Raw genomic sequence first — 288,358 nt, 5'->3', positions numbered from 1 at the left:
GTTTCTCCAATTCTTCAGAAGTGAAGGCAGGGGCCCTTTCCCCAGTCACAGCAGCCATTGTCTCTTCCAGACCGAGGTCACAGCAGCACTTGCAGTATAGGTCCTCTCCTGTGGATGATCAGGTATTGAGTGATTAAGCAGATAGAAAATGGCGGTCACGCCCGCGGCGGTGCGTACCGCGACTGCCGGCGGACATCGTCATTGGCTCCTGAGACCCATAGGGTTCAATGTTAACCAATGCGGCTTTGCGCCGCGGTCTTAGACCGCCTCCCGCCACGGTGGGCCACGCCAGCGCATTGACCTCACATCCCACTGTCGCACTTCACAGGTCAGGCAGCCGCCATTTCAAGGGCCCACATGGCTTAAAATCTACTGTGTCACACATACCTAGGCCTTGCATCAACACTCATACAAGCCATTCAATGCATTGAGAATCGTGTACTGTGCAAGCTGTGGGAACGTACCTGTGGGTTGATTGACTCTGTGCTCCATGTTGTCCTTCCTAGGCACCGTCCGCTGGGACTTGCGAGGAGATGGAGGAATCTTCCTGTGTACAGACCGCTGGTGGACCTGTCGACAATGGAAGAAAGACATGTCATACTGACATACAGGCTTGACAGAGCCACTATAAAGGAACTGTGTGCCCAACTGGAGCCAGACCTGATGCCACCCATCCGCCAACCCACAGGGATCCATCCCCCCTCTAGTGCAGGTTCTGTCAGTACTCCATTTCTTGGCAAGTGGGTCATTCCAAATTACAGTGGCCATTTCATCAGGGATGTCACAGCCTATGTTTTCCAAGGTGTTGTCCAGAGTGTTGTCTGCCCTGTTGAAATACATGCGGAGCTACATTGTTTTCCCTGAGGTGGGCGATTTGGCTACGGTGAAGGGTGATTTCTATGCGCTTGGACATATTCCCAACATCATTGGTGCAATTGATGGGACACATGTTGCTTTGGTCCCCCCTAGCACGAGTGAACAGGTGTACAGGAACAGAAAAAGTTATCATTCCATGAATGTCCAGGTGGTCTGTTTGGCTGACCAGTACATCTCCCATGTAAATGCCAAGTTCCCTGGGTCAGAGCATGACGCGTACATCATGTGAAATAGCAGCATCCCTTACCTGTTGGAACGTGTGTGGCTAATTGGTGACTCTGGTTACCCTAATCTGTCATGGCTACTGACCCCAGTGAGGAATCCCAGGACAAGGGCAGAGGAACGCTACAATGAGGTCCATGGGCGAACTAGGAGGGTGATCGATCGGACCTTCGGCCTCCTGAAGGCCAGGTTCCGCTGCCTCCATATGGCAGGTGGATCCCTATTCTACTCACCAAAGAAGGTGTGCCAGATCATCGTGGCCTGCTGTATGCTTCACAACCTGGCTTTGCGCAGCCAGGTGCCTTTCCTGCAGGAGGATGGTCCAGATGGTGGTGTTGTGGCAGCTGTGAAGCCTGCGGAGAGTGAAGAGGAGGAAGACGAAAAGGACGACACAGACAACAGGGACAGAGTAATACAGCAGTATTTTCAATAACATACAGGTAAGAATCAACACCGGAATTTACATTTACTTAAAGTCTCCTGCCTCTCTACTGTCTGAGTTTCCACCCAGTGTATGTTCACTGAGTTGTGTCTTTCCCTTCCAATTTCAGAGATGTGGGCCCCACTCTGTGACCTCTGCTTTGTTTCCCCATGGACTACAGCTGTGTGACAGTGGTATGTTGTCATCACAATGTAACTGGACATTTTGGCACGGTTCTGTGTAATACATTTGTTCAAAAATACAGGCAGACTCCAGATTATTTTTGTGCAATAAGTGTGTTTATTAAAGTGCTCAAATTTGGGTAATGGTTGAAAATCGGTGATGGGTGATGGTGGAGGAATGTCCATGGCAGAGTCCAGATTTTGAGTCTCACAGGTGCATTGTCCATATGCCTGTGGAAGGTGGAGCAGGGGCAGTTTAAGGTTGGACAGGGTGACAATGTGGGACAGTGGGATGACAATCAGGGGGTATCCTTTCCTGGCGGGGTCTTGGCATCCTACTCTGTCTTCTTCCTAGATCTCAGGCACCGCTTGCGGGGTGGTTCTCCTTCTGCAGGGGGTGGGGTTCTGGTGGCCTGTTCTTGTGTCGGGGCCTCCTGTCCACTAGCGCCGGCGGAGGTGGTAGCCTGTTTTTGGTCCATGCTAGTGACAGGGGCCCTTTGTGGTGCCACATGGTCCCGCAATGTGGTGACAATCTGATTGAGTGCCACAACGATGGTGCCCATTGCGGAACTGATATTTCTGAGTTCTTCCCTGAACCCCATAAACTGTTCCTCCTGCAGTACCTGGATCTCCTGGAACCTGTCCAGGACCGTCGCCATCGTCTCCTGGGAGCGGTGGTATGCTCCCATGATGGAGGAGAGGGCCTCGTGGAGAGTGGGTTCCCTGGGCCTGTCCCCCCCCTGTCGCACAGCAGCCCTCCCAGTTCCCCTGTTTCCCTGGGCCTCTGTCCCCTGGACCGTGTGCCCACTACCACTGCCCCCAGGTCCCTGTTGTTGTTGGGGTGGTGGGTTAACCTGGGTGCCCTGTAGTGGTGGCCCACCGCTGATTGACGTGTCCTGGAGACAGAGGCATGGGCCCACTGGGTGGGTGCTGTGCTGGTGTTCCCAGAGGGGGGTAGGTCTGCTGTGGCCTGTGGCTGTCTGAGGGGAACCGACTGTCCCGAGGTCCCCGATGGGCCGGGCTGGTCATCTGGGTCCAGGGAGACAGAGCTGCTGTCATCACTGTGGGCCTCTTCTGGGGGTGGAATGGACATTTCTGGACCCTCCTGGGCAGTGTTGTGGCGTTCGGGTCCTGCAGGGGTATAAGAGTATGGTTATTACTTCAGTGTGTGCCATAGCGTGCAATGGGTGGGTGCCCGTGTACCCCAGTGCTGGCATTCCCTTGTGGGGGCTGTTGTGATGGTGGTTTGGGGGGGGATGGGAATGCGCAGTGGGCATGCTTAGGTGAGGGGTGTCCATGGTTTGTGGTCGCATGCAGGGCTTGGTGTTGGGATGGGTGGGTTGTGATGGTGAGACATTAGCAAGGAGGATGTGTGATGGGGGGGGAGGGTGGGGGTATGATTTGGCATGCCGGTGGGTGGGGGGGTGAAGTAGTTGAGATTAAATTTACCAGAGTCCATTCCTCCGCCTACTCCTGCAAGGCCCTCAGGATGCAGGATCGCCAAGACCTGTTCCTCCCATGTTGTGAATTCTGGGGGTTGAGGTGGGGGTCCGCCGCCAGTCTTCTGCACCGCGATGTTGTGTCTGGATACCATGGAACGCACCTTCCCCCGTAGGTCGTTCCACCGCTTCCTGATGTCGTCCCGATTTCGTGGATGCTGTCCCACAGCATTGACCCTGTCCACTATTCTTTGCCATAGCTCCATCTTCCTGGCAATGGTGGTGTGCTGCACCTGTGCCCCGAAGAGCTGGGGCTCTACCCGAACTATTTCCTCCACCATGACCCTGAGTTCAGCGTCTGAAAACCTGGGGTGTCTTTGGGGTGCCATGGGGTGGTGTGGATGAGGTGTGGGGTGGCGTTTGTGGTGATGAGTGTGGTGGTGTGTGGTATTTTGTGTGTGGATGTTGTGTGAGTGATGATGGTGTGTGCCTGTGGATGCTGGTATTGTTGATAGTGGTGTCTCTCTCTGTGCTTCTTTCTCAATTTTTGTCGTAGGGGTTTGTGGGTGATGTGGGTGTGTGTTTTATATTGTGTTGGGTGTGTGGGAGTGGTGTTAGTATGTGTATCAGGTGTGTGTGTTTCAAAATGACCAATGTGGCAGTGTTTTGGAGCTGTGTGTGTATTTTGACCGCGGCGGTGTGTACCGCCAATGGAATACCGCGGTTGAAAGACCCCGTTGGAGTGTGGGTTGGATACAGGGACAAAAATTGTCCCACTGAAATCAGTAACTTGGTTCGGTGCTGCATCATTGTTGAGAAGTGATGCAAGGAGCGATGTGAGGAGCAGAGGTGTTGATATGTCGTTGTCGATCCTGACGGTGTAGGCAATGCTTTGGCTCCGATACACTCCATCTGAGGTTTGTCAATGTCAAACCCCTTAGATGCAGGTGATACGTCATTGTTGAGCCACACAGCCAGCAATGCGATGCCAACTGCAGCAGCGATGCTGCAAGTCGAAGAAGATGCATCGGTTCCAACTGAAGCAACGATGGTGACGCATAGATTCTGGTAGAAAACAGCTAGAAAACCAACTTGCAAGGGTCCGGGAGTGGATTGGCGCTATTTGTCAGGGCAGGTGTCATGGAGGACAGAGTCCAGAAGCTGCTGCAGGGTTGTTGGAAGTCTTTGACGCCCCTGATACTTCAGAACAGGAAGTAAGCCCTTGGAGTCACTTTGGTACTGGGGATGAAGAGTTGCAGGTGAAGTCCTTCTCACTCCCATGCAAGGAGGGCAGCAGGCAGCACGGTAGTCACAGCAGAGCAGCAGTCTACCAAAGTCCAGTAGCATTCCAGCAGAGCCATAGTCCCTTCAGCAGCACAGCAGTCCTTCTTCCTGGCAGAAAGTCCTATCGTCCAGAAGTGTAATGATTTAGTGGGGTCAGAATTCCAGTTCTTATAAACCTAAACCTTTGAACTGGAGGGGACTTCAATGAGAGTCTTTTAAAGTGTCCAGAGTCCCTGCCCTTCCTGTCCTGGATCCAGACACACTAGAGGGGGTTATACAGCCCTTTCTGTGGGCTCAGGACACAGCCCATTCAGGTATATGTGTCAGCTCCTCCCTCCCATCCTGCAGAGGATGGCCCACCAACATGCAGCTGACCACTCAGTAACACCTAAGCTCCATTTGTGTGTGGCTGTCTGGAGGGAATTTCAAGAACCCAGCTGTCACCCAAAGTGAATTTTCAGAACTGCAATTTAAAATCTGACTTCACCATAAGTTGTGATTTCAAATTGTGATTCCTGAGACATCAAACATGGGGTCACATCTCTTCGCAATTGGAAATTAAACTGATAAACTGTAATAAGGCAATCTCAATGTTAACCTATGGGAGAGATAGGCCTCGCAGTAGTGAAAAACAAATGTAAGCATTTTTTTATTAACTAGACCTGAAAGACTTAAAGGTACATGTCCAACTTTTTAAACGCACTGTACCCTGCCCTGGGGGTGACTTATGTGTATTAAATGTCGACCTGGCAAGAGGATTAGCTTGCCTGGTTGACATGGCAGTTTAAAATTGCACACACAAGCTCTGCGGTGACAGGCATGAGCAATGTTTGAAGGGTTACTGGAGTGGGTGGCACAATCAGTGCTGCAAGTCCACTATTAGCTTTTAATTTACAGGCCCTCGGCCCAGGTAGTGCACTTTACTAGGGACTTATAAGTAAACTAAATATGCCATTTGTGTATCAGCCAATGTTATCATGTTTTAAGTAAAGAGCACATCCAGTTTAGCACTGTTCAGTAGTGGTAAAGTGCCCAGCAAAAACAAGGTCAGCAAAACAGGAGGTCAGAAGGCAAAAGGTTAGGGAAAACCGTGCCAAGGATGCCCGGTTTATCAGTCATGTTCATACTTTTGCGGTAAATTACAAATGGTAACCACTGGAGGGCCTTCAAGGCAGTGGAAATATAAGCTCTTGGCTTTACATGCAGGAGTGGTCTGGCAGCTGAGTTCTGAATTCTCTGCAATTGTCTCATGGTTGATAAAGTTGAGCTGTGACACAGACCTTTAGCTTAATCTAGTTTTGATAGGCTAAGAGAGATTGTTACTTGAGGGGGGAATCCTAGATGGGGAAAAGGAGTCATCCAATTGGGAATCCATGCACATCTTGAGGTCCACAGCAATTCCAATGTTTCTTACCTCCTATGGATATTTTTGGTGGTGGGCCTAGATCATCTGGCCAGGCGCCAAGAGGGTCATAATGTTTACAGCCACCACAGGTGAGTATTTTTGGAAGCGTGAAATTGGAAGTGGCTCCATCTCATCCACTGCTCAAAGTCCCAGAGGCAACTGAAGATTTTTTACTTTCCTGTGTCCTTGAGGCTTTCCAATTTAAGAAGTATCTATGCGTCTTCTGAGTAGTTATAGCATGTGAACTCAAAACACATTCATTAGTCCTGGTACAGATTTCATGTAGATGAAGAAATGATCGATGGACTTCTGCTTTTATGCTGTAGGGTTTCAATGAGAAAGGAGGAGTATGGATTGTTCTATTGAGCAGGTAAGAGGAGATGCAAGTAAGAACAGTACTGTCTATGCCAGCCTCTTTGAGTGTTAGGATTAACATGTCATGTCAAGTCTGGTGAAAGGTCAGAGAAAAGTGGTGAGCAAAACCCTTTTGGGTCTACTGCATTTTAAAGCTCATGCCAGATGGAGATTAGTTCTGATTTACTGCCTCTTCTGGAAAGAATCCCACTTGGAAGTCAGAATGTAGAGAGTTTTATTCAATGAATTGTGACATCTGTTTGGTGGCTGCTCTTTCTAGAAGTTTGACTAGCAATTGTCCATTTGCTATAGGTCTGCAATTTTTCAGTCTTAAGTGTACAGGTTTGTTTTCTTTAACATCTTATGTATCCTATGTATGCTTTTTTAAAGTTCTCAGCAGAGAACACTATTATTAGGGAGGTGTTGATCAGTGTTCTGGCTGGGATCACCAATGACATTTTTAGAAGAATGTTTTTGAAGATTTGTGGAGAGACAAAGGTCAGAGGGCAAGCCCTGCTAGTTATGACAAGAACCAGATATTGGTTGTAGTTCTTTGAAGGAGTGAGGTGGTTTTATTAGCTTTTCCCCTGTGGATTTGTCTTGGGTAGTAGCTTTTGTTTAAGCTCATATGACTGATATTTGGCAAGAGAATTTATGTGACTGGTGAAGTAAAGATTTTGTTTAAACATGGATCTTAGTGATTTGGCACAATAAATCTTTAGAGGTTTGCTGTTGAGTATATTAAGATTGTTAAGTGAGATGTGGGCAGGAAAAAAAACATAGTATATGGGAGAAAAGGCAAAACTCTGTTTCTGCTGTTTCTGGATACGGTATTGCACTGGCATCCAAGACTGCACCTTGGAGAGAATTTTGATAAAGCAGGAATTATTATTAGGGATGCATTCTCTCAAAAGCAAATGGGTGTCCTCTGCATATCATTTAATAATTTTTGCATTTTTCCTAGAGTGCTGCTCTGCCTGAGGGCATCCACCGGCTTTACAATGTAACAATTTATAGAGAACAATATATTGGTTATATTAAAACATTAAAAGAATGGTAAACAGACAAAATAATGGATTAACATAAAAACATCAAGGCTAGGAATCAGAATAGGGGAATAGGAGAAGAAGACAAGAGAGGTTTGGGTGTGCCATTAAGAGTGAGAGTTGTATGGGGACAAAGTAGAAGGGGAATGACTCGGAAAGAAGAAGCTGAGAAGAGTTAGATGAAAAGTGAGAGTGGGGGAGAGTGGTAAGAGAATGGGGAGGACGAAAGGAAAGAAGAGATAGATCAAAAAGAGTTAAAAGTGAAATGAGAAGGGCAGAAGCGGGGTAAAGATATGGACAAGAGAGGAGGATTGACAGTGAGTAGTGAAATGCAGGTGGAAGGAGGGGAACAGGAGCAACAAGAGGCTGAAAGAGGAAGAATGGTGGGAAGAAGTACAATAGAATAGGGAGAAGAAAGATGGAAGAAAGGAAGAGAAAAGGGTGGAGGCTAAGGGTAAGAGTGAAGACAGAGGGCAGGCAGGAGCTAGTGAGAAGCAAAGAGTGAGAGAGCATGCAGGTGGACAGATGGAAGAAAGGTAGATAGAAGGGAGAGGAGTGTAGGAGGATAAGATTGAAGAGAAATAGGAGAGGTTGAAGGTATTATGGATCGAAGAGGGTAAGGGTATTGGGGTGGGTAAGCAGTGGAAGAGTATGGGCAAAAGAGGAGAACTAAGAGTGAGCAGAAAAAAATCAAGGAGGAAAGAGGAGAAGAAGAGGAAAGGGAGGAGGGCAAAGTGTGGTAGCAAGGGGCACAAGAAAATAGGGGGAAGTCAGTTGGAAAGGGGGAAAGGAGACTGGAGAGGGAATGAAGGGCAACATTTGTGGCTATGATGACAGATGAAAGGAGCAAGAAAGAAAGCAAAGGAGGGGTGGGCTGGAGTGGAGAAGGAGTTGAGACGACAGCAGTAAAGTAGGGAGAATAAACAAAAGGAGGAAGGAAAGCAGCAGTGAGTGAGTTAGGTTCATCAGAGACCAATTCAGAGATGATGCTGTGAAGTGTTCCTTGCAGGATTCTTAAAGACAACATTTAAACCTTTTTTGCTCCTTGTTTAAGCCAAAGAGGTCTTTATGGCATCTGATGCCAGAAGGGAGAGTATTCTTTAGGACCTGATGCTGGCAGCAGCTCCAGGCAAGGATTGTACCATTGCTATCTTGTTTTTCAGATTTTTGGATTCATGTCTGATAACATGTTTGCTTCTAAAATGCACGCTGCTTTCAGAGATTTTTATAGTAAAACATAAGTCAATTCGATGAGGAGAGTGAATGGCCCTGAAAATAATGCAGGGTAATTTGAACTTTATTTAAACCTCAGTGGGAAGCCAGTGCAGTTCTCTAAGTACTGGGATGATGTGATCGAAATTCTCAAAGTCAGAGATCACAAGAGGTTCCGAGTAGAGGACAGCCTTGAGAAGTGCAGGGGATCATTTAGGGACTCTAAGGAGGATTGCACTACCCATGGTTTGGGCAATAAGACAGACGTCAACCAGTTGGTAAGAAGGTTTGACTTTTAATGAGAACAGAGACACAGGGGGTCATTCCAACCCTGGCGGTCGGTGTTAAAGCGGCGGCCAACCCGCCAACAGGCAGGCGGTAAAAAAAATGGAATTCTGACCCTGGCGGGAACCGCCAACACAGCCCGCCACTTTAACACTCCGACCGCCACGGCGGGACAAACAAACAGCGCGGCGGTCACCGCCAACAGACAGGCGGCAGACAATGTACCGCCCACACTATCACGACCCACCAATCCGCCACCTTTTCCGGGGCGGGAGCCCCGCCGATAAAAACACGGCGGAAACAGACTACGAACGGGAAAACGCCCACCTCTATACACTCCACGAGGAATCTAGACAGCATGGAATCCGAATTAAACATCCTACCAGCTATTGTCTACCTGCTCCTCTACCAGGAGCACGAACGATGGCGCAGACGACAACAGTGAGTACTGCACCTACGACACAGGGGAGGGGGGAGGAGAAAAGGTTACGGGCACACACATACGCACACCCCCCCCCCAAATCCCTACACACCAATGCAGAGCAACAAGTCAGAGTGACACCCCCCAAACCCCCCGGAATAATGCAAAGATAAAATAAAATGATCATTAAAATTGAAGTATATTATAGCATATTTGAAGTTAAGTGAAATATGAAATATATAAATAAAATATATTACAACATGAACAATATATACATAGCCCAAAAGTCCGGCACATATTGGCTACCTTCCATTGTTCGTGGGCCAATGTGCATAAACACACGGGCAAAGCCCACACACGAGACCCGATTCCATTGGAGAGAACACTGCTGGGGCATCAGATAATAAAACCACAGGCACCTCAGGGGGAAGGGAAGGGGGGGCACCTCAGCCACATGAGTCCACGATGCCAGATCCACGAGGGGCCTCCATGCCCACTGTACCATCCTGGGGAGTGCAAAGCCACAGTCTCTCAAGTCTCTACAGTGGGTGGATTGCCCACTGTACCATCCTGGGGAGTGCAAAGCCACAGTCCATCAGGTGGATTACAGACTCCACTGGTTATGGAGGAGGCATGTTGGCCAGAGTGCTTCGTGAAGCCCTGCCCGACACAGATCCGGCCCTGCCAATGGGCCAGTGGTGCTTGAGATGAAGGGCCCAGCGGAACGGTGCTTGAGATGAAGTGCCCAGCTGAGCAGTTCAGAGACGGCGGTGCCCAGTGGAGCGGTGCTTGACAGGAAGGGCCCAGCGGAGCAGTTCAGAGACGGCGGTGCCCAGCGGAGCGGGGCTTGAGATGAAGGGCCCAGCGGAGCGGTGCTTGACAGGAAGGGCCCAGCGGAGCAGTTCAGAGACGGCGGTGCCCAGCGGAGCGGTGCTTGACAGAAAGGGCCCAGCGGAGCGGTGCTTGAGATGAAGGGCCCAGCGGAGCGGTGCTTGAGATGAAGGGCCCAGCGGAGCGGTGCTTGACAGGAAGGGCCCAGCGGAGCAGTTCAGAGACGGCGGTGCCCAGCGGAGCGGTGCTTGACAGGAAGGGCCCAGCGGAGCAGTTCAGAGACGGCGGGTGCCCAGCGGAGTGGTGCTTGAGAGGAAGGGCCCAGCGGAGCGGTGCTTGAGATGAAGGGCCCAGCGGAGCGGTGCTTGAGATGAAGGGCCCAGTGGAGCGGTGCTTGACAGGAAGGGCCCTGTTCAGCGGTGCTTGACAGGAAGGGCCCTGTTCAGCGGTGCTTCTCACGGCGGGGCCCTGTTCAGCGGTGCTTGTCACGGCGGGGCCCTGTTCAGCGGTGCTTCTCACGGCGGGGCCCTGTTCAGCGGTGCTTCTCACGGCGGGGCCATGTTCAGCGGTGCTTGACAGGAAGGGCCCTGTTCAGCGGTGCTTGACAGGAAGGGCCCTGTTCAGGGGTGCTTGTCACGGCGGGGCCCTGTTCAGCGGTGCTTCTCACGGCGGGGCCCTGTTCAGCGGTGCTTGTCTTGTGTTCCTAGGGAACCAGATCTGGCCAATAATTCCCGCTCAGTCACCATCCGACCTTTCGCTTGCGGGGCCCTCCTGTGCTGGAGTCCTGGGCCCGTGGGTGTCCTCCGTCAAACCCGAAATAGGGCTGGTGGGGCCCTCCTGGGTAGCTCGCCTGCTGCCGGATTTGTCCGCCCTGCTGCCCTTGCCCTCCTTCGCCGAATCTCTGGGGCCCTTGCCTCCCTTTGTGGATGTGCCAGGTGATGGTGCAAGGGTAGTGTCCTTGGGGGCAGCCGTCTCAGGCCTGTCGCGCCGGCCCTTCCCTTTTTTGGTTCTTTTCCCAGGTGGTGGGCTGGCTGTCCCCTTGCTGCTGGCCGATGTTCCTGCCCTAGGAGCTGGTGGACTCCAATAGCCCTGAACTATGGTGCTAGTAGGTGCAGGGCTTGTGGTGGCTGAGGTGCTGTTTGGACTCTTACGAGATGGAGGGGGTGGGTCAAGTGATGCAAAGAGGTTAATTTTGGAGAGGAAAACCTTTTTAGGAGCAATGGGAAGGGTAGGTGCAGTGGGTATGGGAGTGGAGGAAGAGGATGTGGTTGTAGGAGAGTCAAGTGTGCTGTCTTTGGGTGCAGGTGCTTGTGACGGAGGCTGTCATGACGTGGATGGCTGTTGGGTGGGTGGCTGTCTGCGTTTGTGTGGTTTGGAAGAGGGGGTGACAGACACACTGGGAGAGGACACAGGGGACGTGTAAATGGCAGTGGGGGTGGTGACTGCACGTGTGCGGAGTGTTCTGGTGGGTGTGCTGGTGATGGACGTACTGGCTGATGGTGGTGTGCATGCAGGTGTGAGTGGAGACGTCACAGGGAGGGAGGAGGGAGACGAGGAGGAGGGGGACACAGAGGAGGCAGTGGCTGTTGGCATGTCTGCATGTGGATGTTGCTTGGGTGAATGCTTGTGTGATCTGTGGTGCTGATGTCTGGATGAGCTGCCCTTGGGTGTTGATGTGTGTGCAGGCTGGTCTGTAGGTGTGTCTGGGATAGGCAGAGGAACAGGGGAGTGGGACTGGGTAGAGGGAGTTGGAGGAGGGAGGCTGGAGACAGGGACAATGGCTGCCGTCAGTGCTGAGGCCAGAGCGTTGAAAGATCGCTGATGGGCAGCCTGACCCGAATGAATGCCCTCCAGGTATGCATTGCTCCGATGCACCTCCCTTTCTACCCCCTGGATGGCATTCAAAAGGGTAGACTGCCCAACAATGAGCGTCTGGAGGAGGTCAATGATCTCCGCACTGAGGGCAGCAGGGGTAACTGGGGCAGGGCCTGAGGTGCCTGGGGCGAAGGAGATGCCTGGCTTCCTGGCCGAGCGGGCACGGGGCGAACGCTGAGGGGCTGCTGGGAGGGCAGAGCTGGTGCGCTGGGTGGCAGCTGTACCTGTTGTTGCGGTGGGCACGGATGTTGCCGCCACCACAAGGGAGCTCCCTTCCGAGGACGTGTCAGTGTCGCTGACTTCTCCACGGGTCCCCGTTGTGGAGCTCCCCTCGCCCTCCGTCTCACTGGTGTACTCGGAGTCGGTTGCATGGCCCTCCGGGGCCATGTGAGATGCAGCTCCCTCGTGCGCCGATGCCACTTCTCCTCCGCCTGATGATGCTAATGCACACATGAACAGGAAAACCAAAAAAAAGGGGGGGGGGAGAAGAAAGAAAGACATGTTGAGTGCATGCATTGCAACACCGTTGGCGGAGAGGACAGACACAGAAGCCCCCTGCAGTACGCCGCGCACTCGGGGTACACTACTCAATTATTGTGACTTGGCCTACAAGTCTATGGACGACAAATGCACACATAGGTGAGCCCGGGCCATGGATAGCTGTACTTAGCACCCTACAGAGGTGGGGGGCGGGGGCACAGGGCCATGCCTTACGGAGGGGCCTAGCCTACAGAAACCGCCCTGGCCTAGAGATAGCCACAGCCCTCTTCCCCCACCCAGACACCTCCAATGTGCGCTAATATAGCAGAATGTGCTGATACTCACCCCCTTGTGTCTGCTGTGATGTCCTCACGTGCCCATCCAAATCGGGGTAGGCCACCGCCAGCATCCGGGACATCAGGGGGGTCAATTGCCGTGTGGCACCCCTCCTAGGTTGGGAGGCCATCCCCAGCAGAGCCTCGGCGGTCTTTCTGCTCCCGCGGCGGATGTCCTCCCACCTCTTGCGGCAGTGGGTGCCCCGTCTGTTGTGGACCCCCAGGGCCTGGACGTCCTTGGCGATGGCATGCCAAATGTCGATCTTCTGATGGGCGCTGACCTGTGTGACATGTACAGGGTGGGAAAAGAAATATCATCACTTTTCTGCATGGTCGATGTGAGTGGCCCCCCCTCCCCAACCTTGCCATGTGGCACATGCTCTCATCTGTCGTGCGTTGCATTACTCATTCGCTCCCCTCCCCACCATCTTACATCCACCCCACTCAACACAGGCATAGCCCATACAACGTGCTCCCTGTGTACTTACTTGTTGGTCTGGAGGACGTAGAGTAGCGCATACTGGGGGAGGACCCCATCAACAAGTTTCTCCAATTCCTCAGATGTGAAGGCAGGGGCCCTTTCCCCAGTCGCAGCAGCCATTGTCTCTTCCAGACCGAGGTCACAGCAGCACTTGCAGTATAGGTCCTCTCCTGTGGATGATCAGGTCTCGAGTGATTAAGCAGATAGAAAATGGCGGTCACGCCCGCGGCAGTGCGTACCGCGGCGGTGCGTACCGCGGCGGTGTGTACCGCGACCGCCGGCGCACATCGTCATTGGCTCATGAGACCCATATGGTTCAATGTTGACCAATGCTGCTTTGCGCCACGGTCTTCGACCGCCTACCGCCATGGTGTGCCACGCCAGCGCATTGACCTCACATCCCATTGTCACACTTCACAGGTCAGGCAGCCGCCATTTCAAGGGCCCACATGGCTTAATTTCTACTGCGTCACACAGGCCTAGGCCTTGCATTGCCAATCATACAAGCCATTCAATGCATAGCGAATCGTGTACTGTGCAAGCTGTGGTTACGTACCTGTGGGTTGCTTGACTCTGTGCTCCATGTTGTCCTTCCTAGGCACCTTCCGCTGGGACTTGCAAGGAGATGGAGGAATCCTCCCGTGTACAGACCGCTGGTGGACCTGTCGACAATGGAAGAAAGACATGTCATACTGACATACAGACTTGACCGAGCCACTATACAGGAACTGTGTGCCCAGCTGGAGCCAGACCTGATGTCCCCCATTCGCCAACCCACAGGGATTCCCCCTCTGGTGCAGGTTCTGCCAGTACTCCATTTTTTGGTAAGTGGATCATTCCAAACAACAGTGGCCATATCATCAGGGATGTCTCAGCCTATGTTTTCTAAGGTTTTGTCCAGAGTGTTGTCTGCCCTGATGAAATACATGCGGAGCTACATTGTTTTCCCTGAGGTGGGCGATTTGGCTACAGTGAAGGGTGATTTCTATGCCCTTGGTCATATCCCGAACATCATTGGTGCCATTGATGGGACTCATGTGGCTTTGGTTCCCCCCAGTGAAAGTGAGCAGGTGTACAGAAACAGAAAAAGTTATCATTCGATGAATGTCCAGGTGGTCTGTTTGGCTGACCAGTACATCTCCCATGTAAATGCCAAGTTCCCTGGGTCAGTGCATGACGCGTACATCATGCGAAATAGCAGTATCCCTTATGTGATGGAACAGCTATAGAGACACCGTGTGTGGCTAATAGGTGACTCTGGTTACCCCAACCTGTCGTGGCTACTTACCCCAGTGAGGAATCCCAGGACAAGGGCAGAGGAACGCTACAATGAGGCCCATGGGCGAACTAGGAGGATTATAGAAAGAACCTTCGGCCTCCTGAAGGCCAGGTTTAGGTGCCTGCATATGACAGGTGGATCCCTAATGTACTCACCAAAGAAGGTGTGCCATATCATCGTGGCCTGCTGTATGCTTCACAGCCTGGCTTTGCGACGCCAGGTGCCTTTCCTGCAGGAGGATGGTCCAGATGGTGGTGTTGTAGGAGCTGTGGAGCCTGTGGAGAGTGAAGAGGAGGAAGACGACGGGGACGACACAGACAACAGGGACACAGTGATACAACAGTATTTTCAGTAGCACACAGGTACGAATCAACCACGCCATTTTACATTTACTTAAAGTCTACTGCCTCTCTACTGTATGTGTTTCCCCCCAGTTCCTGTTAACTGAGCTGTGACTTTCCCTTCCGTTTTCAGAGCTGTGGGCCCCACTGCGTGACCTCTGCTTTGTTTGCCCATGGACTACAGCTGTGTGACAGTGGTATGTTGTCATCACAATGTAACTGAACATTTTTGCGCCGTTATGTCTAATACATTTGTTCAAAATACAAGCAGACTCCAGATTTTTTAAGTGCAATAAGTGATTTTATTAAAGTGCTAAATTTAGGAACATGATTGTGAAACGGTGATGGGTGATGGTGGAGTAATGTCCATGGCAGAGTCCAGTTTTCAGTCTCACAGGTGCATTGTCCATATGCCTGTGGAAGGATGGAGCAGGGGCAGTTTAAGTTTGGACAGGGTGACAATGTGGGACAGTGGGATGACATCAGGGGGTATCCTTTGCTGGCGGGGGTCTTGGCATCCTACTCTGTCTTCTTGTGAGATCTCAGGGACCGCTTGCGGGGTGGTTCTTCTTCTGCAGGAGGTGGGGTTCTGGTGGCCTGTCGTTGTGTGGGGGCCTCCTGTCCACTAGCACCGGCGGAGGTGGTAGGCTGTTCCTGGTCCATGCTAGTGACAGGGGCCCTTTGTGGTGCCACATGGTCCCGCTATGTGGTGACTATCTGGTTAAGGGCCACGACGATGGTCCCCATTGCGGAACTAATGTTTTGCAGTTCCTCTCTGAACCCCATGTACTGTTCCTCCTGCAGTACCTGGATCTCCTGGAACCTGGCCAGTACCCTAGCCATCGTCTCCTGGGAGCGGTGGTATGCTCCCATGATGGAGGAGAGGGCCTCTTGAAGAGTCGGTTCCCTGGGCTTGTCCCCCCCGTCGCACAGCAGCCCTCCCAGTTCCCCTGTTTCCCTGGGCCTCTGTCCCCTGGACCGTGTGCCCACTACCACTGCCCCAGGTCCCTGTTGTTGTTGGGGTGGTGGGTCAACCTGGGTGCCCTGTAGTGGTGGACACACCGCTGATTGACGTGTCCTGGAGACAGAGGCATGGGCCCGCTGGGTGGGAGCTGTGCTGGTGTTCCCAGAGGGGGTTAGGTCTGCTGTAGCCTGTGGCTGTCTGTGGGGAACCGACTGTCCCGAGGTCCCCGATGGGCCGGGCTGGTCATCTGGGTCCAGGGAGACAGAGCTGCTGTCATCACTGGGGGCCTCTTCTGGGGGTAGGATGGACATCTCTGGACCCTCCGTGGCGGTGTGGTGGCGTTCGGGTCCTGCAGGGGTATAAGAGTATGGTTATTGCTTCTGTGTGTGCCATTTCGTGTAATGGGTGGGTGGCCGTGTCCCCCAGTGCTGGCATTCCCTTGTGGGGGCTTTTGTGACGGTGGCTTGTGGGGATGATGGGTGTGTGCAGTGGGCATGCTTTGGTGATGGGTGTCCATGCTTTGGGGACGCATGCAGGGCTAGGTTTTGGGATGGGTGGGTTGTGATGGTGAGCCATTAGCAAGGAGTTGGTGTGATGGGGGTGGGGGTGAGGGTGGGGGTATGATTTGGCAAGCAGTTGGGGTGGGGGGAATGAAGTAGTGAAGATTTGACTTACCAGAGTCCATTCCTCCGCCTACTCCTGCAAGGCCCTCAGGATGCAGGATGTGCAAGACTTCCGCCTCCCATGCTGTGAATTCGGGGGGAGTAGGTGGGGGTCCGCCGCCAGTCTTCTGCACCGCAATGTTGTGCCTTGATACCATGGAACGCACCTTCCCCCGTAGGTCGTTCCACCGCTTCCTGATGTCGTCCCGATTTCGTGGATGCTGTCCCACAGCGTTGACCCTGTCCACTATTCTTTGCCATAGCTCCATCTTCCTGGCAGTGGTGGTGAGCTGCACCTGTGTCCCGAAGAGCTGGGGCTCTACCCGAACTATTTCCTCCACCATGACCCTGAGTTCTGCGTCAGTGAACCTGGCGTGTCTTTGGGGTGCCATGGGGTGGTGTGGATGAGGTGAGGTGTGGTGTATGTGTTGTAGAGTGTGGTGAGTGTGGTGGTGTTTTGTGCGTGGATATTGTGTAGGTGATGTTGTGATTTGCCTCTGTGTGATGGTGTACTCTATTCTGTGCTGTCTCTCTCTGTCCTTCAGTCGCAATTGTGGTCGTAAGGGTTTGTGGGTGATGTGGGTGTGTGTTTTATATTTAATTGGGTGTGTGGGAGTGGTGTGTGTATGTGTCTCAGGTGTTTGTATTTTGAATTATCCAATGCGGATGTGTTTTGTAAAGGTGTGTGTATTTTGAGCGCGGCGGTGTGTACCGCCAATGGAATACCGCGGTTGAAAGACCGCTGCGGGGATTTGTGGGTCGGAATGGTATGGGCGTATTTCTGTTGTCGTGACGGTGGAGGTTTGGTCATCGCCAGTTTCCCGCTGACCTTTGGTGTGGCGGACTTTTGTTGATGTCGGGTTTTTGGCGGTTTGCCAGTTGCGGGTCAGAATGACCGTGGCGGTTTACCGCGACCGCGGCGGTGTTATGGCGGTCTTCTGACCGGCGGTAAGCGCCTTTTACCGCCGAGGTCAGGATGACCACCACAGTCTGGAAGATTTAGCAATGTGTCTGATATGTGATGTCAATGACAAGGAGTGGGCAATGCAGATGTCCAGCACTCTTATTCAATTGAGAGACAGGTTAAAACCAGAAGACAGAATATCCATAAGTAATTCTGTGCATGTGCTGATGTTTATAGAACAGAATGAAGTTTGTTTTTCCCAAATTAAATATGAGGAAATAGGTGGCCATCCAGTCTTGCAACTTTATTAAGCAGTTTTTCAGAATGCAGGTATCATATAAGAAGTTGGTTTTCAAGTATACCTGGTTGTTATCAGCATATTGGTGGATCTTGACACCTGTGCCATGCATTTGATGATTGATGATAAGATATGTTGTAGAGTTCCAATGTAGTGTCAAGTCATTCTATGTAGGCTTTAAAGTGAGAAGGGCATAGGATAGAGCCTTGGAAAACTCCCCGGTGGCGAGAGGATGGGTGGGTGAGGGACTTACATATTTATAAGTATTGGATGTGGTGATGGAAAGTCTGCTGTTTGACTATTGTCACTTTCACTCCCATTGACTGCTTTGGAGTCTGAAGGACAAAGTAGCCTGTCAAATTCAGATAACAAGCCTAGACGTATCAGAAAGCAACAGTTGCCTTTGTCAAATATGTATGTGTGTCATAAGTTATTTGAAGCATTGCATTATGAGCGCCCTATCCAGACATGCAGCCTGACTGTGAGGCATCTAGAAGGTCACTTAATGGAATAAAAAATGTGAATTGCATTTTGCCATAGCTTTCCATTTTTTAGCAATGAAAGGGAGGTCGAAGACCAGGCAAAAATTGTTTAGAACTTCTGGGACTGCTTATCTTTAAGTAGATGTAAAATTGGGTACATTTTTGGACAGTCAGGTTCTACTTCTAAGGAGGCATTGATTAGGTTGATCCAGTGCATTGAGACCAAAGAGCTTGTTAGAAATGGGGTCTTTGGTTGACAGTCAGGTTACCCCTTGTTCAAGCAAGGACCTTCACTCTAGTCAGGGTAAAAGAGAATCACCCTCAGCTAACCCCTACTTACCCCCTTGGTAGCTTGGCAGAGCAGTAAGCTTAACTTCAGAGTGCTAGGTGTAAAGTATTTGTACCAACACACACAGTAACATAATGAAAACACTACAAAATGACACAAAACGAAAAAAATCCGACATACACAAGTCAAGTTATGAATTTTTAAAGATTAAACTCAAAAATAGCACTTAGAAGCACAAAATGCTTCAATGAGGTGTTAACACGGCGTCGTGACGGAGTCGTTCCCAACAAGTTGACACCAGCGGCGCTGGACACGGAGTCGTGTAGACCCCCAAGTACAGTACCTTTGGTGAAAACAAGTTAATGCGCAAAGTCGGGGATCGTGGCGTCGGTGCGAAGAGGTGAATCCGCGCACTTCAAACGGCGTCGATCACGACGTGGTGCGGCGACTTCCAAGGAGTCACGGACTTCAGAAGGGCTGCAGCGGCATCGGGCCTGCGAAGATCGTCGCGTTCCAGTGAAGGTCACGGCGTCGGGTGCAGGCGGCATCACCAGATTCAGCAGTGGCGTCGGTCCGAAGTCGTCCGAAGTCGATTTCCTTGGATTTCCACCAGCTTTCCTTTCAAGGGCCCAGGGACTGGATAGGGCACCACTCAGGGCCACAGTCTCGCCAGAGATTCCAGGTGCTGGCAGAGAGAAGTCTTTGCTGTCCCTGAGACTTCAAACAACAGGAGGCAAGCTCTAAATCAAGCCCTTGGAGATTTCTTCACAAGATGGAAGGCACACAAAGTCCAGTCTTTGCCCTCTTACTCTGGCAGACGCAGCAACTGCAGGATAGCTCCACAAAGCACAGTCACAGGCAGGGCAGCACTTCTCCTCAGCTCTTCAGCTCTTCTCCAGGCAGAGGTTCCTCTTGTTTCCAAAAGTGTTCTAAAGTCTGTGGTTTTGGGTGCCCTTCTTATACCCAATTTCTCCTTTGAAGTAGGCCTACTTCAAAGTAAAGTCTCTTTTGAATGTGAAATCCTGCCTTTCCCAGGTCAGGCCCCAGACACTCACCAGGGGGTCGGAGATGGCATTGTGTGAGGACAGGCACAGCCCTTTCAGGTGTAAGTGACCACGCCTCCCCTCCCTCCTAGCACAGATGGCCCATCAGGAAATGCAGACTACACCCCAGCTCCCTTTGTGTCACTGTCTAGTGTGAGGTGCAACCAACCCAACTGTCAAACTGACCCAGACAGGGAATACACAAACAGGCAGAGTCACAGAAATGGTACAAGCAAGAAAATGCCCACTTTCTAAAAGTGGCATTTTCAAACGCAAAATCACCTTTACTAACAGATGATTTTTTACATTATGAGCTAAGAGACCCCAAACTTCACATGTCCATCCGCTCCCAAAGGGAATCTACACTTTAATCAGATTTAAATGTAGCCTCCATGTTAACCTATGAGAGGGACAGGCCTTGCAACAGTGAAAAACGAATTTAGCAATATTTCACTGTCAGGACATATAAAACACATTACTATGGGGGTTATTACAACTTTGGAGGAGGTGTTAATCCGTCCCAAAAGTGACGGTTAAGTGACGGATATACCACCAGCCGTATTACGAGTTCCATAGGATATAATGGACTCTTTCCACAGGTCTTCTTCTTCAGGAATACACCACTAGTTTCTGGCAGTCACCGCTGGGTTTTTCAATTCTCTTCTTTTCTTCTTAGTGGATGTTCTGGGGAAATTCTAGTGATTTACTCCTGCTTTCCTGGTCGCTGGGGGGTGTTGTGGTACTTACCTTTGTGCTTTTCTGGTACCCCATCTCCCCTTTACACATTTCACTTACCTATTGAAGTCCAACTCTTGCATTCCATTGTTTTGGTACATGGTTTGTGCTCCCCCTAGGGTCACTATTCTCTATTGTGTTTTACACTGTTTTGCATTGTTTCCTTACTGTTTTATGCCTATTTCTGACTACTAGTGTATATATATTGTGTGTTAGTTACCTCCTAAGGGAGTATTGCCTCCATAGTATTTTGGGTGCTGTGTTACTATAATAAAGTATCTTTATTTTTGAAACACTGAGTGTTGTCTTTCATGTGTGTAGGTGCTGTGTGACTACAGTGTTATTGCATGAGCTTTGAATGTCTCCTAGATAAGCCTTGGATGCTCATCCACAGCTACCTCTAGAGAGCTTGGCTTCTAGACACTGCCTACACTACACTGAACCTGGACGTGGCATAAGGTGTAAGTACTTTAGGAAGCCACCACACACCAGGCCAGCTTCCTACACAACTTAATTACTGAGACAGTTTTGTTACAGTGTTAATTTCAGTTGCAAAAATATGCTCCTCTGGTAATCAACACGTATTTCTCGTTTTGTTTCCAATAAAACACATCATATGCATCTTTACCATGTTTGAGTGTGGTGGACTTTGTCCCCATATGTGTTGAGTGATTCTGGTTGTTGTTATTTCTTCATTCACACCTCAAGAGATCTGTTTATTGGATTCCTTGTTTTTTTGTCTTTTTAGTTTTGAGGGGTACCAATTCATTGACCATCTTAGACATTGCTTTGTTGTAATAAGTTGTGAGGGTGATTATCTTGAGTTCTGTTGAGATCATGTTATGCATGGAGGAGAAACTTGATAAAAGGATGGATGCCTCCATGCAAGGATTTTCTACTACAAACTCTTAGCATTTGCTCACATTAAGGCCTATTTCTAACCCCCATAAGAAGTAGCACTCTCGCTATGTCACACCCCATAGCAACAATAGTTTCACTCTTTAGAGACACCAAATGGTATGAAATCAATGGGAGAAGGGACAAAGGCATTTGAAAAAGGCTAGAACCCTAATGTGGGAGGAAACTTCCTAGGTCAGGAACCTACTTCCTGATTAATAGTAAATCAGCACATACTTAACTGCATTGATGGCATTTACTTGCCTGACAAGGATTCATAGTTGTATTGGCTACCACTGTCACATAGTCCAGGTACTTAGCCCTGTGTTTACCCACCTTTCTTATTTTCTCCCTTTCCAGTTTCTCCTTCAGGTTATGTCCTTTCCGCAAGAACTTTTCTAGTTGGTTAATTGGTCTTGTTTGTTTTGGCATTGTTTGTACTTTTAACTGTCTTCATCTGTTCTGAGACTCCCTGCTGCTTTGCATCCTGAGGATCATCAGTGGTCAAATCCTAGTTGAAGTATGGTCTCATTACAATCTCCACAGACTTGGATTGATGTAATCCCACTCTTCTCCACTGTGGGAAACCCTTGAGAGCATGGTCGGTATCTTCTATTTCATGTACATTAACCCTCCGATATTTACCACACTTCTCTGAACTCAACCATGTATTACCTGAGAAAAATTCACTGAATCAACTCAAGAAGCAAAAACAAGTTGTTTCTTTAAATGTTAGACAGTGCACCATCATTACAAGCTACTCTAGTGTTCTCTTCCCCCCTTCTGTTTTCCCTTTCTTCCCCTTGAGGGGAAACCTTTGATTCCTCTTGAAAGATGTGGCGGTATTCAGGATTGTAAGTGGGCTTCCATCCTCAGTTGAAGGCTGACAGCTCATATTTGTGCAGTCTCTTCTCCATGTTCATAGTCTTGCTGGTTGGCTAGCAGTCATTATTTTGGAGTTAAGGAGTGGAAAGGGAATCAGGTGATGGTCTGACCAGTCCATTGGGATAGTATGCATTTATATGCAATCATTAAATGAAGCCTGTCACCCATCACACAAGTAAGAGATAAATGTAGTAGGAGATCATTGTTTAGTAGGAAAAGTGATAGTTTCAAGCCTGTTGATTGTCTTGGTCTTCCTGGTCAAGGGTTAAATCCCCATATACGTAATTAGGGGCAGAGGTTGATTTCTCTATCATCCGTTCGTAAGGATGTTCAGTCAATAGAGTGTTAATTCCAGTAGGCTGATAAATAAAGTGAAATTCATGTTAGGAAACTTCATGCATCATGAGCTCAGTGTGACTAAAGCAATGTATTAGTGTCTCAAAGATATGATGATTATAAGGTTTATGCTATTTTATAATTATTGAAAAAAAAATGCATAAATATGCCATTTAACAATAAACGGTAAACTATCATTCAAACCGGCAAAAATGTGTTAATCAGAGATAAAACCACACAACAGAAATAAATGCTCTTGCGTCTACTTATGTTCTTTTACTGCAAAAATGACACCGAAATTAAAGCTTCATTCTTGAATTTTAAAACAATCTTTCATTTATAAATGTTTGTTGAACATTATTTTATTTTCTACCACAGCTTTTCCTAAAAAGGAGAGGAGAATCCAACATCTCATAACATTTTGGCGGTCATTACAACATTGGCGGTAAAAGCCGCTTACCGCCGTGCAGAAGACCGCCAACACACCGCCGCGGAATTCCGCCACAGCTATTATGACCCACATTTCAGAATCCGACAAAACTCAGACACCCACACAAGTCCGCCACACCAAAGGTCAGTGATAAACTGGCGAAAACAAAACCTCCACTGTCACGCCAACAGAAATACACCCACACTATCACGACACACGAATCCATGTGGCGGTCTCTCAACCGCTGTATTCCATTGGCGGTACACACCGCCGCGCTCAAAATACACACACTCTTACAAAACACCGCCACATTGGACAATACAAAATACACACACCTGATACACATACACACACCACTCCCACACATACACACACCACTCCCACACACCCAATACCATATAAAAGACACACACCCACATCACCCACAAACCCCTACGACCAAAATACCGAAAGAAGGCCTGAGAGAGACACTACAAACTACTACCAAGCATCCACAGGCACACAACACCATCACCCACACAACTTCCACGCACAAAACACCACACACCACTACATATCACCACACTTATCACCACACATCACCTACACCACCCCATGGCACGGCAAAGACACCCCAGGTTTTCGGAGGAGGAGCTCAGGGTCATGGTGGAGGAAATCGTCCGGGTAGAGCCACAGCTATTTGGAGCACAGTTGCAGCACACCTCAATTGCAAGGAAGATGGAGATATGGCTAAGAATAGTCGATAGGGTCAATGCAGTGGGACAACACCCAAGAAATAGGGAGGACATCAGGAAGAGGTGGAACGACCTACGGGGGAAGGTGCGTTCCGTGGTCTCAAGACACCACCAGGCGGTTCAGCGGACTGGCGGTGGACCCCCACCACCTCCCCCACAACTAACAACATGGGAGGAGCAGGTCTTGGCGATTCTGCATTCTGAGGGCCTCGCAGGAGTCGGTGGAGGAATGGACTCTGGTAAGCCAAACCTTTAACTACCATATCCCCGCCCTACCTGCATGCTATGCTACCCCCACCCTCGCCCCCACCCCTATCACTCCAACTCCTCACAAATGTACCAATATCACAAACCACCCATCCCAACACCAAGCCCTGCATGCAACACCAACGCATGGACACCCATCACTAAAGCATGCCCACTGCACATACCCATACACCCCTCTAAACCATCATCACACAAGCCCCCACACAGGAATGCCAGAACTGGGGTACACGCTCACCCACCCATTGCACACCATGACACACACAGATGCAATAATCATGCCTTTCCACCCCTGCAGGACCACTACCCAACGTCACCAGACAGGAGGGTCCAGACATCTCCACTCCACCCACAGAAGAGGCCCACAGTGATGACAGCACCTCTGTCCACCTGGATCTAGATGACTAGCCCGGACCATCGTGGGCCTCGGGACAGTCTGTTCCCCTCACACAGGCACAGGCCACCACAGACCTTCCCCCCTCTGGAAACACCAGCACAGCACCCACCCAGCGGGCCCATACCTCCGTCCTCAGGACACGTCAATCAGCTGGGTGTCCACCACTACATGGAACCCAGGATAACCCACCACTCCAACAACAACAGGGACCTGGAGGCAGTGGCAGTAGGCACAAGGTCCAGGGGACGGAGGCACAGGAACACAGGGGAATTGGGAGGGCTGCTGTGCGACAGGGGGGGGACAGGCCAAGGGAACCCACTCTCCACGAGGCCCTCTCCTCCATCATGGGAGCCTACCACCACTCCCAGGAGACGATGGCAACGGTACTGGCTAAGTTTCAGGAGACCCAGCGCATGCAGGAAGAACAGTATTTGGGGGTCAGGGAGGAACTCAGAACCATCAGTTCCGCCCTGGCCACCATCATAGGGGTGCTGAAGGAACTACTCAACACCAGGAGGGACACTTTGGCACTACAAGGGGCCCCAGACACTAGCATGGACGATGAACTGCCCACCACCTCCGCCGGCGCTAGTGGACAGGACGCCCCGCCACAGGACCACCACACCAGTACCCCACCCCCTGAAGAGGGAGAACCACCCCGCAAATGGTCCCTGAGATCCAGGAACAAGACAGAGAATGATGCCAAGACCCCCGCCAAAAAATGAGACCACCCTGATTGTCATCCCACTGTCCCACTTTGTCACCCTGTCCATATTGAAACAGCCCCAGCTCCACTTCCTATGCCCATATGGGCAATGCACCTGTTAGACTAATAGACTGGACTCTGCCATGGACATTCCTCCGCCATCACCCCTCACCATTTAACTTCCCCCTCCAATATTTTGTATTTAAATAAACACACCTAAAGCACCAAAAGATCAGGAGTCTGTCTGTGATTTCGAAATAGTGTATTTGCAATTACAGTGACAAAATGTTCTGGAAATTGTAATGTTAACATACCTATGTTACACATCTCTAGTCCCTGAGGAATCTAAGCAGATGACACACTTTGGGACCCACACCTGTGAAACTGTAAGGGAAAGTGGCAACTCAGTGACCATACACTGGGTGAAATCGACAGACAGGATAGAGGTAGAAGTGTAAAAGTACATGTAGTAGGCAGGAATGTATTCTCACCTGTGTTTCACTGGAAATATTGCTGGATGACTGAGTCCCTGTTCTGCATGTCTTCTTCCTCTGCTTCTTCCTCATCACTGTCCACAGGCTCCACAGCTGCAACAACCCCGCCATCTGGACCATCCTCCTGCAGAAAAGGCACCTGTCGTCGCAAATCCAAGTTATGAAGCATACAGCAGGCCACGATGATCTGGCACACCTTCTTTGGTGAGTAGAATAGGGATCTACCTGTCATATGGAGGCACCTGAACCTGGCCTTCAGGAGGCCAAAGGTCTACTCGATCACCCTCCTTGTTCGCCCATGGGCCTCATTGTAGCGTTCCTCTGCCCTTGTCCTGGGATTCCTCACCGGGGTCAGTAGCGATGACAAGTTGGGTTAACCTAATAGCCACACACGGTGCCTCTGGAGTTGACCCATCACATAAAGGGATGGTGCTATTCCGCATGATGTAGGCGTCATGCACTGAGCCAGGGAACATGGCATTCACATGGGAGATGTACTGGTCTGCCAAACATACCATCTGTACATTCATGGAATGATAACTCTTCCGGTTCCTAGAGACCTGTTCACTCCTGTGGGGGGGGACCAAAGCCACATGGGTCCCATCAATGGCACCTATGATGTTGGGGATATGTCCAAGGGCATAGAAGTCACCTTTCACTATAGGCAAATCCTCCACCTGAGGGAAAACGATGTAGCTCTGCATGTGTTTCAGCAGGGCAGACAACACTCTAGACAATATGTTGGAAAACATAGGCTGGGACATCCCTGATGCCATGGCCACAGTTGTTTGAAAAGAACCACTAGCAAGGAAATGGAGCACTGATAGCACCGGCACTTGAGGGGGGATTCCTGTGGGATGGTGGATTGCTGACATCAGGTCAGGCTCCAACTGGGTACACAGTTACTGGATTGTGGCACGGTCAAACTGTAGGTGATGATCAAATGTCTTTCCTACATTGTCGACAGGTCCACCTGCGGTAGGTACACCAGAGGATTCTGCCATCTCCTCACATGTCAAAGCGGACGGTGCCTAGGAAGGACAACAGCGACCACAGAGTCAAACAACTCAGAGGTACGTACCCACAGTTTACCCAGAACACCAATCATACATAAAAAGTGTCCTGTATGTGTGCTGAGAGTAGGCCTAGGTATGTGTGACGCAGTTGGTAATTAGGCCATGTGGGCCCCTGAAATGGCGGCTGCCTGACCTCTAAAGTGGGACAATGGGATGTGAGGTAAATGCGCTGGCATTGTACACCGTCGCGGTAGGCGGTTGAAGACAGCGGCGCAATGCTGCATTGGTTAACATTGGACCCAATGGGTCCCAGGAGCCAATGACGATGTATGCCGGCGGTGATGGTACGCACCGCCGCGGACGTGACCGCCGTGGACGTGACCGTCATTTTCTATCTGTTGAATCACTCAATACCTGATCTTCGACAGTAGAGGACCTATACTGCAAGTGCTGCTGTGACCTCGGTCTGGAAGAGACAATGGCTCGTGCGTCTGGGGAAAGGGCCCCTGCCTTCACATCAGAGGAGTTGGAGAAGCTCGTTGATGGGGTCCTGCCCCAGTACACGCTACTCTATGGTCCTCCAGACCAACAGGTAAGTACACAGGGAGCATGTTGTATGGGCTATGCCTGTGGGGAGAGGGCTGGTTGTAAGAAGGAAGGGGGCAGAGTTCTGAGTGAATGAAAGACGGTGGGTGCATGTGCCACATGGCAAGGGTAGGGACTTTGACGTTGCAGTTGGTAATGACTTCTCTTCTTCCCCTGTACATTTCATGTAGGTCAGAGCCCACCAGAAGAAGGATATTTGGCGTGCCATCGCCAAGGACGTCCGTACCCTGGAGGTCCACCACAGACGGAGCACCCACTGCCAGAAAAGATGGGAGGACATTCGCCGCTGGATCAAGAAGATGGTGGAGGCTCAGCTGGGGATGGCCTCCCAACGTGGGAGGGGTGCCCGTCGAACAATGACCCCCCTGATGTTCCGGATCCTGCCGGTGGCCTACCCGGATTTGGATGGGCGCTTGAGGGCATCACAGCAGACACAAGGGGGTGAGTACACTCTCATTCAGCTGACTTTGCGTGCAGTGGAGTTGTCTGGGTGGGGGAGGCGGGCTGTGGGTTTCCCTAGGCCAGGAAGAGTTCCCTTAGGCTAGGCCCCTTCGTAAGGCATGCCCCTGTGGCCCCCAACCCCACCTCTGTAGAGTGCCAACTACAGCTATTCATGCACCTGTGTCATCTATGTGTGCATATGTCGTCCATAGCCTTGTAGGCCATTCCCCAGGAATTGTACCTTAGAGCCCAACAGCGCAACATAGTGCAGGGGGCTTCTGTGTCTGTCTTGTCCACCAATGCTAGCGGTAAGCCATGCACTCAACATGTCTTTCTTCTGTTCCCCCCTCCTTTTTTGCAGTCTCCCTGTTCTTCTGTGCATTAGCATCATCAGGCGGAGGAGCAGTGGCACCGGAGAACGAGGGAGCTGCATCCCACATGGCCATGGAGGGCCACACTACAGACTCTGAGTACACCAGTGGGACGGAGGGCGAGGGGAGATCCACGGCGGTGACAAGAGCTGAAACCAGCGACACAGACTCGTCCTCCGATGAGAGGTCCTTTGTGGTGGCGGCAACATCTGTGTCCCCCACTTCTACAGGTACAGCCGCCACCCCCCTACCAGCGCGCCCTCCCAGCAGCCCCTCAGCCTTCGCCCCGTGCCCGCTCACCCAGGAGGGTGGGCATCACCTTCGCCCTATGCTCCTCAGCCCCTGCCTCTGTCACCTCTGCTGCCCTCAGTGAGGAGGCCATTGACCTCCTCAGGTCCCTCACAGACACACCAACATCCACTGCCTCCACTGTGTCCCCCTCCTCGTCATCTCCCTCTCCCTCCCAGTCTCGTCTACACTCACACCTGCATGCACTACCTCTACAGCCACTACGTACCGCACCAGCACACCCACCAGCACACCCCGCTCACGTGCAGTCACCACCCCCACTACCATTCACGCGTCCCCTGTGTGTGTCTGTGACACCCCCTCCAAAGATACACAAACGCAGGCACACACCCACCCAACATACATCCACCTCACAAGAGCCTCCAGCGCATGCACCTGCACCCAAAACCACAACACGTACACCTCCTCCAACCACCACTCTTCCTCCACTCCCAAACCCCCTCCAGCTACCCGTCCCAGTGTCTCCAAAGAACTTTTCCTGTCCACCCTTAACCTATTTCCCACCCCGTGCAACTCATAAGTCCCGAACTAGCACCTCAGCCACAAAATCTACAGGACCTGTGGTGCCTGTAGTCACAGGTATGTGGAGTGCACCGGCCACCAGGACAGCCAGTGTGGCACGGAGCCACAGCACAGCCAGTCCCCCCCCTGTGAAGCACCAGAAGCTGGCCAGTGCCCGGCGGGAGAGGGGGAAGACTCCAGTCACCCTAGCCACACCCAGGGGTCCCGGGGGGAGTGTGGACTCAGCTGTGACTCCTCCCAAGGTGGGGAAGGGCCAGAAGAAAGCCGGCAAGTCTGGGAGGAGCAGCACGGCGGAGAAGACCGCCATCATCCCAGCTGCCCAGGAGGGCCCCGCCAGCCCCATCCCAGCTGCCCAGGAGGGCCCCGCCAGCCCCATCCTAGCTGCCCAGGAGGGCCCCGCCAGCCCCATCCCAGCTGCCCAGGAGGGCCCTGCCGGCCACAGCCCAGCTGCCCAGGAGGGCCCCGCCAGCCACAGCCCAGCTGCCCAGGAGGGCCCAGCCAGCCCCATCCCAGCTGCCCAGGAGGGCCCCGCCAGCCACAGCCCAGATGCCCAGGAGGGCTCCGCCAGCCACAGCCCAGCTGCCCAATGAAGGCCTGCCAGCCCCAACCCAACTGCCCAATGAAGGACCGCCAGCCCCAGCCCAACTGCCCAATGAAGGACTGCCAAGTCAAGCACCGCTGAACAGGTCAAGCACCGCTGAACAGGGCAAGGACCGCTGAACAGGGCAAGGACCGCCAAGTCAAGCACCGCTGAACAGGGCAAGGGCCGCCAAGTCAAGCACCGCTGAACAGGGCAAGCACCGCCAAGTCAAGCACCGCTGAACAGGGCAAGCACCGCTGAACAGGGCAAGGACCGCCAAGTCAAGCACCGCTGAACAGGGCAAGCACCGCCAAGTCAAGCACCGCTGAACAGGGCAAGCACCGCTGAACAGGGCAAGGACCGCCAAGTCAAGCACCGCTGAACAGGGCAAGCACTGCTGAACAGGACAAGGACCGCCACGTCAAGCACCGCTGAACAGGGCAAGCACCGCTGAACAGGGCAAGGACCGCCAAGTCAAGCACCACCGAACAGGGCAAGGGCCGCCAAGTCAAGCACCGCTGAACAGGGCAAGCACCGCCAAGTCAAGCACCGCTGAACAGGGCAAGCACCGCTGAACAGGGCAAGGACCGCCAAGTCAAGCACCGCTGAACAGGGCAAGCACCGCCAAGTCAAGCACCGCTGAACAGGGCAAGCACCGCTGAACAGGGCAAGGACCGCCAAGTCAAGCACCGCTGAACAGGGCAAGCACTGCTGAACAGGACAAGGACCGCCACGTCAAGCACCGCTGAACAGGGCAAGCACTGCTGAACAGGACAAGGACCGCCACGTCAAGCACCGCTGAACAGGGCAAGCACCGCTGAACAGGGCAAGGACCGCCACGTCAAGCACCGCTGAACAGGGCAAGCACTGCTGAACAGGGCGAGGACCCCCAAGTCAAGCACCGCTGAACAGGGCAAGCACTGCTGAACAGGGCAAGGACTGCCAAGTCAAGCACCGCTGAACAGGGCAAGCACCGCCAAGTCAAGCACCGCTGAACAGGGCAAGCACTGCTGAACAGGGCAAGGACCGCCAAGTCAAGCACCGCTGAACAGGGCAAGCACCGCTGAACAAGGCAAGCACCGCCAAGTCATGCACCGCTGAACAGGGCAAGCATCGCTGCACAGGGCAAGGACCGCCAAGTCAAGCACCGCTGAACAGGGCAAGCACCGCCAAGTCAAGCACCGCTGAACAGGGCAAGCACCGCTGAACAGGGCAAGGACCGCCAAGTCAAGCACCGCTGAACAGGGCAAGCACCGCTGAACAGGGCAAGGACCGCCAAGTCAAGCACCGCTGAACAGGGCAAGCACCGTTGAACAGGGCAAGGACCGCCAAGTCAAGCACCGCTGAACAGGGCAAGGACCGCCAAGTCAAGCACCGCTAGCCCATGAGCGGCAGTGGCACTGACGCAACAGGGACCGTCACGGGGTGAGTGATACACTCTGGGCACAAAGCCCCCTCCAGAACCAGTGGAGACATGCATCCACTACCTCAGTCCTTGGTAGGATGAAGCACTCTGGGCACAAAGACCCCTCCAGAACCAGTGGAGACATGCATCCACTACCTCAGTCCTTGGAAGGATGAAGCACTCTGGGCACAAAGCCCCCTCTAGAACCAGTGGAGACATGCATCCACTACCTCAGTCCTTGGCAGGATGAAGCACTCTGGGCACAAAGCCCCCTCCAGAACCAGTGGAGAAAGGGATCCACTTGAGAGACTGTGGCTTGGCACTCCCCAGGATAATGCAGTGGGCAAACCACCCACTGTAGAGACTTGAGAGACTGTGGCTTTGCACTCCCCAGTAGAGACTTGAGAGACTGTGGCTTTGCATTCCCCAGGATGATGCAGTGGGCAAACCACCCACTGTAGATACTTGCAAGACTGTGGCTTTGCACTCCCCAGGATGAGGCAGTGGGCAAACCACCCCCTGTAGAGACTTGAGAGACTGTGGCTTTGCACTCCCCGGGATGATGCAGTGGGCAAACCACCCACTGTAGAGACTTGAGAGACTGTGGCTTTGCACTCCCCAGGATTGAACAGTGGGCAAACCACCCACTGTAGAGACTTGAGAGACTGTGGCTTTGCACTCCCCAGGATTGAACAGTGGGCAAACCACCCACTGTAGAGACTTGAGAGACTGTGGCTTTGCACTCCCCAGGATGATGCAGTGGGCAAACCACCCACTGTAGAGACTTGAGAGACTGTGGCTTTGCACTCCCCAGGATAATGCAGTGGGCAAACCACCCACTGTAGAGACTTGAGAGACTGTGGCTTTGCACTCCTCAGGATACATCAATGGGCACGGAGCCCCCTTGTGGATCTGGCGTTGTGCACTCATCCGGCTGAGGTGCCCCCCTTCTCTTCCCCCTGAGGTGCCTGTTGTTTTTCTATCTGATGCCCCTGCAGTGTTCTCTCTGTTTTGAACTGGTGTTGTGTGTGGGCCTTGCCCATGCATTTTGGACCCAGTGGTCCACGGACTATGAATGGTGCAATACCTGGACTACTGATCTTGGTTTATAATTTTGAAAATAGTGTATATATGTATATATTTGCTTACTGAATTTTGATATATTACAATGGTTACACTAATTTCCTTTTGTCTTTGCATTCTTGCGGGGGGTTGGGGGTGTAACTGTAATGTTTGGATATGCATTGGTGTGTGTGTTGTAGTGGGTGAGGATGGGGGTGTTGCATGTGTTTGTCTCTGTTTTTGCCTCCCCCTCCCCTGTGTCGTAGGTGCAGTAATCACTGTGGTATTCGCCGCCGGCATTGGTGCTCCTGGTAGAGGAGCAGGAAGACTATCGCAGAAAGAATATGGAGTTCCGGCTCCATGGTGTCCTGGTTCCTCGTGGAGTGTGTAGAGGTGAGCGTTTTCCCTTCAAAATTCCAGTTTCCGCCGTGTTTTTATCCGCGGTGAATCCGCCTCGGAAAAGGTGGCAGATTGGCCTGTCATAATAGTGTGGGCGGTACATTGTCCTCCGCCGGTCTGTTGGCGGTGTCCACCGCGCTGTTTGTTTGTACCGCCGTGGCGGTCGGAGTGTTAAAGTGGCTGTCTTTGTTGGCGGTTTCCGCCACGGTAGTAATTGCAAAAATGTTACCTCCGCTTTAACACCGTCCGCCAGGGTTGTACTGACCCCCTTTATCTGTAAGTATGTTCATATTTTGACCAATGTTGCTGCCTCTGTGTGCTATAAAACTTGTAATATGCCTTTTATCATTTATAAAAATTCATAGCACCACTCATAAATGTTACCAATCTTATGTGGTTGAAAATAAAAAATAAATGGATCAGGTATTAAACTTGCTAAAAATACATTGAAGAAGAGCCTTCAGAAATGCATACTATTACTCTGCTAGCTTCTATGAAACTTACTTTAAATCTTTTCTACTTGTGGTCGATGTTAGTTTATAACTAAGCTTTATAATACACGAATTCTGGAAACATGTCTATAAGTGTCATGGGTGCAAAAACTCAGAATCACACGTAAAACGGTTTTTAAATACAAACTCATCTGAATAATGTTGTTGTCCTTTTGTGTTTACAGATGATTCACTTAGCTACAAAATTGTCTTTGCATCCTATTCTGTTTTAGCTATTGTTACATAACTGATTATTTTAGCAGACGTCTTTTTTTAACAGCATCTCCAAAGCATCTACAATCTATATATCACAAATGACTGTGAAAAGGCAAAAGGGCACCGAAAGTGTCGATCAACATAGCAGGAAATACAAATGATAATAACTTATAATACAAATGAAGACAAAACATTTGCGAAATTGTGTAAGAAACGAAATTCGATATGTAACATATCTACATCCTAAAAAAAGACATTCAACCACATAATCAATCATATTGTAAGGTACAGATATCAAGGAAAGTCACTAAACTGTCACTGAACTGCAAGGACCCCTAAATCCCACATATTTAGAAACCCATTAATCATCCTGTCTGACTAGTTAGTCTTTCAATATATACAGAACAAACATGTATTTTTTATATTAAACACTTCGCTTCCAGGCCTTTTCCCCCCCTATAGGTGACAGGCCTTTTTTGGGCTATTTGGAGCAGTTCGCGCTTAGGCCCTCATAATTTTTTTTTTCCACATAAGCTACCCTCGCCAAATTTGCATCCTTATTTCCCAGCATCCTAGGGATTCTAGAGGTACCCGGACTTTGTGGGTTCTCCTGAAGGAGACTAAGAAAGTAGCCAAAATACAGCAAAATGTACGTTTAAAAAAAAACAAAATGGGAAAAAAGAGCTGCAGAAGAAGGCTTCTGTTTTTTTCCCTGAAAAAGGCATCAACAAAGGGTTTGCCGTGCTAAAACTACTAGCTTCCCAGGTTTTGGGAACAGGCAGACTTGAATCAGAAAACCACATTTTTCAACATAATTTTGACATTTTACTGGGACATATCCCATTTTTACTATTTTTGTGCTTCTAGCCTCCTTCAGTTAGTGACAGAAATGGGTATGAAACCAATGCTGGATCTTGGAAAACTAAACATTTCTGAAAAGTAGACAAACTTCTGAATTCCACAAGGGGTCATTTGTGTAGATCCTACAAAGTTTTCCTACTGAAAACAAAAAGCTGAAATAAAAAGAAATATTGAAATTGAGGTGAAAAAAACAACAATTTTCTCCACGTTTTACTCAGTAACTTTTTCCTGCGATGTCAGATTTTTGAAAGCAATATACTGTTACGTCTGCTGGAATCTTCTGGTTCTGGGGATATATAGGGCATGTAAGTTTATCAAGAACCCTAGGTACCCAGAGCCAGTAAATGAGCTGCACCCTGCAATGGGTTTTCATTCTATACCGGGTATACAGCAAATTCATTTGGTGAAATATAAAGAGTGAAAAATAGGTATCAAGAAAACCTTTGTATTTCCAAAATGGGCACAAGATAAGGTGTTGAGAAGAGGTGGTTATTTGCACATCTATGAATTCCAGGACGCCCATACTAGCATGTGAATTACAGGGCGTTTCTCAAATAGACGTCTTTTTTACACACTGCCTTACATTTGGAAGGAAAAAATGTAGAGAAAGACAAGGGGCAATAACACTTGTTCTGCTATTCTGTGTTCCTCCAAGTCTCCCCATAAAAATGGTACCTCACTTGCGTGGGTAGGCCTAATGCCCGCGACAGGAAACGTAACATGGACACATCACATTTTTACATTGAAAACTGACGTGTTTTTTGGAATGTGCCTAGCTGTGGATTTTGATCTCTAGCTCAGCCGGCACCTAGGGAAACCTACCAAACCTGTGCATTTTTTAAGACTACACACCAAGGGGAATCCAGGATGTGGTGACTTGTGGGGTTCTCACCAGGTTCAGTTACTCAGAATCCTTTGCAAACCCTCAAAATTTAGACAAAAAACACACTTTTTCCTCACATTTCACTGACAGAAAGTTCTGGAATCTGAGAGGAGCCACGAATTTCCTTCCACCCAGCGTTCCCCCAAGTCTCCCGATAGAAATGGTACCTCACTTGCATGGATAGGCATAGCGCCCGTGACAGGAAATGCCCCAAAACGCAACATTGACACATCACATTTTCCCAAAGAAAACAGAGCTGTTTTTTGGAAAGTGCCTAGCTGTGGATTTTGATCTCTAGCTCAGCCGGCAACTAGGGAAACCTACCAAACCTGCCATTTTTGAAAACCATACACCTAGGGGAATCCAGGATGGGGTGACTTGTGTGGCTCTCACCAGGTTCTGTTCCCCAGAATCCTTTGCAAACCCCACAATTTGGCCAAAAAAACACTTTTTCCTCAAATTTCGGTGACAGAAAGTTCTGGAATCTGAGAGGAGCCACAAATCTCCTTCCACCCAGTGTTCCCCCAAGTCTCCCGATAAAAATGGTTCCTCACTTGTGTGGGTAGGCTTAGTGCCTGCAAAAGGAAATGCCCCAAAACACATCAAAATTATCAAATACTAAACTACCTGTTTTTGCAGTGGGACCTAGGTTTTTGGTCTTGGGCACAGCAGACATAAAGGGAAACCTACCAAACCCAAACATTTCTGAAAACTAGACACCCGAGGGAATCCAGGGAGTTGTGTCTTGCGTGGATCCCTCAATGTTTTCTTGCATAGAATCCTCAGCAAACCTCAGATTTAGCTAAAAAATAAAACAAATCCCACATTTCTGTGTGGAATCACCACTCTGGTACAAATGTCCTACCACCCAATGCTCCCCTCAGTCTCCCGGTAAAAATGATACCTCACTTGTGTAGATGGGCCAAGTGCCTGTGACAGGGAAGAGCCAAAAACATGTAGAAATTAAGGGGGAACCAAAGCGGGTCCAAAGGGGCAGTTTGAAAAAAAACATTTTTAGGCTGACAAGTGGGGCAGAATTGTTATCGGTATAGATGAGACAATGCTGGCTATTAGGAATTTTGTGGATTCCTGCAGATTCCAGAAGGTTCCATCACCAAAATGTGGCAAAAATGTATGATTTCCAGCAACGTTGGAGGTTTGCAGGTCATTGTGGGTATGAAAATGGTACAGGGTGCATGTGAAGCACACCACCCTGAAATCACCCAGATGTTTAGTTTCCAGATGTGTCTGTCTTGTGGATTTTTCTACATGCAACGTTCCAAAGTCCAAAAAATGCAGCCCTCACCATTCCAAGTGGGACGATTTTGAGAGTTAGCCAAGCTCTCATGGCCCAAATGTAAAACCAAAAACCAAAATAATCAAATGTCCTCTTGCTTGCTGTGGGATAAGATGTTTTAGTGTCTGTGGGGAGAGCTGAAAGACTGTTACCCCCTTCAGTTGGGGTGGGGGCATAACTAGGCCCATACTGGTTGGTAGCCACCACCCCACTATTTTTTGTCTTTTTATAATTCCCTGGCATCTGGTAGACTTTCTGTCCCCCTGGGGTGTGGATCGGGGGTAATTGCCCCATGTGCCCACTGGTAGGCAGAACAACTTTGGCCCCATTTATTTAGGGTGGGGGTGTGGCCATACCCTCAACCTCTTATTTTGAAAAAAAATCTTCATTGGTCTCTGGTGTGCTTTCTGCCCCCCTTGGGGGCAGATAGGCCTTCCAAAAATAGGCCCATCTGGGGAGTGACCGTTGCCCAAGGGGCTGCCCCCCGAAACAAAACACACACATATACACACACCAATCCCTGGTGTCTAGTGGTTTCTGCCCCCCTTGGGGGCAGATTGGCCTTATAAAAATAGACCGATCTGCCCCCCAAGGGGGGCAGAAATGGCCTTAATACAATTTGCCCCCAGGGGAGCTACCCTTGCCTAAGGGGTGGCTCTCCATCTATAAAACAATAAAGTAAATAAAAAAATATCCCTGGTGTCTAGGTGTTTCTGCACCCCCTGGGGGCAGATTGGCCTAATTTTAATAGGCCGATATACCCAGTGGGGTGCAGAAAAGACCTACAAATATTTTATCCCCCTGGGAAGCGACCCTTGCCCAAGGGGCCGATCCAGTTATACATAAATATAAAAAAAATATACCTTGTGCCTAGTGGGCATTTCAGCTGCCCAATCCCATTGCGATCGGGCAGCAGAAATGCTGGCAGAGACATGAAAGGAAAGGCCTTTCCTTTCCTTTCTTGCCTCTGCCTGACCCTCCTCTCTAGCGGAAGAGAAATGCTCTGCATTTCTCTTCCGCATCACGCTGGAAGCATGCTTCCAGCGTAATGGAAGGTGAACTCTGATGAAGTCAGCACGCGATCGCATGCTGATGTCATCAGATGTCACGGGGGGTCCGGGTGGAAGGGGAAGTGATTCCCCTTCCATCCCTGATGGGGGTGTGTGAGTGGGAGGCCAACAGGGGAGCACTGGTGGTCCACAGTTGGCCGGGTGCAGGACGAGCTGGGCTTGTTCTCGGCACACAACAACCCTGGCCGAGGTCGAGCCCAGCTCGTCCAAGGCACCCAAGGGGTTAAGGATACTTCCTCAAGTGAAGGAAGAACAGATAACTCCTGTGTCCATTTCTCAGTGTCTGTTGTCATTGGCCTGTACCAATCTTTTCCTAAAAGTTAATGAGCAAGAATCCAGCCCTGTTCAAAATGCCTGTATATGTGTTCTAGTCCTAATTAGTATTATTGGTTTTGTGTAAGTAAGTTCTCATTGGACAAAATGCTCCACAAAATTCCTTTGAAGCATTTTGCCCCCAGAGTTTCTTGGCAAACTCAATGTAAACTAATGTCATCTTAGTTGCATGCTTTAAAACAACAATTTAACACATACTGTACTTCTATTAACTCCAGTCCACATTCCATCATGCGTAGAACTGTGTTACTGCCCCTGTGTGCTTTCAAGTACATTTATCACAAATCATTCAATGATATTCTTAATGGTGGAACAACCAGCCCCTTCCTCTAACCACCTCATCACATTTTCTTTACGTACTTTAAGGTTATGACCAAACTTTCTACTTCATTGTCCAGATTTACAAGAATCTGGAGCATCCATACTGATGCGCCAGATTTATTGCACCCCCCATGCCACATAATGACACCATGGGTGCGCCCTATTTACAATATGACACTCCATGGCACACGTTAGGCCAAGAGCGCCAACATTTGTGATGCTATTGTGGTGCTTTGCTCCACTAGCATTAAAAATGCTGACGCTAGTGGAACAAAGTAGAAGGATGCCCATTGATTTCAATGGTTGCGTCCTTGTAATGCCTGATTTGAGCAGGTGTTAAAAATTACATCAAAAGTGTCTAAATTAAATCTTTTAGATTTCATTGTGCCATTTGTACATGTCTCCTAATGTCGGAACGTCCCCGTTGCACACATTATGCCTGGCGCAAGCATAATGTGGTGCAAGGAGGCGCACAGCGGCGCAATGCATAAATTGGTAAATATGGCACGGCAACTTTTGCCTCATTGAGCCACATTACCACCAAAAAAAAAATGACAGTAATGAAGTGCAAGGAGGCGCTATGGACTTGTAAAACTGGCCATATGTGTTTTAAAAGTCACTACTAGTCATGCGTTTATTGTGAGAGAAGCCATGAGGTGGATCCCTAAATACCTCTGTAAAATTGTCCTTAAACTAGGGTTATGCGATAGTGGTAGTTGATTATCTCATGCCTTAATCAACTTCTTTGACAACTGTCAAGCTGTGGAGACATCACCAAGCATAAGCAAAACACATTTACCTTGCCTTTGCAAGCCGATGCAATGGTTACATTTGTTTTTCCGTCTTTATTGAGAGCATATACCTCAAAAATGAAAAAAATAACTTTAAAAAGAATACATATCACCACCTAAAAGTGGTTGCTACATGTGTGAAATAAGAAAAATATTTCAAAGGTAAATTAACCATTGCAAATTATTTTATTAGAAGAGAACAGGTGCTTCTTAAGATGCAAGTGCACTTAGGAGAGGTATAAAAACCCCTTTTAATTTCAATTAACATCCTAGGAGAGTGTTATGTTTATTGGTATAAAGAAGAGGTACAATTGGCTTTGATTTGCTGCAAATCTGAAGACACATCTTAAACACATTACGAAACTTTTGTCAAAGTAAAGTACTGGCTCAGCCGCCCTGGCACTGAAGTGCTTTTCGTTTTATAAGGAAATGCACTTGTGGTCAGGAAAAACGATGTTATGCACAGTGCAAGAGTTCCAGTGGCTGAGTGGACTTACCCATTGTCCTATGCTGTGATGAGTGAAAGCAAAACACAAATGACAGCTGAACTAACCAATGGGTATAGAGCTCTGACCCAAAGCTCATCTGTAAATATGTATACACTTTTTATTATCTATGGATTTTTGTAATTATATGATCTGGAGAAGCGGTTAAGGCTGTCTCTAGGTTAGACCTAGAAATTCAAAGAGATCCCATTGTGGTGGCAGGAAATTGTTCTTGCTCCCTCTAAATCCACTAGCTGCCCCATCACAACATTCCCACCACTCTCCTTTTGAATCCTTCAGTGTGATTTTCCATTCCACATATACTGGAAGCCCTACGTATTAGAGCAGGACTACTGACAACTGAAACTTACATGATGTCCAGGGATTACAATATTTCCTGCTGCTTTTCATGGTTAAGTGATTGCATCGGGGTGGCAGGGAAAACTAGGAAGCCAGTTCCCTTTAGCCAGACAAGCTAACCATCTCAGGCATGGCAAAGACCCTATTTTCTCAGCTTTATCCACATCTCTGAACTCCCATACTTTATACCTTATCACTATTGACTACTCAATGGCTCTACTAGCAACCTCTTCCATAAACGAATACCAAGGAAAAATTCACATCCTCACTACATTATCGCCTATGAATCATATACAGGTTTTACCATTGTTGATGCATAAATTGCACCTTTTGACAAATATATTTCCAGTAATGCACTTCAAGTTGTTCCAAAACAGTGTGTCAATAAAAGCTGTGCACCACTATTTGCAAAAACGGGCCACCTACTCTTGGGAGTCTACACCTAGTTTGTGCACAGTATAGTCCAGCCCTCAACTAGCTCATAACACATGGCCCGAGCAAAGTGTCTCAATCCCTTTCAAAGGCAGCAGAGAGATGCAGTAATACAATGGCCACAAAGTGATCCTTGTCTGCCGCCATTAGGTCACCCAGACCAGAGACCAAGGAAGAATCGGTGCCATGGCGGCAGTCTGATTGGACTTTATCCAATAGATGATGCGGTTCAAAATAGTGCGATAGATGTCTATTGACAATTTTTTTTCAAAATGTTTAGAATGAAATGGGTAAAACATTTCAGAGGTTCGGAGGGTCAGCTGTAGGGTTTTGAAGTATAGAAACCACCAATACTTTTTTTAACTCACTGCATACTGAGACTGATGCCAATGAACGACTGCAATTAGCTTGCGAAGGGTCTTCCAGGGATCATGCCATTTAGTTCAAGTTCTTTGGCAGTAAGGGATCAAGAGGGAATCCTGAAGAAATGGAATACGCTCACAGTAGAAATGTGTTTGAAACAATCTGTTCAAATTAATTGAGCTTGTGTGTGACTGCCATCTCCACGGGATCCATTCAAAGATGGACCTTTACATACAGGAGATGTAGCAGGAGTCCGGATGAATCATTCAGCACTCACTGCCTTAGGTCCCAGATGTCAAAGGCTCTTTAGCATGCTAGTGACTTAAGACCCAATTACGATCTTGGCGGTGAGAACACTCAGAATGTCCACTGTTTGCCATGGACATGGAAGACAGTGTGCGTTCTGAGTGTGCTGACAAGGAGGGCCTGCACAACCCACAACATGGATGTGGGCAGTCCAGGGGCTCCCCTGTGGCCCCAACTCTGCCTTTTTGCCAGCCTTTCCATGGCAGGGACCCCACCATGGTGGTGGAAATGAAAGTTGTGATCAGCACGGCAGAGCTGAAATCCGCACTGTTGTTGCTGACCACAACTTTCACTGCCACCAGCTAGTTGGTATCTCTGATCTGGGGGTGGTGGCAGTGTTGTGGCGGTCCAGCTGCCAGAAACGTAATCTAGCTGGCAGACTGCCAGGGATGCGGCAATGGGACTACCACCATGACAACAGCAGTCCAAGGAACCGCCGTACTAGTAATCAGGCTCCCACTCTCAAAAAAAGAGCTGAGGTTGTCACATGGAGATTGAGACTGTTGGATAGTAGGTGAAACACAGGTTGGATTTGTCAAGAAACACACAGTGGAGAAAATGTTTTAAGGAGATCAAGGCAGCTAGTATTTCCTTGCCACTGTAGTCTGATTTTGTGACACAGATGAGTCTTTTATATATTTTCTGGGCTGAACAGAGTTAGATTTTGTTATCAGACAGGTCGTTAGTACACCAGAGTTTGTTTGTGCCTTTTACAATCAAGCTTGCAACCCTCAGTGATTCATTGCACTAGCATTTTTGGGTTTGCTTATAACTTTGGCTCCGTTTGATGAACCTTAACATTACTTCCACCAAAAAAGTTCATCTATCCAGCTCCTTCCTGGAGAGTTTAGCGGTGATCTATCTAGCGGGAGCCAAAAAAAAGGGTCTACAAAATCATGGTTTCCCTATTCATTTTTCCATAGGAAAATTAAACACAGCTACAGCCAAAATGGCTGGCTTGAATTATACCAAATTTGGCCGAAAGCCAGATCTTGGTCCAAAAATCATGTTGTGTGATTTAGTGCAAATCCTTTGAGTGGTGATTTAGAAACAAAGGCTTAAAACCTTTGTATATTTCACGCTGCAGGAGAACCCCAGAGTCAAGAGATCTCAAGATGGGATCTGATTGTTTGTCACTACATCAAGAAAGATGTGATGGCAGCCATCTCAGGACTCAAGGAGAAGTCCCCTGTTCTAGCTAAGAGTTAAACAAAGATACAGGCTGCAGGTAAAGATACCCTGCCTCTCCAGTCCAGAGGGAACCACCCACCCCTGAAGCCAAATTTTCAGTGCCGCAGATCTGTGGAGGATCCACAAATATGCAGCTTCAATAAAAAAAAATGGTGGTCTCCCACCTTTCATTAAAAACCCCTCAGTGTGGCCCAGGTACTGAAGGGACAGATCATTTATATTTTAGAGAGAGAAGGGTGCAGAGACGCCCCGGGTTCATATGTACAATAAGAATGTAGGAGGCATGCAGCTTCCCTATCCAAGCATCTGAGAGGCTCTGGGGATCCAATCACCGGGGGTTGTGTGTCAAATAAAAAAGAGAATGACATATCGCCCCCAACCCTGAGCCACTGTAGGGCCTGATGACCTTATCCCTGTGGCCAGTGGATTGTCGGGTGGGGATAAAGGGCCCTCTCCCAGAGTCAGTGATCGACCTTAGAGAACCCATCTCCCAGAGTCCAATACGTTGCGGCATCACTACAACCCCACCCTCCAGGACACTGTGGTTTTCTGCCTGGGACAATGCCAGCATACCTTGTCTGCACTCTCTTGGGCAAGGAACGCAACTTTGCTCCCATGTGGTCAGAAGTAATGAAAATAGTTGCTACCGCCCAAGCAAGAACCAAGGAGACTGATGCTGGCTGGAGAACCAGTAGGGGGGCAGAGGGGCCTTAGGGGTGCCCCCACAACTCACAATAAAAGAGGCATTGTGGGTATCCCTGTGGGCACTGGTTAACCCCTTTCAAATGATTTTTTTTATAAAGGCTGGCTTCTGCCATGGAGGTGGCTGGGGGGGCTGCAAAGGTCCTGGGGCTCCCTCCACAACGATTCACATATTGTAGGTGCCCAGGGTGGGCACTGGGTCTTCCACTGTTAAAAAATATAATGCCGGCTCCAGCAGGTATCCACAATGGGTAACATCTGGGAGCTGGCAGGAACCACAGGGGCCTCTCTCACACTTTCCAAATTTGAAGCAATAGGTGTGGCAACTCTAGAATGGGCACTGGACACCCAAAATTATAATAAAAAAAATGTGAATAAAACATTTACCAGAGAACAACTGCCCCAAAATGCCCTGCATGGGCTTTTTATTTATATATTTTTTTATCTTTATGGTGCCCCTAGAAGTGACATAGGCACCATCAGCCCCTTTTCTTAATATTGTAGGGGGTTGCAGGGAGTGCAGCAGCCCCCCCCCAGCAACATTAAAAGAAATGTAAAAAAGTACATTGCCTGGGTCATTAAACCCATGACCGCAGGAAAGCTTACCATATTTTTTTAAAGCGCTATGACCTGAAGCTCAATGCTCTTTAGCTGCAGTGCTGGGAACCCCTGTGGTGGTTTCTACAGCTGCACTTTGTGGCCTGAAAATTATTAGAAGAATTACTCAAAGACATATATATTTTTTTAATAATAAACATTTGTAAAAAAATATCACTTTTATTAAACATTGTAATTTGTGATTATATATGTATAAAAGACACATTTGATTACATTTATTAGTGACTTGTTGACAAAAGCAATACTTTTGCTTTCTATATGTTGATGTGCTGACCCCTTGATAACGTCAATAGGCCCACTTTTTATATTTTGGTGTTGTGACCCTTTGATTAAATCAGTAGGTCTGCCTTAATTAAATTGACAGCCTTTATATTGTAACATGTTATAGTCAGCCTATACACTGCGGGGTTTGGGTTCAGGCCCTAACCCATCACTGATCTGTTCTATGACATCATTGATAACAACACTGCAACATCTGAAATGACATCAATGTCGACAACATTGCGCATGGCGGGAACATGAGTTTTAGTTACTTTACAGCATGTCATAATTGCTTTCGATAACTATAACTGATGGGTTTCAGTGGTTTTGTTTGTTTAAATTGTATGTTTTAACTCCCATTTTCCCCTAACCCTAATGTTTTTTTGATCTTTGTTTTTTTTGTTCGAAAGTATTGAAATTCTTTCATGAAGCTTCAGTTCCTCAAGTTGCTACTAGAGGTACCTCTCCAGTCAGATGAAAATTCTTCAAAATATGCCCACACAGCAGCAATTCTTCATGGTGCTACTAGATGCCCCTCTGGAGTCAGATACAAAATCCTCAAAATAATTTCATGCATGAAGCTTCCACTAATAATTACTAGAGGTACCTCTCAAGTCAGAGACAAGTGCTTGAAATGTCAATCACAAATCTGAGCAGTGTAGCTTAAATCAAGAAATTTATATATATACTGTACACTCTACCCACTCTAATGACTTATGCCCATCATCTTGGGGATACATAAATATACCAAAGCAGGATTATAGTTAGGAAGCAACATTGCAAATTGCAAAATAGATTTTAAGATTTGTGGAAAGATTTGCTAAACCCCTACCATACGTATGGACTAATAGTCCCTAATAAGGTACTAGTGTCTAAAAAGTTGTATTTTGGGAAACTGTAATCATGTGCAAGGGAAAAATGCAGTCTCTCAAAGTTAAGGTATACAATTGCTCTCCTAAAAAAGGGCCAGAATGAGGTGTAAGATACGGGCTGCATATGCTGAGACCCACTACAAGTGCATCAATTTACATGTGTGTGAATGCCCGGCTCAAACACACCTTTAGCAGAGTTATTCCTTCATTTCAGTAATATTAAACCATAAGTTACAAATCAGGAGTATAATAACTTGGGGCCAGATGTAAGTAGCCGTTTGCATGGTGCAAACTGCGAAAATCGCAGTTTGTACCATGCAAACAGCCTAACCGATGCACATTCCCAAATTGCGAGTCGGTACCGACTCGCAATTTGGGAATGCGACTTGCAAATAGGAAGGGGTGTTCCCTTCCTATGTGCGATTCGCATTGCAATTCAGTATTGCTTTGTGACCGCGAATGCGGTCGCAAAGCAACTCGCAGTAACCACCAGTGTCACACTGGTGGTACCTCATTCGCAAAAGGGAAGGGGTCCCCAGGGGACCCCTTCCCATTTGCGAATGTCGACAAAAATATTTTTTCAGAGCAAACGGTTTCGGTATTTTTTTCATTTTGCAAATCGTTTTCCTTTAAGGAAAACAGGCTGCAAAATGAAAAAAAAAAACTGCTTTATTTAAAAAGCAGTCACAGACATGGAGGTCTGCTGACTTCAGCAGGCCACCATCCCTGTGAGTGCAGGGACTCGCTATGGGGTCGCAAAATGCGACCCACCTCATTAATATTGATGAGGTGGGTCTTTGCGACCCCATAGCGAGTCGCAGACGGTGTCTGAGACACCGTTCTGCATCCGAGATTGCGACTCGGAAATTGCGAGTCGGACAGACTCGCAATTTCCGAGTCGCAATCTCGGGCCTACCTACATCTGGCCCATGGGGCCTAATCGCATTGCATTTTCACTCGGGTAATTTACATTTTCATCTTTCATACAGAAGAGACTGAAAGTCATAAGAGATAAACATTTGCTCCATTTATGCAAAGGTGGGCCTCTAGAACTGAAGGAAAGAGATCAAGACACTTACAACATACTCCTTGAACTAATAGAAACTAAAATGACATTGCAACATATCTCTTATCCATAATATTCAAAATCACAGACCAATGGATCGTGGACAGCTATCTATTTTTGTCTGCTGGTTCAGAGCACAAACTCTCAGGATGCTGTTTGTTTCTGGAAAATCCCACAACTCCACTAATTTTGTCAACCACAATGGATTATTTGACATATGAGCAAAAGTACTTCAGGATCTAAAGAAAGCTTCTAAAAGGATTTATTTGCCCAAGCTTGTTTCAGTGAGACAAGGCTGTAACCCCTATGAAACAAACAGTCTACAAAGTCAGTAATAGCACAGAGATGATCGTCTAGGCATCAGATTGAAACTCATCATCAATGAACAGACATCATCCTGTGAAATGTTGTGGATCAGGAGTTCACCCAGAATAACTACTTGTGATTTTATTTCTGCTTGGAGGCATAAAAGATAATCTCATGGAACAGTTTTCACAGGTAAATATCTGATAAATTAGTTTAACATTGTGCTTGAGTTAATGGATATTGATAGGCCTCAGCGAAATTTAAATTATTGTGGTGTAATTGGAATAATTATAGAAATTTCATCTCATAGTTCTTAGATGAAAATCCCTATGTTACATCCTTATGCCACATTACATAATTATCCACCATTTGCAGTAAACATTTACCACAAATTGCACCATTTGTGGTACATATTTAATGCTAGTGCATGGGAACAGCAGAACACAAGCAGCTTTTTTCGAGGTGCTTTGTATTTGCTTTTTTTGCAGAAATACGTTATTGTACAAAAAGTAACATGTGTTTGCATTTTGTGGTAAAATATAGAGCTAATTGATGGATTTGCATTTAATGTAATTCTGCAAAACTTCAAATACGTTTGCCAAAATTTCACATAGTTATGCACAAGCAGATGACAGAAATTTCGCACACCTGTCGCCATTAGAAGGAGTTCTGTTGCAGGGTTCTTTTGAAGGGTCACTTTCACTTTCATTCAGAGTAATACGATTGCCTGTGCAGCAACTTTTAGTCCCAGGACTTTTCGGATGGGACATGAGTAAAATTCTTTCTAGATGTCTTTTTCAGAGCTGAGTGGACTAAGTGATCATCTGCTCAGTCTGCCAAGAACACAGCCAAGAATAGCAAGGCACTCTTATCTTATGAGTGAATTTATGATTTGCTGCTATTGAGAAATGATGCACACAGTACTGTGCCAGACCTTGAAGTATTGGAACATTTAATGATATTCTATTTAGAGCATTCTGTCTACAATATGGCCTTTTAGCCAAATAGTTTGAAAAAAATGTAATGTGAAATAAATTCTCAGGCACATTTTTAGGACTGTCAATCAGACGTATTGTTTCTAATGCACTTAGAGATTACCCCCTTTCAACCATTGTCTTTTCATAATCAACCTCTTTCAGCCACTGGCTTGGGACTTTCCCAATCACATTTTGGCTCAGCTCAGAGAAGTATTTCTGTCTCACCTAATGGTATTGTTTGTTATGGTTTATCTTTCCACCTCCAATGAAGTGTTTGCGTAAAGGATATATTGGATTATTTTGCAACCACAGGCTATCAGTAGGCTCCTCATGGCTTGTTCCTGACCATTTTACGTTCAGCTCTTGTTTGTGGTTGCTCCTTTCCACCTTGACCCTTTTCACCCATGTCCACCTTGATCTCTTTCGCACATGAATTTCCCCTTGTTCCTTTCTCAACTCCATCTCCTATCCCTGCATCTTCTCTCCTTTGTGTCCATACTCTTTGGGCGCACACCTCTTTTTCCTCCCTTTACCCTCCCTCTTTTCCCCATGCAAAGTTCCTTCTTTTTCCATGTTTTTTGTTCTTTTTTCCTTCCACACCTTACTCTTGTTCCTCTCTTCCGCACCTCCCTCTTTCCCCTCTGTTGTCATTCCTCTCACTTGTTCCTCCTTGCCAGCGGCTTGTCATAATTGATGCCAAAAATGAAACGTAGTCTTTTGTGTGCTTCCTTGACATAACTGCAATCCTGCTGTACTTTTTGTATGAAATGAGGATCGACTGGCAAGGGACCTTACATATTATATTCATGAAAGTCCTCCCTTCATTTTTATTTCCAAATAGAGTACTGTAATGATGGTTCCCTTGCCAGAACTGTAAAAAATCAAGGTGTCTTTAGTTAATTTTTAAGTTTCTTACGATTGTTGGGTTTAGTGTGTTAGTACTTTAAGCTTTAGCATATTAAACCAAAACCTATAAACTTAGCCAAAGCTTTTTAAAATATTTATCAGGATGAGAGGCCCCAAATGTGCCCTACAGTGTGTTGGTCTTGGTCACTGTGTTCATTCAGTACAACATGGATGTGGTAGCATAACGCATTTTGCAAGATTGATTTTAACTCCCGGTCTAGTCCTGTGTGCCACCAAAGTGACGCTGAGTTAAATGCTCTGTAGTCGGGTGAATTGGAACTGTGTGCATCAGTGGGTAATATGGAGATACAGTTAAGGGTTTTTTATTTTTGAACCCAGAATTAATTTTACTTATGGAACCAGTAGATATGTTATTGGTTATATTGCTGGTGTCACTTTAAACCCTTTCACAGTGCCTTCCTGTTCTGGTTTTCAAAGTATTGTCACTATCAAATAATGTTCTCTTAGCATCTTGACAATGTAGAAAATATTATTGTAAACAAAATCCAAACAACCCACAGACAAAAACATTGCTGCAGATTGAATTGTTGCATTGTCAAAAATTCTAGGTTTGGGCACCCTGACTTGTCTTTACTTTAATTTAAAAAAAAACATTGACAAATAATATAATTTAAAGTGTATAAATTCACCCCAAAAACGTAGAAAGAATGTTTATTTCCATAATAACACTTTACCCTTCTGAATAGAACCCTGACGTGCATGTGTCAGCAATTTCCATTTTGTGAAATATGAAACATACTGCATCAGGCCCAAAAGCTCACTTGACTTGATTGGCAACAGGATTCCATATGAGCATTGATATAAACGTACATGTGCGAGTGTTTAGAAATCATGATATTTGTTTACATACTGCTTCTAACCACAGCCTTGCTTGTGCACTATGAAAAGATTGCTAAGTGAGCTAATCACTTACAGCGGACATCTGCTGCTGTGATCTGCTTTTCACAATTTCTAACCGGCTCAAAATTCAATCTGCTTGAATCAGTAAATTGAGTGTTGTTCCATCTAAATAACAACTCACATATGCAGTCTTGACATAATAGAGGGGGTCATTACAACCCTGGCGGTCGGTGTTAAAGCGGCGTAAGACCGCCAGTAGGCCGGCGGTAAAAAAATGTGCAATTACGACCGTGGCGGAAACCGCCAACAAAGACAGCCACTTTAACACTCCGACCGCTACGATGGTACAAACAAACAGCGCAGCGGTCACCGCCAACAGACAGGCGGAGGACAAAGTACCACCCACAATATTATGAGAGGCCAATTCACCACCTTTTCCGGGGCGGATTCACCACGGATAAAAACACAGCGGAAACAGGATTCCAAAGGGAAAACGCTCACCTCTACACACCCCACGAGGAACTAGGACACCATGGAGCAGGAACTCCAAATTCTCCCTGCGATAGTCTTCCTGCTCCTCTAGCAGGAGCACGAGCGCTGGCGGCGAAGACCACGGTGAGTACTGCACCTACGACACAGGGGAGGGAAAAAACATGGACACACCCACGCAATACCCCCACCCCCACCCTCACCCGCTACAACACACACACTAATACATATTTATACATGATAGTTACATCCCTCAACCCCCCCGGAAGAATGCAAAGAAAAAAGGAAATGAGTGTAACCATAGAAATATATTAAAAGCAAGTATGCAAAACAAAATACATACACTATTAACAAAATATGCCCCAAGCATAGTAGTCCAGGTAGTGCTCCAATTAAGTCAGTGGAACACTGGGCCCACACGGCATGGGCGAGGCCCACACAAGATCCCCGACCATGACGGAGAGTACACTGCAGGGGCATCAGAGAGCAAGAAAACAGGCACCTCAGGGGGAGGGAAAGGGGGGCACCTTAGCCAGTTGAGTGCACAACGCCAAATCCATGAGAGGGCCACATGCCCACTGTTCAATCCTGTGGAGTGCAAAGCCACAGTCTCTCAAGTCTCTACAGTGGGTGGGTTGCCCACTGCCATATCCTGGGGAGCGCAAAGCCACAGTCTTTCAAGTCTCTACAGTGGGTGGTTTGCCCACTGCCATATCCTGAGGAGCGCAAAGCCACAGCCTCTCAAGTCTTTCCAGTGGGTGGGTTGCCCACTGCCATATCCTGGGGAGTGCAAAGCCACAGTCTCTCAAGTCTCTACAGTGGGTGAGTTGCCCACTGCCATATCCTGGGGAGTGCAAAGCCACAGTCTCTCAAGTCTCTACAGTGGGTGGTTTGCCCACTGTTCAATCCTGGGGAGTGCAAAGCCGCAGTCTCTCAAGTGGATAACAGTCTCCACTGGTTCTGGAGGGGGCTTGGTGCCCAAAGTGCTTCATCATGCTAAGGACATAGGTAGTGGATGCCTTTCTCCACTGGTTCTGGAGGGGGTTTTGTGCCCAGAGTGCTTCATCCGTCTAAGGACAGAGGTAGTGGATGCCTTTCTCCACTGGTTCTGGTGGGGGCTTTGTGCCCAGAGTGCTTCATCCTGCTAAGGACAGAGGTAGTGGATGTACCTCTCTACTGATTATGGAGGGGGCTTTGTGCCCAGAGTGCTTCATCCTGCTAAGGACAGAGGTAGTGGATGCCTTCCTCCACTGGTTCTGGAGGGGGCTTTGTGGCCAGAGTGCTTCATCCTGCTAAGGACAGAGGTAGTGGATGCCTCTCTCCACTGGTTCTGGAGGGGGCTTTGTGCCCAGAGTGCTTCATCCTGCTAAGGACAGAGGTAGTGGATGTATCTCTCCACTGGTTCTGGAGGGGGCATGGTGCCCAGAGTGCTTCATTCTGCCTGTGATGGACTCAGTAGCGTCAGTGCCCTTGGCGCTCATGGGCCAGCGGTGCTTGAGACGGTGGTGCCCTGTTCAGCGGTGCTTGAGACGGCAGTGCCCTGTTCAGCGGTGCTTGGAGCGGCAGTGCGCTGTTCAGCTGTGCTTGAGACGGCGGTGCCCTTTTCAGCGGTGCTTGAGACGGCGGTGCCCTGTTCAGCGGTGCTTGAAGCGGCGGTGCCCTGTTCAGCAGTGCTTGAGACGCCGGTGCCCTGTTCGGCGGTGCTCTGTTCAGCCGTGCTTGGAGCGGCAGTGCCCTGTTCAGCGGTGCTTGAGGCGGTGGGCTCCTTTGCAGTGACTCAGCTGCTGGTGGTCCTCTCTCTCTCCCAGCGGGGCTTGTGCTGGCAGTCCTCTCTGTCCCAGCGGGGCTTGTGCTGGCGGTCCTTTCTAGCCCAGCGGGGCTTGTGCTGGCGGTCCTCTCTGTCCCAGCGGGGCTTGTGCTTGCGGTCCTCTCTAGCCCAGTGGGGCTTGTGCTGGCGGTCCCCTCTGTCCCAGCAGGGCTTGTGCTGGCGGTCCTCTCTGTCCCAGCAGGGCTTGTGCTGGCGTCCTCTCTGTCCCAGCGGGGCTTGTGCTGGCGGTCCTCTCTGTCCCAGTGGGGCTTGTGCTGGTGGTCCTCTCTGTCCCAGCGGGGATGATGGCTGTGGCCTCCTGGGCAGCGGGGATGATGGCGGTCTCCTCATCCGTGCTGCACTTCCCAGACTTTCCTGCTTTCTTGTGGCCCTTCCCCACCTTGGAAGGTGTCGCAGCTGACTCCACACTCCCACCGGGACCCTTGGGAGCGGCTTTGGTGGCTGGAGTCTTCCCCCTCTCCCGCCGGGCACTGGTCAACTTCTGATGCTTCACAGGTGGGGGACTGTCTGTGCTGTGGCTCCGTGCCACACTGGCTGCCCTGGTGGCCTGTACACTCCAGATTCCGGTGACTACAGGAACCACTGGTCCCAGAGATGTTGTGGCTGAGGTGCTAGTTTGGGTCCTAGGAGACGGACGGGGTGGGGGAGGTGTGGGAAAGAGGTCAAGGTTGGACAGGAAAAGTTTTTGGGAGACACTGGGACGGGTAGCTGGGGGGGTTTGAGAGTGGAGGAAGAGGTTGTGGTTGTAGGAGGTGTTCGTTTGCTGACTTTGGGTGAAGGTGCATGCGCTGGAGGCTGTCGTGAGGTGGATGGCTGTTGGGTGGGTGTGTGCCTTCGTTTGTGTATCTTGGGAGGTGGTGTCACAGACATACTGGGAGAGGACACAGGGGACGTGTGAATGGTAGTGGGGGTGGTGACTGCACGTGAGCGGGGTGTGGTGGTGTGAGAAAGTAGCCTCTTTCTAGCCTTGTTACCCCCACTTTTGGCCTGTTTGTGAGTGTATGTCAGGGTGTTTTCACTGTCTCACTGGGATCCTGCCAGCCAGGGCCCAGTGCTCATAGTGAAAACCCTATGTTTTCAGTATGTTTGTTATGTGTCACTGGGACCCTGCTAGTCAGGACCCTAGTGCTCATAAGTTTGTGGCCTATATGTGTGTGTTCCCTGTGTAGTGCCTAACTGTCTCACTGAGGCTCTGCTAACCAGAACCTCAGTGGTTATGCTCTCTCATTTCTTTCTAAATTGTCACTAACAGGCTAGTGACCAATTTTACCAATTTACATTGGCTTACTGGAACACCCTTATAATTCCCTAGTATATGGTACTGAGGTACCCAGGGTATTGGGGTTCCAGGAGATCCCTATGGGCTGCAGCATTTCTTTTGCCACCCATAGGGAGCTCTGACAATTCTTACACAGGCCTGCCACTGCAGCCTGAGTGAAATAACGTCCACGTTATTTCACAGCCATTTTTCACTGCACTTAAGTAACTTATAAGTCACCAATATGTCTAACCTTTACCTGGTAAAGGTTAGGTGCAAAGTTACTTAGTGTGAGGGCACCCTGGCACTAGCCAAGGTGCCCCCACATTGTTCAGAGCCAATTCCCTGAACTTTGTGAGTGCGGGGACACCATTACACGCGTGCACTACATATAGGTCACTACCTATATGTAGCTTCACAATGGTAACTCCGAATATGGCCATGTAACATGTCTATGATCATGGAATTGCCCCCTCTATGCCATCCTGGCATAGTTGGCACAATCCCATGATCCCAGTGGTCTGTAGCACAGACCCTGGTACTGCCAAACTGCCCTTCCTGGGGTTTCACTGCAGCTGCTGCTGCTGCCAACCCCTCAGACAGGCATCTGCCCTCCTGGGGTCCAGCCAGGCCTGGTCCAGGATGGCAGAACAAAGAACTTCCTCTGAGAGAGGGTGTGACACCCTCTCCCTTTGGAAAATGGTGTGAAGGCAGGGGAGGAGTAGCCTCCCCCAGCCTCTGGAAATGCTTTGTTGGGCACAGATGTGCCCAATTCTGCATAAGCCAGTCTACACCGGTTCAGGGGACCCCTTAGCCCTGCTCTGGCGTGAAACTGGACAAAGGAAAGGGGAGTGACCACTCCCCTGACCTGCACCTCCCCTGGGAGGTGTCCAGAGCTCCTCCAGTGTGCTCCAGACCTCTGCCATCTTGGAAACAGAGGTGCTGCTGGCACACTGGACTGCTCTGAGTGGCCAGTGCCACCAGGTGACGTCAGAGACTCCTTGTGATAGGCTCCTTCAGGTGTTGCTAGCCTATCCTCTCTCCTAAGTAGCCAAACCCTCTTTTCTGGCTATTTAGGGTCTCTGTCTCTGGGGAAACTCTAGATAACGAATGCAAGAGCTCATCCGAGTTCCTCTGCATCTCTCTCTTCACCTTCTGCCAAGGAATCGACTGCTGACCGTGCTGGAAGCCTGCAAACCTGCAACATAGTAGCAAAGACGACTACTGCAACTCTGTAACGCTGATCCTGCCGCCTTCTCGACTGTTTTCCTGCTTGTGCATGCTGTGGGGGTAGTCTGCCTCCTCTCTGCACCAGAAGCTCCGAAGAAATCTCCCGTGGGTCGACGGAATCTTCCCCCTGCAACCGCAGGCACCAAAAAGCTGCATTACCGGTCCCTTGGGTCTCCTCTCAGCACGACGAGCGAGGTCCCTCGAATCCAGCGACTCTGTCCAAGTGACCCCCACAGTCCAGTGACTCTTCAGTCCAAGTTTGGTGGAGGTAAGTCCTTGCCTCACCTCGCTGGGCTGCATTGCTGGGAACCGCGACTTTTGCAGCTACTCCGGCCCCTGTGCACTTCCGGCGGAAATCCTTTGTGCACAGCCAAGCCTGGGTCCACGGCACTCTAACCTGCATTGCACGACGTTCTAAGTTGGTCTCCGGCGACGTGGGACTCCTTTGTGTGACTTCGGGTGAGCACCGTTTCACGCATCCTCGTAGTGCCTGTTTCTGGCACTTCTCCGGGTGCTACCTGCTGCTGAGAGGGCTCCTTGTCTTGCTCGACGTCCCCTCTCTCTCCTGGTCCAATTTGCGACCTCCTGGTCCAGGGCCACAGCAGCGTCCAAAAACGCTAACCGCACGATTTGCAGCTAGCAAGGCTTGTTGGCGTTCTTTCGGCGGGAAAACACTTCTGCACGACTCTCCACGGCGTAAGGGATCCGTCCACCAAAGGGGAAGTCTCTAGCCCTTTTCGTTCCTGCAGAAACCTCAGCTTCTTCTGTCCAGTAGAAGCTTCTTTGCACCCGCAGCTGGCATTTCCTGGGCATCTGCCCATCTCCGACTTGCTTGTGACTTTTGGACTTGGTCCCCTTGTTCCACAGGTACCCTAGATTGGAAATCCACAGTTGTTGCATTGTTGGTTTGTGTCTTTCCTGCATTATTCCTCTAACACGACTTCTTTGTCCTTAGGGGAACTTTAGTGCACTTTGCACTCACTTTTCAGGGTCTTGGGAGGGTTATTTTTCTAACTCTCACTATTTTCTAATAGTCCCAGCGACCCTCTACAAGGTCACATAGGTTTGGGGTCCATTCGTGGTTCGCATTCCACTTTTGGAGTATATGGTTTGTGTTGCCCCTATCCCTATGTTTCCCCATTGCATCCTATTGTAACTATACATTGTTTGCACTGTTTTCTAAGACTATACTGCATATTTTTGCTATTGTGTATATATATCTTGTGTATATTTGCTATCCTCTCACTGAGGGTACACTCTAAGATACTTTGGCATATTGTCATAAAAATAAAGTACCTTTATTTTTAGTATAACTGTGTATTGTGTTTTCTTATGATATTGTGCATATGACACTAAGTGGTACTGTAGTAGCTTCACACGTCTCCTAGTTCAGCCTATGCTGCTCTGCTAAGCTACCATTATCTATCAGCCTAAGCTGCTAGACACCCTATACACTAATAAGGGATAACTGGGCCTGGTGCAAGGTGCAAGTACCCCTTGGTACTCACTACAAGCCAGTCCAGCCTCCTACAGGTGGTGGGTGTGCTGGTGATGGCAGTAGTGGCTGTAGATGTAGTGCATGCAGGTGTGAGTGGAGACGAGACTGGGAGGGAGGAGGGAGACGAGGAGGAGGGGGAGGCAGTGGATGTTGGTGTGTCTGCATGTGTGTGATGCTTGCGTGAGTGCCTGTGGGATGTGTGGTGCTTATGTTTGCCAGAGCTTCCCTTGTGTGTTGACGTGTGTGCATGCTGGTCTGAAGGTGTGCTTGGGATAGGCTGGGGTACAGGGGATTGGGTCTGGGTGGAGGAAGTTGGAGGGGGGAGGCTAGAGAAGGGGACAATGGCTGCCATCAGTTCTGAGGCCAGAGTCTGAAAAGCTCGCTGAAGGGCCGCCTGACCTGAATGAATGCCCTCCAGGAATGCATTAGTTTGTTGCAACTGCCTTTCTACACCCTGGATGGTATTCAAAATGGAAGACTGTCCAACAGTGAGGGACCTGAGGAGGTCAATGGCCTCCTCACTGAGGGCAGGAGGGGTGACTGGGGCAGGGCCTGAGGTGCCTGGGGTGAAGGTGATGCCCACCCTCCTGGGTGAGCGGGCACGGGTCAAAGGCTATGGGGCTGCTGGGAGGGCGGTGCTGGTAGGGTGGGTGGCGGCTGTACCTGTAGATGCAGGGGGCACAGATGTTGCCACCACCACAAGGGAGCTCCCATCAGAGGACGAGTCCGTGTCGCTGGTGTCAGCTCCTGCTCCCACCGTGGAGCTCCCCTCGCCCTCCGTCCCACTGGTGAACTCCGAGTCCGTAGTTTCACCCTCCAGGGCCATGTGGGATGCAGCTCCCTCCTGCTCCGGTGCCACTGCTCCTCCGCCTAATGATGCTAATGCACACAAGAACAGGGAGACCACAAAAAGGTTGGGGACGACAGAAGAAAGACATGTTGAGAACGCATTACCGCTACCATTGGCGGACACGATAGACACAGAAGTCCCCTGCACTACGCCGCACTGTTGAACTCGACTGTTCAATTCCTGGGAAATGGCCTACTAGGCTATGGACGACATCTGCACACATGGATGACACAGGGGCATGGCTAGGTGTACTTAGCACTCTACAGAGGTGGGGTGCCACATGGCCTGCTTTATGGAGGGACCTTGCCTACTAAAATCAACCTGGCCTAGGGAAACCCACAGCCCACCTCCCGCACCCAGACCCCTCCACTGTGCGCAAAATCAGCATGATGAAAGTGTACTCACCCCTTTGTGGCTGCTGTGATGCCCTCAAGCGGCCATCCAACTCCGGGTATGCCACCGCCAGGATCCTGAACATCAGGGGGGGTCATGGTGCGACGGGCACCCCTCCCACGTTGGGAGGCCATCCCTAGCTGAGCCTCCGCCGTCTTCTTGCTCCAGCAGCGAATGTTCTCCCATCCTTTCTGGCAGTGGGTGCTCCATCTGTGGTAGACCCCCAGGGTCCGGACGTCCTTGGTGATGGCACGCCAAATATCTTTTTTCTGGTGGGGGCTGACCTACATGATTTGTACAGGGGAAGAGAAACTTATTACCAAGTGCACCATCACAGTCATTGGCCCCCATCCCTACCCTTGCCATGTGGCACATGCACTCACTGTCGTTTCAAGCACCCCGCACTCTCCCCCCTTCCTTCTTACATCCACCCCTCTCCACACAGGCATAGCCCATACAGCATGCTCCCAGTGTACTTACCTGTTTGTCTGGAGGACCGTAGAGTAGCGTGTACTGGGGGAGGACCCCATCCACGAGTTTCTCCAACTCCTCCGATGTGAAGGCAGGGGCCCTTTCCCAGAAACTCGAGCCATTGTCTCTTCCAGACCGAGGTCACAGCAGCACTTGCAGTGTAGGTCCTCTCCTGTCGAAGATCAGGTATCGAGTGATTCAACACTTAGAAAATGGCGGTCACGTCCGCGGTGGTGCGTACCGTCACTGCCGGTGTACATCATCATTGGCTCCTCGGACCCATAGGGTCCAATGTTAACCAATGCAGAATTGTGCCGCGGTCTTTGACCGCCTACCGCGACGGTGTACAACGCCAGCGCAGTTACCTCACATCCAATTGTCCTACTTTACAGGTCAGGCAGCCGCCATTTCAGGGGCCCACATGGCTTCATTTTTAACTGCGTCACACATACCTTGGCCTAGACTCAACACACATACAGGCCACTTTTTGGATTATGATTTTTGTTCTGTGTAAGCTGTGTGTACGTGCCTCTGAGTTGTTTGACTCTGTGCTCGCTGTTGTCCTTCATGGGCACCGTCCGCTGGGACATGTGAGGAGATGGCGGCATCCTCCGGTGTACCGACCGTTGGTGGACCTGTCAACAATGGAGGGAAGACATGTGATCATCACCTACAGGCTTGACCATGCCACAATCCAGGAACTGTGTATCCAGCTGGAGCCAGACCTGATGTCAGCCAACCACCATCCCACAGGAATCCCCCCTCAAGTGCAGGTGCTGTCAGTGCTCCATTTCCTTGCAAGTGGGTCATTTCAAACAACAGTGGCCATAGCTTCAGGGATGTCCCAGCCTATGTTTTCTAACGTGTTGTCCAGAGTGTTGTCTGCACTGCTGAAACACATGCAGAGCTACATCGTTTTCCCTCAGGTGGAGGATTTGCCTACAGTGAAAGGTGATTTCTATGCTTTGGGACATATCCCCAACATCATTTGTGCCATTGATGGGACCCATGTGGCTTTGGTCCCCGCCCACAGGAGTGAACAGGTGTACAGAAACCGGAAGAGTTATCATTCGATGAATGTACAGATGGTATGTTTGGCAGACCAGTATATCTCCCATGTGAATGCCAAGTTCCCTGGCTCAGTGCATGACGCCTACATCCTGCGGAATAGCAGCATCCCTTATGTGATGGGTCAGCTCCAGAGGCACCGTGTGTGACTATTTGGTGAGCACCTGGAAGCAAGACAGTGGGAATGGTTGTTTGGGTCTGGGGATATCCCTACAGGTTAGTGTGTGTCTAACAGTTGTCCCTCACCATTTGCAGGTGACTCTGGTTACCCCAACCTGTCATGGCTACTGACCCCAGTGAGGAATCCCAGGACAAGGGCAGAGGAACGCTACAATGAGACCCATGGGTGAACTAGGAGGGTGATCGAACGGACCTTCGGCCTCCTGAAGGCCAGGTTCCGGTGCCTCCATATGACGGGTGGATCCCTATTCTACTCATCAAAGAAGGTGTGCCAGATCATCGTGGCCTGCAGTATGCTTCACAACTTGGCTTTGCCTTTTCTGCAGGAGGATGGTCCAGATGGCGGTGCTGTTGCAGCTGTGGAGCCTGTGGACAGTGAAGATGAGGAAGCAGAAGAAGAAGACATGGACAACAGGGACTCAGTGATCCAGCAATATTTCCAGTGAAACACAGGTAAGAATACAAACCTGCCTACCACATGTATTTAAAAACTACTACCTCTCTACTGTCTGTCATTTTCACCCAGTGTATGGTCACTGAGTTGTCCCTTTCCCTTACGATTTCACAGATGTGGGTCCCAATGTGTGACATTTGCTTTGATTCCTCATGGACTAGAGCTGTGTGACATAGGTATGTTGACATTGCAAATGAAAGAGCTTTTTGCCACAGTAATTGCTAATACAGTATTCCGAAATCACAGACTGACTCCAGATTGTTTTGTGCTTTAAGGGTGTTTATTTTAGTGGAGGGGGTAGCAAAATGGTGAGGGGTGATGGCGGAGGACTGTCCATGGGAGAGTCCAGTCTATTAGTCTCACAGGTGCATCGCCCAAATGGGCATAGGAAGTGGAGCTGGGGCAGTTTAGGGATGGACAGGGTGACAAAGTGGGACAGTAGGATGACATTCAGGGTGGTCTCATTTCTTGGCGGGGGTCTTGGCATCTTTCTCTGTCTTTTTCCTGAATCTCAGGGACCGTTTGCGAGGTGGTTCTCCCTCTGCAGGGGATGGGGTGCTGTTCTGGTGGTCCTGTGGCGGTGCCTCCTGTCCACTAGCGCTGGCGGAGTTGGTGGCCAGTTCATCGTCCAGGCTAGTGTCAGGAGCCCCTTGTTGTGCCACAGTGTCCCTCCTGGTGTTGACTACTTCCTTCAGCACCCCTACGATGGTGCCCAGGGTGGAATTGATGGTTCTGAGTTCCTCCCTGATGCCCAAATACTGTTCCTCCTGCAGGCGCTAGGTCTCCTGAAACTTGGCCAGTACCGTTACCATTGTCTCCTGGGAGTGGTGGTAAGCTCCCATGATGTTGGAGAGGGCCTTGTGGAGAGTGGGTTCCCTGGGCCTGTCCGCCCCCTGTCGCACAGCAGCCCTCCCAGTTCCCCTGTGTTCCTGGGCCTCCGTCCCCTGGACCGTGTGCCCACTACCACTGCCCCCAGGTCCCTGTTGATGTTGGGGTGGTGGGTTAGCCTGGGTTCCCTGTAGTGGTGGACACACAGCTGATTGACGTGTCCTGGGGACGGAGGTATGGGCCCGCTGGGTGGATGCTGTGCTCGTGTTTCCAGAGGGGGGAAGCTCTGTGGTGGCCTGTGACTGGGTGAGGGGAACCGACTGTCCCGAGGTCCCCGATGGGCCAGGCTGGTCATCTAGATCCAGTTGGACAGAGCTGCTGTCATCACTGTGGGCCTCTTCTGATGGTGGTGTGGACATGTGTCGACCCTCCTGTCCGGTGACGTTGGGTAGGGGTCCTGCAGGGGTGTAAAAGGATGTTTATTACATCTGTGTGTGCCATGGTGTGCAATGGGTGGGTGACCGTGTGCCCCAGTGCTTGCATTCCTGTGTGGGACCTTGTGTGATGGTGGTTTAGGGGGGTGTATGGGTATGTGCAGTGGCCATGCATTGGTGATGGGTGTCCATGCTTTGTTGTTGCATGCACGGCTTGGTGTTAGGATGTGTGGTTTGTGATGTTGGGACATTTGTGAGGAGTTAGAGTGATGGGGATGAGGGTGGAGGTATGTGCTGGCATGCAGGTAGGGTGGGGGTTGTAATGGTTAAGATTTGACTTACCAGAGTCCATTCCTCCACCTTCTCTTGCAAGGCCCTCAGGATGCAGAATCGCCAAGACCTGCTCCTCCCATGTTGTTAGTTGTGGGGGTCCGCCGCCAGTCCGCTGAACTGCAAGGTGGTGTCTTGAGACCACGGAACACACCTTCCCCCATAGGTCATTCCACCTCTTCCTGATGTCCTCCCAATTTCTTGGGTGCTGTCCCACTGCATTGACCCTGTCCACTATTCTTCACCATAGCTCCATCTTCCTTGCAATTGAGGTGTGCTGCATCTGTGATCCGAATAGCTGTGGCTCTACCCAGACGATTTCCTCCACCATGACCCTGAGCTCTTCCACCGAGAACCTGGGGTGTCTTTGCCGTGCCATGGGGTGGTGTGGGTGATGTGTGGGGTGGTGTGTGTGGTGATAAGTGTGCTGATATGTAATGGGGTGTTGTGTGAGGTGCGTGGAAGTTATGTGGGTGATGGTGTTGTGTGCCTGTGGATGCTAGTATTGTTGATGGTGGTGTCTCCCTCTGGCCTTCGTTCGTGATTTATGGTCGTAGGGGTTTGTGGGTGATGTGGGTGTGTGTTTTATATTGTATTGGGTGTGTGGGAGTGGTTTGTGTATGTGTATCTGGTGTGTGTATTTAAATTTTCCAATGTGGCTGTGTTTTGTAAACGTGTGTGTATTTTGAGCACGGCGGTGTGTACCGCCAATGGAATACTGCAGTTGAAAGACCACCGCGTGGATTCGTGTGTCGTGATAGTGTAAGCGTATTTCTGTTGGCGTGATGGTGGAGGTTTTGTTTTTGCCAGTTTATCACTGACCTTTGGTGTGGCGGACTTGTGTGGGTGTCTGAATTTTGGCGGATTCCGTGCTGTGGGTCATAATTGCTGTGGCGGTTTTCCACATCCGCGGCGGTGTGTTGGCGGTCTTCTGCATGGCGGTAAGAGTCTTTTACCGCCAATGTTGTAATGACCGCCATAGTCTTCTAACTATTGTGACTACAAAAAGGTTATAGACCAAAACATTGAATGCAAGTATATTGTTTTAACACTTTTAATAATAAATACAAATTGAAGATATTGTTCACGTTTTTTTATTTTTTATTATGATGTTTTATTGTATTGTTTCTCCAAATGTTATTGCATGTTATTGTAAAATAAGCATTGTTTAAAACTGTATTGTTATTCATTTTTAATTATATTATCATTTGTGTCAATTTTTTAATTATGTTATATGTTTATATGTTTATTGTTACATAGGTATTTAATGAAATCCTTAAGCAGTATGTCTGATGGCATGAGGTTCATCAGATATCCAGTCTATATTATGATGAATCGCACATTAGAATTATCTTGACAATTAAGAATGTGAGAAGGTATTAAAATATTGAAATGGAAATGAACCATGTATTGAGATGAGATTATATGGTTCTGTTGTTTATTGTATCATGACATTTTGACAATATGAATATAAAGGAGCATTTGCTGTCTATCAATAAGGATAGAATTGTTATGAGAAAATTGGGACATTTCTTAATACAGCATTGTTTTTTAGTGTTTTTTTTCTTCAGGGATTGTGATATAAATTTGCAAGGCAAGAGTGCTGCAAGGTGGGAGTTTCCACTTTTGCTGAACTTTGGACTTAAATGTATTTAAAGGTATCTTCTTTTAATATTTTTTTGTAAATGTATATTACAAAAACATTAACAGAAGATACAAAATATTCTAATATGTTTTTAATTATATGTTACATTTTACTTTATCTTGTTGAGTTTATTAGGGGATTTGGTGGGTAGATTTATGTGTTAATTATTTGCTAAATGATGTTAATTTACTAATATTATATAATGATTGTTTCATATATTGTAATTGCTGATTATTTGTTTGTTGATTGTCAGTTTAAGTTGTTTATAGTTTGTTGAGTTATGAATTAGCACCTGGTGCAATGCTACCATGGTTCAAACTACAATCTCTTGATGCAGCTATCAAGTCATGATGTGTCCTTCATAATTAAAAATTAATGCAAGGTGTTTCAATCACGTTAAATGAAGTTTACATTACATAAACATAAATGAAACACTTAGCTGACTTATTTTTTGTTTGGATGCATTTGTCCCATCCCTGTTGGTGAAATGGGTAAATCTTTTTTCAGAGGTGCTGTGTGTTAGAAAATGCACTTTAGTAAATAACTTTTTCTTCGTTTAAATGACTTGAAAACATCAGATAACACTAATGCTAAGATACATTGCTGAAGTAAAGACTGTTTTTGTAAATGTTTTCTCTCAGTGCACTTTCCTTTCATGTTTGCATTTAGAGCAATACTTATATCTACTTTTAGAAATACGGTGTTAATCAGCACTCCCACTCATCAATAATACTAATGCCACTCATGACATGACCACTCGTATTAGTGCCACTTTCTAGTGATCAGCATTAATCAGCACAGCAGCACTCATCGCAGTCACAGTGCTATTCAATACACATCACAGTGCCACACCTTAAAGACTCTCAAGAGTCATCTCACAAGTGGCACTGGGAACTCATTATGGTATTGCTCATCTTAGTGCTACTTGAATTCAACATTTCAATTATTGTGACATTACTAGTTAGTCCTTTCATAAAACCACTCATCAGTACCATTCAGTACCTTCACAATACCGCACACAGTGCTATAGACCATTCAAACCTGGTGCAGCTCAAATTTACTGTCAAGTGGGTGATATAAATTCTGGGATATTGACTCATTCATTTCAAAGTTGTACAATTGTATAAAACACTGTTACTTAACCACAGTCTTGGCTACACCCACTAACAATTTACTGGTTAGAAAGATATTAATGAAGTAAAGATGAGCATTTTCTGTCTTCACATTTGCTGCTATTGGATGTCATTTGCAAACTGCCTTTTTCTTCCATAATCTGACATTTGTCTAAAATTAAAAGCATGTTCCGTGCTAGTGACAATGCCAATTAGAGATGACATTGAAAGGTTTCAGGGTACATTTTCTGGCTCTTAACTGTTTAAAAGTTCAGGTACTCCTCTTCCTGTAGTCTTCCTAAAATATGATATTTGCCTTAAGTATCTTTTTTATGAAGTTAAACCTTAATTGTATAAGCTCAGTTTTAAGCTGTGTTCCCCTTAGCTGCACAATAGCATACCCCCTATCCATCATTATAATGTGGCACTCTGAGTAAGTTCATGTGTCTTAACAAAGAATTGAATAGATGGCAACAAAGAAAACAATTTATTTATCAACAGATTCTTTGTTGTACTGAAATAGCAGAGATGCTTTTCATGGTGCTCCCCGAAAATATGATGATCAATGTCTAAAGGAGTATTGTTGTGCAGATGCCCTAACAGAATGCCTGTGCACCCACAGTACTTTATCATGTCCCTCTTTTAGACTTAGGTATCCATTCTGATGGTCTTGAAAAGGTAGAAAGGTAGGTGAGCATGAAAGTTTTGCCAGTCACGTTTTTCTCACTCTTCTTTAGTGCATCTTTGCTCGCACATGGTACATCACTTTAGGTCTGGGCTAAAGACAGGTGCAACTTTAAACATCACTTTCTCTAACCATTCAACTACAACAAATCACCACTACACTTTCCTACACCCTTCACACAGCAGCTCTCACCACCGCTATTTATATCATCCATTGTCCATCGCTCAGCACAACTTAACCTCAAACCTAAACATGCCACTGCCTCAACATTTGTTAGCTCAAACAAGTCACTCAGTCATAATACTAAGTCCCCTACATGATCAAGTAATAGTCAACTAGTTACACTGCTTAACACCTTATGCTTACATTGACTCACCCTTGCCTACTGCATCAACCAATGATACTTGCACTATAACTCGTTATGTGACTCACCACTTATTCAACCACAGCCACTTGTATACCAACTCAGTCAATTACATCACTCAGCCACTTGAAACACAGTTCTCAGCAACACCACTCACCCTCATATTCCCATCAGCACCCACCATGCTCAAAACCAATTTCTAACACCACTCACAAACACAACCACTCTTCACAACACCCTTCACTGTCAACATCAGTCACATATTGGTAACCCATTCACCAAACAGTCACCCTCATAGTGGTGTACACAATCATTCATCCCTCAACCCTATGACTAGGCCACCCAAATGTTTACAACTTCATTCAGTCTTGGTCATGTCTGTATGTGCTGGGCTCTGCTGGCGAGGAACATACAGCCCTGAGGTTTGTGGCATATATGATGAATCTCTTCTTATTTTAAACTGGGTTCAATGCTCATGTTTGACAAACATCTTTACTGCAAATAGAAGAAGTCTGACTGCAGGATGTTGGTTACAATGATTTAATTCCCATTCACCATTCTGCAATTTATGTAACTCAATGAACTGCTCTGCCTCTGTGTAGCTCCTCCATTAAGTGCAGCCTGTGTCTGTTGAACTCTCACCCCGGTAAGAGGTTTGAGGCCCTCCTCCACCTGCAGGCTCCTACCTGTGCTCATCCCTGGTGTCTAGTGGGAGAGCTTTGCTCTTCTGCTAGGCTGCCCACCGGCCCTCAGCCTCTTTTTCTCTATCTTCTCCCTTTCGTGCTTTTCTGCTCGCTGTATTGTGCCCTTGCGCTTTCTGTGTTTTTTTCTATCTTATTCCTCTTTTTCTGTGCTTTTTACTCTAATTTTCCTATTTTTCTTGCATTCTATCTCATTTCTCTCTTTCACGCTTTTTCCCAACTTTCAGTCTTCCCTCTCCCCGCCGCTGCTGCCCCTGTGGCCGCCCCCTTTTTCGCACTGTTTTTCCCGCTCCCACCTCCCAGCTGTCCTCTCCTCCCCCCTCTCCCTCCTTAATGGCGGCAGTGCGCAGCAGGTGCGCCACTGGTGGGCCAAAGGCACGCCAAAGGCAAGCCTATTTGTGCCCGTCTGCAACCGGACTGCAACCAGCGTCAGGACCCCTGGACCTCCCACCCACCACCTCTACATGCCTGCAGCACTCCACGCCCCCAACCCAGGACACAACAACAACTGCAAGCCCTCATCACTGGCCGACACCCAGGGACCCTTCAGCTACCTCTGCTGCCTCCAACCCTATACCACCAACAAGACCTTTGACCCGGCATAACCCACCCGCAACAACACACCCACATCGAAGATCCTGAAATGCATCCTCCTCAGCTTCCGTTCCCTCCACAAACATGCTACCGAAATCTGTGATCTCCTTGACAGCAACACCCCAGTCGTTGCATTCCTCACCGAAACCTGGACCAACATCAACTCTGGCTCGGACATTGCCATCGTTATTCCCCAAGGATAAAAGATCACTCAGAAAGATCGCCCCAGTCACCTTGGGGGGGGGGAATCGCCATCGTCCACAAGTCTAACATCTGACTGAGTACACACTCCGAAGACCTCACAAGCCTGATAGGACACCTTCACTTCAAACTTCAGACAAGTCCAACGTCCTTCCTCAGGAGAATCCTCATCTACGGCCCACCCGGGCCCTGCGCTCCTTTCTCTGACTCCATCACAGACAGTATCACTGCGCAAGCCATCGCAGCCTCCAATGACACCCTGCTGGGAGACATCAACTTCCATCTCGACAACCTCCAAGACCCCAACACCGCATCCCTCCAAGACAACCTCCACAACATAGGGCTCTGACAGATTGTGATGGAACCAATGCATTCAGCAGGAAACACCCTTGACCCCATTTTCACAACAGGAACCTCCGTCACCTTCAGCCACACCTCCAAACTTGCATGGACAGACCATCACTGCATCCATTTCACCTTCAACACACCCACCATCCTCAGACCCCCAAAACCAACCATCTCATAGAAGCTGGGCAAGAATCACGGACAACCAGCTCACTGCCACCCTTGGCAACTCTGCCCCCCATCGCACACAACTAGGACCCGAACATCGCAGCCCGCACCTTTCACAAATGGATCGCCAACTGTGCCAACACCATAGCCTCCTCAAAAAGAACAACAGCACCTACGCCAAGAAAGCCAGCTGGTTCACCACAGAACTCTGAGAATCCAGACACACATGTTGACACCTCGAGAAAATCTGGAGAAACACCTAATCTACAGAAGCCCAAATCAACTTCAGAGCCACCACCCCTGCACACCACCCTCTCATCAAAAGCATCTGAAATAAAGCAATACAAGAAGGAATCTCCTCAGCATCATCAAGGAGTTTGCCCAACCCAACAGCGAGGCAACAGACATCCCACCCTCACAAGATCTCTGCAACAAACTCAACACATGCTTCCACCACAAAATCAAGACCATCTACGACAACTTCAGCGAGGACAACCTACGTGCAGAACCCCCTCCACTCGAACCTGACACCAAAAAAACAACGATCACCAACTGGACCCCCCTCGCCACCAAAGATACTCTGAAGACAATGAGGACCATATACTACGGCCCCCACGGACCCATACCCCCACCAAATGTTGAACAGAGTCGCTGAAACCATCACTCTCAAACTCCGCCTCACCATCAACTGCTCCCTAGCAGAAGACGCCTCCTTCCCCGACGACTGGAAACACACCAAGATCAACCCTCTCCTCAAGAAACCCTCTGAAGACCCCACTGACCTCAATAACTAAAGGCCCATCTCCCTGCTCCCTTTTCCAGTGAAATTCATCAAGAAAGCCATCAACAGCCAACTCACCGCTTTCATCGAAGACCACAATATCCTCAATGCCTCCCAATCTGGCTTCAGAATAAAACACAGCACCAAAACACCCCACCTAGCCTCAACAGATTACATCCGCTCCCTGCTGGACAAAGGAGAGACTGCGGCCCTCATCCTGCTCAACCACTCAGCGGCCTTAGACACAGTCTCCCACCACACCCTGATACGCAGACTTCACGAGGCCAGCATCAGAGACAAGGCCCTCGACTGGATCCGATCTTACCTCTCCAGCAGAACTGAACGAGTAAGACTTCCCCCCTTCCTCTCAGACCCCACACCTACCACCTGCGGAGTAACTCAGGGATCCTCCCTCAGCCCCATGCTGTTTAACATCTACATGGCCAGCAACCATCGTCAGAAACTACAGGCTCAACACTGTCTCCTACGCTGAAGACACCCAACTCATCCGCTCCCTATCCAACAAACACAACACAGCCAGATACAACTTCCACGAAGGGATGGGAGCAGTCGCCAACTGGATGAAATGCAGCTGCCTTCAACTCAACGCAGACAAAACTGAAGTACTCATCACGGGCCCTCAACCCGACTCATGGAACGACTTCTAGTGGCCCCCAACCCTCAGACACCCTCTTACCCCCACAAACCAAGCCTGCAACCTCAGAATCATCCTGGACTCCAGACTCAACGTGGACCGCCAAATCAACTCAGTCGCATCCACCTGCTTCCACACCCTCTGCCTCCTACACAAGACATTCAAATGGATCCCCCACAAACACAGAAAGATCGTCACACATGTCCTTGTTGCATGCAGACTGGACTACGGCAATGCGCTCTATGCCAGAATCAACAAGAAACTCACCCACAAACTACAGGACATCCAGAACGCTGCTGCCAGACTGGTCCTCGACCTACCTCAACACTGTCACATCTCCCAGCACCTGCACACACTACGCTGGCTCCCCATAGAGAAAGAATCACCTTCAAGATCCTCACTCACGCACACAAAGCCCTCCATGACACCAGACCAGCCTACCTGAACAGGTGACTCAATTTTGACGTACCCCACAGGACCCTACGCTCATCCCAGCTCTCTCTCTCCGAAGTACCCCACATCAGAAAAACAAGAGCAGGGGACGCTCATTCTCCTACCTCGCCACCACAGCCCTCCAAAACTTCACAAAAGAGCTGAAGACATGGCTATTTGAAGACATGGCTATTTGAAAAACCACTGCACTGATGGACGCTCAAGGCCCACCTCCCCCTCAGCACCTTGAGACCCTCATGGGTGAGTAGTTGCGCTTAACAAACACTGATTGATTGATTGATTTATGGGTACAATCATCACAGTTTTTCAGCTTGTCACTGCCATAACTGCAGGCGGCTTAGGCATATAACAGCGATGGGTATTGGACAACTTTGTCAATATCCATTTAATGAAGGTTTCTTTATTAGTATTTTGCAATTAAAGTATACGTGTATTCAGCTCAATATAGTTATCCTAAGTGGAAAGGCAAATGAACCCTAGTGAATCTAATGAGGCGGGCCACGTTACTCCCAAACAACTCAAAACATCACTTAACATTTCAATGACTCTCAGTATGTTGCAAATTCACAGCAGAACATTTCTTGCTATAGACCTTCAGAAGTATTTGTACTTTTGCCAACAGTATCTTTCAATGAAATGAACATTTGGTAGGCACAAAGGTGGTGTCTACAAGTCCTAACTGCAATTCCCAGCAAGACTGGCTTAAGCCTTCCATTCCTTTGGAAGTTGGTACCTTAAGTACTATGAATTGGATACTATTTCAGAATGTGTTTTGCAACATTTAAAAAGGGGAAATGTGGTATAAAGGGCTACATTTGAAATAACTTATAATTAATATGAGTAATTTGATGTGAGTGGATTAATGTACAACAATAAATACCTTCTGGGCTCTGTGCACTAGTGACTATGCTTGGGAAAATCCTCACAGCCACTGGGCTACCTTTAACACTCAGATTAACTGTTCTGTTTTGCCTTGGCAGCCCTATACTAGAATGTATCATTCCTCAAAAGTGAAGTGTGAGAATGTCAGTTGTTGGTTGAAGGGGGGATGACCCCTGTTCAATCAACAGCCACAAACCTGTCAGGGTGAACAACAAAATCAACTAAGTTAAGCTGTGCTTTATACTCTGGTAGTTTGGAACAAAAGCAGTCAGGCTTAACTTAGAGGTAATGTGTAAAGTATTTATACAGCACACAAACACTAATTAAGTGAAAACGCTACATAAGAAAAATCACACATCAATTAAAAGAATTTGAGTATATTTTAAGAAATATTTGACACCAAAACAACAAAAATCCAATCAGTAGAACTCGAGTTATGAACTTTTACATTTTAAGTAAAATATACCTCTTAAAAGATCAGTGAAGTTACGTTCAGTGGGGCAAGGCTGCAGGCAGTGTCCTAGTAGGAAACAATGTTGTCCGGGAGCCACTGGATGAAGTCATGGTTACGATTTCTACATTTGGACTTAAGCCTGATTTAAATTTTAGTGGGGGGTTACTACATAACAGCGGTGTTGAATATCCCACCTGTCAAAATCTAAATCCCATTATTTCCTATGGGATTTAGGTTTCGGCAGATGGGATATCCATCACCGTTCGATGGAGTAACCCCTCCTCCCATGCCGAATTTCTAAATCAAAACCTTAGTCCCTTTTATGGAAGTCAAACATCTTTAGCTGGATGAAGCTAGAGGTTGGAGCTGAAAAGAGTTCCAGGAGGTCAGATACCCCTTTGCTGAGGGAGCGGTGAACAGGATTTGCTGTTGCAGAGAAGTAGTGGGAGCTGCTGCAAAGTAGGACTGATCAGTGATGCAACTTGGGCAAATCGACAAGTTGGTTGGTCCCAGTTTTGTCTCATAGCCAAAGAAAATTCAAAATCCCAAGATTTGGATTTTGGCTATCTGGGCACCCTTAGCACCACCCTCAAGGGTCTAGAACTAGAGGGGCATCACTTGGGGGTTAGGACTCACACAGGCTGGGTCCAGCTGCGGGATTGTTAGAAAGGGGTCTTTAGTTGGCAGTCAGGTTACCCCCTGTCCAAGAAAGGACCCTCACTCTAGTCATGGCAAAGGAGAAACACACCTGGTTAGCCCCCGATCACCCCATTGGTAGCTTGGCATGTGCAAAAAGGCTTAATTCGGAAGCAATGTGTAAAGTATTTGTACCAACACACACAGTAATACAGTGAAAGCACTACAAAATGGGCACCACACATTTTAGAAAAATAGGTACTCTTTATCTAAATCAAACATGATGAAAACGACAAAAATCCAACATGCACAAGTCAAGATATGAATTTTCCAAAAAATAAGAGTCTTACTCTATAGAAATTAATAGAAACTTTGCTTTTACACAAAAAGCCTGGTTTGCATCAAAAATAAAGCTGCACAGGTGAGCATGCGTCAGAAAAGTGAGCAATGCATCAATTCCTTACTCTCAAGTGAGGCTGTGCGTTATTTCTTCTCCGGTCAGGTAGGTGAGGCATCGATTTTCTCCCAAGCAAGAGAGCGATGTGTCGATTTCTGGACAGGGCACCTTGGATCCAAGCAGGTTCACAATGACTCTGACGCCCAGGGATGATGCATGCGAAATCCATTTGTACGGTGTTAGAAAACCACACTGCATGGAGTTTGGGTTGTTTTCAGCAGCTGCAAGTGGGTGTTGTCTCGTTTTTACAGCCGTGATTCGCCGATCTCCCGGCCGCGATGCAGGGGGAGCATTGGTTTCAGCCGCGAAGCGGGTGGCGCATCGTTTATCAGCCACATTGCAGATAGTGGGTCAAAAATTTCCCCATTCTGTGTTTTGTGCATGGATTTCAATCAATAAATCAATCAATCAAGAATTTGTAAAGCACACTACTCACCTGTGAGGCTCTCAAGGTGCTGAGGAGGGGAGGGGAGAGGTGAGGGGTGAGTGCTGCTACTGCTCGAACAGCAAGGTCTTGAGAAGTTTCCTGCAGGTAAGGAGATATTTGGTCTGGCGCAGGTGGGTTGGAAGAGTGTTCCAAGTTTTGGCAGCCCGGTGCGAGAATGATCTACCGCCAGATGTAGTTCTACAGATGCGTGGGACAGTTGCGAGGGCAAGGTCAGAGGAGCGGAGATGCCGGGTCGGGGTGTAGAAGGAGAGTCGTCTGTTGAGGTATTCTGGTCTGGTGTTGTGCAGTGCTTTGTGAGCATGGGTGAGGAGTTTGAAGGTGATTCTCTTGTTGACTGGGAGCCAGTGCAGGTTTTTCAGGTGGTCTGTGATGTGGCAGTGGCGGGGGATGTCCAGGATGAGACGTGTGGAGGTGTTATGGATGTGCTGCAGCCTCTTCTGGTGTTTGGCCGTGGTTCCTTCGTAGAGGGCATTGCCGTAGTCCATCTTGCTGCTTACGAGCGCTTGGGTGACTGTTCGGGTTTCGGTGGGTATCTATTTGTAGATCTTTCAGAGCATGCAGAGGGTGTTGAAGCAGGAGGAGATTTAAGTCCTTGTTCTGCCAACTTCACCTTTCAAGGGCCCAGGGACTGGACAGGGCACCACTTAGCAGGGCAAGAGACTCAGCAGAGAGTTCAGGTGTTGGCAGAGGAAGTCCTCGATGTCACTGAGACTTCAAAATGGGAGGCAAGCTCAGAACAAGCCCTTGGAGATTCTTCACAAGCAGGAATGAACAACAAAGTCCAGTCGTTGTCCCCTTTTATAGGCAGAAGCAACAACTGCAGGATAGCCCAACAAAGTACAGTCTCAGGCAGGGGCTGCACTTCTCCTCAGTTGTTCATCTCTTCTCTTTGGCAGAGGTTCCTCTTGGTCCTGGAAATGATCTAAAGATCCTGGGCTTTGGGTCCAATACTCATACCCCTTTCTGCCTTTGAAGTAGGCAAACTTCTCAGTAAAGTCTCTGTTCCTCACAAGATCCTGCCTTGCTCACGTTAGGCCCCAGACACACATAAGGGGGTTGGAGACCACATTTTGTGATGGCAGGTACAGCCCATTCAGGTGTAAGTGACCACTCCTCCCTCCACTTTAGCTCAGATGGCTCATCAGGATATGCAGGCTACAGCCCAGCTCCCTTTGTGTCACTGTCTAGAGGAGATTCACAAACAGCCCAACTGTCAGTCTGACCCAGACAGTGAATCCACAAACAGGCAGAGTCACAGAATGGTTTAACCTGTTCTGTGCCTTGGACGAGATGATCTCGTCCAAGGCTACAGTTCCCCTGTGCCTTGGACGAGATCATCTCGTCCATGGCACAGGGGAACTTGGGGGCGCGCTAGCGCGCCCCCCGTGCACCCCCCTTCCCCCCCCAGGCGGGGATGGAAGGGGAAGACCTTCCCCTTCCACCCCCGCCCCCCCCCACGGCAATCCGATGACGTCAGCGCGCGCTCAGCGCGCTGACGTCATCGAGTGTTGCCGGCGCGCTGGAAGCCATTTGCTTCCAGCGCGTCTTCGGAGCAGGAGCTCTAAGGTGAGTCCTCTCCGTTTTTGGGGGGCGGGGGGTTTGAGAAAACAGACATGGGGGGAAAGGAAAGGGTTTTTCCTTTCCCCCTGTGTCTGTTTTCTCAAGATTCCTGCTCCACGATCGCGGGCAGGGCCCGCGATCGTGGAGCAGGAATCTCCACTAGCCACCAGGGATTTTCTGTTTTACTAAATTTGGGGGCGACCCCTTGGGCAAGGGTCGCCCCCCCCGGGGGCAATTTTTATTTGGATTTCGCCCCCCCCCTGGGGGCAGATCGGCCGTTTTTTCGGCGGATCTGCTCCCAGGGGGGGGGCGAAAACCACTAGACACCAGGGATGTATTGTTTTATGTTTGTTTTTGGGGGCGACCCCTTGGGCAAGGGTCGCCCCCCCCGGGGGCAATTTTTATTTGTATTTCGCCCCCCCCTGGGGGCAGATCGGCCGTTTTTTCGGCGGATCTGCCCCCAGGGGGGGGCGAAAACCACTAGACACCAGGGATATCGTTTTTTGTGTGTGTTTTTGGGGGCGACCCCTTGGGCAAGGGTCGCCCCCCCCCCCGGGGGCAATTTTTATTTGTATTTCGCCCCCCCCTGGGGGCAGATTCGCCGATTTTTCGGCGGATCTGCCCCCAGGGGGGGGCGAAAACCACTAGACACCAGGGATATATTTTTTTATGTTTGTTTTTGGGGGCGACCCCTTGGGCAAGGGTCGCCCCCCCCCCCGGGGCAATTTTTATTTGTATTTCGCCCCCCCCTGGGGGCAGATCGGCCGTTTTTTCGGCGGATCTGCCCCCAGGGGGGGGCGAAAACCACTAGACACCAGGGATATCGTTTTTTGTGTGTGTTTTTGGGGGCGACCCCTTGGGGAAGGGTCGCCCCCTGAAAGGGGGCACAGAGGTGTTGCCCATTTCTGCCCCCCTTGGGGTCCGATTGGCCAATTCTTTTACGCCCATCTACCCCGAGGGGGGCAGGATCCACTTAGGTACCAGGGACAACTTCTAAGTTCTTGGTGGTGGGGTGTTTGTCAACTGGCAAAGTATTTGTATTTGTGATTATAACAATTTATTTCTTCTTTTTCTTCTAGTTCAACGCTTTTGCTTCCTTTGCTGTGGATCTTTGAGGTTTTGGCAGTAGTTGTCCAGTGGTTTGCATAGTTGCATGTTTTAGGTAAGTGAACGCAATTTACTCCAAAGGAGTATTGTTGACATGTTTGTAGGTGGTGTACTAAATGCAGTATTGTGTGTTTGACATTGTCCTTAGATTTGAGCACAGTGGTGTTTGTGTTGTCATATGTCTAAATTGCTTTTTTCTTTTTTCTTTTTAGTGGGATATCATTGGTGATTGCAGAGTAGTTGCTTGGTGAGTAGCTATTTCAGGCAACTGTGTGGTATAGTTTTTTGTAGTACATAACTCTTTGTGATAAAGCTACACTTTGTTCATTACTTATTTTAGTGCTAGTTGTTGTTGGCAATCCATTTGTTGTTAGGATCATGGCTAGCCGCAAAGTGACCGCTCAGCAGGTTGTTCGCATGCTCTTTGAGTCGTCTTCAGACCATGATTACGACACTGACTCTGCATCTGAGGCAGAGGAGGAAGCAGGAGATTCTGGAAGTGAGTTTTCTGTCCAAGAGCATTCTTCTGATGAGGAAGCTACTCTCAGTGCAGATGAAGGGCCTGTGTTAGAGGAGGACATTGATGTGCCAAGAGTGCAGCAGCCTGGGGCTGCAGGGTTTCCCATTGGAAGACCTGACACCTGGATTGCCCCAAACATGGAGCAGCCACAGTTACCTGCATTTACTGGTCTCCCAGGGTGTAGAGTTAATACGGAAAACTTTCTGCCTGTCCAATTCTTTCACTTGTTTATGGACGATGTATTTTTGGAAGAGATTGTGGAGCAGACAAATGTGTATGCAGAGCAATATTTGCGGGACAACGCTGCCAGACTTAAGCCTCAGTCTAGAGCTACTCATTGGGTTCCCACATATCTGGAAGAGATGAAAAGGTTTTTAGGTTTGACTTTTTTGATGGGGTTGATCAGGAAGCCGTCACTGGCTTCTTATTGGTCTACTAGTCCCTTGATGGCAACTGCTATATTTCCTGCAACTATGACACGTAATCGGTATTTGCTTCTTCTTCGTATGCTGCATTTTGTAGACAATGCTTTAGCCTTGCCACGAGATCACCCTGATTGTGACCGCCTTTTTAAGATTAGGCCTGTCCTTGATCATTTTGTGGATCGGTTTTCAGAGGTCTATGTTCCAGGCAAAGAGATAAGTGTGGACGAGTCTTTGGTCCTTTTCAAGGGGCGTTTAGTTTTTAAGCAGTACATCCCTAGTAAGAGGGCACGGTATGGGATTAAATTGTATCTGCTGTCAGAAAGCAGTACAGGATATGTTTATAATTTCCGGGTCTACACTGGTAGGGATTCCAGTATTGACCCTCCTGGTTGTCCGGCCACTTTTGGAGTTAGCGGAAAAATTGTGTGGGAACTTGCTAGACGGCTGTTTAACAAAGGTCACCATTTGTACGTAGATAATTTCTACACTGGAGTGCAGTTGTTCAAGGAGTTGTTTAGGGTGGACACTGTTGCTTGTGGCACAATCCGTTCTAACCGCAAAGGCTATCCAAGGGAGCTTGTCTGTAAAAAACTTGAGAGGGGACAGTGCAGTGCCTTGCGGAATAATGAGCTGTTAGCTATGAAATTTTCAGACAGGAGGGATGTGTACATGCTATCGACCATCCACGATGAGAGTACTTCCCCTGTGGCTGTTTGGGGTCAGGTTGCGGAAGTGCGCAAACCTGCGTGCATTTTGGACTACAATAGGCACATGGGTGGTGTTGATAGAGTAGATCAGAGGTTGGAACCTTACACTGCTCTTCGTAAGTCGTATGTGTGGTATAAAAAGTTGGCCCTACATTTATTTCATTTGGCAACTTTTAATGCCTTTATTGTATACAAGGATTGTTCACCTGAGTCAAGGATGACTTTTGTTAAATTTCAGGAGTCGGTGATAGAAAGCCTTATTGTGGTGGAACCGGCAAGAGTTCCTAGAGTAGAAGTGGTGGAGGATGTGGCTAGATTGAAAGATCGGCACTTTCCAGATCACATTCCTCCCACTCCCAAAAAAGACATGCCCACAAAGAAATGTAGAGTATGTGCCCGGAGATCAATCCGGAGGGAGAGTCGGATGTACTGCCCCGAATGCCCTTCAAAGCCTGGGCTGTGTGTGCCCAGCTGTTTTAGAAGTTACCACACAAGGAAAAACTTTTGGGAAATACCGTGAGCGTAAGCTGTCTGTTTTATATTTTCATATGTTTCACGGTTGGCATCTGTCGTGTATTTAGTTTGAGGTTTTGTGTTTGTAGTTTAGTGCCTATTTTATAATTAGTAGTTTATTTGTTGTTTATAAATTAAAAAAAGTGATTGCGGTGTGCGTGGGGTGGCGCTTGGCTGGCGGTGTGCGTGGGGTGGCGCTTGGCTGGCGGTGTGCGTGGGGTGGCGCTTGGCTGGCGGTGCCAGCCAAACGGCAGTCCACTCTCCCATCAGCTGGTGTGATTCTTGTATCAGGCATGTGGGCGTATGTAAGTGATGGGCCCTTGAGTGGCGCGGTCTGTCGATGTGAGTGTTGTAATGTGCTGGGCCCGTGGCTGGCGGTGTGAATGGTCTTGTGCGTGTCATGTATGAAAGGTGTGTGAATGGACTGTAAAGCGGTTGGTGCCTTGTCGCGGCTTTACAGCTCACGAGCTGTGAGTCATTGGTTCACTTTTTTGCCTTTCAATTATTAGCAGTGCATTTCATTTTTGTGAAATCTCTTGTTAATAAAATTTGATCCACTGAACCATCACTCACCCTCGTGCCAAATCCAACCAGTATGTGTTGTAAAAAATGACAAAACCTGCTCCGCTGTAATCAGGCGTCGCAGCACACCTGTGACACGCTAGGTGCCTCGGGTGGGACCCCGATGATGAAGCATGCCACCAACTTGGTTGGTGGGTGAGGGGTCTTCTTCACATAACCTAAGTGTGTTTCTTTTCACTATTTTAGTGTTTGGCACATCACGGACGTATGTGCACACATCAAAATGATATATTGCAAAAATACCTCTCCCTTCTATCTCTTCAGGTTTTGGGCCTTATTCTGTTGCAGGCACCTGGCCCACCCACACAAGTGAGGTATCATTTTTATCGGGAGACTTGGGGGAATGGTGGGTGGAAGGAAATTTGTGGCTCCTCTCAGATTCCAGAACTTTCTGCCACAGAAATGAGAGGAAAAAGTGTTTTTTTGGCCAAATTTTGAGGTTTGCAAAGGATTCTGGGTAACAAAACCTGGTCCGAGCCCCGCAAGTCACCCCTCCTTGGATTCCCCTAGGTCTCTAGTTTTCAGAAATACACAGGTTTGGTAGGTTTCCCTAGGTGCCGGCTGAGCTACAGGCCAAAATCCACAGGTAGGCACTGTTTTCTTCAAAAATTTTGGTTGTGTCCACGTTGCGCTTTGGGGCGTTTCCTGTCGCGGGCGCTAGGCCTACCCACGCAAGTGAGGTATCATTTTTATCGGGAGACGTGGGGGAACGCTGGGTGGAAGGAAATTTGTGGCTCCTCTCAGATTCCAGAACTTTCTGCCACAGAAATGTGAGGAACATGTGTTTTTTTAGCCAATTTTTGAGGTTTGCAAAGGATTCTGGGTAACAGAACCAGGTCCGAGCCCCGCCAGTCACCCCTCCATGGATTCCCCTAGGTCTCTAGTTTTCAGAAATGTACAGGTTTGGTAGGTTTCCCTAGGTGGCGGCTGAGCTAGAGGCCAAAATCTACAGGTAGTCACTTTGCTAAAAACAGCTCTGTTTTCTGTGATATGTCCACGTTGTGTTTTGGGGCATATCCTGTCGCGGGCGCTAGGCCTACCCACGCAAGTGAGGTATCATTTTTATCGGGAGACGTGGGGGAACGCTGGGTGGAAGGAAATTTGTGGCTCCTCTCAGATTCCAGAACTTTCTGCCACAGAAATGTGAGGAACATGTGTTTTTTTAGCCAATTTTTTAGGTTTGCAAAGGATTCTGGGTAACAGAACCAGGTCCGAGCCCCGCCAGTCACCCCTCCTTGGATTCCCCTAGGTCTCTAGTTTTCAGAAATGTACAGGTTTGGTAGGTTTCCCTAGGTGGCGGCTGAGCTAGAGGCCAAAATCTACAGGTAGTCACTTTGCTAAAAACAGCTCTGTTTTCTGTGATATGTCCACGTTGTGTTTTGGGGCATATCTTGTCGCGGGCGCTAGGCCTACCCACGCAAGTGAGGTATCATTTTTATCGGGAGACGTGGGGGAACGCTGGGTGGAAGGAAATTTGTGGCTCCTCTCAGATTCCAGAACTTTCTGCAACAGAAATGTGAGGAACATGTGTTTTTTTAGCCAATTTTTTAGGTTTGCAAAGGATTCTGGGTAACAGAACCAGGTCCGAGCCCCGCCAGTCACCCCTCCTTGGATTCCCCTAGGTCTCTAGTTTTCAGAAATGTACAGGTTTGGTAGGTTTCCCTAGGTGGCGGCTGAGCTAGAGGCCAAAATCTACAGGTAGTCACTTTGCTAAAAACAGCTCTGTTTTCTGTGATATGTCCACGTTGTGTTTTGGGGCATATCTTGTCGCGGGCGCTAGGCCTACCCACGCAAGTGAGGTATCATTTTTATCGGGAGACGTGGGGGAACGCTGGGTGGAAGGAAATTTGTGGCTCCTCTCAGATTCCAGAACTTTCTGCAACAGAAATGTGAGGAACATGTGTTTTTTTAGCCAATTTTTTAGGTTTGCAAAGGATTCTGGGTAACAGAACCAGGTCCGAGCCCCGCCAGTCACCCCACCTTGGATTCCCCTAGGTCTCTAGTTTTCAGAAATGTACAGGTTTGGTAGGTTTCCCTAGGTGGCGGCTGAGCTAGAGGCCAAAATCTACAGGTAGTCACTTTGCTAAAAACAGCTCTGTTTTCTGTGATATGTCCACGTTGTGTTTTGGGGCATATCCTGTCGCGGGCGCTAGGCCTACCCACGCAAGTGAGGTATCATTTTTATCGGGAGACGTGGGGGAACGCTGGGTGGAAGGAAATTTGTGGCTCCTCTCAGATTCCAGAACTTTCTGCCACAGAAATGTGAGGAACATGTGTTTTTTTAGCCAATTTTTGAGGTTTGCAAAGGATTCTGGGTAACAGAACCAGGTCCGAGCCCCGCCAGTCACCCCTCCTTGGATTCCCCTAGGTCTCTAGTTTTCAGAAATGTACAGGTTTGGTAGGTTTCCCTAGGTGGCGGCTGAGCTAGAGGCCAAAATCTACAGGTAGTCACTTTGCTAAAAACAGCTCTGTTTTCTGTGATATGTCCACGTTGTGTTTTGGGGCATATCCTGTCGCGGGCGCTAGGCCTACCCACGCAAGTGAGGTATCATTTTTATCGGGAGACGTGGGGGAACGCTGGGTGGAAGGAAATTTGTGGCTCCTCTCAGATTCCAGAACTTTCTGCCACAGAAATGTGAGGAACATGTGTTTTTTTAGCCAATTTTTGAGGTTTGCAAAGGATTCTGGGTAACAGAACCAGGTCCGAGCCCCGCCAGTCACCCCTCCTTGGATTCCCCTAGGTCTCTAGTTTTCAGAAATGTACAGGTTTGGTAGGTTTCCCTAGGTGGCGGCTGAGCTAGAGGCCAAAATCTACAGGTAGTCACTTTGCTAAAAACAGCTCTGTTTTCTGTGATATGTCCACGTTGTGTTTTGGGGCATATCCTGTCGCGGGCGCTAGGCCTACCCACGCAAGTGAGGTATCATTTTTATCGGGAGACGTGGGGGAACGCTGGGTGGAAGGAAATTTGTGGCTCCTCTCAGATTCCAGAACTTTCTGCCACAGAAATGTGAGGAACATGTGTTTTTTTAGCCAATTTTTGAGGTTTGCAAAGGATTCTGGGTAACAGAACCAGGTCCGAGCCCCGCCAGTCACCCCTCCTTGGATTCCCCTAGGTCTCTAGTTTTCAGAAATGTACAGGTTTGGTAGGTTTCCCTAGGTGGCGGCTGAGCTAGAGGCCAAAATCTACAGGTAGTCACTTTGCTAAAAACAGCTCTGTTTTCTGTGATATGTCCACGTTGTGTTTTGGGGCATATCTTGTCGCGGGCGCTAGGCCTACCCACGCAAGTGAGGTATCATTTTTATCGGGAGACGTGGGGGAACGCTGGGTGGAAGGAAATTTGTGGCTCCTCTCAGATTCCAGAACTTTCTGCAACAGAAATGTGAGGAACATGTGTTTTTTTAGCCAATTTTTTAGGTTTGCAAAGGATTCTGGGTAACAGAACCAGGTCCGAGCCCCGCCAGTCACCCCACCTTGGATTCCCCTAGGTCTCTAGTTTTCAGAAATGTACAGGTTTGGTAGGTTTCCCTAGGTGGCGGCTGAGCTAGAGGCCAAAATCTACAGGTAGTCACTTTGCTAAAAACAGCTCTGTTTTCTGTGATATGTCCACGTTGTGTTTTGGGGCATATCCTGTCGCGGGCGCTAGGCCTACCCACGCAAGTGAGGTATCATTTTTATCGGGAGACGTGGGGGAACGCTGGGTGGAAGGAAATTTGTGGCTCCTCTCAGATTCCAGAACTTTCTGCCACAGAAATGTGAGGAACATGTGTTTTTTTAGCCAATTTTTTAGGTTTGCAAAGGATTCTGGGTAACAGAACCAGGTCCGAGCCCCGCCAGTCACCCCACCTTGGATTCCCCTAGGTCTCTAGTTTTCAGAAATGTACAGGTTTGGTAGGTTTCCCTAGGTGGCGGCTGAGCTAGAGGCCAAAATCTACAGGTAGTCACTTTGCTAAAAACAGCTCTGTTTTCTGTGATATGTCCACGTTGTGTTTTGGGGCATATCCTGTCGCGGGCGCTAGGCCTACCCACGCAAGTGAGGTATCATTTTTATCGGGAGACGTGGGGGAACGCTGGGTGGAAGGAAATTTGTGGCTCCTCTCAGATTCCAGAACTTTCTGCCACAGAAATGTGAGGAACATGTGTTTTTTTAGCCAATTTTTTAGGTTTGCAAAGGATTCTGGGTAACAGAACCAGGTCCGAGCCCCGCCAGTCACCCCTCCTTGGATTCCCCTAGGTCTCTAGTTTTCAGAAATGTACAGGTTTGGTAGGTTTCCCTAGGTGGCGGCTGAGCTAGAGGCCAAAATCTACAGGTAGTCACTTTGCTAAAAACAGCTCTGTTTTCTGTGATATGTCCACGTTGTGTTTTGGGGCATATCCTGTCGCGGGCGCTAGGCCTACCCACACAAGTGAGGTATCGTTTTTATCGGGAGACGTGGGGGAACGCTGGGTGGAAGGAAATTTGTGGCTCCTCTCAGATTCCAGAACTTTCTGCCACAGAAATGTGTGGAACATGTGTTTTTTTAGCTAAATTTTGAGGTTTGCAAAGGATTCTGGGTAACAGAACCTGGTCCGAGCTACACAAGTCACCCCTCCTTGGATTCCCCTAGGTCTCTAGTTTTCAGAAATGCACAGGTTTGGTAGGTTTCCCTAGGTGGCGGCTGAGCTAGAGGCCAAAATCTACAGGTAGTCACTTTGCTAAAAACAGCTCTGTTTTCTGTGATGTGTCCACGTTGTGTTTTGGGGCATATCCTGTCGCGGGCGCTAGGCCTACCCACACAAGTGAGGTACCATTTTTATCGGGAGACTTGGGGGAACATAGATTAGCAAAACAAGTACTATTGCCCCTTGTCTTTCTCTACATTTTTTCCTTCCAAATATAGGAGTGTGTGTAAAAAAGACATCTATTTGAGAAATTCCCTGTAATTCACGTGCTACTATGGTCACCCCGGAATTCAGAGATGTGCAAATAACCACTGCTCCTCAACACCTTATCTTGTGCCCTTTTTGGAAATGCAAAGGTTTTCTTGATAGCAATTTTTTACTCCTTATATTTCAGCAAATGAATTGCTGTATACCCGGTATAGAATGAAAACGCACTGCAGGGTGCAGCTCATTTATTGGCTCTGGGTTCCTCGGGTTCTTGATGAACCTACAAACCCTATATATCCCCGCAACCAGAGGAGTCCAGCAGACGTAACGGTATATTGCTTTCGATAATCTGACATTGCAGGGAAAAGTTACAGAGTAAAACGTAGAGAAAAATTTATGTTTTTTTCACCTCAATTTCAATATTTTTCTTTTTCAGCTGTTATTTTCTGTAGGAAACCCTTGTAGGATCTACACAAATGACCCCTTGCTGAATTCAGAATTTTGTCTACTTTTCAGAAATGTTTAGGTTTCTGGGATCCAGCATTGGTTTCATGACCATTCCTGTCACTGACTGGAAGGAGGCTGAAAGCACAAAAAATTGCACAAATGGGGTATGCCCCAGTAAAATGCCACAATTGTGTTGAAAAATTGGGTTTTCTGATTCAAGTCTGCCTGTTCCTGAAAGCTGGGAAGCTGCTGAGTTTAGCACCACAAACCCTTTGTTGATGTCATTTTCAGGGGAAAAACCACAAGCCTCCTTCTGCAGCCACTTTTTCCAATTTTTTTGAAAAAAACGAAAATTTCACTGTATTTTGGCCAATTTCTTGGCCTCCTTCAGGGGAACCCACAAAGTCTGGGTACCTTTAGAATCCCTAGGATGTTGGAAAAAAAGGACGCAAATTTGGCTTGGTTAGCTTATGTGGACAAAAAGTTATGAGGGCCTAAGCGCGAACTGCCCCGAATAGGCAAAAAAAGGCCTGGCACAGGAGGGGGAAAAGGCCTGGCAGCGAAGGGGTTAAGCAAGAAAATGCCCACTTTCTAAAAGTGGCATTTTCAAAATTTCAATCTAAAAAACAACTTCATTATCAGATATGTTTTTAAATTGTGAGTTCAGAGAAACTAAACTACAAATTTCTATCTGCTCTCAAAGGGAATCTGCACTTTAAGGATATTTGAAGACAGTTCCCATGTTAACCTATGAGAGAGATAGGCCTTTCAACACTGAAAGCCGAATTTGACAGTATTTCACTGCTAGAACATGTAAAACAGTGTATGTCCCATCTTTAACATACACTGCACCCTGCTCACGGGGCTACCTAGGGCCTACCTTAGGGGTACCTTACATGTATAAAAAGGGAAGGTTTAGGCCTGGCAAGTGGGTACACTTGCCAAGTCGAATTGGCAGTTTAAAACTGCACACACAGACACTGCAGTGGCAAATGTGAGCCATGTTTACAGGGCTACTAATGAGGGTGGTACAACCATTGCTGCAGGCCCACTAGTAGCATTTGGTTTACAGGCCCTGGGCACTTGTAGTGCACTTTACCAGGGACTTACTAGTAAATCAAATATGCCAATCATGAAAAAGCCAATTGTACATGTGTAAAGTGCCCAGAATCCCCAAAACAGAAAAAATAGAGTCCAGCATACAGTCAAAACATGGGAAGCAGAGGCAAAAAAGACAGGGGAGACCACACCAAGGATGCTAGGTCTAACACGTGTCCCCCAGCTAAAAGTGGGGAGAATTACCCAACCTCATGGGAGTTCTCATCACTAAGGGGGAAGAATCTGGACAGACCATCAGCATTGACGTGTTCTGTTCCAGGACGGTGTTGCACCTGTAGGGAAATGGACCACCTCAAAAGTTTTGCATTCTCACCCCTCATCTGCATTAACCATCTGAGGGGACTGTGGCCGGTCTGAACCCAGAAATGAGTCCCAAACAAGTAGGGTCTTAGTTTCTTCAGTGTCCAGACTACAGCAAAGGGTTGACGCTCAATTGCATTCCGCCTACGGTCTTGGGAAAGCAACCTCCTACTAATGAAGGCTGCAGGCTTGTTCAGGATCTCTTCATTTAGCTGTGATAACACTGCTCCTACATCATGCTCTGAAGCATCAGTCTGCACAACACATTCTTTGGAGAAGTCAGGTGCCTTCAGCATGGGTGCCGTGTACATGACTGCCTTCAGGGCATCAAAAGCTGTCTGGCAAGACTCAGCCCAGATCACCTTCTTTGGCTGCTTCTTAGAAGTCAACTCAGTCAAGGGAGCAACAATAGTGCCATACCCCTTGACAAACCTCCTATAAAAGCCCATGAGGCCTAAAAAGGCTCTCACCTCGGTCTGGGTCTTGGGCGGCTCCCAAGCCAGACTAGTGTCAATTTTGGGTTGTAGGGGTGCCACTTGGCCACTCCCCACCTGGTGTCCCAAGTAGACCACAGAACCCTGCCCTATTTGGCAGTTGATTGCCTTAATAGTGAGGCCTGCCTTCTGCAGGGCCTCTAACACTATGCAGAGGTGCTACAAGTGTTCCTCCCAAGTGGAGCTGAACACAGCAATGTCATCCAGGTGGGTTGCACCGAAACCATCCAGTCCAGCCAATACCTGGTTAACCAACCTCTGCAAGGTGGCAGGGGCATTCTTCATCCCAAATGGCATCAGCCTAAACAGGTAGTGCTCATCTGGGGTGGAAAATGCAGACCTCTCCTTAGCCCACTCAGTCACAGCAAACTGCCAATATCCAGAGGTCAAGTCAAATGTACTTAGATATTGTGTAGCCCCTAACCGGTCAATGAGCTCATCAGCTCGGGGGATGGGGTGCGCGTCAGTCTTAGTGACCGCATTAAGGGGGTCATTACAATCCTGGCGGACGGTGTTAAAGCGGCGGTAAGACCGCAAACAGGCCGGCGGAAAAAAGGGAATTATGACCGTGGCGGAAACCGCCAACAAAGACAGCCACTTTAACACTCCGACCGCCACGGCGGTACAGACGAGCAGTGCGGCGGTCACCGCCAACAGACAGGCGGGAGACAAAGTACCGCCCACAGTATCACAACCTACCAATCCTCCACGTTTTCCGGGGCGGATTCACTGTGGATAAAAACATGGCGGAAACAGCTTTTTCAATGGGAAAACACTCACCTCTACACACTCCACGAGGAACGAGGGCACCATGGAGCCGGAACTCCAAATACTCCCTGCGATAGTCTTCCTGCTTCTGTACGATCATCATCAACGCCGGCGCCGAAGACAATGGTGAGTACTGCACCTACGACATAGGGGAGGGGGGAGGCAAAAGTCAGGGACACACACACGCAACACCCACACCCCCACCCCGACCCTCACCCACTACAACACACACACCAATGCATATCCAAACATAACAGTAACAACCCCAAAATCCCCTGGAAAAATGCAAAGACAAAAGGAAATGAGTGCAACCATTGTAATGTATCAAAATACAGTAACCAAATATATACAGATATATATACACATTCAATAAAAGATACATCACGATTAGTAGCGCACGTATGCACGATTCAATGTCCGTGGACCACTAGGCCCAAAATGCATGGGCGAGGCCCACACACGATACCTATGCAAAATGGAGAGAACACTGCTGGGGCATCAGATTGAAATACAACAGGCACCTCAGGGGGAAGGGAAGGGGGGGCACTTCAGCCGGATGACAGGACCACGCCAGATCCACGAGCGGGTTCCATGCCCATTAATGTATCCTGGGGAGTGAAAAGCCGCAGTCTCTCAAGTCTCTACAGTGGGTGGGTTGCCCACTGTTCAATCCTGGGGAGTGCATAGCCACAGTCTCTCAAGTTTCTACAGTGGGTGGGTTGCCCACTGTTCAACCCTGGGGAGTGCAAAGCCACAGTCTCTCAAGTCTCTACAGTGGGTGGGTTGCCCACTGTTCAATCCTGGGGAGTGCATAGCCACAGTCTCTCAAGTCTCTACAGTGGGTGGGTGGCCCACTGCCATATCCTGGGGAGTGCAAAGCCACAGTCTCTCAAGTCTCTACAGTGGGTGGGTTGCCCACTGTTCAACCCTGGGGAGTGCAAAGCCACAGTCTCTCAAGTCTCTACAGTGGGTGGCTTGCCCACTGTACCATCCTGGGTAGTGCAAAGCCACAGTCTCTCAAGTCTCTACAGTGGGTGGGTTGCCCACTGGACCATCCTAGGGAGTGCAAAGCCACAGTCTCTCAAGTCTCTACAGTGGGTGGGCTGTCCACTGCCATATCCTGGGTAGTGCAAAGCCACAGTCTCTCAAGTGGATGACAGTCTCCACTGGTTCTGGAGGGGGATTGGTGCCCAGAGTGCTTCATCCTGTTAAGGATTGAGGTAGTGGATGCTGTTCTCCACTAGTTCTGGAGGGGGACTGGTGCCCAGAGTGCTTCATCCTGTTAGGGATTGAGGTAGTGGATGCTGTTCTCCACTGGTTCTGGAAGGGGACTGGTGCCCAGAGTGCTTCATCCTGTTAAGGACTGAGGTAGTGGATGCTGTTCTCCACTGGTTCTGGAGGGGGACTGGTGCCCAGAGTGCTTCATCCTGTTAAGGACTGAGGTAGTCGATGCTGTTCTCCACTGGTTCTGGAGGGGGACTGGTGCCCAGAGTTCTTCATCCTGTTAAGGATTGAGGTAGTGGATGCTGTTCTCCACTGGTTCTGGAGGGGGACTGGTGCCCAGAGTGCTTCATCCTGTGAAGGATTGAGGTAGTTGATGCTGTTCTCCACTGGTTCTGGAGGGGGACTGGTGCCCAGAGTGCTTCATCCTGTGAAGGGCTGAGGTAGTGGATGCATGTCTCCACTGGTTCTAGAGGGGGACTGGTGCCCAGAGTGCATCACTCTCACCGTGACGGTTCCAGTTCCTTCACTGCCCCTGCCGCACATGGGCTAGCGGTGCTTGAGTTGGCGGTGCTTGCCCTGTTCAGCGGTGCTTGCCATGGCGGTCTTTGCCCTGTTCAGCGGTGCTTGCCCTGTTCAGCGGTGCTTGCCATGGCGGTCTTTGCCCTGTTCAGCGGTGCTTGCCCTGTTCAGCGGTGCTTGACTTTGCTGTCTCTGACCTGTGCAGCGGTGTTTGCCATGGTGGTCCCTCATTGCCCAGCGGGGCTGTGGCAGCCGGGGCCCTCATGGGCACTGACTCTGGCGGTGGTCTCCTGACCAGTGACGATGCGACTGCCCTCCTGGGCACTGACTCTGGCGGTGGTCTCCTGACCACTGACGATGGGACTGCCCTTCTGGGCACTGACTCTGTCGGTGGTCTCCTGACCAGTGACGATCGGGCTGGCCTCCTGGGCAGCGGGGATGATGGCGACCTTCTCCGCCGTGCTGCTCTTCCCAGACTTTGGCGCTTTCTTCTGTCCCTTCCCCACCTTGGGAGGAGTCACAGCTGACTCAACACTCACCCCGGGACCCTTGTGAGCGGCTTTGCCGGCTGGATTGTTCCCCCTATCCCTTCGGGCACTGTCCAACTTCTGGTGCTTCACGGGGGGGGGACTGGCTGTGCTTTGCACTGGCTGCCCTGGTGCCCGGTGCACTCCACATACCTCTAACAGGCACCACTAGTACCGGAGATTTTTTGGCTGAGGTGCTAGTACGGGACCTATGAATTAGACGGGGAGCGGTGGGAAAGAGATCAACGTTGCTCAGGATATGTTTCTGATGAACACTGGGACGGGTAGCTGGAGGGGGTCTGGGAGTGGAGGAAGAGGAGGTGGTTGTAGGAGGGTAACTTTTGATGATTTGGGTGCAGGTGCATGTTCTGGAGGCTGTCGTGAGGTGGATGGATGTTGGGTGTGTGTGTGCCCGCGTTTGTGTACTTTGGGAGGGGGCGTCAAAGACATACTGGGAGAGGACACATGGGACGTGTAAATGGTAGTGGGGGTGGTGAGTGCAGGTGAGCGGGGTGTGGTGGTGGGTGTGCTGGTGCGGGTCCTAGTGGCTGTAGTTGTAGTGCATGCAGGTGAGAGTGTAGACGACACTGGGAAGGAGGAGGGAGATGACAAGGAGGGGGACACAGTGGAGGCAGTGGATGTTGCCGTGTCTGTATGTGGGTGAGGCTTGTGTGAGTCCCTGTGGGATGTGTGGTGCCTATGTTTGCCTGAGCTTCCCTTGTGTGTTGAGGTGTGTGCAGGCTGGTCTGATGGTGTGCTTGTGATAGGCAGAGGTACACGGGATTGGGTGGAGGAAGTTGGAGGGGAGAGGATAGAAACAGGGACAATGGCTGCCATCAGTGCTGAAGCCAGAGATTGCAGGGTTTGATGATGGACAGTCTGACCAGAATGAATGCCCTGTAGGAATGCATTAGTGTATTGCAACTCCCTTTCTACACCCTGGATGGCATTCACAATGGTAGACTGCCCAACACCCTCCTGGGTGAGCGGGCACGGGGCGAAGGCTGAGGGGCTGCTGGGAGGGCGGTGCTTGTAGGGGGGGTGGCGGCTGTACCTGTAGAAGTGGGGGGCACAGATTTTGCCACCACCACAAGGGAGCTCCCATCGGAGGACGAGTCCGTGTCGCTGGTTGCTGATCCGGTGACCGCCGTGAAGCTCCCCTCGCCCTCCGTCCCACTGGTGTATTCAGAGTCCGTGGTGTGGCCCTCCATGGCCATGTGGGATGCAGCTCCCTCGTGCTCCAGTGCCACTGTACCTCTGCCTGATGATGCTGATGCACAAAAGAACAAGGAGACCACAAAAATGGGGGGGGGGGGGATGACAGAAGAAAGACAGGTTGAGTGCATGGCTTACCGCTACTGTTGGCGGACAATATAGACACAGCAGCCCCCTGCACTACGCAGCGCTCTTGGGCTATACTGATGCAGTTCCTGGGATATAACCTACATGGCTATGGTGGACATCAGCACACATAGATGACACAGGGGCATGTATACCTGTACTTGGCACTCTACAGAGGTGGGGTGGAGTGCCACATGGCCTGCATTACGGAGGGGCCTAGCCTAGGGAACTCGCCCTGGCCTAGGGAAACCCACAGCCCTCCTCCCCCACCCAGACACCTTCACTGCGCGCAAATTCCGCAGAATGATGTTGTACTCACCCCCTTGTGTCTGCTGTGATGCCCTCAAGCGCCCATCCAACTCAGGGTAGGCCACCGCCAGGATCCGGAACATCAGGGGGGTCATGGTGCGACGGGCACCCCTCCCACGTTGGGAGGCCATCCCCAGCTGAGCCTCCGCCGTCTTCTTGTTCCAGCGGCGAATGTCCTCCCATCTTTTACGGCAGTGGGTGCTCCGTCTCTGGTGGACCCCCAGGGTCCGGACGTCCCTGGGGATGGCACGCCAAATATCCTTCTTCTGGTGGGTGCTGACCTACATGACATGTACAGGGGGAGAAGAGAAGTCTTTACCAACTGCACCATCGAAGTGAGTGGCCCAGTTTCCTGGTAATATTTTGGAGTGTTGTATTGACAATCGAGACGAGAGAGGAGGAGAGAGGAGTTCGACACACGACGCTGGTCGACGCTGGTGACGGGTGGCTCGCGTCGCGGCTGCTCACCACGAGTGCGAGTGCGAGGTGCACGTCCGGCACACGGTTTGCTGCCGCCGCCGCTAGCCGGTGTCTGCCGCTGCTAGCAGGGGAAAAACAGCCGCGGAAAACAGCTCGGGAAGCCGGGAAAGCCGGGCGAGCTGCTTCTGTGGCGGGCGCAGTCGGGGGCTGCTGCTCCGCTCCGAGGTGCATGGTCCGGGGGCTGTAGCTGCTGGCTAGGGGAGAGCAGTTTTCCGTGAGCTTCCGTGAGCAGGCAGGCGTGACCAGGACTGCTGCCTGTTTCTTCACCAGCGCCTCTGGGGGCCTTCAGTTGCGCCGGCTCGCTGTAACGGTGCGGACTACGGCGTGGTCTGGGCACAAGGAAAAGCCAGAAGCCAGAAAGAGCACCAGAGGAGTACCGGAGTCCCAGAGTCCCAGAGCACCAGAGCACCAGAGCAGCAGAGGAGCACCAGAGGAGTTCCAGAGGAGTACCAGAGGGGCACCAGAGGGGCACCGGAGGAGAGTTTGGGGTTGCCGCCCTACCCTGCTACCATATGGACTAGGTGAGCCAAGGAGGTGAGCCAAGGAGGTGAGCCAAGGAGGGTATCCGTTGTTTTCAGCCACCGTAGCCACACCTGACCTGACCTAAGGAAAATTACCTGACCTAAGTGACTTAAGCGACCTAAGTGACCTAAGTGGCTCCTGTGGCCAGTGTCGTGGCCGTGAGTGGATCGAGAGTGGGCCACATAAAGTAGCGCATAAAGTAATGCATAAGCAGTGCATAAGCAACGCATAAGTAGCGCAAGTAGGCGTAAGTAGACGCCTTTACAACAGAGACAGAGAGGATCAGAAGGGGCCAGATAGAGAGAACCAGAGAACCAGAGGAGGCCATTAATTGACATATTAAACTGCACTAGAGGGACAGATATCATTCGAACATCACGCTTTTTGTACGGCGTACTGTGCATACTGTGCGTCACCACACAGCAAAGCAAAGTCAAGCTCTACATTCTAGAGAAACGTCCTACAGATCCCGGAAATTTGTTGAAGTTGCTGATCCATTCAAACAGTAAGACTTCAAAAATGGTTGGAACAAGAGGGAAAATAAAGAAAGCCAGAGAGGCCAACGAGGCACTCAGTTATCCAGTAAAATCCCAAAGACCAGAGCAGGAACCCAACAGCTTACAAGATCTGGGGCAAGACCTGGACCCTAGAGCCACTAAATTATCCCAAGGGGAATTTATAACCCAAGGAGTGGTCACAGCAGAGGCCGCAGCAGCAGAGGACGCCCATAATGGGATTCCCAATGATGAAAGCAAACCAGGAGGGCCACCCGAAACGGCACCAGGGTCTATGCTGTCTGTGCGTCTAGTCCATATCGACTCTGATGATATGGGGCATGTATCACTGAATGCAGGTGAAACGGTGGGGGGCCCTGTTAGCCCTCTGCATAGGAAACAGCAGTATATACCGGCGCACCTGGGCTCAGGTGGGGCCAGGGGAGCAAGGGAAATTAAATCAAAGATAAATACTATTACCAACTACTACAACCATATAATTCTAAATTCTGATTGGCTGCAGAAGCAAACCTTTAAAGCTTGCGACCTCCCATCACAGCCATCAGGGGAAAAAGGTGACAATAATGTGGAGGGCGAGCTGGAGCTCTTAGAGACTGGGCATCAGGATTCCTGTTCATCCCAGCAGCGATCTGCCCGATCATCACGACCACCCTGTGGAACGAACAACTCTTTTGTGGGTAACAAAGTGGGGTCAATTAGTTCCCCAGAAAGTTCCCCAGAAAGGGGCAGTTCCTCGGAAGAACAAAGACAAAGAAAAAGAAAAAGTAATGAATCACCTCATCCGGAAGCCCAAATGGGACCACTACATTCTGGGAGCTCTCCACTGATATTCCCTTTACTTCATCCAAAACTAGAACCTACGGTCCTTCAAAATGCAAAGGGGCCTGAAACAGAACAATCATTGCAGAAATATTCACATAAGCTCTCAACACCACAGCTTCACCATGGGAGCCAAACTGTAAAAACGAACCTAACGTTGAGCAGATTTGATCATAGTTCTTTTAGTCTGGAGCTCTCCTCGCCTGACAACTTCGTAATTGGTAGTATAGAGCCCCAATTAAACAGTATAACATTGGAAGATTTAAACCTCTTGGAAGGCAGCATAATGCTAGGTCATAGAGGAGAGGACGATAAGAACTCAGAAGGCCAGACAAATAATTAGCAAAGTGAGCAAACCTGGGGAAATAGAGACGATACCTCATTAGATCAACCAATTTTAAGCATCATGAAAGTTATATGCACAACATTGGACTCAATTGCAACAACGATCATGGTCCAGTCTCAAAAATTTGATGATCAACTTGAGCTAACTAAACAATTTACTAACTCATTACAGACCATAGATCATAGGATGGCCTTAGTAGAGGGTGTAATAAGGGAAAATCTGTTGCACCAGGCAGTGGCTGAAAAAATGGACATGATGGACAGGCAAGTTTGTGGCCCACTGCTGGAAAAATTACTGGAAGTTCCGAAAGTAATCAAAGACATAATCGAAGATTGCAAATCTAGTCTCAATAACACACAGGCGTGTAATCACGAGTCAGCAAAAACAGAATCTAGAGTAACTGAAAGACCAATAGATAGTGAAGACAAAGAAGGGCCCTTTGGCACGGGACGAGACGAGTGCCCAGACGCAAAAACCCACATAGACAAGACGGAGAGAATCAACAAAAGTCCTGTATCTGCAATCGAAATCTCAAATACAGTAGAAAAAAGGACTCTGAGTAAAGGGCATCAACAAACAGGTAGACGGAAATACACATGGAAAAAAGCTAGAGGAAACAACAAAGTATCAGCAAAAAAGGCTTTAAATATGCCGAAACAGGCAAGCCCAACAGGGCAGATCAGGAACACAGGCGATGAGTTTACTCAACAGCAGCCTAAAGATCAGTGCATCAAGCCCGAGAGTCTCGAGAAACCAACTGACAAAGATATTAGTTTTATAAATAAAAATCCTGGATTATTGTGCGATAAAAGCTGCACCCACCATTCTCATATAAACCGAATCCCCATTGGCCCTAGGGGCTACCAAGCACCTGGGTACGACTTAGACAAAGGAAATAGACCAGAAAAAGACTCAGGTTCAAATCACGGGATCAATGAGGCAAACGATCTCTTAGTCAATGGACAACATAAATGGAGCCCAGAGACAACAAAATCAAGTACCAGCATTGATAAGCACCTCCCAGCCATAAAAAGAGAACACTCAATTCAGGCGCATTATCCAAATACAGTAGGAGTCCATAATGGAAAACGTCAGCAGTCTCTGAACTTTATCATCGAGGGGGTAGAACAAGAAAATAGCAAAAGTGAAAACGGAAGGGCAGAGAGCCCAGAATGCACAAGAAGCGAACAAAGTACAAGAAAAACCATGTGCGTGGATAACACAATAGCCCCGGTTCCCGCACCTCGGTCAAAAGTAAAATACTGCTCTCAGGCTAGCTCTGGAAACCACAACTTTAGTAGCCAGCCAGGGTGGGTTACTGATCCACCTGCTCCACCGCGTCCAGTGCTTGACTTGGAAACTAAAGGAAAAAAGGATAATTGGCCTCCACAAAGGCAACCTTACGATGAACTTAGGAACAAAGAGTTGCAACTCGGGAGGGAAAAAGGCCAGGTAGAACGAACATTGACTAGTTGGGCAGCTACTATTTACAATAAAGCAAAGGAAGATAATCAACCTCAAGGAAGATGGTCACAGGGAGGTGTCGGGCAAACCAAGATTCGCACTGAAATAATTAAAGAGCCTGACGCCACAATTACATTTATTCCCGAGTACTCCTCAAGAGGAAGTCACGACATTCTAAATAGGACTAACATCCTACATTTGGTCAATTCTTTGCCAGCTCTGCAGAACGTAACAACTAAAGACCTCCTCTCAGTAAGATTTATGCAAAGGAAAGAATCGGAGAACGGGGAATCAACAGAAACAGTCTGGGCTTCACCTTGGATAGTAGAACAGATTCTAAAATGTTCTAACATGATGAAGACATGGGGAATATCTACTGCTATTCCACAAAAGGAACCATATCCAACAATATTTCTTGAAAAAGCTCCAAAGCAAAATATGTCGGGCAGGCAAGAGGCAGAAGGCAATTCTGGTTCGATACTACAGGGAGCAATTAGTTCCAAACAACAACTCCCTGAACGAATAAACCTGAGTAATATGAGGTTCTGCCTGTCTGTTAACTCCCCTAGAAACAGCAGGGGCAATCCCCCACAGTTGCAGAATGATGAAGAGCAACCATCTAGAAATTTGTAGCAACAAATGGGTAGCTCAAATATAAAAAATAGAACTAGTCCCATATTAAAAATCTTAAGCTGGAACATTGCAGGCCTAAAAAGCAAAATGGAAGATAAGGATTGGGTTGAATTTATTAAACAGCAAGACATCAGCTGCTTCCAAGAAACTTGGTCTACCAACGTCATTGACCTAGTCGGGTTCTCCACTTTTTACATACCTGCTATCAAACAAAAAAAAGGAAGACCATCGGGAGGTCTGACCACTTGGATCAGAACTTCACTATTGGGAAACTCAGCAGTAACCCATGCCATATTAAGCAAGGAAATCCAGACGCTTGCAGTAAAACATGAGGAGTGGTCACTTGAAATAGTAAACGTGTACCTCCCTCCCGTTAGCCGGGCCCAAGTCATGCCTGGTGTGCGGCTCCTCGAAGATCATATCTCAAATAAAAGATCTAAGGGTTGGAGGAACCCAACACTAGGTCACGCGAATAACCTTCCCCCTCAGTTTTGTAAAACCCTTCTTCTAATATGTGGCGATTTTAACACTAAACCCCATTCTATTCTTTGGGATGAACAAGTAGTAGAGGAAGATCACGCCTGGAATATTCCAACGCCCCTCATCCAACATTGCCAAGATTCCAAAAAAGGGGAACTAATCTTTGAAGTACTAATAGAAGGCGGAATTCGCACAGTAAACGGAAGAACCAACTCAGACAGAACTTTTAAATCTACCTTTCGAACTGGAAAAAGACACAGCATAATTGACTATATGGCAATAAACATCGAAGCCTGGCATTATGTTATCGATATGGAAATAAGGGACAGGATCGAGAGTGACCACGACCCATTGCTAATGGAGATAATCCATCCGGACGCAAGCCTGGGGAAGGTTGAGTTTCCACTTAACGGAAATTGCTTAGCAATAACCACGAGACCAAATAGGAAAAACATACTAAGGTCGAACGTGGACGAACCCTATTTGAGTGTACCTAGTCAAACCTGGTTCCTATCACTTAGTACATTATTAAACCTACCAGTTAATGAAGCTTTACCCCTACTGGATAATTTTAACAACTTGCTACTACAAACAACAAAGGAAAGAACTAAGCATCCCCAAACTAACCCTAATACGATGGAGGGCTGGTTCGATGAAGAGTGTTTGAAACTAAAAAAGTCACTATCGCAAGCACTAAAGAATCGCCATCTGAACAACCATAATGAGCAATACTTTTATGAATGCAGGCAACAGTACAAAAAATTACTAAGAAATAAAAGGAAGACATTTCCACATAAGCTCTGGAAATCCCTCCTGCAGGCAATATCGGCAGGAAACTGCAAAAAGTTTTGGGAGATAGTCAGATGGGGATGCGAAGGCCCTTCGAAGAACCTAGAATTGAATATCAACCCACAACTCTGGGTAGAGCATTTTACCGCCTTGTACCAGGAAGAGGCCAAGACGGCATCCCGGAGTATGAATAACTCAACCAGCCTCATCCAAGGACTGGAAGGTAGTAACCAAAGATCAAACAAGGGAGTTCCACTTCAAACGACCTATGTAGCATCATCAAAAAGGTTTATTAGATCGTCAAATGGAACCCAGAATGAATTAGTCCCAAACGAACTCCTTGGCACAAATGCCATGCAAGCAACCCATTCTATCCCTCGTGCAATGGAGCTGACACCGGAATTCAGCGAGAAAGAGATTAAACAAGTTATTCTCCTTCAAAAACCGTATAAGGCTGCAGGCCCAGACGGCATACCTTCAGACGTTTATCGTAATCAGTTAACGTTATGGCTGCCTGCTCTAACACGCATATTCAACAGTATTTGGCACCACGAGGTAATTCCGACCTCTTGGAAGAAATCAATAATTGTCCCAATTCACAAAAAAGGACCTCGGGACTTGGTGTGCAACTATAGGCCTATCTCACTGCTTGACAGTGTTGGAAAAATCTTCGCCAAATTGATCCAGCTGCGTTTAGATCAATGGCTGGAGGATGGAGATTTAATATCGACACACCAAGCTGGTTTCAGGAGAGGCCAAAGCACAATAGATCAACTTTTTAAGCTGAATATGATCTGCGCGAAATACGCCACCCTAAAAGATTGTGCATTATATCTGGTCTTTGTGGATCTTCAAACAGCTTTTGACAGAGTCAATCGCCAAATATTATGGCAGTTATTGTCAGAAATGGGCATACAGGGGAAAATTCTAAGGCTGTTAATTCTACTGCACACAGGGAATACTGCCAGGGTTAGATATTCCACGAGAAATGATTATACAGCAGAAATTCCAATCCAGCGTGGCGTAAAACAAGGATGTGTTTTGGCCCCAACCTTGTTTAACTGTTATATAAATAAAGTAAGCCAAGATCTGAGGGAATTAAATCTGGATGTGCCAAAACTAGCCAATGAAAGTATACCTATCCTGCTTTTTGCTGACGACGCTGTATTACTGGCAAGAACAGAGATAGCAATGCATCGTCTACTTAGGGGTTTCGAATCATTTTGCACCTCAAGGAGCATGGTAATTAATGAGGAGAAAACAAAGTTTATGATTCTCAACCCAAAACAAACGATGCATTCGACCTTCAGGGTAAACAACAAGCCCTTGGCTCGAGTGACCACCTATGACTACCTGGGTTGCAGACTGGACGAAAAACAGACATGGAAATCACAAATCCACAAAAGTAACATCTCCTTGGCCCAGCACGCCGGAGCGGTACTTAGATTTGCTAAAGCCACAGGCAACCATTCTGTGAGTTCTGCACTGCTTGCTTATAAAACCAAAGCAAGGACGGCAGCACTTTACAGCGCAGAGATTTGGGGATTTAGAAAGACCCCATTAATACAAGTAACTGAGAATAATTTCCTACGCCGATTACTTTGTTTAGGCACTGCCGCACCAATGAATGCGTTGAGAACTGATTTACAAATGAGAAAGGTCGAGGATTACATTGCACTGGCCCCGATAAGATATTGGATCCGTATCTGGGCAAAAGAGGAACTCAAACCATACAGAGATACACTCATGGACATCATGAAGCTACAAAATTACCGAAAATTGCCTTGGTTTAAACACATCTCAACTACCCTGGTTGCCATTGGCCAAGAAGACCTCTGGCTTCATCCAGGGAAAATCAGAAAGCCCAGTTTATCTGTCATTAAAAAGGCATACTGGGACCAAAAGACTCAGAGTATGTGTGAGACACTTAGCCCTTTACTCAAGAGGTACATTTTGCTCAACCAAGAGCTTAAACCAGCAATTTTCATAGACTGCATCTATCCGGAAGAAAAAAGGGCTCTCTATTTTAAATTTCGTATGGGTACATTACCAGTGATGGCGGTGACTAACAGATGGCAAGCCGTCTCACAGTGCGGATCAGAATGCTGTCCTTGCCTTCATGGTGGCCAAGAAACATTATCCCACTTCCTTTTATTATGTCATTTTACGCTTAAACTCCGCAAATTGTACTTACGTCCGCTTTTTAGATCATACGGGATCAGGAAATGTAATGAGGCGGAAGTGCTTTGTATGCGATCAGATGAGAAACATATTGTGGCGAAGGTTTCAACTTATATATTGGAAGCGTGGAAGTTACGTTCATCAATGTACTCACAGTTGGCCTAAGTATAATTACTTGTGTTATCCTAGCTATCATTAGTATGAGACATCGCTGAAGGTTGCTGATTAAACCAGGCAAGGTCCTGGGTTATTATTATACTGCTGGCAGGTATCGCAAGAACCCAAAAGATTAGTGCAAGAATAGGATACTTAAATTTTAGATCTATAATGTTTTTAGATTAAGTAAAGAGTCTTATGCCAATTATGGCTAATAATCAAGTTTTATGATATTGCAGGGCATATTGGATTCACCTAGGGCCACGTAAAATCAAAAACTCAAGTATAGTTTTTCTTTCTTACAATGTTTTACTTAATGTGATTTTATTGCGTGTGATGGATTGATATTTATTGTGTATTATTGTTATGGCCGGATAGGCTGACAACAATTAAATAAATAAATGGTAAATGGAGTGGCCCACATCTCTGCCCTTGCCATGTGGCACATGCATTCACAGTCCTTCATGCTCGCAGAACTCTGCCCCCTTCCTTCTTACAACCAGCCCTCTCCACCCAGGCATAGCCCATACAACTTGCACCCTATGTACTCACCTGTTGGTCTGGAGGACCGTAGAGTAGCGTGTACTGGGGGAGGACCCCGTCCACGAGCTTCTCCAACTCCTGTGCAGTGAAGGCAGGGGCCCTTTCCCCAGACGCACAAGCCATTGTCTCTTCCAGACCGAGGTCACAGCAGCACTTGCAGTATAGGTCCTCTCCTGTCGAAGATCAGGTATCGAGTGATTGAACAGATAGAAAATGGCAGTCATGTTCGCGGTGGTGACGTCCGCGGCGGTGCGTATCATCACCACCGGCGCACTTCGTCATTGGCTCCTGGGACCCATAGGGTCCAATGTTAACCAATGCAGCATTGCACCGCGGTCTTCGACCGCCTACCGCGACGGTGTACAACGCCAGCGCAGTTACCTCACATCCCATTGTCCCAGTTTACAGGTCAGGCAGCAGCCATTTCAGGGGCCCACATGGCTTCATTTTCAACTGCGTCAGACATACCTAGGCCTGGACTCAACACACTTACAGACAACTTTTTGGATTATGTTTCGTGTTCTCTGTAGCTGTAGTACATACCTCTGAGTAGCTTGACTCTGTAGTCACTGTTGTTCTTCCTAGGCACCGTCAGCTGGGACATGTGAGGAGATGGCGGAATCCTCCGGTGTACCGACCTCTGGTGGACCTGTTGACAATGGAGGAGCAACATTTAATCATCACCTACAGGTTTGACCGTGCCACAATCCAGGAACTGTGTACCCAGTTGGAGCCTGACCTGATGTCAGCAATCCGCCATCCCACAGGAATCCCCCCTCAAGTGCAGGTGCTGTCAGTGCTCCATTTCCTTGCAAGTGGGTCATTTCAAACAACAGTGGCCATGGCATCAGGGATGTCCCAGCCTATGTTTTCCAACGTGTTGTCCAGAGTGTTGTCTGCCCTACTGAAACACATGAGGAGCTACATAGTTTTCCCTCAGGTGGAGGATTTGGCTACTGTTAAAGGTGACTTCTATGCCCTTGGACATATCCCCAACATCATAGGTGCCATTGATGGGACCCATGTAGCTCTGGTCCCCCCCCACAGGAGTGAACAGGTGTACAGGAACCGGAAGAGTTATCATTCGATGAATGTACAGATGGTATGTTTGGCAGACCAGTACATCTCCCAGGTAAATGCTATGTTCCCTGGCTCTGTGCATGACGCCTACATCCTGCGGAATAGCAGCATCCCTTATGTGATGGGTCAACTCCAGAGGCACCGGGTGTGGCTATTAGGGGACTCTGGTTACCCCAACCTGTCATGGCTACTGACCCCAGTGAGGAATCCCAGGGCAGAGGAACGCTACAATGAGGCCCATGGGCGGACTAGGAGGGTGATCGAACGCACCTTCGGCCTCCTGAAGGCCAGGTTCAGGTGCCTCCATATGACAGGTGGTTCCCTATTCTAGTCACCAAGGAAGGTGTGCCAGATCATCATCGCCTGCTGTATGCTTCACAATCTTGCTTCGCGACGCCAGGTGCCTTTTCTGCAGGAGGATGGTCCAGATGACGGTGTTGTGGCAGCTGTGGAGCCTGTGGACAGTGATGAGGAGGAAGCAGAGGAGGAAGACATTGACAACAGGGACTCAGTCATCCACCAATATTTCCAGTGACACACAGGTGAGAACACATTCCTGCCTACTACAAGTACTTTCACACTTCTACCTTTATCCTGTCTGTTTGTTTCAAGCAGTATTTGGTAACTGAGTTATACATATCCATTACGGTTTCACAGGTGTGGTTACCAACGTGTTTCATCTGCTTGCATCCTTCATGGACTTGTGATGTGTGACATAGGTATGTTGACATTACATTTGAAAACGTTTTTTGTCACTGTCATTACTAATACACATTTTCAAAATCACAGACTGACTCCAGATTGTTTTGTGCTTCAAGGGTGTTTATTGAAGTGCAAATTATTGGAGGTGGTGGTAAAATGGTGATGGGTGATGGTGGAGCAATGTCTATGGCAGAGTCCAGTCTATTAGTCTCACAGGTGCACTGCCCATATGGGCATAGGAAGTGGAGCTGGGGTAGTTCCAATATGGACAGGGTTACAAAGTGGGACGACAATCAGGGTGGTCTCATTTCTTTGCTGGGGTCTTGCCATCGTGCTCTGTCCTGTTCCTGGATCTCAGGGACCACTTGCGGGGTGGTTCTCCGTCTGCAGGGGGTGGGGTGCTGGTGTGGTGGTCCTGTGGCGGGGCATCCTGTCCACTAGCGCCAGCGGAGGTGGTGGGCAGTTTTTCGTCCATGCTAGTGTCAGGGGCCCCTTGGAGTGCCACGGTGTCTCTCATGGTGTTCTGTATGTCCTTCAGCACCCCTACGATGGTGCCCAGGGCGGAGCTGATGGTTCTGAGTTCCTCCCTGAACCCCAAATGCTGTTCCTCCTGCATGCGCTGGGTCTCCTGAAACTTTGCCAGGACCGTAGCCATTGTCTCCTGGGAGTGGTGGTATGCTCCCATGATGGAGGAGAGGGCCTCGTGGAGAGTGGGTTCCCTTGGCCTGTCCGCCCCCTGTCGCACAGCAGCCCTCCCAGTTCCCCTGTGTTCCTGGGCCTCCGTCCCCTGGACCGTGTGCCCACTACCACTGCCCCCAGGTGCCTGTTGTTGTTGGGGTGGTGGATTATCCTGGGTTCCCTGTAGTGGTGGACACACAGCTGATTGACGTGTCCTGGGGACGGAGGTATGGGCCCGCTGGGTGGGTGCTGTGCTGGTGTTTCCAGAGGGTGGAAGGTCAGTGTTGGGCTGTGCCTGTGAGAGGGGAACCGACTGTCCCGAGGCCCACAATGGTCCGGGCTGGTCATCTGGATCCAGTTGGCCAGAGCTGCTGTCATCACTGTGGGCCTCTTCTGTGGGTGGGGTAGAGATGTCTGGACCCTCCTGTCTGGTGACGTTGGGTAGTGGTCCTACAGGGGTATAAAAGCATGATTACTGCATCTGTGTGTGTCATGGTGTGCAATGGGTGGGTGACCGTGTACCCCAGTGCTAGCATTCCAGTGTGGGGGCTTGTGTGATGATGGTTGGGGGGGGTGTTATGGGTATGTGCTGTGGGCATGCTTTAGTGAGGGGTGACCATGCTTTGTTGTGTCATGCAGGGCTTGGTGTTGGGATGGGTGGTTTGTGTTATTAGTACATTAGTGAGGAGTTGGAGTGATAGGGGAGGGGGTGAGGGTGGGGCGTGTGTGATAGCATGCAGCTAGGGTGGGGGATATGATAGTTAAGATTTGACTTACCAGTGTCCATTCCTCCACCAACTCCTCCGAGGCCCTCAGGATGCATGATGGTCAAGACCTGCTCCTCCCATGTTGTTAGTTGTGGGGGAGAAGGTGGGGGTCCACCGCCAGTCCGCTGTACCGCGATGTTGTGCCTGGAGACCACGGAACGCACCTTCCCCCGTAGGTCGTTCCACCTCTTCCTGATGTCCTCCCAATTTCTTGGGTGCTGTCCCACTGCGTTGACCCTGTCCACTATTCTTCGCCATAGCTCCATCTTCCTAGCTATGGAGGTGTGCTGCACCTGTGAGCCAAATAGCTTTGGCTCTACCCGTACGATTTCCTCCACCATGACCCTGAGCTCCTCCTCGGAGAACCTGGGGTGTCTTTGCCGTGCCATGGGGTGGTGTAGGTGATGTGTGGGGTGGTGTATGTGGTGATGAGTGTGGTGATGTGTAGTGGTGTGTGGTGTTTTGTGCATGGAAGTTGTGTGGGTGATGGTGTTGTGTGCCTCTGTGTGGTGGGGTTGTCTATGCTGTGCTCTCTCTCTGGCCTTCATCAATAATTTTTAGTCGTAGGGGTTTGTGGGTGATGTGGGTGTGTGTTTTGTATTGTATTGGGTGTGTGGGAGTGGTGTTTGTATGTGTATCAGGTGTGTGTATTTGGAATTGTCCAATGTGGCGGTGTTTTGGAGATGTGTGTGTATTTTGAGCGCGGCGGTGTGTACCGCCAATGGAATACCGCGGTTAAAAGATCGCCGCGTGGATTCGTGGGTCGTGATAGCATGGGCGTGTTTCTGTTGCCGTGACGGTGGAGAATTTGTTTTCGCCAGTTTATCACTGACCTTTGGTGTGGCGGACTTGTGTGGGTGTCTGAATTTCAGCGCATTCCGAGATGTGGGTCATAATAGCTGTGGCGGATTTCCGTGGCCGCCGCAGTGTTTTGGCGGTCTTCTGCACGGTGGTAAGTGGCTTTTACCGACAATGTTGTTATGACCCTCTAAGTCCCTAGTAATCCACACAGAACCTGAGTTCTGGAGTGGCACCAAGAGCAGCAGCTTTTTGGACCAAGACCACAGGGCTGGCCCAAGGGCTACTGGAGAACACAATTACCCCAAGGGCTAACATTTTGGATACCTAAACCTTTATGTTTGTCCTAACCTTGTCAGTCAATCTGTAAACCTAATGTTTAACAGGAGGACTGTCCCCAGTGTTCACATCATGTGTACAAAGATGAGTGACCCCCTGGGATCAAGGAAAATAGAGAGGCAAACTGTCCCAACACTTGGCGACAGTCCCTCTGTTTCTCTCGGGTCAGTAAGGGGAGAGGTTCACACCCTCCACTGAACTGTGCTTCTGTTTGGCAGACAGGAGGTTAGAAAGAGGCTTACTCTCTTCCTCCACACCAACCTCTATTGCCAAGAGCATTTTAACCTCTCTCCTCTCAAAATGAGGCTTGAGGTGAAATACATGTAGGATCCTCAAAGGGTTCCTGGGAGTCCACAAGTTCACCAGATAGGTGACATCACTCTTGTGCTCCACTATCTCTAATGGCCCAGTGCACTTATCTTGGAGAGCCCTAGGCTCCACTGAGGCCATCACCCAAACCTTTGGGCCAGGCTGGAACTCAACCAGGTGGCATTCTGGTCGTACCGGAGCTTCACATCTTCTTGGCTTGCTCCTAGGTTTTCTTGGGCGAGCTCCCTGAAGTGGGCTGTCTGGTTCCTAAAGACCACCATGTAACTGAATACATCCTGGGGGGGCTTACTGGAGGCTATCTCCAAGCCTTCCCTAACCAGACTCAAAGGTCCCCTGAAAGGGTGGCCATACAGTACCTTGAAAGGGCTAAATCCAAGAGCCTTTAGAGGCACCTCCCCATATGCGAATGGAAGGCATGGCAAGAGGACGTCCCACTTACGCATCACGGGCTCTGGCAGGCCCATAATCATGCCTTTGAAGGTGAAGTTGAATCTCTCAACCAGACTGTTACTTTGGGGGTAGTAGGGAGTGGTGAACTTATATGTCACCCCACACTCCTTCCACAGAGACTTCATGTAAGTAGATATGAAGTTGGTATGTCTATCAGATACCACCTCCTTGGGGAACCCCATGAGGGTAAAAAAAAACATCATTGCATGTCCCACCACAGGGGAGGTGACTGACGTCAAAGGAATGGCTTCTGGGTACCGGGTGGCATGGTCCACCAAGACCAGGATAAACCTGTCACCCATGGCTGTCTTGGGATCCAGAGGCCCCACAATGTCAGTACCAACCCTCTCAAAAGGGGTGCTGACAACAAGAAAAGGTTGGAGGGGAGCCTTACATTTTCCCCCCACTCTTGCCACTTGCCTTACAAGTTTGGCAAGACCTACAGTGTGCATCTGAGGGCCTGCGCATTTGGGGCCAGTAAAAGTGGGTGACTAGCCATTCAAAGGTCTTGTCCTGCCCCAAATGTCCCGCTAAAGACACATCATGAGCCAGACCCAGTAGGAAGGCTCTAAAGCACTGTGGTACAACCAGCACACAGGCTGACCCAGGCTCAGCAACCTTAGGCTCACTAAATAAGAGGCCATCCTCCCAGTAAATCAGATGTGAACCAGACGCCTTGCCAGACACCTGGTCTGCAGCCTGCTGCCGCAAGCCCTCCAGAGTAGGGTATGTCTTCTGTGCCTCACAGAATGCTTCCCCATTGGGTCCCCCTTCTTGCTGCTATTGAGTCAGCTCACAGAACTCCCCCAGTTCAGCTACCTGTTCCCCCTGCAGGCTCTGTGGCATCCCCCTCAGGTTCAGCCTCCTCCCAGACTGTGGGAACTTCTAGGGTCAGTTTTCCATGTCCCTTGCCCTTCCTCCTTCTGTCAGACATGTGGGCAACTGTTTCAGGCTCCAGGGTCTCCTGATCACCCTGAATGCTACCATTGACTGGGTGGACACGCATACCCATCCAGACAGACCAAACATCTCCAAGTGAGACCTGTGGTCCACCTCCTTCCAAGGGGAATCTTCCAGGTCACTGCCAAGCAGACTATCTACAGGCATGGTTGAACTCACAGCTACCCTCAAGGAACCTGGGACCCCCCATTCAAAGGAACCTGCGCCACTCTGCACAAGCGCTCTGAGTTGTCTACCGCAACTACTTGATGAAGTGCATGGGGATCTACCTGCTCTTCAGACACCAGGTGACTTCTAACAGTATTCACACTGGCTCCTGTGTCTCTCAGATCCTCCACCCTCTGTTCATTGATGGTCACCCACTCCCTGTACTTCTTAGTGTTTTCAGGCACTAGGGTTCTCTGGACCATCTCACTGTCCCCTAGTGAGACAAGGGTCATCTCAGCTAGCTCCCACCCACCTGGAACTTACTCCTTCCCAAGAGTTATACTGGCCAAACCCGGTGACTGCGCATCAGTGGGTGCCTGTGTCCCCTTGGGATATTTGGGGTCCATCCGTATGTGACCCACCTGATCACATACAAAGCACTTACAGGGACCCTCCTCTGCAGGTTTCCCTTCAGAAAACCATGGTTTCTTCGTGACTGGGGGATGGGAATCTTTATCCTGGAAACTAGGCTGGGGCCCTTTAGAAAACTCCCCATGTTTATCCTTACCACCCCTTTCTTCTGAGAGGGACCCTGCTCACTCTTGACGTGGTCTCCCCCATACCTCCTTTGGACCCTGGTGCTCTCCCAACGGTCTGCTTCCTGCGCAAGCTTCCTGGGGTCAGTCAGCTTGGTGTCAATCAGGTGCTGGCACAGCTTTGGAAAACAAAGACTGTACCAGTGCTACCAACCAATCAAGTTGTGAAGCCCCTCATAAGTTGTTACATTACCTCCCTTTACCCAACCATCCAGTGACCTGCAAAAAGAGTCAACACATTCCAACAATGTTTGAGATTCCTTCTTTTTGTAGGACCTAAACTTGACCTTGTAGTGCTCCGGGGTAAGACCATATCTTGTGAGTAGGGCGTCCTTCATGAGAGAGTAAGTGAGCCCCTGAGGATCCCCTAAGGATGTCAGAGTATCCCTCCCCTCTACCTCAAAGTCCTTCCACAGACCCGCCCCCAATGTGCTTCAGGGACCATCTTCATGCGGAGAGCAGACTCATACCCCTTAAACCACAATACATGTAATCCTCCCTCTTATAGTCCTTCACCAGGTCTTTAGGAATGTGCACCCTCACCCAGGCTGCACTGTGGTACTGGTGCCACCATCTCTGCTACACTGGGTTATCTTGTCCAGCTCCTTTAGGCTGAGCTCATGAGCCAAGAGCATCTTTCTTCCTTCAATGCCCAGCCTCCTCTCTTCCATCTTAAGCTTCTCTAGCTCAAGTAGTTTAGCCCTCTCTGCCTGTCTGTCATGCAACTCTTCAGGAGTCAGACCATTGGATGAGACACTGCTACCTGCCCTGGAGACCCTTCCCCCTGGCATAACAGGTACATCCACTACACTAGTGTGCACACTCTGCAACTCCTCATCCTCTTCCTCTGTGTGCCCCTCAGTCTCCTTGGCTGTCACCTAGGCCCTCAGTGCATTTTGCAGCCCCACCTTCCTGGTATAGCTCTTAATGGGACGGGCAAGATCTTTACAGAGCTCTTTCAGTTGAGCAACTGTGTAACTTTACAGTTTCCCTAACTCAAAAACAGCTGAAGCTGGTGAATCTCCAGATTGAGGCATGGTGACAAGTCAAAAGGTACAAAGTGTTCCAAGGTAGAAAAGAGAGTTCCCAATGAGAAGTTCAACAATCAACAAAAAGATTACCAAAAACATGGAAGCAAGAAAAAAGTCGAAAAAGAGAAAAAGCTAAAACAAATATGGGGTCACGTAATGATCTGCACTGAAAACATTAGTGCATACTTAATCACTGTATGTCAAGTACAAATACAAGTCCAATTCTCACAGCTGATCACCTATGTTAGAAAAGGGTTCTTTGGTCGGCAGTCAGGATACCCCCTGTCCTTGCATGGACCCTTACTCTAGTCAGGGCAAAAGAGAAACACACATGGTTAACTCCTGTTCACCCCCTTGCTAGCTTGGCACAAGCAGAAAGGCTTAACCCAGAAGCAATGTGTAAAGTATTTGTACCAACAGACACAGTAATACAGTGAAAGCACTACAAAATGGACACCACATCAGTTTAGAAACATAGGTAACATTTATCTAAATCAAACAAGACCAAAACGACAAAAATCCAACATACACAAGTCAAGATATGAGTTTTCAAAAGAATAAAAGTCTTAATCCATAGAAATCAGTGGAAACATTGCTTTTACACAAAGTACCTGGTTTGCGTCAAAAATAAATCTGCCGGGCGACTGTGTGTCGGAAAAGTCAGCAATGCGTGGTTCCATACTCGCAAGTGAGGCAGTGTGTCGTTTCTTCTCCAGTCGGGTAGGCAATGCATCAATTTTTTCCCTCGCAAGATTGCGATGCGTCGATTTCCAAACACTGCACCTTGGATCTGTGCAGCTTCACAATGACTCTGACGCCCAGGGACGATGCATATGAAATCCTGTCGGTGGAGGGGTGTTGGTTTCAGCCGCAAAGCGGGTGGCGCGCCATTTATCAGCCGCATTGCAGATTGTGCATCGAAAATTTCCCTGCACGATGTCCTGTGCGTGGATTTCAGTCTTTGTTCTGCCAACTTAATCTTTCAAGGGCCCAGGGACTGGATAGGGCACCAATTGGCAGGGCACGAGTCTCAGCAGAGTCCAGGTGCTGGCAGAGGAAGTCTTTGATGGCCCTGAGAATTCAAAACAGGAGGTAAGCTCAGTCCAAGCCCTTGGAGATTTTTCACAAGCAGGAATGCACAACAAAGTCCAATCTTTGTCCCCTTTCACAGGCTGAAGCAGCAACTGCAGAATAGCCCAACAAAGGGTTAAACAAAGCACTTCTCCTCAGCTCTTCTCCTTGGCAGAGGTTCCTTTTGGTCCCAGAAGTGATCTAAAGGTCTGGGGTTCTGGGTCCACTTTGCAGGCAAACATTTAAGGAAAGTCTCTGTTGTTCACAAGATCCTGCCTTGCTCAGGCCAGGCTCCAGACACACACCAGGGGGGTGGAGAGCGCATTGTGTAAGGGCAGTCACAGCCCATTCAGGTAAGTGACCACTCCTCCCTGCACTCTAGATCCGACGGCTCATCAGGATATGCAGGCTATACCCCAGCTTCCTTTGTGTTATTGTCTAGAGGAGATTCACAAACAGCCCAACTGTTAGTCTGACCCTGACAGGGAATCCACAAACAGGCAGAGTCTAAGAATGGTTCAAGCAAGAAAATGCCCACTTTCTAAAAGTGGCATGTTCAAACACACAATCTAAAAACCAACTTCACTAACAGATGTATTTTATAATTGTGAGTTCAGAGACACCAAACTCCAAATTTCTATCTGCCCTCAAAGGAATCTTCATTTTAAGGATATTTAAAGACATTCCCATGTTAACCTATGAGAGAGATAGGCCTTGAAACAGTGAAAAATGAATTTGTCAATATTTCACTGTTAGGACAGATAAAACACATCAGTACATGTCCCAACTTTAACAAACATGCTTCCTGCCCATGGAGCTACCTAGCGACTACCTTTGGGGTGCCTTACATGAATAAAAAGGGAAGGTTTAGACCTTGCAATTGGGTACACTTGCCAAGTCGAATTGGCATTTTAAAACTGTACACACAGACACTGCAGTGGCAGGTCTGAGCCATGTTTACAGGGCTACTAATATGAGTGGCACAATCAGTGCTGCAGGCTCACTAGTAGCATTTGGTTTACGGGCCCTGGGCAACTTTAGTGCACTTTACTAGGGACTTACTAGTAAATCAAATATGTCAGTCAATGGAAAGCCAATAACTCATACACTTTGCACTTGCATTTTAGCACTCGTCAGCAGTGGTAAAGTGCACAGAGTACCAAAAACAGCAAAAACAGAGACCAGCACACAGTCAAAAAAAGGGAAGCAAAGGCAAAAAAGACAGGGGAGACCACACCAAGGATGCCAGGTCTAACACGGATCAAGTTGGTGGGAGCCTTTTCTGTTCCTAAGGTTCTGAACAGGAAGCCAGCAAACTAGCCCTTGGAGTCACTCTTGTAGTACTGGGTTCAAGTGATGAAATAGAGCTCATGCAGCAGGGCAGTCCTCAGAGGCTTCATGGCAGAATCCAGGCACCAAAGCAGTCCTTTCTGGTGCAGCAAAGACGTACTGTGAGTAGACAGCAGGCCATAGCAGCATGCAGTCCTTCTGAGAGTCCTTTTGAGGGTCCAGAAAGTGAACTGAAAATTGGGTCTGAGGGGCCAATTTTTATACCTAGTGCCTTCTTTGAAGTAGGCAAAGTTTCTAGGACTTTTCCTTTGAAGTGCTTGGATTTTCGTGACTCCCGTGCCCTGGCACTAAGCTGGCTCCAGGAACAATGCAGTGATGACAAGCCCTTTCTGTGAAGGCAGGGCACAGCCTATTCAGTCGCAAGTAGGGGTGTTCCCAGCTCTGTCCCCCATCCTACTAGTTGATAGTCAATTAAGGCACAGCTAATCATTCTATTGTGTGACTGTCTAAAGAGAGTTAAAAAAGTTGAACTGCCAACTACACTTAATCATGACACCTAGGACAGGCTGCAGACAGCAAATAGCAAAGGGCAGGAAATGTCAACTTTCTAAAAGTGGCATTTTCAAAATTGAAATTCAAAATCTGACATTTCCATTAAAAAGGATTTTTAATTTAAATTACAATTCCTCAGACACTACACATGAAAATCTCACCTGTTCCGAATCAAACGTTAGCACTCATTAAATGTACTAAGGCAACCCAGTGTTATCCTAAGGGTCAGGAAGGCCTCACCAGGATATGTAAAACGTAAAAGTACATTCCCAACCTTTTAAATTTGTGAATGAATGAATCTTTATTGTATAGTTAAATAAAACCATTACAAAAAATATACTGCACGTTACTGTCATAAAAATCACAATACCGCAATATAAAATACATAAATATTACAACATCTTAAAAGAAAATGTGATTTAAAATAGCAAATTTTAAAACATGGTCTCGATCTTTAACAAGACACATACGGCGATTAATTCAATTCACAATATCTTATTACCCACCATCCTGCTACAGCACAGATTATATCCTCTCATTTACTAAAATGTTCTTCTCTGCCTCCTTTAGAAATTTCACCATACGGGAATTCAAAACTGGATCATTTAGTTTTAGACATGCTATTACTGCTTGTCTACATGTTTGTATACCATGTTGATTAAAAAGAGATTTTAAGAAGCATTTTCCTTCTTGCACTATGAATGGGCAAAGACATAACAAATGTGTCAAATTACTCTTACCATTTTTACATAAACTGAAAGTCTCATTCGAACTAACCCTTACTCTTAAGTATTCATTGTTATCACCTGGCATCTTCCATAATCAACAGTGCAGGAATCCCATTTTTAAAACAAGAGGCCAGCCTACTTTAAAGTACAGCTGATGTTGGAGGAACTTATCATCATTTAATAATCCCTCATGCATGTGATCTTTTTGATAATGCTTCTTTAACTTTCAATAAGGATAGTCTCTTTACTATTTATTACTCTCTTAAAACATGCTACCGATAAATCACTTTCTCATATTTCATGCAACCCTAACTCATTTGTTGGCTGGTCCAAGTAAAGAGAAGCAGGAGTCCTGCTATTTGTATGCAGTTCTTGCAACAACACCTGGTGCAGATCATTCCTCTTATTTGTTTTTATTCGGTACCAGATTTTCACATAGGCCTCTTTTCTGGCTTTTATCTGGTTTACTAACCAACCTACAAATGTATTTGTCCCGGAGATGCATTTAGCGGTAGGAGAAAAAGCTGCCTATATACTTTTATTATAATTGTATTTAGACATACTGCATCGCACCCATGCAGTGCTACACCACCATAATTTCAGCTAGGTGCCAATTTGGCTGATATCACTTTTAGTAATGGCAAAATGCTAGGATCTGTTTAAAGTTGAAAGTGCTAAATGCAGTGGTATACCTTTTCTTCTGAGTTCTTTCTTATGTTGGATAAAACACCACGTTCATCAAACAATACTCCCAAATATCGATAGGATTGTACTTGCTTCACCTGTTCTCCATTCAGAAACCATCTATACTTTTTATTTATCCTCCGGCTACATTCCATTACCTTACTTTTTTTTTTATTTACTATAAACCTGGTTTCCTTTGAATAATCTGATAACCTTCCCAATAATCTCTGTAGCCCAATCCATGTTTGGCTTATCAGAACAACATAAACTGCAGACAGGAGATTAGAAATGGAAATCTGGCCTAGTCTAGGTGCATGTGAGTTTACTACTTTGAGTTTGTGTGACAAATCTGCTAAAAATAAGTTAAATAGATAGGGTGCCAGGACACAGCCTTGTTTAAGTCCCTGAAAGGTATATATTTTCCTTGACAAGGCAGATCTGTCCTCAATTCGTATCCTCACCCAAGTATCAGTGTAAAGGAGCTGAATAGCTTTAAGAAGACCTGACGGAATACCCAATGCTGTAAATTTTTTCCAAAGTAAATTCCGATTCACAGAATCGAAAGCCGATTTAAAATCAACACTTTTTAATTAGAATGCACCCTGCCCTGTGAGTTATGTAGGGGCTAGATTTGGGATGCAATAAAAGGTGAGTTTAAAGCTTGGCAAAAGCGTTATATGCCAAGCCGAATTGGCAATTTAAAGCTATATTAATGCTGTCATGGCAGGCCTAGGACATATTTTAAGAGGCTGTTTAATTGGGTGGCATAATAAATGTCGCAGGCTCACTAGGTGCATGGAATTTACAGACCCTGAGTATGTGGTATACCACTGTACAGGGGACTTATAAGTAAATTAAATATGCCAAACAGGTGTAACCAATCTTGCCATGTTTAGGAGATTGAGCACAAGCACATTAGCACAGGTTAGCAGTGGTAAAGTACACAGTCTTGAGGCCAACAAGAACAAATTTCAGCCACAAATGGAGAGAAAAGTGCAAAGGGTTTGGAGGAAGACTACCCTAAGGCTGACAGTCTAACACGTGTTGTTAGAATTGAGTAACTCCTGCTAACATTGCTATTAGCAATAATTTTATTTTTTCAAACGAGTCTTGCAGTCAATTACAAGTTTTTGAACCCAAAATGGAGACTTACATGAAGAAATGCTCTTACATTTAGTTCTCTTGTGTGATATTTCATTTTCCATACCATTTTGCATAAGCAAATTACGTTCCTCTTCCTGTATCCCTTTTACTTTGATCTTCCCTTGCACAGAATGTATTAATCTCTGCTCAATAAAACAGAATATTTCTCAAAATGTTTGTACTCCTACATCTTGATAAATCTGTTAAACTATATGGTATTTAACCACTTTGAGTAAGGAATCGCGCTTTATATAATGTCTCCCTACAGTAATGATTGAGTATTTGGAATTTTAAAGGCAGTTTATATGACTGAGACATGAGAGAGACTTAGGGCCTCATTACGGCCCTGGCGGCCAGCGGTACACCGGCAGTGGATTATGACCATGGCACATTAGCCACGGCCATACGGCCGTCCCGCCAACTGACCGCCAGGCTTCTACCAGGCGGTCATAATTCCCAGGGCAGCAGTACAAACATTGCTGCCCTGGGGATTATGAGTTCCCAACCGCCAGACTGTCCATGGTGGTAAACACTGCCATAGAAGGGTTGGGGGTAAGGGGGACTCAGGGTGCCCCTGGGGGCCCCTGCACTGCCCATGGATTTGGCATGGGCAGTGCAGGGACTCGCAGGCACAGCACCACCGCGCATTTCACAGCCCGAATTTCGGGCAGTGAAATGCGTGAAGGGTGCTGCTGCACCGGCTGCACATCAACATTGCCTCCGGCTCTACAATGAGCCGGCAGCAATGTTGATGTGACTTTTCCACTGGGCCAGCAGACGGAAATGCTGTTTCCATCCGCTGACCCAGCAGAAAAGTCATAATAGGGGGCCAGCCATACCGCCAGCACAGGCGGTATAGTGGCGCCCGCAGCTTCGGCGGTCTTCTTGTAAGACCATCGAAGTTGTAATGAGGCCCTTAGTATACTAATCCTTGTTCTATTGACTGCCTGTTTTTTGCATACTGCCCCTGCATTACCCGCACACAACTTTTGTGCCCAACGTACACTGATTACTCTTTCCTCCTTCATCCCTTCACAAAGTGCCTCACTAATCTAGCTGGCCATCAGTGCCCTTACTCACATGTACAATAATTCATCAATCAACTCGCACACAGTCTTTCAACTATGCATTCAGTAACAAAGCCATTAGTTCTTTCTTTCGTCCATTGACACATTCTTACCTTTATTCACTCAACTACACAGTTAAGCCATCATTGACACTACTCATATAGCTTCCATAACTACTACCTCTATTGTCAGTCACATCACGTACATCATACTTATCATGCAGCCATTATCAAGCAATTTCATCAAAAAATGGGCTTTCAACTAATCAATACTACCCCGCCCTATCCTTTGTTTATGCGCTTGAAAGTGGGGCCATCCTAAATTGTTTTAGATAACTTTATTGAAAATAAACAAATTCTGTGCATCAGCATGCATGTTCGTGTTGGACAAGCTATTTCTTAAAATGATTTTGTATTAATGTTTGCCAAAATGTAAAGGTTTGCAAAAACATTTAAAAAACCCTTTGGCATGTATTTGAATTGAGGTTTGGCTACTATCTTATTTCTTTCAATATTTTAATGTATTTATTTTAAAAGTAAAAGGTTTTAAAGTTATCATGCCTTTTATTTTTGAAATTGTGCTTTGTTTTGAAAACAATTTCCCATGTTTAAATCTTTGTTGTGTACTGGTTTTATTTTAACAATTATTATTAGTAGTTTAAATTACTTTACTATAATGAAAGTACAATAAAAAAATGTCATATTACTGAACACATTGGAGCTCATATTATCAGCCTTTTGTGGATGAAAGTTTGAGATATACCTACTCTCATTCAATCCTGTGATCAGCAGGGCACACTTTCAAACTATTGCTGACAATTCAGCTCTTTCTCTTTCTGAGATTGGTCACCAATGAAAAGGCTCATATTAATACATGTCATTAACATTGCTTAGAAATGGAAGAAATGTTGTGTAAGTGTCTAGAATAAAAATCAATACATTTATATTAAATTATGTGAGTGTAGCAATTTTGCAACCAATAGGAATTCATGTCATCACACTGGGCAAACAAAAGACGTAGCCAAGCCATTGCATTCAAACCAGTTTCAGGCTCCTTGAGCAAGTATATGGAAGGCCTTGCTGGACATTATTAAGGTATGACACCAGTGCTTGCAAAGGTGCTACAACAGCCATACGTACCTAATTAAGAAATAGGTATGATTGAAATCAGAAGAATATACAAGCTGTGTTGAAGCCTTGGTCAAACAGGCCTTTCTGTCACTCTCATATTTTCCACTAGGATGTAGGATAGGAGGCTACATTCAGAGCAGAGTGACTGCCAGGACCAACCATGATGTCCATTCTAGTCACAGCCTCGTGACTTGCAAGGCTGGTTTGAACATCTGCGAAGGGTAATTGTGATTTCCAGTCTGGCTCTGAAAAATGCTTCTTATTGTTGATTATCCTAGGATTGGAGTTCATAATGTGAAGCATCCATCATCGTGCAAAAGTCATGTAAAGGTACCCCCCACTTTCCCATGACACAATTTGTTGAAGCTAGACTAAGGGCCTGATTAAGACTTTGGCAGATGGGATACTCTGTCACGAACCTGACGGACATCCCACCCGCCGTTTTACAAGTTCCATAGGATATAATGAAACTTGTAATACAGCAAACGGGATATCCGTCAAGTTTGTGATGGAGTATCCCATCCGCAAAGGTCGTAATCAGGCCCTAAATCTGTGTCTCTGTCAGTAGTGATTCTCACTAGCCTGCAGCAATGAAATTGCTGTGCTTCCAGGTGTTGATGCAAAGCTTTCAAACAGAAATATTAGCTACAATGTCGTAATGTTGGGGCAAATTAAGGTTGATCCCTGATCAAAAAGCGCATAGTAAAAACTAAGCAAGACGTCCATTATTGTGACATTTCATAGTATGCCAAATAACAGCAAAGCATAGCATGATGGGATAAAACTATCCTCTGAAAGTTCTCAACAGCACTATCTGAAATGTCCAGCACCATAAAATATTATGCTACTCAGAGTAAGGGGACTATCGCCATTTTTCCTTGGGCTAGATCCTGGTTTCGAATTTTATACGACTGATAAATGCTTATGTTTTCTCAAGTTTTATTTACATTAACACGTTATAATTTATGAAACTTTCACCTATCCTCTACTATATATTCAATTGAAAGAATAGTATCAATACCAACTACTCAATTTAGCAAATAACTTTACAGTATTTTGCAGTAGTAATATTTGAATTGCATCAAAACATGCTTCAAAAATGCAAATGCATTCTACTATATACAAAACTTGTTTAGACATTTAAAACCAAAGATCTTTGCTGCTAATCGACACCTTCACACGTTTGCATTAAGTTAGGGGAAAAGTGGCAGTGTTGTGAGGTAGAAACTGTGCCAGTGCTTCACTTTGTTTTGTAGTTAATCCTTGGTATTTGTATCTCAAGTTTCGTGCCTCAACAGTGGTTGACAACTAAAAAAACATCAATGCTGTAAAAGGGACATGACTCAGCATGTGTGCCTGCAAGCAGAGCATACCTCACTTTAACTTCATGGCAACAAGTATCTAGAAACAGGGATATGAAGTGGCAATTGAAAAAGAATGCGTGTTTCTAATGAACTACTTAACTGGGCGCAGTTGCCTTGGGGTATGTAAATCTTACAAGAGGCGTGCTTGCTGCGCAGTCTAGCCTTTTAATTTCTGGCGAACACAGGACAATAATTTTAAAAAGACATTTAAATGAGATACAATAATTCAATCTCCTTCTGACGCGCGTTCAATTAAATAAAATTAGTAGCTCTGTTTTAATTTAACGCTTTTCTTCTAAATTAGCATAACTTTGTTATTGGTGGTCACAGCCACACAATAAATTCAAAAACTGATTAATAATTTTAATGATGAAGGCTCAATGACTAACTAGTTTATTGTGTTCAGTGCATAAAGAAAGGCTGTTGGGTGTATAATACTCAATAATTCCTGAATTGCATTTCATGATGTTTGCATTAATAGAACTGCATTTCACCAATTCACAAAAAGTGCAAGTTTAATACCTTTAACGCTAAAAACATTCAGGGTATCACTGCAGGACAACATCATTAAGGTATGAATTACACGTCTGCAACAAACATAATTTTAATGGCATTACTCTTCAACATAGAAAAAATGCAATGTGACTATAGACAATACCACATCATCTACGTTAAACTGCCTTTCTGAAACGAGGTTAAAGTCGTGAATTTCCATAGTGAATACCGAAAATCTCCAAAGAAAACACACCCCATAAATGGCCGAGCCACATTGAGTCACATTAACACTTAAGTGCTGGCTGCCAATACTGCAATACTGAAACAAAGCAAACCATTGTGTAGTATCATATTTCTGGCACGAACTTTCACCATGGAACATTATGGTACAATATGCCAATATCATTACTGTATTACTCGACATAGCCCCGGTGGAAAGCACTTCTCTTGCTTCTTTAGTACCTATCTGTTGCCCCTCAGAAAGATCTCATCGAAAGAAAGACCTCTAAGGAAAGATACTCCTGCACATGTGCTCCCTCATACACAATGAGACAGAGAGAGAGAGAGAGAGAGTCGTGTGTATGTGTGTGTGTACGTGTGTTCTTACTCCTTTTCTTCCTTTCTTCTCCAGTCCACTTTCCTTTTGTAGTATGTACTCTGGACACCTCCAGCTGTGTGATATTACAGCCCCCACTTTCCATTATAAATGAGAAGTTCATATTTGTTCAGTGAGGTGCAAGGCTCATCTCATGGTTCTCAATCATCTGTGGCATTCCAGGTTTTCGTTCAAAAATGCAAATTAATTATTTGGTCACCAATGGTCATCATCTTTCACTGTCATTGCTAGAGGTCCCTGTTCACCCGCAATCACACCGTGGGACTTTTGAAAATGCAAATAATTCTATTGGATGCTCTAGTACTTGGTCCGGGAGAGATCTTCATTATTGTGACCTTTGCTACTTGCAGGAGACTGTTTTATTAAAGTGGGATGTTATCTTTCCTTTTTGGCACTTGAGGACCCAATCGCCTCTGGCAATTTCAGGCTTGTTGTTCTTTGTCTGGTCTCCATATTTCTTCTTCATGCTGTTCTCTCAGCAGTCAATGTCCTTAATAATCTCATACTCTGTCAGTGGCCCAGATATTATGCGTAGAAGATCTGTTTTAATTGTTAATTTCAACATTAACTCAGTGAGACAATCCCCGTTAAGCATTGCGGAGTGCTCCTTTAGTACCTTTGAATCTCCCACAATGCTTAAAGTAGTTAGAAGCTGATGACATTTGCTCTTTGCGTCATCCTATTTGAAATAAATCATTCCATCATGCTGTTTAACTGAGGTTGGTGTTGCCTTCTCTTCCTGTGAATCATCTGTAGGTATCTGAGGGACATGACAAATCCATGCCCAAAGAAAGTTGGGGGCAAGCTGGGGCTACATTGGCATATTTTATGTCTTGGTGATATTCCTTTCTGTGCTGTGAACACCTTGTACAGATCAATTAGATGCTGCTGTGGATGCTACTTGGGTTGCCAACAGCAGTCATGACTAAGACTTAACTCACTGAAAGGATATTTGTCCATCATTAGAATGCCATGGTGTTGAATTTCAGTAAGACATGCCATGTGCTGGAGTTCAGCATAAGAGCGAAAGTATCATAATGTCAGATCTATCCACTGACTTATGGGCCTCCTAGGCACAGATTTCTATGAACCACTCTACTCTGGATGCTACCTTCGAATTGGGATGGACAAAAAAACACAGATTGCCATTCTGGTTCCTCATCCAGCATGCTCTTGACATTTCAGTGACCTCAGGACCAAAGTAAACTATGAGATCAGCTGAGGCAAAATTATCTTTGGTCTCTTTAGTAGTGTCCCAGGCAGATCAATGTAATAACCTGCCTTGTTTAGGTTTGGCTACTTACATCTACTGTTGTCTGGAAGATCATGTGCCACAAATTCTTCAAAAATTAAAATATGGAATACTGAGAGAAACTATGCTTCAGGAGAGCTCATTTCATCCTTTGTCTTGCTTGTGTTTTTCAAAATTTGCGATTGCTGGGATAGGTGGCCTAATAGGGCAGCAGCAATTATTGGATGATAACTTTGTCCCATTTGAGTTTACATTAGATTTTGTAATGGGGCATTAAGAACTTATTTTGTGACACTACAGGTGAGGCAGGTGGTGGTGTTTGTTATTGAGAGCCAGGGTATGTCCTCTAACTTATGTACTTTGTTGGAAAAAACATCAATTGCAGATTTTCACCTGTTGTATTTGCATAGTGGATGCTGTTTGAGTGCATTAGCCTTTCATAAAGGCACAGGGGTCAGTTAGAGTTTAGACAGACAGGAACTCCATTGTATACGTGGAGGGCTTCTCATTTGCCAAACTCACAGTAACAGGAGGCAAGCTCTATCCAACCCCTTGGAGAGCACTTCTCAGCAGAGGCAGAGGTCAGCAAGGCAGCAGGACAAAAGCAAGGCAGCAGTCCTTTACAGCAAAGCAGTCCAGGTGAGTCCTTTGGGCAGCCAGGCAGCTTCTCTTGGCAGGTTGCAGGTTCTGGTTCAGAGTTTCTTTCCCAGGAGGCAGCTTGTCAATAAGTGTCTGAGTTGGGAGGGTCAGAGACCCGGTTTAAATACCCAAATGTGCCTTTGAAGTGGGGGAGACTTCTGAGAATGGCTTAGCAGTGCACAAGGTCCCCATTCAGTTTCATCCTGTCTGCCAGGGTCCCAGTAGGGGGTTTGGCACTCCATTGTGTGAGGGCAGGGCACTGTCCTTTGACATGTAAGTGTCAGGCCCTCCACCCTCCCAGCAACGGAAGACCCATTCAGTATGCAGATGTGTGCAGGTGTGACTGAGCATCCTGTTGGGGTTGTCTGAGTGAAATGCACAAAGAAGCTGTCAACTAACCCAGCCAGACGTGGGTTGTAAGGCACAGAAGGATTTAAGTGCAGAGAAATGCTCACTTTCTAAAAGTGGCACTTCTCAAATAGTAATATTAAATCCAACTTCACCAGTCAAGATGAATTTGTATTAACATTCTGGCAATACTAAATATGACCGTGTTACTCCTTTCAGATCAGAATCTACCAATCAAACAGTATATGAGGGTAGCCCTAATGCTAGCCTATGAAAGGAGCAGGCCTCACAGCAGTGTAAAACGAATTTAGGAGTTTTACACTACCAGGACATGTAAACTACACAGGTAGTCGTCCTGCATTTTCTCTACATAGCACCCTGTCCTATGGGTTACCTAGGGCCTACCTTAGGGGTGACTTATATGTAGAAAAAGGGGAGTTTAAGGCTTGCCAAGTTGAATTGGCAGTGAAACTGCACACACAGGTCTTCCAATGGCAGGCCTGAGGCATGGTTGTATTTTTCTATTGTTTTGATTACAGTCAACGCTGTTATTGTCCCCTTCATTCTAAGAAATACTTCTTATTTTTGTATAAAGCCAAAGCTATACATTTCTTTGTGTCTCTTTAGCCCCTCCACTATGGAAGAATACTCAAGCTTAGTAGCAGTCACAGCCTATCAGTCACATCATGACCCCTGGAAAATCATTCCCACCTCTGAAACAGCATCTGATGATGTCTTTGCTTGTGCTCCACGTAAGTCTACCTTGTCCAGGTCTCTATGTTGTTTATCAGGTATGATTTCCAATCATTTTTTGTTTGGTCTTTGATGGTAGCTGGCTGTTTCTGCTTTCACAAACATTTTTCAGAACCCCACATGGGTGTGCTCTAGAAACTTCCTCATCCACTGGCTATACCCTCTCACTCTTTGAGCTCCCTCTCTCTCTCACCTTTATTCACCGAACTCTCTTTCCCTCCACTGAAGTCCTTCTGTAGACCATTCATTCACTGTTTGCCACCTCACTGTGTCCTATAAGTTCAATGTCAAACTTTCCAAACTTCAAGCAGCACTTGGAAATAAAGTTAAGAAGCCTCCATTAGTAGCAGTGTCAGATGAAGAGAGACAGTGGGGTCCCAGTCCCAATTGAGTCTCCAGCATCAGCTTCTATAATGCTGTAGGCCAATATATTGCTTCTTTGCTATTTTTTCTTTCTAGGACAACTAGGAACACCCCCTTCACATACAATTGGCAAGCTCAACCCTCCAAAAACCAGACCTGTTAACTTTACCAATGATTTTTTGAGCTGCCTGAGTGCTGCAATTGTGTCACTAAACTATTTGACGAAGCGTGCAAAATAGCTCACCATCCACATAAATTAAATTAAATCCTCAAATCTACAGCTACAGGCATTTGGGAAGATTGATCTTTGTTAGGTCCAAATGCTTCCTACTCCAAAAAAATATATAAATACTCAAGCCGGAGGTACCTCGTGTGTAGGTCAAAATAACATGTCTACCATTTAAACACGCTATCATATTTTTCAGGTCGGGATCTGGATGTCATGCTCTTTCTGTGGGTACTTACAGGTCCATAGAGATGAAAACATTGTTGGTGACATACATTCTCGTTTACAGCAGTCTCTATTTGCTTTTCTACTATGTCCATTTTACACCCCACCATTTGCAGTGCTTCACGTTTGCTTAAAATTTGCTTTCCCTTCCTATGTTCCTTCCTCTTTCAGTTTTGTCACATGTGATTCACAGGCATACATCCTCATCATGATAAGCTGTGGCATTAGTAAGAGTATCTAGTTGTGCTGTTTCCTTGAAATGAGTTTTAGTAGCACCTTATGATGATTCCCAGGTGCACTTTTACTCATTATTAAACTTAGGAATGTTACATCTGTCACCAGATGAGGTAGGCACAAGGCATAGTCATCCTTTGAGTCACCTGGGATCTGGCAAGCAGTGCTAAAGGCTAGCATTCTAAATCAATGTTGTATTGCAAATCGGATCTTTGATTGAGGCATGAACAATTTGGGTTATTAGCTGATTGGGATGAGAACGAGGGTGAACCACAAATATCACTAAATAAACCCGAGCTTAACTCTCTGGCTGCTTGCCACAAAGCAGTCAGGCTTAGCTTAGAGACAAGGTGTAAGGTGTTCATGCAATATTCAAACAGAAGTAAAGTGAAAACACAACAGAAGTAAAATCCCCAACCAATTTAGAAACATAGAGTAAATTAAAATATATAAAAAAGATACAATTTTGGCAAAAATCCAATCAGTAGGACCAGGGTTATGATTTTTTTTTATTTTACCTAAAAATAGCACCAAGAAGCACAAAGAGTCACTCAAGATTATTTGTCTCCACTGGCCAAGTCAAAGTCACAAGTTCATGACGACAGCAATGCAGCATGGGTCGAATAAAAGAGACAGTTTTGCCCCAGTGAAGAATTTACCTTCTCAAAGTCCAGTTCCACACAAGGAGCTCTAGAAGGATTTTCCCACTACTGAGAGCCCCAAGAACGTTTTTGTCAGCACCAGGAGTGGTCATTGCTGGTGTTTACACATCAGCAGTTGTCTTGGGCAGTCATGGTTTGCATGAAGAGCAGATCACTTTTAGAATTTTGTGTTGGAGGAAGACATAGTGACCAGTCCTACCACAAGGACACTACTGACAGTCACAAAGAGTCAGTAGCATCTGGATTTTCAATTGGAGCTTAATTTTGAAGCAGGGGGAGTACACTCTGAAGCCAGCCAAAGGTCCAGGACCTGGAAGGCATCCCTTGTGTTTCAGGACTCACTCCAGCAGAGGCCAACACCAGGGCTCAGGCAAGTCCAGTTGGAGCAAGTCAGTTGGCCAGTTGCAGAGAAGACCTACAGAAGCTTTTTGTGTCCCTATAGCTGAAACAGCAGGTCAACCAACTGACCTTTACAGTCACTTCTGGAAGATCTGGGTTCAATGCAAACAAGTCTAGTCTTTGTTCTTCAGACAGCAGAGCAGTCTTTCTTCTGAATTTTCCTAAGGTCCAGGAGTTTTCAGGTGAGAGGGTCAGAGAGTACCATTCTTGTACCTACTTCCAGCCTCTGGGTTGAGGGTGCCGCCTTTTTCTAACATTCCCCCTTTCCTAGATTTGTCTCCAATCTATTTATGGGACAAAGGCAGGCATGCCAGGGTGGAGCTACATATGTCAATGTCAGGCTAGGCAACCCTTACAAGTCAGGAATAGGGTAGACACAGCCCTCAGCCCACCCTTTGAAGCTCAAGAGAGGCTGACTGTAACCCTGCAGGACATCTTGCTCAGGAGAGGAATACCCTGTCCAACACCCAAGAACCCTTTGTCCCTATGTCTGGAAGAAATACACAACACATCACAGCAGAGCCATTTATAGTCATGTAACCCTGGACATTGGCAGAACGGCACATTGGATTTAGGCTTAACAATGCCACCCATCTAAAAATGGCATTTTGAGAACTCTACCTTAAAATCCATCCTTACCATTACTGCGAATTTTAAATTGTAATTCAAAAGAGTAGAAGAAGTATTTCCTTAGCTGCCCCCACACTGAAATTATTTATTAAGTGTAAGAAGGCTTGTTACTCTATGTTATAGTGAAAAATTACTTTGGGAGTTTTTCAATGTCAGCACATGTAAAACTTAAGTACATATGTCCTGCTTTTTAAATATCATGCACCCTGTCCTTTCAGCCTTTTATGACCTACCTGACGGGTGACTTATAAGTCTTAAAAAAGAAGGTTGAGGCCTGGAAAAAGATTTATTTTGTCAGGTGGAAATTCAGTTTAAAACTGCATCACGAGCTGCAGTGGCAGGCCTGAGATAAGTTTTGCAATGCTACTTTAGTGGGTGGTGGAGAGTGCAGCAGCCCACTTGTAGCATTTAATTTGCAGGTCCTGGGTACATGTTGCACCTTATACCATGGACTTATAAGTAAATTAAATTTGCCAGTCATGGGTAGGTCACTTTTACCATGTTTGAGGGAGACAGCACAAGCTCTTTACCACTGGTTAGCAGGGGTAAAGTGCACAAAATCCTAAACCCAATGGAAAAATGAATTTTAGGAAAGCAGGAGGAGTGAAGGCAAAAGGTTTAGATGACCTTGTAGAGCGGGCCAAGTCCAACATGAACTCCCTCCAGCCAAAAGACAGGGTAGGATAATCAATACCTTAATGCACTACCCTGCTCAGGCAATAGAACATGGACAATGACCCTCTACTGCAGGGGCATTTGTTAGCTCTGTGAATGTACACAATTTGAAGGAAGGTATGTTATATCTAAGCCCCACTATTTCAAGGCTTGCAACAGTGCTCGATGGAGTCAAGCATGTTTACAGGATGCATCAATAGCAGTTAGAGATGTGCTAATTAGAATATTAGACTATCTGGCCAAGCAGTGAACTGCTGTTCAAGTGCTTCTGCGGAAAAGTGTTTTTTATAAAGGAAGTTACAATAGCTTATAAACACAATTAACAAAAAATATAAATAATAATTTTTTGAATGGGTGCTCCTGTACTTTTGTGGTGTCCCTGACTGTCAGTACAAATTGTATTAATTTGTTCAAGTCGGAGAAAATCAGTTACCACTAGGATGTTAAGTTATCAAAAGCACATTTCAGGATAAAGTCCTCTTTTTATGTGTATTGTGTTTGATGGACACCAGATTTAACGATAGAGTTTACTTAATGCTATGTTAATGTCTTTTCTTACACTACCCAGGGATGTTGTACAAAATAAGCATGTTGGTAGTGGTAGGCAGCATTGGATGGTTAGTCACAGGCTTGCTAGAACAAATATATTCATAACTTACCTTGAACATCTTTTGGGATTCCGTGGGTTATATCACATAGGCATTTGCAAATTGTTGTTCACCACAAAGGGACCTAACATGATTGACAGACAACAGATGTTGTCATTGTTACTCAACTCACCACAACCTATTTAATCTACTTTGGGAAGATAAATAAAGGATTCAAACCTGAGTGAATAGAACCAGGCAGATTTGCCTGTAGTAAAGCATTAGTCAATGGAGCCACCAGAGCTGACAAAGGATGTTACCATGGTTGGCAGAGAGGCCCTTTGTTTCACTTCCTGCACTACAAGTGTGTGGCACCCTGCTCTTTGAACTAGCAGAGAATCAGCCAAAAGATGTAAACCATTATGCTCAATGAAGTGAAGATTACATCTGTCATGATTACGTAAGACCCTTAAGAGTGTGCTTTGTGATTCAAGCATAGGCCTTTCATCTACATCTGATATGTATATTATCATAACAATTGCAGTGCCTTTGATGCTGGACTTAATTGCATAACTGCAGGCCTCAGTTATGCAATCCTTTTCTTGCTTTAATTTGCTAGCTGCAAAGAATATATGAAACAACAACAGTTCACATGAGGTGCAACAAGGAAAAGTCAATAGGTACAATCTGCAGTCAGTCAGTAGGCACCACCTTGCCTCTATGTTATCACCAGCTATGAGCAACAAGCACTCTTTTCTTGCTGCTTATAGCCAAAGATTAGTACTTTTTCATTACTTGTGCTTAATATTGTGGCCTTGCTATAGGAATACTACTTAAATTGTTTTATGAACAGAAAATAATGTGCAAGTGATTGGTTTCAATGATTGGTCAACTGATCTGCAGTCTTTATGACTTGGTTGTTCCACTGCTTATGTGCCCTCTCTCACAGTTCTCAATAGCCACACTCAGTGCCAACATTTTATGCAGCCAACCAAATGAGGACAGTGATGTCCATCAATTTAATTTTCTCCTCAAAGATTTGTGTCAGCACATCTGCAGCCAACCTTCAACGCGACGATTAAGGTCTGACACTTTCAGGTCCATTTGTTTCATGTGATATAGAAAGTTAATGACTTTTTCTTTCACAAACTGCAGTTAGAGGGGATTTTTATGGCTGCTGTGAAAATCTGAATTACTTGTTGACCGGGGTGTGAGCCCTGGTCATGCAGCAACCACAATCCTTGTTAGGGTAAGACACAAGCAAACCCTAAATTAACCTGCGCTCATCCCCCTGGTACCTTGCACAGAGCAGCCAGGCTTAACTTAGAGGCAATGTGAAAAGTGTGTATGCAACACTTTAAACAGTAAAGCAGTGAAAACACCATACACAAAGCATCCTATACCAAGTTAGAAAAATAGAGCCTTAATAAATAAAACGAGACCAAAGCCAGAAATATCTAATCAGTAAAACAGGAGTCTTGAATTTTTAAAGAATAAAGTATAAAATTGTGCCTAAAAGCATAAACTGCTAACCGCAGCTATCTGGTCAGGTTAGACTGGGTCAAATTCAAAAGTTCAGGCCAACTGTGATGAAGCGTGGGTCGAATATAGTCCCAGAATAGTCCCGTCGAAGTTTTAGTCTCTCAAGTTTTGTGCCAAGAGTTATTTAAGAAGATCATGGGGAGCAAGGAGAGTGTCGCGGGAAGTGGTCGGCATGGAAGGAATCACAGACCAGGCATCACAGGTGGGCAGGTTGGAACTTCCAGTTGATGGTCTCCTGTGGGCTGTGGATGCTACTCTGTGAAGAGATGGGCTGGCGACGGCTTGCGCTGATTTTCAGTGCAAGAGGCATGGTCTTGGTGCGAACAGGCCACTTGTGGGTGCGGAAAGCACAAAATCTTGATTTAGGAGGCTGTGAGCCACACTAAGGGCCAAAGGCCTGAGAGATACCACTTGGGGGTCAAAAACCTGCTGCAGCTGGGTCCAGGAGCTTGTTGGGGAGCCTTTTATATCCGTGAGGCTCAGATCAGGAGGCCAGCAGACTAGCCCTTGGAGTCACTCTGGGGTTCTGGGTTCAAGATAAAGTTGCAGGGCCAGCTCTTCTTCCCTAGGCAAGAGAGCAGCTGACAAAGGTCAGCATAGAAGAGCAGCAGTTCTTTTAGAGCAGCAGTCCAGCAAAGTGCCAGTTCTAGTAGCAGCACAGCAGTCCTCCTTCCTGTCATAGTATACTGAAGAGTTGGTGTCTGAGGTCCTTCTTTCATACATAGTTGTGCCTTTGAAGTGGGTAGAACCTTCTAGAGGCATTGATGTGCACAGATGTCCTGCCTTCCTGGATCCAGAATACCTACAAGGGGGTATGGAGCCCTTTGCGTGGCACCAGGACACAACCTATTGAAGTGTAATGGGGCTGTGCCCCACAATGGCCCATCCATCACACCTAAGTTTCCTATTATGTGCAGCTGTCTAGGAGGAATACACAAAGCCCAACTGTCACCCACCCCCAGTCATTTGACTCAGAGACAGGCTGCAGGGACCAATTGCTAAGGCAAGAAAATGTCAACTTTCTAAAAGCAGAATTTTCATAACTTCACCATTTGGAAATTACACCTATAAAATGTAATAAGGCAGCTCCAATGTTATCCTACAGGAGACAGAGGCCTTGCAGTAGCGAAAAACTAATTTAAGAGTTTTCCACTATCAGGACATGTAAAACGTAAAAGTAGATGTCATGCATTTTTAGATACATTACACCCCGTCCTCTGGCTGTCCAGTGCCTACCCTAGAGGTGACTTCTATATATTTAAAAGGAAGATTTGGGTCTAGCAAAAGGTTTATTTTGTCAGGTCAAAATGGCAGTTTAACCTGCATACAGAGGCTCTGCAATTTCAGGATTTGGACTTGTTTAAAGTGCCTCTTAAGTGGGTGTCCCAACCAGTGCTATAAGCCTACAGTAGCATTTAATTTAAAGGCCCTTGGCACCTTTAGTGCCACTTTACAAGGGACTTACAAGTAAATTAAATATGTCAATTAGGTATATGCCAAGGCTACCATGTTTTAGGGACACAGCACGAACACTTTAGCACTTGTTAACAGTGATGGAGAGTGCATAGTCATCCTAAGGCTAGCAAAACCAAAGTCCGCAAAAATAGGAGATCCAAAAGCTAAATGTTAAGGAGAAGCACTCCAAAGACGCCAGGTCTAAAAGCTACCATTTAAACAGATAAAATATTTTGGTTTGAACATTTTAATGTCTTTGCTGAATGGCTTGACGGAACTCCAGCATTCTATAGCTCTTATAAGGCGTGGCAATATTTTGGAGAAAGTTTAAACACATTTATTCAGTCATCAGAATAGCAAGAAGCCTCTTCCATACTGAATGTCATAACAAATAATACTAACTCCTCTTTAACACAATTTATAGAAAAAAAAGTGTGCTTTGCTCCACTCAGTTGCGGAAGGCAGAAAGCACAAATCTGTCATTGTTGCCCAACTGGCAAACTTATTTCATTCATGGTTAAGGGATCAATATCTTTTACATCTCAAAATCATAAAGTGGATGCCCATCCTCTGAACATCCCTTCCCTGGTTTTAATTGAGAAGTTAAACAACACAGATGACAAAAACTATGCCGCAGTTCAGTTGATAATAGTGATAGTAACACATTATTCACAGATCACTCTGTTTGGTTTGGTTCTCTGGAAAAAAGGAAACTCTTAGCCCAAGATGATTGTGATAAAGACTTTAAAAACTCGGATTTTGTACATGTCATCTATTCTTTATTGGAACATACCACTATCCATCCACATTGAAGCCAGGGTATCCTTTGCTTTCTCTTTCAAATACCATCATGGCTACTCTTGTACTTGAACCTATTATGTTGTTTTCTTTCCTCAAAATTTAGTAATGACCCTAAATAGGAGTAGACAAGGCTTGGTAAAATTGTGACAGGGTAAACTGTAAGAGGGCAAGAATTTAAAACATCACTGAAAAAGCACGGTTGGGAGCTACTATGATCAATCAAGATTAATTGACTAATTGGGCTCTGTGGGCAATGTGTCTATTAGGTACTTCTGCAGTGTCACATTAATGTGGAAAAGGTCTCCTTTTAAAAATCTAATCGAAATTACAGACTATTGCACTGAAACTGTCCACTAAGCAAAAGTCATATTATTTAGAGGCGCTTTCCTAAAGGAGCAAAAGAAATATGCGCTCACAATTGCATCATTAGATTACACCGTTTTTCCTGAGCAGAGTCTTTGGCCATCAGGTTTTTGAGAGGACCGGGAGAGGTAGGTATCACTTTGCCAGCAGTTACAGCCCCAGGGCCTGCAATTAGCAACTTGTCTTTCAGCCTGGCAGTGAATAACCTCAGATCTCTGTGTAAAGGTTATGTTACAGAATTTTATTCAAAATCTTTTCAAAATGTCCTTCCAAGGTTTCTCCATTTTTTCAAAGGACCTCAGCAATCTAGGCACTCAAAAGGCAAAACTGCTGATTCAAAAGGTGTGATTCAATGGTGTGTTCTATAGCACACAGGTTGCCTCAGCAACATTTTTCTAGTTAAAAAAATAATAAAAAGATAGAGCTGATATTAACCAACAAACTATTCAATTGTTTTGTAGTGTGTCACAGTTTGAAAAGGGACACTTTTCTTGCAGGGTTTCTTTATTAGGGGGAGACTGGATAGTTTGTATAGGTCTCCAAAATGTTATCTAGGTGGGCAGACCTTGAGGAATTTCACTCTGCAGAATTCCACAGAGTTACATAAAAACTCAGGGAGAGTCCACAGAGTTCTGCAAACAGCTAAAATGCATGTCATACTGTGATTCAAGGCAACACAGGTGAGCAGGAGTGCCGCCCCACCCCATCTTCGGAGAGGAGGAGGTGGCTGCATTCATCTTCTGGGTGCAGTGCCACTTTCCCCCATGTTGGCAGCAGGAGGCAGGCCCAGTAAGGGTTAGGCTCTGTGAGAGAATCAAATGCTCTGGGATCAAATGCAGCAGTGTATGCACCTCAGCACCGGCATCCAGTGCACGCAGCAGCAAATTCTAACATTATTAATTTTCTAAAGCAGCATGATCCCTGGTAAGTTGTTTTAGTGATGGTTTTATATATTTGTGTGTGTGTGTATACACATACATTTGCATGTATAATATATATTAATTATGCATATTTTTTGTGTTTAGAAAAAGAAATGTAAAGTTTATGTGATGATTTCAAATGTATATATATTTATGAACGCATTCAAGAAAGAAAAAGGGCCAAGGCGATTGGTGCCGCACCTTTCCACATTAGGAGACCCATATATTTAAAATTTCGTCCATGTACACGGTGCACGAGTCTTGAAGACCAGCCCTCCAATTCCTAAAAGCATCAGGACAAAGTCCTGGAAAGCCATTATTTTCATACTCAGCAATCAGATATGTTCTGTATTAATATAAATGATTCAATTAAAGTCTATTTCCAGAGTAGTAAATGGCACGAATTTCTAACACTGCTTTCTTAATGAAACAAATCTTTATTCAAAAAAATATTTATAATGATCATTTTCTTCTATGGTTCAATATGTCCATAAAAAAATGTTTTTCCCAATTCTTAGTGATCATGTTAGCCTATATATGAGTGCTGAGTCTCATGAAAATATATATTTATATAAATAAATATGTGTTGCGCTCTTTAATAACTGCATATTCATTATTCATGATGTGAGTATCTGTAAATATGATATATTTATATATAATGGGAATATTTTAAGTTATTATTAAATGTGTGTATTAAGTGTGTTTATGTAGAGACAGATTGATAGATACATAAATAGAGAGATAGGTAGATAGATATCTTTGCAAAAATGATTGTGGGCACTTGTGCCCTCTGGTGCCAAAGGGACATTTTATTTATGAGCATGGTACCATGTTTTGGCAAGAGGTTTTAACTTTAGTGTGTGCCACTCACATAAATAAATGCACTTTTTGCATCAGAGAGTGCTTGCAGTGTTTTCAATACCTGGACATGTAAAGCTTAAAAGTATAGATCTAACCTTTTAAAAACACTACACCTTTCCCTTGGAGCTGTCCACAGCCTACCTTAGGGGTGACTCACATGCATTAAAAAGGAAGGTTTGGGCCTGGCAAAAGCTTTAACTTGCCAGATCGTCCTGGCTGTTTAAAACTGCACATAGGCTCTGCAATGGCAGGCCCGATCCGTGTTTGAAGGGCTAATGAAGTGGGTGGCACAATCAGTGCTGCAGACCTACCAGGAGTATTTAATTTACAGGCCGTGGGCTCATGCAAAATTAAATATGCAAATTTTGGATAAGCCAATGTACAATGATTTAGGGAAAGAACACTTGCACGTTGACACTGAACAACAGAGGTAAATTTCCCAGAATCCTAGATACAACAAAACAAGGTCAGAAATAAAGGGAGGAGGACGGCAAAATGTTTGGGGATGACCCTGCAGAAAGGGCCAGTTCCAACACCTACGTTTGAAAAGTACAAATACAAAATAGGGAGGAACCACACATTTCTACAAATTGTTATTGTTAAGAAAAGAAAAATTATAATGTGTATAAGTGCCAAAATAGACTGTGCAACTGCATTCTTCTTCTGCGGATCTCTTGCTTTGGCGCACGGTTGAATGGGTCCAGTAAGCAGGAGTGTAATGGAGCCTTCGTGCAGAAGAAAAGAATGTCTGTGAAATGCAAACAAGTAAATGTCAATTTTGTAGCGTCCACAGCTACTTAATTGGAGTTTGACATTTGAGCCAGCACACTACTCTGCATTTTCTAAATCACCCCACCTCTTTCCAGTTCACAGAAGTAGACCTCTTTGAGTCATGTTATTTCCCATTGAAGTAGATAGGAGTTGTTCATGATTCCTTCTTCTGGCTGTTGGGGTAGTCCGGTCCTGACTTCAAGTCCCGAACCAAATGGAATAGAACTGGAGTATTGATGAACAAGAATAATAAAAGGATATGAACATTTTGTGTGGTTTTGTTAACTAAACTGACTAGTATCTGAAGAACATAAAAATCACAGAGGTACAGGAAAGGAGTTAATCATGTAAATAATTATTGTGAACTGTGAAAGCAAGGCAATCATTCAGGCATAACCATTTGTGCCCCCAAATATTACAAATCCAGTTTACAAATTAGTTACAACAGCCTCTCAGACACCACAAGAATCATCAATCACTCAATATATCACTGACGGGTGCAATAGTTACCTGTTCCAAGCGTGATGCACATTTGTCTCTTGTATCTTCTCTTTTCCCAAGGAAAAAACAAACAATGGCAGTCTTGTATAATTAATTATCTTTACAGATAGCCCAGCAAGAGAATGAAGTAAAGTATAGGGAAGAGAGACATTGTCTTCATGTATTTTAAGCAAATGGGGAGGCTTCTTCTGTGCACATTAGTCCACTCCATACATGTGAATAAATGGGGCTGCATAAGCCAGACACCAAATATAGAAATGTTCCTCTTTATTCCTTTTCTGTTTCTTTTTTTTCACAATGCAGTTCGACAGTAATATATGAACGTTCTGTTGTGGTCTACTTAGTCAGAAAAGTATAGTTTATCTTCAAACTAAGAGGGTTTTTCCAGAAGTTGATCATCCAACAAACTTGAGTCTGACCAATCACCCTCATCCTCATCCTGTGCTGTTTCATGAACAGCGTAATCTTGTGGTATGAAGTGTTGGTTCATTTTAATCATGGTCAGCCTCTCCACATTTTGAGGCAAGAAATCGGTCCTTTGGACTATGACAACTGCACCAGCTACACTGAACATGCTCAGAGAAGACACACTGGCTACCGGATGAGCCAAATATTTCATTGCCAGCTTCCTAAGCTCTGGCCATTGTCACATATTCTCATACCAATCGACCAATGGGTTTTGATCCAGATAGACTTCTTTTAGGTCATCCAGATAGTCCTGGACAACCTTTTGAATAGTCATTGGTGCTGTCACATGCTCAACCTCTGCTGCCTTCGCTTCTGCACCTGACTTAAGTCCTGACACTTGAAGCAAAGCCATTGCAGAGGTTGGGTCTGATTCTTTTGTTGCTGGTGATGATGGTGTTGGCTTGGAGACAGCAACACTGCCTTGTCTGGAGGTTGAAGCTGCACACCAGTATTTCTGACCATGCCTCTAACTTCCAGCTGTTCTTCTTCCAGATCTCTTACTTGATCAACAATCCAAATCTTCTAAAGTGAAACACCCCCTTCTGAAAAGGGAATGAAAATTACCAGTGTTTTGTTGTAATGTGGATCAAGTACTGGGACACATATGTACTCTTTGGAGAACATGCCCTCTCTTTGCAGCCTCGGATTAACAGCCAAGTAAAGGATCAAGCTCTGAACCAACTCATTTGCCTCTTCGTTCACACCAGAAAACCTTTGTGACACCTTTTTCAACTCGTCCAGTAGCAGATGTAACAACAGGATTGCTTTGCTCATCACACTGCCCTCCTTGTTCACTTTCCATGTGAAAACCTCACAGGAAGCAGAATTTATGTGAGGCATTTAACTTGCCCTCCTTTAGCCATCTCCATTGCCAGGCTTTTCTTAGATGCCATTGAAGGGCATAGTTGGTGAACAGTCTGTACTACTCAAACTAACACTTCAACACATAGTAGGTAAAAATCCAATGTGTTAGCTCCTCCTGTATGAGGGCTTTAACCGGTACTCTATTAGCACACTGAATGATCCTCAACTGCTTCTGGGCTTTAAAAGAATGACTGAAATGCGTGCAGATTCTTTGGTATATGACCAGTATGTTGCTATATCTTCTTGTATAATCAGGTTGATGCAATGCACCAAACACAGGACCCTGAAATATCCACCATCTGCCATGGCATTGACTATATAACTTCCATTCGCAATGACAAAAAATCCAATCCAATTCTGAGACATCTGGAATGAAGCCATTTAAATACCTTGCTATTAAACTCTTCCAAGATGTTTACCGCTATATACAATTATTTTCATGACAAACATCGCTACTGTTGCATGTCGCTAAATGCTCTTATAACTCTCTTCAGTGCTGAGACCTACAGGTAGCTGTTGTCTAACCCCACAAAATAAATCCAATGTGCAGTGATACACTTTTTTGACAACAGGTCCACATGTCTGTCATTTGATGGATAGTGTGAACAGCACTCTGCTGCATAGCTTGGCCTACCAATTGCACCACATCATGATGGCGGACTGGGACAGCAACTGTGATAAAATAGGTCTGGCTCAGAATCTTTTCATTTTGGGCAGATGAAGACCTCATATTCTAAAAATTCCACTCCTTCCACAAGAGAAAAGGGAGGAGGTCAAGAGCTAACAATTTAGCCAGTTTCTAATTGAACAAATGTGTCATTGGGTGGTTGTGTTCATTGAGCCTCTCATTCTAAAACATACCCATAATAGCAGCTTTGATGTTTTTTCTAGTTTGGTGACACTGAAACAGGACCAGGAAGTAATAGATTCAATGTACATCTTGAAGGATTCCCTGTATATGGCCAAAGTGTCTGCATCTGATTCTTGGGGCATTTGGAGGTTGCTGATCCAAGTGATGCTGGCAAACTACAGGTGACAGGGCTGCTTTATGTAATGCCATCATCTTCTTCTTTATGACCACCTTCTTCTTCTATCACTGTGCATTGAGCTTCTTCCTCTTTGTCATCACCACCAGCACCTATGCTTTTAAGGTGCCACTCTCACAAGTTTGTGTGATATTTTTTCAGAAGGACCGTTTGGCCTCCTGTATGGTTCTGCAAAGCTGACTTACCTCAATGAACACTTGTGTGGCAAATGGAGTGTATTGTAATGTTAGCCTCCTGCTTCCTAATTGTAAAGAAGTTCCAAACTAAGGAAGATAACTTTTGAGTGTGCCAAAGCTTGAAGAATAGGAGGTAAGTGGCTGTGTTGTTTGCCTCTCTGCAGGCTGTGCCTTGTGGTAGTTGTGGATGCAGGTCTTAATGGGGGGGGATCTTACAGATATGGAAGCTGGCATTGTTGGTGGTGGAACCTCATGCCTCTGAGCAGGCTGAATGGGAGGGGTCATCGTGGTCTCCTCTGGGCCACCCTTCATACTGAGATTCACTGACTCATTTTCATCATTGTCACTTTCCATAAATCTAAGGCTTTCAGGAGCTTTCCTTTGGCCTTGTCTCTCGGGGCGGGTCTCCAATTTGGCGTGGTTTAATCCATGCCCAGACCATCGGAAAAGGGACTTGAAGAAGATGGTGAATTATCCTGTCTTTCTAGCTGGAACTCATGAAGCCAATGGTTGAAGAGCAACCCTTGCTCTGCATGAAGAGAATACTTGTGCACCTAAAAGCAAACCAACAGAAACAAATGTAGTGGCATTTGCAGTTTGAATCGACAAACAATTTAATGTGGTCACATCACAAACATTTAACAATGGTGTGTCCATTCCAAACTGTAACATGAACTTTCAATAACACATAAAGTGAAAAGTTTACCTTATGTGCCTCAAAGACCTATGAGATTCCTGTGATGTGCAGTAAGTGCAGGGGAAAATTGAATAATCCTTAAAAAAAATATATTGCTGGGGTGTGCTTATGAGACTCCAATGGCAGGCAGGAAGTGCAAGGGAATCTAAATGGAATAATCCTTAAAAAAATATTGATGGTGTTTGCCTATGGTCTATGGCACGCAGGGGTGCAGGAGAAAATAGAATAATCATTTTAAAAGTATTGCTGGAGTGTGCCTATGGCCTAATGCAGGCAGGTGATGGATAGAAAAATCAAATAATTAAAAAAATATATTGCTGGTGTCTCCCTAGGGACTATAAGGAATCCTATGGGAGGCAAGGAGACACAGGGGAAAATGGAAATAAATGCATAAAAAGGACTGTACATATGTACTACAGTCATCCTCAAGCACATTTAACTCATATCAGGGAAAAAATTAACAAAACACAAAAAGACATATGCCCCTTCTAACAATTTCTCTAGAAAATGGCTTTAAAAAGTGGACGTAAAGGAACACAATGGCTACACAAAATGGCACCCCCAGCACACAACCACCAAGGGCAAAGGCATGGACAACAGAAAACACATGCCTCCCTATAGCAAATGCAAAGCACACTAGTTACACAAATGGCAACCGTACCACAAGGCCACCAAGGGCGAAGGCATGGACAACAGAAAACACATGCATGCCTATAGCAAACGCAAAGCACACTAGTTACACAAATGGCAACCATACCACATGGCCACCAAGGACGAAGGCATGGATAACAAAGAACACATGCAAGCCTATGGTAAAAGCAAAGCAAACTGGCTACATAAAATGGCCACCCTGCACATGGCCACCACGGGCAAAGGCATTGACAACAAAGAACACATGCAGCCCTATGGCAAAAGCAAACCACACTGGTTTCACAGAATGGCCGCCCTGGCATATAGCAACCAAGTGTGAAGGCATGGACAGCAAAGAACACATGCAGGCCTGTGACAAAATCAAAGCACACTGGCTACACAAAATGACCGCCCTGGCACAAGCCACCAAGGGTAAAGGCATCAACAACAAAGAACACAAGCAGTTCTATGGTAAGAACAAAGCACTCTGGCTACACAAAATGGCCACCCTGGCACAAACCACAAAGGGCGTAGGCATGAACAACAAAGAACACTTGCAGGCCTGTGGCAAAAGCAAAGCACACTGGCTACACAAAATGAATGCCCTTCCACATGGCCAGTGGCCACCAAGGGCAAAGGCATAGACAACAAAAAACACAAGCAGGCCAATGGCAAAAGCACACTGACAACACAAAATGTCCTCAAGCCACTAGTGGTGACTGCTTTCTTTCTAAAGTGGTGGGACGATCAGCAAAACCCTTAGGCCCAACCCCAAAACTCTCAAACATGGTCCTTTATAAACAGTATTTATAACGGGTCATGATTAACAGCTCTGAAGTTAAGGCTGAAAGCAGTGTGAATTTCTCTCACTGCCTAGCAATGTGTAAAACAAAACAAAGCAGTACAGTAATGTTTTTAAAAAAGAAAACTTACCTACTCCAGTCCTCTCCATCCTGCAGTCTGGCAGAAAGGTGGTCTCTGAGCCAACTCCCCTCTACCAATCCTCGTACTGCACTCATGCTGCTCAGACAGCATGAGAGAAGCACCAGGATTGGCTGGAGCTTGCTAGTTCGATGCTCCTTCAGGCCCTTGGACCTGTCTAAGGCAGCTCGGTGGAGAAGTTTAAAGTGTGCATGTCGGGCTGACCATCGCAAGACAGTTGGTTAAAGAGACATGTACACTTTAAACTGGAGTGCCCACCACTCCTACTCCCCTGCTGCCAGTCAGCAGTGATGGCCCCGCCCCAAAACTTGGATCACGCTGTCTGGCTGCATTGAAAAATAAAAACTGTAATAAAATGGTTTTATTGCTGTTTTATTTTTAATTTTTGCTGCACTGGCAGAAGGATGGGTGATGATCCCCTGCCCCAGAGGAGGCACGGTTGCTGCTGGCCATAAGTTCAAACAACAAGCAGGAAGGCATGGATTACAGGGAGAACACCTGCAGCCTATGAAAAAGGGCACACTGGCTACACAAAATAGCTACCATGACAAATTGCATTGAGAAAAACGACAAAATGGTGGCCTGTAGCAAACACACACACACACACAATGGCCAGAGAAAAAATGGCTACTTGGCCAGCAAAAAAAGAAGGCATAGTAAACAAAGAAAAAAACACCAGCATTGATTCGGCAAAGACAAAAATGGAAATTATGTCAACTTAAAAATTCACCAGCCACAAACATCCCAAAGCATCAAAAATTATTCCACCAAAATACACTTTACCACTTTGCAGAAAAAATAAAATACAAAAAAATGGTTTGTGTTTCATCCAAGGCCATCCCTAAATCAATAAATGTTTAAAAAAACAAATACCACAGAAACAGTTCTTTAATATATAGCCAATGCTTGGCAATGGCTGACTGGTTGTGGCATGAGGGCAATCTAGGCCCGGCAGTAAAAAGAGCAACATAGTGCAAACTTCACAAGCAACACTCATGAAAATGGAGAAAAAGTACTTTGAAAAGTTTTAAAACCAGGTCCCCAGCCCTTCCGAAACTGTGTAAACATTTTCCCTTAGAAAAATATAAATAAGTTCATGCATAATAGGCCACTACTGCAACTAGTGTCCCTACTGCAAATCCAGGTCACACAGAATCAAATTAAAAAACGGAAGAAGAGACAAAAACGTTTTTTTTTTTTTATTCAGGTGCATGTCCTCCTTTAAACAACAAAAGTATTCAACTTACTTGATTCTGCACAGAAAAATCCATAAAATCCAATGGCATATTCTGAAGGGATTACAGATAAAGAAGTGAGTGATCCTTTCCCTTCAAAATCCAAATGAAAGTGACCAAGAGATGGACAAAGCACTGGGAGGAGGCTTCTGGGTAGGAAGAGGAAGTTAATGTCTCTGTGGCACTTTATTCCTGTTGAAACAAAACAGGTAAACCAAAAATAATGTGTTTTGAGCAACAACAACAAAAAACTACCTGAACCTTCCATTCGGGTAGAATAGTAATTTGAGAAATTAATTTTGAGTTGATTTGCTGCTTCTCGAGTATAAAATCTACTCGAGAAGCAGTCCTCTGAATGCAACCGCTTGTGACTGCCTGCATTAAAAAGTGGAGTTGGAAGTCTTCCTTGCAACCGGAAATCACGCTTGGAGATGTCAAATCTCGCTCGTGCTTGCCAGCTCAGTTTCTGGATCCTCGTCTTGTTCCTGTTGTCATTGAAAAATTTCACCATGTAGCAATTGGCAGAATTTGGCCACAATGTCTCCTTAAAAGGGTAATGTGGCGTGACCAAATTCTGCCAATTCCACAAGCGGAATAAACTTTTCTCCACGGTCTAGAAATATCTACAACTTCTGTGGAACAATTAAATCTTTGAAACCATTTAACTCAAAAGGAACACAACTGATATTTATCTATACAACATCTTGTTTATTCACAAATCAGATTTCTCTAAAGCTGCATCTCTTCCTTGCCATTCCTCCATTGCAAAATCTGGGTTTTGCTGTCAACTGGGAGAAGTCTAGTTTGAGTCCTTCAAAACAGAGAGAATGGTTATGTTTTCTAAGAATCAAAGGAGTACATTCTTCATTTGCCACTCAAACTTAAAAGCAGCTGCTAAGATTTCCCAGGATTTCTCTCAGATCATTTGTCAGAATAGTGGTTGTACAGGTCTCATCACTTCAAGCAGTTTTTCCAGCACTGCTCCATTACTGAGCACTGCCATGGTTAACGATTCAACAGCTACAAAGTGGCCTGACTTATATAGGCTTTATTCCACTGTGACAGAAATCCCTTTTAAAACTTTTGTGGTAGTTATAGACATGCAACAACAGAGCTAGCTTTGCTTCTGCTTCAGATCTAGTATTAGAATCAGATGTCAGCCCACCAAGTTGGAGCACAAGATGTGGTTAGTTCTTGACTGGAGGCCATGAGTCATCTCTAGGCATTAGTTGTTTAGAAATGCTTGCTGGTTAGTTGCCGTTCAGAGTTTCACACATGGCAAAGTTAAAAGTGCGGTGTTCCTAAGGTTGGACAATCTACAGGAATCCAGTTATAGTAATGATTGGACAGAACAAAATACAAACCTGTAGCAGAGTTGACAAAAGGCTTTTCAAAGTTTTGCCTCCAAAGCAAAAATCCATTTTAGGCTGTGTGACAATTGGAACATATCAATATTGTAGTATTGTAGTGGATTGGCACTCAGGGTATCATCATGATTTCAGCAATTGACATTTTCATCCTTCAGTAGTCAAAAAGACCTCTTTTCAAGTGGTGTCCCTTCACAGTCGAAAATGTTGCCTCTTGTATGAAAACTCAATTGTCTTACTTTTATGGTTTGAGACCAGATCCCTTAGCATCTGTGACAGATGCCTTTTACAGGACGGGCCTCTGAACAAAATGTATGTCTTTGGTCCTTTTATTGTGTTATCAGAATTCTAACACAAATTCAGTGGTAGAAGGCAGATGCTGGTAGTGTTCCTTTAGGGGACCCTGGTTTGGTTTCCAGCATTGTTAGAGCTGGCTTCTGACTCTCCAGATCTCATCCCTTCTCTTCCCAGACTTCTCCAAAATCCTCAAGGATACTTGAGCTTGTCCTGAATCAATCTCTAACACTGACAGCTTAGAGAATTTCTGGACAGCCTGGAGAACCCCATGGCTATCATTAAAGGCTGTGCATGTCATATGAAATTTCTAATGCCCTAAGGCCTTCAAAACCTACCAATCTGCAAGGTCAGTCTGTACTAAATGGTGTTTAGGAAAATCAACTGATCCTTTTTAAGTATATGTAACTTTTCTTATTAAGTTTATTCCTTCTTTAGTTATCTGGCAGAAATCTAAAATAACAGTTAATACTTACTCTTTGGCAGTTTTAGCAGCGCACAATAAAGTAGACAGAACGTTTTCTGGTGAACTTCCTTAGGTTTGTCGACTTTAGTAGGGACTATGCTTTTATAAACCTCCTATGGCCGAATACAATTCTATGAGGGATGTTAATGCAGCTTTATATTTACTCCATACTTGGACTAATAATACACTTTTTGAAAATGTTATTATCAAAATTGACTCTGTTGCTACGTCTATTTTCTATTTAATATCTTTCTGATATCAGAGCTCTCGATATCGCAATCAAACAATCTACTAGACATGACATTTGTTTCAATTTCACTGAAAGGACTAAAAACATTTTCCCTAAATTGGCCAAAATTCTGTGCTGGCTCTTGTCTTGAAGTGTGAGAGCAAAAAACGAGCATCTAAGAATGTTAAGAATGTGCCCTATTATAGCCTTAGAACCCGCCGTAGCGGGCTCTACCGGCTATTAAAGGCCCGCTCCCCGCGTTAAATGCCCGAGCCGAAGGCGAGGGCATTTAACAAGGGAGAGGGACTTTAGTAGCCGGTAGAGCCCGCTACGGCGGGTTCTAAGGCTATTAGAACATTCTGCCACACAGGGCAGAATGTTCTATTAAAAAAAAAAAAATTCACGGAGCCCGAGGGGATTAAAATCCCCTCGGGCTCTGTGAGGCTTTGTTCACAGCTGCTGCTGTGAACAAAGCGAACATTGGAATGTTGGCACTGCGGGCTTTTACCGGCCAGTAAAAGCCCGCAGCACTCCATTGTTTTCAATGGAGCCCCCGGCATTCCAATGTTCTAATACTCAGTATTGACCTGTTTTAGGAAACTTTGCAAACCTGTTTCTTCTACTATGTTAGCCCATTGGGTTAAAAAGATTATGATCTTTACTTGTATTGATACTTCATCCTTTGTGTCTCATTCCACAGGACTGTGGAGGTTGTAGTATTGAAAGCCGTTTCGCAGGTTACTGTCTAGTGGATATTTCAAATAATGTAATGATTCAGCATTTCTATTGTTTAAATCAGTATCTCAACTTGCTTCAAGTATTACTGATATGCTTTACACAAGAATAATATGAATCTCTGGTATTACTATAAAATGTAGATTATACTATAGCCTTAGAACCCGCTGTAGCGGGCTCTACCGGCTATTAAAGGCCCGCTCCCCGCGTTAAATGCCCGAGTCGAAGGCGAGGGCATTTAACAAGGGAGAGGGACTTTAATAGCCGGTAGAGCCCGCTACGGCGGGTTCTAAGGCTATTGGAACATTCTGCCACTCAGGGCAGAATGTTCTATTAAAAAAAAAAAAATTCACGGAGCCCGAGGGGATTAAAATCCCCTCGGGCTCCGTGAGGCTTTGTTCACAGCTGCTGCTGTGAACAAAGCGAACATTGGAATGTTGGCGCTGCGGGCTTTTACCGGCCAGTAAAAGCCCGCAGCACTCCATTGTTTTCAATGGAGCCCCCAGCATTCCAATGTTCTAATAGATATTAGTAAAGGGAAGTCTAGAATTTACTAGAGCCATGGATGTGAGTATTAGCCCATCACAATAGTCTTTAATTACCTTCTTGATAATGTTCAGGCTCTTCCAGTTAAACTGCTGTTACCACTTGAAAAAAATTTAAGTTTACTGCGCCTGGTGAAGCTCTTTTCATACTTCAAGTTAGATATATCACTCAGCTTCTACTTCACAAACCTTCAATAAATTGATGCTGTTGACTCTTCCAAACAAATCATTGTGTAAAACTTTCTCAAGACTGTGCTGTTCCTTTATTAGCTGTATGTATTGTTATTCTTACAGTACCACTTTTCCAATCCACTTACTGGGCCTCTCTAGCAAGAAAAGAGGACTTGTTGTCTGTAGCCAATGACAGAGGCACGCTGATATCTATTGGTTTATGATAGAATGTCTCTCATTGGCCTCTTCCTGTTGAACCTTACTGGAAATGTATTTTTTGTTCTTAAAATAAATGCATAGTGTCTACCTCTAGGGCTTTGATAGGATGTATACCTCCTTTTTTGAATAGCTAGAAAAATGTGCATTCACATGCATTTCTGCTCTATATTGGAAACAAGCCTTGCCGCATTGTTGAGAATCTATGGCAACACAGAGGGGACTCCTACATAAATGCATTTATGTTATGCAAGTTTTACATAATACAGGACCCACTGATTCCACACGGACCGGCTGACATAGATATAACACTGTTTTTATGAGTGGAATCGTTACTAGCTGAGTCTAGGTTTGGGCTGAAGACCACAAGTAGACCTTCTGGTGGCTCAGATGACTAATACTCAGTACCAGACAGTGCCTGCCATTTAAATCACAGGCAACCAGGCTGTTTGATCTTTTTGGCAATGTGCTCTTTGAATGCGAGGCTCAAGTAAAAGGTGAATGTAGGGGATTTGGAGTGCTTTGTCAACTGGAGAAAGAAGCCGTTTAGGTTTAAGTTTTTATGTGCATATACAGAAGCGTACTTTCCATTTGTGTAGCAGGTGCAGTGGCACTAGGGCCCGGAGGACTTATGGGTCCACTGAATCCTGATTGTTGTATTTCACACTGCAAACTGTTGCCTGGGACGGTGTAGTGTTAGGTTTATGTTATTGAATTAGGTTTATGTTATTGGATGTTGGCATCTTCCTTATGTTGTCTACTTCAATAAGTAACGATGACTTAAGTTTGATATGTTCAGATTTGAATACGTTTATACTTGACTGCGCGCGCTGTGCATTCTCTCTTCATGGTATCCAACTACAATTGTACCAGTTGTGGATTGAACTCCGTGGAATCGAGATGGGCGAGGCCTGGGCTCCTTTATTACAATAAACTTCAAGGTATTTAAATCATCAACATTTGTCATCCAATTGATTCCACAGAAAGCATTCCCCTCCTTACACGAGTACGCATTACATACAGCGTGACACTATACATATTCATTCTTTCTCTCTCCCATGGCTCGCGACCTTAAAACTCGCTGTCCAACGTGTAACTGTCTTTGTATCGCGCAGCCCATCACACTGATAGCCTCGAAGAACATACAGTAAGCGAATTAGAAGACAACATCGCTACACTACCATGCTTAGCTGGCCCGATGTCTGTAGTAATTGTGCCCTTCCCTTCCCCTGTGGCTCCCTTTTCCTTCGCTGCCTAATTTGGGATGGCAGCTCGTCAAGGCAGAGGCTCCGTCTCCAGCAGCCCCGGGGCACGCACAGCTCAGCGCCAACACACCGAGCGAGGACCCGCAGCACGCAGAAGCTCCTGCCTGGCGCACTAGGGACTCAGCCAGGCGAGCTGCGGACGAGTCCGCCCGAGGCCACAGGGGGAACCCGCCTCCTTGAGAGAGACTTAGCTTCAGAGTGGCGGAAGGGAGGGGAGACAGAGGGAGAGGGGGGAGTGGTTGGGTTGGCCTTCGTAGGCGCACTTCATGCAGGCAGCGCCCCCTCCAATGGCAGCGCCGTGCGCAGGATCGCTCTGTCTCCACATCCAGACCCTCCGCTCCTTCCACTAAAGGCAGCTTCGGGAAACACATCGAAGGCGTCCCGGGCTCCACAGCTTCTCTGCTAACCGGACTTTAGCAGACACTGAAGAGAGCTTACAGAAGCGGGTGCCAGGGCGGGCATGGGCGCATACCGGGGTTGGAGTAGGGTGTGAGCTGTGCACACCTGTGCCCTGCGCTGAAGAGCATCGTTACCAACCACTAATACGGCGAGACAAGACAATCGTCCGGAATCGTGACGGGGCCGCTGCTTTTCTTGTCTAAAGTTGCATTGCTTTAAGCGAATTATATAGAGAGTATTCGGTGCAATTGCGAGGATGCAAAGTGACGTACTAGTGCAAAGCAACTGTTCCCATGAAGACACTGCCACGGCAACGGGAGGCGGGCTTGGATGTCAGACTGCAGCTGAGCTCGCGACAGGGAGTAAGTAGCACATAAAGACGGCTACTTTCCTTCAACTTGTTGAGCACGAGAATACTGGCTCGTGAGAGGACAGAAAGAGGCTGGTGGTTTATTTTGTTACTTCTTTAATGCTGCATGGTGTGGAATAAGGTTTGGGTGGTTTGAACTTGCAGAAAGAGCGAAGTCCGCAGCTAATTAATAATCCATATCCTCTCGGTGCTGCAACTGCCCCCGAGGCCGGGATCCGGTGACATGCCTGGAAGTGTCACCTGGCAGGGCGGCTGGTGAGCGGAGCCAGCGCCTCGAGCGATGCGGCGTCCGGCGCTCTTTGCGTTGTGCCTTTCTACCTTGTTCGCGTCCAGAGTCCCAGCCCTAGTGACCGCGGGCGCTCCAGGGAAGTGGGAGCAGGGCTGGTTACACCAAGTCAAGAAGACCCTCAGCCTGTCCCAGGAGCATGGACCCTTGGAGCCGGTGCTCCCAAAGGGTCCCGAACAGAATGCTGAAAGCAGGCTGGACTTGGACGCCGGAAACAGCAGCCAAGGAGATAAAGGGCCTCCAGGACAGCTCGAGACCCAGCTGTCAGTCAGTGGTGGGCCGAAGTTTAACTTTGGGAGTCATGCAGCCCTAGCAACGGGGTACACTTTTGTCATCCTCCCGGGGAGGTCCATACAGCCCGCAAGAGCTGCAGAGGGTCTTCACTATAGAAGCAAAAGAGCATCCGGTGGCTCCCAAGAGAGAAAAAGCAGAGGGAAAAACAAGAACCCAAGGAACGAAAGTTCCCTTAAAGGGCACATGAATGAGTCTCATCAGACTCCCACGGCTCCACCAGTACCGCAATACCTAGCTCTCAATGACTCCTACATTCTGCAAACAGTGCCGGATGACTTGGAAATAAACCAGGGTCTGTTCCCCAGAAACACCAGCAACAAGAGGCCCCGCCTGAAGAACCCCTTCTACCCACTGACCGAGGAGTCCTATGGGGCCTACGGGATCATGTGCCTTGCGGTAGTCATCTTTGTCATCGGAATCATGGGCAACATGGCCATCATGTGCATTGTCTGCCACAACTACTACATGCGGAGCATCTCAAACTCGCTGCTGGCCAACCTCGCCTTCTGGGACTTCCTGATCATCTTCTTCTGTCTGCCCCTGGTCATCTTCCACGAGCTCGCCAAGAAGTGGCTCCTCGAAGACTTCTCTTGCAAAATTGTCCCGTACATTGAGGTAAATATGGAAGGCCTACAAATACAGCTGGCAAAAATTGCAGTGACAGCTTTTTAATGTATTTCTTCGGAATAGTATACTACATGTAGGCCACTAATTCACACAACTTGTTACATGCACAAGCATGCACAAGCCTGACTCATGCCTGGAAAGTTTATAGCTTACGTGCACGTATTTTGGGCGGGTCAAAAACCATGACATCTGTAAATGCATGTGATAGACGTATGTAACCACAGTTTTGTGCTTAGTTTTAAAGGAATGTGTGTTCTCAGGTGAACAAGGGAGTGGGTAGGGAATAAAATGCAAATACAGTAAAATTCCAACCTGTCACACTATGGCATGAATTTGCGAACATTCTGCAAGGTGTTCACAACACTTATCTTACTCAGTACCTTACGCCTCATGGATCTTGCATGAATGCTGCAGAAATGTCTGAAATTGTACCAAATAGTAAAACAATATTTTCTTTTTATGTAGTCCTGTCAGCTGCACTCGTGTTATTCGTTGCAGTACAATTAACACGTGTTGTTAAAGCCCCACTTCTCGACTTCTTGATGAGTTAGTTTAGCATGGCCTTGAACTTGTGATTTACGGGTGTTAACAGATGCAAGTAGAGATTCATTAACTCACTGATCCTTCTTGCCAGATCATCTGGGAGTGGAAAAAGACATACATTTAAAGAAAAATTCAAAAATTCACATATTTTCCATTTCTTGTTATACATTCTGAAGCAGTACATACAGTATGCACACATAAGGTTAGAAAATTGGCGTAAATCCTCTTAAGCATGCACATATATTCTGGAAATGTCTGTGAAGCAGCAAATACCAATTTAATAAGGTCAGACGTGCAAATAAAAGCGCACATGTTGTAATTTACGAGGGTGAACTGCGGGATTCAAGACAAAGAGCTTCACACTGACTACAACCTCTTTCTTTAAACACATTGTTGAATGTGTCTGTCGTTATATGCTTGTCCATATCAACCCCATACTCACCTCTGCTTTAATCCCCTTCCTTTCTGTTTTTAAACCGGAAGAGGGCTTTCTTGGGCAGTTAATCTGCTAATTGCCTGGAGAGTCAGGCATGACTTAAGTACCAATCTACCCACCTTAAATCAGTGCAGCTGTTCATTAGTCTTTAAAAATAAAAAGGGCCGGGTTGGCTGCCAGGTTAGAACACACATCCAGGGAGTCTGCCAAACAATGCAGACTCCAGCTGGCAAAAAGCGAGTCACAAGCCTGGATGGCGACTTTGGATAGACACTGAAATAAAAAACTAATAGCACCCACTGCTGCCAGTCAGCGAGACTGGTGCGGCCCAGGTCTTGATGCATGTTAGCATCATCTTAAGTGATGCTGAGGCAGGAGGTGGCACGTGATTGATGCGACCACACCTACTTCCTTCAGCAATGCAACACTCGCAAAAGAGAAATAAAATCACAACTCTCAGATTTGTGGTCTAATTTGTGATGGGCACCTGCAAACAAGAATAACAACGAGGACGATGTGTAAAACAAGAACAGATTTACAATTTGTAAATCTACTCATATTAGCTACAAAGATAATGTTTTCTGGTTCACAAAACTGCACTCAAAATCAACAATAATCAAAGGCTTCCACGCGTACACCTATTTTCTTCGCTTCCAGTGTCCTTGATTTTCTGCAGTCCATTAATAAAGTAGTTAGGGAAAGATGTCCGTTTTTTGTTTTTATTAGAGTAGTCCCTTGGCCTTCATCCTCTAAAAGAAATGTTTATTTTTGCAGTAGTGTATACCTACTGAATACTATTGAAGTTCATAAGGCTAAGTGGCTTGCACCGTGTGAATTACCATCAAGAGTGTTTGTAAATAATTGCAAAGTTGTAGGAGCGCACTTCCTTTTAACTAATTGACTGCCAGATCTGTTGCAGTTGTACATGACAACTGTGCCCATGTTGGGCGCTACAACAAGGCCACTTTCAGGAGCTGCTTTACAACACACCGTAAAAGACCACAGGATGGTACAACAGATAAATACGTGGCTCAGAAAGTTCTTGTTGCTAAGGGAAGGAACACTGAAATGACAGAATGACATTTTGCTTGCCGTTCTGACATCATGTGCTCAGCCCTGAATGTGCTTGTTAATATTAGCAGATCCCATGCTGCACACCTGTTACCTGAGTGCGCTATAAGGGTCACTAAATTATCGCATTTTGCATCGTTGATCATACATCAACATGGGTACCTGCACGTGTTTACAAATGAATATAGAGTGGATTAGTGACAGAATAAATAATTGTTTTATCCACCCGCCCCCTTTGCTAACAACCCAGACAGAAATTCCTGTTAGCCAGTTACAATCGAATTCTGATTGGTCCAGTTGGTGGCCTAGAGGGTTGTGAAAATCCATTGCAATAATACTGGAAACAATTCATAGTGAATCCAGTTTCATATGTACACTGATTTATGGAGCCTCACGCTGTTTGCTATGGGTTTGAGTTTGCACCTTTATCTGAGAAGTAGACTGTGTAATCCTTTTCAGCTATATATATATGATCTTTATCCAGAAACGCGTGCCGCAGCTCAATCCGGAAGTAACCAATTGTAATTGGCCAACTTGAATTCCCCCCAGGAGATCCTGGTTTGTGCCTAAAATGCGGATTCGTGTAATGCTTGTTCAAAACAACTGGAGTAACCTTTATTTCCCCTACACATCTGTTCGCATGTGTAAGATTTGATAAACAAGGGAGGTTTAATCCTGACTTTTAAGGTCGGCACGCAGTCTCTTCGTTGGCACCTGTTTTATGGCATAACCTTCCTATGAAACAGTGGATACATATGTTGTGTTTTAATATTAGTCAAACTCCTAAACTTTTCAGTTGCGTCATTACTACCGAGTCAGGAACTGCAGCTACGGGAATGAGATCATATTTTATTCGCCATACAAAGGCGTCATTCATCATAAACACGTAATCTGTTCTTCTCGAATGTACAGGCAACCTGCTCATCTCTTCACTATCGGCAGAGCTCCTTGTTGTTTATATTTAGCAGTAAGACGTCCTTATAGACAAAAGAGAGCAGGTACGGTTTTCCCCATGTGTATTATTAATTTAAAGATAGGTTTCATGCCATATTTATTAGTCGCACACCCTGTACTCTTAGATCACATGATCGTAGGAGTAACACCAGAACTGACAGCCACGAGTACTCTGGGGCATGTGTACTGTTTTCTATTTCCTCCTCTTTCTCGCCGCATGTGAGATGAAGCTCATGTGATAATTAATGTCGCGAACAGCTGGGTAAACGTTAAGTGATCGGAACGTTTCACGAGGTGAAATTTGTAGTAATTGCTTAGGGAACCTGAATATGACATCAAGGGGAGAATGGAACCGGGATGTCTCTGATTTCCGCACGCCTTTTGAGAGTGCATCGATGGTAATTTCAGATGCCTGTTGGTATGACATCACTGCCACGGACCCTAGCGCACAGAGGTCTTTCAGTTTAGAACGCTACACAAACATCACCATCTTGTTTGTTACACCTCTACCAGGGGACATGAGGTAAAGCTGTGTCCTCATCCGTCTTGGGATTGCAATCACTGGGATGTAAGTGTGCCACGCTTCCACAGTTCGCCAATGAAAAGGATATTTAGCCATTAAGGAGTCATCCTCCGTGCTTCCACATTGTGGGTGGTCGCCTCTCACTATACAGGAGCTTTGGGGTTCAGGGATGTCCGCATGCCGTCCACTTTGGTGTATATTTAGATGGAAACAACAAATATGTTTTCTCAGAAAAAAACCTAAATGTGCAAACAGGGATGAGCTTCTTGAGACACCAGATGGTAAAAACTGGTAAGGTCTTCTGGGTAGTCATAGCGAACAAGCATGCGTTTCACTTATTATGAATTTCAACGGTGATTGTTTGCATATTTGTTGATTATTCGGAATAATCGTCCAGACTTTACTTTTTGGCGGGTCTACGAGTTTGCCTTACCCATGTCCACTTCATCCTATTGCAGTTTGTGGATCAACCTTCCTCCATAATCCCTTCAAAGTTCAGATGCCAAAGCCACAAGTCTGAGTGCATGTAAAAATCCATATTGCTCCACAATAAGTGATGGTTTGTACATTCACGTAGGAGTTTGCTTATTCATCTTCCAAGTAGTCAGTGGTCCCACGTCCAGACGTTCCAATTTATTCATTCACTACACATGCTAATCCCTGTAATCCGTAGTAGCGTAAAGCACCTGCTCCTGATGCTATGGGCCTAAGACTCATGGAGGAGTCAATGGATTTTACAACGGTGCCAGCAGTATCATACAGTGCGTCAGTGATTGTGTATGCTTCTGTAGACAGTGCTTACCTTGTTAAAAATTAAGTGCAGGCCCCAACAGTTTTTCTTAGGAGTCCGCTGCTGCTAAATGCCAGAGTTGACAAATACCAGCAGTGCCCATTCCTGGCCCCATTTTATGCTGCATTCTTCCACCACCCTACACTTCCTGTCTATAACTCTTATAGGATAAGTTTATTCCTGCTTTCTCCATTTGTCTGTTTTCCTGTCTATCTCGTCCTCCTTCGTTCTTATTTTTCTGCCTTTCTGTCTCTTGGTCTGGTCAGAGTTCAAGAAGAAAAATAATTCCTAGTCCAAAAAATTGAGTGTGGTAGTCCATCATCTGCAACTACTTGTGCATGTAAAGCACTGTTTCCAGAACACTCTATGGTGGGAGCTGTCTTTTGGCACCGAGGGTACACCGCTTCAAAGAAGCCAGTGCTGCTGCTGGGTAGAAGCAGAGCACTTGGTGGTAAGGACATTACAGGAGGAGAGCGGCACAGCAGGGCCTGCCTGAAGAGTAGACATCTAGTCATGCCCTCTTTTTACAGTTCAACGTGAGCAAAGGAGTGTAAAGCAACTCACTTAGGGCCTGATTAAGAGTTTTGCAGATGTTTTTGCCCATCTGCCAAACATCCGACAGGGAGGTTACTCTCATAGTGGTTGCCTCCCCACCGGGCCCATTAAGAGTTTCCGGCTAGGTCTGTGGGTGAAAATCTGAGTTTCTGCCTGCCGGCCTAGTGGGAAACACTCTACAGCATTGTCTCTGGCTCATAATTGAGCCGGAGGCAATACTATAGGATGCAGGGTGCACCAGCACCCTTGCAATTTTCACTGTCAGGAAAGCAAACAGTGAACACTGAAACAGTGTTGGCCAGGGGGACCTCTGCACTGCCTATTTCAAGGGCATGGGCAGTGCAGGCTCCCCCTGAGGCCCCCTGCACCTGTTCTCCACCAGTCTTTCCATGGTGGTGTAACAGTCATGAAATGGCTGGGGGAAAACAACGTCATAATCTCCAGCAGTACTGCCCTGGCGGATTAGTACCGCCATGACTGCCAGACCGCCGGAATGACTAATCCTGGCGGTGCTGGTGGTCTGACTGCGGCACAACTGCCATGGTCATAATATGGCGTTTGGACCGCCTCATTTGACAGCAATTCGTACGCCACCGCGACTCTGGCGGTCAAAGGACCGCCAGACTCGTAATGACCACCTTAATGTGCACAAAGAAAACCCTGGCAATTATTTGCATACCATTCACGTTGTGCCAGTGCATGGGTGTGAGTACACTCAATCATGTACACATTCATTCCAAAAATTGTCAATGACAAGGTCTATTTTATACATTCTTTTCACTTCCAAAATAAAACTATTTACAGTGTAAATCTCTCACCTGTATGTCCATTAAAAGTCTCCTTTGTTGGGTCATTATTTAGGGTGTAGTCGTGGGACAGTTGTAGTATGTGTAACTCAAAAAAACATCTTCCTCGCTGTTTTCTTCTTTCCTAATGTGACCCATTGTGCAAATGCTTTTATGGACTCTCTGGATTCCGATTTGAAGTCAGTAGGATTTTATGAGATTTGTATCAGTAACCGCTTGCCAGTGGGACAATGCAAAATAGTTTGCTGAAATGTTATCATTTCCATAATTCCATTCCATGATAATAATATTTTGCTAGGAATGGATTGGGTAGGTATTTTACTAGCAGGCCTGCTATTACTTAATACTTATTACTGCAATGAGACTCTGCAACCAAACTCTGTGATAGAAGAAAGTTGAGGAAAGTGCAGGTTACCTGTGCCTGATCCTAACTAATTCATGGATTATGTCCCAGAGGATGTCTTGCATTGTTTATGTGGCAAACCTAGTCATGCGTATTGTTAGAAATGGGGTTTCTGGTTGGCTAGGGTATGCACCTCAGCCAGGCAGAACTTACCCACTCTAGTCAGGGCAAGGGAGTTACACGTCCAAGATAACCCCTGCTCACCCCCTTGGTAGCTTGGCACGAGCAGTCAGGCTTAACCCGGAGGCAATGCGTAAAGCGTTTGCACAACACACACATACATGTGACGCAACATCCCCACCACAAAGGAAACACAACACCAGATTATATAAAAATACACTGTATTGTACACAACGTAATTATTAGACCAACATCACATAACAGTACTATCCTGCTACCTTAGCAGTTGTCAGAACGTTACACATTAGTTACTCTGCAAACTAGCAGTAGTCACACATAACACACAGGTTACTCAGTATTCTGCAACATAAGCAGTAGTCAGGAAACACGTTATCACATTAGCACACTTGTCATAAGAATATCATAAAACGCCCATAGTAGGAACATTAGAAAACCTATGGCAAGTTAAGCAAACATATTAGCAAGTCATGCCCATAAAAGGAACATGTGCACACATATGTAAAACCATCAAAGAACAGGTAGGCAATATATCACAATTAGAAAAGTCTGTAACAAGAACTTCAATTATGATCCTATTGGTCCATTTAAAAGTACCTGGTAGATGGTAGAGGCACCTCCAGTGCCTAATACGAATAATGGGGCCCCCGGCGCTCCTCTGCGCAAAACGGGGGCCTCCCTGATCTCCTGGGGTTAGGGGAGGGCGGCACGCACCTCCTCTAGATGAAAAACGGGCCCCTCTGAGGGCCGTCAACACTGGGGGCCCCCCTAGGCCTCCACCGGCCCTCCCGAGGGGGGCCCAGGTCAGGGAAACCTTTGAAGGGGGAGGGGGGCGCCTCGCACCCCCTCCTGAGTGCCGAGGCTTCTTCAGGCGGGGGAGAGGTGTCCTCCTCTCCTCCCGCCCCACGGACAACAACCGAAGCCTTCCGAGGCTTCCCCAGGCGAGGGAGAGGCGTCCTCGTCTCCCCTCGCCTTCCCTATGGCATTCCGGCCCAAGGCAGGGCCTTCCGGTGCCCCGGGGGGACTCCCAAAAGCAGTCCTCGCCCCGGGGGCACCAACAGGAGCACGCTTGCTCCTTATAATAAAACGGAGGTTTCCTTCGTGCCCTGGGGGGCACAGTGCTGAGCGCGGACCTCGCGCTTCACAGAATTTACTTCCCCGGGCTGCGGCGGTGATTTTCATCAACGAAGCGCTTTTCACAGCGCTTAGGAAAATTATGCAGCCTGGGCTGTGGCGGTGATTCCCAACGAAGCGCTTTTCACAGCGCTTTAGGAAAATTATGCAGCCTGGGCTGCGGCGGTGATCTGGGCTCAAAATAAAGCGCTCTGCACAGCGTTAAGGCCAAATCTGACGCCCGGGCTGCGGCGGTGATCCTCTGCAGCAGCTTTAAGAAAGAGCGCTTTTCCTAAGCGCTAAGGCAATGCTGTAGGAGATCGGTGCAGGGGTCAGGGGCCACAGCACCCTGCCCCTGGGAACAATAATCAAGGAAAAGGTACAGGGCTGGTGGGCCCAGCTACAGGCCAGCACAAAGGATGCAGATGGTGGCAGTTCCTCCTAGTGACCAGGCAGGTCACAGGTCAGCACAGCAGCAGCAGTCCATGGCGGTTTCCTGGTGAGTCCATTCATCAGCGTTCTGTGTCCAGTTTCAAGTTCCAAGAATGTTCAAATTGTGGGGAAAATTCCCCTGTACTTATAGTCAGTTCTTACAGTGTTTTACAGTGGTAGGGAGAGGAGGTTCCAGCCAGTTACAACTGGTTCTGGGAGTGCCCCCTCTCTCCTTTCAGCACAGGCTCCAAACATCAGTGGGGGGTTAACGACCCTATTGTGTGAGGCCAGGGCACAGCCTTTACAAATGTAGGTGTGCCCCGCCTCTCCCTTCTCTCAGCCCAGGAAGACTATTCAGTATGTAGATGCACCTCAGTGACACCTCCACCCTCCCTGTGTACAGGCTGTCTGAAAAGTATGCACAAAGCCCCAACTGTCACTCTGCCCAGACGTGGATTGGAGTCAAGCTGCAAAACACCAGAATCATAAGCACAGATAAATGCGCACTTTCTAGAAGTGGCATTTCTGTGATAGTAATAAAAAATACACCCACACCAGTAAGCAGTATTTATTATCACCATCACAACCATACCAAACACGCCTACGCTAGCCCTCATAAATCAGACAATACCCCTACACATAAGGCAGGGCATTTCTAATGCAATCCTATGAGAAGGCAGCACTCACAGCAGTGAGACACCAAGTTAGGCTGTTTGTCACTACCAGGACAGGCCATGCAATATGGCACATGTCCTGCCTTTCTACATACATGGCACCCTGCCCACAGGGCGTACTTTAGGGGTGACTTACATGTAGTAAAAGGGGAGTCCTGGGCCTGGCAAGTAAATTTAGATGCCAGGTCCCTGTGGCAGAAAACTGCGCACACAGGCCCTGCGCTAGCAGGCCTGAGACAGGTTTGAAAGTCTACTTCAGTGGGTGGCGCAAGCAGCGCTGCAGGCCCACTAGTAGTATTTAATTTACAGGCCCTGGGTATAGAGATACCACTGTACAAGGGACTTATAGGTAAATTAAATATGCCAATCAGGTATAAGCCAATCATACCAACTTTAGATGGGAGAGCACCTGCACTTTAACACTGGTCAGCAGTGATAAAGTGCTCAGAGTCCTAGAGCCAACAGCGAAAGGTCAGAAAAACCAGGAGGAAGGAGGCAAAAAGACTAGGGATGACCATGCGTATGGCCAAAAGTCCAACACAACCCCCTACCAGCCAAAATCCAGGGGAGAACAATCAATACCTTGATGTACTTTCCTGATTGGGGCGATAGAACAAGGACCCAGGCCCACAACAGCAGGGGCATGTTCCAGTTCTACGCCTTCCTGACTCCACTGGGATCTCTCTGTCAATGCGTCCCAGGCAGCCTAGACCAACCCACGGGGATTCTCTAGCTGCCAATGGCCAGAACCAGGCCCCAGGCCATCTAGGAGCCTCTGGTCTCTGAAACCATAATGAGTGGGGGGCGGTAGCCCCAGGTGCAAAGCAACCTGTCTCCACTCCATTTCTGATCAGTTCAGGGGCTCTACCCTGCCACTGATCCACCAACCTAGGGTCCGCACCCATAGGTTCTACAGGGGCTAGAGGCGAGGCTCTCCTCCCTCTACCCCTCCTTCTAGGATCCCGCCCTCCTCTCCTAGGAGGGGTATCACCAGAATCCACACTTGCCAGGGTGCTGGGTACAGCAGCCCTGCACAACTTTCTCGCCAGCCCAGGATCACTACCTGGCGACTGACCACCCAACCCAGGGACGACACCCTTGGGTTGCACCGGGGTCCGGGGCGGGCTTCCCCCTCCCTGAACCCCACTTCCAGAGTCCTGCGTCTCCCCACCTCGGGAGAAGCCACCAGAAGTTTCACACAGGGGGGTGAGCGCACTAACCGCCCCCCCAACCAGGTCAGAGTTTACCCCCTGAACCTGTCTATCTAGTCCAGGGACGACACCCTTAGACTGGACCATTGCCCAGCGAACCAGGACTTCCTTGGGAGCACACCTACCCCCTACCAGATCAGAGCTTACCCCCTGAATCTGGCAATCCAACCCAGAGTCACTACCCTGCGGTTGAACCACTGCCCGGCGCACCAGGACTTCCTTGGGAGCACACGTACTCCCCATCAGGTCAGAGTTTACCCCCTGAACCTGATCATCCAACCCAGAGTCACCACCCTGCGGTTGAATCATTGCCTGGCGCACCAGGACTTCCTGGGGGGCACACCTACCCCCCATCAGGGAAACACTTTCCCCAAGGGCCACACAAGAGTCTGGCTGGCGCAGGTCTCCTGACCTCTGCCCATCGGACAGAGTCTGGATTCCCCCCAGCCCAGAAATGGTCTCACCAAGGTCATTCCTGGGGGGCTCTGCTCTCAGAGCTGACCCCTGACCCTCCAGGTTCTCCACTGGGGCCCGCAGCCCCCTCTCAACCCTATGTCTGGATTTCCGCCTCCTCCGCTGTAGAGCGAGACTACCAGACACCAGGACCGGCGGAACGCTATCACCAGCCACCCGCCTAAATCCTAATGACAAAATGGGATCCTTCTGAACAGCTGGCCCTACGGCACAGGTTAGGCTCACCTCCTGGCGTTCACTCATGGAACCTTCAGGGGCCTGGGACGGTATCTTGGGCACCTTGGGCCTCAGCCCAGCCCCATTCCCTCTCCTCAGAGACGGGACATGGGGTCCCTCACCCATCCCAGTCCACTGGGACCTACCTGGGACACTCCATTCCTTTCCCACCACACCTTGTTGGGAAACACCTAGACCACTCTCATTAGGAACACCCCCTAATGTCACACCAGACCCTCTGGTACGCAACCAGAAGTCTGCCTCCTTTGCAAGCTCCCTGGAGTCAGAGAGCTCACACACTGACAAGTGTTGGCGTAACTCTGAAAAACAACAACGAAACAGGTGCTCTCTGAGAATCAGATTAAACAGCCCTTCAAAATTGTTTACTGTGCTACCCTTCACCCATCCATCTAGTGCAATGCAGCAATCCTCCACAAACTCCTCCCAAGACTGGTGGGACAGTTTCTTACCACCCCTAAACCTTTTTCTGTATTCCTCAGGGGAAAAACCATACTTCACAATCAGTGCGTTCTTCACAGCGGAGTACCCCTCCCTGTCACTCTCTTCTAGAGTCAGTAGGGCATCCCTCCCCTCCTCAGGAATAAAACTCCCTAGGCCAGTTCCCCAATCCTTCTCAGGGATCCTGCGCTCTACCAGAGCCCTCTCATATTCCTTTAACCACTGACGTATGTCACCCCCCTCTTGGAACCTAGGTACCAGATCTATGGGTATGTGAGGAACATCTTTGCTACAGCACTGTACATTGCTGCCACCACTGGACTCCACCTGCAGCGCTGGTGAGTCCAGAACCTTCAGACTGCGCTCTAGAGCGAGTCTTTCTCTGGCAAAGGCCCTCTCTGCCTCTGCCATTCTCTCCTGTACTAAGGCCTTCTCTACCTCAGCCCTTCTCTCCTCAACAGCTAGGCGCGCTAACTGCAACTTCAGGTCCCTCTCTTCCCGCCTATCTCTTAGCTCATCAGGCGTCAAGGAATGAGAGGTAGCCCTGCTTCTTACACTGGACCCAGCAAGGGACTCCCTATCACTGGGGCCTTCCCTGTCAACTGGCGTCCCCAACCGGTCATTCTCACCCTCCTGATCAGTCTCTCTACCACTCTCTAGGGATGAGGTCTGGGAGCCCTCCCATTGGGAACCCTCGCTACACTCAGGATCCTCTGGGTACCCCCTACGCACACTCCCTCCCTGGGTAAATGTCACAAACCTTTCAAAGAAATTCAGAGATCTCCTGAGGTCCCCTTCTACAGGCAGCCCTCTCTCTCTACAGAACCCCTCTAATTCCCCCTGCGTGTAAAACAGCAGGTCCTCTAAATCAAAGGTAAGCCCCATCTTGAAAAGGTACAAATAACTCAACTGTGACAACCACAATACCCAAGCGTGAGAACTGAAAACAGAAAAAATGACCCAAGAGAGTAAGTTAAGAGAAGCCAAACATGTGATGGTCTAAACGCAATCCTTGTAGTGAAATAATGAGTCACAATGGTATTGTGCAAGCGCAAGTCCTATCCTCACCGCTGACTTCCAATGTTAGAAATGGGGTTTCTGGTTGGCTAGGGTATGCACCTCAGCCAGGCAGAACTTACCCACTCTAGTCAGGGCAAGGGAGTTACACGTCCAAGATAACCCCTGCTCACCCCCTTGGTAGCTTGGCACGAGCAGTCAGGCTTAACCCGGAGGCAATGCGTAAAGCGTTTGCACAACACACACATACATGTGACGCAACATCCCCACCACAAAGGAAACACAACACCAGATTATATAAAAATACACTGTATTGTACACAACGTAATTATTAGACCAACATCACATAACAGTACTATCCTGCTACCTTAGCAGTTGTCAGAACGTTACACATTAGTTACTCTGCAAACTAGCAGTAGTCACACATAACACACAGGTTACTCAGTATTCTGCAACATAAGCAGTAGTCAGGAAACACGTTATCACATTAGCACACTTGTCATAAGAATATCATAAAACGCCCATAGTAGGAACATTAGAAAACCTATGGCAAGTTAAGCAAACATATTAGCAAGTCATGCCCATAAAAGGAACATGTGCACACATATGTAAAACCATCAAAGAACAGGTAGGCAATATATCACAATTAGAAAAGTCTGTAACAAGAACTTCAATTATGATCCTATTGGTCCATTTAAAAGTACCTGGTAGATGGTAGAGGCACCTCCAGTGCCTAATACGAATAATGGGGCCCCCGGCGCTCCTCTGCGCAAAACGGGGGCCTCCCTGATCTCCTGGGGTTAGGGGAGGGCGGCACGCACCTCCTCTAGATGAAAAACGGGCCCCTCTGAGGGCCGTCAACACTGGGGGCCCCCCTAGGCCTCCTCCGGCCCTCCCGAGGGGGGCCCAGGTCAGGGAAACCTTTGAAGGGGGAGGGGGGCGCCTCGCACCCCCTCCTGAGTGCCGAGGCTTCTTCAGGCGGGGGAGAGGTGTCCTCCTCTCCTCCCGCCCCACGGACAACAACCGAAGCCTTCCGAGGCTTCCCCAGGCGAGGGAGAGGCGTCCTCGTCTCCCCTCGCCTTCCCTATGGCATTCCGGCCCAAGGCAGGGCCTTCCGGTGCCCCGGGGGGACTCCCAAAAGCAGTCCTCGCCCCGGGGGCACCAACAGGAGCACGCTTGCTCCTTATAATAAAACGGAGGTTTCCTTCGTGCCCTGGGGGCACAGTGCTGAGCGCGGACCTCGCGCTTCACAGAATTTACTTCCCCGGGCTGCGGCGGTGATTTTCATCAACGAAGCGCTTTTCACAGCGCTTAGGAAAATTATGCAGCCTGGGCTGTGGCGGTGATTCCCAACGAAGCGCTTTTCACAGCGCTTTAGGAAAATTATGCAGCCTGGGCTGCGGCGGTGATCTGGGCTCAAAATAAAGCGCTCTGCACAGCGTTAAGGCCAAATCTGACGCCCGGGCTGCGGCGGTGATCCTCTGCAGCAGCTTTAAGAAAGAGCGCTTTTCCTAAGCGCTAAGGCAATGCTGTAGGAGATCGGTGCAGGGGTCAGGGGCCACAGCACCCTGCCCCTGGGAACAATAATCAAGGAAAAGGTACAGGGCTGGTGGGCCCAGCTACAGGCCAGCACAAAGGATGCAGATGGTGGCAGTTCCTCCTAGTGACCAGGCAGGTCACAGGTCAGCACAGCAGCAGCAGTCCATGGCGGTTTCCTGGTGAGTCCATTCATCAGCGTTCTGTGTCCAGTTTCAAGTTCCAAGAATGTTCAAATTGTGGGGAAAATTCCCCTGTACTTATAGTCAGTTCTTACAGTGTTTTACAGTGGTAGGGAGAGGAGGTTCCAGCCAGTTACAACTGGTTCTGGGAGTGCCCCCTCTCTCCTTTCAGCACAGGCTCCAAACATCAGTGGGGGGTTAACGACCCTATTGTGTGAGGCCAGGGCACAGCCTTTACAAATGTAGGTGTGCCCCGCCTCTCCCTTCTCTCAGCCCAGGAAGACTATTCAGTATGTAGATGCACCTCAGTGACACCTCCACCCTCCCTGTGTACAGGCTGTCTGAAAAGTATGCACAAAGCCCCAACTGTCACTCTGCCCAGACGTGGATTGGAGTCAAGCTGCAAAACACCAGAATCATAAGCACAGATAAATGCGCACTTTCTAGAAGTGGCATTTCTGTGATAGTAATAAAAAATACACCCACACCAGTAAGCAGTATTTATTATCACCATCACAACCATACCAAACACGCCTACGCTAGCCCTCATAAATCAGACAATACCCCTACACATAAGGCAGGGCATTTCTAATGCAATCCTATGAGAAGGCAGCACTCACAGCAGTGAGACACCAAGTTAGGCTGTTTGTCACTACCAGGACAGGCCATGCAATATGGCACATGTCCTGCCTTTCTACATACATGGCACCCTGCCCACAGGGCGTACTTTAGGGGTGACTTACATGTAGTAAAAGGGGAGTCCTGGGCCTGGCAAGTAAATTTAGATGCCAGGTCCCTGTGGCAGAAAACTGCGCACACAGGCCCTGCGCTAGCAGGCCTGAGACAGGTTTGAAAGTCTACTTCAGTGGGTGGCGCAAGCAGCGCTGCAGGCCCACTAGTAGTATTTAATTTACAGGCCCTGGGTATAGAGATACCACTGTACAAGGGACTTATAGGTAAATTAAATATGCCAATCAGGTATAAGCCAATCATACCAACTTTAGATGGGAGAGCACCTGCACTTTAACACTGGTCAGCAGTGATAAAGTGCTCAGAGTCCTAGAGCCAACAGCGAAAGGTCAGAAAAACCAGGAGGAAGGAGGCAAAAAGACTAGGGATGACCATGCGTATGGCCAAAAGTCCAACACGTATTATTTGCAGTGTCATATTAATTGTCATACCCAAAGTGGATGGATCCTTACCATGCTTCCCTTGATGTGCCATTTCTACTGTGAAGTAGCGATTGGCACAACTCACCACTAGGGACTTCCATTACGTAATGAAGTGTGTAATCCTTCTGTGGAAATGATGCTGCCGTTTCGGGCTGATTTTTTTTTTAAATTATTCCGTATATACGACAGTGTGTAGCAGTGTACATCAGTCATGCTATTTACATAATTGAAATGGCATAGTGGAACACCTAATATGTCCCATATGTGCATTGCATTGGCCGAGCTTTCCACTCTTTGATCATTTGCGAAAGTGTAGCGACTGCTGCCACTAGTTTCTGTTTATGCTTGCGATGTTTTGTACAGCGCTCCCTGCAGCCTCGGTTACCTCTAGGCACAACTGTAGCACAGATGGAGCTGGGTCATGCTGTAACATGTAAGAATGCATAAGAAGCTGCTGACTCAGCAGCCTGAGCTAGAGGGGGAGGACCAGAGTAGAACTCGTGCTGTCACGCAAGGGCGAGAAGCTTGAGGTGGAGGCAGGTACAAGATGCGGTGGAGGGGGAGGGCTGTTTAACTTGTCACTAGGGGGCTGTAGTGAGAAAGACCAGGGTCTATAGGTGGCCGAAGACATGGCGGGGGGTATGTACTAAATGGGGATGGGCTAGCAGAAGAGACAAGAAGATAGAAAACCACTTTAGGTAGTCATTGCCAATAATAAGACCTGGTTTTACAACTTTACGTTGTCCCATTTTCACGTTTTCATTCTTCGACTTTTGACATTTTTGACAGTAATTTCAGGATGCTCAATAATACAGAGTAAACTTTAGATTGCATTGCCGGTGACAGGGTTTGATCCAGAACAGATACTGCACCAACCCTTCGAAGAAGAAAATGTTTATTATAGGAAGAAAATGTGTAACACGAGGGGCCAGATCATGTAGATTGTAACTGTGCCAAACGGTTTGCTCTGTCACGGGCCAATTTTGCTGTATTTTATGCTCCGAAGAGCAGTGAAAAAGTGCCTGAAACAATGACTAGCCATCGCAAACACAACTTTTTGTGGCAGTTGTTTTGCGTTGAAGTGGGTTCGAGACTAGGTGATAACTGGAATGTACCAACACGTACTTGCTGGCACTATTGTAATTTTGTGATCTGCCCTTATATGATAGTGTGCAGCCAGTTGAGACCAGAAACCGACATGTGATAGGGAGCCTAGAAACTTACTACCAGTGCTGTGTAGTGTGAAAGAGAGACGACACAGACATAGTTTGGTGGTATCTGGAACTGGCCCTGGGCACGTGCGCCCGGCCCCTTTTATTGCCAGGGTCACCTGACCGGTGACGCCTGTGTTGGGTGGGTGTGGGGTGTATGTGGGAGGCCAGCCCTCAGCAGAGAGGCTGGCCAAACACTAGAACGTGTCCAGCAGGACACTACATTCCTCCTAAACTTTAAGGAACAAAAACAAAGTCCAACCTGCAAGAGAAAAACACTGTAACAAAACACCACCATCAGTCCCTCGGCCTCGAGAAGGCAGGCCACAGGATTGCAGTGGGCAGGTGCAGCTGGGAGCACACGGATCCTTCTGCACGAGTTCATGATTTAACCAGTCACAGCCGGGCACGAACACTGTGTGGAAGAAATCTGGACTCTGACAGTCAGATGGTTGGATAAGTGTCCCACTGATGCGTTGTGGTTCAGTCCTGTGGGCACTCGTAGCGAGGCTGGTGGTGTTTACAGTTCAATTTGTTCCAATTGGGTGCGTATCATTCGAATTGGGTGCATCACAAACATTGGTGGAGTCCACTGTGAATCTGCTTGCCGAGACATCCTGGCTTCACGAAGGCCAATCCCTCGAAAACTGATGACATCTGTGATGGCGTGAAGTCCTCCTCTGGAACCTTTGTACATCCTGACACTCTGATGGCAGAGCTGCTTCCAGACCACCTCTCGGTTTTGGATTCTTCACTATGGAACTTCCTCGAGGCCTTTTCAATGGGTTTGCCACGGGATTGGCATGGACTGTGCTGGGCTGCATGTGGGCCATCTGCCGGCCGCTGCAGGGTCTCCGACAGGAGCCATGGTCAAATCATTCGCGCAACCACAAGGGTGGATGTTCCGTGGTCAGGGCCCTTGCCGACATGGATCAGGTGCATGCAGGTTTTCAGATGGTCTCAGGGCAATTGTCTATCACGTTGCCAGGAGGGTGTCTAGTTGGTGTCATGTTAATTCACTGAAGACAGTCTTGGTGTGTTGTAACCTGTTGGGAGTCTCCATTGTACAGCACTGTTTGTCTCTTTGACTTCATCGGTGGGGCAATGTCCAGTCCTCTCTCAATCTTGAGAGGCCCCTTGTCTGGGTTGTCACAGGACTGCTTGTGGTCTGCGCTGGGGCTGCTTGTGTGCCACATAGGGCAGCTTCATGACCTCCTAGGAGCCACTGCCTCGTCGCATGCAATTACAGGGATAGATGGGTCTAGGTCACAACTTTGCTCTTGCCACCGAGAGCAGGATACAGACAGGGCGAGGAGTTGGTCATTGGTTGACTGGTTCTTCAGAGCATTAAAGCAGAGGTGCAGGACTCCAGTCTGGTTGTTTAATTGCTCCTTTGATGAATACACATGGCAATGATGATGTTTGCCGTTTGGAGACCTGGACGACAAGGGATGTTGCTGGAGTAAGGGTGATTGGAGTAACTTCGTCACAGCGAGTGCAGTCTTTCTTTTGCTCATGTGCAGATGCTAGCAGTGGTGCCCTCTGCTTCAAGCAGCCGATGACAGGTGGCTTGGATGGTCACCTTTGACATGTGGGGTAAGTACGCAGTTCACGCATGGCGTCTTACATTTGGCACTCCCGCCGTGCTGTCTCCAGTGACGTCACCGCACCCTGGTGGCTGTCTTGTCTGTGGGTGCACTCTTCCTTTGTTGTGTGAGTCCTCCATCTCTTCACCCTGTTGATCTTCCATTCTTGTTCTTCTGTGGTCGTCAGGTGTTGCAGTGTGTCACACAGTCTCCTTTCTTTGTTGCAGTGTGACAGGTGATGTCACACAGTCTCCTTTCTTCCTTCTTCATAGCGTAGTGTTACTCCACACTTTCTTCTCCTTTGTTGTGGCGTCTGGCCACTTGTCTCCCTTTTGTGTGGACCTTCCGAAGGTCCTGTCCTGCCAAAGGATTAGGTGTTTCTCAGTGTTACTGGGTGGCATCATGCCACTTGGGGTGTGCGACTCTCCTCTTGCCTGTTGTGGGTCACTGCCGACTCCGTCTTGAGGCAGTGTGGGGGAGGACACTCCTTGTTGAGTCTCTGGCCCGTTGGAGGGCGGTGACGGCAGTTCACTTTCTTTTCCGCTTCTTCTTCATTGGAAGACACAGTGATTGCGCCTTAAGGCAGTGCCTTCTCGGCACTGGGTCCTGCTTGAAGTCTTTGTGTGCTTTGCAGGTGTGGTCGCTTCTGATGACCTTCTGTGTGATGGGCCAACGGTGGCCATCTTGTGTTGCTGAAAGGCCGGCTGGCATGGCCTCTTGTCCCGTGCGTTACGTCACGCTCTCGGGTGCTCTCTCCAATTTTGCGGCCGCTTTTCCATGTCGTCACGTTCTCTGGTGCAGCTCTCTGCACATGTGACATAGTCTCTTTCTTGTCCTGCGGTGATGTTCATCACTGCTGAGACGTGGAGTTCTTTCAGCGATGGCGTTGGATGGCCGCCAGGGGCTGCGCTGTCCATGTGCGCACTCTTCGTGCCTTACGTGGCACTTACGTCCATTTCTCATGGGTGCAGCCAGGTTGGAGCAGCTGCAGTCTTCTCCTTCCCTGTGCAGCGTTGTCTGCGTCGCGTCCTTCTTCCTCGCCGTTTCCATCTTCTGCGCTATTTCCGTCCAGGGGCGCACTCTTGGTTTGGAGCAGTCACTTTCTGAAAGTGCTTCTGTAGACTTGCCTTCATCCAATCTTGTTTTCCTTTTAACACAGGAATAGGGTGCAGTACCAACTTTGGCCACTGGATGTCACTAGTGCATTTTTCCATGCTTGAAAGACATTCTTTCTTCCTCTTGTGCCTCGTTTGTTGGAGACAGACACCAGAGAGGAACCAGGCTGGAGAGGGCTCTGGAGGGGGCTGCAGGTAAGTGTCTTTTCTTTCTTTTCTACTTTTTCTCTTCTCTTTTTTTCCGCACTGCACAGCCTCGTTTGAAGAGGCATGAAGAGGGCACAGATTTCAGTGAGGGGGGTGGGGGCTCCGTGCACTGTTTTTTTTTTGCAGGTGCGTGTCAGCACCTCAATCCTTCACTACTCGAATTTCTTCTTGGTTTGTTTCATAACGGGGGGCGCGGCCCTGGGCATTTTAGTACTTTGGTGCGTGTCTGCACCTCTGTATTTCAAATTGTTTTTGGTGCGTGTCTGCACCTTTGTAGTTCAAATAGTTTTTGGTGCGTGTCTGCACCTCTGTATTTCAAATTGTTTTCGGTGCCTGTCTGCACCGACGTTCTCTGTGACCACGCGGCAGCTGAGAGGCAGCTCTGGGCACTTTGCTTCTTTCTTGTGCGCAGCCCCAGCAGACTTGTCAAGGCTGGGGGCGCGCTTCAGCTGACAGGTGGGGGGCGGCTCCGGGCATTTTCACTCGGTGCACAACAGCACCATTTTCTTCCCACGCGGCCGCAGCTTCTTTCTTGCACGCTGCGTGCCGCGCACTTCTGGCGCTATTTGTGAAAAGGGGGTGCGGCCCTGGGCAATTTCTTCGGTGCGCGAGAGCCCCTTTATTCAAAAATGAAAAAGGGGCGACCGGCCCCAACCCCAATTTGGCACTTCCGCTCTCCTTCTCCCCACGGCGCGTGACAGCGCCAACTTAAAGGAGAGAGGGGGGACACGGCCCCCGGTCGTCTTCTTTATTATTTTGGCGCATTTCATTACTTCTTCGCACGGCTGCAGCAGCATTTCGGGGGGTGGCCATCCCCAGTTATTGTTTATAGGTTTTCACAATCTGCGGGCTGCGCGTTTGCCATACGCATTTTCCAAAGGGGAGCAGCCTTGGCCATTACTGCATTTGTTTGTTTTTCGTAGTGCGTAGCAGCACCATTTTCAACCTCGATGTGGAGGGTACACCTGGCCTCACCTCATTCTTGGTGCAATGCCGGTCGGCGCTCTCGTTTCCCTCATCTTTTCAGGGCTCACGGCGGGCACCAGTCTCTCCACCGGGTTATTGTCCTGTTTCCTCCATGAGGGAAGTAGTAGTCTGCGGCCACGTGGGGTTGCTGTACCCGCCCTCGTCGCCAATGTAGTGTTGGGGCCCTAGGCCCCCATGCTTCTGAAAGAGAGACGACACAGACATAGTTTGGTGGTATCTGGAACTGGCCCTGGGCACGTGCGCCAGGCCCCTTTTATTTCCAGGGTCACCTGACCGGTGACGCCTGTCTTGGGTGGGTGTGGGGTGTATGTGGGAGGCCAGCCCTCAGCAGAGAGGCTGGCCAAACACTAGAACGTGTCCAGCAGGACACTACAGTGCTGCTGGAACAGTTTTCAGAGTGGGGGTGCTGGCGTCAGTGTTATGTCTCTGCAGTCATACAGATTGTGAAAAGTACAAGCGTAACACAAAGAACAAGTGTAGCAAATGAGTCATGCTCATTCAACAGGACTGTGGTAAAGGTGTGGTATGGTGTGGTATGAGGACGGTGGTGCATTTAGAAACACACTGTTGCAAATATATTACTAATACGTGGTGTGGTAGTACACTGCCATTTACATACAACACATTTTCTATTGGAATAGCCACTAAATTTGTACAGACGTCGTTTTTACTGATAGAAATATACACAGCATGAGTGATAATGTGTGGAAGTCGCGTTTCAGTGAAGATTTACTATTTGCAGGTTGCTGGAGGTGTTGATTTGTTTTGATCCCATTAGAATACTTGTTTCCATCACACAAAAGGTGCTTCAACTGAGCTTTTCTAACTGCTAATATAGATAGAAATATTTGTACAGTTCATGTTTCCTTGTGTACTGGAAAAAATAGGATCCAAAAGCCTTCCCTTTCACATGCAGCTAGGTCGTCACATAGTTGACTTTGCAAAATTCTCTCACCCTGTAGTCAGAGAAAGAAGAAAGAAAAGTAAACACCATGTTAAAAGAGGAAGCTTTAGTTTGCCGGAACACAGCCTGAAATATGACCTCTGTGACAAAATAAAAACAAAATTTAAAAGAATCCTTGTTACTCATTGGCCTTCTTAACTCCAGCTTGGTTATTTTGGTGGTGCTGTAGCACCCACTGCACTCCTACCTCCAGTGCCTATGAGACTGCATGCCGTTTACAATGCACACTGAGGCTTCACACATCTAATTCCATGCACTGGGACATCACATGACTAGGCATGCATCATAGCATTTATTTTGGTCAAGTTCCAGTTCTGAGATTAGATTACCACTCTTCAGTTCCATGTGAACAGTTATGAAACCTGTCCAGATCTGCTTCTCATTCATGTCATGCAGTGAATCCTATGCAACATTGCAGAAACCTATTTTCCTGATTGATAAAAGTAAATATTTTAATTTCCCAGCACCTTTCCTAGAATGTTCTTGCTACTCTCATCCTTTCACATTATTAAAGATTGAACAGCTCTCATTGTCTTTATTGAGAGCCATAATCAATGCACCTAAGAAGATGGCACTACGATTCTTCACAGATGCTTGCATTTTTGTTATCAAGAAGAATGGTAATAGTCATACGCAGTATTGTAAAGTAAAATGGATTTTTTTACCGTCATGCTCAATGGTCAAGACGAAATGTCTCAGCTTATTGTTGAGAACACTTGGTGGCTGTGGTGTGGTAGTACCTAGCAGGGAGAAAAGGTTTCCTACTTTTGAACATTTTTCAAATGGGCCCTTCTTTTGCTGAAAACAGAAGTGACACTTTCTTTGAACACAGCACTGGATTTTTAGTCGAATGCTCATGTGCTAGACTGCTTTTTGGGTATACATTCTGGAGTGAAATCTCTAGATAAAGTTCCGAACATTGTGTTTGTGTTACATTTTTGATGGAAGAAACTATTTAATTCTAGTGATATGCACCTCATAAAAATGATGACGATTTCACCCTGACTTAATACTGTGAAGTTGTTTCACATAACTATGCAGAGTAATTTCAAGAAATGTATTCTTAGACCTTATTAACTTCAATTGCTTAGTCATTATCATTAAAGGTTTTAAGAAAACAAATGGCAAAGTCATGAATGCTTCATGCTGTCCACCACAGGTTCCTTCTATTGTGCAGTCATTACACTGGCAACCCAAACCAAACCTAACCAAAGGTCAACACGTTTGGACTTTATTTACAATGGGCCTCTAGCAGTGATTAGTGCAGAGTGAGATAATTCAGATTTTATTGACAGGATGTGAAAACATATTTATTTCATTTGCTAAACAGACGTATGTAGCATTTCTACAACTAAATAGCATTAGTGCACTATACAAATAGAAAGGTTACAATTGAACTTCATGAATGAACTGTGAGGAACTGAGGTATATGCATGAGCACACTAACTGCAGGGTAATCCTTGCAGGATTGGACAGTGTAAGGCAGCTATAATGTCATGAAATAGTTGAAATGGAGATGAAGGATATGCATTTTCAGCACTTTCCGGAATGCGAGGTGATTTGGGTGGGGGCTTAGTAGAGGTAGGAGGGAATTCTCGAGATTGGCTGCAAAATCAGTAAAGTCATTAGCTTGATAAAGACAAGGCAGCATTGTAGATTAGAACATTTTATCTGCCAAACAGCCGCAAAGCAAACACATATGATTTAAGAACATTAAGATACACATTCCAAAAAACAGCTATCCCCATGATGCACCTGGGCACTACTACCATCTTGAGAAGTCAGAATGCTAATTTCTCTGTAATAGGCGTGTCCTGAAACTCTCTCTGTTAATTTTGTATGCAAACAATAAGAATAAATACACTGATTGATAGAAGTAAACTAGAAATCTATATCCGACAGCAGAACCTCACGACAAATAGGGTGAAGTGAATGAATAAATGTGTTCTTGAGGACCTCTAGTGCACCATTGCTCATTGTGTTAGCCTTGTGGGAACAAACATGCATAGCTTCCTCTTTTTGCACAGATGACTTACTTTTAGCAAAAAACAAGAACAAAAATTGAGGAGAGTAATCTAACTGAGGCGTAATATTTGTAAATTTTTGAGTAAAATTAGACTCCGCCCTTCTCTATGTTAAGAAAATTCATATTTTATGTGAAAACCAGGATAACCATTATCATGGATATTTAAGTCTTATTCTTTGTGTATCCATTGGATAAAAATGCAGTCAATTTAAACCAGATTCCTTTAAGGTATATTGTCTGTGGACTTCAGGATATCTTGATGACCTACCTTATCACACAAATCCTGGAGAAGCCATATCTCGTTCATTTCAGAGAATTCCTAATAAGATAGCAGGAGTCCTTGTTTTTTGCATAGTTTAAAGGATCTCTATGTTTAGACTGGAAGACAAGACTTTGTGGGAGGTTTTGTGCTGAACAACATACGTCCTGCAGTTCTAGAATCTTAGTAGGCAACACTTATTTATTCCATTTTTAAGAATCTAAAGTTAATCAGAATCCAGAGGCATTATAGATATGTGTGGTACAAGAAGAAAGACATGATCCCTGCTTCTTTTAGTTGTGTTTCTAATTGCTATTGTTCAGGGATCCTGAATGTGGGAGTGCAGAGCCCGAGTCCTGTGTTTTGAGATGCTGGGTGTCCAGAGATCGATTCACTACTCTGGAGATTAGTTCAGAGATTTGGCTATACCGTGAGTGAGCAAAGACGGACATACTGTCATTCCATTGGATATTCTAGCGATTGCTCTATTGATTCTTCAGTAGTTTTCGCTGGAAGATGTTTGAGCAGATACTGTAATTGCCCCCGGAGTGTCTTTTATTAATGTTTATCTTTCTGTCTAAGAATTTCCCAAGGGACGGAAGAGTTGGCTATGTTGTCCCTATTTGGTTATGTGATAGATAATCCTTGATATGTATGTTGTTCCAGTGTAGCCACACACTCATTAGTTTGGATGTAGCTTCCAACTCGTCAAGTACATCAAAAGAGTGTTTGCACATTATAATGCCATCCATGAATAAATGTCCTGCAATAACCACTTGTAGGATAATTGGAAAGTGTAATGGAATTTCTAAAGGGTTGGATTATAAACCCAGGCAACCTGCAAAGACACTTCTCAGACTGATGTTTTGGAAAGCTTTATAGTTTTTAGGGACATATTGGAGGCGCTGTGAAAGAAGGAAACACAACTTCACATCTGATCACCCCCCAGGTAGAAGCATTTAATACAGTATCCACCTGTAGAGGATGTAGAATGAACAATAATCTTTATTGTATGTGGTTAATCAAAATCAAAACCAACAATTTTAATATAAAAACAAGAAGTAAACTCAACAATTAACTCCGCACATAAAAAGCTCATAAATGAAAACAACACATGGGGGTGAATATCTCATAAAAGCCTATACAAAAAATATAATAGCTAATTGTTCATAAAAACAATTGACTTCAAAATTATATCAGACCACGATCACAAGCATGTGGAAGAGGCACACAAACTGTATAAAAGCCAACCTTGCTTCAGAAAGAAGAGAAGATTCACAAAGTGCTAGTGCTGAAAATAAAACTGCAGATTAATCATAACACATATTCAGGATATGCGCTATTATCTTCAGTGCCAACATTGCTTCCAATTAAGTAAATAACTCACAAAGTGCAAATGCAGTAAATTAGCTAAATTCTAGTAATTGGGTAGGTGTCCAAGAGGTAGGGGTAGCTGGGAGGAACCTTCTGTTCCCAGTGTGGGAGTAGAACCCCCTCTACGGACCCTACATCCATTAAACCTGTGCAGAAAAAAAACAAATGTGGTCAGCAGGCTATTTAAAACAGTATTATCTGGATTGAGGAAGACAATAATTGCCTGTCAAGGAGTGCGGACCCCAAATTGTTCCACTCTCGCCAAAGCCTGGCTTCGTGCTCATTCAACAGTGCTGGACAAAGGCACACAACATGTTCAAGTGATTCTTCACACTGGCCACCGCTCCCGCAAGAGGTTCCTTCTGTGGATCAATGTCCGCTGGCACAGTGCTTCAGGAAGGGCTACACCCCCAGCATAAGGCTCATGAATCTTGTCTTCCAATAAATAGAATATGTACAGGCCAAGTAAGATGAGGGAGATACTGGCTGGTATGTACTGATGACTGCCCAAGTGTGTTTGCAAGTGGCTGAATCAGAGTGGTATGACCAGAACCAGTCACAAATTTTAATACCCAGTTTGAATACTGATTGACTGTGGTTGCCTGCCCAGAGTTCCTTCATGTTCAGGAGGTGCTGACAGTCCGCAAGAAATAGATAGTGTGTTTGGCTTGGGCACTAGAACTAATTTCAGGCCATAGCAGAGCCTCCAGGCCCCCTGGCCTAGGCCCCCACAGCTTGTGAAACTGATTAAAGTACATACCACCCCTGACAGCCCACTGATTTGGGAGGTCCAGTTCCAGCCTAATCTGAGAAGGATATGAAGACTTTGCTAACCGGAGGACACATTTCTATAACCTTGGTATGAGGTGGTTTAATAGCCCCCTACCCTTGCTAAATGGGATTTCCGAGCTGCAGGACAATGAGGGAGAAAATATGGCACTCAATACTTCATGCAGAGGGTACAGGTTGGGGCCCATTAGGGATTCTGATAGTTTTATTAGAGACACCTGGAGAGAACAGGGCCTTTGTTTGACTTCCTTCTATTGCCTTATGAGAGATCCCCTGGCGTCGATATGTACCCCTAAGTACTTAGATGATTGTCCTATCACAATCTTGTTGTCATTGTAGAACCCGCCATCCTCCTCATGCTTTTCCTACCCAGAAGTAACAATCTTTGTTTTCTTCAGGTTAGCCTCCAGGTTGTTTTTAGCTGTATATGCATGAAGCTTGTTAAGTAGGTGTTGAAGCTCTACTCCCGTAGAGCTAAATAGACCCAGATTATCAGCATAGAAGAGGTTACTGATTCGTCCCACCCCCCGATCTTGGGGGGGTGACTGTTGATAGAGGATGAAAATTCCTTTATTATGGTGAACATTCAACTATCCAAGATTTATTTTCAGTGACCTTTTTTGTATATAATTCAAGTCTGCTACCAATCTGGAGATTTTTATTGGTGCAAAAGATAATGCATAGCATTACTTTCATAAGATTGTTAATTTCATGGCATCCAATATTTTCAGCTAGACGAGAATACATAAATTAGCATTATAGTTGACCATTTGTTTCAGTGTGAACTACCAGGGGGTCCAAGCAAGTTACGCTGGATTCTTTCTCTTTTATATATTATTTTCATTCTGTCTGATTCACATATGAAATCCACAACCCTTTCGATTGATCTCTAATTCCCCTACAATAATGAGGAATCTTTAACAATTGTCTATCCATTGCTTGCCCCAGTTTGCTGTAGGGATGTCAGAAGTTCCATCCTGACACTAACACTGAGTGACATAACGTATTCTTTAGCTGTTGTTTTTTAAATTATTTTTATTCAAATAGTTCACATGAATACATCACATAACAATAGAGGATATTAAAAAAATGCATTTCATTACATTGGTTAAATAGATACAATTCACTCCTCACCACGACAGGTAAGGAATTCCTGGTAACAGACTTACTTTAAACACCATATTTCATAGCCTTGCCCATAACTTCCTGTATTTCTTATTACAATACAGATCTCAAAGCATAATGGTATTGTAAACCCTTAATGTTCTCCCTTTTGGACCGCTAGTGTGCTAAGATTGGGGAAACCTCAGACTTACAATGTTGAAAAATTAGAGTTCTGGCTTTCAGTGTGACCAAAAATAGCTTCTTTTTATCTTCAATCCACAGCCTAGGATTTGTGGAACCCACCCCCAAGTGTGATGACTTGAGTTTCCTGTGCAAACTTAATCTTGAACGCGCAAACATAATATTTGTTAATGGAGGCCAGTATCCAGCTATTTTTGGGCAGTCGCAGATGATATGACATCAACTCCCTTCGCCCTCCTTGAGAAACTGGGAGCATTTAACATGTACTAGGGGTTAATGCTATTTAAAAAATGAGGTGTTCTGTATAGAAGCCACTTTGTGTAGTATTGCATCCGGCAGAGGTTTGTTCATCTTATGACTTAAAAATTAAATTTTTGTCATGTTCCAAACTTCAGCCAAGATTTATTCTACCCCCACACCGGAAGCAACCATTTTTGTTTGAATTTATTAATCAGATCACCCTGTTGGTACTCCTGAAATATAGTCATCCAATGTCTGCCAGTCTTCCGGTTATTAGATTACATCAGTTCTTCCACTAGTTCTAAACTGGCGTAGTTTTGATCAGGTCTCATTCTTTAAAAAAGTATCTGATAAAAATGAAGGACCAGCAAACCCCTGTCAACCAAGACCTGTGTTCCTATGGAGATATAGGTAAGGCAGGTGGCTCTAAGAATAGTAGGTATACAAAAGTATTTAAAAATGTGTTCCTTATGTTTTATAAGCCATTGTATATGTTTATAACACACATTTTCAGAGATTTTGTCAAAAGTATGAAGTCCATAATTTTGTATTCCTGTACAATCATATACCAAAGGAAAAACCACATTGATTAACCCGAACCAGGGGGAAGCAAATATCTAAAGGAGAAATGTGCAGAATTAACCAAATAATATTCCTTTACAATTAGCAATGCCAGGCCAACTTCTGTTGTTGACCTCTATTAAGTGCCAAGTGCAGCGTGTAGTATTTTGTGAGCCCAAACAAAATTAGAGACTAGCCCTTCAGTTTCCTTAAAAAACTTTATCTGCAAGGCACAGGGTAAAGCAGTGAATAAAAAATTAAATAGATGCAGTTTGACATATGCACTAGCGCAGCCTACCCCATTATAGAAATTCACAGTCTGGTCCACCTAGTAAAAAGAGCCTTTATTTTCTTAACAAGAGGTAAATAGTTAAATGCAAATATGTAGTCCACCTCCTCCATGGTGAAAATGCCCAGATATCTCTCGGGCTTTGTATTCACTAGTTTGCAAAATTCTAAAGGTGTGGGGAACCCAAACTTCTCGAGGATTAAAAACAGGCTCTTCCAGTTGACCAAGTCAAAAGCCTTCTCAGCATCAAATAAAAACATATGTGCCGGGATATCTTTATGTTTAAATAGTCTAATGCCTCAACCAAAAAATGTGGGTTTGTTGAGACCCACACTGGGGTCGGCCCACACTGATCTAGGTGAATAAGAGTGCCTACTTCTTTGTTCATTCAGTTGGCTAATAGTTTCATGACTATCTTATAGACTGTACTAAGGAGACTATTAGGCTGGCACAAATTATTGTTCTCAGAGTTTTTGTTTTTTTCAAAAAGCTCACCAGTATAGCCATGTTATAAGATGCAAGTATATTACTCCTCTTCAGTATGTGGTTAGCGAGTTGTACTATTTTAGGTGCTACAAAGAGAGATATTTTCTGTAAAATTCAGCCCATAGGTCATCTTCCCCACAAGCCTTCCGATTGGGTAGACACTTATTGACCGCCACCCTCCCCATAAACAAAATGCACTATTGTACTAGTGAGTCCCTAGTAAAGTGCACTAGAGGTGCCCAGGGCCTGTAAACCAAATGCTACTAGTGGGCCTGCAGCACTGGTTGTGCCACCCACATAAGTAGCCCTGTAATCATGTCTCAGACCTGCCACTGCAGTGTCTGTGTGTGCAGTTTTTAACTGTAAATTCGACTTGGCAAGTGTACCCACTTGCCAGGCCTAAACCTTCCCTTTTCTTACATGTAAGGCACTCCTAAGGTAGGCCCTAGGTAGCCCCAAGGGCAGGGTGCAGTGTATGGTTAATGTAGGACATATAGTAATGTGTTTTATATGTGTTGACAGTGAAATATTGCTAAATTCGATTTTCACTGTTGCAAGGCCTGTCCCTCTCATAGTTTAACATGGGGGCTACCTTTAAATATGATTAAAGTGTAGATTCCATTTGGGAGCGGATAGACATGTGGAGTTTGAGGTCGCTGAGCTCACAATTTAAAAATACCTATTTTAGCAAAGTTGATTTTAAGATTGTGGGGGTGATTCTAACCTTGGCGGGCGGCGGAGGCCGCCCGCCAAAGTTCCCCCAACAGAATACCGCTACGCGGTCAGAAGACCGCCGCGGTTATTCTGTGTTTCCCGCTGGGCTGGCGGGCGACCGCCAGAAGGCCGCCCGCCAGCCCAGCGGGAAACCCCTTCCCACGAGGAAGCCGGCTCCGAATGGAGCCGGCGGAGTGGGAAGGGTGCGACGGGTGCAGTAGCACCCGTCGCGATTTTCAGTGTCTGCAATGCAGACACTGAAAATCTTTTAGGGGCCCTCTTAAGGGGGCCCTCTGCAGTGCCCATGCCATTGGCATGGGCACTGCAGGGGCCCCCAGGGGCCCCAGGACACCCCTCACCGCCATCCTGTTCCTGGCGGTCACGACCGCCAGGAACAGGATGGCGGTGAGGGGGTCGGAATCCCCATGGCGGCGCAGCAAGCTGCGCCACCATGGAGGATTCTTCAGGGCAGCGGAAAACCGGCGGGAGACCGCCGGTTTTCCGTTTCAGAACCGCGGCTGTACCGCCGCGGTCAGATTGCCCTTGGGAGCACCGCCAGCCTGTTGGCGGTGCTCCCGCGGTCCCCGGCCCTGGCGGTCAATGACCGCCAGTGTCGGAATGACCGCCTGTGTGTTTGAAAATTCCACTTTTAGAAAGTGGACATTTTCTTGCTGAAACCATTTCTGTGACTCTGCCTGTTTGTGGATTCCCTGTCTGGGTCAGTTTGACAGTTGGGCTGGTTGCACCGCTCACTGGACAGTGACACAAAGGGAGCTGGGGTGTAGTCTGCATTTCCTGATGAGCCATCTGTGCTATTGGTCACTCACACCTGAAAGGGCTATGCCTGCCCTCACACAGTGCAGTCTCCAACCCCCTGGTGAGTGTCTGGGGCCTGGCCTGGGCAAGGCATAATTTCACAATTGTGAGAGAACAGGGCTGATTGCAGAGGCCCCCTAACTTTTTGCCCCCATTTTCCACTTTTTGCTGGTGTTTTCCTGACTCTGATGGTGCCCTGGTTACTGCTAATCAGTTCCAGGGCCTGTGCTCTGTGTAAAATCAGTATGCAAATTAGGCTAATTATAATTGGCTAAGTCAACCTACTTATTAGTCCCTAGTATATAGTAGGGCAAGTAGGTGTAGGATCCTAGCATAGGTAGTGCACCCATGGGTGCACTGCTGAGGTACCCAGTGTCATTTTAAATGGAAGCCTGTCTTGCTGGCTGCTTTTAAATTAAAGGTACATGCAAATTCGACTTTAGAATTAAAAGTAGTTCCAAAGTCTTAAACTACCTTAGTTTTACATATATGTCACCCCTAACGTGTGCCCTATTTGCCCCTAGGGCTGGGTGCCATGCAACTATAAGCAGGTACCTTATAAAAAAAGCCAAATTTGTTTTTCCCTCATTGTAGTCAATGGCCTCCAGAGGCTAGAATGGGTAGACTTTATTTTAATTTTAAAAATCCCCTTAAGTAACAGATACCAGAAGTTTGGTATCAAATTAATTGTTATAATAAATCCCACAACTTCCAGTTGTGGGATTTAATATAATTTTTTCAGGTAAAGAGTTTTAAACTTCACCTGAAAAGTTGCCAACTTCAGCCCTGCAGTGTTTTTGCTGCTGTGCTCTGATTGGCCAGCCTCTGGCAGCCTGGCCAGGCTGTATTGATGAGGTGTGAAGTGGCCCGGCTCCACACAAAGAGATGTGCCTGGGGGAGGAGATCCCCCCTCAGCATATGGGGAAGCAGGAAGGGGGAGGGCTGCCAAACTTGTCTTCAAAGGCAGAGAAGGACATTTGGAGCAACCAAGCAACACCCTCACATTCTGCAAACCCAGGCAATTAGGTGCCCCTTGATTAGATTAGGAGAGGGCAGGAGAGGGGTGTGTTTAGGATTTTTAGCCACACCAGTGGGTGGGCTCAGCCAGATGTAACCTCCAAAAATCACTTTTAGCCATGATGGATTTTTGAGGAATGTTGCTCCCTGGGACTGATTTTTGCAACACTTCCCAGGAAGTTGTCATCACAGGGGGAAGGACCCTGCACCTGATTGGAGAATCAGGACCCCCCTGTTTTTCACCCAGGTGCAGGGATAAAACTGGCAGACCTGCACCCACAGCTCAGATCCCTATCAGATTCCAACAAGGAAGAACTACAGGAGAAGAAGGACTGCCCTGCTGGACCCCTGACCTGCACTTGGATAATGCACTCTGGAGGACTGCACCAGCTGCACACTTGGGCTTCATCACTAAAAGGACTTTATCTGTCTTCTACTGCTTCAAGAAGGGACTCCCTGTTTGCTACAGTTACAAAGGAGCTGCCCAGAGTTCCCTGCATCAAGTCCTGCAAGCAGAGCCCAGCTGACTAGTTCCAGTGGCCATTTGAGTATTCTGACCAGGTGCATTCTGGGAATTGTAGTCTCAACTCCCAAGGAGCAACTCGGAGCTTCTGGAACCTTGGACCAAGTTGTGGACACTTCAAGGACACAAAAAAGGACCTCTGGAAGAAGATCCAGAAGTTTGAAGATGTTTGGAGCAACTCCATAAGTTGAAGAGGTGCACTGTGGGAGTTGTAGTCCCAGACTTCAAGAGGCACACCATAGCCTCTGAACCCTTGACTGGTGCTGTGGACCACTTTCCTGAATCAAACACTTCTGAAAGTAAGTGTGACAGTGTTACCTCGTGGGTGGCCTGAACTCTGGACTTTGTTCCTTTCCAGTGTGACCTTGTTTAACCCTTTGAGCGCTAGTTGCTTCTATGTGCTAGAAAGCATTAATTCTTTCAAAAATCATATCTCCGGTTCCCCTTATCTGATGTTATTCTATTTGGTGTCATTTTAAAGATAAAAATATTATCTATTCTTATAAATTGATTTAGGATTTTTAACCTGTTTCCTGTGTTTTATTTAATTACTGTTTTGTGATATTTGAATACTTTACGCTTTGTCTCCTAAGTTAAGCCTTGTCGCTCGTTGCCAAGCTACCAAGGGTTGAGCTAGGTTTAATTTATTGAGACCTGACTGGACTTAAGTGGAGGTTAGTGGCCTATTGCTAAGTGTAGGTACTTACCTGCCCTTACCAATAGCCCATTTTCCAGCAACAATCAAGAGAGACTTTGCGTTGAAGTAGGCCTACTTCAAAGGAGAAAATGGGTATAAGAAGGGCACCCAAAACCACAGACTTTAGGACACTTCTGGAAACCAAGACAAACCTCTGCCTGGAGAAGAGCTGAAGAGCTGAGGAAGAAGAGCTGCCCTGCCTGAGACTGTGCTTTTTGGAGCTATCCTGCAGTTGCTGCTTCTGCCTGTGCTAGAGGACAAAGACTGGACTTTGTGTGCCTTACATGTTGTGAAGAACTCTCCAAGGACTTGATTTAGAGCTTGCCTCCTGTTGTTTGAAGTCTTAGGGACAGAAAAGTCTTCTCTCTGCTAGCACCTGGAGCTGCCGCTGAGACTCCTACTCTGCCAAGTGGGGCCCATCCAGTTCCTGGGACTCTGAAAGGAGAAGCTGGCAGCCCAAGAGTGAGAAATCCATGCACAGACTGCCGTACGGGGAAAAGATCGACGGAACTCCGATCTGCGGCTGAAAAATCGACACGCCGCCAGCTTTGCAGATGAAAATCGACGCTCGCCTGCAACACAACCAGAAGATCGACATCCGGCACTGGAGAAACTATGCACAGCATCGCTAATGGAGGGCGGTGAGATCACAAACCACGCTGTTTGGTTTTCTAATCATCGTGCAGCTGGATTTCTGATGCAAACACCGCTGGGCGTGTAAAAATGATGCAAGACCAGCCTCACGCGAGAGTGCTGACCGAATCGATGCATCGCACTCCTGCGGAGAGAAGAAACAATGCACTCTGACCCGACTTAAGGAGAACCAACGCAAGGACTTGCTCGTGAGTGAAATCGACGCATCGCAAGCCCTTTTTGACTCACACTTGAACGTTCAGGGTTATTTTTGACATGCCCAAGGTACATATTTACGCTAATAGCGTTAGTGTGTGTTTAAAATCACATGAAGACTCTTTTTGCATTTTTAGTGATAACTTGACTTGTATATTGTGGATTTTTGTTGTTTTAGTCTCGTTTTGTTTAGATAAATATTTTCTATTTTTCTAAACCTTTGTTGTGTCATTTTGTAGTGTTTTCATTGAATTACTGTGTGTGTTGGTACAAATACTTTCCACCTAGCACTCTGAAGTTAAGCCTGCTGCTCGTGAGCCTGCTGCTCGTGCCAAGCTACCAAGGGGGTGAGCGGGGGTTAGCTGAGGGTGATTCTCTTTTACCCATACTAGAGTGAGGGTCCTTGGTTGGACAGGGGGTAACCTGACTGCCAACCAAAGACCCCATTTCTGACACTGGTTGCAGCGATAGGATTGGACTTGTATTTGTACTTGACACACAGTAATTAAGTGTACAATACTGTTTTGAGTTCAGACCACTACGTGACCACATACTACTTGTCTTGTGGTTTTGCTTTTTTTCTTTCGGACTCCTTTTTGTTCTACTTTCATATTTTTGGTGATCTCTTTGTTGATGTTGGAACTTTTCACTTGTTTGCCGTCATGTCTCAATCTGGAGATGCAACAGCTGGAGCTGTGTTTGAATTATAGAAACTGAAGAGGTACTCAGTTGCTCAATTGAAACAGTTCTGTGAAGATCTTGCCTGTCCCGTTAAGAGCTCCCCCAGGAAGGGGGAGCTACAAAAGGCACTGAGGGCCTGGGTGACAGTCAAGGAGGCTGGAGGTCACACAGAGGATGAGGATGAGGAAGTACAGAGTCTACACAGTGGTGTAGTGGAGGTACCTGTTATACCTGGAGGAAGGGTCTCCAGGAGTAACACCCGGGATCACTGACAAAGCTTGGAAGTGATCTGGCAATGGAGATAGGTCATCTATGGTAGGGGCATAGGTTGTGGCGACTGCAACTCAGGCCTTATTCAAGGTTCAAATTACCAGAACCCACCTTCCCTCCCAGTTGGTCTGGAAGGAGCTTATGTGATATTTCAGGAATTTATTCACATATATACCCACTTTCCTATGGGCCACTTTAGCATTGGAAAAGTTTACAAATCTGGCCCAGTTTTTTAACATAGTGGGCACGGGTTAACCCCTTCCCTAAAGTGGTTCTCCTGGAGTCCTGGAGTAAAACAATATCAGAGGGAATGGCTTATTATGCAGTCTTCAACTGCCCTGCACTTCTGCCTGATGATGGCATGTAGGCAGATCTCATAAACACCGCACGTTGCTTCCTTTTCCCCATCCCTATGCCGAAATGGCCGTCAAGTGAGTACAAAGATGGAGACGTCTGAGAGCTCTGACCACAAGATCGTGGGAGGAGAGCATTTTACAGATCTCCTCAATCTTCAACGTGAAAGGAGCCACTGAGCACTGGCACCCCTGAGACATTGTTAGGGCATATTTTGGTGGCACAGAGATCAGAGATGGGGACCACTGGATACAATTATGGCTGCCATTGACACTGCAACACTGTCTTGACTAACGGCACCTGGTAGGAGCGATCTCCCCAGCACAAAAAGAGGCAACAAGAAGTAAGCAGTGTGGAGGGGGACATGTGCAACGCTGGCTGGAGATGACAGTACTTTAAGGCTGTTGAAACAACTAACCAGGAGGCGAGGTCCAGCTGTGACTGTGATTATGCCAGTAGAGTCACTGAGATGTGGCACAAAAACAAATAGGGTGACCCCCAGTAGGAAGCACACTCATTTGATGGTAAGTGAAATATGGCAGAAAATATGGCATTAAAGCTATTGGCAGGGCCAGAGGTGGTATCCTTGGACCTGAGGGGACAAGATTCCCTCTCCTAGATTCTAGAGGCTAAGGACAAAGCACGTGGCCTTATGCCTGAGATAGGGCGAGTAAGCGCTAAGGATGAGGGGGTGCTGCTGTCTGCTGGAAGCACTAGTGGTTCGGCAGAACTCAGACTTTTAGAAATGTCTCTAGTTAGCAGTCGAATTGCACCCTCTCCATGTAGGGACCCTCACTCTAGTCAGGCTAAGGGAGATAGCCAGCTCAGATAACCCTGCTCACCCCCTTGGTAACTTGGCATGAGCAGGCTTATCTCAGAATCAATGTGTAAAGCATTTGCACATAACACTCAGTAATAAAGTGAAAACACTACAAAAGGACATCACACCAGTTTTAGAAAGTTAGCCAATATTTATCTATGTAAAACGAGACCAAAACGAGAAAAATCCAACATACAGTGCTAAAGATATGAATTTTGGAAGATTTAATTTGAATTGCAGTTCCTTGAAGTCAATAGCTCAACCTGGGGCTATCACAGCGTCATGATCAACAAAACCAACAGTTCAGGACGGGCGCGGCATCGCGGGCCAGCTACGGTGTTGGGAAGACCCACAAACAGTACCTTTGGATTTGCAGGGTGTCGTGATCCTCGCGGTGAGCTCCGGAGAGCAGCGTCGCTGGTGCCACTGTGTCGTTGAGCTTTTGAAGTCACACGCATTGTGGATCGAACTCAGGGCTGATTAAGTCAGGAGCGTTGGCGTGGATGGCATTGGGGCTGCGGTGCGAAGTATGACAATGCAACATGCAGTGTCCACAGGTCACGGTGCAGGCAGCGGCTCAGTGATGGCATCCTGCAGCGTCGGTGAGACCAGGGCTGCAGTGAGAAGCGGGGCAGTGTGTTGTGCAGTGTCATGGTGCAGACAGCATCATCATCGTTGCTGAAGCGCTGTTGTTCGTGGGCTCAAGTCAGCGGTGCAGAGCAGGACGGCTGTGGGCAAATCTACAAGTCGCGGTGCAGACAGGGACATCAGTGGACGACACTGGAGTCAATGGCGCTGGCGTTGATGGACCGGGGCTGAGGTACAGGACGGGACGATGCTTGTGCTCCTCATGAGCGGTGTTCACAGGCCATGGTGCGGGCAGGAGTGCTGGTGTCAGCAAGAGCAGTGGTGTTGGGGATGCCCAGGCTGCGGTGTAAGCAGGTGATGATGGAGTGTGGGGCCCACAGATTGCGGTGCGAGCAGCGGCTCAGTGAAGTCGTCCGATGATGATGTCAGTGAGACCGAGGTTGCGGTGCAAAGCAAGACAGTGCAGCTCCATGCAGCATCAGCGGATCACAGTGCAGGCCAGCGGCTTCGTTGACGACGTTGCAGTAGTTTTTCTTCTCTTACAGGACAGAACACACAGTTCCCAGTGCTGCAGGTCAAGGAAACTGAAGTCTTTGGTATCCCTGAGTCTGTCCACAGGAGGCAAGCTCTAATCCGAAGCCCTTGGAGAACTTTTTCAAGCAGGATACACAGCAAAGTTCACCCTTTGCTCTTTTTAAGGCACAAACAGCAATTGCAGGCCAACACAGCAAAGCAGCACCGCAAAGGGAAAGTACTCCTCCTCCAGTTCCTCAGCTCTTCTTCTTCGCAGATGTTCCTCTTGATTCCAGAAAGATTCTAAAAGTCTGGGGTTTTGGGTCCATTACTTATACCCCTTTCTGCCTTTGAAGTTGGCAAACTTCAAAAGAAAGTCTCAGTTGTTTGCCAGATCCTTCCTTGTCCAGGCCAGGCCCTAGACACACACCGGGGGGGGTGGAGACTGCATTGTGTGAGGGCAGGCACAGCCCTTTCAGGTGTAAGTGACCTCTCCTCCTTCCACTCTAGCTCTGATGGCTCAACAGGATATGCAGGCTACACCTCAGCTCCCTTTGTGTCACTGTCTAGAGGGAATTCACACCAGCCCAACTCTCAAACTGACCCAGATGGGGAATCCACAAACAGGTAGAGCCACAGAATGGTTTAAGCAAGAAAATGTCTGTTTCTAAAAGTGGCATATTCAGACTAACAATCTGAAAACCAACTTCACTAAAAGATGTATTTTAAAATTGTGAGTCCAGAGACCCTAAACTCCATATTTCTATCTGCTCTTAAAGGGAAGCTGCACTTTAAGAATATTTAAAGGCAGCCCCCATGCTTACCTATTAGAGAGATAGGCCTTGCAACAGTGAAAACCGAATTTGGCAGTATTTCACTTTTAGGACATGTAAAACACACCAGAACACGTCTCACCTTTAACATACACTGCACCCTGCTCATGGGGCGACCTAGGGCCTACCTTAGGGGTGCCTTAGAGGCAGTAAAAGGGAAGGTTTGGGCCTGGCAACTGGGTATACTTACCAAGTTGAATTGGTACTTTAAAACTGCACACACAGACGTTGCAGTGGCAGGTCTGAGACAAGTTCACAGGGCTACTCATGTGGGCTGCACAACCAGTGCTGCAGGCCCACTAGTAGCATTTGATTTACAGGCCCTTGGCACCTCCAGTGCACTTTACTAGGGACTTACTAGTAAATCAAATATGCCAATCATGGATGAAGCAATCAACAGTCCAATTTACACAGGGAGCACTTGCACTTCAGCACTGATCAGCAATAGTAAAGTGCGCTGAAACAATAAATCAGCAAAAACAGAGTGCAGTACACCATAAAAACAGGAGGTCAAAAGGCAAAAAGACAGGGGAGACATGCCAAAAGCTGTCAGGTCTAACAGGGCCACATAAGTAAAGAGGCTGGGTTAATATCTGTTGAGACAAGAAAAAGTGATGAGAATCTGAGTGACTCTGCAACCCACTGTGATAGTGAGAGTTTACCGGTGATAGCTGGGGGTACAAATCTAGTTGGCGTAGCAACCTCAAGCACCAACATTACAGAGTTTTTCCTGCTCTTCCATAATAAAGTGATTGCCCTGGCAGTGTCTGTGCTGTGGGCCCTGATTTGCCTTCTCCCCCTCCCTTTAATACAGAGAAGCCTTCAGAACAAGCAGAAACTGCTAAACATCCCCCATTGGATACCTAGTGCTCATCATCAGCTGAGGGCCAGTTACATCGAACACCAAGACATGGCTGCACTTTAGTGGAGACATTAGACCCAATTGGGATTCCTGATCCCTTACAAGGGAATCTGGCAGAGATTTAAGAAGAAATCAAAAGTACGAAGGACACAGAACAAATAATCGCCACACATGTGGAAAACCGACTATCCAACCTTAAGGGGAAAATCACTCAAGCCCTGGATAAGATGGAAGAAATGAAGCAACGCCTCTTAGACTGTGAGGATAAGTTGCTGTTGGTCTCTGGGACAGTGCAGCTGATGGAGAAGCAACTGTCACTGCTAAGGACAAAACAGGAAAGATTGGAGAATGATTCTCGAAAGTTGAACCTTAGAATTGTTGACATTCTGGAGCACAAGGAGGATGCAGAGGGGGTTATCAGGTATGTGAACAATCTGATCAGAAAAATAATTCTTCCTGATTTCACACAGTATTTAATGATTATACAGCTGCTTCATGTGCTTGATCAAGCCACCGCAAATCCAAATCCGAAATTTCCCTGCATGCTACTGATTAAGTTTGGAGATTTTCACATCAAAGAGAAGGTTTTCACGAAAGGTGGTTCAGGAAAAAGTATTTCAGGTGAACAGTGAGTTCAGGGTGCAGCAGTTCTCTGATATGACAATGGAATTGGCTCAGAGGCAAAAAGAATTAAAAGGACTACTTCAATCATTTCAACAAGCAGGGGTATAGGCTACCCTTATTCATTCTGACACGTTGAAAGTTCTACATAAAGGGCGGTTCAGCATGTGAGCCTCGCCGGAAGAAGCACAAAAGCTCCTGAAAGAACTTTCAGATAGTGCATAAGAATGCAGAGACTGCAGAGATGTTGAGGTGGCCAAACTGCCACTTTTTTATCACTTTGTCTTCCATAGGAGATGGGCAGCAAGGAAGCATGGCACAGCACAGTGATGCCAAGTAGGGGAAGGTTGTGTTCCAGAGGTCACTGCGAAGAAGGGGGGCAGAGTGTAGGAGGGGTTCGGGGGCACGATAAGGGTGGTGTCAGTGTGAGGTGGGCAGCACGGAGGTTGGAGCAAGAACTGATAAAATGTGGAGAATTCACATGATGAAATCAAAAGTACATTAGGACTTAATAGAGAGCCAGGCAAATTGGTTTAAGCATGTAAATCCATCCATCCATGGTAAGCCCATCAGCACTTTAATCCTTTTAACACATAAGCACTTCGACACATTGCACTTTGTTTAACAGGGTGGGGGGGGGGGGTTCTACCTCACATTGAAGTTGGAGGAGATATAGGGAGAGAAGCATGAAGTGAATATGAACAATTTGACTCCATCATTGGCTAGTCTTTGAACAAGTTTGTTCAAGGGGGTGTATACCTCAGACTTCTCTTTTTTTGCCACGCAGGAGCCAAAGGGAGGGGGTGTGGACTTCACACACTTTACATCCCCCAGCATTTAGCACATTGCACTGTTGTTTGATGGCACTTTATATCACGATGAGGGTGGATACGTACGATGGAATGAATGACTCTTAGGGATTTTGAATATCAGAGTATGTTTGCACCATGCACATTGCACTTTGCACCTGGCCCTTTGTCACACAAAGATGTGGTTTATGTAACTGCAGGTTCATTTAGACAGCTCCATTGGCAGTTAGCCTTTGTATTTCAATAATGAAGGACCCCCACTTGCCTTGCAAAAATATAACACTGTGATATAATGGTACAAACAGATGTATTGCAAATATTCACCTACAATGACAATGATCTGTAGGTAAAAGTTGATTGGTCTCTTAAGGCTCTTCTAGTTAATTAGCACAGTAAAAATGCTTGGATTGAAACTGCAAAGATAATGTAATTCCCACTTTATGAGGAGTTGACTTATTATCTGAATCTCTGCAAACTCAACATTCACTGAAATATGGAATTCTGTTGTAGGACAATAATAAGAACTTACGTAGTAACATCTTTCATTTTTGGTTCGGTCATCAAACCCATGACGAACAGAGCGTTACTGAGAGTCTCCCATCTTGAATTTCCTGTATGGGTCTCTTCTATATTTCAGCTTAAGAAGCATTACATGACAAATACCTAGTTTCCTTTCTGCAAAGAAAATGATGCCAGATAAACCTGATATTACCAACGTTGTTTTATGATGAGTGATTTCCTGAAAATCATCTGTGCCTCTTGAATCTCTAAAATGGAACATGAATTTCCAGGGCTTACCCACCTGCATGATAAAATGTTATTTAGAAATTCGATACCATTCCTTAAACCCACATGTCTGCTTATTTGTGTAACAAAGTGAGGAAGACAACACATCTGCTGCTGAACCCATTGTAGAAGAACATGTGGAATGGAAAGCTACAGCTTTAAAAAAAAAAAAGAACTAGCTTTAGACATGGATCTGGAATATTAGTGTGTCATCCAAATCTTGACCAGTTGCTTAGTCCAAGATGGTTTGAGTTAAGACTCATGAATTAATTGACTTAAGTGATACTTGCATGTTCTCACATCTTCATGATGAGCCTAATGCAGAATGCATCATCCATATGATTGTAATGCCTTTTTAGAAAAGTGCATAAAACTACAAAGCTACCAATCTATATAATAAAACAATTATCAGAATGAATGTAATATTCAGGTAGCCATCGTTCTTTAACCCTTCCTTCAAATTTAGTCTTCCAATTCAATATCAGAGACTGCATCTCAAACAAGGCTGGCACATGATATTTTAAATGTTTTGGACAAAGGACTAGGGTGTCCAACGATTTGAGGAGGAGTCCCCTTTCCCATGGCCTGGCGTCAAGGTGTGTTAGAGAGGATTAGGTGGACTCATCATAGCCAGCTGTTTCCCCACCCCAGTACAGCCTTAGTACATGGTTCTAGAGAGGATCCACCGAGGTACTGGTATTCCCTTTCACTTTGGCTAGATAATTTTCCTCTGAGGTGCATGTTTGTAGGGTGGTACTATGAGAGTGCAGGGCTATATTATTGTGTGGTCTGCCTTTAGAGCCAGACTGGCTATCAGGTGTGTCATTCTAAATAAACAACTCAAACAATGATTTTACAGTACGCTTTAAGCATTTTCGTGTTTAAAACCAGTTGTGTTTGCATCGTTTATTTAGAAGCTCTGCAAGTGGGAATGCGAATGCCAGATCCCCAGAAATGAAAACATCCCCCGCAGCAGTAAATCCAGCCTCACAGCCAGCCCACCAAAACACCCGGTAGTCAGTCCGTCCCTTTCTACCTTGGTAGTTGCCCACTTCATAGAGTGGACCGAAGACCCTGAGGCTGAGTTGTGATATAATCTTGGATGTGACTGCTCATATGGCTGACCATTAATTTAAATTAGTTATAGAGTAGTAGCAGCATAACTTGACAGATCGCTCTCATATCTTGGTGGGGCCTTGGATCCTAAGTAGACATCAGACTCAGCCACTTCATCTTAGTGCAGGGCCTTTCTGGTGAGCACGCTACCTGAGCGATTTGAATTTTCTCCTTTTCTGTGGTCCTGTAACAGGGATTGATTTTGCTCACTGAAAACATGTCTTAGCTGTATTAATTTACTGGTTTCATTTATTTTTTAACCCCAACCAAGTTTGTCAAAGAGCTCTAATCACAATGCCAGTTTGAAGAAATTGTATCAGATTCTTCACTACCTCTATTACGTACTCCCATGAGGGCCCGTGGCCATTCATATACCTCGTGGGAGTAAGCTAAAGTTCCCTATGCTCACTCTGCAACCAGTTAACCAGGCTGTCCAATTTGCTCTATATTGTTTTCCATTGATGTTATTGGTTGCACGTTTCTCTGTCCCAGAGATAGTCCATTACCCAAAACAGCACTTTGGACAGAACAAAACATGCACATTAAACATAGTACAGATGCCATTTAATAAACTCTCACTTTGTTCCAAAGGCACTTGACTGCAAACTAGTACCCCTCCGAATAAATTAGAGAAATCCTTTCACTTGTATGTAAGACATCACAGGCATGCAATGTAGTTGGGAATCAATATGCTCACAGCAGACCTTCCCCTAAGAAACAGCAAACACGGAAACATCCAGCATAACATAAGATGCACAAAATATCACACACATTTAAGACAGGAGGGATATGCCATATAGTTGGGAATCAATAGGAATCATGATCACAAATACACAAATCACGTAAACCAACAAATTCACAATCATCAGTGTAACTTTTAGACAAACCACCATGCACATCAGATTCAGCCATACAATACTACAAATGCAACCATCAACAGAACCAGTATCAGAACATGTTAAGAATAACCTGTCATACCCACCCACCACAGTACGGTTAAGCCAACAGATGGATTAACGGCGCATGGATGGTGCTATTAGCTCCATTTAATGGGCTCACAGAATAAAGTGTTGGTAATGATCATGGCAGATTACCAAGATAGCACCTAAATGCCTTGGCTAGACCTTTGGCCACACCCACTAAACACAATATCCTATTAAGGGACCAATTGATTTAACAAAACTATTGTAAGCAATACCAGAAGCGTAAAAAACACTACTGACACCATGGCATATAAATACAAACAGACTTCAGGCTATGTTGGAATCTTCAAAATCGGAATGAGAAGATCTGAATAGCTCTGGGTGGCAACGAAAAAGTTATGTCTAACATGACATAAAATAATTCGTCCTGACACACCACTAGTGCAGTGGCTATCCTCTCTGTGGTCCTTCGCAAGACCTGTCGTTAGAGGCGGTAACTGTAGAGGCACAGCTGTTGTAACTGTCTTCCCCAGAGTTTATTCGTTAGGAGCTGCGTATTTAGATATCACTGTAAAATGCTACATTGTCAGTACATTTCTACAGGGAACTGTGTGATGTCTGGATATTTGTACGTAGTGTAGCATTCACATTCATTTCTTATAATGTTCTTTAAAAGCAGAAAATGCCATCTGAAGCACTCCAGTGTATTGAACAACCATTAAAATCTAAGCTAAAAAAACGTACATGTAAAATGTGTTCAGTAGAAGTTAAATTATTTTAATGGTTGGTAATAACAAAGAACTAAGCAACCAACACATGCATCAGTCAGGTCTTAAATATGTATCAAAAAGGCAGCAAATCAGGCATGATGCAAACAGCAATGCAGTAGCAGTCGGAATCTAATGATAAGCTGTGGGTCCCTGAGGACACCCAAAGATCTGGAGGAAAGGAACTGTGAAATAAAATATTGTGTGAAACCACGACTGAACTGAATCCAAGAAGTACAATTCAAACTCTTACATAAGTGAAGTTGGTGAAAGGCAAAAATAAAAATTGAGTTGATGGCGCCAGGAAGGTTTGAGAGAACTAAGCATCCATAAAAATTGTTGAAAAGTAGAAATACTTTTAAGAGGTGAAGGAAACATTTGTGATTGAAATTCAAAATAACACCAACCTTATTTTAGAGGAGTATGCAGTAAGAATAAATCTGGCCATCAGTTTATACTGTAGCATGTGAAAAAAGAATGGCCATTTATTAGCGGTACAAAAGTTGACCTGGTTTTGAGGAACATAACCATGCATCTACTCTGTAAATGCCCAAACTATAATGGCTTCACTACTAAACTAAAGAAAACCAGAAATACAGGTCCTTCATCAAGATGATGACTCCTCTTTGAAATAATGATGTAGAAGTAAACAGGCCAGTGCAAGCTTTTTCCTAATAAGCTTCACCACAGACTCAGAAGATGACACATCCAATAACAATAGCCACGATTAACTCATAAAATGACTCCTACAAAATTAGTTTTTATATTCGAGACTTTGTTATTGGTACAGAAAATCATATTTGCTGGAAAATAAGCCCCACATTAGAAAGGCCCTAAAGTGGTAAAAATCATGCTAAATGTGTGGAAAGCAGGTTTTTGCACAATTTACACGATTTTGCTTAGGTCAAGCAATATTATCGTATCACTGAGTGGAAAAGCCATTCTGTTAACACCAGATAAAAACTTGGTTATCACTTTACAACTTCACATGTGGAACAAATTGCAAAGAGATGTTCTTTTGGCAAAGTTATTTGCATTATGGACTATTGAGTTCTCCACATAAATTGACAGATACTCCATTCACCCACCTTGCCATTCCCCTACTTCATCTAGAGGCATGGGAACTACTTAATTTCTTTTGGTGGAGCCTTAAATGGCTCTGCAATGCAACACTCTTTCTCAGTGCTCCATCTACTACCAGACCATTAGTTTAACAGCACAGGAATTTCTGTCCTATTTATGGCAAGCTTTGTGATGCAGTCTTTTCGTGATCACAACAGAGATTACATGTAGTAAAATCTTCTATATTCTAGTTGCAGGTAGAGGACAGCCTCTTGGAGATCTGATGAAGCTGCATGGGGTTATGGATAGATCATCAACACTAGTCTGCAGGCGTTCTTTCTCCTTTTTATGGAGCTCTAGTCTGGAAATCTTCCAGCCATGTTCACATCCTTCTGATGAAGATTATCAAGTGGAAGCACAATCTTGTGAGTTGCCTTTGGAGATTATCATAAGGAAAGACCTGCTTAGACATCTCTTTTGGAGATTATCAGGAAGAAGCACCTTCTGGTGAATTTCTTCTAAAGATTATCCAGGAAGAAGCCAAAAATAGGTTGCCTCTAAATGTGTTTAAATATAGCATGACAAATATTCCTTCACACTACAGAAAGCGTAAGAGGCCATGCAGTGCCCTCTAAACCCACTTAACACATAAATAGTTTGTTTTGAACTATATGCTAACAGCCCCTTTATATGTTATTTTCCTCACATATTTCAACTTGAGTTTCATTATCTCTTGCTATTTTCCTTACACAATCCAGATCAAAGAGGAGCAATGCTGGAGTCCTCCCTTTCCTGTAACTACTGATCACTATTCAAAAAATATTTCTGCCAGTAAGCAGTAGACTGGGGGAAAGGGGAATAGGACAAGAGAGAGAGAGAGGGCACTGCATAACTTCATCTTACCTGTTCTGACTGCCGGACTCAACCTGCACTGAAGTGACATGGAGATCTACAATAAGAAATAATGATTGTTGTTTGTGTTAATGACATTAGATGTCACCATTTCTACTATGTCATGTGATATACCTTGAAGCAATCATTGTATAACCTACGCTTTGTAGTTGCTAACAAGTCTATGACTTTTTAGAAGTGAAAGAGACAATAAACCATTGTAATTATTGCACAGCAATACCTGAACTGTAATATATTCTTATATTTATAGCCACGTTTAGCACACTACTATTCAAATTTGTGATTTGAATGGTTATTAATACACATAGTTCATCATAGGTAACATAAGGAGCATTCATTAGTATTAGTCATTTTCTCCTGTCAATATCCATTCACATCTGCAGAGCTCAAAACACCTTAATATGATGTGTGAATCAACGCATAAAATGTGTACAAATGGGACATTCACTAGATCTTTTACTGAATAGATACAGATAAGTTTGTGTGTGAAATTGGGTTGTTGTTTCAGAGGAGTGTGAGCCTTTCTCAAGCAACAGCTACAATTATTGTCAGAGTGAACCACAAAAAGTAACTTAATTAACCTGTGCTTAATCCTCTAGTACCTTGGCACAAACGCAGCCAGTCTTAATTTAGAGGCAATGTGTGAAGTATGTATGCAGCACTTACACAATAATAAAATGAAAACACAGCAGATGAAAAATCCTACACCAATTATGCAAAAAAAGAGTAAAGGTTAATACATTATTTGATGCCAAAATGACATAAATCCAATCAATAGTACAGGAGTTATGAATTTCTAAGGTTTAAAGTGGAAAATAGTGCCTAAAAATATCAAATTGCCAACCTCGGACATCTAGCAGTGCGAGACCAGGCTCAAAGTCAAAATTTATGGCCAACCGCGATGGAGCACAGTTCAGAAACATGAAGTGGATTGGCCCGTGTCTCTGCTTACCTTCAGACTTAGAGGAATGTTTTAAGAAAAATGTCTGAGAAGGTAAATTTCAGTGGGGCAAGGCAGCCGATGATGTCCGAGGATGAGGCGTCCTCATCAGGAAGCCACTGGACAAAGTTGCAGTGATAATTTCTCATTTGGTTTTAGTCTCTTTTTTGGAAGTTGAAGATCTCCAGTGGGACGAAGCTGAAGATATATCCAATAGGGCTCCATGGCCCCTGATACCATTCTTTGAGGAGCCACTGAACAGGATATACTGCTGTGGAGAAGAATGTAGTGGGAGCAAATGCAATGAACCTTGGGCAGATCTGAGAGCAGGTAGGTCCTAGTCTCCTCCTGATTCTCAAAGCACTTTTTTGGCAAAACATTTTTTAAGTCCCAGCTTCTGGATTTGGGCTATCTGGACACTTTTAGTCTCACCTCCAAAGGTCCAGGACTGAAATGGTAGTGCTTGGAGGGTCAAGACTCACTCAGGATAGGTCCAGGTGTGGGTTCAAGATGGTTGGAGCCCTTTCTGTCACTGAGGCTCTGATCAGAATGCTAGCCAATTAGGCCTTGGAGTCTCTATGGAGGTCCAGGGTTCTAGCAGAAAAGCAGATCTCAAGCATCAGGGCAGCCGTCCGAGGGCACAGAACAGGCTTCAGGCATCAGGGAAGTCTTGTGGTGCAGCAGAGATGTCCTCTGAAGTACACAGCAGGCCAGAGGCAGCAGGGCAGTCCTCTGGGAATCCTTCTCCAGGTCTAGATGTGAACTGAAATGTGTGTATGAGGGTCCTATTTTTTATACATGATGCAGATTTGGAAGTGGAAGAAGCTTCTGGAGTCTTCCCCATCATAGAAGTGTCAGGAATTTCCAACCTCTCTGCCCTTGGTCCAGTTTGTTTGGGGCACAATAGGCAGTTCTTTATGTACGAGCCCAGGTGGCATCTTGGAAGTGCAAGTAGGGCTGTGCATGGCTCCACCGCACATTCTGCCAGCACCTAGTTCCTCTATTGTGTGACACTGTGGGATAAACATACAAAGGACAACTGCATCTCGTCATGTAACCCCAGGAAACAGGCTGCAGGCACCAAATGGTTAGGTGAAGAAAATATCAACTTTTAAAAGTGTCATGTTCAGAATTGTGACTTAAACTTCGACTTTGCAATTAAAGAGGATTTTAAATTACAATTCCCTAGACACCAAATATGAAATTTTACCTGCTCCCAAACAGAAGTTATCATCTGTTAACCGTAATAAGGTAAACACATGTTATCTTATGGAGGAGGTAGCCCTCACAGTAGTGAAAAACACATTTGGGAGTTTTTCACTGCCAGGAGTTGTAAAAACTTCAAAGTTCATGGCCAACTTTTCAAATACACAGACCTGCTCTATGGGCAACCTAGGGTCTACCCTAGGGGTGACTTATTTGTACTAAAAGGGAGTAGTAGTCTTGGCAAGGAGGTTGTCAAGTTAAATAGGCAGTTTAAACTTGCATATTAGCTGCAACAGTTGGCTTTAGACTTGTTTTAAGGTTCTACTAAAGTGCATGGCACAACAAGTGTTTCAGTCCAACTAGTCGCATTTAATTTACCCGCCCTGGGTCAATAGTATACTACTTTACTAGTGTCTCACAAGTAAATTATGTATGCCAATCAGGCGTAAGCCAGCGTCACCATGAGTGAGCACAAGCACTTTAGAACTAACTAGCAGTCTAGCAGTGGTAATGTACACAGAGGCCTAAAGTCAACAAAAACACATTTAGTGAAATTAGGAGGGGAGGAGGCAGAAATGTTGGGAATAGGCCACCTGGCACCTGACAGATCTAACAGTTTGTAATCCTAGAAGGATGAAAGTAGGTACAGAGGTTTTAATCCTATGCAAGATTACTCCAATGCTAAGTGTAAATCAAGACCTAAGTCCTTAGTCTCTAAAGCTTATCCAGAATAAATCTCTGACACAAAGGTCTGTGGTAACTCTTGGTGAAAGCCAATGAATTCCAAGATCCTGGTGACAAGCTTCCAGCAGCAGCAACTAATTAATCAATCAGGTGTTATTTGTAAAGTGTGACTTGTCACCCGAGTGGGTATCCAGGTGCTTCCTACATGTGTTTATTCGAAAAGCAAGGTTTTCATTCGATTTCTGAAGTGGGTCAGCAAGGGTGCGGTGTGGAGGTTGAGGGCGTTCCAAGCTTTGATGGCAGGGTGGGAGAAGTAGACTCCTCTGGCATGGCATCAGTGTATGTGTGGTATCTTTGCAAGCGTGTTGTGTGCTAAGCGGAGATTCCTGGTTGGCTGATGGAGGTGAAGGCAATGGTTCAGGTAGGGGAGGTTCTTTTGATATGGAGGGCTTTGTAGCAATGGGTCAGGAGCTTGAAATTGTATATTTTCAGAATCTAGAGCCAATAGAGGTTCTTCAGGTGCTGGATGATGTGGGTTCTCTTGAGCAGGTAGAGGATCTGTCTGGCAGCTGCGTTCTGGATCATCTTGAGTCTCTGCATGACTTTGGTGGAGTTATCTGGGTAAAGTGCATTCCCGTAGTCCAGTCAGCTGGTGATGATGGCCTGCGTCACTGCCTTTCTCATGCCAATGGACAGCCACTTAAAGATTTTGTGGAGCATGTTAACGAAGGCTGAGGAAACAGCTTTGACCAAGGCTGAGGTTGTGGGCATGATCTTTCAGCTTGTGGGTGGGTCCGAGCTCTCCTGGCCACCAGGAGTCCTTCCAGATGTTTGAGTGTCTGACAAAGATCAGAACCTCCTTTTAGTCAGTGCTGAGCTTCAGGCAGTTGTTCTTCATCTATGCGGATATGTTTTTCATACAGTTGTGGAAGTTGGGCTGTATCTCATCAGTGTAAGAAATTATGTTGATTTAGTGTGATCTCACAATGTCTGTGAGTGGTGTCATCTAGATGTTGAAGAGTGTTGGGGTTGGGGAAGCGCCTTGGGGGATGCTGAGGATGGTGTGCTTTACCTGTGTGGTGAAAGGGGGGTCCAACTCTCTGGGTGAGTCCTGTGAGGAAGGATGCCATCCATTTGAGTGCATCGTCTGTGATCCCAATCTTGCGTAGTCAGTTGATCAGTGTGTGATTGGAGATGGTGTTGAAGGTGGTGGAGAGATTGAGCAGGATCAGGGAGTCTGTCAAGCAGGGCACAGATGATGTCTGTTGCGGCGATCAGAGCTGGCTCGGTGCAGTGACTGGCTCAGAAGCCTAATTGAAAAGGGTCAAGCACATTGTTTATCTCCAGTTGTACGGTGAGTTGGAGGTTGATGCCTTCTCCAAGACTTTGGCGGGGTACCGGAGCAGAGAGATGGGGCAGTAATTCTGGAGCTCGCTGGGGTCTGCAGAGGGCTTCTTGAGGAGGGGTCTGATCTTTGTGTGCGTCCAGGCTTCCAGAAAAGTGGCTGTGGTTAACAAGACATTGAGGATGGTGGTGAGCTGGCAGCTGACCTTGTTTCTTCTGAAGTTGAAGATCCTGTGGGGGCAGTGTTCAGTTGGTGCTCCCGAGTGGATGGAGCATATGAGTGTAATCGTTTTTGGTGTGCTGAGTTATCCCCATGTGGTGAGAGGATGGTCAGTGGTGGAGGTTGATAGCATACTGGGGAGGTCGGAGGGTTGGGGATCGAAGGTATTGTAGATGGTTTCTATCTAATTGTGGAAGTGGTCAGCAAGGGCATCGCGATGGAGGTTTTGATAGCGGTCGGGCAGGCAAACTCTGTGACAATGGTTAAGAGTTGCTTGGTTTGGTGACGCTGTTCTCGATCTGGCAGGTCAGTGCCTCTTTTCTTCTGGCTTTGATCTGGTTGTGGTAGTGGTTGAGGGCCGTTTTGAAGGTCGCCCGGTGGGCATGGTTCTTGCTGGTGCACCATCTTCTCTCCAGTTTTTTGCATCTGCATTTTGATTTGGTGAGTTTTGGGGTGTACCAGCTGGCTTTTCTGGTGGTTCTGTGGGTCTTGGCTGTTTTGGTCGAAGCAACCAGGTCAGAAGCGCTTATGATCCAGTTGTTAAGGTTTTGAACCGCCTGATCCAAGTTGGGGGTGATATTGGGCTGTGAGGTGCTGAGGGTCTGTCCATTGCTTTTGAGTTACCTTGGTCCAGCCGCAGGAGGGGGCACTGTGGCAGATTGGGGTGGTGCGGCAGGATCCAGCGAGGGTGAAAGTGTATGATGTAGTGGTCTGACCAGGTCAGTTCTGTGGTGTGGCTGTAGCTGATTCTGTTGCTAGATGTGAAGATGGGCCCCTTTGTGTTCTGCATGGTGTGTGGGGCCCATGACCAGCTGCTTGAGGTCAATGTTGTCCAGTCTTTCCAATAGGTTGGTGGAGTTGGTGTTGGTGGGGTTGTCCAGGCGGTAGTTAAGGTCTCTCAGGAAGACGTAGTGTTCGGATTCTATGGTGAGTGAGTTGATGAATTCAGTGTTGGCATCGCTGAGGCCGGTTCTTGGTCCTGGTGGTCTGTATGTGAGGGTGCCTTTGATTATGGCATTGTCATTAGCGTGGAGCTGGAAAATCCATTATGGGTGTGGTTTCGTCATTGGTTTTGGTGCAGGTGATTGACTTCTTGTGTATGATGGTGATGGCGCCTCTGTGCCTGTTTGTGTGCCCGCAGTGTTTCATTTTGTAGATGGGGGGGTGCTGCTGTGGCGATGTCCGGGGGAGAGAAGGGGGCGAGCCAGGTCCCTGTGATGAACGTTACATCAGGGGTGAGGGTGGAGATGATATTCCAGATTTTGGTTGCATGTTTGCATTGCGGTCTGGTGTTGAACCGGATGCACCTGAGTTGTTCTGAGACCTTTTTGGTCAATGGGGATGGTGAGGTGTTAATGGTAGTGATGGCAGTCAGTCCTGGGGTAGAGGGTTCCTGTTGCTGGGAGCAGTTCAGGCATGGACAGGTGCAGACGGGCTTGTCTGTGGCGCACCTTCAGCACACAGGCCTCCTTAAGTAGTCCTGGGAGGTGGGAAGGGCTGGCAGTGTGGCGGGAAGGCAGTGAGCAGGGGAGGGGAAAAATGGCAGGAAACAATATCAGAAAAAAATAGACAAACAAAGTACAGGCAACAACAGGGCACAGCTAGGAGACAAAACAGAACAAGGCAACTAAGGTTCCAGAAAAACTAGACTCTAATTACACTTTACAAAAAAACTATTCACAAAAAACAATTACTGTGACAGCAATTACACAAGGTGATGAATCAGACCAGGCAGACCCTGGGATCGAACTAGCAGCCTCGTCTCTTTCAGCTGGGCAGCCGATTTGAAGAGCAAGGCAGAGGAAGCAGGGGAAAGCGCTAAGACCAGGTCAGAGGCTACTCACTGGGGATGTTCAGCAGCTTCCATAAGCAGTCCTGGAAAGTGGGAGAGGCTGGCAGGGAGGCGGAAGGGTGGTGGGTGGTGGAGCATGGATGTCTTTTACACCTTGCTTGCCCCTGTCAGGAACAATGGGGCAGCTTGCCCTTATGGACATCAGTTGGGGCTCCTTGCCTTTTTCAATGATTAAAAGGTACCTCTTGTTATTCCAAGTAAAATTCTGTTAGCAAGTACTCTATTTAAAGAAATGAATGATGTATTCTCAGCTGTCAATTTATACGGCCTTTTGATTATTCAGGAACTAATACAAATAAAATATTCCCTGGGTCCAGTTGACATGTTAACAGAAAGGTAATCGTTGATCTCTTTGGTGATCACTAAAGATCTGCAAGAAACAAATTCTCTATCTACTTTTACCACCTTTCCGTACAATTACTTAGCCTTCCAAAGAATCTGTAGAAATATATAACTTCTCTAAATAATCCATCATTGCTAAAGGGTTTTCCACACCAAATATCACTCTTGGTAAATGTGTGCTTTGTCTGCCTTACCTGTCTATTTAAAACCCAAAACATTCTCTGCATTGATTGAAATAATTTGATTTAGATGAGAGCCTTTTTAAAAATTTTACCACACATTTAATAAATCAAAGTAAACTCAAGAATGACATTTACTCTAAAAAATGAAAGGGTATTTATATCGTCACTTCTTCAGCCCCCACTCAATTACCATTGATTTATCACTGATGGACTACCTATCATCATCACTAAGGTAAACACATGTTCTATGCACAGTTTTCAACATAGCTCACATTGCATTCACATGCATGGCTGGCAATTTTTCAAAAGGCTTTCTATGATGATGGCCCATCCCAAGATGGCTGCCAATGTGTTCACGTGTCATGAATCATGCATGCGTTTGTGTCATAACATAAAGCAGACAATTTTAATTTGTTTTTCCAACATGGTATATATCCATTTCTTTTGGTAAATAAAAAGTAAAATAGACTAAAAAAAATAATGATCACCTGCATTAATGAAGGAGACGAGCAGCCCGGTAGTACTTTGCAGATGCAGAGCCCTCTCAAGAAACATGTAAACCACTGGAAAACCAGCGGCTGAATTAACTCGCCTTCCAGAGTAGAAAACAGAATGGATCATTCTCAGATTCATTAGGAGTTTTGTGAAAGAACTTTTCTGGCTGCAGTTCCCCCTGTGTGGAATTGCAAGCTATATACCAATATGTGCAAACGAAATAGACATCCGTCTATGTCCAATCACCTTCACACAAAATATCCTCCTTTTGACTTGCACCTTCCATCCTTCAAATCTAGCTCCCCTATTAGACGTGCGTGTACAGCTATACCCTGTCATCTAGCAAGTTCATAAATATATAACTAGGTTCAGGGTTAATGTCATGAAAGAGTCATTAAAGTAATAAGTGGCCAACTAATGTTTTGATTGTATCAAATAAATAAAACATCGTTCATTTTTGCTTTTTCTTCAGAAAGTTTCCTTTGCATCTGAATGCTTTTGTAGAATTGCAGTGTAGTTCTTTCATTCCTTGTTAGTCTTGCCGAAGCCATGAAAAATACCGGGACTGACAATTATTACACCCATTTCTATAGGTCTGGTGACAGCGTAAATCATTTAAATTTACTAAAATTACACGTATATTCTACTTATATGGGTTTTCAACCAATCCTCCTCTTCCATTGGCCTGTGTGTGTGTAATTCACACTTTCTGGTACCCACTACAGCACATTGCATGGTTACGTGAATCAGCCCACTTTGGCCATTGTCTTACTTCTCTGTGAGTGACGGCATACTGCCCTTTCACAAGGAGCACATCCACACACAAAGTATCTCGTGTCTGTGACAGGATCTATTATGGCAAAGGGTGCCTTTAGGAATGAAAAAAATATTTCAGGTTTTATACAATTTTTTGGGACTGACAGGGTCTGCCAGTTTCCCCAACAAGAAAGTATTGCAAAAACCATGAAAAACAATGACGGGCATTGACAAAGCAAAAAGGTTAGCAGCCATCACCAGCCTACTTTATTTATTGCACTTGGACAAGGTTGGAGTTTTATATGAATACACATTTCTCTATTTTCCATTCCCCTTTCGAAACTAGAAGTTTTTTTTTTAATTCTGCCTGTTAGGAATTTTCAGAGGGGTGGGAGCTCTACTCAAATAATAAACACAATCCTTGATGGGGTGAACCACAAAAAAGTCACTAAATTGACCTGTGCTTAACCCTCTGGTAGTTTGGCACAAAAGCAGCCAGGCTTAACTTTGAGGCAATGTGTTGCAGCACACAAATAATAGTAAGGTGAAAACACAACACAAGAAAAATCCCACACCAATTTAGCTGTTTAGAACAATGGAGCAAATGTAAACAAAGAAAATGACACCAAAAGGAACAAAATCCCATTAGTAGAACCAGAGTTATGATTTTTTTTTTTGTGTGAAATCTAGTGCCAAAAAGAACAAAGTTAAGACTAACCACAACGGAGCATATATCGGATACAAGGGTTGGTTGGGCCCAGTCTCACCTTGCCTTCAGACTTGCAACATTTTTTAGAACGATTTCTTGAGAAGGTAGAGTACCAGCAGGGCAAGGCACCAGGCTGTATCCAAGGAAGAGCCATTGAAGATGGGGAGTCCCTGGACGTGGTCCTGGTGAAGCTGTCAACTGGTCAGAAAAGATGCTCTTAGCTGGAGAAGATGGATTTTCAGGTTGAGGAGCTTATTGTGAATAGGGTGCTTGATGTTTTTGACAACTATGAAGATTTCTACCTTCAGAATTAGAAGTTTTTCTGAAGCTTGGATTCACCCAGCATGATGAGGCTGCAAGCAGTAGCCAAAGAGAGCACCACAAAGCTGGATACTTTCAGCTCCCGGTCCCTCTGAAGAGGATTTGCTGAGGCGGCGAAGAACATACGGGGAGCTGTGACTACGTCAAATCCCACTGCAAATGCACCTCATCGGATTGGCTTATAGGTAGATCTCAGTCTTGTGTTGGTTCTCGAAATAGTTTTTGATGGAAAATTTGTACCCATAGATTTTGGTTTCTGGTATGTAAGAGGCCCCTTAAGTACCACACCAAGGGTCCAGGACCTGGGCAGGCACCACTTGGGGACTAGGACTCAATCCTGCAGGGACCAGCAGCAGAAGGCGTGTAAGTTGCAGCATCTCTTGAGCTTGGTGTGTCCTTGTAGTACAGGCATCAGGACAGCCAGGTAACCCTTGGAGTCACTCTGGTGGTGCTTAGTTCTAGGAGCATATCGGATCATCCTTCCTCAAGCAGCAGGGAAGCAGGGCAGTCTCCCAGCAGCAGGAGAGCAGTGCAGTCCTTCTAGCAGCAGGGGAGAAATGCAGTCCAGTTTCTGAGTCTTCCACAGGTCAAACAGTGATCTAAAGACTGTTTCTGGGAGTCCACTATCTATAGCTGGCTCCAGCCATTGAGTGTGGGGGATGTTCTACCGATTCACCCACATCTGGTTCTGGAAAATTCTTCCCTTCTCTTGTCAATGCTCCAAACTGTCCAGGGTGGCAAAAGGCTGTTGCCAGGTTCCTCTCCGGCTTCAAGAGACAAAGCCCTTTGAAGTGTAAGTGTTGCAGGGCACAGCTCCTCCCCCGTTATCCTGTTAGGATGAATGATTCTGTCCACAAGTTGTCCCCTTTGTGTCTCTGTCTTGGACGAATACACAAGCCCCTCTAGTAGATCTATTCATAGTCATGTTGTTCAGGACACTGGCAGAAGCACAGACGGTTGGGGATGGAAAATGCCAACTTTCTAAAAGTGGAATTTTCCGAATTGTGACTTAAAATCCTGTTTTACCATTAAACAGGACTTTAAACTACAATATACATGAGACCAAATATTACATTTCTACCATTCCCAATCAAAAGTTAGCACATAATAAATGTAATAAGGTAACCCAGTGTTAGTCAATGGGGGAGATAGGCCTTACCACAGTGAAAAATGAGTTTAGGAGTTTTTCAACACCAGGACATGTCCTACTTTTTAAATACAAAGCACCCTGCTCTTGGAGCTGCTCTAACCTACCTTAGGGGTGACGTATTAGTATTAAAAAGGAAGTTTTAGACTAGGCAAATGGATGCCAGCCAAAAAAGGCAGTTTAAGACTGCACACACATGCGGCAGTTGCAGGCCTGAGACATGTTTTAAAGTAATACTTTAGTGGGAGGCACAATGAGTGGTGAAGACCCACCAGCAACATTTAATTTACACGCCCTGGGTACATGTGGTATAATTTGTTGTGGACGTACAGGAAAATTAAATGTACTAATTAGTTATAGGCCAATTTTACCATGTTGTAGGGAGAAAGCACAAGCAGTTTAGCACTAGTTAGCAGTGTTAACGTTCACAAATGCCTAAAGTCAAAAAATGAATTCAGCAAAACATAACGGGTGAAAGCAAAAAGATTGAGGGACTACCACTCAACAGTGTCAGGGCTTACACTGCCTTTAGCTGAAACAAATATCTAACCATTTCCATCGTTAGAAAGGGTCAGAGAGGAGTGGGCGAAGGACCACAAACTCACAAGTTTGTGGGTGTTTTCAAACTGTCAAGGAAAATGATGCGTTTTCTGCTCGTTCCTTACCTTTTGCATGAGGTTTACTTCTGTGCGTCTATTCACAGTTGGCCAGTGCTTAATTTGAGCCTGTGTTTCCGGTGCTCAGCACCAGTGCTTAATTGACAGCACCTGCACTTATGACAGCTGCCACATGGTGATGCTGTTTGTGTAATTTAGAAATTCGAAGAACAACAGTGGCTTATTAATTACATATACATTAAAAACCACTAAAACCTGTTGTTCAACCCATTCTTATAGCTTTGGGGTTTCAAACTAACTGAATTGTCACACTTATGGTAGTGTGATGGTTAGTAGTTGTGTAGGTACTGTCATTGGCAGTACCAGCAGTATCAATGGGTGGTGCAAGCTGCAGTAGATACCAGACACGGGCACTGGCACGTATTTTTTCACAAATTAAGCAATGCAGGTGGGTGTTCATTATACAGTAGGTGTTTTCTGGTGGATGCCTGATAGGTGTCATTGGAGCCATTTTTAGTGTAAATTTACGTTTAGGGCTGAAAACGGCTTTGCGAATTGGGCTTCTTGTGTCTGTTACTCCTTAGCTATGTGTCAGTCTTAAAGTTCAGTGCAAACACTGAGAATGCAAATAGAGCAAACATAACTAGCCCCGGGGTGTTTTTCGTGCCTCTTTATATCAGATTTACATCAGTGACTATTCCTACTACACTGAAAATGATATTATATATTTTGACCTCTCCACATTTCCAGAAAGCGCCAACACAAAGACGCCGAAGCTGCTTTAGAATAGGTCATATCATTATTTTGGACCTTGCCAGTTTAACAGTCTAGAACAGTCTAAATCTTCTGATGCAGCAGCAGAATAAAGATTGCCAGGATACACTGCCTTCCCTCCATTTCATTTATCCTCTGGCAGAAGTGATCTTTTTACCTACCCAGGGAGTCAATATTTTTACTTAGCTGTTCATTATTTATTTACACATTGCCTTTCATTTCTTTCATTTCCTCAAATAAATCTTTAATCGATTACCGACTTCATTTTAATTTCAGTGTGATGGCTTCTTCCAAGCTCACAGAAAATATGTTTTCCTACCACACAGTTGCCCTCTCTCCTTCTTGACGATTTTCCTTTTTTATTTGCGGGAAACACAGGAATAACATTAGAGGTAATGATAGGCTTCTGTCCTATCTAGTCGGTCTGCCTGTTAACAGCCGTAGTATTTGATTTGATCCAAGCCACTTTCAAGGTGTAGGTTTCACCTTTTCTAAAAACAATGTCCACACGAAAATGGGGTGTTCGCCAATAATCAATAACTGTGTGAAATGTTATGGTTTAAATGTGATTTGACCAAATAACTGCAGACAAAAGATAATGGGGGTGATTCTGACCCCGGCGGTACTAGACCGCCGGGGCCAGGGTCGGCGGGAGCACCGCCAACAGGCTGGCGGTGCCCCGCAGGGCATTCTGACCGCGGCGGTTCAGCCGCGGTCAGAAGAGGAAAACCGGCGGTCTCCCGCCGGTTTTCCGCTGCCCTTCTGAATCCTCCATGGCGGTGCAGCTCGCTGCACCGCCATGGGGATTCAGACACCCCATACCGCCATCCTGTTCCTGGCGGTTCGCCCGCCAGGAACAGGATGGCGGTATGGGGTGTCGTAGGGCCCCTGGGGGCCCCTGCAGAGCCCATGCCAATGGCATGGGCACTGCAGGGGCCCCCGTAAGCGGGCCCCACTTTGAATTTCACTGTCTGCATTGCAGACAGTGAAATTCGCAACGGGTGCAACTGCACCCGTCGCACCTTCCCACTCCGCCGGCTCAATTCTGAGCCGGCGTCCTCGTGGGAAGGGTTTTTGCACTGGGCTGGCGGGCGGCCTTTTGGCGGTCGCCCGCCAGCCCAGTGCAAAAGCCAAAATACCCTCAGCGGTCTTGCGACCGCGGAGCGGTATTTTGGAGGGGGGAAGTCTGGCGGGCGGCTTCCGCCGCCCGCCAGACTTAGAATGACCCCCAATGTGTTGTGCCACTTAGAACTAGCTCTTGTCTCAAAAAGAATCATTTAAATGTTCATTTTGAATACAATGGATGTACAATATAGAATCAACCACATTGAATTTACCACTACTCGTTGCAGATGTGGGCGATATCATATCCCTTATGATATATGTCCCTGACGTTACTAAAAGTTACAGTCACAAAGGAGAGGTCAAACGGCAATAGATGGTATTTATACCAATGTAAAAATGCCGATAAGTCTGACCCGTGCACGGATTAGAACGCTAAAACTAGTGGGCTTTGAAAGTTAGTTTTCCTATTTACAAAAACAGTTGTGGAATTGAACAGCACCTACTGATTAGTTTAGTCCATAATATGTAGGAAATGGTGGATTAGTTGTTATATGTGGTTTTAGATTAGAGAGAATATGACGGTCACAACCTAATTTCGGACAAGTGTGAGTCAGTGGGAGGGAATATGAAAGGAGGTTGGTGTGATTGGCTTTAACCCACAGTGGTCCTCATAAAGAGTTGGACGATACTGGTAGAGGCGTAGTTTAGTCAATCATATTAAGGGGTAGTGAGACTAAGATTTCCGAACAAGTGATGTAGTGTACCCAAAAAAAAAAACAATGTGTGGCCTTGGGCGTGGTTTGCCTTTGGTGCTATTAGTTGAATTAGGTGGGATTTGGGGAAAAAAACAAATTTGTTGGTAGCATGAATAAGTACATACAAACATAAGCTCGTGAAACAACTTTGCACCCCATAATATACGACAAAGACCAGTTGAATAATAAATCAATGCTTGACAATTGTACAAGTCAATCACATGACACAATGCTACTTTTACCAAGTGGCACAATGCAACAATAATATGGAATACACTCACATGTAGGCACACAAGGCTGGGCATTGTGTCACTCCACTACTATATTGCATGCTTGGCTTGATTGAATGAATGTTGCATTTTTGAACTGCGCTCCTCAAAACAGGTCGTAGTTTTGAAAATGACCAATACTAGATCACAGGTCAAAAAACTGGGCATGGCATTTATTGGCTCCAAATACCTTCTTAGACAAACTTAAATAAATGCATCTTGGAACCTTTAGTCTGATGCCCACACTATGCCACCCACTTCCCCTGTACAAATACTAGGTATTTAGCTAGGCACTCAGTCCTACCTGATATGCTCCGTAGACATATTTGTTTGAATTGGACAGGTAGTGACACTTTTCTAGGGACTTACAAGTAAATTAAATATGTCAATTGGTGATAAATCAATCCTACCATGTTTAAGCAGAGAGCACAAGCACTTTAGCACTGGTTAGCAGTGGTACTGTGCACAGAGTCCTAAGGCCAACAAAAAAAACAATCCGGCAAAAATAGGAGGAGAGGAGAAGAAAGGTAAAACGTCTGGGGTGACCCTGCAGACAGGGTCCAGACTAACAAATATATAAATTACCATTACCTCATCCTAGTTTGATACTTCATCATTTTTAAAAATATTGATTTAATTTTTTATCTGAATTTTTCCTCCTGGGACCTCCTCTCGTGTAACATTTGTTTTTCAAAATGTTTCCATTATTTGAGAACAAGGTTGATTTATCATCCAAAGTTTACTTTTGTTTATTTAAATACTGTTTTACATTTTATTATTATAGTTCTTTATAACTTTCCAAGTACCTCACATAAGGGTGGAGGGGCTGCTGTCAAGTTTTACTTTATTTCCTAGGCTTTTACTTCTTTTATTTTGGTGGATTGCTACATCATCTGTAATAATGGAGGCACTGACAACGGTTGGATGTGGCTACTTAATTGAGGCTGCTGAGTGTGCTCCTACTCCTGTGATGTGCTGAATGCATGCCCATCTGAACCATCCACATTAAATCTGGGTTCAGACCACAAAATGCTGTCAGTCCATTTTCTTAGCATCAGATGGAAAGTCTCCGGACCTACAGCCATAAGGGCTTACTGAGCCTTAGTTTTCGAGTCTGTGATAACCTATTATCCATTTACAATCTGGTTTGTGCCCTGTATTGATGCTATCCATATGCAATATCACTTGGCCAATGAATATGGAATGCCAGTCTCCCATGAAGGGCTGAATGACTACGTATAAATGTCATATCTAAGTCTAAACACATGGTAAATTGTAACTCCCCTCATATAAGCCTCCCGTTTTAACGCAGGGGATCTATATGTGAATTTTGGTGTATTGTGCATCAAAATCTCCATTTACTGGTATTTACAGAGTACTGTCGGCCATGACATTTTAGCAGGTATACACCACAGAAATGTTCTTGTGGAAAAATGCAATGGACGCAGTAATTGATGTGAAACTTGTGATTTTGTTCCCTGCGCAAACAACTGCTTTGTACAAAAATAGGTGCCACTCATATTGCAGGCCATTGACCTCAATCCATCACTATTAAATTTCTTAAACTGAATCGTTGAGTTATTACTGAAACATGGAAAAAGTAATTCTTGGTCATTACTATGCCTCTGACATTTCTTCCTGGTTATAAAATCATTAATTTAAAATGGAATTGAAGAACTATTAAAGAATTAAATACCATTTGCTTTATTTAGAGTTGTGAGAAAGGCTGGAATTCCGATTGCTGAAACTCAGCTGTCTTCATTACGGGAAACCCTTTGCAAGCAGTCTGTTAGTTTCAGTGAGTTGGAATGAATGCCATATTTAGGGTGGGTCACGGTGCTGTTAATGCTGAAGTTATTAGTGTGCTTATTAATGAATATTCAAGTATTTTGAGTGTTGAATTTGCGTAGATTTGTACAGTTCCTGAGAGGGTGAGGTCACAAGCAAACCCCGAATTAACCTGTGCTTAACCCTATGGTAGCTTGGCACTAAGTAGTAAGGCTTAACTTAGAGGCAATGTATATAGCATTTATGCAGCAGTTCAAACAATACACTGAAAACACAAAACAAGAAAAATCCTAATTTAGAAAAACAGACCACGATGTAATAAATTATTTGAGGCCAAAAAGACAAAAATCTAATGAGTAAGTCTAGTGAAATGCAATTTTAAAGGTTTAAGTGAAAACATTGCCTTAAAGCACAGAGCTCAAACTGAGGTTAACTGGTTACACCAGACCAGGACAAAGTGACAAGTTCAGACTGACCGTTTTGTATTAAGGGCTTGATAGAGGAACCAAGTTAGGGCAATCTAAACAAGGTATTCTAAATCCTGGTTGTGCAGCATTGTGAGATCCTGCGTTGAAGATGCATCACGCAGCAATAGTTGTGGGTGTTATGAGATGAGATGCACAGTCCTGTGTTGAATATGCGTAGTGCAGCAGCCGTTCTGAGTAGCTGCGGAGTGAAGTCCTGCATTGAGTATGCATCATGCAGCAGCAGTTCTAAAGAGCTGCAGGGCTGCAATGTGAATTCCTGCATCAAGGAGGTGTCGCACAGCAGTGGCTCTGAGGAGCGACAGGACTGCGATATAAGGTCCTGCATCAATGTGTATTGCGCAATAGTGGTTACAATGCAGTGCTGCAAAGAGATGCATCACGCTGCATTGGTATCGCCTGCAGGACCAAAGCTGGGCTGGCAGAGTACCTCCAAGCCTATTTCCAAGGGTTCAAGAATGGGGGAACACCACGTGGAGGGCAAGACTCACAGCCGTCAGAGCCCAGATGCTGTGTTAAACATGGTTGGAACCTTTTTTGTCCTTTAAGCTCTGATCAGGTGCCCAGTATTCTAGCCCTTGGAATCAATCTAGTGGTCCTGGGCTCAAAATACAGGAGCATTCCTTTTTACTCAGGCAACAGAGTAGCATTCCTTCTGGCAGAGCAACACAGCAGTCCTTCAGAGTAACTGACAGGTCCGGAGGTGTACTGAAGAGTTAGGTATGAGGATCCAATATTTATACCTGGTTCCCACTATGAAGTAGGAGAAGGGTCTAAGGGTTTCCACCCCCACCGGCGTTTGGAATTTTCTGCCTCCCTTCCCTGGCCCAAGTTTGTTTGGGAGCATAAAAGACTAGTGTCAAACTCTTTGTCAGTATGTTAGGCAGAGCCTTTATAATGTAAAACAGCTCTTTCCCCCATCCAGGGAGAAATTACTAATTCTGCAGCACCTATTATCCCTTTGTTTCACTGTCTGGGAGCAATGCACAAAGGCCAACTGCCAGCTACGCCTGGTCACATGACCCTGGATACAGTCTGCAGGAGGCAAAATGGTTGGGACAAGAAAATGACAACTTTCTAAAAGTGGCTGTTTCAAAATTGTGACAAAATAACACTTTGCCATTAAAGATGGTTTTAAATTAAAAGTTTTTAGACACCAATCTAGAGATTCCTACCTGCTATCAATTGAAAGTTAGCACATATTAAATGTAGTGAGGAAACCTAGTGTTATCCTATGGGAGAGGTAGGCCTTGCAGTAGTGAAACATGAATTTAAGAGTTTTTCACTTCCAGGACATGTAAAAGTTAAAAGCTCATGTCCAACACTTAATTACATCGGACCATTGTGCTGTTCATGGCCTACCTAGTTGTGACTAATGTGTATTAAAAAGGAAGGTTCATGGCTGGCAAAAAGGTTTAGGCCCTGAATTATTCAAAAGTAGTGCAGCACGGTGCTGCGCCAAAAATAGCAGTGCTGCGCTGCACTACTTTTGAACGCAGGTATGCACTGTAGACACCCCTGCCTGTCCCCCTCCGCCAGCGCTGAATTAAGCTGCCTGCACCAATGCAGGCATCATTGCATCATAGTGCAAGGGTGTCTGCGATGAGGGGATAGATTGTTTTTGTGCAGGAAAGCATCCCTTTCTGCACATTAACAATCTGTAATGGTGATTTGGCACTTCTATGTGTGCTGCAAAAAGCAGCACACATAAAAGTATCAAAGCGCCATTTTGGAATGATTGCTTATGTGCAGGAAGGGACACCTTCCATGGCATTTTGCTCTTTCTATGTATGCTGCAGAATGCAACACACATGGATAAAGCAAAAAATGAGGAGAAATAAATGTATTCTTCCTCGTGTTGCCACGCTAGCGCCACTCCTCGGGTGGCGTTAGTTTTTAGCAATACAACAGGTTTACAATTACTTCAATTACAGCATCAAAAGGAAAGGGTGCTGCGGTGGAACGCCCACTGCAACACCCATTGGACGCCCCTCCAATGCAGAAAACTGCGTTGAAGGGGCCCATGTTTACAAGGAGGCGTAATGCCACAAAAAATGGCGTAACACTCCTGGTAAATATGGAGCAGTGGTTAGCACCACCGGAGTGTCACAAAAAGTGATGCTCCAGTGGTGCTAGGGGCTCTTAAATCTGCCCCTTAGTTTGCTAATTCGAAATTGCAGTTTACAACTGCACGTACAGGCTGCATTGGCAGGCCTGGGTCATGTTTAAAAGCTGTTAAGTAAGTGATTCAGTCAATGTTGTATTGATACTAGTGCGACAAATGCAAAAAGAAAAGATGATGGATGGAATACTGAACAAATCAAACATTCGCCCCCAGTCATCAATCTGGGCATAAATCTAATGTTTTTTTGCTCACCACGCCGTTCCAGTTTAGACCCAGCCTTATGCAAATCAGTCTTGAACCTGCTGCTCCCCATGGGAACTGTACAGCCCAAACTGCCAGGCTAGGTCCTACCTGGACCAGAAACAAGCATCCTGGGACTGGTTTTAGGATATCACCCCTCATTACACAGGTTAGCTTGAATCTCGTGGCATAGCGAGCACAGGACCCACATCTGGGCATATCCTTCCCACTTATGGTGACAAATGAAAAAGAATAGATGATGGACGAATGCTGAACAATTCAAGCATTCACCCCCAATCACAGATATGGGCATAAATCCATTGATTTAATAACTTACCATGCCATTCCAGTTTGGATCCAGCCATATGAAAATCAGTCTTGACGCTGCTCCCCGTGGAAACTGTCCAGCCCGAGCTGCAGGCCCACTAGTACCATTTATTTTACAGGCCTTCAGTACATGTCGTACAACCTTAATAGGGACTTACAAGTAAATTAAATGTGCCAATTGGGTGTAAGCCAATTTCACAATTTTTAAAAGAGAAGGCACAAGCACTTTAGCACTGGTTAGCAGTGACTAAGTGCACACAGCCCTATGGTCATCAAAAACGAGATCAGCAGAAAATGTAGAAGGAAGGCAAACAGCTTGGGGAAAGAACACCCAAAGGCTGGGGTCCAGCACAGTATTAGAAAGGCACTTGTATTTTTGCATTCTTATTGCTTAGAAACCTTATTATAAAAGTTTGCAAATGCGTACTTTTATTATCAAGGCTCCAATCGTTTCTGCTAATGACTTTCAAAGGCCTCTTCTCTTTTTATGCTATGTGTCTTAGCCCAGCCGCTGGTTTATACGGTATCTTTCTTCTTGACATCTGGCATTTCCTCAGTGATATCCTGTGGGAACTCTGCAGATCCTGGGTTATCGCCATTTCGCATGCTAAAGTGAAATCGTAACAGTATAGCAAGACAGAATGTGTGTTAAATGCTCTGCAGTCAAAGCTCAGTAGAATTCACAGAGACACTAGTATATTTCACTTGCTAAGTCTCTAATCGTATGTGTATATTTTACAGAACACATCCTTTCCCTTTGTAGAAAAGCTTTTTGTTACTTGCAGTAGACACTTAGTTGCCCATTTTTCATTCATGTACCATACAAAGAAAGTACTTACCTTTCATCTCATTGAACAAGGACAACTATATTGATTTAAACATCTTGCCAAACCCACGGGATTTACGATCTGTTCCATACTACCTCCAGTGACATGAAAGTTGTTTTACCAAGCGATAATCTATGCTTTTAAAAATCGGAGGTACGATATATTAACCTTTAAGGTGTTAAAGTGCACAATTTATTTTAGTCCATTTTTCATAATCTCTCTCCACTCTTAGTTCCACGTTTCTTTGTTGAATTGTAACCTTTCAATTACCTTCTTGCTCCATGATAATCTAGAGCAAGTGCCAGAATGCAAACCCTTAGGAAAGACAATGTTTTTTTTTTTTAAAAGACTGTTAGACCGGGAACATGAATTTCTCATGGCACTTTGAAATCAGAGGTAGTAATGAGAGCCTGTGATTAAAGTAAAAAATGTGACCGTTCCCTGGAGGACCACAACAAACCAACGATCTTGGCAAAGGAATGGGTTTATTACACTGCATGTGTAAATTTGCCGAGAAACAAATGCATTGACCAGAGTAGAAGGTGCACCTCTGAATTTTCACTCTAGTCTCCCAATCGTTTACTTTATAAGTATTCATTAAAGAAACAGGGCACAAAAATTCTTGCAGTTTGATAGTTCCTTTCTCATTTTTATTCATATGCATCAAATCAAAACCAATTATTTACTGCACGGTTACTAAACAAATTACATATTTCGTGACAAATCGTCACTTCCTGTGTGCTTGAGTTTATTCCAAAAAAAGAAGGGACAAAATAAACCTCTCATGACATAAAGCATGCTAGTTTCCGGAAACACAAAATAATTGAGCACATCTTGTACTATGTGATAGGGAAGTTCCAAAGTTCTCCGGCGCTATTTTAGGTGGATTCTTTAAATGGTGTGAATTTTTTGATTAATTTCAAAACCTGAGGAAGCAATGCTTTGTCACGAAACACGTCAGATTTTTGTTGACCATTCAATAAATGATTGGTGATTGGATACATCGATTTATGTTGTTATGCTATGTTACTGAGAACCAAATGTAGTGTTCGACTGTGCAGTCATTTTATCCTAGATATTCAAACTATCTTTCCCTCCTATGTTTAGACCTTGACTCTAAGGGGCATGTTTATAGGCCCCTAGTGCCACAGGCGCGTCAAGTGACGCTCCTATGGCACTAAGCACTGCACCACATTTACAAGGTAACGTTAAGTCACTTTTTGTGGCTTAACGTCACCTTGTAAATAGGGCCCCTTCCCGTGCAGCACTGTGCGTGGAAAGGGCGTGCAATGGGTGTTAGTGTGGGCATGCCACAGCAACACCCATTGCATTTTGATGCTGCCTCAGATTTATGAAATTTCGTAAACCTGAGGCAGCGCCAAAATCTAATGCCACCCCCGGGGGAGTAGTTATCAAAGCACAACGAGGAGAAATACTTTTATTCCTCCTCGTTGTTTGCTTTTTCTATGCGTGCTGCATTCTGCAGCACGCATGGAAAGAGCAAAGTGCCAGAAATGATTGTTTATGTGCAGGAAGGTGCCCCTTCCTGCAAATAAACAATCATTTGAAAATGACGCTTTGGCACTTTTGTGTGTGCTGCATTTTGCAGCACACACAGAGGTGCCAAAGCACCATTAGTGATTGTTTGGGTGCAGGACAGGAGACCTTCTCGCACATAAACAATCACACTCCTCAACGCAGACATCCTTGCACGATGATGCAAGGATGCCTGCGTTGCCGCTGGGAGCTAAATTTAGCACCAGCGCAGAGGACAACACAGGGGTGCGCCGTATTCACCTTAAATACGCCGTATCCCTGCGTTTCTGCCAATTATGGTGCAGTACTGCGCGCGCCACTTTTCCATAAATCTGGCCATAAGTGAGACAGTAATCCTGATATTAGCTCAAACAGGAGCTTGTATCTGAATCTGAATTATAAGTAACTTGGTGATTTTGCACTTTTTCGCCGCACACATTTTGGCAGATAAAATCAGGCACACTCTCTGAAAGGAAAAATGTCACTCACTCTGAGTTGTGGAGCTTGGGATGGGAAAAGCATGCTATTAACACATTATTCACCATTTTGAGGAGCAGAATTTGGAAATGCAATCTAATGTCAGACCTGGTAAATTCAACATCCATGATGTAGACATTTACCAGGTATAGTTTGCTATAAAAAATGAAGCACTCAAAATGAGCCCATGGGCCATTTATTTTTGTATTTGGATGTTGGGGGTTTCATCAAGTGCTGCAAGCCACCAAGGTAGCCTTACCGTGCTATTGGATTAGGTACGAGTGATGGTAATCCTAAACTGTATTATCCTGACAATAGTAAGCAAATGTAAAGCCTGGAAAGATAAGATCAGTAGTTGACTCAGTGAGATGGTAGAGCTGGCTTAATGCACATAACTAGTCCGGCTTAAGTGCACGTGGCGACAGGATAATGTCAGTCTTAGCAGTTTTCTGTCTTTACTGGAGTCAGACTGAAACCTTAATTTCTTTAGGAAAGATTGCCATGAGAATGATAAAGAACATTGGTTCTCGGAAAGGATGTATTATTCAGAAACATCAAACAAAATCTACTTGCTTTTTGGAGTGTGTTTGCATAAAAGCGAAGCAACACAGATAGTGTAAATGGGCAAACAAAGGTATCCACACTGGATAGGTTTATCACAACTAGAAATTAAATGCTGTGTCAAGAAACGAAAAACCTACTAATTGTAGTTTTTGTCACTGTGCAGAAATAACCTATTCTGGTTGGTCATGTACAAAAGGCACAAACTTGCTGCAGCAAATTTGACTGAAATATGAATGCTCAAACTATTGATCAGACCTGTACACAAGAGTGTTGTCAGTGGGTGGTTATTACTACAATATCGAGTTGTCAATATTGTATTACAAAAATCGAAACCAAATATATTGGTGACCAGAATACTGACAAGGTATATGCTGGTAAGTACAGGTTGCTAAAATATATATTTTTAAGGTATGTTGTGTAAAGAATAGTTAATCTGGATTTACCAATGTCATGATTTTGTGACGGTAGATAATTTAGTAATTATATTCTTGGCGCACAATATTTTTTAGTTGATACTCTGACATTCACCCATCAGTGATGAAGCTAGTGCAGTCGTACAAAGTCACAAAGAGAAGCAAAAAAAGTTCAATCAAGAGTCATACATTTACTAGCCCACAATAATTATTTTCACTAAAGCAAATATATTATTTCTTTATTATGATACATAACATTTATTCACAATATTTAAAAGCCGGTAAGTTTTTACACTTAATAATAATCGCTGACAAACCCCTTACACCAGCATCACCCACACTTATCTCACATTATCATACTGCATCCATACAAACCATTCAAATTCAAACATCATTTTAAAAGCTGTCTTGTGTTGTTGTATAGCACCACAGGGGTACATACAGGAGCCTTTGTTTGAAATTGTTTAGATACATACACTATTTATATAAATAAGCAAATGTACATCGATCTATGATCAAAGTAAGGCTCATTAACAAGATTAATATGGCCAAAGCTTCTGCTTCTATAACGCATTCGCAAGGTTTAACTTCATAATAAGATAGGAAGCAAAAAATGAATTCCATTCATTTCAGGTGCACACATTCATGGTACCACAACTGCTAGTACCCAAGTTCTGTTGCACGTTTTGGTGAAAGGTAGTCAGCCGACCACCCACCTTTTTCAGGGCACACGAATAAATATTTAAAAAAATCTGGGAGGCAGCCCAACGATATTCTGAAAAACAAAATTATAAACAAAGGCTTTTGTCAGCCTATGTAGGTACCCCCTTCTTCACAATCAATCACAAAGTTATGCATCCACTAAATCCACACAGTAAAACAATCCACAGACCACAATGAAGCCTTCAGTGTGTCTACTGGGAACACAAAGGACGTAACCACTGAAGGTCCACATAACCATGTGAACATGTAGAGACAGTGCTCAGTGCCCATAACTTGACAATTGTTTGTGACTTTTAACATGCTGTCCATAAATACCTGTGTTTCCCTTAATTTTTCATGGTGCCCCTGTCCATCACCAGGGGCTATACCTACTTATACTGTAAGAGCACTAATTGTCACATACCTAATCAGTCTTCAATAGAAGAAAGAAACTCTCAGTTCATGGCTTGGTGTGGCTACACAGGTTAGTTCACAGGAATAAAGCTAAGTCCAAAGTAGAACAAAACAAATAATGAGCCATAGGTAAAACTGAACTAATCCTGAACATAATGAGTGTACATAGGGCCATCCAACACTATCTCATGAACACGTTGTTTCTGTCCCTCCAAGCAAGTCGTAGCAAGCATGATATTTCTGTAGTCGATATTCTGATATATAGTCATTATGGTCTGACTGGAGCCATAACACCATACATGGTGTATGGTGTGTCCAGCCTGATCTACATTAGCTGATTTTTTCTTAAATGGCAACCCACACAGGTTTACGGTTTTGGGAACCTGGCTGGGGCCTGGCACTGTGTTTACTTTATGAGGGAGGATGGAGAATGAAGGAGTACAAAGTAAGAGGCAGTGAAAATGAAAATGTGAGTAGGGGTAGGCTGAAATCGCAGAGTCCATGGAATTCTGCTGAGTTCCATAAAAACTCTGTGAGATTCTGAGGAGTTCTGCTCACTCCTAACACGATACAAGTGGACAATAGCTATAATTTACTTCCGGGTCAGTTTAAAAAGGAGCAAATTAGCCATACATGCAAATTTAATTCCTAAAGCATGTGCAATGAGTTGGAAGAGTGCGCATGTTGAGTTATGTTGAAATAGAAGGCCTGGATTTTTATTCATGGCTCGAGTTGTTGGGCAGAATAATGAAGCTGATTTCTTTAATGTGTGCCTACACGCCTTTTTAGAGACAAAGGAAGGACGAAAATTCCACGGGATGTGCAATACAAAATTTTCTAGCTTTGCGTCAAGAATTTTATATTCTATTATTAAAGATACGGAGGCGAGGATTATGCTTCTCAATCTTTACTACTCCAAATACAGCAGCCAATGAAGAAATAGTAAAAACAGAAAACACACTATAACATGAGGCTTTAAACTCCGCCTCGCCTTAACCCACCAATAGTATCCGAACATAGTCTACAAAATAGAGAGGCACCATCTGACTTCCTCTTTCTTTGCAAACAAGTCCAATAACACTCTCAGAACAACAAATCCGGACATGGTCTTCATTGATAACTCCTATACCAGAAAAAACAGATCACCAAGAACTGCAGCCAAAAGAAAAAGAAAGATCCATCACTTCCTTGGAATCAGTTTGTCTGTTTAGGATCGTTTCTTGAAAAGAAAGAAAAAATGAGTTCCAATTCAGCCCAAAAGGTTAGTCAAGGGCGGGTAAAATACATCAGAACAACCAATGCAATACAGGCTCTATATATTTGCAAAAATACTGTCCAAATGGGTGGGATAACCCTTGCCTCCATGTCCTTAATAGAATCTAAAATTCTTGACGCAAAGCTGGAAAAGTTTGTATTCTATGTCAGGACCGGAGGCTCAGATTATGCTGGTTCAAAGTAGATCAACAACTAGAGAAGAAACATGAAACAACTGGTTTGTAATGAAACATTTTAAACATTGAATCATTAGACCAGTCAGCCACATGAAGAATATCTTCCAACCTAGAACCTAAAGTAAAAGGTTTAGAAGCCATAGCTCCCCTGGTGGAATGTGCACCATAAACTGAATGAATGCCAGCTTTCGACATGACCCAATGGGCCAAAGTGGCCACAGACACAGGACAAAAACGCTTTTGAATCGCAATCAGAAGAGGGCCAAAGGATCACTCCTCTGACAAGCTGTACGTTCTTCATACACCTTCAAGCATTTAACTACACAAAGCTTGCCATTGTGTGGAAATCATGGGAATCTTTCTCCCTTGCAGATGTTCCACTACTGGTTTAAGTTTGGTGAAAACCCAAGGGGCTGAAGAAAGGCCAAACGGGAGAGTTAGATATGCGCACCAATTGTCTCTCCACTGGAACTGCAGAAATTTCCTGTGGGAGGGAGAAATCGGGACTGTCACATACTCATGTTTGAGATCAAGGGGTACCATCCAATCCCTGTCTTAAAGGAGATATCTCAACAGATCGATATCCTCCATCTTGAAATGACGGTAAACTACAAAATGGTTGAAATTTCGAAGGTTGAGGACTAACCTTTGGCCACTTCCCTTCCTCTGTACCAGAAAAACATTGCTGCAGAATCCGTTTGGATGATGGGAGAAGAGGGCAATAGCCCGCTTTGCTAGCAGTTCTTGAATTTCACAATCAATAAAGGAACTGTTTTGTATGGAAAAATGAAGAGGGGGAGGGAGATTTGGTTGAAAAATGATAGCCGAAAACTCTATGGTGTATCCCTGAACTGTATTTAACACCCAGACATCAGAGGAAATGTGGACCCAATTGTGAATGAAGTGTTTGAGTCTGCCCCCCAAAAGTTGGAGTAAGAAGAGAAGGGTTCCTTATCTGCGGGGGAATTTTCGATGGCTCGATAACCTCTGCCAGAGCCGCAGAAGTTGCGGCCTAGTTCACTTCTGGTTCTGGACGGGTAGAAGCCCGATTGTGCTGGGTCCTGAACATAGTCTCTATGTCTAGCATAGGATACTTTGGAAGGACTTTCTTGAAAGCCCCGGCTGGTCGGGCATCCTCGAAAGTGACCGTCCCTTCCAAAAAGAGGGTTGAACATCCATTTGAGGGATGACTGTGACTTGTCCAGTGAAGTAAAAGGACTCACAAATTTATCAATGTCTTTTACAAAACGATCACCAAATAGTTGTCCCTCTGCAAGGGGACCCACTTGAGCCAAGGCCAAATCAACAAGTTGAGGGTCAATGCAAAGAAGGACAGATTTGCGTCTTACGGAGGCCAAAGTGCAGTTCGCATTGCTCAAAAAAACAGATGGCCCGTTGCATCCATCCGGCCAGTACCTCAGGGTGAATGGACGCACCAGTTTCCTTCGCTTGAAGAGCGAGTTCAAGGACCTTGGCTAGTGGACCAGAAACATCCAGGAGCTTGCCTTGACAAGCTTGCAAGCTCTTTCAATACCTTTCTTAGAGACTTATATACAAACGTCACCATGGTGGTATGAATTTCAGGGGTGACAGCACCCTTATGAGGTAAATCAGGTCGGGGACATTCAGATTTTAATCTGGATCTCACCTTTTTCTCAAAACCTTTCCTCATATGCAAATGCATATATTCAGTCACAGCCGGTGCTGGAGCCTTATCAGAGGAACAGGGGTGAACAATGTCAGAAAGCTCAAAAGTAAAAGAAGAAGGAATGGGAGGGGAGGAGGAAAGTTTGCATGTTTTGAATCATTTACGCGTCTTACGGGATTCTTGAGAAGAGTCAAAATTGGACTCAGACTCTGAAGGAGGGAATGAAACCAGGGTGATAGGCTTCTTAGGGGCAGCATCCGCTAACATACTTCAGGGAGAGGAAGCTGGGACAATTTTGCCAGGAAGCTGGTATAGGGCAATGACTGGTCAGAAGGGACAGAGGGAGTGGAAGACAGTTCCCCCAGGAAGGGGGAGGGGGGTAAAGGCCCAGAAATCTCATCTAGACGTTTGGATAAAAGGGATCCAAATAATAATCTTTGTCTTCGTATGGGCCATAGAATTCAAGATCCTGTTCATAGGACTCATAGTTCAAGATGTTGATGACAAGTCTTAATTAAGTCCCAGAGGGAAGCGAGGATCCTCAAATTAATCAGAAACCTCAGGAGATAAATAAGACAGACCCAATCCAATTATTGCAGCCCCAGCCTTCTATAGGACTGGGACGTCAGTAAAATGCAGTAAACACAGACAGAAGTAAAAGTTCAAAAAATGTGTCAAAAATCACTAGGATTACTTTAATGTTTCGCTACTGCTCTTCAAATTCTATTTGAATGTTCATATCTGCAGAAAACACAGTTCCAGAGCAAAGTTGTGATATCAGCAATGCCTCTGTTATTGCAGTGTGGGGAAGGTGTCCTTCTGCAGGAAGAGCAGGTATCTGAGCGTGAGGAGTGTCACAGATGCCCCTCCCGAAGATACATGCACGTGCGTAGCCCAAATGGGCTTCGGTGCACGTAACAGCATGAGCGGAAATGGGTCTGATAAGCCCCGGTCGCACCACTTGGAGGGAGGACAGAGCAGCGGAAGGACTGCAAAAGGCAAGGGGGAGGGTAGCCAGGTATCGTGCATGGGGGGGAATAAACCAGCTAAAAGAGAATGAAAATAGATAAGGATACTGTTAGAAATGGGGTCTTTGGTTGACAGTCAGGTTACCCCCTGTTCAAGCAAGGACCCTCACTCTAGTCAGGGTAAAAGAGAATCACCCTCAGCTAACCTCTGCTTACCCCCTTGGTAGCTTGGCAGAGCAGTTGGCTTAACTTCAGAGGGCTAGGTGTAAAGTATTTGTACCAACACACACAGTAACTTAATGAAAATACTACAAAATGACACAACACCAGTTTAGGAAAATAGGAAATATATATCTAAACAAAACAAGACCAAAACGTCAAACATCCGACATAAACAACTCAAGTTGTGAATTTTTAAAGATTAAACTCAAAAATAGCACTTAGAAACACAAAATTCTTTGATGAGGTGTTAACACGGCATTGTGACGGAGTCATTTCCAACAAGCCCACACCAGCGGCGCCAGACACAGAGTCACGTAGACCCCCAGGTAAAGTACCTCTGGTGAAGAGTGAAAACAAGTCGATGCGCGAAGTCTGGTATCGCGGTGTCTGTGTGAAACGTTGAATCTGCACACTTCGAGCGGCGTCGGTCATGACGTGGTGCGGCGACTTCCATGAAGTCGCGGACTTCAGCGGGGCTGCAGCGGCGTCGGGCCTGCGAAGGTCGTCACGTTCCAGCGAAGATCACGGAGTCGGTTGCAGGCGGCGTCACTGGATTCAGCAGCGGCGCAGGTCTGAAGTCATCCGAAGTCGATTTCCTTAGATTTCCACCAGCTTTCCTTTCAAGGGCCCAGGGACTGGATAGGGCACCACTTGTCAGAGCAGGGGGTCTCTCCAGAGACTCCAGGTGCTGGTAGAGAGAAGTCTATGCTGTCCCTAAGACTTCAAACAACAGGAGGCAAGCTCTAAATCAAGCACTTGGAGATTTCTTCACAAGATGGAAGGCACACAAAGTCCAGTCTTTGCCCTCTTACTCTGGCAGAAGCAGCAACTGCAGGATAGCTCCACAAAGCAAGTCACAGGCAGGGAAGCACTTCTCCTCAGCTCTACTGCTCTTCTCCAGGCAGAGGTTCCTCTTGCTGTCCAGAAGTGATCTAAAGTCTGTGGTTTTAGGTGCCCTTCTTATACCCAATAGTGTGAGACGCAAGCAGCTCAACTGTCAAACCGACCCAGACAGGGAATCCACAAACAGGCAGAGTCACAGAAATGGTATAGGCAAGAAAATGCCCACTTTCTAAAAGTGGCATTTTCAAACACACAATCTTAAAATCAACTTTACTAAAAGATTTATTTTTAAATTGTGAGCTCAGAGACCCCAAACTCCACATGTCCATCCGCTCCCAAAGGGAATCTACACTTTAATCAGATTTAAAGGTAGCCCCCATGTTAACCTATGAGAGGTACAGGCCTTGCAATAGTGAACAACAAATTTAGCAATATTTCACTGTCAGGACATATAAAACACATTACTATATGACCTACCTTAACCATACACTGCACCCTGCCCTTGGGGCTACCTAGGGCCTACCTTAGGGGTGTCTGACATGTAGGAAAAGGGAGGGTTTAGGCCTGGCAAGTGGGTATACTTGCCAAGTCAAATTTACAGTTAAAACTGCACACACAGACACTGCTATGGCAGGTCTGAGACATGATTACAGAGCTACTTATGTGGGTGGCACAACCAGTGCTGCAGGCCCACTAGTAGCATTTGATTTACAGGCCCTGGCACCTCTAGTGCACTTTACTAGGGACTTAATAGTAAATCAAACATGCCAATCATGGATAAACCAATTACATACAATTTACACGGAGAGCATATGCACTTTAGCACTGGTTAGCAGTGGTAAAGTGCTCAGAGTTCAAACGCCAACAGCAACAGGTCAGAAAAAATAGGATGCAGGAGGCAAAAAGATTGGGAATGACCCTGCATAAGCAAAAAAGTCCAACAGATACGATTAACTAGGTGTAACACGCACCTGTGGAAACAAAATGATCTTGACCTGAGTGACAGGTAGAAGGATGCCGGGAGAAGGAAGCAGCACATCGCTGAGCAATAAACACAATGGCAATATAAACTTGTACAAAAAATGCACGTTCCATGATATAACAACAGAGAGGCACTTATTTTGGCTGCGGAGCAGCAAAGAAAGAGGAAGTCAGATGCTGCCTCCGTATTTTGTAGGCTATGGCCCTAATTATGACTTTGTAGGTCTCAAAGCGAGACCACCAAAGCCACAGGTGCCAGAAGACTGCCAATGCTGGTGGTCTTCGTCCCACCATATAGTGGGTACTGCTGGATTTTTGCCACACTTTGGGCGAAAATCCAGCAGTAGCCCTGCTGGCGGATGGCGGTGATTGGGCAGTGCTACCACCTGCACTGATCCACCAGAAGGACGCCGCCAGCCGTATTAAGACCATTAATATGGCCTTGGCGGTGTCCTGCTGGCAGGGAGCTGCTGGCGGTAGCAATGCCCCTTCCTGTTCGCTGCCGGAAGACCTCCTCGCCGGACAAGGTAAGTCGGTGTCTGACAGGGGAAGGGGGTTGGAGCGTGGGGGATGTTGTGTGTGAGTGTATGGTGTCTGCGTGTGGGTATGAATGTGTGTGTGAATGCGACTGTGAGTGTTGTGGTGCATGTGTGGTCGTATGCGTGTGAGTGAATGCGTGTATGAATGTTGAAGTGAGTGCGTGTCTTCATGTCAGTTTGTACGCATGTGAGAGTGCGTGTTTGGATGTTTGTGTATATGCGTGCCTGAATGCGTGTGGGTATGTGTGAGTGGATGCGTGTATGGATGAGTGTGAGTGGATGCATGTCTGAATGTGTAAATGAATGGGTGTATGTGTGGTGTGTGTGGGTGTATGTGTGCATGTATGCAGGTAGGGGGTGGGGTTGGGTGGCGCTGTGACTGTAGGGGGCACTGTGACTGTAGGGGGCATCATGCCAGTAGGTGGGGTGGGGAGTGCAGTGACTGTAAGGACACATATGTGTGTATGGGGGTGGGGGTGAGTAGTGCTTGCTGAAGGGGGGTGGGGGAGCCATCTACCAGTGACAGGGGAGGAATTCCGTGTCACCGGTAGCCCTACCGCCATAGTTTTCATGCCGGTGTACTGCTGAGGAAACCATGCTGGTAGGCCGGCTCATAATGCCGCCGCCGGTCTTCTGTGGACCACCAGGTTGGAGATGTACTTCTGCGGCCCAGCATTTCATACCGCCATGGTGGTACGAGTGGAGTTGTGGTGGGTTGGCAGCAGCCAACCCGCCACACTCATAATGTGGTGGTATACACTGCCAGCCTATTGGCGATGATACTGCCACATTCGCCCTGGCAGTCAAAAGACCGCCAGGGTCTTAATGAGGGCCTATGTTGGGCTACTATTGGTGGGTTAAGGCGAGACGTGGTTCAAAGCCTCATGTTATAGTGTGATTTCTGCTTTTTGCTATTTTTTCATTGGCTGCTGTATTTGGAGTAGTAAAGATTGAAAAGCATAATCAGAGCCTCCGGTCATGACATAGAATCTAGCAACTGGTAAAGAAGTTTTGGCTGCTGATTCAATAGCAGTCCTAATCTTGAAACTACTTTTCTATCAAATCTCTAGAGTATTGAAAGTTGATTTTAATGTGCATTTTAATATTCAATAAATAAAAAGTACAGTAATAAAATGGAAGGTTGCATTCATTGCATTATGTATAACAGTGTTCTTTATTTTCATGTTATGACACTTGCAGAGTGTATTTATTTGAATTTTAAGTTACAGAGCAGTTCAATTCATACACATCTTTAAACCGAACGGAAAACGCAGCATTTTAAGATGGTTGGTTCCCTATTTGGAGTCCCCACCGGCGCGTTTTGCCGTCAAAACTCTTTCTAGCTTCACTTTTTACTTTCACATGTACGATCAATGGTCAATGCTAAATTCTATCAAAAAAATCTGATGCAGTTTTTCTGCATAAAAATACTCACAGAAGAGCTCTTTGGAGGTACAGAATAATACCCATGCATTGCAGGAGCAGTGCAGCCCAAAATCGAGAAACTAATCCGAGAACCACAGCATCTATAGAGGGTCGGACCTTTTACCAACAGGGAGATCAGGTAGGAGGGCAACTTCACGAGGAAGAGATGTACTTAGCTATAATGGCTTATTATTTTTTACCCCCAATTCCATAGTAATATTCATCCATAATTTAACTTGTATGGTATTTGACAGAGAGCTTGCAGGTTTGTTATTCTCAATAAGTTGTGTCGGGAGTCTTCCCCAAGAGTTATAATGTAAATAAACCGAAAATGCCTTATGACTAGTGGTGCGTGCTGTTTTTGCCAAACTCTGCGCTCCAAGCACAGCGCAGAGTGGAGTTTACTACCCACCACTAAATGTGTGAGGAGAAAAGAGAGATAGAGGAAATAATAAATAGAATATTCGAAGTGGAAAATAAATGTTTAGTGGCTAGATAAAGAAGGGACGGAGAGATGTAGGGGAGATGAAATCAGGGAGATGGGGAGGTCCTTGAAAGATTAAATGAAAGAGCTAAAGAGCACATTATAGAAATGCAGGGTGGATGGAGATATTCTAGAGAGGGTACGGAAAGAATGAACGTGGTGGAAAGATGTAGGAATGCATGGATGAAAAAGGGGATAACGAGTTGGAAGAGAAAACAAATGAAAAGTTGAAGACACATACATGTAAGTTGTGAGGAAGAAAGGAGATTGAAGAAACACAGTCGTTAAAGGAAAGGTACATGAGAGAGATGGTCAGAGTAGAGAAAGTGGAGGTGATGTTCAGAAATATGGATAAGAAGAGAGAGGGATGAAAGTGGAGAAAAACAATAGAATACAAAGATGGAAGAGAGATTGGTAAGAGGTGGGAAAACAAAAGAGGTAGGGGAGAGGGAAAATGGGTGAAAGGGGAAAGCAGTGAGAGGGGCCAGTGGAGAAATACATGTAGTGATGTAGTGATATGGGGACAATTGTATAATGGAAACAAGAGCTCAGAGGTAGATGGAAGAGCAGGGGAGAGGGAAAAGTGTAAAGTAGGTAGATACAGATGGATGTGAGATGAGGAAGGGAGAATATTAATGTTGCAGAGCTCTGAAGAAAACCAGACCCTGGTAATGGACTACCTGGGACTCTATGGATTCACCTCACCAGTACTAGTAGCACAGGCCCCTTTACATCCTGTAGGGGACAACAGAGAGATGGACCTGGTGGGTGATTTGGAGGGAAAAAACTTCAGAAAACTGGGCCTATATGTGGGTAATAGGGTGCCCCTGCTAGATGCTAGAGGTAACCACAGGCTGAGGAGAACTCCAGGCACTGGACAGAGGGCGGGTTCTTGATCAGGAGCTAAAGGACAAGAGGGCAGGCCCGAGCTCTCCCTCAATGGAGGGAGATTAACTAAGAAAAATAGCACTTAGAAACTTCTAAAGAAAAGAGAATCTTGATGGCCAGGAAGCTGAGAAGTGAAATTCCTGGTGACTAGGGCACACCATAATGGAAAAAAGAAGCCCGAGATGATCAAAATCAGCTCAACATGACCAAAGGAAACAAGGGAATGAGTGTACGGTGTCCTGTACCCTAAATGCTGAAAACTCGCTGGATAAGGCCACGTCAAGTTTGCCTGCAGGTGCACATGGTGTCCTCACTTATTTTAGGAGATAATGAGGAGTAGGAATGAAATTAGTGCCTCAGTACTTTGAGTTTATGAGCACCTCTGGAGCCCTCCAGTGCCTAGAGAATAATGAGTGCCACTGTGCCTTGATATATTTTGCTCCCAGGGAGGGCTAGAACCTCAGAGCACTACTGAGTGCTACTCCCACCCCCTTCCCTGTACCTGTGTCTGAGGTTGGCAGGGCGCAACCGGGTGGGGCATGCTCCAATGGGGAGCAAAGTATGACCGTGAAGCCTCAACATTGATACTCTTCTTTCATGACAATGACCTCCAACGATCTTGTCCTAACCCTACACATATGAAAAGCTCCAAATCAACCTCATAATTTCAAAATGGAATTAGTCAAGACTGACTCTCCCATGTATTTTGAGACGTCAGACCACCTCCTAGATCCATTCTGTCGTCTATGCACTAAATCATCATATTGAGGCTAAACAAGAAAACTATGGTTGGGTGAGAAACTGGAACATAAAAATGTCTGTTGTAGTAAATAGGATTTCATTTAAACTGATGATTAACCCAGTTGAATCGAACTCAAACTCTTTTATGCTGCTTTAAACAGTCATGATGCAGGTGGCTGGTGAACTGACCTCATTGAGACTAAAAAGGTTCCAAAAATGTAACTCTACAAAATGGGTTAACAAAGAGCAAAAAATAGAAAATCCAAGCGCAATCTAGTAATTCTTCATAGCAAATACAAAGGGCACATGGTGGTCTCATCAAGTCACTAAAAGCAGAACAAAGGAATATGGATAAATTGCACTATTGTTGGAAGGCTTATAAAAATGCAGCTGACCAAAGAAAGAAAATTGTCAGAAATCACTATTGGCAACTAGCTGTCTTAAAGGAAGCCGTGCATTGTGTCAGGTTATATACCACCCCTTCTTTAAGAATGCCCCAGAGTCAGGATTAGATAATTTGATCCCTCATGACAAGTGGGTGGGACACTTTACTGAGCCCTACTTGTGTTCAGCAGCAACTAATAAACCTGCCTTGAAGACTGGGGTTAAAATAGTAGGTTGTTCACTTGCCTTTGATATTACTATTAATATTGAGCCTTTAGGAGAGGTAGCTGGCATAAATTGGTGTCCCAAGGGCAGAGTTTCCAGCCCAAATGGTGTACTGGTTAATTTAATTAAGGATTATATTTCTTTATGGACTCCCCTTGTGGCTAATGTTCTTAAATGTGTTATCAAATGTGGTCCTTCGCAAGCCTCATATCACACCACTATTATCCCTAGTTTTAAGAAGCTCAATAAATGTGATCGTAAGCGCTATCTCCCAATATCTTTAATTGATTTTGTACAATACTTCTGTATCATCTTGAGGTGTGAGCCCAGGATAATTATATCCTTTCCAGTCTCCAATTTGGCTTCTGTGCAGGTCTTGGCAGAATTGTTTAATGCCTCTACCTTTACCTCCCAATAAACAAGCATTCAATTGCAAACCAGGGTAGTCGGTACTTGGCCTTCAGGGACCCCAGCTTTGTGTTTAACCATGTAAATCGGTCTAAACTTTGAAATAATATATCTAGTTTGTAGGTTGATGAATATGTTGTTAGCTTTTAAAGGCAACTGCATAATGTTGTCATGCCAAGAACAGTAATGAGGCCAGAGCCAAGGTACAGTCCTTCAAACTTGGGAGGGGCATGTGGCAGGGTTTTATGCTCGACGCTTTCTTCTTTACTTTGTACATTAATGGGCTGGAAACATGTTTGATTAGTATGAGCAAGATCTGCCTCAACGTTGGCACCTGTCCATTACCAGCCCTGCTTTATGCTGACGATGCAGTTCTTGTTGCCGGAGCCCCCATAGTGCTTCAGAGCGTGTTGGACCTGTTTTATACCTTATTTCTGATTTGAAACTGACTATAAATCATCCAAAATAGATATTATTGTTTACGTCTGAAAAAGAGGAAGTCTGTGCCTTATATTATAAATAATATTAAGTTTGTGTCAATTTTGACCTTCCCCTATTTGGGGGTTTTTATTTAATGAATCTTGTAGTGGGAAGTCATTGGAGCGTGTAAAATCTACTGTGTTTGCCAGGAATGTTTGTTCAGTTTCTTCTAAATTGGAAATAATACCCTTAAAGAATTGCTGGCAGTTTATAAAACTAAGGCCCATATTTATACTTTTTGACGCTAAACTGCGCTAACGCAGTTTAGCGTCAAAAAATTTAGCGCCGTCTAACGCCATTCCGAAGCGCCATGCGGGCGCCGTATTTATGGAATGGCGTTAGCCGGCGCAAGCAGACCGGCGCTGCCTGGTGTGCGTGGAAAAAAACCACGTAGACCAGGCAGCGCCGGCGTAGGGGGAAAATGGCGCTAGGGCGTCTTAAAATGGCGCAAGTCGGGTTGACGCTAAAAAATCGTCTTAACCCGATTTGCGCCATTTTTTCGATGCCCAGACGCCATTTAAATGACTCCTGTCTTAGTAAAGACAGGAGTCATGCCCCCTTGCCCAATGGCCATGCCCAGGGGACTTATGTCCCCTGGGCATGGTCATTGGGCATAGTGGCATGTAGGGGGGCACAAATAAGGCCCCCCTATGCCACCCAAAAAAAATTGAAAAATATACAAAATTATACTTACGTGAACTTACCTGAATGTCCCTGGGGTGGGTCCCTCCATCCTTGGGTGTCCTCCTGGGGTGGGCAGGGGTGGCAGGGGGGGTCCCTGGGGGCAGGGGAGGGCACCTGTGGGCTCATTTTGAGCCCACAGGCCCCTTAACGCCTACCCTGACCCAGGCGTTAAAATGTGGCGCAAATGCGGGGTTTTTTGACCCGCCACCTCCCGGGCGTGATTTTTGCCCGGGAGTATAAATACGACGCATTTGCATCGCCGTCATTTTTTTAGACGGTAACGCCTTCCTTGCATCTCATTAACGCAAGGAAGGCGTTCACGCTAAAAAATGACGCTCTTTGCCAATACTTTGGCGCTAGACGCGTCTAACGCCGAAGTATAAATATGGCGTTAGTTTTGCGCCGAATTTGCGTCGAAAAAAACGACGCAAATTCGGCGCAAACGGAGTATAAATACGGGCCTAAATGTATTCCCATTTCTAATTATGGTGCCAGACGGTGGAAATGCAGGATTATTTAGGCTTTCAGAGTTTAGATAATACATTCAAACTTGTACTGTTTTATTGAACTATGATGTTTTAGCAATGTTTTTCGGGCATATGTTTGTTTAATTTATGGTAATGTTTAAAAAAAGAAAGATATGTTGACTGCCTATTATTTGTATAGAGTTACATATTCTATGGGATTCACAGAATCCCAATAAACATGCCACAGTAATATTTGCAAATTGTAGCCTTCTGGGCACACGTGTGATCCCCAGATCCACAGAAATATGCATAAACACATTTTATTTACGTTCTTTCTCCATGGGAAATCAGTTTCCACATGAAGAAATCTCCTCCTCTACACACTAAGAATAAAATGGGATTTTTCTACACCTCAAAGCGCCTATTCAGCTTTTTGCACCATTATCTTTTCACGGTATCAAAAGACCGGCTCCACAAACACAAAAGGTTATGAAAGTTCACCAAATTCTGTATTGGACAGCCACCCGTGGAATTCCCCATGTCGCCCCACCACCTGTTGGGAAATTACTCACATGGACATGCCACAGAACGTGCTCTTTTTTGGCTGATGTAAAATCTAATTTCACTTTATATTAAAGACACATGTTCTACATATTCGTAACCACATGCACAAGTTTTACATTTGAGCAGGGTCGGCTCCTCCATTAGTTTGAAGGAACGTAGCCCCCCACCTTCAGCAGTGGCAGCTGCCAACCATTTACAAAAAAAAGATAATAAACTGTATTCATTATCTTCTTTTGGTAAAAGGGGCAGGGCCACAGGGGTGACGAAGAGTGTGGAGGAGTACACAGCAGTCCCCCTCAGAGCTCATGTGTGTTTGGCAGGCTTTCTCGGGCCGGCCAAACACACATGGACAGTAGGCTCTCTGCAGCTCAGCAACACAGTTGCCGGGCTGGAGAGAGCCTACACAAACTCCCAGTCTGCCAGGGAGCACCCCGGCTGGGCTCTCCAAACCAATCCTGATGCTGCTTCGAACAGGGTCAGGATTGGCTGCAGGGTAGGCTGTGAGCTTGTGCCTGCAGCCTGGAACTACGAGGGACAGAGGAGTGGCGCGGAGGCAAAGAAGGAGGTAACTGTTTTTTTTTTTATTGTTTTTTTTATTTTAATTTTATTTATCCCCCCACGTGCTACCCCACCCCTTCTACTTGCCGCAAGTCACGACTGCATTTGAGGCCTTGGTCTTCAATCCCTAACTCCAAATCAAGGTACATTATTATATCATTTTTCCTTATGTCATATGTTGGCTACCTTGGTGTACCTTTCTAGGGTTTCATGATTAGTATTCTGTCCATGTGTTGAATCATCTAATGCTCGGAAATGCATTTTGCTACCTCTTACAGACCACAGACAAGTGACTCAGGACAGCAGAAAGCGAGATGTGCATACATTTTTCATCACTAACTTGTCAGACAAGGAAATATCTTTAATTAAAAAAAAGGCATGTATAAAGCTTTCTATTAAGAACTTTTCAATTTACGACATAACTGAACGTGACCTGAGGTTATTAACGGAACTGAACAATAAAAGCACAATTACATGACAGGGCACATCAGAACAAAACTCTCCTGGTAGGCTATATGATGCGGAAATATGGTAATGTTTGATGCCCCGTTCGCCTTTAATGTCTATTGTCATATTATAATTAAAATTCATGCTAGACTGACCGATGTTGCAGCAATGGATAAACTGTGCATCGATGCAGGTAGTAATTGCGCAGAAGACATTTCTTCAGAGCAAGGCAGGGCTGAGTTTTCCAAGGAGAGATATTCTAAGCAGCCGTAAAGTGGCATTGCAAAGGTTCTTTGGATTACAGGAACATTCTTCCACAACTGTAATAATATATTCTAAAATCAGGCTTTCTGATGAAGAGAGTAACCGATCTTTGTTTCCAAAAAACACTTTCTGGCCTCAAGCTAGTGGATGCATATACGGTTGAACCACTAATTGATTTTGCACAAAATTTATTTTCAGTGTTTCGAAATTTGGACATATATGACTGAAAACCCGAGTGACACCAAAAATACTAAATTAAAAACACTTTTCATTGGTTGCAGCCTTGCTTCCATCACCTCATATAAAACGGATCAAAAAATGCTTAAAATCAAGAAATGAGTTCTCACAGAAACTTTAAGTGACATCCAACAATCTCCTGAAGAACCTGTGCAAACAGACATGATTCGGAAGGTAGTAAATAGCTCACCTCTTTGATAGCCCTGCAAAAATGACGAAAATGCCTTTTCTAGGCAGAAGGTCCTAGCCCGGAAGTGATTAAAGCTTGACATCAGGATTTGTATCCAGAATTCCAGAATATTTTTATGTCTAACCTTCAATCCAGCCACTACGCATTCAACAGAATTTTAGAAGCAGGGGCCAGATGTAGCAAAGTTTTTTACCTATTCTGTGTCTATGGGAAAAAGTGTTCGTACATATGGCCCCAGGTGTTTAAGAATCAGAGCACCACTTGAATACCTACCTGTCCGAATCTGCTGGTAGCTTTACCCAATAACTAACCATCACCAATGCAAAGAATTTGTTTCTTACATCATTAGAAATTATCTTAGGGATTGCGGAAGAATTCGCACAATGTCTAAGATGGTGCGCAATATGAAAATGTTGTTTTTGTGAATGAGAAGATTTCCCTACATGATGTGCGAGTGGCAGGACTGGGGTTAAGTTTAATTAAATCGGAGTGATCATAGTAATTTCAGTAATTCAACATCATTCTTTGACGTGTAATTACCTATAGTTATGCAATTAGATCTCCTTGTGTAGTTAAGAGTAATGTGAGGTAGAAATAAGCATAGAAAATATTATTTTAGCAAGCACAAGCCGCTGCTCACGCTGCTGTTCATGTTATTTTGCTTTTAACATTCTTCTCTGAGCACAAAATGCAGCCTCACATCTATTTGACGTGAAAGTGCATTTTGTGGTAAGAAACTAGTATTAAATTCTGAAGTAAGTTTGGGCAAAATCTTACCCAAAGAGCACATTTAATGAGCATGAGTAGTGGCTTGTGTTGCTATTCATGTTCTGTTTTCGAGTGCAAAATGCTTCTGTGCATCAGTTTTACGACCCAAGGGGGCATTTTTGAACTAAGAAAACAGCTCTAAATGTAGAAATACTAAGCTCACATAAATATGTGTAGTGTTACAGAATTGTTAGGTAATTCTACATGATTACACTACACAAAAGTACGCGAATTACACCCAATCCTACTGAAATGTGCCCTTCTCTTTAACTATCAGACAGTTTATATATATATACATTGAAAAAACAAAAAAACAAAGGACAAAGGCTGAAGGAACATAAAAACGTTGATTATAGAATTATCATTTATAGTTAGGTGAATATATCAGTGACAGCATAAACATTTTGAAAAAAACCCATAGAAATTCACCAATTTTAAAAGATTATTGGTGGAAATTTCTAGTCTACAAAGTTTTGAAGCAGATGATGACACAGTGCTCATGACAGATGCTAGTTCGAAAGGTTTTGGGTGCTGTATTATTACAATACACTGATGGTGTTGAACACAATATTCTCGAGGTTTGCGAGGTGCTGATTTGAATTATCTTGTGATAGAGAAAGAGACTTTGGCAATGGTTTGGGCATTAAGAAAATTAAGAACATTTGGGGTAGTAGATCTGAAGTTAGTACACATCATAAAACTCTATAGGAAGTGTTGGAAAAGAAAGGAATTGAAGCCATCTCAGGAAAAATCAGAAACTGGGTGGTGTCCTTTTAAGAATTTCAAAGGTAACATTGTTCCAGGTGTCAAGAACTGTCTGGCTAACTGTTGTTCACAGTGGATAAAGGCATCACAGAAGACATGGAGGATCATATAGTTGAGGATGATTTGAATGTGTGTGTAATCAGAGAAGGGATATTTTCAGTGAATTTTCAGATTTTTTTAAGGGAAAGTATGATCTTACTATCATACCTAACTATAAGGTCACTGGCCTGGTGCGGCAAGCCATCACTCAACCCCACAACGGGCAGCCAACCCCCCCCCATGCAAAGCCAGCGAATGAGAGCGCTCATCACAAACTGGTATCATTTTAAAAAATGCAGGCTAAGAATGATTTCACATCATGTCACCACATTAATATATAATAAAGGAAGACCTAGTGGCTCTGTCAAAAGCTTTCCACACCAAATACCAGGCATGCCTATTAGCTTTGTAAAGGGGTCACCACATCACCATATGAAGGCAAGCCTATTGGGTTTGTAAAAGGGCGACCACATCAAAGCACAAGACAAGCCTATTAGCTTTGTCTACTGGTCACCACATCATTATATGATTGCAAGCCTTTTGTCTTTGTCAATAGGTGACCACATCGCTATACAAGACAAGACATTTGACTTTGGAATATGGCGACCAAATCAATTTTCAAGGCAAGCCTATTGGCTATGTCAAGGGTTTGCCATATCGTTATTTGACGACAATCCTATTCACATTGTCAAGGGGGTGACCACATCATTACACAAGACAGGCGTATTGGCTTCATCAGGGGTGAACACATCAATATACCATAAAAGTCTATTTGCTTGGTCCAGGGGACATCAAATCATTATTTGAAGACAATCATATTCTCTTTGCCAAGGGAGTGACAACATCATTATACAAGGTAAGCCTATTGGCTTTATCAAGGAGTAACCACATTAATATATAAAAGCAAGTTTATTAGCTTTGTCAAGGGGTAACCAGATCAATATATGATGTCAAGCCAATTGAATTTGTGAAGGGCATTAAATACTGTGTTACAATATTTCTTTTACACTCCTCAGACCACATAATGCAGCCTTTACACCAGCCACAAAGGGCCCCAGCAGCCCTCAACTATAGAGCTAAAGCTGCAGCTGTACAATAGCTCAAAAACATACTTAATGTTTTCAGGGGTCTTGCTCTATAGACCACCTGAAATAACAAGGTTACTCTTATGAAATTATTTCTAGGGGGCTGCTGCACTCCTTGCAGCACCCCGAAACACTGAATGAAAACATGAAGGTTGTGCCCCTTCCTAGAATAGGGCACTGACTAGCACAAAAAATATGCAAATTCCTTCATGAAGGATGCTATGGAACGCTCTTTGTCGGGATCAGTGAATAATGAACTAGCATCTCCAGCCACTAATTTATTGTTCCTTTCACATTTTTGGTGTGTTTAGGTCTCGCCCCGGCCACCAACAGTTGTATATTTTTTTAGGGGCCCCCGGCGGATACCCCAAAGCTTCTGTGGCCCTGCCAGCTACCATGCCAGTACGTGTACTTGGGTTCTGGGGCAGGTGCTGGCAATAGATCTGTGTGCTCCCGCGATGGGAGCAATCTTTCTTCCTCAATCCATTATCAACTGCCTGCTGTTTTTCAAGCAGGGAATCATTACATGACAATTTCCCGGAACATATTAATCATTGGGGGATTTAAAAAAAAAGTCTGCCCTGCCCAACTTTTACAAACATTTTCACAATCCCACAGCAGTCCCATGGGACATAGAAATAATTTAAAAAAAATCATTTTGATCCTCGAGGGTTTCTTTAGACACCAATAAAGGTACTAGGAAGTCAGGGTTTCCCTACCCTTCCTACTTATGTTCTTTCTTCATACATTTCCAGGAAAGGAAAAGCCCCTGATTCCTGTAATGGCCAACACAACATTTCTTTTCATGGGGCAGTCGGCCAATCAGTGCTCTCACTCTGAAAAGGTCCCCTTCACCAAATAGAAGGCTTGCATTTTTTAATTTCAGCTCAACGATCCAGATATTTATAATCGTTCAGCCTTCATTTCTTAAAAACTGCTTAACTGATTTATATCAAGTCATAAAAGGCACACTTTCTCGATAAAGATCTAGCTTTCTGCCAAATTTGATATCTTTCCATTCAGTTTTGGCTGTAGTGTTATTCAAAAAATGTATGCAAATTGCATGAGCAAATTGTGTTTTGTGCTCCCCTTTTTCTCAGTACCCATGTGATGGATCAGCCCAACTCCTTCCAGGAAGGACTAACTTTTTTTTCGAAAGTTTGTAAAAATTCATCAAATTGTGTCAAAATTATTAGCAAAGCAAAAAAGTTGTTTCCTATTGAAAGTAGGTCCCAACTATAACTACACAGTGACTACCACTACTAATCTATCTATATATACAAGTTTATGCATGTATATATATATATATATATATATATATATATATATATATATATATATATATATGTATATATATATATATATATATATATAAAACCAACACAAACAAATGCTGCACTCTCAGGAGTTGAAGTTGCTTAGTTTATTGCCATTTTCGTTTTCATCTCTTTCCACAACGCGTTTTGCAACTTCAACTCCTGAGAGTGCAGCGTTTATTGTTAATGAGATGTGATAATTATCAGTATATGAGTAAAGACTAGGGATAATTCAACAATTTGAATGAAATCATGCAACCCGTAAATGACACTACAGTAATAAATAGTTTGAAAATATAAGCACTTAGCGGATCAGTAGCATTGTTATGTGGAAAACAAACATTATAAAGGTTGCATGTGAAAAGGAAAAGGAGTCACAACACTATGCCAAGTAATTTACTTCACAATGAAAGAGTTCGTACTACAACTCCTTGAATGCTCCTACAGAAGATATAAATAGTGAAATCAAGCAAAAGGGCTGATCCACTTTTGCAATCCACTTGAAGAAGACAGTTTGTCGAAACACGTCGTGGAAAGAGATTAAAACGAAAATGGCAATAAATTAAGCAACTTCAACACCCGAGAGTGCAGCGTTTGTTTGTGTTGGTGATTCATATTTTGGGATTTGTGGTAAATCCCACCGCTCGCACCAGCAGCCAGAGCGCGCTGCCAAGAGACCACAATTGTTTGCTAACATATATATATATATATATATATATATATATATATATATATATATATATATATATATATACATATATATATATATATATATATACATATATATATGTGTGTATATATATATATATATATATATATATTTATGTATACCATGTATATATTTATATAAATGTATACACGTGTGTGTGTGTGTGTGTGTGGTGTGTGTGTGTGCGTGCATATATTGCTCTCTGCCTAGCTACCAGAGGTTTGAGCACAGGTTAATTTAGGGATGAGTTGTGCCTCACCCTGACAAGGATTGTGGTTGCTTCTTGACCATGGCCAACTCCCCAGTCAACCAACAACCCAATTTCCCACACTTTTTAACTGTTTTTGACTGCTACAGTGCTTAGTTTCTGTATGTGCCTGTTGATGGATAGGTTTCCTGTGTGTATTTATATGCTCGTACACTTCTTGGAAGACCTGTTTCCACTTTACTTGCCTGCTACCTTCCCCAGTCCTTAGTTATAGGTGGTTGGATTTCCTCTGAATTTTGTGTTGCAGCTATTTCTGCTAGTAATTAATTTTCTGTCTATTATTGTTGAATTTTATGTCTTTTACTGTCTGTGTTGTGGAAAAGTTTGCTTTCAGGAAAAATCACAGCACAGTGCCAGCACTGGTTGTAGCTATGGAAGAAAACCTTACTCGATCCATCTGCCACTTTCAACACTGTCTCTCATACAGTGCTTACAAGTTCACTGCACAGCATAGGTGTCAGAGGATCAGCACACAAATTGTTGACATAGTTTCTCTCAAATAGAGAACAAACAATCAACCTCAGAGACTTTACAACTGCACCTTTTATGCTGCCTTGCGGGGTTCCTCAGGGATCTTCCCTGAGTCTGACCCTCTTTATATATATGTGGCACTATTGACCAAATTGATCAGATCATTGGGTTTCTCTACCGATCATATGAAGATGATACACAGATTGGAGTTTCAATCTCAGGAGATCCACCTGGATTGGCAATAGTTTCAGAATGTGTATGTGTGAAGTTGTGAGATAGATGGGAAACAACTGTCTTAAGGTGAAGTCTGAAGAGCCAGAGTTCCTACTTTTAGAAAAGACACAGCCTTCTGGAATTCTACTTGGTGGCCTTAGGGCTTTGTCACTCTTCCTTCTCCAGCCTCTAAGGTTAGAAATCTAGGGGTCATTTTTGATAATAAACTTATTTTTTAAGACCAGATAAATCAAACCACATCATCCTCTGCATCTTAAAAACGTTTCTGCAGTTCATCTCTTTTGATTTGTAAAAATCAATAATCACCATGGTAGCTCCTTCTAAGATTGATTACGGTAATGCCCTTTATATGGTCATTCAAAAAAGGCACATGAATAAGCTGAAAACACTCCAAAATGCAGCAGCTTGTCTTCCGAAGAAAATACCAAAGCACACATTAGTCTCTCTAAACACTAAGCAGTTTCCTTGGCTTTTAGTTAGGAAAAGTGTCTTTCAAAGTGCTGTGTTTGGCCTACAATGCGCTTCACTATTCAGGCCCACTCTGTCTGAGAAAGGTTTGCTGCTGGTACATTCCCAGAATATTCTTCTGCTCTAGCTCTGTCAAATCAATGATGAGATCGAAAAATAGGAGAGCAGTTTGGGGAGGTAAAAGTCTTTCAGATGTCACCCTTAAATTGTGGAATATGTCTACCCTGTACCACAAAGCTTCATCCACCATCTTGCAGTTTAGGAAACAACTTAAAACTTGGCTCTTTTCACGAATCAGTTTTTAACATCATCTTTTCTTTTTTATATAGTTTTGTCTTGTTCATTATCTATAGGCCCCAGTGTCAAGACACCTAAGGCATTTGAGTGCTTTATAAATGTATCAGGAGATGGCACATCCATGCATACCTAAGTTCTCTATTGTGTGTGGCTATCCAGGAGGAATACACAAAACCCCACTGTCAGCGAAACCCAGTCATGCAACCCAGTGACCGGCTACAGGTATTACATGGCTAAGACAGGAAAATGCCAACTTGCCAACTTTTAAAGACCGGTATTTTCTAAATTGTAAATTAAAATCTGACTTTACCATAAGAGATGAGTTTTCATTACAATCCCAAAGACACCAAATATGAACTGGTTATCGCTCCCAAATTCCAACTTATATAATATAGTAAGATAACTCCAGTGTTATCCTATGGGAGAACTGGAGTAGCCCTTGCAATAGTGAAAAATGAATTTACGAGTTTTTGATTACCAGGACTTTTAAAACTTAAAAGTAAAGGTCCTTCCCCAGGAGTAACAAATGGATTCAAAAGGAAGGTTTGGGCTTGGCAAAAGATTTATTTTGACGTTCGCATATTGTACCAGCAGAATATTGTCATACATTTTCTATATACAGACACATAGATTTGACAGAACATTAGAGGCGAGAAGTAGTAAATTAGCATGCACTTAAATTTAAAATAAATTCCTGGTGGACCAGGTGTAAGGAAAACTTTCTCTAGGGAGCCTAGTGTCACCATGTTTACGGTTATTGCTCATACATTCTGCTAGTAAGAGATTGTTTTTTACTGTATATCAACATTATTGTGAAACAACAAGTGTTTGGTGTTTTTGTCCATAATCAGGTAAACGCATTGTCAGAATGGTTCAGTTTTGTTACCCATCCCAGAATTATTTTTAGGCAAAGGTGGATAGATTTAGTGGGTAAACTCTCTCTAAGAGGGGGATATGAGTCATGTTGCAAAAAGGTACAGATAACTGGGTGTGTCTCTTTTAGAATTGGCAGTTTTTAAAAAAAAAAATGTATTTACTTATAACCATTATTTCAATTATTAGCATTTATAAATTATGAAGTTCACATAGCAAAATGGTTTGCCCATAACTATAGTCCAAGGAACAATACAGGGTAACTTTATGGCTGGCTGGAGGTTTGGGCCACGAGAAAAGAAAAGATAGCTTAAAAGAGAGTAAAATGTGCTGTTTGTGATGTGTTACCAGATTGAGGTGGCAGTATGATGAGAAAAGAGCTTATGGTGAAATTTGGGTTAAATTGATATCATAGCTGGTTATTATAATGCTATCTTTATCATTCAATCTAGAGGCAACAGCAATGCACCAGTCTACTGAGCTGTCTCATTTAAATGTTTTATAACAAAGTTAATTGTGCACATGGCCAGAAGTATATGGGATGGGGAGATAAATGAGTTCAACACCAATTTATTTTAGAAATTGTGGCAATAATATCGGCATGGTATTCCACAATACTGCAGGGGCGGCTCATCCATGAGGGCGGAGAAGTGTCGTTCCCCGCCAGCAGCGGCAGTTGCAAACGTTTTCAACAAAAACTATCATAAACTATGTTTATGTTTATTATAGCTTTTTGGGGAAATGGGTGGGGCCACAGGGTGACGAGCAATGAGGGGGAGTGCTCAGCACTCCCCCTCACTGCGCATGCATATTTGACATATGCGCAGAAGGGTCTTTCCTGGAGAGAGCTGCAAAGGCTCCCAGTCTGCCTTGGAGCGCCCTGGATGGGCGGTCCCAGCCAATCCTGATGCTGCTCTGAGCAGCATCAGGATTGGCCACAGGGAAGGCCGGGAGCCTGTGCTGGAGGAGTCGGAAGACTAGAGGAACGGAGCATCTCATTGCGGGAACTGAGGTGTTTTTTTATTATATTTTTAAAAACTTTATGTGTTGTCGTCGTCCTAAATGCCTGCTCCTCCCCAGGTGCCTTGCCCCGCCCCCTTTCGACCCGCGAGCGGCGACTGCAATACTGATGATCCATATCAGTTATCTTCCCTGAGGAAGACGTTGGTGCATGTGCTGATATTTCAAGAGATCAATTGAAAAGGGTTGGTTGTTCCTTTAACTCATAAAATGCCAGATGGCAGTATTATTTACTGCTAACATTTCTGGGTGTGAGATGTTGCCCGAAAGTCTCTCTTCATCAAGCAAACATTCCCATAAGCTACTTCCCCTTCTTTCTGCGTTTGCTGTTTGTTGGCTTAAGAAATTGTCTTAAACAACTGTATATTTTACCTTGCTCCATATGGGTATGAGAAGTCAACTGATGTTTCAAATTAAAATGCATTATTTAGAAAGACTGTTCAGAGAACTGAAGAGTACAAAAGGTAAGTATCTGATGTGGTCCAACCTGTGCATCCCTAGGTCAGTTGCAAGGGTATGAGAGGACTTTGAGGAGATCCCATGAACATTTGCTCATGATAGGTGTTGTCAAGCATAGAATGATTTGTATGCAGAGGACGCGTGCCATATATTGTACTGGCTAACATGTTTTCGCACCATGTGTTACTTGCACCATACCAGAAGCAGTTTATTTAGCATAGTCTTGCTTTTCCCTTTGTGTTACTTTTGGTGCTTTGCATGCTGCACCACTGTTATTGATTATAAACAAGCTTTCTCTAGAAAAAGGCCCTCTGCTTGGTATCAACAACAGCAGATGGATACTTTGGGTAATCTACCAAGTCCTAGATATTCAGTATTTCACCATATACAAAATGACACTGTAGTGTACATCCCACTAGGCTTTTCCTAAGTTTGTATAAGACCAGATGCCAAAACATAGTGTGGGGCCCGCTGGATGCTTCCTTCGTTTTGGCAAGGTGCAATAATTTGAATCTATTTCTAAGTATTAACAATGTACTTCGGGGAAGGAGAAAACAGCATCTGGTGCCATTTAGTTGTCTGGCCACTAAAGCTGCTTCATTATTAATGAAGATGACAGGATTACTTACAATTAAAAATCAATAAGTAAATGTTGCTGAAGGAAAGATGGTCCTTTGAAGGTTTGGGGAATGGTGCATAATTGTCCCTCTTGATGTGATGGTTCTGCATTCCACATGATTGTTTGAATACTTTTCTGATCACACTAGGCTCCAGGAAGACAGACCTATGTGCTGCCACTCTTTATTATCAGTCTAAAAAGAGTTGCAAGATTGAGGCGTGCCTCTGGTTGAAAGGCAGAAGCAAGGTCTGTTTCTAAATCTTCAGGGTATTGAGGCAATGGTAGGCACAATGGCTAAAGTACAAGGCTAATCAGACACTAATTGCTAAAGATAGCCATTTAAAGTAAAACTTATGAAAAAACTAAAGTTAGAATAGCTGGGACCAGTTTTACATTTGAATCGAAATCCCAGTGGTTCCACTCAATACTTCAATGTAAAACTTACTACACCATGCTTTTTTCTGATTCTGTGCCAAATGAGTTGACGTACTGTGACAAAGGGTAATAGGTTTCATTGTTTACTGTCTTCACTTTTTCAGTATGCACAGGATAAATACAAAAACATACCTTTAAAAGTTTGTAACTTCCCAGCTTATGTTTCATACTTTAAATGAATAACAAATATATTCACTTAATTATGATCACGAAATCACTGTCTTGTACTTATAGAACGGAGTGCAACCAAAGATTTCTCACAGCTGTTTACTGAATGTGAAAGAAACAAATCTACTGGGGAAAAGGATGTCATATAGAGGTCCTGGAGAGCCAGATCCATGTCACATTATTCGGCTGTTTAGATAATAGGTGGTTATCCTGAAACTGTGATGTGGATCTGAAATTGAGCTGGGCACCCGTAATGTATGGTACTCTGACTCAGTTAACATTGCTTGGCCAAGCTTAGGAATTAATGGCTGCAAAAAAGGATGATGAATGCAAGGTGTCAACTTGCAATCATCAGAGTTAACTGTTACTGATACTAGGAGTATTGGTCACTCAGGGGACAAGGAAAATCACAACCCTTAGACACTGGTCCCTAAGGTTTCCCCGTAGGAATGAGAAATTACTGGGGGAACCAATGTTTCTGACTCTGATATTCCAGTTAATTTCTCATTTTCCTCTAAATGTTCACACTGATAATTTGGCTGCTTTTAGCATGTTGGGACGGAAAAGTCCTCTGCATGGCAATGGATGTCCAACCGTGCCCTAAGTGCCTAACATTAATGATGTTTGGATCCCTAATGCTGATTTTTATGGTCATAGGCAAACACAAATCATGCATGTATTCCATGACATAGACATTTCTCACAGATTGCGGTCTTGTTGGACCTGCAGGGGCACCCAAAGTGTTACCCTTATAATGGTGAAAGGCTACTGCATTCACCAGGATTTAGGCTGCACAAGCATGGTGGTGGCAGCATACTGTATAGTGGTACGTATGAGTTATTTGGTCCTTTTTAACCTGTGCCACTGGAGTGAGGCCTACCAGCTCACTCATTTAAAAGTGCTGCTGCTGTGTGCTTATCTCACCCCTTGGCCTACATTGGTTTGGTGTGTAGTGCTGTGTAGCGTATGAGTCGTGTATCTGCGCTGGGTGTATGTGTCCCTGGGAAGGGTACAGTACAACTATCATGCAGCAGTGTGCAGTGCACTCATGCTGAATGGGTGTATGTGTGCCTGTGAAAAGTACAATACACAAAAGCTAACATACTGTTGTGAATGCCAGTCACTCCTGTGACCTTTGCTGTAGGACTGGAGTAGCTCCTGCTGTGACAGAGTGATTTTCAAGAGGAAGACAGAGCAGAGAAGTGGAAAACTCAAATGAAGCAGGCCCCATCATAAAACATCAAAGACTTAGGGTCTCATTTACAAGGATTTTGGCCACCTTAGTATACTTTTTCATGCTAAGGCTGCGCAAAACAGTCCCCCACCCCACAACATATCTACAAACTGACGCAATGTCACTATTGCGCCTGTTTGTAAATCCTTGCACCTCATTTCATATCTGCACCAGGTATAATGTATGCAAGGTAGCTGTTCCCCCATTGAAACCCCAACAGAAATGGCAAAGTGAAATCTACAAGATTTCACTGCACCATGCTGCGCTAGCATAGCTTTTTTTTTAATGGCCTGCTCAGGGCAGGTGTTAAAGGTGATGCTGTGCTGTTGTCTATGGGGCCCCCTTAACATTGCTGGACTAATGCCAATATCTTGAGGCTAGTCCAGCTAGTCCAGCAATGTTAAAGTTTAGCACCACAACAATTTCAGAATTTCTGATGCTGTTGTGGACACTTTGCACCATGAAGCACTGCATTGTAAATACAGCACTCCCATGGCTTAGTTAAGGGGCTTAGTTAAGGGGACGCAGAATGGCGCAAGAAAACCTGTTTCTTGTAAATGAGCCCCTTAGATCCTAAATCACATTAGGTCTCTGGAAATGGACTAACATAAGGGAAGTTTTTAAAACCCCAAAATTGTCATCAGCCAAGCAGCAAGACGTCCTATGTGATGAGGAGAAGCTCTGCAAGACTCCTGCCTGTGACATGGACGGGGGCCAAGGCCTGCTAGTCTTCCTGCTGGGTCAGGGATATCATTCAGGGAAACTAAGACCACTTGCCCTGGAGCCGAGATCACCAACACCTGCCTGCTTGCCAAGACAAGTGTGCCCTGTGAGGAAGAGGAGAGGAGAGTGTTGAAGGGAGCAAGTTCAAGTGGGGAGTCCTGTCCAGTGTAATCCTTGTGTGAGATGTGGGGAAAGAACTGCTGCAACAATCAGGTCATTGTCTACGTGCGGGACAGATATGGTGATTCTCGTATGACAGGAGAGGGCATTAGTGAATTGAGCCATGTGCTGTGCTGATCAGGCCAGAGCCCATGCGTGGTGGCGAGTCGGCAAGCCTGGGGTCACTGTGGAAAAGACTGCTGCGTGGTAAGGGCCATAGTCTTGCAGGATAGCGGGCAGTGACCCAGTAGACTGAGGGAGGCCTGTAATGGATTTTACAATGCCAGTTGGGCAGGAACCTGTGTACTCTGATATACAGAGTCCTCTTTTGCAAGAGAGGGTCACCAGGAGCATTAAGGATTGTGACCTGATCTGCCACTTTCTGCTAGAGAAGTGAAGACATTGTGGGAGTTCTAGTGAACTATCACTCAGGCAAGGTACCCAAGACAGGATTGTCACAGACACGCCTGACCAGGAGACGAACTGGACAATTACCCGATAGGAGAAGTTGCAGAGACCCTCTGGCTACTTTGGGAGCGTAACCCCTAGTGAACTCGCTGAATGCAGCCTCCTGCGCTTCATTTGGCCGACTCACGTGAACTCAGCAGCAGCCATTGTGAGCTCTTGTGGAAGGGGCGCACTCAAGACATCCAGCCGCTTGCATCCTGCTGGTGCGTGTGTGACTGGATTCAGGCATATCAGCCATGGGGGAACATGTTAGAAAACTGTGGTGTTTAAATTAGAGTCAAAGTAGACTCTGGGGGTGCAGTCTTTTAGTGGGGCATACTCTGTATTTTACCAATAGTAAATGGTTAATAACCACTATCGCTAGAGCAAGGAGGGAGCGGGCAGCAGACCACCAAAGTCCCACTAGAACCCCGACCTCTGGGGGCTCAGTAATTGTTTGTGAATGTCATATTTTTTCCTTTGTGTGTATAATAAGAGAAATAAAATACTTCTCTTTTTTCATAAAAGTGAGTAATTGGTTGGAAAATGATTTATTGCTGCTGCACTCTTGCTAAATTGTGAGCCCATGTTCCACCTCCCACCCAAGGGATCCTTGGACTGCTCGAACCACACATACCATGAGAGTCAAGTGCAGAAGAAGTACTTGACCCAGTAACTCAGAATTAAGAGTAAGTCAGCCCCAGGACATCTAGGGTAAAAAGCCTCAACACCTATGGTTGGGCCAAGGGAACTCTTGCTAGCCCCATGGCACTCTCAAAGGAGTTCTACCACCGCCTCTGAAATTTTCATTTGCAAACAAGACAAACACAGATAGACGAAAACACAGTGCCTCTCATAATTCTGATGGGACCATCACCTGCTGTTACTGGCCCTATGAGTATTACGAGACCAGTCATAATGAAAGCCATATGGTATTAATTAGAGTTTAGCAGACAAGGTATCCCAGCAGAGACATGGTGGACACACCTATCCACCAAAGTCACGGCTCCCTATCAAGTGAGATTCAGATAAAGGGCAGTGTTTCTGCCAATAGATCCTCTGTTGTTTCATTCGGTGGATTCCTTTGATCAACAATCTGATTGACTGTGAGCTGTCAGCCAAAGTAATGTTTGCAGGAAGAAAGCTTTTTGCATGCCAAGGGCTTTTTGTTGTTATGCTCCAAAATTGCTTTGGGAGGTTGTTTTTGAAAAACAAAAAGATTTACTTTGTGGATACATTGAACATGGCACCTGCACAGCAGAGCTTCAGAGTCTTCAGCAACACAAGATATCTGCCTGCCTGGTAGATAAGCACTCATATAATCAAAGTCTGTTTTACTCTAGGACCTAAGACTCAGTATGGACTATTGTGTATTTTTCTAAAACAATCATTATGGGGGAAAAATACTTTAATGAATATTGGTTGATGTGTGGTCGATACGTGGCACAATCCATCGGCTATAGAACTATTTTGTTAGACTGATAAAATTATATTGATTTCAAGTCACTTCATATTGATAGAAGGTCCTTCCGTTAATAATCTTATCACATTAAAAGTTTTTCAATGCTTATGGTAAAATTATATAATGGATGCGTATCACTTTTTCTGCTAACCATAAAAAATAAGAGTGTCAATGAGCTGATACACAGTACTACACAATAGTGCTAATAGGTACTCAGAAAGATACAGTCAAAGAGTGTGCTCACTTGGCAGAATCACCAAGCACCGTACCAGCACTTCTAGTCTGGCTAGCTCTCCTTCGATCATTGGTGAGGATTAGAGAGGGACTTTTTGCATGTTTTGCCTGTACACCTATAGAGCTTGTGCTTGGAGAGAGGTCGTTCACCTTTTCAAGGGGCAGCAGGTACAGAAGGGCAGGCCAACAAGGTTTCATTCGAGTACTGAGTCCTCAATTTGACGATAAGGACAGTACACAGCACCACATTCGGAAAGAACTGTGCTTTTGTACCTCTTACAGTTGTTGGAGTCGGTTTTCAGCATATAGTCTGTCCTTGGTAAATGGTTAGCCCGCTGGCAAAGTTGAAAAGCAATCTTACAGCTCAATAATCCAACCTGTCTGTTTGGGGCAGATTTTCCCTCATCAGAGAGGATGCTGTCTACTGCAGGCCTGCCTGGAATCAAAAATGCTCTTTAGAATCTTGTGCTTGCACAACACCAGAGAGATGTCTGCTATTGATTGTGCCACATCTGTTGAGCTACTTCAAGCCTCCTTCTAGTCCTTGGAGAACGAGATGGACCGCTAACACCGAAGAGGGAGCCAGGACTTGGACTTGTTTCTTGAGCTCATTGATAGTTTAGACTCTGCTGGATGTATTTATTTACACTGGTCTATTAGACTACATTGTCTAATGTCACAGCTGTAAATTATGCATGCCATGGTGGCAGTGATTCAGTTATGGTCACATATTGTTGTGGAATGCAATAATATCACAAGCGCCCCAGAAAGGTGGCAACCAGCAGAGGTCTGAGATCTAAAATACCATTGAGGCCAGAGAGACTAGGGGCCAGATGTATCATATAACCGATTTGCGATTCTCAAATAGCGATTTTTAAGAAATCGCTATTTCAGAAATGCAAAAAGGTATGTATGATTTTTGCGATTCGGTAATAGCGATTTCTTAAAAATCGCAAATGCTATTACCGAATCGCAAATAGAGAATCTGTCCCCATTCGCACCTATGGGCCTGTTGGCCCATTTCAGCAAATTTTTTGCATTTCCAAAATTGCGATTTCTTAACCAGAAATCACAATTTTGGAAATGCAAAACCCCAGGGTGCTGGGGGCCTAAGGCCCCCTCTGCTGCACCCCAAAACTTTTTTGGGGGACATGTAAGGTGCACACATGCTAAAAGGGCATGTGTGCTTTACATGTACATTTTAAAAATGCATTTCACCTGGTGGTAATTAGCGATTCCTAAATGCCCAAATCGCATTTAGGAATGGCTTTTACATGTGCTAAGAAATCGCAAATAAGGAATCCTTATTTGCGATTTCTTATTTAGAGATTCCTTAAAATTGCGTTCAGAATGTCTTTCATACATTCTGAACTGGCTTTTTGCATTCGCAAACGGATATTCGCACCGTTTGCGAATGCAAAAAACATTGATACATCTGGCCCTAGGTTTCTTGTATGTGATATAATGCATAGCAGAGGTGTGTATACACCCCTAAATGCTACGTGGTGCAATAATGCACAGCAGAGGTGTGTATACACCCCTAAATACTCTGTGATGCAGGGATGGCACCATCCCTCTTAGGACCCTCTTGGTAGTGTCTTGCCATGGCCCAATACATTTTAAGTACTCCACGGTAATGAAAATTCAAAGTCGAAAACGCTGGCAGCAAAACAGAGCTGTCAATAAAGCTGAGGGTTTCCAGGAGTGACTGTTAAGTAATTATGTGGGAGGCAGGAATCTCACGCTCTCATTAGCATATTATGCATGAGGGCCCCGTCATGTTGAGTTATGCCACCGTATTTGGCATAGATGCTCAGCAAAAACGACATTATCGGTTTTCGTCGAGCACGAGCGGCTCACGAATGTATAATTAAGGGGTGCTGGTTTGTGTAGGGTGTAGGTGCAGCAGTTTCATTACCCTAACCGAGCCTGAATAAAAAATTCTAACGTGTTTTCTCGCATGATGCAAGTGTATTTCAATGTTTAATGTGTAAACACAGATACATAATTAGGCCTAGTAGCAAAGTCATCAGCTTTATGGCTTAATTGTCAAAGAAATTCCATTAATAGAATGCTGCAAAATATAAAAATTTAAAATGAGTACATATTGACTAGTCCTTGGAGAATACATTACTACGCACCTTGGCAGACGAATGACTCGTTTGTGCTGTAGTTTGCGCTAAAGACTGGGCAGGGCTCATTAACCTCAACGATGAGTTGTTCTTAACCTCAATTTTACATTGTTAATACGACTTGTACATGAAAGGCATTAAAGGAAATGTTTGAAGCTGGTGTGTCTCACAATCCGTGAACTGGCATTCTCCAGAAGGTTCCTGTGAGACAGTGCTTCTTTTCAATGGCTGCATGACCTCAGTGTGCTGTTTACTGAGGCACTCAAAAATATTAGAAAGCGGTCCATCTATATATTATGCAACCACTTCAGGAGGGCATGCAAACTGCACAAATGAACATACCAGTAAAATTAATTGCCTTGTATAGTTTTAAGCCATATGGAAAAATGCATTTTGTTTATCATGATGATGATGATGGGATTATTATTCTTGTTGTAATTATTATTCTTGTTGCTGCTGTATTTAATAACCAGTACCTGGACTAGGCAACTGTGAGTCCTACCCTGCAAAGTGGTTCTACCCTGGCCACGGACCCTTGAATGTGGGCGTGAAGTTGCCCTGCCAGCCCATCTTTGGACTAGACACAACCCCAGGTAGAATCAATGCATCATCCTCGCAGCACCATTGGAAGTACCATGGTGCAACACATTCCTCATGCAGGCACTCGCATTGCAAGCCCCTGGTGTTGCTCCAATGTTATCCTATGGGAGAGGTAGGCCTTGCTGTAGTGAAAAATAAATGTAAGAGTTTTCCACTGCCAGGACGTGTAAAACTTCAAAGTATATGTCCCACTTATCAAATAAACTTCATCTGCTGTCAGGGCAGTTCAGGGCCTACCCTACGGGTGACTTATATGTATTAAAAAGGAAGGGGTGGGCCTGGCAAAAGGTTTATTTTGTCAGGTCTGCCTGGCAGTTTAAAAACAGCACACTCAGGCTGCAATGGCATATTAATTGGTTCCTTGAGTTGATGGCATGATAAGTGCTGCAGGCCTACCAGCAGCATTTAATTTACAGGCCCTGGGTACATGTAGTACCACTTCACTCTGTTGGTGCCTCAGGTGTTCTAGGGGTAGCGCGTCTCCGGCTCGTCTTCAAAATCAATAACGCCCGGGTCGCGGCTGTGATTCCAGGGTTCAAGCAGGCGCTTTACCAAGCGCAAAGACACCACCTAGGAAGCGCTTTTAAGCGCAAAATGCACCACATAAAAAGCACTTTTACAGTGCTTCAGGGAAAGATGGCAAATCACTCTCCAGGTGCTAGGAACGTGTTGCAGGGCCCCAGGGCTACGGCACCCAGCCCCTGGGGGACAGCAGAAACAGAACAGGAGCACAGGCGACAGGGCCCAGCAGCAGGCCAGTACAAGGTGAATGCAAGCAAGTGGCAGTTCCGTACAATAACCAAGCAGGTCACAGGTCAGCACAACAGTAGCAGTCCATGGTGGTTCCTGGTGAGTCCTTCCAGCATTCTGTGTCCAGTTCCAAGTAAGTTCCAAGGTGTCTCCAAATTGTGGGGAAAACTCCCCTGTACTTATAATCAGTTTAACAATGTGTTTACAAAGAAGTGGAGAGGAGGTTCGAACCAGTTACAACAGGTTCTGGGAGTGACACCTCTCTCCTCCAGCTCAGGCTCCAAACATCACTTGGGGGTAAACTACCCTATTGTGTGAGGCCAGGGCGCAGCCTTTACAAATGCAGGAGTGCCCTGCCTCTCCCTTCTCTCAGCCCAGGAAGAATATTCAGTATGCAGATGCACCTTTGTGACACCTCCACCCTCCCTGTGTTAAGGCTGTCTGAAAAGTATGCACAAGGCCCAACTGTCACTCTGCCCAGATGTGGATTGGAGTCAAGCTGCAAAACACCAGAGTCATAAGCACAGAAAAATGCTCACTTTCTAGAAGTGGCATTTCTGTAATAGTAATAAAAAATCCCCTTACACCAGTAAGCAGCCTTTCTCACCACCATTACAACCATACCAAACATGCCTACGCTACCCCTCATAAATCAGACTATACCCCCTTGACATAAGGCAGGGCATTTCCAATGCAATCCTATGATAAGGCAGTACTCACAGCAGTGAGAAACCAAATAGGCTGTTCATCACTACCAGTACAGGCCACGCTACTAGGCACATGTCCTGCCTTCTACAAACATAGCACCCTGCCCATAGGGCTAGCTAGGGCTTACCTTAGGCGTAACTTACATGTAGTAAAAGGGAAGTTCTAGGCCGGGCAAGTAAATTTAGATGCCAGGTTTCTGTTGCAGAAAACTGCTCACACAGGCCCTGCGCTAGCAGGCCTGAGACAGGTTTGAAAGGCTACTTCAGTGGGAGGCGCAAGCAGTGCTGCAGGCCCACTAGTAGCATTTAATTTACAGGCCCTGGATATAGAGATACCACTCTACGAGGGACTTACAGGTAAATTAAATATGCCAAACAGGTACAAGCCAATAGTACCAACTTTAGAAGGGAGAGCATCTGCACTTTAGCCCTGGTCAGCAATGATAAAGTGCTCAAAGTCCTATAGCCAACAGCGGGAGGTCAGAAGAAATAGGAGGAAGGAGTCAAAACGTCAGGGGATGAACCTGCCAAAAGGGCCAGGGCCAACACGTAGATATTTAATAACTTGTGATTATATACTGTGCTTGCTTGTCAAAAATATTGTTCAGTGCACAGTAATCAACAGGGGTTAAAATTAACCCTAATGGTTATTTTATCGATAAATCAAGGAGAAAAGTTTGAGACAACACTTCTGGGACTAGAATGTGTTCACTACAGATTTACACAAGAAAACACAAGGGTGTTGGGTGTAATGCTTGCTAAAATCTCAGCCACTTGCAACCATTTTGGACACGTTCCAATTCACTTTAAAGGTAATCACATGCATTCCCATGCTTTAAGATGCCCACACTTGCATGCAATGGCAGTTTTGAAATGTGTTTTCTTCTAAAGAAAATATATACCAAGATGGCACCTACGACACAACCCATGTGCATGAATATGCTCTGATGTGAATATCATGACACATGCATCAAGACATGTGCATGTGGATGCACCATGATCCCAGAAAACATTTTCAATTTACCTGCATGGCAAGCATGCATAATCAATCAGTAAAATATTGAAAAAAAATGAAAAACAGAGGCGATGTAACATTAAACTAAAGTTGAATGATGAAGCAGTAGAAATGGTATAGCAAGAAATCTCATGATGTCCCATGGGGTGATTGCAAAGAAAGAAAAAAGTAGTTCACTGGGTGTAAAAAAGTCTGTAGGGGAACAATACAAGTCCTCCAGTCAAAATACTGCAAGACTGAAATTCCTCTAGGTAGAACATACACATGAAAAGGGCAGGAAGGCATTGACTCAGGACCAGGGTAGGGAAACAGCCAACAAAGGCATTCAGAGATGATCAAAGGGCTGACTCAATGCCCACTATATGTATGTTGGGAACAATAGGCCTGGCCAACAGACAGCCAAAGCTGTATGTTGCTGTCACCTAAACACTCCTAAATAATGAAACATAATTAAAAGGGAGATGTTTCCACCCAAACTACAGGTCAAAGGAGGCATGATGTGAATGAGCCCACAAAGGTAAAACTGAAAACGTATGTACATGGGTGGTGGAGGGGGAAGGTTGAAGGGGGCTAGTGCAAGAGATGCACAGATTTACGCATAGATTCTTAAAATATGGAAACATAATTTATGCATATCATACCAATCATAAATTAAACAAAATACTTAAGGAACGTCTGAATTCTAATAATACAAACAAAGTGATATTAGTTATTTCATGTGAACGTGATTAGGAAAATCGCTTATCTCTGCCAAAAGTGTCAGTCAAAAGATGCTTGAAGTAGGGAATTATGGTCTTTTGAAGATTCACTGTCTTTGTCACCCCTTTGATGTTTGGATTTATGTTGAGATTTGGCAGTTAAAGTAGTGCTCCTTGTAATACCCCCTCCTTGTCTTTAATAAAACCTACTTTTTCCCTACGCTGGCTAAAAAAATCTTCATTTTCCACTGTCATACATTTACCATTAGAGCCCGGAAGTGAGATTTATGGGCCAATGGCCCGTCAAAATGCAGTGAACACCCATAAACTCTAGAATCAGTGTATATTCACAGCCCAGTTTAAGGATATTTCCTACACTGGAGCAGCATATAAAACTTGTCGTGGTAAAGCAGGAGTAATTGTTTTTTCAAAGTGAGAAGGGAACACACCCACACTCATACGCAATGCAAATTTAGGAGCAGGTATTTCACTATATAAAAATATTTATCCTGCAGAGAGACAAAAAGCTAAATGCGCAAATGCATATTTCTACTGTATTCACTTATGTGGTTTTTGGAAACTCCAAATTAGTAAATTTTGGGAATTTGGACTACTCACGTGAATGTGACACTGTCACAGATTTGAAGGACTACTCGGTAATTACCCTACCCAAAATGTCAGAAATATATTCACAGCGGAGGAAGGAACCTACAGAAATATATATTTATTCTGTTTGCCAGGCATTCTTTAAATTAATTGAGGCATAGGGCATGTGCCAGACTAAATGAAAATAAATGATTTTCCAACAGAAGCGTTTCACACCGAATACAGATTTCATCACTAAGTTGTCTTTATAGGACGCCTAATTTAGATAAATGACAGTAAAGTGACAGTATGGAATTAATAATGTCAGTTTAAGGCTTGACAAATGGCACAGGTTCGGATTCCCGAGCAATGCTGTATGTGGCGGCTTAATTGAAGGTGTCAAGCATAGTTTATTTTTACTATCGGTTTATAAAGTATGTTGGAAGAGCTGATGAAATAATATTTAACACCGTCTATATATTAACAGTTTACATATATCACCTCGGTGCTTGACGATACGTGTTCTATAAAAACCTTCTCAGTGGTTGAAGCAGTCCGAATTCACGGTTAAAACTGATCAGACTCCTTATAAAATTGTCATGTGCAATACTGCAGTGTAAAGTACAAATAATCCGTGAGAGTAGTCCTCAGCCTTACGTGGCATTCATTTTCAGAACAGAGCATGAAAATATATTTAAGATATGTGCAGACATGCCCATTAGTTACAACGTTCTGAAAATGCAAAAACATAAAAGTAAACTTAAGCAATGCCATTTATAATATTTCTGTCGATTTTAAATATACAATTGCTCTTATATTGCATAATAAATGGGCTGCTTAACACCAGAAGTGGCCTGCAGTGTGGTATTACAATGCGTCTGTTTATGGGGACATGGGGAGAAGTGCATGTGCGCACCAAGCAAATCATAAGCGTGTGTGGTGGAAACTAAGAATGTGTCTGCATGTGGACATGTGGATGTATATGTATGCCTGATGATAATGGTGTACGCTGATAAGCATATGGTCTGCTGTTTTTAATCCATTAGGACAGAAGTAACATTAGAAATGTACTTTCCGACGAGCAGTGGTCTTACTCTTTTGTGCAAGTGGGTTTCTCTTAGCCTGTCAGGCAAAATATGTTGAATTTTGAAAGCTGTTTTTATGACATGTATTCCTTAACTTTTCTAATTTTATCCTATTTCTAATGACCTCTTAATGCCATCCTTGAACCCCTTAAACCCCAAACTACCCCTTAATGCTACCTTTCCCTAGATCCTAAACCTCTTGCTAGTCTTCAACCTCCTTCCTCAGCTCCTTGCAGATGCTCCTCCCCTGTTTAGCAGATGGATGCTAAACTAGAGAGGAGCTGCCAGTGCATTTTGCACAACAAGGCACAGCTTACTTTTTGCATCCATAACTTTTTTCATTTTATTTTTTCAAAACACAAAATTTTTGACATGCCACTTTTTTAAGTCTACTGTTTTTTCCCCAATATTTTTGCTGCAAATGACAAAAGAAAGAAAAGATGGAGGTACGCAATTGTAAGCTTGTGAATACAAATTTGCAGTATGTGAGTATTACTACTTTACATACTACAAAATGCAGTTTGTGAACAAGACGTTTAGTATTTATGCTGTAGTCTCTATGCTTGTGACGCACATCTTGTGCCCGCTCTCTGAATGCATATTATGTTGTTTGTATGTACTGATAACTAACAATATGTTTCTGAATAGTATAGAACAATCAAACAGTTCAGAGATCACAGCAGTATTTGTGGTTGAAGCATACGGAACAAATGATGCGATATGACATTTGGCGGATGAACAAAAAACAGTATTATGGATTTAGATGTACACATTTATACTCAAAGTGTTCGGTGCAAAGACAATGAAACATGTGTGTCATAAATGTATTCATGAGGGGGATGCTTACATTTGGAATGGTGCAAAGGAATTAAAAACTGCAGGGGAAGGCTTAGGAGCAACCTGGAGATATTGAATGGCCCACTAGAGTGTACTAGCTAGAGTCTAACTGAACAAAGTGTGTGAGGATTGTTCTTTGAATGTAAGTATGGTGAGGAATTTATATTGTGCCCTCCAATAGTCCACAATCCAACCAACCTGGTGTCACTAATGGTCAACAAGAGAGGTTATTAGAAGATTAAAGAGATGTGTGTGGCAAAGTTAATGTCTGTGAGAGAAGCGAAGGAGAACTGTGTGGGACTGTTAGAAGTTCAATGCATATACTATATACTCTATGGGACTGAAGGCGTCCAAAGGGGAACACACGATATTTCCAGGTTTGTTAGTGTGGGTGCTGTCAGCAGAGGACAAGGGCTTCGGAGGTGATGTTCGACATTATTAAGCTGAAACAATCAAGCATTGTAATTGCAACCTTTATTGATGTGTTTGCCATTAAAACCTAATTTCAAGCAAAAGTGTTCAAGAACGTTAGCATTCAATCTATTTTCAAAGTGCTTTTTTATATCTAATTTTCATTGACTTATTTTATTTACTATTTTCTATCACTTGTTAAACAAATATTTGATCAAATTTAATGAAATTCTATTCTATGACACCTTTGTATTTCTCCATTTTCCAGGTAGCCTCTCTTGGAGTGACAACATTTACATTATGTGCCCTGTGCATAGACCGGTTTCGTGCTGCCACCAATGTGCAAATGTATTACGAAATGATTGAGAACTGCAAATCAACCACAGCAAAGTTAGCTGTCATATGGTTTGGTGCACTGGTTTTAGCACTGCCTGAAATTATATTGCGTCAGAGGATCAAGGAGAGTCCTGAGATGAGCGGCAGTCCGCCTGCAGACCGCTGCGTAGTGAAGATATCCACAGACCTTCCTGACACAATCTATGTGTTGGCTCTCACTTATGATGGTGCAAGACTCTGGTGGTACTTCGGCTGCTACTTTTGCCTTCCTACTGTTTTCACCATCACATGCTCTATAGTGACAGCCAGGAAAATCAAAAGAGCAGAGAAGTCTTCCACAAGAGGCAACAAGCGGCAAATTCATCTTGAGAGCCAAATGAACTGTACAGTTGTGGCCTTGACCATTTTGTATGGATTTTGTATCATTCCTGAGAATATCTGCAATATTGCTACGACCTACATGTCCACAGGGGTCTCTCAACAGACAATGGACCTTCTTCACCTGATCAGCCAGTTTCTCTTGTTTTTTAAGTCTTGTGTGACCCCGATTCTTCTATTCTGTTTTTGCAAGCCTTTCAGCAGAGCTTTCATGGAATGCTGCTGTTGCTGCTGTGAAGAGTGCGCCCAGAAGTCTTCAGTGGCGACAAGCGATGACAATGACAATGAGTATACCACTGAGCTGGAGCTCTCTCCCTTCAGCACTATTCGTCGAGAAATGTCCACGTTTGCCTCTGTCGGAACTCACTGTTAGGATGTCCTATAGCTCGCTGTGCTTATTAGATGGTGTGTTCTTTGCAATGGAGGACATTTTAAAAATAACGCAAGGGTTGATTGAACTGAACTAGATGTTAAATCCTAGTAATACTAGAGAGAGCAGAGATTAACTACTGCTAGTGCTGCAGGTCCAGTGTTACGAGAGCTAGGGGCGTCAGGACCCACAGAACCCAGTTGTGGCTGTCTTTACCAACCAATCCAGGGAGGGGGTCCCTTTCCATTGCTTACATTACGGTCCATGACGCCCTTGGTATGTCAGTGACAGCTCCCAAAACACCTGAATATCCGACATCTAGGTCATAAGTGTAAGTCGTTTTTCTGTCTCAGCCTAGGGGCTCGTGCACACCTTTCCACAATAAAAATACTGCAACTCGTTTGTGGCACAATTAAATCACTTTATAGCACTGCACAGGGTCGAATTACGGCAGTATCCCAAACCGAAACTATTAATGTATTGGTGTCTAGTTAAAAAACCGTGTAAAAACTAGACCTGGGAAGTAATATTTCGTAGGCATTGGCAGTTTTTAGAGCGGTAAAGGAAAGTAAATAAATGAGGGTGACGCTAATGATCGAATTCTATAACAGTACGTATGGTTTTCACAAGTGTTTCCTACCTGATACATGCCAACCTGAAAGTCACATTACTTCACCTGCTATGGTGCTAATATTTTATCCTTTGGGAAAGAAACATAACCGCACCTCATTTCTTGCTGTTTTGATACAACTGTAAAACTGATCACATAGTCAAGGAGCTGTGAGTTTACACAATGTTTTATGTACACTATGTGTGTGGTTGGAGGTACTGTATCTGAAGTTGGTTTCAACTCAGATCACGTTAACTAATTTAAATTTTGACACGAGGCAACATTTTTAACACGTTTCTTTGTATTCTTTCATACCTTTTTAAATCCACTTTGAGCAAAGAACTGTACAAAAATGTCATCAAATGGCCTTACGAGAAAGAAAGAATCTTTGTGTGAAATATGGTAACTTTGATAAAAAATGATATTTGCTGTAAGAATTTAGCAAATTACACATCTTGTGTTTATAATAAAGTTTGCTAATTGTGTAAAATATTTCTGTACAAGAGTTTGCATAATTTTAACATATTTAAATAGGTCCACCGGTTTTCTTAGTACGATGTGAAAAATAATGTTAAACTAACATTTATGGATGAAAAATTATTTTAAAATTTAAGAATGAAGCTTTAATTTCGATGTCATGTTTTCACCAAAAGAACATAAGTAGAAGAGCATCTGTTTCTGTTGTGTGTTTTTTATCTCTGGTTAACACATTTTTGCTGGTCTAAATTATAGTTTTCCGTTTATAGTTAAATGACATATGCATTTTTTTTTCAATAATTATAAAATAGCATCCACTTTAAAATCTTCATATCTTTGAGAGACCGGTTCAATTAAAGTCCCGAACTGTATTTTTTAACTCGGTGTTTAGCTGCCCTCATCTCGTATTTTCTCTGGACTGTTATTGCTTGTGGGCGAGAGTAGTTCATTTTCCTTCCTAAGGCTCTAATTGCTTTTGTGAGAACACTAGTCCATTGCTGATTTAAGGGTGCGCATGATTATAATGATTACATAATTCATTTTGTGTGGCATACATGGTGTGCAATGCTGTGCAAAGAGATTAGTATATTTTTTGCTAAGAATGGAATTGATTTTCAACTGCATCGAGCACCGGAGGCGACGCAAAGTAAACGTCTTTCTGCTATGCCGCACTGGTTTAGCTTTGTCAATATTCAACCTTTGAGGGGTAAGGAAGAGATTTTTACATCGTTGCGAATATTGCAAACGCTGTGCAGTTTGATTAGTTGAAACATATAAAAAAGCCATTATGATAAACGTGCACACACGTGCGTAGGCCGTTCTAAGGCCCATATTTATACTTTTTGACGCTAAACTGCGCTAACGCAGTTTAGCGTCAAAAAATTTTGCGCCGTCTAACGCCATTCTGAAGCGCCATGCGGGCGCCGTATTTATGGAATGGCGTTAGCCGGCGCAAGCAGACCGGCGCTGCCTGGTGTGCGTGGAAAAAAACCACGTAGACCAGGCAGCGCCGGCGTTGGGCAAAAATGACGTTAGGGCGTCTTAAAATGGGGCAAGTCAGGTTGAGGCAAAAAAATCGTCTTAACCCGACTTGCGCCATTTTTTAACGACGCCCATCCCCCATCAACATGACTCCTATCATTGTAAAGATAGGAGTCATGCCCCCTTGCCCAATGGCCATGCCCAGGGGACTTCTGTCCCCTGGGCATGGTCATTGGGCATAGTGGCATGTAGGGGGGCACAAATCAGGCCCCCCTATGCCAAAAAAAATTATTAAAAAAAAAAAACAAATACTTACCTGAACTTACCTGAATGTCCCTGGGGTGGGTCCCTCCAGCCTTGGGTGTCCTCCTGGGGTGGGCAAGGGTGGCAGGGGGGGTCCCTGGGGGCAGGGGAGGGCACTCTGGGCTCATTTTGAGCCCACTTGTCCCTTAACGCCATGCCTGACCCAGGCGTTAAAAAGCGGCGCAAATGCGCCGTTTTTAGCCACGCCCACTCCCGGGCGTCTCTTTTGCCCGGGAGTATAAATACCACGTAAAGGCCTGGGAGTCATTTTTTAGACGGGAACGCCTCCCTTGCATATCATTAACGCAAGGAAGGGGTTCACGCTAAAAAATGACGCACATTCCGGGAACTTTGGCGCTATACGCCTCTAACGCCATAGTATAAATATGGCGTTAGTTGGCGTTAGTTTAGCGTCGAATTTGCGTCGAAAAAAACGACGCAAATTCGGCGCAAACGGAGTATAAATACGGCCCTAAATGTCCAGGTTTCTCAGCATGCAGAACAGCAGCGTAGGAAGGATGCAGACGTTCGTATCCTCGTTCACCAACAGATCACATGACTATCTCTTGCCAGTGCCGTGCTGTGGCAATACAGTGTGAGAAAAGTTCTAATTTTACTGCTTTTGCTGTAGCAATTAATAGTCCAAAAGCAGGGGTGGGGGCGTCCATCACTGAATATCCTGTTTGCCCTGCCATTTTTCATTTTAGCCCTACAGAAGCGTCCCTTAACTTCCAACAGTAGATTACAACTGTATTCAACATTTAGATTTGTACACTTCAGCAAAGCAATGTAGGGGCACCACCCCTAAAGGTAGCCACACTGGTTCTTAAGTAGACCATCCGGGAAGCAATTTATTGATTTTTGGGGTACAGAGTAGTTACAAAACGGATCTCTAGCCTATCAGTAAAGATCTAGTAAGGCCTTCCTCCCTCTACAAAGATATAGCAAAGGTGTCTCAACGTTGTTTTTTTATCCCGTAGACCTAAGACAAATTAGTACACAGTATTGTCTTGTTAGAAATGGGGTTTCTGGTTGGCTAGGGAAGACACCTAAGCCAGGTAGTAACCACCAATCTAGTCAGGGCAGGGGAGATATGCACCTAAGATAACCCCTGCTCACCTCCTTCCTAGCTTGGCACGAGCAGTCAGGCTTATTCCAGAGGCAATGTGTAAAGTGTTCGCACAACACACACAACCCAGTGACAGAATAATTACACCACAAAGAAAACTCCACAACCAGTTATATAAAAATAAACTGTATGGCCTAAAACCTTAGACTACAAATGACATGAATCCTTAATATCCTGCCAAGTAAGCAGTTGACAGATAAACATAGTGTAGGCTTAGAATGCACTTTCTTGTATTGCACATCATGAAACAGAACATCTACCATGAAACATTACTGTGCACATCTTACAGCTCCTGAAACAGTATTTATGAACTTGTGATAAGAAATACGTCTTACATCAATTATGGACCCCGAAATGCAGCCAATAATCAGGCAAATACATCTCTTGCCATCAAAGTATAAGGCCTCGTGCTCCTCGGCCCCTATCACATACTATACAGTAATTTTCAGTGCATTAGGCCCGGCATGGGATGATGGGGAAGCCCTCCAAAAGTGACAACTACAAAGGGGGCTGCTGCCTGCTAGTATGCGGCACAGCAGCTCCTGCAAATCATACCCCAGACTAAAGGACAAACAGAAGGCAGCCACTCACGTCCTCACAGTGTGGCTGCTGCTCTCCTCAAATTATAGGAATGCGGCTTTAATGCATCTGAAGCCACACGTGCCTCCCGGACCATCTCCTCCCCTCTTGCGAAGTGGGCTAGTTCTCCCACCAGGTTGGCAGGCTCTTGGCAACAAAACCGAAGTTGTGGTGCTCGCTGGTGGCTTCCTCTTTGCCCTGGCAATGTCCCTAAAGGCACACACGACTTCTTCCTCCTGCAGCGGCTGCTGGAAGCATGAAAACCAGCAGATGGGGAGTCTGGCCCTACCCACCACTCTGAGTCAGCAAGGCTCCTTTGCTTTACGGGCACCTGCTGGGGTAGAATCTGCAACACTGGGACAGTTCAGAGCACTCTGATCTGGCGCTGCAGGAACTGCTCCTATGGCAATGGAAGGCCAGAGTGAGGTAGCACACCCTCCACCCAGCATCAGATGGGGGTGCTGCTCCTCCTGTACAGGCAGGGGAACAAGCAGCACTCTGTGCCCTTAGACAGTAAAACCAGAAACTCTCTCCACATGCTAAAACAGTAAAGCAAGAAGCACTCTTCCAAAGTGATGTTGTCAGTCACTAAAATACAGTGCTCCCATGCGCTTTGAAGTAGAACTGGGGGGGTCGCAGACCGCCCAGCCCCTTGGAAACTGAGGGGCCATGACGATGCAGGGCATAGGCAAGCATGCAAGCACCACAGTCCTGGGAATTACCAGTGGCAGTCCTTCCGGTGACCTAGCACGTCACAGGTCAGCATATCAGCAGGACAGTCCCAAGGGTGGTTCCTTGCAAGTCCTTAAGCAGCATCTAATGTCACGTCCACACAGTGTCCCTCTTCCCAATCATAGGGAACAACCCCTATACTTACACTCATGTTGTCTTTGATCTCAGGAGGCATTTCAGAGGACCTTTAGAAGTGACCAACACCCCTCTTTAACCTCAGCCCTGGCTCTAGACATCAGTAGGCTGTAAACAAGCCATTTGTGTGAGGGCAGGACACAGCCTATACAAATGTAGGTGCACTCCACCTCTCCTCTCCAAGCCCATGGGCACCATTCAATATGCAGATGTAATCCTGTTACACATCCACCCTTCCTGTGTGATAGCTGCCTGGAAAGTATGCACAGAGCCCAGATGTCACTCTACCCCAGACATGGATTGGTGTCAGGCTGCAAAGCACAAGAGTCAAAAGCACAGAGAAATGCCCACTTTCTAAAAGTGCCACTTCTACAATGGTAATATAAAATCCACCAACACCAATAAGCAGTATTTCTTACTACCATTCCAACCATACCAAACATGCCCACGCAGCTTCTCATAGATTAGAAAATACTACTTAGATATATGCAAGGGCATTCTTAATACAAACCTATGAGAGAGGTGGCACTCACAGCAGTGAGAAACTAAATAGGCTGTTTGTCACCACCACAGCAGGCCACACAATAAGGCACATGTCCCTACCTTTTCCATACACCGCACCCTGCCTATACGGCTACCTAGGGCCTACCTTAGGGGTGACCTATATGCAGTAAGAGAGGAGTTCCAGGCCTGGAAAGTACATTTAGGTGCCAAGCCACTGTGGCAGTAAAGTGCGCATGCAGGCCCTGCGGTGGCAGGCCTCAGACAGGGGAGAGCACCTGCACTTTAGCACTGATCAGCAGTGATAAAGTGGCCAGAGTCGTAGAGCCAACTAAAAGAGTTCAGAAAAACAGAAGGAGGAAGGCAAACATTTTGGGGGGATGACCCTGCAAATAGGGCCAGATGCAACATGTATATAAATGGATTTCCTCAGTTTAAATTTGGGCATAGACTCAAGCTGTACTGCTGGTACCAAATATCTTTAAATCAGGTTTTGGATTCAGCAAAATACATTAACTTCTCATCATAAGCCACCATTAGATAACTGAATTCCATCGAAGAACAGGACAACTTTCCAACTGGTGTGCTCCAATATAAACTTCCTGCTGCAACTGGAAGCAGAGCAACTGTGAGGAAGGAGCTGTGTGGGCTGACTGCTATTATATTCCCAAAAGACCAAGCTAAAACCAACGAGCTCCAGTTTCCCAGCCTAGACTAGCTCAAGGGGAAAGGGAAAGAATGAGTGTATCCGTGAGTGAAGGGAACTTTAATGACAGACAAACAGAACATTGCTAGCACCTCGATAGTTTGGTAAAAATGTAAGAACCACTGAAATATGGCTTCAAATAGCATGATACTGCCTACATTGTGGAGGGGTTGGAGAAGGAGAATAACCATTGGGTCGCCAACCTTCCAAAAATTGGATTTGATGGGGAGTCCGACCCTGCTATGAGTAAAAGTAGACTTTTGGTCTAAACTTAGAATTTTACTCTAAACTTAGACCAAAAGTCTAAATGTAGACCAAAAGTCTAACTTCACAGTGAGTAAAGTTAGACTTTAGGTCAAAACTTAGACTTTTGGTGTAAACTTAGACGTTTGGTTTAAGTTTACCTTTGAGAATTGGGCCCAGTGACTGTAAAGCACCATTACATTCACTTTCTAGGGCTAAGAATATTTTATTTAACAAAAATAGGGTGCAAATTGCACACCCTCAAGTGTGTAAAAACAGGGACTAAAGCCATCAGTGGGTGTGCCATTTGCATCTGATTCTGTTGTATGCATCTAAAATAGGGAAGAGCAGGAAGTTTGCTACTGATGCACATAGTATATAGTGTGCAAAATTTCATGTTACACACTTTTCTCCGACAGGTGGCTTGATTTTTCAGACACTATTTTGAATACTGTTATTATAATTGCATTTCAGTTTTGGCTGTGTGGGTTTCAAATTAAAGTTATTTTCTTTCCTTATAAGTCCTGCAAATTTCCTATTTCTCTAATTCATTGACGGTCAGCTAATAGTTTTCTAGTTGTTTTCTCATTTTGCTAAATCGTGGCAATACTTTTGAACCTCCTGTCCTGCACTGCCACGCATGACCACTTTTTGTTCACATCATTTACACATTTATCTTTCTAGTCTATACACATTTTGTGAGTGCCTTTGTACCGCTCCATGCACACAGTACTTACGGAATATTTTTGTCTGTGCAAAACAGACATGGCTAACTGCTGTCCACAGTTTGCGTCAGATATTGGAGAAGGGCTGTGAGATTGCATCAGATACTGAAACCAAGACCAGAACTAAAAGCAGCCCTGGCAAATTTTGTCAGACATTATAGGATGCATAGCGAGCAAGCATGGCCACCACAATGGCGGTTGGAGGGGGGTTCTCCTCCAAGAAAATGTTGGAAAAAATGGTCAAAACCGTGCATTCTAAAACACAATTTTCATTTTATATTCAATTGCATTAGTTTTTAAAGCAAAGTAAATGATAACCTTACAGAGCACCAAGATACAGCAACCTTTATTGGGGCTTGTCAATGATTCGCTCACCATCACCCTCTAACAGCGCCTCTCATCTCTTCATAGCCCTTCCCTCACATGAATTTCAATTGTTTTACACCAACTCTCTTACCTGCATAGTGTGTTGGAGCACTTTATGTCACACACACATACTAAGACATTAAATCATACAATTGAAAATCAGTGTATAGAAAATGTTGCATAAAACAAAGGGGACTATAAGGTGTAGGATTCACTTAATCCATACTAGTAGGCTTTTCTAAAGAGTGGTTGATCTGGGGAAGCATAAGCTCAGGATTCAGAATATAACACAGTGGGTAGTGTTGACTTTACTAATAACAATGTATTTTTACACAAACCATTGCCTAAATTAGGATAATCAAAAACTGGGAAAAAATAGAACTTTCTAATCCTTACTTGGAGTCTGCATGCAGCGTATAGCTCATTGTGCTAGATTATGATTGTAATTTATGAACTGCACAGTAACACAAGGATCTCTATGACAAAAGTAGTAACCCACTGAGCATTGCACATAAAATACTGTTCTGTGATCTGCATACTAGACTTTCTTTGCAGCAGGCATTTTAACCCTCTGTACTACCTTAAATGAGTCACAACTGCCACTAGACAAAACTCTAATCTCTCTTTAGTGGGTACATTAATCACCATAATTAATTTAGCACTTTTATTTTTTCCTGTAACTGTTGGATATACAAGAAACTGTGCAGTGGTTTTAAAACGGCTGCACTGCTACAAAATTGACCCCCAAATAACAAGAGTGCCCCCCCCCAACCTTCACGCCTCCCAGGAAAACATTTGATGCCCAGTACGACCTTGAGTGAGACTGCACCTGGGGGTATGAATAATGGATCTGAATGTGTAAGTTATTTTTCCACTGGTGGAGTTCCTTCTATTGATGACTCCTCTTCAAGTGGTCCTGAAGTGCATGGGCAAGGAGCATAGCAAGGCAGTCTTAATGTCCTTTTACAACAACAACCTATGCTATGGAGAAAAAGTCAATGTGCACACAGGTGCCATGCAGAGCACAAGAAGGGACCCCACTCGGCACCCTCCTAATAGTTTCCACCATGTAATTTCACCTTTAACTGGAATTATATGGTGTAGCATCCGTACTGCGATTTTTGTTGTGATTGACCACTTCCATAATTTTTTGTGATAATGGATTCATTGAGGAAATTGTGCAGCAAATAAATCTGTATGGCAAACAGATTTGGAGTCAGAATGAATATACTGTCATACTTCATTCTGTGGCAGAGTTGTGGACTTCCATCTCACTTTGGGAGCAGACACAGGGTTGTTGCCTCCTATTGCTCATGGGAATATATTGTGCAAACTGCCCAGCTGCCAATCAGCCCTGAGCAAAATTTATGAATCTGCAACACTTGCTGCAATTCACTGATAGCTCATTACATTATCATGGAGCTATTCAGGCCATGACAGACTGTTCAAATGTCAGCCTGTCATGGAACATTTCTCAGCGAAGTTTCCTGAGGTTTGCACTGCAAACCACAATATAGCCATGGATTGGTCCTTGATTTTGTAAAGAGGTGTTTCCTGTTCTACCAGTATACCTCTTGTAAGACAGTTCTCAACAACATCAAGATTTTCATGTTGTGCTGAAGTTCCAAAACTTAGACATATAGCCCTAGAACAGGCGTCTCCAACAAGTCCATTGTGAGCTACCAATAGCTCCCAGACACCTTCAGAGTAGCTCACAGACTTGAGTATATTTTTAATTAAGCACAAAGTCATATTTTCCTTTTAAAGCTAAGGAAAAGCAGTGTTTATTTTACATTATTAACACCAGGCTGCAGATAGCAGAGCCTGATTGTTAGACTTTTCATCCTTGGTGTGGTCTCCCTTAACCTTTTGCCTCTATTTCCCCAGTTGTTGATGTGTGCTGGACTCTGTTTTTGCTGTTTTTGTTACTCCGGGCACTTTACCACTGCTAACCATTGCTAAAGTGCAAGGGGTCATACACAAAATGTGTAGGTAATTGGTTTATCCATGATTGGCATATTTGATTTACTAGTAAGTCCCTAGTAAAGTGCACTAGAGGTGCCCAGGGCCTATAAATCAAATGCTACTAGTGGGCCTGCAGCACTGGTTGTGCCTCCCACGTGAGTAGCCCTGTAATCATGACCTAGACCTGCCACTGCAATGTCTGTGTGTACAGTTTTAAACTGTAAATTCGAATTGGCAAGTGTACCCACTTGCCAAGCCTAACCCTTCCCTTTTCTTACATGTAAGGAGCCCCTAAGTTAGGCCCTAGGTAGCCCTAAAGGCAGCGTGCAGTGTATGGTTAAAGTAAGACATGTAGTAATGTGTTTTATGTGTCTGACAGTGAAATATTGCTCAATTTGTTTTTCACTGTTGTAAGGCCTGTCCCTCTCATAGTTTAACATGGGGGCTACCTTTAAATCTAATTAAAGTATACATTCCCTTTGGGAACGGATGGACATGTGGAGTTTGGGGTCTCTGAGCTCACAATTTAAAAATAAATCTTTTAATAAAGTTGATTTTAAGATTGTGTGTTTGAAAATGCCACTTTTAGAAAGTGAGCATTTTCTTGCTTATACCATTTCTGTGACTCTGCCTGTTTGTGGATTCCCTGTCTGGGTCAGTTTGACAGTTGGGCTGGTTGCACCACACACTAGACAGTGACACAAAGGGAACCGGGGTGTAGTCTGCATTTTCTGATGAGCCATCTGTGCTAGGAGAGAGGGGAGTAGTGGTCACTCACACCTGAAAGGGCTGTGCCTGCCCTCACGCAACACAGTCTCCAACCCCCTGGTGAGTGTCTGGGGCCTGGCCTGGGCAAGGCAGGATTTCACAATCAAGAGAGACTTTGCTTTAAAGTAGGCCTACTTCAAAGGAGAAAATGGGCATAAGAAGGGCACCCAAAACCACAGACTGAAGAACACTTCTGGAAACCAAGAGGAACCTCTACCTGGAGAAGAGCTTAAGAGCTGAGGAAGAAAAGCTGTCCTGCCTGTGACTGTGCTTTGTGGAACTACCCTGCTGTTGCCACTTCTGCCTGTGCTAGAGGACAAAGACTGGACTTTGTGTTGCCTTCCTTCTTGTGAAGATCTCCAAGGGATTGATTTAGATCTTGCCTCCTGACTTCCCTCTGCCAGCACCTGGAGTCTCTGGAGAGACTCCTACTCTGCCAAGTGGTGCCCATCCAGTTCCTGGGACGCTGAAAGGAGAAGAAGGCAGCCCAAGAGTAAGAAATCCACACACAGAACGCCGTGCGGGGAAAAGATCGAAGCGACTGCGATCTGCGGCTGAAAAATTGACGCACAGCCAGCTTCACGGCTGAAAATCGACACTTGTCTGCAACGCAACCAGGAGATCGATGTCCAGGGCTCGAGAAAAGATGCAAAGCATCGCTGACGGAGGCTGGTGAGATCGCAACCCAGGCTGCGTGGTTTTCGGATCATCGTGCGGCTGGATTTCCGACGCAAACACCACTGGGTGTGTAAAAATGACGCAAGGCCTGCCCGGACCAGAGAGTGCTGACTGGATCAATGCATTGCTCTCCTGTGGAGAGAAGAAACGATGCACGTCAACCTGACTAAAGGAGAAACAACACAAGGTCTCGCTCATGAGTGAAATGGACGCATCGCAAGCCCTTTTTGACGCACACTCGCCCGTGCGGGGTTATTTTTGACGCACCCAAGGGACATTCTCATGCTAACAGTGTTAGTGTGTGTTTAAAATTACATGATCACTGTTTTTGCATTTTAGTGATAACTTGACTTTTGTATTGTGGATTTTTGTCATTTTGTTTTTGTTTTGTTTAGATAAATATTTTCTATTTTCTAAACCTGTGTTGTGTCATTTTGTGTTGTTTTCATTAAGTTACTATGGTGGTCATTCTGACCTCGGCGGTAAAAGGCGCCTACCGCCGGTCAGAAATCCTCCATAATTCTGCTGCGGTCGCGGTAACCCGCCACGGTCATTCTGACCCGCAGCAGCCAAACCTCCGAAAATCCGACAGCCACAACAGACCGCCAGACCAGCGGTCGGCGGAAAAGTGGAGGTGACCAAACCTCCACCGTCACGCCAACAGAAATACGCCCATGCCATTACGACCCACGAATCCACGCGGCGGTCTTTCAAACGCGGTTTTCCATTGGCGGTACACACCGCCGCGGTCAGAATACACACAAACGAACAAAACTCAGCCACATTGGCCGATTTGAATTCCACACACCTGATACACATACACACACCACTCCCACACACACAATACAATATAAAACACACACCCACATCACCCACAAACCCCTACGACCAAAAATTCAGAAAGAAGCACTGAGAGACACATCAGCGATCACAGAATACCATCACACAGAGGCACACTACACCATCACCCACACAATATCCACACACAAAACAACACACACCACCACACTCAACACACTTAACTACACATACTCCACCCCACACATCATACACACCACTCCATGGCACCCCAAAGACACCCCCGCTTCTCAGACGAAGAACTCAGGGTCATGGTGGAAGAAATCGTTCGGGTAGAGCCCCAGCTCTTCGGCACACAGGTCCAATACACCAGCATTGCCCGGAGGACGGAGCTATGGCAGAGGATTGTCGACAGGGTTAACGCTGTGGGACAGCACCACAGAAATCGGGAAGACATCAGGAAGCGATGGAACGACCTACGGGGGAAGGTGCGTTCCATGGTATCCAGGCACAACATCGCCGTGCAGAAGACTGGCGGAGGACCCCCACAATTTACAACATGGGAGGAGGAAGTCTTGAACATCCTGCATCCTGACGGCCTCGCAGGAGTCGGCGGAGGAATGGATACTGGTAAGTTGAAGCTTCACTACTGCTTCCCCCCCACCTGCATGCCAAATCATACCCCAACCCTCACCCCCATCCTCGAACCCCACCCTCACCCCCACCCCCATCCTCACCCCCACCCTCACCCCCACCACCATCCTCACCCCCACCACCATCCTCAACCCCACCCCCAGCACACCTATTCCCTGCCAATGTCTCACCATCACAACCCACACATCCCAAAACCTAGGCCTGCATGCGTCCACTAAGCATGGACACCCATCACCAAAGCATGCCCAATGCATATACACATCCCCCCCACAAGCCACCCTCACCAAAGCCCCCACACACGAATGCCAGCACTTGGGGACACGGGAACCCACAGATACACCCATATGCCACACATTGAAACTATAACCATACCTCTATACCCCTGCAGGACCCGACCGTCAACACACCGCCACGGAGGGCCCAGAATTCTCCACACCCCCCACCCAAGAGGCCGTCAGCGATGACAGCAGCTCTGTCGACCTGGACACTGATGACCAGCCCGGACCATCGGGGACCTCTGGACAGTCGGTTCCCCTCACACAGGCACAGGCCACTACAGACCCAAACCCCTCTGGGAACACCAGCACAGCTCCCACCCAGCGGGCCCATGCCTCTGTCTCCAGGGCGCGTCAATCTGCTGTGTGTCTACCACTACAGGGCACCCAGGATAACCCACCACCCCAACAACAACAGGGACCTGGGGGCAGTGGTAGTGGGCACACCGGCCAGGGGGCAGAGGCCCAGGGAAACAGGGCAACTCGGAGGGCAGCTGTGCGACAGGGGGGGGACGGGCCCAGGGAACCCACTCTCCACGAGGCCCTCACCACCATCATGGGAGCATACAACCGCTCCCAGGAGACAATGGCGACGGTACTGGCCCGGTTCCAGGAGATCCAGGGACTGCAGGAGGAACACTATCGGGGGTACGGGAGGACATCAGAGCCCTCACCTCCACCCTGGTTACCATGGTAGGGCTGCTGCAGGACCTCATCAACACCAGGACGGACACTCAACAACAACAAAGGGCCCCTGCCACTAGCCTGGACCAAGAACAGCCAACCACCTCCACCGGCGCTAGTGGACAGGAGGCCCCCGCACAACAGCAGCCCACCAGACCCCCACCTCCTGCAGGAGAAGAACCACCCCGCAAGAGGGCCCTGAGATCTCGCAAGAAGACAGAGTAGGATGTCAAGACCCCCGCCAGCAAAGGATAACACCTGATGTCATCCCACTGTCCCACATTGTCACCCTGTCCATCCTTGAACTGCCCATGCTCCATCTCTCCACAGGCCTCTGGACAATGCACCTGTGTGACTGTTACTCTGGACTCTGCCATGGACATTCCTTCACCATAGCCCCCACCCACTTGAAACCACCCATCCCATTTTGAGCACTGAAATAAACACCTATTTTGCACAAAACTATCTGGAGTCTGGCTGTGATTTCAAAATATTGTAATTGACATGACAGTGCAAATATGTCCTTGTACATAGTGAAGTCAACAAACAGCTGCCACAAAGCTGTAGTCCATGGGGAAACGAAGCACAGGACTCGTAGTGGGGACCCCAGATCTGAAATAGGGAGGGAAAAGCCACAACTCAGTCATCATACACTGGGGCAAATAGACAGGCAGCAGAGATGCAGGAGAGTAGTTCACATTTACTAAATTATGTTTGAATTGTTACCTGTGTCCTATTGGAAGTACTGTTCAATGATTCTGTCCCTGTTGTCTGTTTCAGCCCCGTCGTCTTCCTCCTCGTCACTCTCCACAGGTTCCACAGCTGCCACAACACCACCGTCTCGACCATCCTCCTGCAGGAAAGGCACCTGGCGGCGCAAAGCCAGGTTGTGAAGCATGCAGCAGGCCACGATGATGTGACACACCTTCTTAGGTGAGTACATTAGGGATCCACCTGTCATATGCAGGCACCTAAACCTGGCCTTTAGGAGGCCAAAGGTGCGTTCGATCACCCTCCTAGTACGCCCATGGGCCTCATTGTACCGTTCCTCTGCCCTGGTCCGGGGATTCCTTACTGGGGTCAGTAGCCACGACAGGTTGGGGTACCCAGAGTCCCCCAATAGCCATACACGGTGTCTCTCTAGCTGTTCCATCACGTAAGGGATGCTGCTATTCCTCAGGATGTAGGCGTCATGCACTGACCCTGGGAATTTGGCATTTACATGCGAGATGTACTGGTCAGCCAAACACACCACCTGGATGTTCATGGAATGGTAACTTTTTCTGTTCCTGTACACCTGCTCCCTGTCTCTTGGGGGAACCAAAGCCACATGGGTCCCATCAATGGCACCAATGACGTTGGGAATATGTCCAAGGGCGTAGAAATCACCCTTCACTGTAGCCAATTCGCCCACCTCAGGGAAAATGATGTAGCTCCTCACGTATTTCATCAGGGCAGACAACACTCTGGATAACACCTTCGAAAACATGGGCTGAGACATCCCAGAAGCAATTCCCACTGTTGTCTGAAATGACCCACTTGCCAAGAAATGGAGTACTGACAGGACCTGCACCAGAGGGGGAATCCCTGTGGGTTGGCGGATGGGGGACATCAGGTCGGGCTCCAGCTGGGCACACAGTTCATGTATAGTGGCACGGTCAAGCCGGTAGGTCAGGATAATGTGGCGTTCTTCCATTGTCGACAGGTCCACCAGCGGTCGGTACACGCGAGGATTCATCCGTCTCCTCGCCAAACCCAGCGGACGGTGCCTAGGAAGGACAACATGGAGCACAGAGTCAAGCAACCCACAGGTACGTACTCACAGCTTGCACAGTAAACGATTCTCTATGCAGTGAATGGCGTGTCTGAGTGGCTATGCAAGGCCTAGGCCTGTGTGACGCAGTTGAAATTGAGCCATGTGGACCCTCGAAATGGCGGCTGCCTGACCTGTGAAGTGTGACAATGGGATGTGAGGTCAATGCGCTGGCGTGGCACACCGCGGCGGTCAGCGGTCGAAGACCGCGGCGCGAAGCCGCATTGGTTAACATTGAAGCCTATGGGTTTCAGGAGCCAATGGCGAAGGGCGCCGGCGGTGGCGATACGCACCGCCGCGGTACGCACCGCCGCGGACGTGTCCGCCTTTTTCAATCTACTTATCCACTTGCGACTTGAACTTTCACAGGAGAGGACCTATACTGCAAGTGTTGCTGTGACCTCGGTCTGGAAGGGACAATGGCTGCTGCGACTGGGGAAAGGGCCCCTGCCTTCACTGGAGAGGAGTTGGAGAAACTTGTGGATGGGGTCCTCCCCCAGTATGCGCTACTCTACGGTCCTCCAGACCAACAAGTGAGTTTAATTCAATATGGATTTGGGGCCACTGGCTGGCTTGGGGGGCTGGCGGGGGGCCTGGCGGGGATGGGGGGCATGTTGGGGCTGGCGGGGGGCCTGGCGGGGATGGGGGGCATGTTGGGCCTGGCGGGGGGCCTGGTGGGGATGGGGGGCATGTTGGGCCTGGCGGGGGGCTTGGCGGGGGGCCTGGCGGGGATGGGGGGCATGTTGGGCCTGGCGGGGGGCCTGGCGGGGGGCCTGGCGGGGATGGGGGGCGTTGGGCCACTGGCAACGAAAATGCAGACAAACTTGAACGTGGTATTTCTCCCTCCCTGTACGTGTCACATAGGTCTGCGCCCATGAGAAGATCGGGATTTGGCGTGCCATCGCCAAGGAAGTCCGGACCCTAGGGGTCCACCATCGACGGGGCACCCACTGCCGCAAGAGGTGGGAGGACATCCGCCACGGGACCAAGAAGACCGCCGAGTCTCTGCTGGGGATGGCCTCCCAACGTAGGCGGGGTGCCTGCCGTCAACTGACCCCCCTGATGTTCCGGATCCTGGCGGTGGCCTACCCTGATTTGGATGGGCGCGTGAGGGCAGTACAGCAGACACAAGGGGGTGAGTACAAGCATTATCTACTCTGTTGTCGCGCAGTGGAGGTGTCTGGGTGGGGGAGGAGGGCTGTGGGTCCCCCTAGGCCAGGGCGATATCTGTAGGCTGGGCACCCCCGTAAGCCCCTGTGTCCCCAGCCACCACCCTCAGTAGTGTGTCAGTACAGCCATCCCTGGGCCGTGTCATCCATGGGTGCAGTTGTCAACTCTAGGCGTGTAGGGCATGTTCCACGGAATGCGTAGCGGACCCCAAGTGCGCAACTTAGTGCAGGGGGCATCTGTGTCTGTCATGTCCGCTAACTGTACCGGTGATCCATATACTCAAAATCTCTTTATTTCTCTCTCCCCCCCCTTTTTGTTTGTCTTTCTGTGCTTGTGTGCATCAGCATCATCAGGCGGAGGAGAAGTGGCATCGGGGCAGGAGGGAGCTGCATCTCACATGGCCCAGGAGGGCCATGCCACAGAGTCTGACTGGACCAGTGAGACGGAGGGCGAGGGGAGCTCCACAACGGGGACGACTGGACCCTGCAGCGACACGGACACGTCCTCGGAAGGGAGCTCCCTTGCGGGGGTGGCACCATCCGTGCCCCCCGCCATTACAGGTACAGCCGCCACCCAGCGCACCATCTCCGCCCTCCCAGCAGCCCCTCAGCGTTCGCCCCGTGCCCGCTCTGCCAGGAAGCCGGGCATCTCCTTCGCCCCAGGCACCTCAGGCCCTGCCCCTGTTACCCCCGCTGCCCTCAGTGAGGAGGTCATTGACCTCCTCCGAACGCTCATTGTTGGGCAGACTACCCTTTTGAATGCCATCCAGGGGGTGGAGAGGGAGGTTCATGGCAGCAATACGTACCTGGAGGGCATTCATTCGGGTCAGGCTGCCCATCAGCGATCGTTCCAGGCTCTGGCCTCAGCACTGACGGCAGCCATTGTCCCTGTCTCCTGCCTCCCTCTACTAACTCCCTCCTCCCAGTCTCCTGTTCCTCTGCCTGTCCCACCCACACCATCAGACCAGCCTGCACACACCTCAACACCCAAGAGCAGCTCATCCAAACATAAGCACCACAGATCACGCAGACATTCACACAAGCAACATTCCGATGCAGACATGCCAACAGTCACTACCACCTCTGTGACCCCCACCTCCTCGTCTCCCTCCTCCCTCCCTGTGACGTCTACACTCACACCTTCATTCACCTCACCATCAGCCAGTGTTTCTATCACCAGCATACCCTCCACTACAGTCCGCACACGTGCAGTCACCACCCCCACTGCCATTTACACGTTCCCTGTGTCCTCTCCCACTGTGTCTGTCACCCCCTCTTCCACACCACACAAACGCAGCCACCCACCCAACAGCCATCCACCTCACGACAGCCTCCCGCTCCTGCACCCAAAGACAGCAAACTTGTCTCGCCTACAACCACATCCTCTCCCTCCACTCCCATACCCACTGTACCTACCACTATCCATTGTCCCAAGAAAATCTATCTCTCTACTGCTACCTTCTTTCCTGACCCTGAGCCCCCCCCTCCTTCTCGTCGGGGTAAAAAGAGCACCTCAGCCACCACCAGCCCTGCAGCCCCCTTGACAAGGGTGCAGGGGTATTGGAGCCCACCAGCCCGCAGGTCTGGATCTTCGCCCAGCAGCAAGGGGACAGCCAGCCCACCCCCTGGGAAGAGGAGCAGAAGGCGGAAGGGCCGCCGCCGGAGCCCGGATTCGATATCCCCCCAGGACACTAGCCAGCCACCGTCAACAGCCACAGCTCCAAAGGGAGGAAAGGGCCACAGACTCCCGACTAAGGAGGGCAAGGGCAGCAAGGCGGAGAAGTCAGGCAGCAGGCCTGCTGCCCATGGAGGACCCGTCACAGCTGCCCAGGAGGAGCCCGCAACCCCCATAGCCGCTGCCCCGGGAGGAACCGGCACAGCTGCCCCGGGAGAGCCCACCACCCCCATAGCCGCTGCCCAGGGAGGACCCAGCCCAGCTGGCCAGGAGGGCCCCACCACCCACAGCCCAGGTGGGCATTGAAGGAGCACTATCCCCGCTGCCCAGGAGGGCACCACCAGGCAATGAGCAGTTGGCCATAGAATGGCCGCCGTCTCCAGCACCGCTCCGCTGGGGACCGCCGTCTCAAGAACCGCTGAACTGGGCCCTTCAAGGCAAGAACCGCTGAACTGGGCCCTTCAAGGCAAGAACCGCTGAACTGGGCCCTTCAAGGCAAGAACCGCTGAACTGGGCCCTTCAAGGCAAGAACCGCTGAACTGGGCCCTTCAAGGCAAGAACCGCTGAACTGGGCCCCGCCGTCTCCAGCACCGCTCCGCTGGGGACCGCCGTCTCAAGAACTGCTGAACTGGGCCCTTCAAGGCAAGAACCGCTGAACTGGGCCCGCCGTCTCCAGCACCGCTCCGCTGGGGACCGCCGTCTCAAGAACCGCTGAACTGGGCCCTTCAAGGCAAGAACCGCTGAACTGGGCCCCGCCGTCTCCAGCACCGCTCCGCTGGGGACCGCCGTCTCAAGAACCGCTGAACTGGGCCCTTCAAGGCAAGAACCGCTGAACTGGGCCCCGCCGTCTCCAGCACCGCTCCGCTGGGGACCGCCGTCTCAAGAACCGCTGAACTGGGCCCTTCAAGGCAAGAACCGCTGAACTGGGCCCTTCCAGGCAGGAACCGCTGGCCCTTTGGCAGACGTGGCAGGGCAGGATCTGTCTCGGGCAGGGCTGCAGGATGTCCTCTGGCCAACATGCCTCCTCCAGTGGCAGTGGAGTCTGGTATGGACTGTTTGGACTGTGGCTTTGCTCTCCCCAGGATGGCCCAGTGGGCAGGCCACCCACTGTATGGACTGTTTGGACTGTGGCTTTGCTCTCCCCAGGATGGCCCAGTGGGCAGGCCACCCACTGTATGGACTGTTTGGACTGTGGCTTTGCTCTCCCCAGGATGGCCCAGTGGGCAGGCCACCCACTGTATGGACTGTTTGGACTGTGGCTTTGCTCTCCCCAGGATGGCCCAGTGGGCAGGCCACCCACTGTATGGACTGTTTGGACTGTGACTTTGCTCTCCCCAGGAAGGCCCAGTGGCCAGGCCACCCACTGTATGGACTGTATGGACTGTGGCTTTGCTCTCCCCAGGATGGGCCAGTGGTCATGGAGTCCCCTCGTGGATCTGGCGTTGTGTACTCAAGTGGCTGAGGTGCCCCCCCTTCCCTTCCCCCTGAGGTGCCTGTCCTTTTTTCTTTCGGATGCCCCTGCAGTGTTCTCTCCGTGGAGTTCTTGTCGTGGGACTGGGCCTTGCCCCTTTGTTCAGGACCCCTGTGGTCCACGGACAGTGGTTGGACTACATTTAGTAGCTGTATATATTTTGTACATAGTTTATTTATTTATTTGGATTACTGCTGTCCATTTTTCAATATATCTGCCCGTTTGAGATCTCTTCTTTTGGTCTTTGCATTATTTCGGAAGGGGGGGGTTTGTGGGTTGTGACAGTGATCTGTGGGAATGCATTGATGTGTGTGTTGTAGTGGGTGTGGGTGGGTGGGTGTGTGCCGGTAATCTTTTCCCTCCCCTGTGTCGTAGGTGCAGTACTCACCGATGTCTTCCGCGCCGCCGGGCGTGCTCCTGGTACAGGAGCAGGTATAGGAGTGCGGGGATGACCTGCAACTCGGGTTCCATACTGCCGGAATCTCACGTGGAGTATGTGGAGGTGAGCGTTTTCCCGTTCGTAGTCTGTTTCCACCGTGTTTTTATCGGCGGTGCTCCCGCCCCGGAAAAGGTGGCGGATTGGTGGGTCGTGATAGGGTGGGCGGTACATTGTCTGCCGCCTGGCTGTTGGCGGGGACCGCCGCGCTGTTTGTTTGTTCCGCCGTGGCGGGCGGAGTGTTAATGCGGTGGGCTGTGTTGGCGGTTCCCGCCAGGGTCAGAATTGCATATTTTGGACCGCCGGCCTGTTGGCGGGTTGGCCGCCGCTTTATCACCGACCGCCAGGGTCAGAATGAGGGCCTATGTGTGTTGGTACAAATACTTTAGTCCTAGCACTCTGAAGTTAAGCCTACTGCTCGTGCAAAGCTACCAAGGAGTAACCAGGGGTTAGCTGAGGTTGATTCTCTTTTACCCTGACTAGAGTGAGGGTCCTAGCTTGGACAGGGTGTAACCTGACTGCCAACCAAAGATCCCATTTCTAACATTGGTGTTCAGTGGTTGGTATTTGACTTGTATTTGTACTTGACATACAGTGATTAAAGGTACACTACTGTTTTGAGTGCAGACCACTACGTGACCACATCCCGCTTGTCTGGTGATTTTTGATTTTTCTCTTTTGCTTGGATTTTGCCCTAAATCCATTTTTGTGGTAAACTTTGATTGAATGCTGAACTTCATTTGGGAACTTGTTTTCTGCCTTTTGGAACTTTGCACTTTTGTTGACTTTTCATCATGTCCCAATCTGGAGATGCATCAGTTCGAGCTGCTTTTGACCTGGATAAGTTGGAAAGCTATACCAAGGCTCAGTTAAAGCAGTTCTCTAAAAGTCTTGATTGTCCCATTAAGAGCTCTTCCAAGAAGGATGAGCTAAAAAACGCACTGAGGGCCTGGGTGACAGCCAAGAGCACTGAAGGGCACACAGAGGATGAGGAGGATGAGGAGAATGAGGAGGAGGAAGAGCATTCCTGACACAATGGTATTGTGGGCGGGCCTGTTATGTCCAGTGAGAGGGTCTCCAGGGCAGGTAGCAGTGTCTCATCTAAGGGTCTGACCATTGAAGAATTGTCGGACAGACAAGCAGAGAGGGAGCACCAGATGGATTGGAGAAAATGAGGATGGCCCTGGAGGAGACAAATATTTTGTTGGCTCATGAGCGTAGCTTGAGAGCGCTGGATCAGAGGAGCAAGTCTAGTAGGGATGGTGACAGCCACATCACAGTACAGCCTGAGAGGAGGGTACACATTCCTACAGATCTTGTGAAGGATTATTAAAGGGAGGATGACATATACTTATGGTTTAAGGGGTATGAATCTGCTCTCCATATCTGCTCTCCATATGAATCTGGTCCCTGAAGCTCATTGGGGGCGGGTCTGTGGAAGCACTTTGAGGTAGAGGGGAGGGATACACTGACAGCCTTAGGGGATGCTCATAATCTCACCTACACTATCATGAAGGATGCCCTGCTCACAAGGTATGGTCTCACCCTGAGCAGTATAAGGATAAGTTTAGGTCCTACAAGCAGAAGGAATCCCAAACATGGTTGGAATGTGTTGATTCTTACTGCAGGTCACTGGATGGTTGGGTGAAGGGCAGTAAGGTGACTACGTATGAGGGGCTTTACAATCTGATTGCTTAGGAGCACTTGTACAGTTTATGTTTTCCAGAGCTGCGCCAGCACCTGATTGACAGCAAGCTGACTGTCCCAAGGAAGCTTGCGCAGGAAGCAGACCACTGGGAGAGCACCAGGGTCCAGAAGAGGTATGGGGGAGACCACACCAATGGTGGGCAGGGCCCCTCTCAGAAGAAAGAGGGGGGTAAGGGTAAACAGGGGGAGTTCTCTAAAGGGCCCCAGACTGATTCCCAGGGTAAGGATTCCCAACCCCCTAGTGAAAAGAAGCCATGGTTCTCCAAAGGGAAGCCAGTGGCAGGTGGTCCCCCATGTAAGTGCTATGCATGTGACCAGGTGGGTCATGTGAGGGGGACCCCAAATGCCCCAAAAGTACACCAGCACCCACTGGTGCGCCGTCCCAGGGTTTGGCCAATGCAGTGCTTGGGGAGGAGTTGGTTCTATGTGGGTGCGAGCCAGCTGAGATGACCCTTGTCTTACTAGGGGATAGTGAGATGGTCCAACCCTCATGCCTGAGAACACTAAGAAGTAAAGGCAGTGGGTGACCATCAATGGACAGAGGGTGGAGGCTCTGAGAGACACAGGAGCCAGTGTGACTACAGTGAGGAGTCAGCTGGTGTCAGAAGAGCAGATTGATCCCCGGGTACTTCACCAAGTAGTTGCCGTGAACAACTTACAGCTCCTGTGCAGAGTGGCACAGGTTCTCTTTGAATGGGGGGGGTCTCAGGTTCCTTGAAGGTAGCTGTGAGTCCAACCATGCCCGTTGATTGTTTGCTAGGCAATGACCTGGTGGATTCCCCTTGGAAGGAGCTGGAACACAGGTCTCACTTGGAGATGTTGGTGTCTGCCTGGGTGGGTATGTGCATCTACCCGGTCAATGGCAGCCCGTCAGGGTGGTCAAGAGCCCCTGGAGCCTGAAACAGTGGCCCAGGGGACCGCCAAGAAGAGGAAGGGCAGGGGGCATGAGAAACCAGCCCCAGAAGTTCCCATGGTCCGGGAGGAGGCGAAGCCTGAGGGTGACACCCCGGAGCCTACAGGGGAACAGGTGACTGAACTGGGGAGGTCCCTGAGCTTTCGCAGTGGCAGCAGGAAGGGTAACCCACCAGGGAGGCATTCTGTGAAGCACAGAAAACTTGCCTTATTCTAGAGGGGCTGCAGCAGCAGGCTGCATCCCAGGCGGCTGGTGAGGAGCCCAGTACTCATCTGATCTATTGGGAGGAGGGCCTCCTGTATAGTGAGCCTAAGGCTCCTGAGCCTGGGTCAGCTCGTATGCTGGTGGTACCCCAGTGCTTCAGGGCCTTCCTACTGGGGTTGGCTCATGATGTGCCTTATGCAGGACATCTGGGGCAGGACAAGTCCTATAAGAGGCTTGACTCCCACTTCTATTGGCCCCAGATGCGCAAGCATTCTGCTGCACACTGTAGGTCTTGCCCAGCTTGTCAGGGAAGTGGCATGAGTGGGGGGAAATGTAAGGCTCCCCGCCAACCTTTACCTGTGGTTAATACTCCCTTTGAGAGGATAGGTATTGACATTGTGGGGCCACTGGACCCCAAGACAGCCTTGGGCAACAGGTTCATCCTGATCTTGGTGGACCATGCCACCCGGTACCCAAAAGCCATTCCTCTGAGGTCAGTCACTTCCCCGGTGGTGGGTCGTGCACTGATGGGGGTTGTTACCCGCATGGGGTTCCCCAGGGAAATGGTATCTGATAGGGGTACCGACTTTGTATCCACTTATATGAAGTCTCTGTGGAAAGTGTGTGGGGTGACCTACAAGTTCACCACACCTTACCACCCACAAATTAACGGTCTGGTTGAGAGATTCAACGCACCTTGAAAGGCATGATTCAGGGCTTTTCAGAGCCCTTTAGGTGGAAGTGGGACGTCCTCTTGCTATGCCTTCTGTTCGCTTACAGGGAGGTGTCTCAACAAGGGACTTGGGTTTAGTCCCTTTGAGCTCATCTATGGACACCCTGTGATGGGACATTTGAGTCTGGTGAAGGAAGCTTTGGGGAAAACTCCTAGTAAACCCCCCCAGGATGTATTTAGCTACATGCTGGCTTTGAGAAACCAGACTGCCCGCTTCAGGAGTCTCGCACAGGAGCACCTGGAAGCAAGCCAGGAGGATATGAAACAGTGGTATGACCGGAATGCCACTCTGGTTAAGTTTCAACCTGGTCAGAAAGTGTGGGTGATGGCACCAGTGGAGCCTAAGGCGCTTCAGGATAAGTGGACTGGGCCATTTGAGGTGGTGGAGCGCAAGAGTGAAGTTACCTACCTGGTGGACTTGCAGTCTCCAAGGAACCCTTTAAGGGTCCTGCATGTCAACCACCTCAAGCCGCACTTTGAGCGGACTTAACTGTCCATACTCCTTGTAACAGATGATGGGGTGGAGGAGGAGAGTGAGCCTCTTCCTGACCTCCTGTCTGCAGAAGAAAAAGATTGGTCTGTGGAGGGAGTGATCCTCTCCCCTTCCTTGACTGAGGAGCAGCAGGGTGACTGTCACCACGTGTTGGGACAGTTTGCCTCACTGTTTTCCCTGATCCCAGGAGTCCCATACTTGTGCAACCATGATGTGGACACTGGGGACAGTACACCCATCGGCTTCATACTAGACTCTTCACTCTCCATGACCAAGCAAGTTAACGCCATCTCGTCCTCATGCTTCAACCCCCTTTGAATGCTCCGCAAGACCTTCAGGTGGATTCCTGTGGAAACCAGAAGAACGGTCATCCACGCCCTCGTTAGCAGCAGACTGGACTACGGCAATGCCCTCTGCGGGAACAATGGCTAAGCTCCAGAAAAAACTCCAGCGCATCCAGAACGCCTCAACACGTCTCATCCTCAACCTCCCTTGCCACAAACACATCTCAGCCCACCACAGGTACCTCCACTGGCTACCCGTCAACAAAAGGATCATCTTCAAAATCCTAATCCACGCTCACAAAGCTCTCCACAACACCGGTACAGCCTACCTCAACGATCGACTCAACTTCCACAACCCAACACACCAGTTCTGCTCTGCCAACCTCGTCCTCGCAACAGTCCCCCGCATTCACCATACAACAACCGGCGGCAGATCCTTCTCCCACCTCGCTGCCAAAACCTGGAACTCCATCCCGCCAATCTACGAATGACCCAGGACCTCCTGACCTTCAGGGAGCACCTCAAGACCTGGCTCTTCGAGCAGTAGCACCCCCCCCCAGCGCCTTGAGACCCTTCTGGGTGAGTAGCGCGCTCAAAAAATTTACTGATTGATTGATTGACCCATTTAACAAAAAGTTTAAAGGGTGACTGACAGGGTCAGGGCTTGCATTAAGGATAAGCTAAGGTGACTAAGGTGAGCGCGTGTGTCCGTGTTTTTATTTATTTCATTAAAAATTTCCAATTTCTAATTACAGAGTGGTACATCTGCATAGATGCTTTTTAGGCTTTTAATTATCATTTCTGGCACCAATTCTATCTTTTTATTGAACACATCTCATTACTATTTTAGCATTGCTTGGAAGTTTGACCTGTTTCACTGTTACTACGAGCGCTCTCTATATTTTGCACTAGCGCTCTGCGTGGGTGTTGTTGGGGGCTGTTTTATTGATTTTTTTTAGCCGGGGGTCCATTTTTGCTGTTGGACCTCGCAGGAAGTTTGGGCCTGTTAGAGCCCACTTCCTGTCTACCGGCAGGGACGCTTCCTGATGGGTAGCGGTCCAGTTGTTTCTCAGGGGGATTAAATGGGAGCAGCAACACGGCCGCGCAGACTAAGGTGAGCGCGTGTGTCCGTGTTTTTATTTATTTAATTAAAAAATTCTAATTACAGAGTGGTACATCTGCATAGATGCTTTTTAGGCTTTTAATTATCGTTTCTGGCACCAATTCTATCTTTTTATTGAACACATCTCATTACTATTTTAGCATTGCTTGGAAGTTTGACCTGTTTCACTGTTGCTACAAGCGCTCTCTATTTTTTGCACTAGCGCTCTGCGTGGGGGTTGTTGGGGGCTGTTTTATTGAATTTTTTTAGCCGGGGGTCCATTTTTGCTGTCGGACCTTGCAGGAAGTTTGGGCCTGTTAGAGCCCACTTCCTGTCTACCGGCACGGACGCTTCCTGCTGGGTAGCGGTCCAGTTGTTTCTCGAGGGGATTAAATGGGAGCAGCAACACGACCGCGCAGACTAAGGTGAGCGCATGTGTCCGTGTTTTTATTTATTAATTAAAAATTTCCAATTTCTAATTACATAGTGGTACATCTGCATAGGTGCTTTTTAGGCTTTTAATTATCATTTCTGGCACCAATTCTATCTTTTTAATGAACACATCTCATTACTATTTTAGCGTTGCTTGGAAGTTTTACCTGTTTCACTGTTGCTACGAGCGCTCTCAATTTTTTGCACTAGCTCTCTGCGTGGGCGGTGTTGGGGGCTGTTTTATTGAATTTTTTTAGCCGGGGGGTCCATTTTTGCTGTCGGACTTTGCAGGAAGTTTGGGCCTGTTAGAGCCCACTTCCTGTCTACCGGCAGGGATGCTTCCTGCTGAGTAGGGGTCCAGTTGTTTCTCGGGGGAATTAAATGGGAGCAGCAACACGGCCGTGCAGCGGGCGTGTCGCTGGCGCGCCGAAAGCATGCCAAAGGCAAGCCTGTCTGTGCCCGTCCGCACCAGGACGGGCAAGAGGGCCAGGAACCTTACATCTTTTCCTAAAGAAGGCCTGCTTGCCTATCCAGATATTCGCAGTTTGGCAGGTAGGCCTTGCCTTCATACGCTTATACCGGGTAACCCTTCCCCCAGGAAATGTGCACGCTGTAATTGGTCTTCGCCGAGACCACTAACAGTGGAGGAGCATAGAGTTCTGAGGGAAGCTAAGAATAAGGTGGATCATGCCAATTGTAGGGGCACAAGGGGCACTAGGGAAAGGGGGTCTTTCGCTCTTATTAACGCTAGATCCCTTCCCAAGCATAAATTGGAAATCAAGGAACTTATCTCCACCCTCAACATTGATTGCCTTTTCATAGCTGAAACCTGGGCTAGGACTGACTCGGACCCGGACTTCATTGAGGCTTCCCCCGCAGGTTATTCCTATTACAGGTCAGATAGGACAACGGACAGAGGAGGGGGATTGGCCATTATCTGCAGGTCTGACCTCACTTGCAGTTGGACTGTTAGGAGCACCACTTCAGATGTATGTGAAACAATGGTTTTTAAACTTTTTTATGGCAATTCTTTAGTTTCAGAAGGGCTTTTAATTGATCGTCCTCCTGGTCCCCTCCCTAAGTTTCTTTTGGAATGCACAGACTTGTTGGAACCGCTTGTTATGGCCCCTAAAGTGATTATATTAGGGGATTTCAACATTCATTTTGATGACAGTAGTAACCCATTGGTCACTGAATTCCTTAATCTTATGGTCTCTTTAGACTGGGTTTTAAAGGAAGGTCCGGCTACTCATATAGCTGGCCATACCCTCGACAGGATTTTTACCCGTCCTGAGGAAGAATTAAAGCTTATAACTATCCTGTTAAACTGGACGGAGCATTCGCTTCTGACTTTGAATTTCACTAGAAAACTGTCTTTTCTCACACATACACCCCCGAATAAATTAATAAGATAATGGAAAAGCATCAAAGCTAAATCCCTGAAAATGGCACTAAAATTCATTTGGAAGGATCCTAAGAAGTCTGCTTTACCGCCACTGGCTCGTTTTAACCAGGGAATTACTTTGGCGATTGATTCATTAGCCCCTCAGAAGGTATACGCACCACGTATGGGGAAAAAACCCAGCCAACCTTTGTTCTCTAAGGACCTTAGAGCACTCCAGAGGAAATACAGACAGCAGGAGCATCGCTGGAGACTCAATCCTGGTGCCAGCGAGAAACTTCATTTAAAATTAACCTTAAATAGCTATAAGGAGGCTTGTTTCACAGCTAAATCAGACTACTTTACGCTAAAAATTAGGATAGCGGTCAATTCCTCTAGAGAGTTATTTAGAGTTATTAATGCCCTTTCCACCCCCCTCCCTTGCACGTCCAAGCTGGAAAACTCAAGATTTTTGCAAAAAATAGCAAAATTCTTTGAAAGCAAAATTTTAAATATTTACTCCAGCTTTACTTTAGACAAGACTCAGGCATTCTCTCCCTACCGACACCACAGTATTGCTCCCCTCCGCCTCACCTAGAGCCATGTCTGATAATCGTAGGTTACTTTCTAAGTTCAACATGCCATCCCAAGATATAATTGGTAAGCTGCTTCATGAATGTAAATCTGGGTCTCCGTTAGATCCCTGCCCTCCGGCTATTCTGGAACTGGTTCCGGAGTTGGTGGCATCTGCGTTGGTCCCCATATTCCAGGAAGTCCTCACTTCCAGCATCTATCCCTCTGCTTGGAAAGAAACTACTATTATTCCCCTAAAAAAGAAGGAAACTGGGAAACATGATGATTTAACCAATCTTCGCCCCATAGCCTTGCTTCCTTTTCTGGCTAAAATGTTTGAATAATACATCAACAGAGAATTGGTCAATTTCTTGTCAGACTCAGAGGGTTTTGACATTTCTCAACATGGATTTCGGAAGCCTCATAGTTCGGAATCTGCTCTCATCTCCTCATCAGACACTATTCGCAGGCTGGTTGATGAGGGACAGGGTGTTTTCCTGGTCCTGCTGGACCTATCTGCAGCATTTGACACCATTGCCCCCCACATTTTGTTAAGAACGTCTACATCAAGTAGGTATCAGGAATCAGGCCCTGAAGCTCATCGAATCCTTTCTTACTAACAGGTGGTCTACAGTAAGCAGTGGAGATTTTAGATCCCCTGCTTACCTTCTGCCCTGCGGGGTTCCTCAGGGTTCGTCGCTTAGCCCTACTTTATTTAATGTCTATGTGGCCCCTCTGGCAGAATTAATTCGCTTGTTTGGCTTCATCCCAACCTCATACGCAGTTGACACTCAACTCATCATTCCTATCAATAAAGATGGGAGGTAGTTGCGGCCCATTTTAATGCTTGTATGTTGGCGGTAAGCAGCTGGATGAAGGCCAACTGGTTAAAATTGAACTGCGATAAGATGAGGTTCTCTGCTTTGGGATAAGTAGGGCACAGTGGTCCCCTAACTGGTGCCTAAAGAGTGTGGGACTCTGCCTTTACCTGGTTCCACTGACCATTTATCTTTTCAACCTCTGGTCAATCAGACCATTAAATCCTGTATGTGGATTCTGAGGAAACTGAAGAAAATGTTTCCCTATATTTTAAAAGAATGGAGAATTACTGCTACCTTGGCCCTGGTCCTGTTCAGACTGGATTATGGAAATGCCCTCTTGCTCAACATGGACAAAGGATCACTTAAAAGACTGCAGCTGATGCAGAACACAGCTGCTAGACTAATACTGAACTTGCCACGATCAGCCTCCGCTAAGGAGAGCCTTAGGAATCTACATTGGCTTCCAATAGCCCAACGGATTTCTTTCAAGGCTCTCTGTATCTCACACAAATCCACTCAAGGGATTGGTCCCAAGTATTTGACTACCAAATTACAGTGGCACCGATCTACACGACTGATGCGTTCTGCCAGCACCTTTCAAATTCAGGTCCCCCGCACCAAGAAGGTGAAGTGGGGGGACAAAGCTTTTACTATCGCTAAGATTTGGAATTCTCTTCCGTTGGATCTCAGGAAAGAGCACAATTACCTTATCTTTAGGAAATGGGTTAAGACCTGGCTGTTCCCTCGATAGCCTGTACTTTTCTCCCTACAGACCTTGTACTGCCTCACCTTAGTTAGCACTTCGATGCCCCCGGGCAGGAATGCACTTTATAAATACACTATACATACATACATACATACATACATACAAGGATGAAGTATCCAAAATGCTAACCCTATGGGGTTATTGAGCATTCCAGCAGTCCTTGGGCCAGCCCAGTGGTATTGGTTCCAAAGGCTGCTTCACCTGGTGCCACTCCAGAACTCCAGTTCTTTAAGGACTACCAGGGACTCAAAGTGGTCAGCAAGGCTGACGCACACCCCATTCCCCGAGATGATGAGCTCATTGACTGGTTAGGAGCTGCCAAGTACCTCAGTACGTTTGACTTAACATCTGGGTACTGGCAGGTTGCCTGAACTGAGGGGGCCAAGGAGAAGTCAGCATTCACTACCCCAGATGGACACATTTAATTTAAATTCATGCCATTTGGGATGAAGAATGCCCCTGCCACCTTTCAGAGGTTGGTAAACCAGGTGTTGGCTGGGGTGGATGAGTTCAGTGCCGCCTACCTGGATGACATTTCTGTGTTTAGTTCCACATGGGAGGAACATCTGCAACACCTCTGGAGAGTGTTAGAGGCCCTGCTGAAGGCAGGCCTCACTATGAAGGCAAGCATGTGCCAAATAGGGCAGGGTTCTGTGGTGTACTTAGGACACCAGGTGGGGAGTGGCCAGGTGTCACCCCTACAGCCTAAGATCAATATCATTCTGGCTTGGGAGCCCCCCAACACCCAGAGTGAAGTGAGAGCCTTCTTAGGTCTCACTGGATACTGCAGGAGGTTTGTCAAGGGTTATGGTCCCATTTTTACCCCCTTGACTGAGTTGACTTCCAAGTCAGACTTGCCAGACCGCTTGTGATGCCCTGAAGGCTGTCATGTGCGCAGCACTTGTGCTGAAGGCACCTCACTACTCCAAGGAGTTTGTTGTGCAAATGGATGCCTCAGAGCATGGTATTGGAGCAGTACTCTCACAGCTTGATGAAGAGGGCCGAGATCAACCCATGGCCTTCATTAGCAGGAGGTTACTTCCCAGGGAATGTAGGTGGAGTGCCATAGAACGTGAAGCGTTTGCTGTGGTCTGGTCGCTGAAGAAGCTAAGACCCTATTTGTTTGGGACTCACTTCCGGGTTCAGACCGACCACAGGCCCCTCAGATGGTTAATGCAGGTGAGGGGTGAGAATCCCAAACTGCTGAGTTGGTCCATTTCTCTGCAGGGGATGGACTTTACGGTGGAACACCGTCCAGGTAGAGAACACACCAATGCTGATGGTCTGTCCAGGTTCTTCCGACTTACTGATGAGAACTCCCATGAGGTTGGGTAGTTGCTCCCCACTTTCAGCTGGGGTGACACGTGTTAGACTTTTCATCCTTGGCGTGGTCTCTGTTTCCCTGGTTGCTGATGTGTGCTGGACTCTGTTTGCGCTTTACCACTTCTAACCTGTGCTAAAGTGCAAGGGCTCCTATACAAAATATGTATGTAATTGGCTTATCCATGACTGGAATATGTGATTTACTAGTAAGTCCCTAGTAAAGTGCACTAGAGGTGCCCAGGGCCTATAAATCAAATGCTACTAGTGGGCCTGCAGCACTAGTTGTGCCACCCACATGAGTAGCCTTGTAATTATGTCTCAACCTGCCACTGCAGTGTCTGTGTGTGCAGTTTTAAAATGTAAATTCGACTTGGCAAGTGTACCCATTTGCCAGGCCTAAACCTTTCCTTTTCTTATATGTAAGCCACCCCTAAGGTAGGCCCTAGGTAGCCCCAAGGGCAGCGTGCAGTGTATGGTTAAGGTAGGACATATTGTAATGTGTTTTATATGTCCTGAAAGTGAAATATTGCTCAATTTGTTTTTCACTGTTGCAAGACCTGTCCCTTTCATAGGTTAACATGGGGGCTAGCTTTAAATCAGCTTGAAGTGTAGATTCCTTTTGGGAGCAGATGGACATCTGGCGTTTGGGATCTCTGAGCTCACAATTTAAAAATACATCTTTTAGTAAAGTTGATTTTAAGATTGTGTGTTTGAACATGCCACTTTTAGAAAGTGGGCATTTTCTTGCTGATACCATTTCTGTGACTCTGCCTGTTTGTGGATTTCCTGTCTGGGTAAGTTTGACAGTTGGGCTGGTTGCACCTCACACTAGACAGTGACACAAAGGGAGCTGGGGTGTAGTCTGCATTTCCTGATGAGCCATCTGTGCTAGGAGGGAGGGGAGGAGTGGTCACTCACAACTGAAAGGGCTGTGCCTACCCTCACACAATGCAGTCTCCATCCCCCTGGTGAGTGTCTGGGGCCTGGCCTGGGCAAGGCAGGATTTCACAATCAAGAGAGACTTTGCTTTGAAGTAGGCCTACTTCAAAGGAGAAAATGGGTATAAGAAGGCCACCCCAAACCACAGACTGAAGAACACTTCTGAAAACCAAGAGGAACCTCTACCTGGAGAAGAGCTGTGGAGCTACCCTGCAGTTGCTGCTTCTGCCTGTGCTACAGGACAAAGACTGGATTTTGTGTTGCCTTCCTTCTTGTGAAGATCTCCAAGGGCTTGATTTAGAGCTTGCCTCCTGTTATTTGAAGTCTCAGGGACAGCAAAGACTTTTCTCTGCCAGCACCTGGAGTCTCTGGAGAGCCTCCTACTCTGCCATGTGGTGCCCATCCAGTTCCTGGGACCCTGAAAGGAGAAGCTGGCAGCCCAAGAGTAAGAAATCCATGCAGAGAACGCTGTGCGGGGAAAAGATCGACGCAACTCCGATTGGCGGCTAAAAAATCAACACTCTGCCAGCTTTGCGACTGAAAATCTACTCTCTCCTGCAACACGACCCGAAGTTCGACCCCCGGGGCTGGAGAAACGACGCACAGCATAGCTGACGGAGGCTGGTGAGATCGCAACCTGCGGTTCGTGGTATTCGGATCATTGTGCGGCTGGATTTTTAGATGCAAATACCGCTGGGTGTTTAAAAACAATGCAAGGCATGCCTGGACCTGAGAGTGCTGACCGGATTGACGCATCGCTCTCCTGCGGAAAGAAGAAACGACACACGCCGACTTTACTAAAGGAGAAACTACGCAAGGTCTCGCTCGTGAGTGAAATCGACACATCGCAAGCCCTTTGTGACCCACACTCACCTGTGCGGGGTTATTTTTGATGCACCCAAGGTACATTCTCATGCTAACAGTGTTGGTGTGTGTTTAAAATTGCATGAAGACTCTTTTTGAATTTTAGTGATAACTTGACTTGTGTATTGTGGATTTTTGTCATTTTGGTTTTGTTTTGTTTAGGTAAGTATTTCCTATTTTTCTAAACCTGTGTTGTGTCATTTTGTAGTGTTTTCATTAAGTTACTGTGTGTGTTGGTACAAATACTTTACACCTAGCACTCTGAAGTTAAGCCTACTGCTCGTGCCAAGCTACCAAGGGGTAGCTGAGGGTGATTCTCTTTTATCCTGACTAGAGTGAGGGCCCTTGGACAGGGGGTAACCTGACTGCCAACCAAAGACCCCATTTCTAACACTGATAATAAGCAGTGCTTAGTCAGATTTAGGACCCAGTCTTAGGCTGGGGCACAACCGTGAACAACTGAAGCACTGAGGTATTTAACTCTTAAATAAAACTCCTTGTCAACTCAATATTGGAGCTGTGAACAAAATTGTGTTTCTGAATGAAATGAAATTGAAATGAAAAGTTACTTTAATGTTTAAGTTAACTCTTCATTTTAATGTTCTCCCATTTCAAAGTGTGGCACTTACAAACAGCACACCTCTTGCAGCCAGTGGCCAGTAGGCACTGTGCCATAAGTATATCTGAAAAATACAGCCATTTTTTAAACAATGGAAATTTAAAGTGCAGAAAAATGTTCCATATTATGAACATTTGTGCATTTTTCTGCACTTAGAAGTGCTCCCATTTTTAAAAAAGACTGTATGTTTGTATTTTACATGTAACGGGGCCACGTATGGTGAACCTTATGTTCTGTGCTACAAGTAGATACAACACAGGCTCTCAGTTACCCGTACAAATGTATCCCATTTATATGGACACATCGTCCTACATTGCCAAAGACCAGGCTTTCACACACATGGCAGCCCTGTGATAGTGTTGTTAGATCTGGTTTCCTGGGCACTGGGGCACTCAAGGGTTACTACGCTGCAATTGCATCAACTGGAGTGTTCCCTGCTGGGGTCCTGGGACCTCAGTACTAGTGAACTCAAAACTGGATAACCAAGTACTCCTTTCCAGCACTTGAATATCTCAATCAATCAATCAGTATTTGTATTGCACGGCTACTCACCCGTGAGGGTCTCGAGGTGTCTCAGGCGAGCGAGACAGAGCAGTCCAAGGCTTTCTCAAGTAGGCGAAGTGGCTTTAGACATTCAGAATACAGTGCACACCATTCTACCAGCTAATACGATCAATGTCTAGTCAGTGCTTTACTTTTTAAATAGGAAAGTACTTTAACACATATAAGAGAGAGATACTCCACATAAAACTAGGATAAACTGTGAAAACCAGGTGTCACTTCAAACCTCTGGGCCAGAGTTCTGACTCCAAACATCATTAAAGTGTCTAGACTCTAAGCACTATGACAACACAGTTAACATAGAGATACACAGTTAGCATTGCATATTACAGACCATGTTCACAGGGTTGATCTCATTCACTAGAGCCATGATACCAGTCCTTTTATTGCAATGATGTAGTTTCAGCATATGATGTGAAGTCAAATATTCCAGATCAGCAGCAGAACCCACCACCCAAAGAATAGAAGTGCACTCCCATCCTTAGTGGAGACAAGGATGTCCCCTAGGTAAGAGGCTGCCTTGTACAATGTCCAACAGATTGCTGAAATGTTAAGTGGAGTTACAGTCTCTTACCTGTGTGTCACTAGAAGTACTGCTGTATTAAATGTGTTCTGTTGTCAACATCTTCTTCCTCTGCCTCCTCTTCCTCACTGTCCACAGGCTCCACCGCTGCCACAAGACCATCTCCACTAGTGTGTTCCAAGTGGATGCTCCACAAGTCTTGCACAACAGCTGGATCTCTTCATCCATGCTGTTGACTAATGATCTTGCTCCTCGTTATTCTGGCAAATCTCTTCACAGCAGAATCTATCCGTCACAGAGAAAACTCTCTAAAGGCCAGACGCGGTGAGCAAGCTTCTCTTGCCTTGCACCACAGGCCTCAGCTGGCTTCCATAAATGCTATCAGAACAGAAGACCGGTCTTGAACAACCACTCACCACTAAGGCCAGACTTTTATTACCTCTGGTTGAGAGGCTGATCCAATCAGATGGTCTGCTACTTTTGAATCTTGGGTGCCCCTTCAATTGTGAGGCATGTGTGTGTCATGCTCACTGCATGTTCAAGTCATGCAAAGCATGACTTGCTGTCCTTTGTGACAAGTTTCTGCTGCCAGCTTGGGCTAGTTTTTATAACTCCAGACCAGGAGGCACTGACCATCACCCAGCACAAAGGGAGGGGGGTCCTCCTAGAAGAATTAGTGCAGCTCAACACAGAGAAGATCAAGGCCCTCATTACAACCCTGGCAGTCGGTGGCCAACAGGCCGACGGGAAAATGGCATAGACTTAGGGAGTCTAAGTAGCGCAGATCAAAGCTCGGATGCAGAGTACCCATGTTCTACTCATTTCACTACAGTCTCCTTTAGAGCCTCAACAATGGCAGATAGTTTTGTACTAAAAGTCGTCTATGGGTAACTGGCAACACACCTCTTCAATCCTTCCACTTCAGGGATCAGACATGCTGTCTTTGTCAGTTGAGGCAGATGGCAGTGAGAGATGACAGTAGATGCCATCACCTGAAGTGAAGTTCTCCCGCATGAACACAGGTACTGGGAGTCACAAGGGCATCAGAGGATGAAACAGGTACCTTTCAGCTTCTTACCTGCTTGTGGGACATCTGGCAATCCATTAAAGATGAACCAATCCACCTGAAAGTGATGGTTATAACTGCATTATGGACAGCTGCTGGCACTCTTGTTCATCACAGCTGCCATCATAGGCACCCTTCTAAATTAACATACGCACTATGATTCTGTATGTATTGTCTTCTGTCCAGGAAGCCTTCACCAGGGACAACCTAGAGGAAATTCAATCGAATAGTCTTGTGAAGGTCATTACCAAAGAGTTGAATCCTGAGGATGCTCCTCCTACAACTTATGGCATTGAAACAGACACCACTGGCTTATCCATAATGACTTGGAATCTATCTGGCCTTGCCAGGAAACTGGACCATATAGTTTGGGTCACTTATATAAAGACACAAGATGTGTGCCTCTTCCAAGAAACCTGGGTTGAGGGTCAAACTAGCATAGAAGGGTTTATTTCCTTCAACATCCCTGCACAGCCATTAGAGAAAGCAACAGATCGTGCAAAAAGGGGACTTTTAATTCTTTTAAATTCAAAACTTCAATGTGATTATAAGGTTTTAAAATTTGATTGTCCGTATCTGATAGGTCTACCAATTACCTTTCAACAGTATTTTAATGTAACCCTTATTAATGTATATGCCCGATCTGTTTCACGTGGATCAGAATCACATATTTTAACTTTACTTTCTGATTACTTAGACACTATACAAACTAACTCCTATTTAATCATTGCTGGGGATGTAAATTGCACCTTTGAACCCTCTGTGTCTCTTAGTGACTTAACCATGGAGGAGGACGAACTTTGGGGGATCGCACAATTGAATGGGTACATCCCTTGCCCTCGTTCTCGTGTTGCAGCTCAACTAGCCTCATTATGCCTTAAAGTTCGGCCTTGGGGCTTGTTATGGTCGCACTCCTTCCGATTTAAACCTTGCACCCACATTTCAACGAGGTTCTCTGACTAGTGTAATTGATTATTTTTTGGTGGATGTGTGACTTTGGCCATTACTGAGAGATATGAGGGCAGATTCTAGGTGCGAGAGTGACCACTTCCCCCTGTTACTCACCCTTTCTAGGAATATTTTTGGTAGAACCTTGAACATGCAACTTACAACGGTCCCTCCCCCTATTTTGAATAATGCTTACACAAAGGTAGGGTGGCCAAAGGTGTTATCGAATCCCTATTTATTACGCAAGATCTACCAAATATTTACTGATAATCTGTCATCTTACGAAGATTGCGATCCTAAGAGTATTTCACTTTCTGGTATTCATGAAAGCATGATTGTCAAACTCCAAAGTGTTTTCTATAAAAAACCTATGGTAACCCCGCGATGTAGGGTTCCGGCTAACAATAGATGGTTCAATGATTCATGTATGAGGGCCAAGTCTGGCCTCAAAAAGGCTATTAAGGATGGGACCCCGGGGGCGATCCAACTAGCCAGATGTCTGTATAAGAAGACAATCTCGCAATCAAAGAAATCTTGGGAAGACTCTATTTGGCAGGAGCTGTTGGTTGCCACAAAAGCAAATAATAATACGCTCTTCTGGGAATTGTTGACTAAATGTGAGAAAGGGGGCAGGTCCAACCTAAGGAACAATATTCAACCTGAAAGCTGGGTGGAACACTTCTCCCTCCTCTATGAGGAAACTACTATTCCAGGGGCTCTAGACAGTGACAACGCAAGATTAGATCCCCCCATTTTGACAAATACTAACCTTGCTACTTCTTCCCCTGATGGGAGCCTAAATGATCACAAGGGTTTTATTTGTTTTTCCCTAGAAGAAACTGCCGACGCCATTAACTCCTTGAAACCTGGCAAAGCTCCAGGACCAGATAAAATCCCAGGTGATCTTTATAGATCTGAGCCATCTATATGGACCTGGTATATCAACTCATTGTCGAATAAAATCACAGAAGGAGGACAGATTCCCAGGTCATGGAAGGGTGCCGAAATTATCCCCATCTTCAAAAAAGGTAACGCAAATCTCCCATCCAACTATAGACCGATTAGCCTAATTGATAACCTGCAAAAAACTTTGCCAAACAGCTCCTAGGTAGACTATCGAGTTGGGTTACGGAACAGCAGATTCTTTGTCCGCTACAGGCGGGGTTCCGGCCCAGAATAAGTACGGTAGATCAGGCCTTTAGGTTGGCGGTGCTACATTGGAAATATGTAGACCTGGCAAAGCAAACCTTACATGTTGCCTTTGTTGATTTGCGAGCCGCCTTTGATTTGGTCCCAAGAGAAAAACTGTGGGAAGTGCTAGACAAAATAGGGACACCAGCTTATATAACCCATCTATTGAAATGCATGCACGAAGATACATACGCGCAAGTGAGATGGGGCAACCATGGCGAGCTGACCAACAAATTCCCCATTAAAAGGGGTGTCCATCAGGGTTGTGTACTAGCACCACTCTGTTCTCTTTATTCATTAACGAGGTGGTGCAAGAACTAAGGGCATGCAAGAATGATGCTCCTACTCTAATCGAACAGAAAATTCCTATTCTTCTCTTTGCGGATGACTCCTTACTCATCTCAAAAACCCCTATGGGTTTGCAAATTCTTGTGGATAAATTTAATCTATTTTGTCGGAATTCTCGTCTTGAGTTGAACTTGAAAAATACTAAATTGATGGTGCTCCGCTCTGGTACTCGGAAGAAATGCACTATAAGATTAGACGGTGTTATTTTGGATCAGGTTAGTTCCATCGACTACTTGGGCGTGAGGCTTAGGCTTACAGATTCACTCCATTGGGAGGAACAGGTTAGCAAGAGTGCTGGGCTCTTTCAACATCGGGCAGCACCCATACTGCGTCTCTACAGGAGTACGATGGCCAAAGCTGTATCTCCATCATTAAAGATCTATGTGACCAAGGCGCAGGGTGCTGCTGCCTATGGTGCAGAGATCTGGGGTACCTCTGATGGTAGTAGGATAACTAAAATTGAGAACAGCTTTGCAAGGGCTCTATGCGCTTGTCCCATTAGCACCCCATTAATCCCCCTGTTTTTAGATCTAGGGCTATAACGAATGGCCGACATAATTGCTCTGCGTTCTCTGTTGTATTGGGTGAGGCTATGGATAGTCCCCGAATTGGTTGTATATAAGTCCTCACTGCTAGAATTGTTAAAATGTTCTAACTCCACTTCCATCCCATGGATTAAACACGTAACTAAATGGCTTTCTACATTGGGATTGAGAGACTTATGGGAGAACCCCCATCAACTTGAGAAGTCCCATGTAAAAGTGTTGAAGGGCGCTTATTGGTCCTATATACGGAACAATTATATTTCTCATAAATCCAATGGTCGTCTAACCAATCTTTTTATTGATTTTAAATGGTACCCAGAGTTTAAACCATATTTGGATATAATACCTGACTTATTAGGTAAAGGACTGTATGCTAGATTCCGTTTTGGGACACTACCATTGATGACCCTAACGAGCAGATGGGGACCCAATACCACTTCTGAAATTTGCCCTGTGTGTGACAAATCTCCAGAAACAGTTGAACATTTTATGTTCTTTTGTCCTGCCTACCTAGTCCCAAGGTCCAAATGGATCCATAAAATCTGCCGGGAACTGAAGATAAGGAAATGTGCCTTAGCTTTGAGGATCCTAAAAAGTCACAATTCAAATGTGTTAATTTACGCAGCAAGCAAGTACTTAGTTGCTGCATGGCGTATACATAATTTTTATATAAATAATGTTCTTAACTGATTTTAAGCTTGTGTAACCAGGGATTTGATTTATTTAACTTATTTATTCATTTTACTTTCTAGTTTATGGTAGATCTGTATTGCTTTTTTTTCTTTTTTTTTTTTCTCTCATGATGATAATTTATCTTTGTATTGTATTGCTTTGATGGTCTGCTGGCCGAATAAAGCCTATTATTATTATTATTATTATTATTATTATTAAAAATTAACATTCTCTCCCTTCTCTCCCTTATTCCCATTTCTCCGCATTCCAGTGTCTAGGTTACCTCCTTCCAGCTTCAGGCATGTAAGCAGAACACTTCCGCTGCTTGGGAAAACAACCTCTT

General features: G+C 46.0%; 1 protein-coding gene across 1 annotated transcript; it reads left to right on the top strand.

Moving 5' to 3' along the window:
• Positions 1-139,643: 139,643 nt before the first annotated feature.
• On the top strand, positions 139,644-250,236 carry GPR37 (G protein-coupled receptor 37). Its single transcript, XM_069229647.1, has 2 exons — positions 139,644-141,654; positions 248,319-250,236. The coding sequence occupies exons 1-2, from the start codon at positions 140,740-140,742 to the stop codon at positions 249,135-249,137; spliced, it is 1,734 nt and encodes a 577-aa protein (XP_069085748.1). The 5' UTR covers positions 139,644-140,739; the 3' UTR covers positions 249,138-250,236.
• The last annotated feature ends 38,122 nt before the right edge of the window (positions 250,237-288,358 follow it).

This window comes from Pleurodeles waltl, chromosome 4_1 (assembly GCF_031143425.1).
Source record: "Pleurodeles waltl isolate 20211129_DDA chromosome 4_1, aPleWal1.hap1.20221129, whole genome shotgun sequence".
NCBI classification, from domain to species: Eukaryota; Metazoa; Chordata; class Amphibia; order Caudata; family Salamandridae; genus Pleurodeles; species Pleurodeles waltl.
The sequence above is the reverse complement of the archived record's forward strand: the minus strand, read 5'-3'. Positions and strand labels throughout refer to the sequence as shown.

What these genes read in the sequence shown, in the direction of transcription:
- GPR37 (XM_069229647.1), top strand. Translation starts at nt 140,740, where the DNA reads ATGCGGCGTCCGGCGCTCTTTGCGTTGTGCCTTTCTACCTTGTTCGCG. An exon ending in AAATTGTCCCGTACATTGAG is followed by an intron (nt 141,655 to 248,318) that starts GTAAATATGGAA and finishes TCCATTTTCCAG; the next exon opens with GTAGCCTCTCTTGGAGTGAC.